Source organism: Trachurus trachurus, assembly GCF_905171665.1.
Source record: "Trachurus trachurus genome assembly, chromosome: 16".
NCBI classification, from domain to species: domain Eukaryota; kingdom Metazoa; phylum Chordata; class Actinopteri; order Carangiformes; family Carangidae; genus Trachurus; species Trachurus trachurus.
In genome coordinates this window covers 23,221,854-23,510,211 of record NC_139902.1, presented here as the reverse complement: position 1 = coordinate 23,510,211, position 288,358 = coordinate 23,221,854, and the positions used below count along the sequence as shown (strand labels likewise).

At 40.8% G+C, this 288,358-nt stretch overlaps 5 protein-coding genes across 6 annotated transcripts; 3 read left to right on the top strand and 2 right to left on the bottom strand.

Moving 5' to 3' along the window:
• Window positions 1–33,615: 33,615 nt before the first annotated feature.
• LOC310999114 (DEP domain-containing protein 1B-like) lies at window positions 33,616–47,062 on the top strand. The gene is made up of 11 exons (XM_083989438.1): window positions 33,616–33,738; window positions 36,408–36,673; window positions 36,794–36,938; window positions 37,347–37,474; window positions 37,552–37,682; window positions 37,778–37,825; window positions 38,369–38,509; window positions 38,645–38,811; window positions 40,463–40,639; window positions 42,111–42,293; window positions 46,845–47,062. The coding sequence occupies exons 1-11, from the start codon at window positions 33,691–33,693 to the stop codon at window positions 47,007–47,009; spliced, it is 1,599 nt and encodes a 532-aa protein (XP_083845564.1). The 5' UTR covers window positions 33,616–33,690; the 3' UTR covers window positions 47,010–47,062.
• Window positions 47,063–60,928: 13,866 nt separating this feature from the next.
• On the bottom strand, window positions 60,929–70,742 carry LOC310999448 (galanin receptor type 1-like; the record flags this gene model as incomplete). Its single annotated transcript, XM_083989880.1, has 3 exons — window positions 60,929–61,249; window positions 69,918–69,983; window positions 70,077–70,742. The coding sequence occupies 3 exons, from the start codon at window positions 70,740–70,742 to the stop codon at window positions 60,929–60,931; spliced, it is 1,053 nt and encodes a 350-aa protein (XP_083846006.1).
• A 10,624-nt stretch (window positions 70,743–81,366) lies between these two features.
• On the top strand, window positions 81,367–145,251 carry mbpb (myelin basic protein b). 2 transcript variants are annotated; one of them, XR_014596061.1, is made up of 5 exons: window positions 81,367–81,600; window positions 97,362–97,420; window positions 106,907–107,003; window positions 128,970–129,517; window positions 138,303–138,407. XR_014596061.1 is itself a non-coding variant. In XM_083990105.1 (4 exons), exons 1-4 carry the CDS (start codon window positions 129,401–129,403, stop codon window positions 143,738–143,740), a joined length of 321 nt encoding a protein of 106 aa, XP_083846231.1. In that variant the 5' UTR covers window positions 129,182–129,400; the 3' UTR covers window positions 143,741–145,251. The 2 variants fall into 2 exon arrangements, 1 of the variants encoding a protein (XP_083846231.1); XM_083990105.1 differs by lacking the exons at window positions 81,367–81,600; window positions 97,362–97,420; window positions 106,907–107,003 and adding exons at window positions 140,805–140,870; window positions 143,708–145,251 and having other exon boundaries at window positions 129,182–129,517.
• A 1,264-nt stretch (window positions 145,252–146,515) lies between these two features.
• On the bottom strand, window positions 146,516–204,023 carry znf236 (zinc finger protein 236). Its single transcript, XM_083989411.1, has 32 exons — window positions 203,946–204,023; window positions 202,421–202,560; window positions 198,449–198,613; window positions 198,144–198,322; window positions 195,436–195,566; window positions 194,068–194,240; window positions 188,556–188,678; window positions 186,735–186,908; window positions 185,798–185,975; window positions 185,086–185,358; window positions 184,022–184,225; window positions 183,710–183,842; window positions 181,712–181,972; window positions 181,350–181,582; window positions 180,685–180,786; window positions 178,399–178,541; window positions 176,716–176,816; window positions 173,365–173,516; window positions 172,585–172,761; window positions 171,931–172,231; window positions 169,369–169,472; window positions 167,327–167,764; window positions 164,644–164,789; window positions 162,559–162,790; window positions 162,284–162,475; window positions 161,310–161,468; window positions 157,067–157,224; window positions 156,813–156,947; window positions 155,939–156,133; window positions 153,332–153,461; window positions 150,614–150,787; window positions 146,516–147,536 (listed from the first exon to the last, which is right to left on the bottom strand). The coding sequence occupies exons 1-32, from the start codon at window positions 203,995–203,997 to the stop codon at window positions 147,421–147,423; spliced, it is 5,574 nt and encodes a 1,857-aa protein (XP_083845537.1). The 5' UTR covers window positions 203,998–204,023; the 3' UTR covers window positions 146,516–147,420.
• A 52,171-nt stretch (window positions 204,024–256,194) lies between these two features.
• Window positions 256,195–270,854, top strand: znf516 (zinc finger protein 516; the record flags this gene model as incomplete). The annotated part of the gene is made up of 5 exons (XM_083989155.1): window positions 256,195–257,941; window positions 261,378–262,763; window positions 266,066–266,170; window positions 268,086–268,156; window positions 270,390–270,854. 5 exons carry the CDS (start codon window positions 256,195–256,197, stop codon window positions 270,447–270,449), a joined length of 3,369 nt encoding a protein of 1,122 aa, XP_083845281.1. The 3' UTR covers window positions 270,450–270,854.
• Between the last annotated feature and the right edge of the window lie 17,504 nt (window positions 270,855–288,358).

Here is a 288,358-nt window from a genome sequence, read left to right as displayed (position 1 = left end):
AGCCCTTTGAGACAAACTGTTTGTAAAAACGGGCTATACAAATAAAATTGCCTTGCCTTGCCTTGCCTTAACGGCCGACATGTAAATCAGCTGTTTCGATGGGCGTTATATGAATAGAGATGTTAATGTGGTACTTTGCACATAGCCTCCTCTTCTCCTGTGAAGAAGAAGAGAAAAAATAACCCCATGGTCCGACCTGACCCAGTTATTTAATGTTTAGGTTTATTTAGAAGAAGTCTGATTATGACTGCTGTTCTGGATCAGATTATTTGCTCATAATTCGGGTTATTTTCAAACAGTGGCCAAACAACAGATCAATTAATTATTATAGACTATATTTTCCATTTTTGCTAAGCGGTTTGTTCTGAATTAAATAAAAGCCTGTCCCATACAGCCGCGTGTGTTACGCCGTGTTTTGTTGATGCTATCATCTTTGCCTTGCGCAGATGATCCTTCATAATTAAAAATAAAAAGTCCAGGCCGGCTGCATGGCTGACGGTGTCACTTTGTATCGGCCGCGTCTTCTATCGAGGGAAAGTTATTTATCCTATGTTTTATCGCCCAGCCCCAAAGTGACACAGACCCGTTCATTCACAAGAAATCATCCAGCTGCACTCTCAAACAAGGTGCGGAGTGAGAAATCTGCGGCACTACTGCACAGTACTGTAGTTGGCTCATTTTAAAAACACATTTTGGAGATGACGAGACAGATGACCGAAAAAAGAGAGTGAGACGTGGGCTATAGTCTACTGTAGCTGCCGTCGTTACATTTTGTCATTGAAAAACTAGGCTACTATATTATTTACTGTCTGCAGCTAGTTCTCCTTTCATCCTCTTGTATTCTGTATCATGAACAGCGCCACTCCTAATCGCGGCTATCAGGCTGTCAGCATTGTCCCCAAAACGTCTGAGCAGTATTTAGTACGGTGCTGCCACCTAGAGGAAAACAGTTGTGGTGAAAAGTCACGCGATCACGCGATCCTGCAGTGCAGGACAAACCCCGCAAATTTGAACCAGTAACATCTGTAGATCAGCTTTATAATATGTAAATGTTAAAGGTCCCATATTATACTCTTTTTACTCAATTTCATTCAGCTGTCAGACGTCCAACTAAACTGTATTCGAAATGTATTGCCCCAAACTGATCCGTGGTCCTGAATGTCAGCTGTCTAAAAGTCGCTCAAATGAGCTCTCCTGAGAACAAGCTGTTTCTGTGCCTGTACCTTTAAATGTTAATGAGCTCCGTCTGTCACAGCCTTGCCTTGCCCCTCTCAGCCAATCAGAGGCCTAGTAAGGCGGGTCTTGGCGTGGCCATAGTAGGAAAGATTCTGCCTCAGGGACAGGATGTGGCTAACGGTAGCATGGGCTAATGTTTATGGGTGGATGTATCACTATAGCCAGAGCGATTGATATTACAGCGTGGCGACAGCTCTTGACGTCGCCGCCAGTGCGGTCTCGTGGTTCATGTAGCTCACAATAGTCCCAAACTAGGCTTGAAACAACGTTCAAAACACACACAGCCAGTATCACAACTAAGCATAAAGTCCGCTTAGCTTAATGCTAACGTATAATGTGAAACCTCATAGACGGGCTAACAGAAATTAGCATCGGCTGTCGCCGTTTCGCGGCAAACGAACAGCCATAGAAGCTGCTAAAACCTGTTTTAATTCTGGCTTTAGCGCTGTTAACACGTCACATTTTCATGCAAGAAAGTTTAATCCAGAGTCTGTGGTCAGTTTGCTCCGATGTCTGTCCTGGGAGTAGTGCAGACTAGAGTCTGTGTGAGCCCCGACCGAGGACCAGGGGCAGCGGCTGTCTGCTGCAGCAGCAGCCGCTCTACTGAGCTGATCTGCCGGCACGGAAATCTCCTCCTCCCGGAGGAGAAAACGAGCGAAGTAACGTATCCGCATGCTTTTAGAGGTTTACCGCTGGCTGGTTAAATTATTTTTAGGAGATTTAATGCTGGTCTCATTGATGAAATTTAACAACTGTGGCAGTGGCATTAGTTTGTTTGAATGAAAAGTGAGGAGGAGCTGGGCTATGTACAGAAATCACCACATTTACGTAAATAAAGGGGAGGGGGGGCGACAGCGGAAAAGCGACCAGACTTGCATAGTTTGTTCATTTTAAAACATGTATTGATTGAAATGTGGTCATATGACTTTGGCGCTCGTGTGTGCAGCTAACAGAGCAACCACTATGTTAACAAGCAGGGGAAAAAAATGGCACGGTTTAGAAAATTTCTTCAGGCGTGGCAAACCTTCACCTGGGGCGGTGCCACCAACCTAGGGGGTGGCGTCGAGTCTGTCGGTGACGTCACCGACAGACAGATCTTCAACTGGCCTGTTTAAGCACACATTTTCTAAAGACAGAGAAAGCGAAAAAGGGAGAGGATGAACTTTTTTCATACCAGGGGGGATTGTAGACAGGCCGAGGATGCATATTATTGATAGAAAACCGCTCTAAAGTGCATTTTGCATAATATGGGACCTTTAAAGAAATATCTACAAATATACAAAATTGTTGCCATTTGATCCTTAGACCTAAAGAAGAGTCGAGGATAAAAAAAAAAAGAGAGAACAGTTAAACCATCCCCTATATCAATTTAAACTTTGATATGAACTGCCCATCTGTCTACCATATTACCTGGGAAGGCTTTGACGATGACATTTTTCATACAAGCTTGTGATGGATTTAATGTCTCTTCTTCATAGAACCAAGTCACTTAATAATTAATCTGAAGTGGAAAGTAAAAATTTGCATAGTTCATTTTCTCAAACTGTGTTAATCACTTTCTCAGTGTCACCCTCTGTGACAAAAGATGTTATGTATCAGCCTAATAAAAAGCAGCCAGCACTGGGACAATGTAACTCAAGCCTGCATGGGTCAATGTATAGATCCAGTGGTGTAGAGCTCATAGCAGATCAGATAAGTCTGGTTTGGTTGAATGCTTGCTCTGAGCTTTTTGAAGAGATGAAAACAGAGAGACCGAGACCCTGGAGAGAAGAAAACCTTTTGAAAGGTCTGAAGGCAAAAAACAGACATGGTTCTTAGATGGTTCAACATGTCATTACATCACTGAATTATTCATTTGAAGTTATAAGTGAAGTCATTGATTTTCCTACTACTTTACTGTGCCCATTTAAATTTGACCATAATTCAAAAATCAGGCCAAAACAGCTGCAGAAACAGTCACTTCTCAGAATGAAGAATGTTATCAAAGAAGTCAGGCAACATAGTGAACCTTCAGTCTTTGTTTCCCTACCTTTAGCTCGTCTTATCACTCTATTACAAATCTCCCTGCTTGCGCCGACGTCATTTTTCTCCCGTGTAGCTATCAAATGCCCCTGCCCCCATGTGTATCGACCACCCTCCTCCTGGAGATCAATACTGAGCCTATGGAGGCTGGGACAAAAACTGTAATTACTCACAAAGCTACAAATTCCTTTGCGATAACAGCTTATTTCATTCATTATTGCAAGTAAGGAAAACACGCACACATGAGACAGTAGCAAGTGAAAATCATGCAGTTATTTTCCTGTTTTATTTATCCAAACCTCATCTTAATTCAAGGGTTAGGGTTGGGGCGGTAAGGCAACTTCTACCCATGTCAACATTACGCAATAACAACAAAGGAATTATAAAATATGCTGTGTCATAATATCTTGAGGTATAACTGCATTTGTCATAATGCTTTAGTAAATCTGTACTCCTCACTTCACCTTATCTTCATCATCCATATGACGATAAGAAAAAAAAAATCCATTTTGAATCCCAACAGGAAAAGATGAATTATTTTCCACCATGAGAAATAAGGTGAGCAATAAAACCTCTCATGATACAAAAGGGTAAGAAAGGATAACAAACAAGTGGGTGAGATTTGCTCCCTTTCAGCAACCCTCTTAAGTGGTAATGGGATAACCCTGGACACGTCAAGAGCCTATCAAACTGCCCCTCACATTCGACCCCTGGGTGAGACAGGAAGGGCCTGCTTTGTTTGTAGCAATTGGGTCCTGTGTGCAGGGCCGTAATGAAGTGACCTGAAATAATGGAAAGCCCTGGGCCCCGCACGGATGATTTTTGCTGGGATAAGAGCAGGGATCCTGATTCGGAGTCACAGTTCATTTCATTTTTCGCCTCTGATGAGATCTCCTCCGTTATCTGATAAAATTGAACAGCCATTACCGGCAGGGGCTCAGGCCGGCCAAGCGGTAAAGCGCTGCAGACTGCTCCTAACAGAAATCCTATACACTCCACTTTGTCAGCAGTTTTGAATTCATCGTTTGCTGGGGGTTGAGCCAGATGATAGGAATAATCTTGGCCCAACCAAGATTGACACTTCATTTCAGAAATCAATATTTACAATTTACTTCTTTCAAAGTTCATTCTGGGAGAAGATTCCATATTATCCTTTCCAAATAAGCTGATCATATCTCTCTCTAGTCCTGGAATGGGTTTTACCAAAATGTGAATTTTTTGGTTTAAAAAAAAAAATCAATGTCGCCATTGTGGGCTTTAATCTGCCCTTTGATGACAGTAAATCTTTATCTTTTTATAGACAAACGGCTGTGGGCCGCTGACACCATTTCCTCCCAGAACAAAGCCCCTCGCCCCGTGTGGACGCTGGTAGATACATGGAGCCCTAATGTGGCTGGACACGCCACCGACGGGTCATTAATCAGACACTGTGACAGCCACCTCTTCCCAATCCAGCCCCTGACTTCAGCCCCTAGACAAGCCCACTCAACTCCTTACCCACAGGAGGCCACGCAGGGAGCAAAGAGACAGAGGGAGAAGAGGATTGAATGGGCACTGGGAAGACAGGATAGAAAGGGATGAGGAGGGATGCTGCAAAGCCAAGGTACAAGGGACTCAGGCATGATGGGTAGGACTTAGAGATAAGAGGTGCGAATCAGAGAGAAGTTGGTGCTTTAGATGAACAGTGGAGTGACGCCTGTGGGGAAGGGGGATTAGTTTTTAAAGTCATCACAGATGTTTCATGACCTGATGTATATGACATATGTATCCACTGAAATGTGCAACATCCACCTGAACACATGCATTAAAAATCGAAACACTGCAGTCTCAAAATGGCTATGTGTTGTTGCCTGTTTGAGGGTCAATATATTGGTGCCAGCACATCCTCATCTGCCTCTTTACAAGAAGAAAAACTAACAAATTCTTCCCAGACTTGTCCACCCACCCACAGTGTCAGAGAGCACTGGTTACCCTCATATGAAAGAAAGTGTGTCTATACACAATTATTGTTGCAGGCTAATGTAATGTATAGGTTTGTGCAGGGAGCATACTGATATGCTGATAGTGCTGATATAGCACATTTATATGCATTTATATGCGTGTCAGCATAAATGCTCACAGTGACATTGAGAACATGCAGATACATTGTTGTGTGCAATATGAGTTTAGTGAGTTAGCTTAATGCTCCAAAGTATTGACAAGTCAAAGCTTTCACTTGATGGAGATGTTAGATACCAATCTCCAATTGTTGTGACATCAGCCTTGTCTGGATCAGTATTTTATAGTGATCAGTTGTCAAGACATTTTCCTGAAAGCCAAGAAGAAAGTGCCAGCTTGTTTATAGTTTAAAAGTGAAAAGTTGGGAAATCTCAAACATCAATAGGATTCATCCTCTGGGAACCAGTAATGTCTACGCAGCAGACCATGACAACTTATGTGACTGCAGTTGCGATATTTCATTTCAAACCAAAGTCTGAGCAACGAGCCAACAGAGTGACTTCACCATCTGAATTGATTAAGATCCTTAATTAGAACCAAAGTCTTTTATTTGACTCATTTGGACGTACTTTATAATGCAGAACTTCTAAAAGCCAATTTCAGAGTTGCACAGCAGTTCAGTCGTGTGTTGCATGATGGGACAGGAGCAGTTACAGAGACAGGTCACCAAGGAGATGAAAAGTCAGTGGATCAGCAGACCATTCTCCGCCTCTAGCTGCACTCCTAGGATGAAGACGTAGCTAATGAAACTCTCACTAAAAGCTGTCTTTGAAAACTCCACAATTTCAAACAGTTAGCTAAAGATGTCAGGTCTGCTGCATCTTGAGCCTGTGTCAAAAAACGCCAACCGGGGAGGGGATCACAACCATTTATTTGGAATTTCATCCCCCTCTACTCCTGCATTTCTGTTTGTTTGTTTGTTTCCGGGCTTATGTGTCTTTGAGCCATAGAGAAGCGATAAGAACACACATTAACACAGATCATCCCAAGTAAACCCTCAGAGGTACCACTTGATGCAGTTAAAGGAGAAATAACCAATCACAACTTTGGCTTCACTGAAAACCTTAACATGATTTGCAGCTAAGTTAGAGCCCAGTGAGCATGTGTGTTATCCAATTTTCATTGTTCTTTGGGATTGAAGTGATGTTCCAAATCATCTTATAGGCACAGCTAATGTGGTTTCAATTGATCACAGGTTTGACGGAGAACCATTTTCTCATTGTCTGTCAGGTGCCCGAGGATAGCACTGAGCAAATGTATATATCTCCCAGAAAACTGAATATGTGAGCATGAATATATAGCTACATCAGGCTTATTCTAACTGCACTCAGGTGATAACTCTGTTTCTCTCTGTTCACAGAACCTCCCCCCTCCCTTCGTATATTCCATTAAAACCCCTCTTCACCATAAGCCCCAGTGGATAAAATAAAATACTGCACTTCTCCGTATTGACTGAGTAAAATGAAATAATCTATGATGCATGAACAAGCTCTAAATGAAATAATAATGTCCTTAGCAGTGAAAAACGGATTGGTGGTACAGTAATTGAGCAGATTTATTTCCACCCGTTGGAAAATGGGAGGAGAGGGAGGCAGCGGTAGTCTCCTGAAAACTACCCTGCTATTTTATTTAATCTCATATTGGAGGAATTATTGGCTGGTAATCTATTGTTAAACATCATTTAGCGTGATGGATTGAGAGCGTCAAGCTTTTCCCCACGTAATCAATTCATATCTCATTAGCACGTATTATTTATGATTCTCATAATGTCCCTGCAGGGACAGGGTTGGGGGTTAGGTGGGGGGGGAGTGAGCCGGCCCCACTGGAGGCCTCAGCTGTTGCTAAAATGAAGTGTGACATACTGTAGCTTATGACTTAATAACTGCATATATAAAAATGATTTTTCTTGCACTATTGATTTGTTTCTGGCCTTTCTATAACAGAATAGAGAAGATGAAGGGCCACAGCAGCCTACTCCCCCCATGGCGTTCAGAAAAAAAAAGGACATTTAGTGAAAAGAATAACAGCAATGTGTTTCCTCACATTACTAAATCAGAATTGTATTATGTGTGACCACACAGGGAATGAACTCATTAGTGTAACTACAGGTGAATGCTTACTGACCGACAGCAAAGTAATTTTTTTCCCACAAAAAACTAACTAAAGTGTATGACTTTGTAGGGATAATAAAATACAGCTCTATGAAGACATCTTATTGTCCCTTAATGTCAACAGATCACAACAACTGCTGCTGAAAATACTTATAAGAGCAAGAAAATCTAAAAATATATACTGTATATAGAATATGCATGGTCATTGTTATGCTTTAAGATGTGAAAACTTCTACAAAAACCATACAGCAACATGGAAAATAAGTTTAAAAAGCCAAAAATTCTGAGAGCACCTCGGCCTCGTCAAATATATCATCATATAAACTCCACCAAAATTGCATATGTGCAGACATACACAGTGATATATTCATCAACTAAAACAGGCATATTTTTGACTTCACTGCCTTCAAAGAGGCAAATGCTTAAGATAAATCATGAGGCGAAGATCATCACGTAAAGTGAGTGTTGCCCAAAGTGAGAATTAAGGTGATTTCTTGAAAAATAAAAAAGCATAATGATTTTTCCCTGACAGGCTTGAGAGGTCTTAGGTCTGAGATCTGTGATCAATACCCTGGACAGGGGCATGCTGAGCTGCAGGAGCTTTCCTACTGTTCACTGAGCCAGCACAGAAAAGGAAAAGTGTCATATTGTGATCTTTATCCAGTAATCGTCCTGACACACAGTCAAGTGATATATATGTCGGGTGGTTTGCTGCGGGGGGGCTCTACGACCGTCCGCAGTGTGTAGTAGTGCACCTATAACATCTCTGTTGAGTCCTGGTAACACTTGGCAAAAGGGGGAAAAAAAAGCCAAGAGTTAGAAGAGAATGAAAAAAAGCTATTATAGACAAGTTATGTTCAATTGGCCATTGTTGCAACAAAACAGTCTAAGAATGGACGGATACTGGTAATAAGTTTCTGGATCAGTCGATGTTTATTTTCAGCAACCACGCAAAACAAGCTGTTCAGCTAAGTAGATGCACCACCTGTTTGAAGAATAACAATGCCTGGACTGGAGATGGGTTTAAACCAGCGTGTGTCATTTGACTGCTCTCAAATCCTGACCTGCACACAGGTGCTTGACACAATCACACTCTATTGCTGCTGTTTAATTGTCTATATTTGTGTTGCAGACCAATGCAGATATGTGGAACAGTATTAATAAATGTTGCATGTTCCTCAGAGAGGTACAGATACAGCTTTATGGTCCTACGATAACAAAACAACATAAAAAAAGAAGGTCATTACTGTGATGTCACCCACAATAACAAAGAACACTGCTCTAAATGTTCATACTACTATTCTGCTGCACAACTACTGCATGCAAATGACTGACAAGTGGCTTTGTTCCAGTGATGTATAATGAGCTGCAGTGACACACTGCTGCTAAACTAAAACACTGCATACACCTTGAGATAGTCCTCTCTACACCTCATACACATTGCTTGACAAAGACACATTCAGATTGACACACTGTGGGATGGTGAGTGCTATATGGGGGGTGGGAATAGAAGGTGAAATCTATACATGGACAGATCAGAGTCTCCATTCTAGTAGACATTCAAGACAAATATGGTACCTAAATTACTAAAAATTACAAACTAAAGTCTCCTTCTGTGCCAGCATGCCACCTCTCACCAATACAACTCTCTCCTACCTCCCTTTTTTAGCTCCGGTGTTTGCTAAAACTCTCTAAAATGCAAACCACTGGAATATGATTCATTATCAACTAATTAGTATTGTAGGATTTAGTAATTCTGTTCTGTAGTAGCTGAGAAAATAGTAATCAAATAGATCTTCCCAATTCACTAAGTAACCACGAACTGAAGTTTTAGCTGCAGGAGGGAAGCAGTAGAGGAGGTGAAATGTGTGGATGGACAGATTATCAATCCACTTCTGTTACTTAGCTATTGGTGAATCCATAATGCAAGTAAGTTACCAGTGGTAGTTGATCCAAAACACCAGTCAGGTGTTTTATGACGACTAAAAAAAACCCCAGATAAGATAAGAAGATATTTAAATAAAAAACAACAAAAATGCAAGTCATTTTCCTATCCCTTAATTCCAATCAATGCCATCAGGGCTAGTCCAGGTACTCGAGTCAAGGTGGCCATAGAAATGCCTTTTCCAAATAATGTGAAGGGGAAACTGTTGTTGGCTGTGGAGCATGTGCACATGACAGCTGAGGGTTCTGAAAATAAACAAATCCCTGACAAAAAAACATGTCTGTCAAAAGACTTTCAGAGATAAATGCAACACATTTCAGAGATAAATTAAAAAAAACACACATCTGACTTGAGCTTCACTTTAAAGGAGCGTAATGAACCAATTAACACCAATAATTTTTTTCTTTTCCTCTCTGGTTTGATCAGTGAGGTTAGTCAAGTCCATGTACTATACTGCTGCTGCCAGACATAAACAATGTGCTCACCCTAACCCTCAGCTGGTTTTGGCTGACTCTCTAAAGTTCCCGTCAACTGTGAGTGAGTATTTACAGAGTTGAGCACAAAGATCTTTCCCGTTGAAATAGGCGGTGTGAATCTATTCCACACTCCACAGCTTTAAATCATCATATGCTTTGAATGTTCAGTATACTCTGTAGACAGAGAAGCGAAGCATCATCTTCACTTGTTTGGTACCAGAGCAGCTCAGCCACTCGGAAGCAACTAAAGTCACCTCAGCTTTGGAATCACAACAACTACGAGGACATACCAACAGTGCCAAAAGTCACACTCCCATCCATTCAGGAGTGCATGGCACAGTTTCTTTTTGCTTAAATTTGTTCTGTATGATGTTCTGTCTAAGGTTTTGCTATTGCTCCATAGCCAATTGTTAGTAGTAAGATTGAGTAGACTGGACGCAACAGTGAATAGGTACATTACAGCAAAGTGACAACAGTCCAACAGGGCCTGATGACTGTGTAGCACACTAACTTCAGCACAGGAAAAGAAGTGAAAGAGTTAAACATTAAATAAGTGTTAACATCAGTGTTGTTTACTACCGCTGGAGACAGCTGTTAAAGACCCACTCCCGTGAAAATCGTGTTTTTTGAGCTTTTCACATGTTCCTGTGGCATTTTTCTTGTGTTAGAGCACATATCAGCAGAAAAGGAAGTGCAAAATTGCATTTCTGAGTTTTTCTGCCTTCAAACTGCTGTGAACCAATGGCAGACGCAAACTGGCAGTTTCAGGGAGACTGGAGCTGACGTGTCACAGCTCCAGGGGAGGGCACTAGTGCTACAAGCTCCCGCCCCGCTCTGCATCTGGCTCAGAGGTGAAAGGCTACACAGCTCGGTGTAGGTGTTAAGATGTAACAGGTATAGCTCACCTGGTAGAGCAGCTTGCACTGTGAGCAAGGCCTACAGTCCAGTCTGGGATCAAATCCCAGTGTGGAGTTTTACACTAAACGCGCTGAATCTGTAATTGTACAATGTCCAGCTTTCAGCAAACGGGGGGTGGGGTGCGATGAGGTGGCTGGGCGGGTGCAAAGCAGCGCAGTCTCCGCCCACCCTCCAGAGGTGCATTGCTAATGTGCATGACTAATGAGCTGGTTTTAAAATGACCAAAAAGGGTCGCGGGAGTGGGACTTTAATGAGCAAAGAAACAATGTTTGTTGCTGAATTTGCATAATTTCTTCTGGACTGCTAAAGAATCAGTTGTAAATACTAAGGGTAGGTATACAGCAATAGTAAAACGTACAAATAGCTCCTCTAAATCCAAAAATCCAAACCTTCTGTTGCATGAAACAGAAGCTGACAGGGCAATAGAGCAGCTGGGTGACTAAGTATCTTATGAATAAACTGGCAGAATTTGGACAGATAATATTGTGCAATGCATTTCATAAACAGGGAATCGTTTTGGACAAGGCCCTGGTGTGATACACATGTGATACACTACTAGTATAACCAGCCACCCTTAGTAGTAGGCCTACGTATGCCTTATCACACGTGCCAGGTCAGCAAGTTCACAGCCTAAGCAACTATAATGGATCCATACAAAGTCCTGGGCTAATTTCTCTGAAGCTGAACCAAATCTCAAACAAACTCTTATTGTGGAGAGTGGAAAAATAATTCACTTGTACAGAGATAAAAAAAAAAAAAAGATTATTATACCTAATGATGGTTTACTTATTTATGGTCTGTAGCCTACATGTATTGTGAATATCAATGTAGTCTTGGCTATATTGAACATTATAGCATATATATATATATAGTATATATATATATATATCTTTTTTCCCCGTGTGCCCGAGGAAGGATCAGTAAGATAGGCGACAATGACACCTTTTCTTATACAAACCTGACATCTACTGGGCAACTACAGTACACAGTGATATACAATCAGAAAGTATGAAAGATGAGTTAATATGCAGTGCTCAGCAGCAGTTCAAACACACTTTGATTATTTATAAAACTCCTTTACATATTAGGTCGTGTCCCAGTTTATGCAACACATATTTGAGGTCATTACAGGTCACCTGATGCAAGTGTCTAAAATGTTGTAAAGAGCTCCAGAAGTTAATTTATGGTCGATGCTGTGTTGAAGCCTCAAAATGTAAATGGCTGTCCACAGAGACCTGTCATATTGCAAAAGTCTTTGTGGCTTTACCAATGCTTCAGCATGCATCGGGCATCTGATAAGTTATTCATAAAGCCCCATTACTCCTTATGCATTTTTAATTGGCCAGACATAGCCTTTATGTCATGATATGGAGGCTTGTAATGAATATTTACTGTCCAATTATTAATGGCCCTGACAATTAATAATAACCTGAAAGGATGGCACATTAAATTCCACCACACCATTCAGTCTTAGAGGGCTTGTATTATAAATTGATGACTTACATTTAAGTATCATTATGCTGAACTTGCTCTTCATTCTTTCACCTCCATTTAAGAAAATGTCTTTTTTTTATCTGTTATCATTTAAGCTATAGGGAAATCACTTTATTCTGCATGTGCTCTATAAAGATCGAGTGACTGTCTCTGTCTCACTCCATTTGTCCCTCACTTTGCTGAGTGACATATAGATTTTTTTCCTGGCCATATGTCCTTACCTTGACCATCGGAGATGTTCGTCACCGTTGTTTCCACCTATATTTGCTCTGCATTGTGCCGTCCCATCACGCACACAGACTCCTGGTGGATTTAAAAATGCACCCTCAGCAACTCTCAGACAATCTGTGAACAAAAAGTGAAAGCCATGCATTTGCAAATTTGATATTATGAAAATAAAGCATCAAAAAGTGTCTGCTTGATTAAATCTTAGTTCACTTCATTTTGCAGTATGATCGTTGGTGGATTTCTGGTCCAAAATATGTTTCTATGCAATGTTTATTGACTGTAATCTACAGTGCAGACACATACACACACTTGCAGTTACATCCTACAAGAGCTGTCCTATCCCCTGTCTACTTCTAGCATTTCTTTAATCACATTTACAGCTGAAATAACCTGACGGGTGTGGTGACATCAGACAAGTGATACGATGGTGTGACCGGACAGGAGTGGAAACGTCTGCCGGCGTGTAGCGAGGACGGTGAAACACTCGCTCAAACACATTCACTTCCAAAAAGAAGTTGGTGTCACAAGGTGCATTATATGAATGAGAGAAGCTTTTACAGAGGATGCATCAGCACGTATGAAATTCTGCTCTCCTTAATTGAAGAAAGGTATTGATATCAATCCCTTTATTTCATGGAAACCATTTTTGACTGAGCTTTGGCGATTGAATTTCTAGATGGATGTCCTCTATTCTACAAGACACCTGTCTCTTATCTCCCTCTTATCTGTGAGGATCGAAGCATGCAGACTCTTGAATTACCTATCCATACAATGTCATCTGTTTGTCCCCCAAGTTGGTGAAACCTGACCTTGAAATCAGAGCCACCTAAAATAAATAAATGAAACCCTAATCAAAAATGCTACTCTCCTTTGGATGGGTGTCAAAGAGGAAGGATGATCCGTCCTGATTTGATTTTGTTTCCAAACCACATGATGCATTCGGACAATTAAAATTTCAGCAAGTCATTCGCTGATAGCCCTGTGAGTGAGTGCCGCTGGGCCAGGTCCTGGTTTTGGATTTCTTGCGGTTCTGCCGACACTCTGAGGGCAGGTTATTTATTTTGGCCCGATGCCATGTCTGAGAAAACCATGTTTCTCTGAGTGTGTGTCTGGAGTCATAGAGCAAGGTCACAAAGTGTTCAAAGAGCCAGCGAAGAGACCCAGAGAGCTGACTGTAACAGAGTACAGGCTGATCTACACTCACTGCTTTGTTCCCCACAGCAACTTCCACAATTATAAATTATTTCATGGTGTCTGTCTTTGTCTTCTTCAGTCCATGTTAGTCCTGTCCACTCATACATGAACATGTGTGGTACTGTAAGTGCAAGGTGGAATCTTTTGCACTGCTGTAGATGTAATTTATTGCTTCGGTTCATGATACTCTATCCATTATGTGTAAAATAGTATCACTGAATTGTAGAACTGAACAGACATTGTAAATTCAGGGATCTTTACACTTTAGAATAAAACGTTGGAAAAATAATGATTTTTATATTGTATTTCTTTGATCCTTCGGTAGGACAGTTTGTGTGTCTGTTTTTTTTTTTTCTTCTTTTGAGCTTCTACTAAAAAGTAAAACTATCAATTTACCATTACATTTTTTCTTTGAGTCAAATAAAAGTTTATATCACTCAAAACAGAAATGTGTCAAACCTGAGAATTTAGAGAATTTATTTATTTTTGATGTCCAAAACAATTTCACTTTTGACCTTTTCAGAAAAATGCGCTGAACAATGGACTCATGACTAAAACTGTTTTCATTCATGTTGTCCGTTTTTTTTTTGTTTTTTTTTTAGATTATTTAATTTAAATTAATGATTGCAGGGGGGAGTGGGTCTTAGAAAAATAACAGAAGTAAAGCATTTACTTTTTTTTTACTTTAGCCACTGTGTATGTGACTGATTTTCCTCCTGGACATGAAATGAAAATAGCCTTGATGACCTGTAACACATGTAGTTATGTCTTCCTTTAATGGATTTATTATGGATAAGTGTATAATTTCATATTCTGAAAAAATATGAGCTGTATTTACATGTCACTGTTTACACCAGCTACTTCTAGTACGTGTAAACACACTGTCTGTGGATCATAATTATACCACGAGGTCACTGATTAGTTGTAATGCATCACATTCTACAGTGTATGTATTCCTCTTAGAACATACTAACATGTTATGTTTAATTTCATGGTGAAAGTAATTTATTTATATAGGGATTCCATGTGCCTTTCCCATTTATAAGTAATTTAACCATGTGGCATTAAGGCAGTAAGCTTTGCCTCATAACTGAACAAAAGCACAAACGTGTGCTGGTGTCGACGTGTGTGTTCCTCTGTCCCTGTGTGTAAATGCATATGCTCAAAAGAGGCTTGTGTGCAGCCACTTGTGGAATGTTTCGCAGCCAGTGTGGCATGGCGCTGTGGAGATAAAAGAAAATGAAACTGAATGTGATTAAGATGAAGTCATCACGAATAATCTGTTGCTGCAAAGCAACACTGCAGGGACTGGGGAGAGGGGATACTGCTGTGTTGGGCAATGGACGAGCAGATATGGGTGTGCAGCAGCCCGTGACACCCCTTTTACCCGGAGGGGTCCATCTACAGAGGAGTCCGCTGGAGTGACAGCAATGATGATGTCATCAAAATGGGCCCTTGCATGATGGGCTTGAGAACGATGCCCGGCTAGGGGGGAATTGTCGATTTAGTAAGCAGTGAAGCATAGCAACTCCACTACGGGCAGTGCATAATTCCCAGCGATGCAGGGAAAGGACATTTCTTTCAAAAAAAAGGAAAAGAGCGTATGGCATCACCATAAATAATGAAACACAAATGGTGTTCTATACCTCCTGGCTGGTTACACAGGGCAATTTTTTTGTTTTTCTTATTACACTCCATTGGGTTTTTTCCTCATTGAATTTTAATCTTGGAGAAACAAAGACCACTCTTCACAAACAAGTCAACAGGAAATAACTAAATGAGCACTCCTTAAGGATTAAAAACAGTCTGGGAACTTTCTTTATAGGTTTTGCGTTATTGTCTGATTGTCTAAATAGACGTTGTGACTGTTTTTTACCAAGGCCATGAGAGAAACTATATTTCTCTGAGTTCATTCCCCCAGTGCTTTTTGTTTTGCCAGGTAAAAGTGAAAAGAAATTACACTATTTGTTAAGACATTTTCTTTCCTTGGTAATAAAAATACAAGACCAAACTCATTTGTGTGATAAACATATTCAGTCAAAGGGCCTACGTTTGGTAAATAATTATTTTCTCCAAACATAAAATGAACACACAAATGCACACACCAAGAGACTGGACAGATTTACACGCAGACAAGTAGCCTACATAAACAAACATTCATGCCTGCACAGCCGTATTGTTTTATATCTCAGGCTACAAAACATAACCTTTGACCACAGTAATAACCCATAATGCAGTACACTGTATTACTCAGTATAATTTCTCACTAAGGCCTTGATGGCATTAATGCATTACTTTATACTGACATCCAAGTGGTGACTGTGTTTCTGAAGTCACAATTCTGCCATCAAGTGGACAACCTAAGATATTACAACTATGCCGAATTATTTTCATTCAGGTGTACGCAAGAACGGCATTGTTGATGGATTTCTTATCCCTTTAATGTTTGCAGACATAATTGTCGTGGAACTTTATTTTATACAATTCATATACGCAGTATGGTAAGCCATAGGTGACATACCTCTTAGGGGCATCATGCTTATTTAGCGCCGTCGCCTCACAGGAAGGTCCTGGGGTTTCTCTGTGTGGAGTTTTCATGCTCTCCTCTGCCTCCTGCAAGGGTTTGCTAGGCTCTCCATCTTCCTCCACCTGTCCAAAATACATGATTTTTTGGTTAAATGGTGACTCAAAACATGTGCTAAGTTGTCTCTATCAGCCCTGTGGTACACTAGGGGCCTGTCCAGGGTGTAATCTGCCCTCACCCAATGTTGTATGAGCAGTAAACCTCTTCGTATGCCACAAGAACCTCATCTGCATGTTCATTGTACAAACAAATGATATGATCATCCCTCCCAATGAAATGATCTAAAAGTGACTCTCAGACTCACACAGGAGTTCTTTCATATTGCAGTTTCTGTCAACTATACTACCTCAGTCATAGTGCCACTTGTTTTTGTACACTACTTGTTGTTTGCACTGTATGTCTGTTCCTACATGGATTGTGGTCCAAGACTCATGTATTGTTGACTCATTGTAGATAAATGTCAGCTACCTGATTCAACATTGTATGCGCTGAACTCACCAGTGACTTGTATCACTCACTCTGTTAACATGTTTCAAATGATACAACATTGAGGAATTCAGTAGATTCACAGAACAGCATCCTGCTGTTGCCTGTTTGTATCCATCATGTGTTTACTACCCCCTTGTGGTCACAGTAGGTTATTGTCTATTGAGGTAAGATGAACTACAAACCATCTGTTTGTGAGGAAAGTAACAGAGCATCATTTGAATGAATCTGCACAGTAAAAAAACAGACACAAAGCTGGAAAGTATAAATAAATGTGTATGTCTACTATGTTTGTTTGCTACTCAAGAATATCCATAAGAAATAAAGCTATGTTAATTCTATCCATAATTTCTTTAGCCATATTATTTTTTTCTCTCTCAATTTCAAAATGACAAAAAGCACCAACGTGACCCCATTTTGACATCACAACTCTGGCGACCCCAACACCAGCTCAGATATTTCTATAGCCTGCATTTTATTTTAACTTGATTTAAATTCTAGAAAGTAAAAGTATAAATAGGCCTACGGTTGTTTAGGATTGTGTGTGGTGCTTGTAATCATCATAATTTTAAAAGAATAATTTAAAACATATTTTTATCAGTATTTTTTTTTTTTTATCAATTATTACATTCCAGGCGACCCTACTTGGGGTCCCGACCCCAAAGTTGAAAAACACTGCTTCATACCACAGGCTAGCCTACCCCATTTAATGATTTATCTTTGTGTTCCTTTTAAAAAAAAATAAAAAAAATAATAATAACGTCTCCATGCACAACGATTTAACAAGCAAACTGAATCAGAAAAGCACTGTTGTAACTCTTTTTAAATAATTATTATCATAGTTCAACTAGTAAGATTTTTCATGTTTTTGAGTCATCTGGACAACAATAATCTCCTCTCCAGTTCATCCCACTAGCATAGACAGACAAGCTGCTAACTTCTGCTCCTCTTACAGTCTATGGTCTGCCCCCAGCCATCTACAGAGAAACCATGCAGCCAGTGACGGGCCGGCTATGTCGTGTCCAAGGAAACCACTTCAGAGTCCATCATGAAGAGGTTCTCAGTAAAATCTCCAGCTCTTAATATTCAGGGTGAGTTGCCAACTTATTGATCTCTGTGACGGAACGGCGCACTGTGCGAAGACACATGCTAGGCTACAAGTAACTTAGCCTACATACAGGCTAAATACAAGCTCTATACCTTCTCCATTCACTCTGCGTCGTTAATAAATCTCACTAACAAACTCCCTTTCCCCGCCTGCGCGACCAAAGGTGCACACCTGGTAGTCCTACTTTCTTACATTTGAACTGATTGCATTTACCTGCATTCAACTCACCTGCTGTCTGCGTGCTCAGACAAATGGAGACAAACCACTTCCTGTGAGGCCTATGGTCATCTCGCGCGTTTTTTTTTTTGTTTGGTTCGGGGTTTTTTTTTCTTCTTCTTCTTTCTTTTAGGTTACGTGACTGGTATCCTTATGGTTTGGTTTTGATTTCTGTTCCTCCTGTAAACAACCTGTAGCGTTTGTATTAGCAATTGTGAGGGAACAAGGTTGACAAAAGTGGTGTCAAAATTATTAGGCTCGGTGGGAGGAGCTATGACTCTCAAATGGTGTTTTCAGACAGACAGTTCTGGTTCTGGCTTTGGTTCTGGTTCTGGAGTCCTGGAACCAAAGTGGGAGGACACTCTGCATTAGGCTACTCTAATTTTTTTTTTTTTTTTTTAGTTTATTAATTATTTGGTCTGGCGTTCAAGTGAATCCAGCCTTGGCCATAACCTATAAGAACCTAGGCTACTTAATTTTATTAACCCCCAAAGGGAATTCATACAAATTGTTCTTTCTTGTGCTTTCTAGCTTTCCTTGAAATTTCATATTTGCCCAAATCGCCACAAACCATTTTTGTTTTTTTAGCAGACCACTGTAAATATTTCTCCAGCTCCTAGTCACTCACTGCCCTCTCCTCCTCCTTCCTGCTCGCCTTCACAGTCTAGAATAGGACAACTGCACTGATGATGTCATGGTTCCCAGGGAAGAACCAGGTATTTATTGGTTCCCTCGAGAACCAACTTTTCAGGTTCTGTTATTTTTTCGGTCTGAACGCTCCGGCTGGTTCAAAATTGGTTTTGGGAACCGGAACCGGCACAGTGCCCTGCAGGTGTGAAACCCCTAAAAGGGGGCTGCCAATGGATCCATTATTCGTGGGCCTGCCTTAGCTAGTTTGGCCAGTGGTGGTATGGAGGAATGTGCCATATATGAATTACTGAGGAACTCTGATGTTCCAATTAATTAAAATTGATGATTGTCAATTAACAGAACAATGTAGATAGATATTTAAAAAATATTTGGATGAAGATGGGGTTCAAGCCAGAAAAATCAGGGTGACTGATATGCTCCATGAAGGGTCCTCCTACTGTTAGCTACTAAAACTGTAAGAAACTTTCACCATATGAAACTTTTCACTTTCTTGTAAAATAAATCTCATCTTTGTGGTTCCCTGTTGGAAATAAAAATAAAGGTTACAGCAGATGTTAGTTATCTTTCTTCTGCACCTTCCTGACAAGATGGCTTAAAGTGTGGGCTGGGGAGCCTTATTAAAATGGAAACTTCCATGGCCTATTTTCCTCTGCTCAGTGGTGGTGCATTCTGTTATTCCTGTCACATCTGGCTACATGAGAACATGCCACATGGCACCATTTACCACCAGAATAAGGAATACGAGTTTAACCTGCAGAGGTCACCAAAACACAGTGTATAAAATCTTAAGAGCATTTGTTCTTGCTCTTGCAGCTTTCACAGATATATGGCCCTCCCACTCTACTGATGTACTGTACCACCATACTCACCGTAAGGATGACATGGCTAATGCTCTGTTTATCTTAACTCTATTTTAAGATTGGGGCTAAAGTAACCCTTTCATTTTGGATACATTTTTATCATCATAACTATCATTATTTTATGTGGGAGTGACAGTGGACCAGTCTTGGCAACTTGTACTAATGCAAATTGAGACCTTGTCATATGGGGTTGATGACTATCCTTTCTCACTGGACACAAACCATGGACCTTAATTCCTTACATTTATTTGATAGTCAATACTCTTTATATGAAATATTTAAGGCCTAGATGCAGGTCACATGAAGCAAAATACTGAGTGATGAATTTCGGTTTTATATCCGAGTCTGAACGAGCAATGAGCAGTGAATGGAGGCTGCTGCTTTAATGCAACAGAGTGGCACAGAAATGGGCTGACAAAGAGACAGTCAACCTGATTAGACCCAATTTGACTCTGAACCCGATGTTGATCAGGTAACGCTGTCCTGTCTCCATGACGATGAGCATCCACAAGAAAGAAGAAGGTAGTTCAAGTAAGATTGGCATAATTCTGTGTGATGGTTTTGATAGAGCAGACATGTGTGGGAAGATGACACATGAGCCGGTGTCAGATAGCTGTATTAAGATTGGTCATAGAGAATTTAGAGAAGTTGAGCGTAGAGAGAAGTTGAACTAATTTTCAATAGATTGGGAGATGATGCTTGGGTTGATCAGGGCCCAAGTGTGTTCCATGCATTATCTTAAAGGTCCCCATTGCGATTTTGACAGCTAGGACTGCACAGACCAATGTTTTTAATTTAGCAGATTCCCATTTTGTTCAGTGCTTTCTGCTCCAGAGCAAGACACCAAATAGAAATGTACACAGTTGAAAGTAAGCAAATAAAAGCAAATAATGCACAATGGAAAACAACATACCACTGAAATGCAGGGAATGCTTGTTGTCGCTGATAACATGCAGGCTTCAAAATATTCAAAGAATCAGCATTGCAAATCAGGAAAAAAATACAATGACCTGTTTGTTGGGCCTCAAGGATACAGAAAATAGGTTTTGGAGAGACACCCCAAAACTTTACTTTTGGTTTGTTCTCACCATTTTCATACAGTAGTAGCCTATTTCATACTGATCTTTTCAAGCACAGTAAAGTAGCCACTTCCACCAAGAAAAGCTCCAAAAACCCACTTTACAACACCTGCTCACTGAATGTCAGACAGTTAGAGATGAGCTGGTGAACTTGCATGTAGCAGCAAAAGACCTAAAAGACATTCACTTGGTGAAAATGAATATGACAAGCACAGATCTTGCTGAATGTAAATAAGCAACCATTTGCTTAAAATGTCACTCATTTTAGCTTGAAAAATGATATGTCATAATTGTCTCTTGCCTCAGAGTTGCAAAGAAAAATCTGTCACTGCAGGTTTGAGGAATCACAGACGTTATTAGAATTCATCCTGCGGTGGGAGACAGTCTTGAAAGTCTGCACCAAATTTCATGGCAAAGCATCTAATAGTTGTTGAGACATTTCAGGCTGGATCAAAGTGGAGGATAGGGTAACAGATGAACAGAAAAGAATTGCTCTCTCTGGAACCTGGCTAAGAGTGTGGCTGGACACTCAACAGTGAAAACAGTACAGAGGGTGGGTGGAATATTCATTTTGAATTCTGGAGGTTGCATCCTATTATCACCAGAATTTGACATGAAATCCTGTTTTGCTCAAGGTTCGCACAGCTGCATCTCTCCTCCCAGTATTAGGTGACCTTGTTTAGTCTGAATAGCTAAAATGTTCCCATAAAATAGGCCATTTTTTTTCCAGCACATCTATCTCCTCAAAACCGAGTATGATACACTACACCATTAGAACGCAGGGTGACTTTGACCTACAAGAGTCAACACATTGTACATCAAATCAATGGCTCATTGACTCTAGTAGCAGTAGAGAGAAATTAGGGATATTCTTCACTTTGAAACTTTAATTTCCAAGAGCGCACCTTGAAGCACAGTCATTTCAAATACAAAGTCGTTACCAAGTTCTTGTAAAATTAGGTCAAATTCACATGTGAAGAAAGAGTTGGATTTAATTAGAGACACTGAATGAAGATTTTTTTGTATATTTCTTAAACCCCATAGCCTGTGAATCCTTCCTCTAATTGCTGTAATTAACTCATGATTGCAGCTTCACATTCAATAAAGATTCAAGGAAGAAGTGTTGATGAGTGACAGAAGATAACTGAAATATTCATCATGAACCTATGAGCTTCTCTGTCAGCCAGTCACGTATTAACCTGGATGGTTAATCCATCCCTCATCATCACAGATACCAGTGGCAGCCTGAACCATTGGCACAAGGCAGGATGACTCCATGTTTATAGCAAATTCTGACCAAACCATCTGCATATGGCAGCAGGAATTGAGATTCATCAGATCAGGTGCTGGTTTTCCAATCATGTACTCTCCAGTGTTTGTGAGCTTGTGCCCAGTGTAGCCTCAGTTTCCTGTTTTGAGGTGATAGGAGTCACTGAAGAACCCACTGTGGTTTTCTGCTGCTCAGGTTTCCACGTGCTATGCATTCAGAGATGTTGTTATGCACTGCACTTTTTATAACACTCGCTTATTTGACTTTCTGTCACCCCCCTCTCAGCATGACCTTTCTCTTTAACAAGGCGTTACCGCAGACCTGCCACTCACTTGATGTTTATAGTGCCATTCTCAGTAAACCCCAGAGACTTTTACACATCAAGATTGTAATAGTCCTTTCTTGCATTCATTGATTCTGTTTGCGTTGACATCACTGATCTCTTAGTGTTTCAGACCCTGTTGCACCCTCCTGCCCTGCTTCAATCCCAGTATTTCCACCTGTTATACCTCTTTCCCACTGGTCAAAAAACCCGTTTAAACCCACTAACAATCGGCTTTTGGTGGCAGTGGGAAAGGCGCACCGAGCGGGTCGACGCGGGTCAAACGACTCAGCAAGCGACGCAGGTTAAAATCGCCTTTAATCGGCTCAGCTCCGAACGGCTTGCAGTGGGAACGCCAGACCCGGGTCAACCTGCTAATTTACGTGATGACGCTGAGCGTTACGTGACGCTACGTCATCGCGCCGGTCGCGTCTCATATCACGTACCAAAACAAAGCTCTGCTCCGCTCTGCTCTCATCCGAGAGTGGGATCAAAAGATCAAAGAACACTGACCGAAAACGATTGAAAAAAAGAAAAGAAAAGAAGCGACAGTCTGTTTAACTGACGTGTTGTGCCGCGGACGTCCGTCATGACGGCCGCGGCAGACTCGCTGTCCTCCGCGGTCCTGGTGCTCCGCAGGTCGGCCAGTCTGCCTCGGTGGACGGACACTCGACGGCGGGCGGCTGTGGCATGACTGTGTCTCTTGCACCGCGGATGAGAGCGGGGCGACTGGTTTATGCTCTGTCTGATCCCCCAGCGGGAGGGCAGACTTGGCTCATTTTGGTCAATGGGAAAGGGGCCAAATGCCGATTGTTAGCGGGTCGACCCGCGTTTAAAAAACCCGCGTCGACCCGCTAATTTTAGTGGGAAAACGGCTTTAGTGTGGCTCCATCTCTTTTCTTTAAATGCCCACTAGAGCGTGAGCATGTAGTTGAAGCGTGCCTTTAAAACAAATTTGATTGTTTTCAAGGGTTTATTGAAAAATCTTTCTCTTAGTTACAAAACAAAACTGTGCAGTAAGCCGACAAAGTAACAATCACGTGTAACACGGTCAAAAACTAGTATTCCCGCTAGTCTCCACAGCCTCAATCAAATTAAAGTACACACACATCACATTACACGTCTCAACCAATAAGAAAATTGCAGTGATTATTAACGAACCATATATACATATAGACCACTGCCCACTGTTTACCTTTGCCTGCCTGCCAAACCTTCATAAAGGTGAGCTCTTTTGAACTTCTACCAATGTCTCAGAAACGTTGTGATGTCACTTCTGACAGGAGATCAGCAGCTTGTGAGGAGCTCATAACAAACCCATCTGGCGCCAGCACACTCAAAATCAATTAGGTCACATTTCCTCCCAGTTCTGATGATTGGTCTGAGAGATGACTGAACCTCTTGCCTATGTCTGCATCCTTTTATACAATGAGTTACTACCGCAAAATTAATAAATTGGTAGGCTAAAGAGATTTTTGACTGTTTGTACACTTTACTATGTTCTTATCAATATTCCGAGAGTGGATAGAGAACCCAAACTTTACCTTCCTTTAAAAAAAAAAACTGAGGTAATTCTTGTGCCAAAATTTAATGAAGCAATGATTTTTTGGTGTTTATCATGATAACCATGATAACACATGTCTGTTACACACTGAGCTGTGCAGAAATTATCATATGGTGTCATATGAGAGAGTGAAAAAAATGACCTCTTTGTTTGTTTAGGCTGGAGAACTTATAGTGCGGAGCGCATCCCTGGACTCCTGCCAAACAGCCGTCAGACAACCTCAGGCCTATTGATTTGAAAAAAGAAAGTGTGAGAGAAGGGGTTTTTGTCTCCTGAGGTTTATTTGGCCTCTAAGTGATGTTTGTTGGGTCGTCATAGCATGAAATGAGATGTCACAATAAATTTTCCGATCACATCACAGCCATCACATTGTCATTTCTTTCTGCAGCCGTCCACTGCAGAGTTGTCACTGAAGCCAGAACAAACAGTGAAGATGAAAGGGAGGGGTCATTACACTTGCACTGCATCACCAAGACTGAGCCAGACTCCAGGCTTCATACTTGAAATGTGAAATTAAAGGAAATTGATAGTTCTGTGTGGTTGACAGAAGGACACCACTTGTGTTACATAAAGAACCTTTACTGCATTTATTTTGAAAATATAGAGAGTCAATAATGTTTTGTGAGAGTTGCATACAAGCATTAACCTAACATTCTGCAGACTGGGTTAGATCTCTCCTCATAAAATCCAAATGAAGCTTCTTATAAAACAGTTTTGCAAACTTTTGACTATGTTGGTGAACGAACTATTGACAAGACACCTGTTCACATGAGTTTTATAGATGATGGTTTCATCATTCATCATGGTATATTCAGGTCATTGAGAAAGTAACAAAATACATTTTTACCCTGCTCTTTGAGATGCTTGGACTTTGAGTATACTACTTTTTCACTCCACTACATGTCAGAACTTTGCCTACACCACTACATCTCACTACATCTCTTTAACAGCTTCTGTTGTAAGCTGATTTTAAGTGTGAGTTAGTGTAGTGTAAGTTATTCCATGTATTACTTTCACTTGTAATAGAGTATTTCAAGCTTGTGGTATTGGTACTGTATGTTGATCTGAATACTTCTTACTGCCAGTCAACCACTTGAGTCATCACGTTGCTTTCTACAGTATCAGCCAGTCCAGAGAACAAATAGGAATTAGTCTCCATGATGGTCCACGAGGACAGGAAGAATTAAAGCTGATGAAATTTCCCTCCTCTCCTCCAAATGGATATTTGTTCCCCTGTAATAGCTCATTAGTAAATCCTACTTGAGTGGACTGATTCACAGCATTCTTCATTTCTAGAATTAGACCATCATTTCTGCTTGATTAGAGATGAAAATAAGTTTCAGTTGCAATTCAAAATTTTCTTATTACCATGAATGTCTATGATCACTTTAACCTAAAATAGCACACTGTATCTTATATTAGAGAATCAAGTTTTACTGTAGCTATTTTGATAAATTCGTACTGCTGATACCATATATACATGACAACTCCTGCTCTTGGCACCCATGTGCCCATTATTCTGTTAGTATACTGCTATACAAAAACAATGCAAAGATGTCAAAATGTATCTCTACAACAATCCCCCATTAACCCCTTATTCATGACCGTGCGCCATGTGTTTGTTAGTTAACTAAACTGTGACTTCATACTAAGTCAGAAACTAACACCCAAACTGTGATGTAAGGCTCAAGTGAGAAGGTAGCTGCATGACACTACTATCATAGTAGTAGCTGACAGGTTAGTTATTTTTTAACTTTAAAGTTGGAAAGTAGTCATCCGTAGGTATATAATTTCCGAAACTCCAAAGGAAAGACTGTAAAGTGTATTATTAAACAAGGTAGGCATTTGCCTCCCACAGTGTCATTATGTCAGCAGGATTACACAAAAAATGCTGCACCAATTTACACTGATCTTATTTTAGAGATGGGATACGAACTAGGGAAAGAGATCTAGATCATTTACCCTCTGAAGTCTGGTCTATGATCATATTGGTCTTGTCAGAGGTCTGTGCTCTCTGAGTGTCCTTCCAGTTTCCTCTTGGTATGAGTCCCCAATTTTCTTGTATTACCAGGGAAAGGTTGAAAAAAGGCTCAGAGGTAATGCTTTTGCTCTCATGATCTGATGTTGAAATCATCCACACAAACACGAGGAACTGAATGTTGAGATAAAGGAAGCTATGCAACGCATCATAAATCAACCAAGCAGAGGTCAGAGACGTCTATCCTCAACTATCTTGTAGGCATTAAGATGTTGATTCACAGATAAGATACGATGAGATGATGTCATGAGATGTTATTATTAGCTCCCTACCTTTTCCAACAAAATCAAAGCCTCCCTTTTTTCTAGACATAGGTAGTTTCACCAGAATCAGATGGTCAACCGCAGGAGGTCCTCTCCACTCTTGCTCTCCAGGTCCATTTTGTTACATTTCTGATCTTGTGGAGTGTGTCGACAAGAAATGAACTGTGGATTTTAACATCCTATAAATCACATCTCACATCTGATAGTCTATTGACATTTTCAAACTGCTGTGAAAATCACTGTCAGTGTGCATGTGTCAGTTCCAGAGACTATCTACTCCAAAAAGCGTTTATCAATGTAAAACGACAAATCTCTTTACAAATGTCTCTCAATTTATTATGGCATTTTCATTTTGCTCAATAAATAAGTCATATTTCCAAGTTAAGTTAAAGTATGTTATTTGAAAATTCAATCGATTTCTCACCGTGGCCATTCTTCTGAGCATCCCCTTATATTACTGTTTCATAATGAGATATACATTGAAATACAATTATGTTTGCTCTTAGTTTTATTCTTAACTCCGATTGAGTTTTCAATGTCAAAGATAAGCCTTTATCAAAGATAAAGTCAAGAGATGTGTTTGAATGTCAGCGTTGTCCTACAGATATATTTTTTCTCTCTTTTGAGTTTCTCTGTTTTCATGGCAAAATAACAAGTAATCAGCTTTTGTCCAATCATGGCCTCGGAAATTGGACCATGGGCGGAGTTTATCTGTGCAAACAAAAGCTGGTTCAGACCATTTAGCCCTTCAGATTAACAGTTTCCTGTGGAGAAGCCAGCTGCAGGGACACTACTATTGATTTACATTGGAAGTGTTTAAATGCTAGAGTTTTGAATTCCTGACTAGAAATAGATAAGCTGAAAACTGAAATACAATATTACAGAGTAACTTTAAACAGGAAACTTGATGCGCAAGTCTTGTGTAAGAAAACAATACATGCAATATGAGAAATGTTTCCATGTTGCTGGCAGCAGCTTGACGTACTGTAAAAAGTATTTCACATCTACAACAACACTAATTGACCTCAATAGTCAATAGCACCCAAGTACAGTTGACCCTTGATTTGTTGATTTGTTAATTTCACAATGAAATTATTTTTAATATTATGATTTCACAACAGGTGAATTATGACACTGATTAATCAGTCCAGTCTAAGTGCAGATACTGAATAATTTGTGTTAAATTGTCTGTTTAACTTAGTCTGTTTGTACCCATTTACTCAAAGATACCAAGGACACTTGAAACAAATCAAATAAAAGCTCAGTTTGCTCTCCCAGAGTGCCTGGCTTTTCTTAGAACTAATCAACTGACAAATGACCAAAAGTACGCACTCAGTACAAAACTAAAATAAGTGCATCTCTCACACTGTGTGAAGGGTCGCTACGTCAAGAGGTCCTACAGCAGAAAATTGTTGGCTTTAATAGGAAGACAGTGGCATTATGTAAACACTGAGCCATTTCATTCCACACTATTACTTGAGTTTTCAACTGCAAAGCATCAAGATGCACATGTAGTGTGCTTGTACAGGTGGAGGACTTGTGGAAATATTCAGCAAATACTATATGTCAATTAAGAACTAGTGGGTAATAAACCAAAATCATCTTAAATAAGGAACAGAAGCACAATTTAATCAGCATAGCAATTAGAAACAATGAGCCAACAATAAACCTACTTCACAGTCTATGCACAAATTAAAGCTTCTGTCAATCGGACCAGGAGGCCAGTGCAGCACCTTTTTTCTCTCTGTATTTTAACTATGTAAATGTTTGATCCAATCAAGAATGAAACTTTCAGTCACGCACTAATATGATAAAACAGCAACGAACAAATTAAAGGCAGAGCGTGCAAAACATGGTTAGCATTGCCGATCTGAGAAATGAGGTCGTGCAGTTGCAGCAGGCTGGTTTGGCTCCTTATATAGACATCCTAATGCCATCTGGGAGTACACGATTACCTCACCTGTCAATCAGGTTAGTGAGGTCATTTGTATCCAAATGTGCATGCATCTGACCGTAGGTCCATATAAGAGTTTGTTTTTTGAAAAGTATTTGTCTGTATTAACTCAGTTTTAACTCTTTAGCCCCATGGGTGTTAAATAAAAGACAGAACACAAAGCATGTGTTGATTACCAAGAGCAGTAACATGCTTATATGTATTTATACAGTATATGCTGAGATTCCAACAAACGGTCTTTCCTAAGAAAACTGTGTGAGTGATTAGCTGACATGAACAATCTGTGCACGCTAAGCAGAGGACACTGAATGACCCAAAACTATGCACACATACAGCGGTTGTTTTTAGCTTTGCTGACTGACTTTCAGATTCTTAAATGAAAAATGCATTTGGGAAATCAACATCTATTGATATTTAAACCACATCATAAATAATACCTGATGTCTTCTGAGAAAACAGTCTTTGTTTAATCTGTAAATGAAAAAGATGTCTGAATTTGTTCCCAACTGTTTAATTCATGTTATTGTTCTTTTTTTTTCATAGCTGGTCTGAGCTCTTTTTCAGGCCTTTGAAGCCAGAGGAGATTTTTCACACTTCATCACAGGCTTCTTCTCCTTTATTGAATTCTGTACAAAATCTTGACACGACCATCTTTGCAGTCAGCTGTTGCACCAGCCGTATGTTTAAATAATCAGACAAGCCAAAGCCAGATCAATTCCCCAGTGTTTCTGCTATGATAACACAGCACTACATGCTCATATCAAATAGTTCCCTTGCTGCTTACATACTGTGTCTCCCCCTACCTGGTGTATGTCACATCTTCCCAAAGGAGCACTCAAGACAAGTGCATGCTGGTTTTCCCTGATACGTTTGTTGTGCGGTTATCATCTGTCAGTTAAGATGACAAGCACACTGGAAAGAGGCAGGTCTAAAAGCTTGGTAATGTTGTATAATGTATCCTCTGTCCAAAAAAGTGAGGCATAACAAATATGTTAAATATCTTTCCTTCCTGCAAAACATTTGCAAAGCCAGTATAAAAAAAACTGTGAAGTTAAAACAAAATCCTAATTTATTTGCCTTTTGTGTTGTTATACATTGTTTCACTTGTTTGTGCTTTATTGCCAGGTGTGGAAGTGGTGACAGTATTGTGTCTTGCATTGCCCACATAAAACAGGGAAGCACACACATTGCTGCATAGTGTTCAAATACTCCTTTGAGGTCTTCCTCTGACCAGACAGCACCTTCATCATTCCCATTGCATTTCCACATTCCTGCATACCCCACATCACTTTTTTTGTTTGTTAAAAGGTAATAAAATCAGCCTACTAGCACCTCTGAAACTCACAAACATGTTTTAACTGTGTGTACAAAAAGAAATTCAAATAGTTTTACAAGGGCTTGTGTGGGAAAGTATCCAGGAAGTTCCTGTTCCCAGCCAAGAAGTAGTCAGACACATGAACCCTTAAACCCAAACAGAATTTGTTACCTTGATACAGCTTATTCTGAGTCCTCTTGTTAACTAACCTAACTGGCTGACACTACAGTTACAGTAAATAATGGCAGGTAATGTTAATTGCCAAATGAATGAGTAGTCAGGAGAATTAAGAAGGACGCATAGTGACCAAACAGGATACAGCCCCTGTGCTGTTATCTAGATAAGGTGACTGTCAATGGTATCCCCGTGCATTTAATCACTTGTTTGTGTTTTCCTACTCCCATTGTCAGCAGGATTGTCCTCCTGACATTTGAGGGTGAATGCACACATTGGATCATCGCTTAGATAACTGCGACAACAATCTTTTGGTCAATATCTATCCTACAGTACACACAAACCAGTGTGCAGGGGGCATTATAGTAAAACTGTGGCTGCTCCAGATGGTTAAAAGATCTACAAAGGGAACTTGACACCTCCTCACCTCTGTCCCATAATGAGGCATGACAAAAGGATACATGTGTCCTATCAATGGTGAATGTGATCAGCTGCATCTGATAATCACAGATTGTGACCCACTGATTAAAACTGTCTTTCTTTTTTTCTGATATTTTCTGCCACTGGGTTTTATTTTATTTCATTTTGTGAGTGTGTTGTCTCCAGTACAGCAGTGTGTTCTCTTTCTGCTTGTTTTACGATGCCTGCTGAGCACATTTCTTACATTTCTTACATTGTGCATTACCCATACTTTATGTGCCTGGTGGGTCTCTTCAGCCCTTGGGGAATTTCGAACACTCCTTGCTTAATCTTATTTATACTTGGATTAAACAAAGGAACACCACTAAATGGAAAGCCTTTTCTGCTAAATATAAGTGTGTAATTACTTTCTTAAAAACAATCTTGTCTCTGAGGGAGCTGTTTTGTCCATCCTTGCCTCAAATCTTAAAAGGTTTTTCATTTGTCATAATGTTTGTTTAATGTTTACTGCAAATGCTGACAGCTCTAATTGGTACTCTGTGGTTATTAGAATTAAACTCCTGGACCAAAACAAAGAAGATGACAACTTTGTTACATGTATTTCAGAAAATTCAAGTTATTAATGTGAAATAATATTGCTTAAGTATTCACCCCCATTAATACGACACACCTAACTCATCAATAATGGTTCAATACGTTTTAGAAGTAACCTAATTTGAAAAATGCACACACCACACTGACCACAGGTGCCTCATCAACTGCTGCTGACACAAACTCACAGAACAACTCATCTGCAGTATCTGACCATGATGTCAGCTGGAAGAACATTCAACTTTGTGAAATGAGCTTTTTGGCCATCAGACTAAATATCTGCACATCAACAGAAATGAACCATCCCCAGCATGAAGTGAATGTGTGGCTTCAGGCAGTGGTGCAGTGGTGATACTTCTCTGCAGCAGGTCCTGGGACTCTTCTGAGGGTGCAGTGGGAAGAAATATGATGCTGTCTGCAAGAAACTTGCCATTTATGTGACAATGAACACGACAAAGCCAAAGCTACAAAACAACAATTAACAGCTGGGAAAGGGGTGTTCATTATGATTACATGACTTTAATTGGCTTTACTTTGTTGATCAAGTCTATAGGCTAGGTATCATTAAGTAGTATTTTTAGACAATAAAACAAAAATATTGTATGGACAGCAGTAGCCTATATGCAGTCAGTTCTCTTAATCTGCTATCAAGATGGTAACTTCCATCAACTTCACAACTTTTTAATTAGAGGTCAAGGCCAAGGTGAGAGGCGAGGACAGGACATGTTGTTTTGAAATGGATTGTAACCATGCTTGAATGTGGAAGTTGGAACCATCACTGACTTTATCAAATTGAGCACCTTTTAGATCACATGTTTCATTTAATCGGGCTCATGACCTTCAGAGGGCTCAATGATTATATCAAGCAAAATCAAGGCATGTATCACATCCGAGGAATACTTTTTCACTCAACAACAGGTGTCTAAATTTGCTATACCTTATGTGTCCAAATTTGTTAGCAATCTGAGTCAGCAAGGTCAGCTACCAAAACAACAACAACATTTAATATCCTGGCTTATGTGTTTGTTGACCTACAAGAAAAGGCTGCTGACCCTGATGAAGGCTATTAGCCGAAACGCGTCGGTCAAATAAAGTTGTCTTCTTTTGTTGCAAATGGAGCCTTTTGCTCTTTTCAAGTATCCTGGATTCTCCATGCACCTTGTTAACTGCGGTTGAGCCAGACACCCCTACTCTATACTACAAGACTTCTGTGTTTATTTGACTCATATATTTCAGCCATAATGCTTGCTTTAATAACACATGCCATAACAATGTAACAAGTTATGTTACAGTAATGTGAACACAGTTCAGGAGGTGTATTCTATAACCTGGGTCGTTATGGACTCTTTGTTACAGCAGTTATAATACTCTAGAAGCCAGACATCATTACTGGTGCAATCATACATTGTGCATTTTGATACAGAACTGCCACAGTCAGAGTTCATTTCAGTGTGCCACTCAGCTGTCCCTCTGTAATTCTGTGGTGTGGATGTATTAGCTCTGTCTTCTCATTGATCAAACATCTGCACTGCCCCTTTGCTTCAGCCCACAAAATGGAAGAAAAGAGTATTGCTATTATTGCCTGTTGGATAAAACTAGTTTGACTCTTTGTCACTGGAAATCATCATGTTCAATGGGAATGCTTGAGGTGCTCTGAGTATTACAGCAGATGCTTAAGAGGGGCATGAAACAACTCACGACATATCTGCAGCATTGATGGATTACTGCAGAATTTTTTATTATCAGTTTGGGTTCATAGCAATGAAAAAAAAAAAAAAAAAAAAGATTTAGGGAGGTGCACAGTTTCCCATATGTTTTGAAAGAGCGTGTCCTTCCTGAATTAGGCTCTTTATCTCCCTGTACTCCCCACACATCCTTCAGCCATTATTCTCCATGGAGAATAGGCTACTCCTTCAAAGTGATCCCACTGGTAATAGTTGACTGCCCTGTTCAGACTGGGAACTGGATATCATATAGCCTATTATTTCGAGAAAAAAAAATACTTTAAAAAAGTGATACATTTACAAATGAATACACACATTAATAAGTCTGGGGTAATTTGTGTGTGTGTTGTGACAAATTTCTTGTGAGAACAGGATCCTGTCTAAAGAAACATATAGGCCTAGTTAACTGAAAAAACTGTAGGCTACAACCTGCATCTGTACCCCAGGTAGGCCCTATTTCAATTTTGAAAAGCAGCTTACGGTCATCCTCTGCGCAGCTATGAATCGCTTCAATTATTCAACACACAGATCCTCCACAGATTTAGAAGGTCATGCCTGCAATTATTTCGTGTTTCCTAGTCAAGTAATTCCTGTTTCACCTTCCTGTTGTGATTGCAGTCTATCCAGAAACCTCTAATGTGGCTTTGGTTAAAATATCATGTCACCAGCTGCTTGTCCTTCGAGTGTGCTTTGCTTTACAAAGCAAGGCTGCCTCAACCTCTTTGATCCTTCAAGCCATGTTATACAAGTAATCCACAAATAAGACCTTTTATGTCCAAAAAAATACATTGAAGAGAAATGTGTCCATATGTCCTTGTCCGTTTTTAGTTCAGTGAATTCTTTATAGGCTATTGAATCATGGGATTAATTGGTCAAAGGCATACCTTGTTCAATGAAGGGTTCTATTTGCTTTTTATGATATCCAATTAAGCTTTTTATTCACAGATTATAGACAGTCAGTGCCTCAGTTGGTTCAGAGTCATGTTATGTTAAAGGTAAAATAATTAGTAGCCTACCTATTTTAGGCTACTTGTCAAATTGTAGGTATGACCAAGACTGAAGCAGTGGGGTTGTAGGACTTTATCAAGTCTGTATTAAGGGATCTACAACAAACGTTTTAACCCAGGGGAGGGCAGAGCTGCAAATGAAAAAGGACTCGTTATTGTTAATGTGGCAGTTTGTATTGTGAGCATTGTGCCACCGTATCCATTCATCCATTCATAAACGCCAGAGACGTTCTAAACGCTGCATTCCTGCTGGTCACGTGATCCGCGCTTTTGTCCAATCACGTCATTCCAATGCTGTGACGCAGGAGATTCAAAGTTTTCAGCAACGTTCTGTGCTCAGTGCCTCTGATATTATTTTTGCCCACAGCACGAGCTTCACGGAAGCTTATCCAAGTTATATCTCAATGTTTTTACACAAGTGAAACAGGTTTTCACTCTCGGAATGGAAGGTAAAGTCATCGGACCGGGTCCATACCGGGCGACGAAGCTGGTGAGTCTGTTGGTAACGTACGGTGAAGTTGACATTAAAAGCTGTAACTTACGTTAACTTTTAAAGGTCCAAACGGGAAGAATTTATTTCCTGGGTCTCGGTACACGGCCGTAAACTCACCACAGGTTACATTGACGTTTTCCACATTAGCATGTGAAAGCAATAATGTTCATTCAAATAGTAGTTTTAGCTTGTTTAAAGTATAACAGTAGCTAACGGTCGCATGTGTCAAAACGTAGCTACTAGTTGCTGAGTCTGAGAGTTAAAGAGGCACCACAACTCAAAAACACAGTGTCCACAAAAGCTAGGCTACTTCTTGTGGAATGGAATAAAATTTCCATTGTTTTCCTGACTCACAAGTTTGTTGTATAGTCTACTTTACAACATTTTTTTCTCACGTAAAAGCGTCACACACATCATAATCTTTGATTTTCATATGCCCAGTGTACTGGCTCTTAAGTAATCATGTTGTTCATGCAGTACCAAAACAGAGCTATCCAGGGAGGGTTGAATTGTGTCTATAGGCATCTTAATAACGGGTAATTTAACTTGAGAGATAGCCTTAGTGCAGGCATTACTGATGGTTGTGCTCATTTTAACTACCCCATTAAAATGTGATATTGAACAATACCAAAGCAGAGGCAGCTAAATGGAGTTGTGCTTTTCCTTCTGTGACATGTCAAAAATATTCACAGTGAAAAAGGTCTTATAGCCTGCTCAGTGTCAAAACTAATCACAACCAGTGAATTGGAAACACTGTGGTACTGAGTTTGCCACTGCTCTACAGAAACAATAATGTCCAGAGAATAGTTGTATTTCTCACTTGGTCAAGTCAGAAACACATGACACATACGTAAATCCTCAGGTGCTGTCTTTTCCCTTCCCTGTCAAATTATGTCTTATTAAGCTATTGTATTCCCTTGGCTCTCTGCCCTGTTCAACTAATGTATCTTATATTAATACCATGTAATACTGACAGAACATGAAACTTACAGACAACAAAAGTAGTAGGCTACATAAGTACATAACAGTTCAGAGATGCCTAACTTTTTATCTGGGAGAATAAACTCTGAGAAAACATATTCCACCTGCTGTCCTTAAACACATCAACACTGCTGTCACAAATAATGATACGAAGGCTCTGTTTCTTGGCTTTGGTTTCTCTATATTTATTCCCCCACTGCATGTTTTGCTCTTTTTGTGATTCAGACCAGTGAGCAGCATTTGCTTTATCCAGTTTCATCTCGTCCTGTTGTAATGATGTTGTGTATCTTAATCCTATTTCCCTCTGTCTCTCTGCCTTTATCTGTTTTGTTCATTTTTCTTTACACCCACCTGGATACTCTGTGAGATCTGATAATTTACAACCCCAGTACCCTCTAAAGCACTAGCCTATAAAGAGATCATGTTCAATTTGTTCTGATACTGCTTATAGCTTTTTGTGACCAGAATAGATTTGAGTTGTTTCGGTGCATGCTATGTTTTGAACAATACACTTTTACTTAAAGCAGAAGTGAGTGATCCGGTCGTTTTCGCTAATGCTGCGTTCCAGGCAGGCTTTTGAAATCGTAAATTACAGCTTCAAGTCACAATTTACGACTTTGTAGCGTTCCAGGCAACCCACTCTGTTTTTCCGACCTGTTTTACCGGTGAAAGTCACTATAACGGCCACTCGTAACTTCCGACCGGTGAACTCGTACCAGATCGAACTGGTACCACTTCACGGTCGGAAAAATACGAGTTTCCTTGAACGCACCATAACAGTCCTGGTCGCTACGTCACCACATTCACGGCGTTCCTTGGCTGCACACACAGCCCTGCATGCCGTTCTCTCTCCTCATTGGATAAAAACTGTAGGATACGATAAATGTTTTCTCTTCGGCTCAGAGCAGAGCAGAGGGACTGAGAGACCCGTGTTTCAGTCCAAACACTCTATGTAAGTGATTGCTGTCGGAAGATATAACTATTTAAGACTTATATTAACACAAATATATCACTCACTTCTGCTTTAACAATGTTTGTCTTGGATGAGATATTGTTCAGAATCAAATCAATTTGGCCTGGATCCTGTGTTTGACTTTTCAAAGATTCAGATTATATTACAACAACATTGCATTTTATTTTTTTTTTTATTTTTTTTTTTTACTGCAAAGGTACTTTTTTTACTGCAAATATTTATGTGCCATATCTAATGCATTGGGTTGTGACACTGCAAACACACAAATACTAATACCAATGGAAATGTCTATATCTGATATTTCTCTACAGTGTACAGTAGGGGTGTCACGATTTCGATTTTTTATCGAAATCGATCGAAATTACGTCATGGTCTCGAGCATCGAAGTCAAAGAGAGGATCGACGATCATGATTTTTGGGGGCATGTTAAATGTGACCATTAGTGCCTAATGTGATACATTATGGAAATTGCATCACTTATATGTATCCCATCTTTTGAAATAAGATTTACTGTACAACATTTGATGAATAAAACCAATGATCGTAGACAAGACTAGTCTGAAAATAGCATAGGCCTCTGTGCTGTAAGAAAAAGAAAAAAAAACGAGAATCGAATCGAATCGTGACCCTAAAATCGAATCGAGGATTTGGAGAATCGTGACACCCCTAGTGTACAGCATTTCTCATTCTTGTCTTTCTCCTTGTTATGCAGTGGAATGAAACCATTAAACTCTTCCGTGGAGGCATGCCACTGAGAAGGCACTGGGCAAGCTTCCGCTACTTTGATTGCAGTTTCACAGGATCCGAGGCTGTAGATTACCTGCATGAGCTACTAAGACACAACCATAACTTTGGGCCTGAGGTGACCCGCTATCAGACACTACAGCTGCTTCGAAAGTTCCTCAAGGCCCATGTCATTGAAGATATCAAAGGACGCCATGGGACAGAAGACTTTGAAGACAACAACCATCTGTACAGGTATTTTTTTTTTGTGAACATGCACTGTTATTGTTGTCATTTCAAATACTACAGGGCATTGTTGCTACATCTTCAATATGCCCTTTTGCCCAGCTTAGTGCTCTTTGTTTGTCTTTTCAGGTTCCCCACAATGTCTCCTCTGAAGTCTTTTCCTGCAAGACCTCTGTTCAAAGGAAGCTGTGACCTGCCCAGACTCATCCGCTGGGATGACTACGAAGAATTGCCCCAACAGGAAAACACTGCACCACTGAAGTCTTCTGTTTTGGTGAGCAAGAAATAAAGCTATTTCAGGTCCTGTCCTATGAGAATACGCACTTTTATTTGAAAGAAAATGGCATAATGATTTTTAGGGGGGGGGTTAACAAACAGCGAAGATGTGACCAGATTTGCATAGTTCCCCCATAAAGTGTATTATTAGAGTTGCATAGTTCCCCTATAAAGTGTATTATTAGAGAAGTATAGTATAGTTCCCTTATAAAGTGTATTATTTTAATGGCTAATTTGAACTGTCATTTACAATATTCTTAAAACTTTATCCAAGACATCATCATTTCTGTCATCTTGTTAGTTTCACAAACAAGGAGCATTGTTGATTATAAGGTTAAAGTCAATATATCTTCCTACATCCTTGTAAATTTAAAAGACACTTTTCCTGTCCTGTCTTTTTTAACAGACTTCAGATTTGTGGAATAAAAGGCACAGCGTGGCTATAGGAGATGTCAATGAATGCAAGCTCATACGCAGGAAGGAGATTACTCCAAAACAAGTGGACCACATCTGGAAATCGATGACAATTGCACAGTATGTAACTATATTCCATTACTGGAAACTTTAGTGCTTTCCATTACTTTCTACTTTCAACAAGTCTGTTGTTTTAGTTTACAGAGGGTGCTGGGCCTCAAGTCATTGGATGGAGTGTTGAACCCCACACATGTGAATGGAAAGCACATTGTTCACAATGTTTTCAGTGTTAATAAGACGGGCATAGTCATTTTGGAGAACAAAGCAGGTATGAAGCATTAATCGTATACTAGAAGACCAACTTGTTTTTTTCAGAAGCTCATAAGAACATAATGACTCATCTTTTTCCTTTTGCATCTCCAGAGGACATGCCCTACTGGGTGGTATCAGCAATGAAATGCCTTGCTAAATGTGAGTATAGTTTGTTTTTTTCCCCCCCGTCTCTGAGCATTAATGTTAAAAAAAAAAAAAAAACACCATCTGCTTAGGGGACTGTGGCTATAGCAGATGGAACTACCTAAATGTCATACACTTTTAAAATATCTTATGTTTATCACCCTGGAGGAGTACAGTAGGTGTCATGGTTTGCAGTTGGTTCATATTCTAGTCCAGGATTAATTTAATCTCTAAGGTTTCGTGTGTGTCAGAGAGAGTGTAAGTGTGTGTTTTATAAGTTAATTTGACTAAACAAAAAATCTACACAACTATTCTTGTCTATTTTTAAGTACATGTTTAACATTGCCTGTGTTTCTTGTTTCTTCTCCAATTTAAACAAAAGTCATTAGCAGACCTGCTATTTTCAGTCTTTTCAGTTGGTTAAGTCTGTAAATTAAACAAAAAGACAAGTTGACAGTATCACTTTGATCTTGCACATACAATCACCTGGGTATTAGTTACAGTTGTTTATTCCCTGTTAGGAGCACAAAGACCAACTGTATTTGTCTTTTTCCTCAGGGCCAAATGGCAATGAAACCAAACAGCCTGTGTACCCGGGTTTCGAGAGAGATGTGCTGAGAACAGTGGCCGATTATTTCCACAGGCTCAAAGAACCACTGCTGACTTTCCATCTATACGAAGTCTTTGTCAACATTCTTAGTGAGTAGTTCCCCAATGTGGATCAGCTTCTAATATTTGTTCCGTTGTACAGATGAACATTTGCGGGTGTTCATATTGTCTGGACTGTCTGTTTGCCCACAGGATCATGACTCTCCTTTCTTCATATCTCTGCAGGTCTGCTACAGGAGGAGGAGGTGGCCACGGAGGCTCTCCAGGCCAGCTGTCTCTTACTCCCGCCGCCTAACCGCAGACGCCTCCAGCTTTTGCTGCGTCTCATGGCGCGGGTCTGCCAGAACCCCCATCTGCCTCCACTTAATGACACTGTTGCAACCCGCACACTGGTACAAGTTCCCCTTTCATGTATTCTCTCTGTTATGAAATGTGCAGCCCTTGGGACACAGATATGTTGTGGGAAATTGTGTCTGTCCAAAATCCTTATGATCCTGTGAGATTATAAGGCTGCAGCACAATTATAGGAACGGACAAAAAAAGTTGTTAGGTGATTTGAACCTGCTGAATCTGTGTATGGTAGACAGCAAGACATAGCAAAGGAGCTATATATATCTTTTTCTATAATTACATGACCAACATTAATATTAGCAGCTGTGTATGATAAGTAAAGAACTGTTTCTACTATTACTATTAGTACTACTTCTACTACAAGTTCTATATCAAACTTATTTCCTTTACTTCACAAGAGCCATCTCCAGCAACTGAAAACAATACCAATGTTAAATGTTTTGCTTCTGTTCCTTTCACTTTTCTTCTGTTTACATTAGCTTGCTAACCCTGGCCCAGCTCAACACTCATCGAAAGTGGCCCGCTGTACCTGCCCCCAGCAAGAAACAGCAAAAAATAACATATAACTCCTTTAGATATAGATTTGTATACGACAAAATGTATGCTTTGTATGCTGTGTGGGGAAAAGGTTGACGTAATGATTATTTTGCTTACTTGTGTTTCTCCTCTCTGCCCTTCTCAACACATTTCGTATGCTACAGATGAAGTGAACATTATTCATGATGAAAATCAAGTATGATGTATTCGGGGATCCACTTCACGTTCACTTCAAACTTTCCAGACACAACACTTCCTCGCATCATTCTCCATAGAATTATGACACACTAGAAAATACCCTCCACTGAAAGCAGCAGAGCATACTATCCTGGGTAACCAGGGTGTTTTTACAATATAAACAGAAAATGCCACAAATAAAGTCACTGAAAATGTAAAACAAAAAAGAAAACTTTACACAATAATTGTTGACAAAAAACTACAACATCAGAAAGAGTACACTGTACCAGGAATATATTTTACTTTTCCCCCTCTCCAGTGTCTTATGCATATCAAGGATATTTTGGATGTCACGGTCATCCTTTACTGTAGGCCAGCAAAAACTGAATATTATGCATGAGCATGTTGTGCTTCTCTATTGAACTTGGGAACAGATACAGCAGAGTCCGAAAGTCTGGGACCACTTTTCCATTTACCTGAAAGAGAAACTCAAGGTTCACCTACTTAGCGGTGCCTATTGTATAATTTCATCATGTTACCCGAGTCTTGAACTTGGATCGACGACACAAGCTGCTCTCACTGAGGAGGGTCACAGCTTTGAAAATATCTAGTGAAGTGAATCTTGAGTTGAGGATTGGTTCCAATAAATATTCTGCTCTTATGCCTTACAAGAAAAGGATTAGATACAACTCTTGAGAAGACACATCTAATATATTTTATTGACTCAGATTATATTAAATATGCATAATGCTGTCTAAGATAATGCAACCAGGGTCAAAAGAATCTCAAACACTATGTGCATAGAACATTTTTCTTTCACAAATGTGGTCTCTCACCCAGGGCTTGTTGCTTCATATTAGTTTGACAGCTGCTCATCACATTGTGTACACCTCCATGAGTGTAAGAGTTGTTGTTAATTCGTAGTACAGCTTGTAGTTGGTTTTTAATCCATTTGTCTGTTGTGCTGTCTCTGTCCAGATGGTGCAGATGTTCTCAAACTGCGTTCTGGGCTCAGGAGATGAGATGGACTTGGACGAGCTGCTGGCTACCAAACTGGTGACCTTTATGATGGAGCACCACAACACCATCTTCCAAGTTCCCTCCAGGCTGCGTCGCCAGGTTGAGGAGCACCTGTCTCATCTCAAAAGAGTCCACGTCAGTACCTTTCACTTATTGTTTGTTAACAAATTAAACAAGCTCCTGCTGCTTTTTGCATCACATACTGCTGGCATCTGTTCACTCCTACAATCCATGTGTATCAATCTATATCTACGCATCACCTGTAATGAAAATATGCCGAATGAAATGTAGAGTGACTAGTAGATATAGATATTACTTAGTCACAAAAATCCATAAATGATATTCATTTCTTTGTTAATGAGAGTGGGGACTGTTTTGGTCAGTAGCTTGAGGGTCTAAATGTCCTGTTATTATGTTTAGTTGTGGATTTAGCGTCCCATCTGTATTTACTCTTGTGACTCTCTTCTATGGTAAACTGAGAGAGATGCAACAAGAACGGATGTGAGAGTGCAGCTGGTCAGCAGCATTGTTGTGGGTTGATCGTGAAATTAAATTTGCTACTTCAGATAGATGAAAAGCTCTCCTCATGATGGTGTAATTACATGCATTTTTGTATAAACATGAACATGAAAATCCAAATCTGATATTAAACAACAGCGCTGTCGCTGCTGCACTAGAGGCCAGCATGCAAGGCTCTGTATAAAACTGTTGCCATTGGAAACAATATAAATAATAGGGCTGCCCCGACCAAAGATTTTGTTGGTCGACCAGTAGTCGTCACTTATGGCGATTAGTCGACTAATCGTTAGTTAGTTTTCTATAATGAATATGGCCCCAGAACTTCTAGGAAGACAGACCTAGTGACACAGATTTCTCTGGTGTTTTGTGCCTAACCTCTTAATTGCTTTCAGGGAGTGAAAAAGGGGTCCTGAGGGTTTTTCTTTAACTCTTCTCCCCAGTTGAATATGTGCATGTATTTAATTTCAGCGGGCACATCAGAAAGTCAAACGAGATTGTCAATACAGTCTGTGTTCAATATTGTTTGGCCTACAGACGAAAGCCTGATTGAATTTTATGTTTGAGTCCAACACTGGATGCATAAGCCTGCACATCCCACACAGTGAATGGGAAAATGTGTTTTTATCTTAATTCAGGACTGTAAATTGGATTTCAAACGATAACCACCATGTAGCCTGAACAAAAGATTCCTATTTACAAAAGATCAACCAATTTGTTTTTTTCAGGCCTGCAAGCAATTATTGGTAATCAAGGAGACCGTTAACCATTATGTGGAACCGATATGTCAGCACTGTAACTACTGTTACATTAAGACTTTCGCTGTGTTCGCTTTTGTGTCCAGGTGTTACTATTTTTATTCCCACATAATTTACATCAATGACTCTAGGCTCAATAACAGAAACATGCATGACCTATGCTGAAGTTTTGCCATGAATTGAATTCTATCGGCTCATAAGTGAATATCTGTAAAGGCAGTAATGGCGATGTAAATAAAGTAGTTCTTAGTTTAAAAAGTAACTCTATATTCCTACCAATTTTGAAGCTATTAATCCTAATGGAAACGCTTTTCCTTTGTGTCTTCCATCAGATTAAATATGCGGGTTCAGACACAGACTTCAGCTCATCTCCAGCTTTTTGTAAGCACATCAGCAGGGTGGAGTCCGAGGAGCAGAAGGTAATAGGTACTCAGATCCCCCTGCAGGAGCTGTTAGAGGGCCTGATTGCAGACAAAGAACTCCCTGCCAAGGACAAAAGGAAAAGGCTTAAACAGGTACGTCTATGCCATTTAGAGAGGAATGCATGGAATAGTTAAAATTTAGAGTCAGTTAGATTTGGAGCCAATATCAGGTGCCTGTTTAAAGTCACCAAAATGAACTTCCTTTGTAAGCAATACATTGTAAGCATTTATTTGTACTATCAGTCACCAGTATTGCAGGCACAATGCAGGGCTTTCCCTCCAGGCATACCTCACTATGCTTTTCATTGTGCTGACTGCACGCTGCTGACATGAATTACAATGAGCGAGTACTGTGTAGACAAAAAACATATCTTGAAATTATGTATATGGTGTTCTGGTCAGCTGATGTACTATATAATTAGGATTTAATCAGGACAGAGCAGCAGGTTAAAAATGGCTGGAAAGTGAATGCTGGTTAAAATGTTTTCTTAATGTGACTATTTGAGTCACTATTTCATACTTGTTCCATTATTTGTCAACAAAACCAAAAAAATGTGTCAGTGAGTACAGCCTTATTGGAAATATATAATATTGTGTGTAAAAGCACAGAAAATAGGAGAGAGGCAAACAGATAAAGGGGCTGAAACTAGGTGACACTTGGCATATGTGTAGCGACTACGGTATTTTTCAAAAATAAAGCCACTTAGAGACTTGGTAGGCTTTTATCCGTGACGCATCAACACAAATCCATACTGATGTCCATATTCAGTTTTAAGGGTGTTTATTGATGCAGGGATAGCACAACAACATATCAAAACAATCTCTACAGAGGAGCTGTAGATCTGCTGCTCTCTCTTCAGCAGAACTATTTACAGAACTACTGCAAAACAGGAGCAATTAAAAAGAAAATCTTCAGAATCCTTCTTTCAGACCTAAAATATTAGGGAACTATAGCCCGAAGGTTTAATTTACCCGGAATTGTCCATTAATATATTTGTATGGGCTCCACTTATTGCGTCATTGTGTTGATGGATAGGTGGGTGTGGTTTTTCTTTTTAATTTACTTTACCTGTTCACTGGTGGTGGCGATGGGAGTTTAGACAAAGGGAGTTAGTAAAGCTCCGATATTGTTAGGTGACTGTCATCGTCGATATCATTAGGGGTGTGCATCTCTCCAATACAAGACGATTCGATACATGGGTTAAGATATGATTCAGGAACGTACGTCATGTACAAGCTGATATTTATATTGTGCAATCTAAGGACGTTTACTAACTTTACTAGCAGGTTGAGCTTTTTCATTTGAAAATAGTTGTTTACAGTCGTTCCACAACTGTTTTCAACCATGTCCTCAATTTTGTGCATTGGTCATACATGTTCCAGCCATATACAGATGTTACTGGTTCAAAATTGCGGGGTTTTTCCTGCACTGCAGGATCGCGTGATCGCGTGACTTTTCACCACAACTGTTTTCCTCTAGGTGGCAGCACCGTACTAAATACTGCTCAGACGTTTTGGGGACAATGCTGACAGCCTGATAGCCGCGATTAGGAGTGGCGCTGTTCATGATACAGAATACAAGAGGATGAAAGGAGAACTAGCTGCAGACAGTAAATAATATAGTAGCCTCGTTTTTCAATGACAAAATGTAACGACGGCAGCTACAGTAGACTATAGCCCACGTCTCACTCTCTTTTTTCGGTCATCTGTCTCGTCATCTCCAAAATGTGTTTTTAAAATGAACCAACTACACTACTGTCATTACTCTCGTTTTTATGCAGCATATCAGACAACATACTAGTGTACTCGTTATTGCCAAAATGTCACATAATTTCTCACAATATAAATAGGTCAAATAAATATTTTTGTCCCGTGCGTAATTGTCAAGATCCGCATTTCGATTAAACTCGCCTTTCTTCTTTTGTACGAGTTGTTGGACAACTGCATTTTCATTTTATTTACTTATTTCCCTGTCCTAAGACATGTTTATGGATACACAGTTGAACATATTGTCATTTTTCCCTCGGCATTTTCCCCTCACTTTGCTGAATATCTGTTGATTCATGTCATAAACACGAACATTAAAAATATCTGGTGTTTATTAAAAATAGCCTACATGTTGTTCATTCAAATCAGTTGTTGTTCATTGTAGAACAATAGGGTATTAATACGGTGATTTATATACAGATATTGATCGCGCAGTGTGACCACAATCACTACGCACGGAGGAGTGAGGGACATTTGAAACAGCTGTAGGCTATCAATCGTCCCTGCAGGGACTACTGACACTTTAACCTGTTTTGCCTCTAAAATTCAAAACTATGACATTTCATAGTTTAGGACCTGTTTATGTACGAATTCATCTGTTGTTAGGTCATATTATTATTGCATGAAACACACAATACAACTTTTGATCACAAAAAAACTACCGCACGTAACATTTTACTTTCCGTAGTAAAAAACAGGTTCGCGCTAATAACTTTTGAATGGCATGACGTAATTTCACGAGCTTTCCCAGGATTGGTCGGTGTTGAGTGCTGAACATAGTGACAAAATCTGACGGCTCAAGCTTGTGTGGTTTTCGAGGAAATCGCTGTGTATCAATCGTCCCGTGTATCAATCGACCCGGCTCTCCCCTACTGTGCAGTAGTGCCGCAGATTTCTCACTCCGCACCTTGTTTGAGAGTGCAGCTGGATGATTTCTTGTGAATGAACGGGTCTGTGTCACTTTGGGGCTGGGCGATAAAACATAGGATAAATAACTTTCCCTCAATAGAAGACGCGGCCGATACAAAGTCGTTTCATTCATCCATTTTTTGACAGACAACACAAACAGCCAGTGATAATGAGAGTGGTGACACCGTCAGCCATGCAGCCGGCCTGGACTTTTTATTTTTAATTATGAAGGATCATCTGCGCAAGGCAAATGATTAAATATAACTTTAAACGTATGTTGTTATTTGTCTCAAACGTCCCACCTATGCGGGTCGTTTGAGACACAGAGGAGGGGCGGTTGAAACAGCATGTTTTAAACAGAAACTACTGACATTAGGCTACTCCCGTTATGAAGCTTATCTGTGAAACGTGCGCTGCTCAGAGACTGGGCAGAACGGTCCCACTTGCTTTCTCCCCGGCTACGTTGGTGGAGATCTCCCACACAGTAAAAGATTTAGGCAACACATTCTTCCAGCTGGCTGTTTTTCTTCCAGTTACAGAAAGTAGCCTATGTGCAAAGTACCACATTAACATCTCTATTCATATAGCCTAACGCCCATCGAAACAGCTGATTTACATGTCGGCCGTATGGCGATTGGCCATTCACGCGGCTTTGTTCTTGGTTTCGGCCAATCAGCTTATAAGCACATGGCTAATTATCAGCTTTCAACCAATCGCACTGTTTTAATGTGTGTGTGAAAGTTATTTTCTTTAGTTCATTTTCGTTTCTTTTGGATTTTTTTTACAACAATGTATCAATATAATATTGTTTTCGTTTCATTTCGTTATAAAAATCAATCCCTTTTCTTTGAAACAATGAGATTGAGCAGCTAAAAACCAGACCAGTTCAACTGTAGCGATTTTCATAACACTATCGCTCCGGATCAGAGGTACTAAGATGCTGATTATTAACTCAATAAACTCAACCATGGCTTGTCTTATTGTTAATCTGAACGCACATGTATAAAGGGCAGAGTCAAGGCAGCAGATAAATCACAAAACATCAACGCGTCCGTGAGCGCAGCGCACCTCATTTTCTCCTGTGAAGAAGAAGAGAAAAAAGAATGAATGTTTAGGTTTATTTAGAAGAAGTCTGATTATGACTGCTGCTCTGGATCAGATTATTTGCTCATAATTCGGGTTATTTTCAAACAGTGGCCAAACAACAGATCAATTAATTATTATAGACTATATTTTCCATTTTTGCTAAGCGGTTTGTTCTGAATTAAATAAAATCAGCAAACCTGGCGTGCTCAACTCAAGGTATGAACGGGTGAATCGGGTGCCAGTCCAAAAAAATTCAAAGTCAAAAAACGCTGAGGACGGCTGATTGCCGAAACGCGTCCGTTTCTCGCTGCCGAGCAGTTTTTATGAATTAAAAAGTGTTTAACTTAAAGTGAGTGCTGAATTAAATAAAAGCCTGTCCCATACAGCCGCGTGTGTTACGACGTGTTTTGTTGATGCTATCATCTTTGCCTTGCGCAGATGATCCTTCATAATTTGTGATACATAATCATCAAGTCATAAAGCAAGACAGGCTTTATCATATTACAATAGTTTATGTGATTTAGGCAGGGTATACAGTAGTTAGTTCTAGTTTAATAGCCTAGAGTTTAAGCTGTGGATTACTGCACAGATCACTGAGTCATCCGCCTGTCGTCCTCCGTTCTCACAGATGCCACCTGGCGGTTGTTTTGGCACATTGAGGCTTTTCATTAAAACCTCTTGTCTCGCCAAAGAAAAAAAATTCCTGAGTCTTGTGCCGTCTCGCGTGGACCACGCGTGAAGTCCGCAATTTTGAACCAGTAACATCTGTACTAGATTTTGACCCAATCTTACTTTCTATCTCAAATGGTTTTATTTTGAGGATTTAGATGTTATAGGTCTGCTGTTATACACCGCAGTAAAGATACGTGAACCCCTTTTCAGTTCCAGAGGTCATACCCAGAAGTCTACCACAGTCGATTTCCCACCGAGGAAAGCAAAGCTGCTGTCATACCTGAGAAAACCCCTCGAATCAAACCTCATCTCATGCTCTTCAACATCAAGAAACCCTTCCAGCCTTTTCAGAGGAGCTGGAGTTTTAGGGCATGATCTGCAACCACTGACATATACACTTCAGGCTGTATGCACAACCTCAACCTCAGTGTCCTGTAATGGTACTAATTTAAAAATAATACATTTGACTTTGTAGCACTAAAGACATTTAAAAGGTCAGTTCACTCAAATTACATAATGAATGAAGAGATTCCCCACATACTCCTGGTTTCTAGCCACATCGATTATTTTGTTACAGTTTTGAACATTTGCAACTATTTTCTAACTTTGAAAGCCTGGTTTATACATATGTATTGAATTTACACCATAGATGTGGTGTAACCTGACATGCACCTCCATAGAAATCTAACATTGGCCTGCTGGGTAACATGCCTCATCCATGTTTTCTCAGTAGCTGACAGAAAACCCACCCTTTTAATATTGATTCAAGTTATTTATAGGCATCTTTCAAGGCACTTAGTGACAACACACACAGTAAAGATACCATGGTCATGCACCATCTTTGTTGCCTCAAGTAACTGTTTAGTGTTTATTAACTTTAACTTGATGACATAATCCCATTTCAGATGTCATTGTTTGTAGTACACACACAGACATAGGAACTCCACTGCTAACTAGTGTAACTGTGCGCAAGTATGAATACTTACCATGGCATGCATCACTTGTTTAGGCTACAGCACTAACTCTGCATCAGTCCGACTCAGTAATACTGCATCCAGTGAATGGGGATCAGTGAACTGGCCATTTAAAGAATACATTCCTACTTACTGTTGCTAGAGAACTTGAACAAAGTGTAGTTAACATTTACTAACAGTACAAAAACCACTGATATTTCTTAAAATGAACTTGATTTGTTGTCCTACATTTGTGTATTGGTATTTGGCATTATTATTATTTCTTACTTTGCAAAGGTCTAATTTAGGGTGGCTAAACACGGCTCACCTCTATGTAGCTCTATGCATACTTTGAGGTGTTAATTTTTTCCCCTTCTTCATGCTGCGTGTCTTGTTAAGAAGGTGAGGATGTTTTTGTAATTTGATTGTGTTTTGTAAATGTGCACAAGGTTTAAGGAAAGGAAGACTACTTTAGGGAAACTGAGTGTACAACCAAGCTTATGTATTCACTCTCACAGATGGGTCTGGCTCCTTTCCTGTTCAAACTGATTTCCATCCATACATTAATACTCTACAGGTTATCAAGGGTCAGGTTCAGAGGCAGCAGGCTAGCAGGGTATTACATGCACCCTCCTCCAGTAACGTTTTCCAGCTCCTCCTGGGGGGATCCTGAGGTGTCTCCAAGCCAGATAGGATATATAATTACTCCTGGGTCTAGGCTGGGGTCTCCCAGTTGAACATGCACATAAAGCCTTCAAAGGAAGGGGCTCGGGGGTATCCTAATCAGATGAACCACCTCATCTGGCTCTTTCTGGCACAAAGGAACAGTCGCTCTTCTCTGAGCTCCTTCTGGATGTCCAAACTCATGACTCTATCTCTATGGCTGCGCCCAGACACCATGCAGGAAACCCATATTGGCTGCTTGTATCTGTGATCTCATTCTTTTTAGTCACTATCCAGAGCTCATCCCCATAAGTGGATGGAACACAGATTGGCTTGTCAATTGAGAGCTTTGCCTTCCTCTTCAGCTTCCTCTTCACAACAACATAACAACATTTGCATTATTTCTGAGACAGCGCAAATCTGCCTGTCAATCTCCAGCACTAACACAAGGTCCTATTTAAACTTTAAACTTTAAACCATGGCATCAGATCTAAAGATGCTAACCCCCATCGTGGGCTCTCCACATGTTTGGGTTTGCCAGGTCTGTCTGGCAGCCATTCCTGCCATCTGATCCAACTCACCACCAGGTGGTGAGGTGACAGGTCTGTTCCAGTGCCCCGGTCCTCACCAATATGTCCAAGACACATGACCACACATCTAATTATTCTCTCACAGAGGACCAATAAGGCACTGCTCAGGTTAAGATCAGACTGGCCACTTCACCCAATCATGTTAATTATGAAGTCCACTGGTGGAATCCTCACCACCCAGGTACTACAAGAAAGCTGCTGTTCAGTGCAGAAACACACACCAAAGCCAGAGTGTTCCTCTCCACGAGCCACAGTTGCACAAACATGACCCTCTCTTCCTCTGCGGAGGACTCCAGAACAGTGGCCCTCAGCCAAAACTTGGAGTACCCCACACCACATATTTCCTTGCTCTGATTGGTTGTAGGCTTACCTCACCCAGGGCGTTTTAATCTGTTACAGTCTATAACACCTCTTTGGGGAAAAACATTTAATGGAGAGGTTCCAGACCCATTGTCAGATGCGCCTTGGTCAGGTATTGCCAGGTTAGACAACTGTACTAAGAAGCAGAATTTGTAGTAGCTAACATGAATGAAAAGCATTTCAAAATGTTTGTTAACATTATAGGTTGTGAAATATTAATTATCAAAGTGAATCATGCTCAAGATAGATTTTTATAAACACCTTTATATTGTAATACAGTACATTATGGTACCATGGTCCAAGTTGGCCTTCAAATATGTAATTTCATTCCATTACAAGAGCCTGACTCTTGTAATGCAAACATTCATTTCATGCACACTTTTCAATGTGGAATGGTCATTACCATGATGAATACATAAACATGTATTCGTGTTTTTCAGCCAAACAGTTACTTAATGTCAATGAACATATCAAGGGTTTGTCCAAGGGAGTGTATGTGACATGTTTCATAAATGATGAGCTCTCACTTCAGCTGATAATTGCATCCATGACTACAACATACAACACAAGAAAGAAGCAAAGGCACTCTGCCATCTGCTACGAACTGTCACAGTTATTTCTTCCTAAACCCTCACTATACTGTAGCTTACTTGATTACTGTATATGCACTCTTAATTCATTTCATGTTTTTACTCGCAGGTATTATTCTGTATATAAGAACTATTGATTGGTACATATTTCAGTGTCTCAGATACTCGTCTTTGACTGTTTTTAAATGTATTTGTCATCATTCTCTGTCACCTGCTGTTTTGTCATGTCAATCAGGTTGTTATTCACTTAATTTTAGAGTTGAAAATTGTTTCTATTTTTTATAATGATTAAGTATTGAAATTTTTGTTTGAAATTGCAAGAAATTCTCTTGAACAAATGCATTAATGCTGGAATAACTGTTACACTTGAACTGCTGCTCTGTGCTTGGAAAAATTCAACAGGATAAAAGTGAATTCTTGTTAATGCTGGTTTTCCAATAAAAAATATACTGTAATTGGCAAATTTTACCGTATTCTTCAGTTCAGTTTATCGGTTGGTTTAGGTCCCCTTGTGTTAATTAAAAATGAAAAGAAAAACACTATTTAATGAGTTAACACGTACTTGTTCTCTTTGCAAGAAAGGGAAACAATGTTTTTAGCTGATGTACAATCTGTTGTTCTTTGCCATCCTTTTTCCTTGCTCTATGCACACAAAAAGCTCTCAGATATTGGTTTCATACTTACTGTGTAATGGAGATCATACTAAGCTACAAAGATGTAGAGATGGACAGTGAAATGTTTAGCTGCAGGTGGGAGGAGAAATGCTTTTGTGTTATAGTGAAAGCATTGCAAGTCAGCAGCTGACTACATGATTTCAGGAAAGCATTCCACGTTGGCCCAAGCGTGGGGGTGGAAAGAAAACTTCATCACTGTCCCACAGTCGTCACCACCAAAAAGATAATTCATAGTGCTGAAGCCATGAAGTTTATTTTTGTATGTTGTGGTGGCATCTTTCAAGTTATTCTAAAAAAGTTTTTGGAACAATGAGAAATCGGGAGAGATTTTTTACAGTTTACAGTTTTTACTTTGCCATCCACCACAATCGTCTCAAACCACACATTGTTGTTCTACTGGCTGCTTCTTTAATCTGAGAGCGCAGATACAAATATACTGGAGGTAAAGCCTCACACATCCATGCAGCTATGTTAGCTGCTCACGGGTCACGTATTTGTGAGCTAAATCCAAAAAGTTTATAATCTTCTCTATTTTGATTTATTGTATATTAGCACCAGAAAAAAAGAAACGTAGACCTGCTGTGAAAGACAAGTAGTGAAAAAATTGTTAAATTGACAAGTTTATCCTGCAATGGACATAACTATATTGTTTCTGTGCCACATTTCATGGCAATCCAGAAAGAACTTGTGGATATGTATGTCCAATAGCTGTTGACATACAGTAGATGGACGAAAGTGGTGGACCAGTGGCAACACTGACATCCCTAGAGCCACACTGGCTAACATTACACAGCCTGCAAAACATGATTTAATTAGCCGTGAGGCGAGTAACCTAAGTTGTATTAGGACTGAATGCAGAGCAGATGTTATCGTGCACTCTGCCCAAACTGTGGCGGCCGGTTGTGTTTCTTTGCTTCTGCATACATTTATGACTTGGAATCATGAAGCGCGAGGCCGAGCATTTATTTTTTGTTCAATATATTTCCAACCCGCATAGATACATTTCCCCTCAATACAGTATACCAAAATGCAGACTTCGAAAAATATATTCTGAATATTATTGAGTGTTGTGCAGTTTTTAGCCAAAAGAGCTTGGAGCACAATAACGTGATATGCTATCTAGTGATCCAGTTTCCCCTTTGTGTTTTATAATATAGTAATTAACAGTATCCTATCCAGAACATTCAGTGTCAGCGTGGTAGCTGTGGCTCAGGTGGTGGTTCATCCACTGATCAGGGTTGGCTCTTCCAGTCCACATTTCAACATGTCTTTCAGGAGGATACTGAACCCCAAATTTAGCCCTGTTACATCCATGGTGTGAGATTGTGTTCGTGTATAGTAGGAAAAGGTGCTTTGTGAATGGATAAATGGAAAGCACTCTGAGTGGTCATTATACTCCCTACCCACACTCATAGTGCTTTTCTAGTTATATGGACCACTGAGGGTGCTTTCCAATGGAAGCCACATTTATCCATTCATCTTCCATTCATGTGGAAGAATATATTTTAAAGATTGTTCCTTTACCTATGTAGTACTACACATTTTAAAATGCTGTCCAACTACACCTATGATGTAGCTATTACTTAATGATTGCAGATCTCAGGTAAAGACACATCAGTAAGTGCAGATCAATTACTCTCTGGTAGTCATCATCTGTAATTAATAAAGTGAAAATAAGAAAGGAAAAAAAAGCTGTCAAATGGTTACATAAGTGTAGTTAATAGTGGTGTACAGAGGTCTTTGGTCATTATGCTTTAGGTATTATCAGCACATTAATATTCCAGCCTGTGACCTTGCAGATAGTATGTAAGTGTTCCATTCAGGGTGATTGGGAGTAGCCGACGTCTCAGCAGTGGAGTGAAGGAGAGGGAATTAACTCCATCATAAGGGACCTCTCCAGCCTTTGTAGCTACAGGGGCAAAAAACCTGGCCTGAATACAAAGCAGCCAATTAGCTGTCATGCATCAAGAAGATACAAGTGATATGCTGCACTGCCTGTTATGGTCACTCAGCATAACTGATTTGTAACTGTTGCTGATATGATCTCTTTTGCAAATTGAGTAAAACATACTTGAGAGACAGCCTGGCAGCACTGAGATCATTTTTATTTTTCAAGCTGACATCATTTACTAAAATCAAATTTTCCTAATTGCAGTTTTGCCTGAAATGGCTGAAATGTGGGACTATGTTTAGTGGTCTCTGGTCTTGGGTTCACCGGCTCTGCGCCACACTATGTGCAAGTTTGCATGTTCTGTCCAAGTCCTTTTTTGTGTGCTTTATGTTCTGTTGCTCTTAATTGTAAGGAAATGAAAGCAAACCTTTACTTTTCAGTCTTTCTCTTTGGTTCTGGGACTGCAGGGTCACATATGCTCAAATAACTTCAAAAAATACTTCTTTTTGGTATTGTGTGTTAGTAAATCAGCCCAGTCCATGCTCTGCAGTTGGGAAAGCCCATGCTGTTTCCCTAATGCTTTTCTGGGAATAGACATGTATCTGTGGTAATTGGTTTTTCACCCTGGAAAGGGTTTTTGCAATGTCCTTCGCATCCCACGATCACAGCGACCTGAAAGCAAAGCAACACAAGGAGAAATAACGGCTTCTTGTATATATGATATTTTCCCACTATCAAATGCACAAGTATGTAGGCTACAAGAAAACGTTGGTTGTCAGTTTTTCCTTTTTGCTGATGACATAAATTTTTATGCAGATTCATTGTTGTTTGAAGTTAACATATTATCCTAAATTAAGAAGAACAAAAACATTGATTATCATTTTTGCATGTTGAGTACAAACCATGTCTCCACTAATTATGCATTAATTCAGAATTAGGAGAGCTTAAACATTCCCAGCAGGGCGTCCACTTGCCTTGTAGAGAAGCAGAGAGGTTCCGTTGATTTTCAAACTTAATCAGAGAATTTTTCAAAACATAAGAGTGGACAAGGAACAGCTTCAAGTTTAGTTTAATTTCCTGGAAAGTTAAGGAGAAAACAAACTTGTTTGTAACAATGTGGTAAAACAAAGCAAAAAAAACCCAGCTCCCACAAAGTCAATAGTAAATTATAGCTGCTGCGCAGCGATGGGTCGGGTCCGGGCTACTTTTGGGCAAATTTAGGCAATTCTGAGCAACAAACAGGAGAATAGGAAGACAAGACAGTTGACCTTATAATGTTCAATTTGCACCAGTTGAGGATTGAACCCACAACCTCGGGAACCAAAGACCGTTGTCTATCGCAATGAGCTAATTGACAAGTGGCATTCAACAGTGGCTTCACAAATTGAGTAAGCCATTCACTGTCGTGTAGGCAGATTTGAAACCACAGTAAAAAGAAAAATCAGTTTTTGAGGTAAAATAATGATATGTATTTGTCAAACATCTACTATGAATCTAAGATGTTAGGAACCTTCACACATGGTCCAGTCCAAGCTATTTGGATTTTTAAATTTAGAAGCTTGCTGTGATGCCACCATTAGGACAATTGTCTTGTGTTTCGTGTTGAGGACAACTGACATTTTGATCTGTCATCATCATCATCATCGCCCTTGCTGGGTCTCGAACCCACAGCCTCTGACACCAAGAACCAGCTCCTAACTCGCTGAGCTAATTGGCTGGTAGTGAGACCTGCTGTGTAGCTTCATTTATCCACTCAGGTGAGTCAGTGCCCGGGCAGCTGTTGTGATGAAATGGTCAAAATTTCAGAAATTCAGTCATCTAAACAAAAATCTGATAATACATAAATTGCATCTTGACAGCATGGAAATGTTGGTGATTTGTTTTTAATGATAAGTGTTTTGCTTCATAAGAGAAAATATGATGTTTATAAATTCCACTCTCACATTGACTGCAGTTGTTCCCATGAGAGCAGAATTCAAAATGTTCTCAAAAATTCAGTTTTTGAGATAAAATTCTGATATTTGCTAAACTTCATCAACCATGACTCCAGAATATTGTCATTTTTTTTCAGGAAGATTGAAAATGTATTTATCAAGAATTTGATGGTATATGTTTACAGTACTGTTTACAGTCAAACGTTTTCATGCACTGTAGGCTCAATTTTTGCTTAATCAAAAATCCGAGAAACAAGTTTTGTGGAGGACGGTCTGGAGATACTCTGTAGCAAGTTTGGTGACAATTGAGCAAAAATTGTGGGAGGAGATACATTTTAAAAGTTTTACAGTTATTGAAAAAAACAGAGTGATGGACTTCATAATTTGTAATAAGTTTAAGTGGACAAAAGTTTCAGCAGTATTAAGGCTACTTTGTGGTGAAGTTTCAACACTGTAGCATCTACCGTTGGTTTGGTAGGAATTTTTAAAGTTTTTAAATTTAAACGCTTATTGTGCCCCCCCTAGGAGGGGGGGGCACATGTCCTTGGAGTTGAGTGAATCTGGCATGGGACTGGACCTTTGTGCAAAGTTTGGTGAGTTTTCGCCCATGGGAAGTATGACTTCCTTGGAAGAAGAAAGAAAGAAAGAAAGAAAGAAAGAAAGAAGAAGAAGAAGAATTCCTAGGAATACAATAGTGTCCTGGCAGCTGCGCTGCCCGGACCCTAATTAGAAATGTGTAAATTCCAGGGAAATAATAGTGGTTTAATGAACATTTTTTAAAGGTTAAATGCAACAACACATACTCTTGGTAATGAGCGACCTTTTCAGTCTGTTGCGCTGCTCCGTGAAGCCAAACTCGAACCCCATTCACGCTCCATCAGCGTCAATTAGATAACAGCCACCTCTGAAGAAATGAAGCAGGACTTTCTGTACGTGGGTAGGGTGAGCAACGCGTTTCCTTGTGAATGAGTGACTGAGTTATGTTGATCACTTCAGTCAAGTGTTTTTCTACTGCTTGCTGTGAGAGTGCGTTTTTGTCTTATCCTCTAGTGGTGTGGTGGAAGTGGGGAAAAATACACTGTGAGTGAATTTCGTGCCTGGTGGTGTGTGTATTTTTCAGCAGAGAGAAATAAAGAGGCATGATGTAACACATGGCTAAAAAAAACAGAAAGTGAGCCAAAGTGTTACTCCCCTATTATTTCTGACTTTTCCTTCTTTTGTGAAGGCAGAACCAGATCATTAGTTTTCAGTAAAAAGACAGTTATGATTAATTATCTCTGTGCAGCTCCACTGAGAAATACAACCCTGTCTGTGAAATATGAAAGAGAACATCATTAATCCCAAGTTGTGGAGGTAATTTTACTGCCACACACTCTGACTCTCTTGCTTTTGAAAGGGCTCATCAGGAGCAGAGCTCCTCTTAAGGCAGGAATGAGGTCACTTTGACGTCAAACCATAGAGAGCCATAGTTCTCTCAGTGTTGCTGCACCTACCTGTGTGACATAACAGGTAAACATGGACGGACAATCTGGTGATTTGTTGGGGGGAGGTGGGAAGCTATAAATAGCACTGATGTCTGTTTCATTCACATTGGTGTAATGATGATGCAATAATGTATGGTTAATGGGCAGCAAAACCCTACTGACTACTTTTACAAGCTTTCTGTAGCTCGAACTGAGGTGTAGCTATACAATTAAGAGAGGGTTGTTACATAAATGACCATCAAAGGATAAGTGGTAGGCAGCAGTGACAGTAAGAGCACCTAAGGCATTAATTCACACTCACACTGTGGGGTTCAGGCCAAGCTTAGGATGAGCCTGACAGAAACAAACATGGCATTTGTTATTTTGTATTACTCTAATACAGTACTTATGATACTGTATGCATTTGAACAATTAATCACAATGTGTTTAAATATGCTAAAAAAAACTAAAAAAAACATGACTTTTCCAGATGGTTTCAATGAAATGATTTGGTTTCATTATTAATACACACAACTCATTTGGAGAAGAGGTTATTTAGATATGAGATTATTTTTGCATTTATCATTCCAGCTCGCCCTCTGTGGCACTTCATTCTGCCTATTACTCTGCTTCCGCTGACTTTAATTTTGCATTTATTTATTATTATTATTATTATTTGAATCATGGCTACTTTTGCTGTGTTTTCATGTATGTTCATGCCAGGTTCAGTTTGTGACAGATTTTTCTCACTTCATTATTCCTCAGTCCTCTGAAACCTTACTAACACTCCACTGGTTCAAGCCATAATATTAATACTGTTAGTCATTGTTTGGCTTATGTTACTGTTTATCATCTGTATCTAGGTGATGCAGGGCTTTACAGATAATGTAAGGATGATATAGGGGCAAGGATAAGGCCAATAGCATCTTCATTCATTACCAGGGATTCAGATATCGATATTCAGATATTTTCAAAACTTCTTGTGGCAGTACTCTGATCCACGTACTGCTCATTGTCTGCATTCAGCTTACTTCTGCCTAAAACATTTGAACTCTTGACATCAAAATTTTCAATTCAGCCATTTACTTTGTGTGTGGATAAATTACAACTAAGCTCATTTGCCTTGAGCTAGAATTTCTACTGCTCTCCCCTTCGCAGTAAACCTGAAGGCAAGCAGACCTGCATTATTACTAGCTGCCACAGCACATGTACAAATACACTGAAAATCCACCACTAGCTGCTCTGTTGGGCTGCATTTAAAAGAATGAAACTCATCTGCTGAGATCTATATAAGTGGCGCTGAATTATTAGTGTTCTCAAGAGGAAATTAGAACATTTACAAAAGTCTGTTTTATGTGAGCTCAGAAACAAAATTGGAAAATAAGAGTGATAACACGAACACAATACAAACAAGAAAACGTCTCCTTTGGTCAAATGTTAAAGGTAAAACCAGCCATGTCCCTCCCCTAACCTCATGACAATATCCACATGCCACTCGTGTAATTTTATTTCAGCTCTGTCCCTGTTGGATATTTTTTTCCCCATGTGCAAGGACAAATGTGTGTGAAGTCTAATATTACTCTAGGGTCCCTTCTTGTTAGACATTTACTGTGCACGGCATCTTGAGATGACGGATCGTTTCCTCAGAGCTCTTAGGGACCACTGAGTTGAACTGATGCCAGGAAATGTTCTCCACTACTATATGTAAGCAACAAAAATGAACTCTGAGGGGAACCCGGCTGCTGGGATCCCACACCACTGTTTTCTTTCCTTTTGGTCACAACCCACTTTGACAGCGAGCAAGGTGATGGTGGTTGTTTTGTCTAGATGAGGCTGAAGAAAATCTCCTTTTATAGAAGTGAAGACTTCAATGAAAAGGGAATTTTTTTTCTCTCTTTGTGAAGAAAGACCCAATGCAAAGCAGTATAATTCATGAAATAATAATAATAATAAAAAAACTTCAAGGAAATGTCACATATTTTAATATAATTGTATATTAGAAGCAGCACTGCATTAAGACACAATCAAAAGCCAGGATATATTTGAAAATACCACTCAGATATGGAATACTTCAGAGAGCCGTAACAGTTTGTCACTTGTTGCATTTCAAGCACAGAAAGATTGAACAGACAAGAAAATAATGTCTCTTTTTGTGTTTTTCTCAGTTTGAGTAAATTATTTGATTAATAGAGCAAACAAAGCTGAGAAGACACACAAGGACAACCTCATCAAAACACATAAAGCACTGCAACACTGTATAAACCGTAGAGGATGAATCAATTTAAGAAAAAAAGAAAGAAATATAAATGCGGATCCTATACATTAAACCTACACTAAGAAACAGCACCTTCATAGCATTTCCTCACGCAACAGTTTGTACAGTGTGTGTTTGTGTTTGATTTTCTTGTAATGGGAGTAGAGTAATCTTGTAGCCAAAAGCTGAAAACAGCCTGCAAATTAAAGTGTAAATATTTAATTGATCTTGGTAGGCACAAGAGAGGAAATAGAGGGAAAGAGAGATTGCAATCAGCATTAAGAGGGATATAAATTAATTACACTATTACATGGTCCATGTAATTACAGGGTACACTGGATGAAATGGCTCATTTGAATTGTATTAGTATTTTTTTCTCTAAATCCCTCGATTCACTCCTGTACTTTCTTTCCTGTACTTGTCTCAATATTGGTGCACATTGAGTTTTTTAAATGATATCCCAAATAAACAAAATAATTACACAGTAATTTGTGGGCTGTGGTCTAGCAGAGTTGCTGAAATGATGCAGAAGTGATTTCTTTTGTTCATTAGCTCATTCTAACAACTCTCTGTCTGCATCTCACCAAAAGCCATGTATTCTGTGTTAGGTGTACATACACGTATTCCAAAAAGATTTTCCTCAGTCTTGTGTGGGCATTATAGAGTGTCTCCATCAGCATTAGATGGGACCAGAGTCATCAACTGCACCTCCTCAGCCCTGTAGGAAAAATCCTTGACTCCCACATGTGAGATTCTTGCCAACAGGGAGGATGAGAGTCTGCTGATTACACTGAGTTGCTCCTCCCCAGTGGGTGAAGTTGGTGTTAATCAGACATATCAGCTGAAAAAAGAAATCTGCAGCAGACCCAGTCTCCTCCACACATGGAACATGGTTACATAACCTAAAAAGTACATAGTCAACTTTAATTTGTGATTTTTTTTTCTTAAAAAAAAAGCTAACAATAGATGTGACACATTCTGTCAAGTCCACAAATTCAAAGATGTAGATAAAATACTGTTCGATACTGCAGGCCCAAGTTAAAGGTCTCATATAGTGTTTTTGTTTGAATTATTTTTGTATACTGAGGTAAAGCTGCGGCGCAGAGGCTTGGCACATCACATACATATGGCATACAATATCAGAATTCTTCGTTTGCACAGGGTATCCTGCTCCATTGTTTCTGTGGTTAGAAAGATGGCTACCACAAAATGTACAGAACGCTTCACATGTCCAACGTGTTCAGTCATATGGCACAAAACAATCCAATAACTTTTAAAATAGCAGAACAGCCAAACATGATGAGGCTTTCACAGGCAAATGAGAAAATGATTATAGTATTTACAACTAAATCTGTTTGAAATACAGATTTCAATCATATTGAGTGCAAAGCCAGTGGTGTTTTGTCTTCTTTTATCTACAGTGATAATCTTTTTTTTAGTAGGTGTTGGGCAAATTGTTCGGAAATGTCTGTATCAGTTAGCCTACTTGTTACATCATTTTTATGCTGCACTGCAGCAGCAGTTTCACAAATACAAGACATTGTCTGTCAATCTGATGGAAGATGGAAAAACAAAAACTGATACCCAAAATCCTGCCACCTTACACTCAAGCTAAGTTAGAATGACAACACAGTAGTTGCTATAGACTACGTATTGAAATTTTTTATTGTTACAATCTTTCCTGAATTTCTCCAGTAAAAATGTCCACTGACATTTTGCATGGCTGCCACCTTGTTCACTTTGAAACTATCTTTATTTGTCCTGACTTTATTCCCGTTGTGAAGCAGACACAAGTCCCACCTCTCACCTACAGTAGCCTATCTACAGCGGCATGCGTACCAGACCTCAGTTGCCATGGTTACTGATCTTTGCCATGGTTACTACAATAATGGTCATGACTTGGCCAGGTTTAGCACTCTGATTAGGTCTAGGAAAAGGTCATGCTTTGGGTTGAAATAGCTACCTCATTAACATTAGATGCACTTATCCTTAAAATTACTATTACTACCTGTAGATGTCGCCTACCAAGACATTGTCATGGGTCATAATAACCAGACAACACAATGACTCACACACATATGGCCAGTTTTTTTCTCAAGGCGGACAGTCTCGGCAGATGAATTTACACATCTGCTTCAAGTTTGACTGAGTTACATTCAAGTAGAAGTCTATTTTTGTGAAACTGCTCATTTCTGCCTTATTCACACACCCTCCAAATTTGAAGTGGCTAATATTAGCAAGCCAGCTAGGTTGGGTATAATTATGAGCCCACCATCTGATTCCTGGCAAGGCAGCAAATCAGCCAACAGAACATTACTAGGGTCAGTATATATAATGTGATTATTGACTGTATCCACCTACAGTTGATCACAGTACATGTAGGCCTAGGCCTAATGTAAAATGTTACTAAGTAATTCCCCAACACCAACATTCAAACAGCAGCAGGTCATCATGTTTTGACTCTGTTTAAAGCAGTTCTTACTTTATGTGGGAAAAAAATGAAAGGTGTAATACTTTTAAAGTGTGAAGGTGCCTTTTTTATGTGCCTGCTTGTAAATTCACCATGAAGTAAATATTCTCTGCAATCACAAAGAGTTTATCTTCAGAGGGGGGGCTATCATTTTCCTGAGTTATAAACGTCAACGGTTTTCATGAAATGAAAAGATGCAGGAAACAGACACTGATCAAAGAGTGAGTAATCACATCCTGCGGCCACAGAGGCTTTATCTCCTCCAGGTATAATGAACAGCGCTTATGTGGAACAGTATAGCTGTAGCAATATCCAAGCAACTACACTTAGCTACATCAGAAAAGTCCACACACCCACTCTTGTCTGATGGCTCTGTCACTTTGATTTTACAATGACTCTCACTGTGACAGGTGCTTTAATTTATTTTCATGTCACAATCCACAACTTGTCAGTCAAACGTTGGTGCAGTTGGTCGAGGGCGGCGTGTCCGCTTTGCTGCGGATCTCCTTGATGTCGTTGAGTGGGGACTCGCTGGTACCAATCTGGCACTTGAAGACCTGCTTGTAAGCTTTCCTGAAGTTCTCAGACAGGAAGGCGTAGATGACGGGGTTGACAGATGAGTTGCTGTACGCCAGACAGTGGGCGGCCACCCGAAACACAAAGGACGCCTGGTTCAGCGGGAAGGTTCCGAACTCCACCCAAAGGTGAACAACGTGATGAGGGAGCCAAGAGAGGCAGAACACCACCACCACCACCAGCACCGTCTGAGCCGTCTGGATCCACAGAGAAGATAAAAGTTTAAGGAGAGAGGTTTAGTCGAAGGGACAACATTAACATGGTGGGAGATTTAAATGGCCACAGTTTTGGTGCATTCAGATTTATCCTCCTAATTGTGTTATTGTAAAGTTTAATGTATGCCAATGTGTTAGCATGGTGCTAACAATCTAATAGTTTAACACAAATTGATTCAAGAGCAGAATTTTTTTTTTCAATTGTTTCAGGTCCTCCAAAACATCTTCTTTAACATTAGGTTTAAGGATTTGCCCACCTCTGAGGCATATTCATACATGCACACACCGCCACCTGTCTGTGAGCCATTGGCTAACAAAAGGCAAAACTATTAGCATAATTACCAATCAGTGACTGCTTCTACACCAAATCTACCGACACAACCACAATTAGCTTCGTCAGCAGCTCTGTCCAGAAGAATAGGCTAAAGGAAGTTCTCTCATCTCTGACATGCTTCATCAGTACTGACACATTTTTAGAATGGCCAAATAGGAGCAATCACTGTCTCTGAAAAGACATGTGATTGGCTAAAGTCTCCTGTCACGGACTAGATTTTCTAAAGCCTAAAGACCGAGCTAAAGGAGGTGCAAGCGTAGACACTACAAAATGCTGAGAGAGGATTATGGAATTTTTAACCTATGACTGACTACCTTGATCTTACGTAAAGGTGATTGATATCTTTTTTTTCCTTTTAATAAACTCACTCATTTGGAGTGTAGTCAAACACGCTACTGGATAAATATTCATCCATCCATCTTTTAGCAAAAAAATATGCTAAAAGATGGAAATGTGATAATTAGAGCTGAAGGACATTGCAGACTTGGTAATCATTTTCTATAGGTTTGTTATTATGAGTGGCCACTTGATGATGAGTGATGTCAGGACTTAATAGTACAGCATCTGAAACCAACAGATACAGTTGACCAATTTGTATGCAATTCCATACTAAGTCAGTGCCTCATAAAGTCCTTCATTTTATTACATTTAACTGGCCACTGCCTCATAAATCATATTATCCCACTGACATTTCACTCAACAGATCCAGCTGCATTACCGTAAATGATTAGATGACCCTGCTATGAGAGTTGACCTTGATACAGCCATTCAAAACATATTTTTTGTTTAACATTATAGTGGGTAGCTAATGTGGTACACTTGAAGGTGAAAGTAATGGGAAAACTGTCCAATCCATATCTAATTCAATCAGGTTGGATAGAGCTATGAGGGATATGACTATGACTTACAAAAATTCTGTATTGAGTTTAATTTATATGTTGAACCTTAAAGATTTACCATATCTTTAAAAAAAAAAAAAAAAACAGCCACAATGTTCAATAAACAGTCTGAGCAAGAGGAAAAATGTCAGAAGGACAGACCTCATTGTCTTGTCTAGCAGCAAACACAAACAGAAGGTCTCATGATATGGCTTCCACTTGGCAAATAACTACCTCTGAGGAAGATTCATGAGGAGCTCAATTACATGTATGCACAACGGACTAGATCCTGTTACTTTATCCACAGGTATATGAGATATATCCAGAGATAAAACGCCTTTAATGCATACAATCTGAGTCATAAGACGCGCAACTTTCAATTACTTCCAGTTTATATGGTTAAAAGTTACTTATTCATCCCCTGCCTTATAAAGACCCCAAAATTGAGACACTGACCAGATATATATATTTAGGATTGTGATAACTTAATGTTACAATTAGAGCAAACCAGTTTAATTTGTTATCTAAGGGGAAGGTGGGGGACGGTAAAGCCAATGGCAACAGCTGGAATGTGTCAGCACAAAAAAAGTAATTAAATGCTGCCTGATCTTCTGGGCCCCCACTCCACATGTGACTTGATAGCAAGTGGTTTTATGCCACAACTCATTAGCTCCCTCAATGGAAATAAAAATGTAAAGATGCTGTGAAGTTAATTTTAAACTCTGCTTTGTTCAGCAGTTTTGCTAAGAGAGAGTTAGAAATAAACATGCCATAATATGTCAAGTGCAGCTGTTAACAATCAAATCACTCACAAGTGCAAAGTGAGGCATCCTGCAGGCAAAGATACAAAGATAAGCATAAAACAGCACAAAAATGAGACATGAATACAGGCATTTGACATTTGACTCGTACGGACTTTGTACCAAGAAGTTCAAAAACATGTCAGAAAGGTAAGGATTCTGCAAAGTAGAGTCTCATTAATGGGATCTCTCAACTTTTATTGGTGAAAGTTGGGGCATTTAATGCTTGAAAATGTAGAGCTACAGTATATGTTCATATTTGGCCCTTGTATTCCTCTAATATGAAAGCTGCACACCATACCTCTATATATTATATCAACAACTGACGAAATGATGATGTGTGATGTGAGAAGGGTCAGGTATCACTCTATAGTGTTATTTTTAGCTAGGGGGACCAGATCCCAGAAAAACAAATGTGGCCTTGGGCCACTTGCAAGTGCCTCTGCCTGGCCCCAGTCCCCCTGAGAGAGCCAATGACAGTGTGGCCTTGGGCTTGACCCTCGCACATTTGTTTTTACCCTGATATAACACAGTGATTACACCATCTTTTTGTTGTTGTTTTTTCAGTTTGTTTGTGTGTGTGTGTGTGTGTGTGTGTGTCTTCACCCAGAGGACATTAGCCCCATGGCACTGACAACTGATAAATATAAATATGAGGGTGAAAAGATATCAAATTCTTTCTTGAGACAGCAGCCTGACAGAGAAGATAAAACTCCCTCTGAGTATCTTTGGTTTCACCCAGGTTACAACACAGACGCAATACTAAACAATTAATCAAGATTTACATGGCATAAAGAAAATCAATATGACAAAGGCAAACACAGTTTACTCAGCTTTCCTTTCTATAACACAAAGTGTGAATTTTTCAGCTCAGACCAAAATAAATAAACTGTATGGCTACACGGATGAGCAGTATAGTGTTGGTGCAAATGTTTGCACTGTCTGATGAAATGGTTCATGATCAACTTTTCAATTTAAGATCTTCCCACAGTCCAGTGCAGCATTGATCTTTTTTTTTCTTTTTCTTTTTCTATTTTTACAATGAATGTGTAAAGTAACTACACCTCATCGATCATATCAGAGGTAAACATCGCTGACTGGCCCTTATCCAATTTAAAATGAAAGGTCAATATTGGCCTGCAATATCAGCCCAACCCTTTTACACAAGTGCATACACCGCATACACTGACGCACACACACAAACACGGTACCCAGAGACAGGTTCCCACAGTTACAGTGTAACAGTATGTTAATAGCAGTGCTTTGTTTGGATAGCCTCCATAACACATTCATATCTTCACCTTAAACCCCTGAGAGCCATCAGTTAGGCTAATACAAACAGCAGCATCTCCACAGGAAGAAAAAACTAATAAAAATGATGCCTCTCCTCCCCCTCTCTCTAGTCACACTGTGTCTACTCATTTGTCTGAAGCTGTTAGCTGGTCACCAAATGTCTTTGAAAATTAATTCCAGCTATCACTCATTTTTGATACTGATATATTAACCTTTCAAATATCAATCAAAGTGTTTTAGTGTCAAAATTCATTGATGTGAATTTACTGTATTGCTTTTGTGAAATGATTAAAGTCAACGCTGGATATCAAGATAAAATACAGATTTATTTTCCTTAATGGAAAAAACCCCAGCCATGAAAACCATTAACAGCTATTGTGATGGGATGTGCTCTGTAATTCTGGGCCGACTGTGTTTCTGCATTTTAGCCTTTTTCAGTAAAAATAAATAAATAAAATGGATCCATAAAAGTGTTGCTTTGTTAACTTTTTTTTTCTTTCAGGGAAGTCTTCAGCCCTGTAAAACATCAGTGATAGCAATCAGGAGTTTGTCAGAATCAAGGTGGGTTTCACACCAACTCTTGATAATCATCATTGTACAGAGAGAAATCCATCAAGATGGCTGTGTCTTGAGTTTGTGTGAGGTTGCTATAATGAGGCTGTTTCTGACAGCAGCCCAACAGATCCTACTGCAGCCGCAAGACGGACCTAACATCTGGGCGCTGCAGCTCCTCCTCCAAATCTCGCTCATATTGGAAAATTAGCAGGGAGTGAAAAAAGTGCAGGATCCAGTTTAATGCTGACTGACTTACTAAATGCTAACCATAAAGGATGGTTCATGTGACATCGATTGCTACTCTAGGCACTGATAAACTGTTAAAAAAAAAAAAAAAAAAGCAATATTGAAATATTATAACCAATACTAATATGTGAGTATTTGGGAGGGGGCAATGACACACATCAATGCACCAATTATACCATTTCTTAGAGATGGCCCTCTAATTACTTTGTATTTACCACATAAAAGGTTTTATGGTATTATAATAATAATTTCTGTGTTTCCACATTTTGAAGCACAATAAATCGCTGCAGGTTGTATCTGCTGGTGTAACTAAGTAGGGTATACTTTAACCTACAGTTGTAACAGAAGTTGCACTGTTAATACACTGAACACACAACAAAGTAAATTACAGCTTTTCACCACTCATTTGACATGTTCAGACGGTCTTACTTTTCAATAGAAGTTGCTAAGAAGTGACTGGTTGATGCTGAGTGTCGTGATACTATTAATTGATACAGTTAGTAACACTTACTTTACAACTGTAACACTCAAGTGATGGTAACGCCATACTGTTATAAAGTGTGACAGGGATAGTTTATGCTTCAGAGATTGACAGTATAAACAGCATAAACTATCCCTGTCTCACGTGTGACACTGTGTGTCCCATTTGGATGTCTGACTCATATCATTATGCTCCTAAACTATACATTATTAACTGTCTTTTAACCTCTGATATGACACAGAGAATCCATTCAAAATATAATTGTCTGCCAAGTAAAATGAACCCTGTGATTCAAAAGAACATTAAGCAAGAGCATTCATTTTTCAAACCAGGAAGCAACAATATTTTAGACTTTCTTCATTTGAACAGGGCATAAATCGAGATGGATTAAGAGATTCATTTAAAACAGATTCCTCACATTTTTGCACAAAGACCATACAGAAAGATTAAGGAAGACGGTTTCTTGGTGATTTCTCTTGTGAAAGTGTCTAATTTGAATGTTGGAGTGTTGGAGTCTAATTCCTACTGTGGGTGTCCAAACAGATAAGAGGTTTGCCTAGATGTATTTCACAACCAGAGTGGGAGTAACCTTGCTTTTCCCAGATGTCACCAACATGTCTCTCAGTCCCAGCAGCTCACTGCTGGGACCCAGGTAATCCACACAAACTATTGATTAAATGCTTATTTGAACAAACTCCCCCCACCTCACCGAGGACGTTGTGTGGCCCACTGCAAGTTACTTATTTGTCTCATTCGCTTGCAAACATGGCACCAGCGCCATGATTAATTAATAACAATTGAAGTTAGTGTAACAGTGATATTCCTTTGAGATAATCTGGTCACAAGTGATGATCTTGGTCCCTAGCAGAGATATGGAGAATAAAGTGTAATGCCACAGTGGAGGAAATTCAGACAAGAAATAGTTCTGCTTGTGTTTTTCATCCCCCTGATATGTCCCATAGGAGCATCCCCTTAAAAGGGGCCTCTACAACATCATGCAGACTGGACCATTGTTGGTACTATTGCCATAATAAAGATGCAACTTGACCAAGAGGAGTCATGGCTTTGTTAGGTTTAGCAATATATCACAACAGGCCGTGGTATATTCTCATTATACCACGGCTAAGGGGTGTTCTTCGGCCCAATGCGAAGCAGAGGGACGAAAACCCCCTTAGAGGGTCTACGTCACCACTCATTTCTTTGCTCCTGTTATAAACTTTATGTCCACTAGATGTCATCTAATCTAAAATCTAATTATAATAACCAGCTGCACAAATAGCCCATGGACTCATTTTTCTCAGGAGGAAAGTTTCTCCTATATGTATACCGTAATCATCCAGAGTCAGACCATAATAAGCAAACATCCAACCAATTACTGCAAATTTCTGATAACAACGTTATCTACAAACCTAGTCTGCAAAGCCTCTGTAGCTGACACTTCAAAATAAGTCAAAGTCAAAATAAGAGCCAAACACTAGCACATTTTATTTTACTTTAAAAGGCCTTTGAACATGGTGATGATTGTTGCTTGTCAACATATGCCATCATTATCTTTACCAGAGGTTATAATACAACCTCTGAGCAACACCATGTTTTCAGAAAAGACTGGAGGCTACTCACGGAGTCACCAAGGGAAAGAGATGAGATGGGTTGACATAAGCCCACAGGCTAGCTGGTTGGCATGCAAACTTCAGTATTAGGAAGAGAGTTAACATTGTTTTCCACCTCTGGAGACAACTGTTGATGAGTAAAGGAATAAAATCTGATGCTGAACACACAGCATTTAAAAAGCTATTAATGCTAGTGGCGCAATGGCAGAATTTACAATCACCCCCTGTCAATGTTTGTAGCTATCTGGTTTCAATACATTTCTTCTAAAAGCCAACATCAACACTATGGCCAGATTATTTCTCCTAGAAATAATGTAGGAAAAGTTGAGGGTTGTGTGTAGCCTACTGTAGCTACGAAATTTAACACAAAACTCCACTGAGCGTTGCAGATGCCTTTCAGGTTAAGTGCCTTTTCAGCCCTGTTTAATCTGCAGGAGTGAAGGAAAGTGTGTAACATGTTTTGTCGAAGTCTTTAGTGCAGAAATGAATGAAAGTGACAATCTGTCAAACAGCCAAGATATGTCATGACTGTCATGGAAGCTGAGCTCAAATAGACTGAAGTCTGAAGAAAATTGGCAGAGAAATGATTTTTGACCATTTCCAAGGGAAGATAGAAACAGCTTGAATGATGAGCACTTTCCTCCCCTTAGATTCATGTTATCCCAGGGAAACCTTCCCAACAGTAGACAAAATGATTCCTTACCTCAAAAAGCTCTTTTGTCAAAAAAATATAAATTGGAAAAGGGAACTGTCCTATAATCAGTGTCATCTCACATTCAGGCCACTAAAGGCAGTTTGAAAGGTGTGACTACAACGTTAGCAGCAGGGGTAGCCATCTTGGAATAATACCTGATCTGAGTCAGAATAAAGGTAGGTTTTTCTATTCTCCCCATTCTGCTGACATTGTGTCAGTGTAACAATAACCCAGTGTAAAAAAGTTTTTGTACAAAATAACATAAAATATCTGGACAGAGCCATGCTAACTGTTCAGGTATTATGCTAGGATAAGATAATAATCTCTTGCCTCCTGTTGCCACACACTCTGAATGGGCAAATATATTGATCATATAACATTTGCACTGTACTTTATTTCTCTTCATGCTGTAATTTCACATTAATTTTAGTCACATTGTTAGCACTGATGACAGCGGGGTGACATTAGAAAGATATAGTTCATACGTATCTCTTTGAAGTTTGTAAGTTTTCTGACTGTTCTTTAGTGTTACTGTGTTTTTAAATAAAACAAAATTATGACAGTAGCTGGTCTATTCACATTCATTTGCACATCCATTATTCAGTTTTCAGTTTGATTATATTTGAGTATTTGTGCATTGAGTTTTTATATGCTGCACATTAATCATCTTGTTATAAAACACAAGCTGAACAACACAACACACTGGAAGGGAAACATATTTTTGGCACAAGCACTAGGCCTATAAAAAGTTACTGATTTCTAAGTGAATATCCATATGCAGTTATTCATTGTTGATACTGCATTCAGATTGCATCTGTTCTGTTCTAGCAGTTTACTGCTTTACATCTAAACCTTGTATAATAAAGCATACATCAAGGTAGAAATGTGTATACATGTGTTTACATTTTGATCAACTGTTTCCCTTCCAGCTGATCTGGAGCTGCTGAAATGACTGTGGCTATGAGGAACAATGGACAGACAGACGGACAAGCAGGCAATAGCTGATAACTGCCTCTCTGGGAGGCTAAATGACCTCCACTAAGAATAATAACGATTAGATGGCACTTTGATTGCATATTGCCTTTTGGCTACTTTTCCTGAGTGGGTCAGTTAACATCAAACATTATGAAGTTAATATTCATTATTTTGCCCCTAAAGATAAGTAGAGAGAATGGAAATAGTTTCATCTGGCTGCCTGTTGAAATTGAGGAAATGGTGTAGCATATGGTACGAGCTCTGAATAATGAGAGTGTGGGGCAGTGTAGATGTGATATAGTATATCTTCCGAAAGGTCAAGAACACTGACCTCTGCTTTGAGTCAAACCATATGTTGAAAGAGGCTGCAGCTAAGTGAACTGTGAAATAGCCTGAGAGATGGAGGGCACTTCACTGAAAAGTATGACTATGAGTGCCTTTTCTTAAAATTTATATAGGGCTGAAACCATTCACCAACATAATCGCCATCCTCATGACAGGTAAAAGGTGTAAAGGGAAATTCAAGTGTTCAGAAGGTCAATTTGAAGGAAACGTTTATCACACAATGAGTATATTATGTTGTTAAAACTTTATTTTCCTTGGACTTAACTTGAAAAATGTTAGTGATATTTATTGCAAATTGCACTGTGGGGCAAAAGCAGGACTATTTGATCTTATCTAATATCTATGGTTTGATCTATCTATCCATCTACAGCATCTATTCAGTGCACTGGTATATGTATTTTATATGTATTTATATATAAAGACTGGTTATAATACATACCTTTTTCTTTGATGCCTCTGACTTTTTGGACATATTTCTTAGTTTTTTGTGCAAGTGATTTAAAACCTGTAAGTACAGAAATGAAAGTAAGACATTTTAAGATATTTTTTGATACTTCAATCATTTCCATGATTATTAAATGACCCAAGCTTTTCTTACCTTTGCGTAACAGAAGGAAATCAGCAGCAGAGGCAACACATAACCAAAGACAAACGTGCAAACCACATAGACTTTCTTCTGGTTTTGATCTGGCCACACTTCCCAGCAAAAGGTGTGATTCTCCCCTCTGTGAAAGATGTTCTGGTAATACATGACAGGCGCTGCCATGGCCAGGGAGAGTATCCAAATCACCACCACTCCGATCAGAGCATGCTTCGCCACCCGGATAGAGGAGGACTTTCTCGAGTGCACGATGGCAATGTATCGGTCCACGGACATGGCAGACAGGGTGAAGATGCTCACCAGCATGGACACAGTGAAGAAATAGTGGATGAATTTGCAGATGAATGCGCCCAGCACCCACGTCGGCATCATGTAGATGGTGGACTGGAAGGGGATACAGAAGAGCAGATAGGAGAGGTCTGCTATGCTCAGGTTGAGGATGAATATGTTGGTGGTGCTGCGCGGTTTCCCCGGTTTGCTCCGGGCCAGCACGGTGATCACCATGGAGTTGCCCAGCACGCCGAGCGTAAAGATGAGTCCGAAAACCAGGAGCGTGATGAAATTATCCATGCCGATTCCGAATAAAAGTTTCTGGTTGTCTTCCTCCGGTTTGCTGATGTTCCATGGCTCTTCCAAGAGCCAAACAGACTCGGATAAGTTCATGATTTCTTCTCTTTTTTTCCCACCACCTTAAGATGAACTCGAAACGTTACCAGGACGACCTACAGGAGGTCTGTGTGCCACTGCTGCTTCATGGCACTGAGTTTTCAGAGCAGAGCTTTGTGGTCCGGTGCGCCACATTTAGCGCTCTCGCACATATTGTTTTCGCCTCTATCTCAGCTCCTCCGCTTTATTCTTACACTCTACCTCAGACCATTTGTACGAGTAAACAAATGTCTCAAGCTTTCTAGTTCTCTAAACAGCATGTATCAGTCCCACCGCTGTGCGTATTGGAGTCCCTCTCTCCATGCGCACCTGATGCATCTGTGCACAGACCGCGCTGCTGCTGCTGCTCCTGCTGCTGCACTCTGCTGCCTATTTCTCTGCGTCTGGACTTTTTCCCTCACATAATAGCAGGGGTTGGGCTGTGTCATTCACGTCAGCACCCAGTATACCACCTCCCAAGAAATCCTTAGGGAGAGAAAGAACTATTTGTCTGGATACGTTTTTTTCCCCCTCCACGTTTCTAAAAAAAAACATCCCTGTGCAATTTAGATGCCAGAGGCCAATGCCATTATCTCAGTCAGATTCATTTAGTTTTGACACTCTATGGTTTGGGAGCAAATGTTATTGTGATTATCCGCCTCGACTGCTTGCTATGATTGCCTTATTTCAGATTCATTGTCTTCTGTCATAAAGGGGAAATAAGCTTTTCTAAATCTGTAAAAAGTTTAGTGTTGTGATTGTAAGGCTTCCTGCTCACGTTATTTCAGCAAATTTATGCAGAAATGAATGAAAAATATGTATTAACCAAGGACTTATGGTGGTGTAATTAGGATGTCCCAGATACACTGACAGCTGTCCAAACCAGATACTGTGAAGTAAAAGTTGAGAACCAGCAAGTCAAGAAACCAAACTGAAAATACAGTATGTAAATAAATAGGAAATCTTGAGTCTTGAATCTTCACCTCTCTTTGCAACTGTGACCAAATAGTGAAATCTACTGGCAGACAACCCTAACAAACTTCCTCAGTGAAGGTAAAATGTAATGACAAATCCACACACATAAGAAAATCATATCACACATAGTATCACAGAGATGACAAAATCTCTCTCTGCATTTCAGAAGATTCAAAAGCAGAAAATGATTCATCACTTTGTGATCAAAGGTCACGCTTACCACACCCCCATAAACTGTGCATGCTCCTCTGAAGACTTGGGGTCATGTTAGAGTCAAAGTTGAGGAGCTGCTGATGAAAATTTCATGTCAGTTGTTGACTTATTGTTCACTGTTATGGAAAAGCCTCTGAGCCGAGCTTATCACACCGCCTGTGCTCTGCTGGAAACACAATATTGAAATACTGGAGTAATAAGGTTTATCTCCATGATCACAAGACCCGGCTCTGCTGCTGCCGTAACCTGTGTTGAATCGATTAGCCAGGCAAGCTGGCCATATCTGATAGGCTCACTCTACAGTGCTGGTTGTATGATTATTTCCATCATTGATTAGTCTGGCGGTATAGGCGAATTACCTGATCTGTCAGTAAATTGTGAGAAATGACAACACCCAGAGCCCAAGCTGATGTCTTCATGACTTCATTGTTCCGAATTCAAATCACAGAAATTCCTCACAATGAGAAGATAGATTCTGATCACGTTGCCATTTTTGTTAACTTATTTATTTTTCCCAGTTAATTCCTTGAATATCTTTTTCTCTTTTTAATTTTCTCTTTAATATGTGCAAAATAAAGAATAATCAATCAATCAATTCCAATGCTAATTTTTAAGACACACTTGAATCTCCTGCAATCTCGGACTTGAAACATGATTTCTTTGTAGAACTGAAGCATTTCACTGGAAGTTTGTGCACTCACATTGCACACTTGCTTTTTTAGCATCAATAACAATTATTAGCTACAATAAACAGCACAAAGACATTGGACTATATCAAGTTTGGCTCCATTGCCTTGGTGTTTGATCACTGTGAATGTTACTCCGATGTCTTTACTCTCCAACCATTGATGGCTGATTTTTGACCATTCTGGGGCAGTGGAAACAAGTTGTAAACTCAGCTCTGATAGTAAAACCTGTTATTGTAGAGTTGGAGATTTCCATAGTAGTTAAGTTGAAGTTGTGTCAGTGGCTGTTGAAGTGCACTATATATCTCCTTTTAGATCTGTGTTTGGTCTCTGTGGTGAATGTGGCTCTCTGGCTGCTAAATGCTCTAAAGTGTTTGTCACTTACAGCCTGCTGTTTGGTGCTGATTAGATAGTCGTGGATGCTGTTTATGAAACAGGTGCCTGGTGGTGTTGGGTGAGAGTAGCTACTATGGGAGCAGTGAGAGTGAGCCAAAGCAGTAAAGTTGTCAACTGGACAGTGAGTCAATAAAATGAGTCTCACTATAAAGCCCTGTTGCGCTGCAGGTGGGAGCTCCAGGTGTATATTCCCTGGTGAGGAAAGTTCTTTTTTTTCAACTACTCCTTTCGCAATGTCAGCTTTCATCTTGTCTTTGATACCAAAGCTGCAGTTACCTGCACACATCTTTTCATTGTTGATGGAAAACTCTTTGAATGGGATGTGATTTAATATGATTAAGAGTATAGATTCAGATAAGATTACATTATTTGCCCTTTTATTGTCGAACATAAAGTTCAATGTCAATGATGATCATATTGCTATGAAAATATTGATTGTGGAGTTCTAAGCTCCTGTTAGTGAAGGTTGTATTTCTACAGGTGCCATCTTTGTTTTTCATCTGTTCAGTGGCTGTCACTGTTTGTTCTGTTCTCAACCGTCTTCTGTTTATATCACTCTGAACAACCTTGAGATTCAAGACTTTTCACAGATGATACCAATCTGACAAAGAGGGATTAGAGCAGCACATAAAGAAAGCTTTATGAGCTGGCTATGGTGTTGTAGCGATCAGTAATAGAATAGATAGACTTACATTTTTCACAAGTAAGTAATTTCATTCTTTATGCCAAATGCAATATGCATTGCACGATGTATACGTTCTCTTGAGTCCATTTAACCTGCCCTTTTGAATGGAAGATACTTTCGCTCTGCCTTTAGTTTTACTGCCTTCTTCTTGCTAACACAGTTGACAGATGTTTAAAAATTCACCTTGCAGCCCTCTCTTATTGTATATCTTTCCTTGTGGGTAGAGAATGCATCCATGTCAGAAAGTATGTTCCTGTTCTCTGTCCATTGTTTGCCTTTGTACTCCTGACACCCTTTGTGTCTCATTAGTCTTGGCTGTGTTTGAAAATGAAACGAGTGCAGGTTCATAGAGCTCTATCGGCAGCGAAGGCAACCGGGCGGGAAGGCGTAGGTGAGGATGGGTCAGGATGGAATAATTCAGTGGTTTCTGCTCCTGTCAGACCTTCACAGCCCGCCAGTGAAGCTCTGCGCTCTCTGCTGCGCCTCCCAGCAAACAGAGGTAGGTCTGACAAAAGGGGAGACATCAAGCAGAACAAAGAGCATACATCACAACAGCCATCCATCTGTTTGAACATGATTCGATTGTGTATGTAAGCTCTAAATGTTGTGTGTAATTGTTATTCAAAGGTCAGACACAGCAACAACAACCAACACAAAACAGATATCTAAAGAGGTTATTCCACTAATATAATAGAGTTAACATTATTCTGTATACTACTGACATGTCATCCTATAGTATCCATACTGTACATTTCCACTGCCTTTGTAATTGCAGTGTTCTGTGTAGAAGTGCTTTAAAATATTTTCTGTACATATTTATTTTACATACGTCATTACTTTATAAGTTCTCTATGCTCTAGTCTATACAGTTACAGTATATTCTCCTGTTGAAAACACAGAATGTTTTTAACGGTGTGAAATATTGGTTGGTATGAAATCAATTTACCTTAATTGTAGCCTGCAAAATCTTTTAACTGCTAGTTGTGCCATGGAGGACCATTTTGATAAGTGGACCCCTATGTTGTTTATTATAATAATCCACTGTGCTGATCTATAGGTGGTCCTAAGAGAAACAGCAACAACAAAGGCAGAGAAGGAAAACATAGCTGACAGCAAGCTAACATGGACGTACACGGTGCAGGTTTCAACATTTAAAAAAATAATTGACCTACTAAAACCTCTTAAATGCATTTGGTCCGACCTCAGGGACACTCAGAATACATCCTGTTGAGTGAACTTGGTAAATGGCCAAAACTTCATTGGGCACCTTGACATCAAGTGGGTTATTTTCTCCATCCAGAGACACAAAGGACATGTTTGCAGGTTGAGCAGTGCTCTTTGTGAGAAGCAAACCTCATGTTTAAAACACTATTGATAAAGTCTTATGTCATGTTTTGGTGTGTTCAATAAGGTATAAGGGCAGCGATACTAATACTAAAACAAAGACAAGTAGTACAACCAGTAGACCTCACAGCAGCCAGTTATTTTCTTGTCCAGCATTAGAATACACAATGATATTTTACAGATATCTTCCACTAGATGGGGCTATTTTATATTGAAGAGATGCATTTAAGACGTTTTTTTTTTTTTTTTTTAATCCCAGTTGTGATGGAAATCTATTGTTGATAGCTTACTGTGCATTTTGAGTGTTTAGACTGTTTGTTGCTGTCTCTGGCACTAATCTGGCTCTATAATTCCCTCTCTCTGTTTGGTGGGTAGTCACCAGTGGAAATAATGAGAACACTGTACCAGCCAATTTGATTTAGGAGAGTCAAGCAGGTTAATCTCTGTGGTTTCAAACACTAGCTACAGCCCCAACATTTGGGGAGGCGTAATGACATTGTGAATATGCCCATGCTGTCAGGTCCACAAAAACCAAAGATTTTTGTTTTTCCCTCTGGCTGGTTTTGCTGCACATCAGAGCAGGTTTCTTTCAGCAGAGGATTTCCTTTTACAAATTAGAGATGCTGTCTATACTCAACTCTATTTTCCCCTATACAGAATCAGGCATGCTGCACTGCACATTTGGTGTAACTCAGAGCTGTTAGTGTGCTGTTAGTGTGCTGCTGTCTGATAAAGTCAAGAAAATCATCATAAGTTATCATTTATTGAGACTTGTGAGAGTTTGGGCTTAGAAAATACCAAAGTAATAAAGTCTGTTGATTACTTTGATGTAACAGCATAAATAGTGCAGACAGAATAAGAAATCACAGTTCAACTTCAGGCAAATTATGAATTTATGTGTGTGGCAGCTTCACATTGCTGGCATTTTATTAAAAAGCTGGACGCTTTTTATGAGTCTTTTCTACCATGTAAAGACACAGCCAAACAAAACTAAATCCCTCTGTTTAGTTTTCTCTTGAAAAACTTCTCATAAACTTTATAATTGAAGTTCAACTTTTGCAGCTTTCTCTGTATAGTGCAGCACATACTGTATCCTTTATATCATATCCAGACTATACAGCCACTACTAGCCTTGTCAATGTGTGAAATGAGAGTATTTGTGTGAATGATTTGTATTTATTGCCCTGCCTGGCGGTGGCTGTGGCTGCGCTCTGTGCTCTGTGTGTGTGAGAGATCTTATCGGAGCTTTTCCCTCTTCAACGAGATTAAACCTAAGAAGGTGAAACCAGGCGATGTTTAATATCCATCACTTTTTTTGGGGAGGTTTTTAGGTAAAGTGCATCTGCTTGCTAAAAATGTCCTAAAGTGCCCCCAGGGTACTTTTTTCAGTGGCGCCAAACATTCACAATCAATTCATGGCAGCATGATAAAATTGAGGGACATCTGATCCCTAAATTACAGATATTGAAATGTTCTGCATAATGAGGTTGCTGCTTCAATTACTTGGCCAATTTTACCCTTCTGTCGTTGCTTCACGGTTGGCCGGTGTCGCGACTGCCTGTGGGTCTTATCAAGCCTGTTTTGAACAAAAATTATCTAGGGGAATGTCTTGGTTTAGTATTAATTGTTTTGTAACTTTGTTTTGCTTTTAACGATCGTAATCGTATCACGTCTTTATGAGGGCCAGCTGCATCTGTTGTTCATAAATCAATTTAGTCTAATTGTTACATTCAGAATTCACTAAGTGGAAATTTAAATTTTAATTATAATGGGATACACAGAACACTAAATATTACAACAAACTAGAAAAGGGGAGCTGCCGGGGTGTGATCTCTGTCAACATGGGAATCAAACCCACAAACAGGAGTCAGACAGCGGCGCACACAGAGAGCTAATATGATCATCCCTCTTTCTGAATACTGACATGAGGGAGCTGTCAACACACCTGTCTGTGCATTTGTGTGAGTGTGTGTTAAAGTAAATGATCATCCCAATATTTGACAGTAAAGTAGGTGTAACAACACAATCATCCTCAGTGTTACTAATCCCTAATGCCCTCAGAGCTTGCCATGGTTATTTTAGAGTGATATTCATCTGAAATATAGCTACCTCTCAAACCCAGGCTTACAACTTGTATACTGTATACAAACCGATATTACATAAAGTTGCTTATGTCAAAAAAAAGTCATATTTAGAGAATAAAACACCAATCCTGTTTGAGACGCACGTTTTGATATATAATTTGCCTGGTTCTCAAAGAGAAGAGTAGTGATTTGAAATTTAATGAAGAAGAAACAAGCAGCATTAGCCCGTTTGGCACTAATAACTTCCAGGTCAAAAAGTTAGAAAGCACAGAGTTCAAACCAGACATGGTGAAGCAGCATTTAGCTGTTATGCTGCACACAACTGGAACAAACTACCAGCAGAACTGAAATCGGCCCCAACTGTGAGCACTTTTAAATCCATGTTAAAAACATCTCTCTTTTCATGAGCTTAAACCTGAGCTCTTTTTAAGAACTATACTTGAACAAGTCTTTTATAAGGTAATAATCTCTAAGGTTTTAAAGGAGCACTGTGAGTGAGGAAATAACATTAGTATGACTAGTTATGACTAGCTAATAGTTACTAAGAACCTACAAAGCACAAAGCTCATATGAAACCCTTATTCATTTTGTCTCAATGTCATCAATGGCCACGTGTAATAAAATCCGGTTGATTCTGACCAAGCTCTGATGTCATATGCAGACCCACAATCAGATTAGGACAATATATTAATTAGCAAAGAGTTTGAGGCCTGTGTGCGTGTGTGTGTGTAATTTCATAGCTTTTTTACTACTGTTTATACATTTTAGAAATGATCTTACATGACAATTTTACTCAACAGTACTTAAGTAATCAAGGCATTCAAAGCAAATCCACTAATTATACAATTCAATAAAATTAGTTTGAAGTTAAATTGTAAGTTCTTGTGTGTGCATTCTTTTTCTTCAGTCAGTATAACATCACCCCGAAAGAACTCTTGAGATCTACTTTGCTCATTTGTCTTTCTGTCGATGTGAACAAACAGAAAAATGCACGAGACCTATAGCTGGAAGATCTTCAAACTACATTGAACCCTTTAGTTAAGGATGAGAGGAAATCCATCTTGCTGCTGTTATGCATCAGGACTTCCAATCAGGCTGATTACATTCCAGACAAATACAAATGAGAGCAAGACACCTGGATTTGTTTTTCACCAAGTAATCAAGCAAAGCATCCAGAGATACATAAAAACATGAAATCATGAGGATGTGTCTTTTTCAGGCTTGTAATTCACCATCTGTCCTCGTCTGCCACTGGTGAAAACAAACACTCCTGTGATTCCTGTGGAGTTGTGTTGCCAGTCAATAACGGAGGATATATCATAATCTCCAGTGTTGAGGAGGGGAAATATGACCCCATACATCTTTCGAAGCAATAAGCGTACGTTTCCCTCAACACGGATACGGAGACAATAAACAACTCCCTTTCCCTGAGTTACTGTGATGGATAATCCATGCTGTTTTAGGCCCATTACCTCGACTCAGGCCTGGCTATTTCCATGACAACGAGTTACTGTATCTCTGTCGAAATCGGTCCAGGCTCTAAGCTAATGGGTTATTATTATATGACTGACGATGTTGAGTCATTTTCTCTGCCTTGGGCTGATCTCCCTGATAAGCAGTCACATTGTTGATTCTGCCAATACCCACCCCAATGCACACACACAAACACACAAAAACAGACACACACCCCCACAGTCAGAAACGGCATCAGGAGCCCTAGGTCAGGGTGGTCTGGAGGACCCAGTCCTTCCGGATACATTTAATGATTTGCTTTCTACTGGAAAATCACTTACAGATCTAACTTTTCCTCAAATCTGATCATCGTCATCATGTGACAAACTATGACTCTAAAAATTCTCAATGAAGAAATTCAGCACTGAATGAATCCTCTGAGTCTTCTTAAATGGCATGCACAATTAGCACAACCCCCTGACACAATGGACTTTGGTGCTATCTGAAGATGTTAACATGTAAACAAATGAACAGATGTTAGCATGCTGACTTAAGCACTTCACTCCCACGCAGAACCAAGCTGTGAGTATTATTGATTAGCGTCTTAGTAAAAATTCCCTTTAATTGCCTATGTACAGTAGAAGACAGAACACTCTTGTTGATTCATGTTAAGATGTTCTGACTAGATAAGTAACACAAAGAAACAGATTTGTTTAGATTTAGTAGGTTAGGAAACATGTGGACAGACTTTTATCCTGTTGTGTTTCATTTTCTTGAGCAGCAGGGTTTGATTTCCAGCTGACACAGATCTCCATCATGACAGTACAAAACAAAACAAAAAACCTTATGATGTTGCAGAAGAATATTTGCTTACCTGCAGGATTCAGAGCTCAGGTCTAGATCTGGTCAGACCTCACTCTCTTAGTCATGGAAGTTTTAGTTTTAGTTTTGCTCTGACAGTAGGCTATACAAGGAAGAAGTGAGTATTATTTCATCACCCCACAGTGTCAGCAGACAAATCCCTGGCTCACAGGAAGCATGAGATTGTTTCTTATGGGACACATAAGGGGAGGATGGTGTGAAAATTATTCATGATTATATCACAGGGGGGCAGTTTTCACAGGAACAATAAAATAAGGAATGAAAGGGAAAATGAACAAATCATTAAAAAGCAAAGTGAGGTATTCCATGAGGTGTACACTACAACAGCAAACACATTTCTGTGTCTTATAGAATCTTTCACTTTGTACAAACTGCAGCCTTTCTAAAAGTACCTTTGTGCAGTACTTACTGATGTAATTACTGGTCAGGGTCTGGTATATTTCATTTCATAGCAGGCTACTCAAATGACAAACGCTGACTCTTGTCTCCAGGGCTCATAGAATTTATCTTATAAAATCTTTCTTTCTTCACTTTTTTTTCCCACAGAAAAGTTCTCCTGAGCTCACAATATTGATCTGGCAGAGCCACACTCACCTCAATATGAAAAGACACTTAAAAGTTTAAATCTCCAACTTAAGTTTCCAGACCCTTTCACTATGTAGGCAGCATTTTAATGTTTAAGCTGTGCAAGACATAGCTATCTTTAATGACTTTGTGTGAGGTAGTGAAATCAATGCATCTTCTTTAGTCTTGGTCTTAGCCTGCAAAGTAAATAAACTGAGTGGCTGAGACAATGTTTGCCACATCCATTCATTACCTTCACCACATGCACTTTAGAGTCACTAATTAACGTTGTGTATGTCTTTTTAAAATGGAAATATTTGATTTAAGTACATAGTACTGTAACTACCTTAAGTATTAATAATATAAGTACTTTAATTTTAAGCAGGCCTACCTTAAGTTGTACCTACTATAAATAGTAAAATCATTTGTTAGTGTACTGCCATATTGTGGCCCTTCGAGCTCAAATGCACACACACCTGCTACAATTCAGAAAAAAGCACTAAATAACATGAGATAACAGACGACATGAGCACAATGTTTCACATTGTAGCACAAAACATGGGCTACAGTGTTCTCTGAATCATGTGACATTGATGTTATAATAAACCAAACAAAATTACATTATGAACACTGCCAACAGGTAACTGTCTTCAAGCTTTTAAAGTCAATCAGCATTGCACAAAAATGTGCACCAGTCTGTCACTTTTTGTATTCCCAGACCTGGCTTGATTGTGTTGTGATCTTGGACTTTATGTGATGTTTCTGAATTTATAGCATGAGTGTATTTTTACACATGTTTTCTTAAGCTGCCTTGTGTTGAGCTCTCAGGCCAGCGTACATGTGCATAGTGTTTACAACCTACAGCCTTCCAATTGGATCAGAAATAACTTTGCAATTAATGTTATAGCCTACTATAATTCATATTAGGCTATATCATAGAAATGTTGCCAAACAGCCAGCAGAAAATGATAGAATTTCATTTCTCTGTCTCTGCCTTTAGTTTGAGCCATAGCTACACTGACTGAAACTACCTGTTGGCTGTTAAACAAGTAAGAACATTAAAAAAAAAAAAAAAACCTGTTGGCTGTTGTGCTGAGCTGCTGCCAGTGCCAACAATAAAGCAGAGAGGAGATGTAACTTGACTAAACCCTAGAGTATTTGACTCATTTTCTGTCATGTTTCAAAATCATATGCAAGGATTTCGCGCGTTTATTCAACCCTCTTCACTATGCGAACCACAAGCTCCTAATCATGCACAGACGTGCACCAACGTGCCTTTATAGCACACATTTCTTGGCGGACTAAAAGCTGCATTCCGCCCCACCCCTTACAAACATCATCATCACCACTGTTACTAAATCAGGAAGCAGCGAGATAGATATGCGCTTTTTTCTGCTTCTATTTTTCTTTTTTTAAAGGCGACACTTTGGCGATAAAAGCGGCGAACAGAAACCATAAAAAGGAGGGGGAAAAAGGCGTTATTGATGCTGTTGACGACCACCTTCGACCACTGTAGAGAGAGAGAAGACTGACAGTTGGTTACATCCAGTACAAGGCTCAGCTGCGGATGCATGACACAGACTGACCGGAGAAGGGTATGTTTGCAGTCGGTACAGTCAAATTCACGGAAACAAAAACACAAACCGGTGTACGGGCAGTTACACACATGTGATGGGATACTGTCGCTTCCACTTGACTGTTTTTTTTTCCTTTTCTTTTTTTCTAACGATAGTAAACACGCTCTGCACGTCGACTTGTTTACAGTTGCGTTAACATCCGCGTCGAAACCTGCGGGGGTAAAAAAAAACAAAAAAAACAAAACAACAAAAAAAAAAACCATGCTCGATATAATATCACTCTACTACACAAGCGTTCATTAATCGCTGTAGTCTACGTAGTAGCTAGTGTCGTTTAATAATAAGCATCACTGCCACCAGTGTCACTGCTTTGTCATGTGCTTTGACAGGGTCGCCCACCCCCACTACTACAACCACCACCGCCACCCCTTCTGCAGACCTCTCTCTCCTGAACCAATCACAGCCAGGTTTTGTGGCAATTAAACGATTCCCTGCTTAGTGCAGATATAATACATAATGTTTATCTAGAGTCAAGGCCTGGAGACAATAAGTAGACGGTCCTCTTCAAATCGGCGTGCACGTGGCAAAGGCAAGCAGGACGCAAACCTCATGAAAAACAGTTTTGTAATTGCTTATATGAGTGTTTGCTTCCGGGAAACGTGGTTGTGTTGTGGCAGCAGAGGTGCTGGTGCAGTGGTAGGGAAACTGGTTATTTAGCATTAACTCCATCACATACACGTGATAGGTGAGCTATTTACGCCGAATTGATCAGTGAGTCTGACAGATTAATGTGATGTTTTAAGTTGTGTTGCAAGTGGCACGACAACGTGCACCAATGCGTGTCACTTTAAAATGGTAACATTTTGAATTGAGTTTTGAATTGTGATTTTAAATCCTTGTTTATGAAAGGGGAACATGTCAGTTTTAGTTCCTACCCAACAGGGCTGTTAAAAGAGGTTTGGTGAAGTTTGTGCTGAAATGAAATATTACAAGCACACAAGGTCATTGCATATAGGCTAATATTATAACACATAAGCAATAGGCCTACAACTTGCATTACATTCAATCAGTGGAAAAACAGTCTTAGTCCTCAATACAGACACAAACCTGTTGGTCAATAGGCTACAATGTTAGGCTGCTTACATAGTAGCCTATACCAGAGTTTGAATGTGAGAAATATGTTTCATATTAGCAAAACTAGTAATGTTGTTCCACATGGCTTATAGATTTCTAGTAGCCTACTGCTTCTTTTTTGTTAGTTTGTTTTTCTTGACCAGTGAACAGGCTGGTTTTGTTGCATTTCAGGAGACTGAAACATACACTGTAAAGCCTGGAGGAAATGAAGTATTACATCACTCTGCATCCTAGGCAATGACCAGCAGCAGCAAGCTCCACTTGTTTCCCGCTTTTACATAAAAACACAGAAGGCCTGTGACAGAAATCTTAGGTTTTATAAGCTTAAATGTCGAAAGCAGTGGTGTACCATTACACTGATGGTGGAAGGTTCAGCACCATGTAACAGCAGCAGCAGGAGGAGAAGATCCCATGATAAGCTCTGAGGTTAATTTTTTACAGTCTGGTACATAGGCTACTGTAGGAGGAAAGATTGGGGCTCAAAGCTGTAGTGACATGCTAACTTGATGTCATTTATTTGTAGAGCTATGTGCTCTATAAATAAAGTGCTCACACATGAGTGGCTTCTTATGTCTGAATTGCACTTATTTATTAAGGCCTGCCACCCTCAATGTCCTCTAGCAAGGGAACATTCAGCAACGTAACCTCTGGCTCTGGTACAAATTACCCCTGTGTTTAATCCTCAACTTTTTTCTGTCGTCCTTCACATGGCAAAGACAAAACAGGTAGGAAGTGATTCGTTTTTGTCTGTTTTTTTTCCTGAAAAAAACAAAAACAAACTCAAAGTCATTCATCATGTCAGCAACAGCATGAAACTTGAATTTCACTCCAATACGTCAGTCACAGCATAGACAGATAACATGGTAATACTAGTATTTTGTTTTTGGTACAGATTGGGGCTGGAGTGAAAAAAATCTTTTTGTGTGGTTTAATGGTTTTTGTGACATGACAAGGATTAGATAGAGAAAACCTCCAGTGCTACCGGAGAAAGATGCCAGCCGTTAGGTATTGCTTAACCTTCTCATATTTTTGGGAGAAAGCTATGTTTGCCTACGACTACCTGCATTCCTTGCATGTCACTGAGTTTGCCTTAGCTCAGCCAGGAGAGAAAATGCCAAGAGGGTTGCTCAGCTGTCACGTGTCTGGCATGGCATTCCTTTGCCTTTATGAACAAGACAGGCTTATGGCAGCAAGCCTCAAATGTAGTTTTACCAACACCCAAGTGAGAAGTTACGTAATCTCTTTCCGTACAGAGTGCAGTTTTTGTTATTTCCACTTTGTGAATGTGCCGTCTTGTGTTTTGCAGGTACACTGAGGTTAGTCAACTTCCGTCGTCGCAGACTCGCAAACTCACAAACTTCCTCTCTTTTCTCACTTCCCCTCCCGTCTGTGCCTGTTCTTGGCAGACAGGTTGAGTCACATTACCTGCCATATGAACATCCCTATGTGCAACAACGCCATAGTTTTAGCCCAAGGCGTGGCGTGGCCAGTCTGCTGGAGTGTTACGCTGAGAGAGGCAGTGGCGTCACAGCCTGTGGTGTGTCAGCTCCGCATAGCAATCACAGCAGATGGTAGAGTTGAATATTTTGTTTCCAGATCCAAGTCTAGAGGTTGTAGCGTGGATTATTAGGCAGCAAACCCCAGGTGGCAGCGGCTGTACATTTCACACAGAGGAGCTTTGAGCTCCAGGCCTGAGGCTGTATCACTAGAACACCCCAAGGAGTGACAGGAGGTGCCCCTGCACATCAAAGCACAACAAATGTATGCTCGAATTAACAAAGCAAAAAGCTGTACACAGCATTGGACCCCTGGGAGTTTCGTTTCCCCACTAGTGTCTAATATCCCCTCAGAGCCGCATGTGCTCTTTCAAGAGTTAAGTCCCACTGCAGCTTTTTTAGAAATGAAAGTTGTGCACAATAACAGCTGTGTGTTTGTTTTTACCCACACGCCCCTCCTCCCCCCTAATATCACCAATACCACCAGCAACAAGGAGGAGACAGGCATCTGGAACCCACAGGCGAACATGGCTTGTGTGTGGTGGAGCTGTTACAGTTCACGGCTGACTGGTCACTGAGCTGACAAAACTCTGACTCTCGCTCGGCCCCAAGTTCAGCTGTCCTCGCTGATTCAAAGCGTTGTGCCCAAATCAGACTGGCGTTGCATTCTATGTGTGGTGATGGTCAAGATGATTATGTGGTAACGGCATGATGAGTATAAATGCAGGGTTTTATCCCACATTTTGCCATATGATTATGACAGTCAGAAGTGTTGAACAGCTGTGCCAATGACCATAGCATTCCTCTGGTTGGGCGATCTGCCTAAAATAATACACTGCCTGGCCAAAAAAAAGTCACCACCACTGTAATATTTCATTGGGTTAGGGTTAGGCTTTGATAACGGCAGGAATTCGCTGTGGCATTTTTTCGATAAGCTTCTGCAATGTCACAAGATTTCTTTCCGTCCAGTGTTGCATTAACTTTTCACCAAGATCTTGTATTGATGATGGGAGAGTCGGACCACTGCGCAAAGCCTTCTCCAGCACATCCCAAAGATACTCAATGGGGTTAAGGTCTGGACTCTGTGGTGGCCAATCCATGTGTGAAAATGATGTTTCATGCTCCGTGAACCACTCTTTCACAATTTGAGCCAGATGAATCTTGGCATTAAAGGATCATAGGGCAGGATTTGTGAGAAAATACCGGAAAATACCCATGCGTTTTACGTTTTTTAAATAATAATGGGTGAGGAAGCGTTCAAAACCAAAAAGAACGAGCCCACCCGCGTATCTCTCGATTGCCCTGAACGGGGTCTGTGCTGCAAAATGCGCTGCAATTCAGGGGGTGAATTTCGCGCGCTGGCCGGCGGACCTGACGTCAGCGCGTCCACGACTGCCTTCGAATTGATCAATGGAATGGATACATGAAGAGGGCAACCGCGGCAGAGCGATTGATATAGTAACAGAGTGGCGACACTCCCTGTTATATCAATCGCTCTGAACCACGGTGGATCCAAATTACTGTTACTGCCAGCAAACGACCCAGCACAACTGAAAGCCCTGTTACCCCCCCCCCCCCCGGCGCCGCCACTCTCTCTCCCCCTCCCTTCACACACGCACACAGCAGGCAGGTCACTAACTTACACACCCTCTCCCTCATCACTACTGTCTTATTATTAGCCGTTAGCCGCAGCTAGCGGTTAAAGTTATAACAACGTTATCAGGCAGGTGGACAAACGTCCTCTTTTGCCCGGACACGTCCACTTTTCACGTCCTGGCCGGCGTGTCCGCGACGCGTCCGTTTTTTTTTTTTTTTTTATGAAATCATGAATATGTCCGGTGTTGGTTGGTTTTCATGGGCCCGCGGACCCTGACAGATGCGGCCCGACACCCGGACCCGGCGCGTTAATTCTCGGTACCGGCCCGTAGGCCTACATGTAGGAGCCCATACAGATCCATGCAGAGGAGCTCAGAGGAACAGACAGCAGCCCCCTGCTGCAGCACAGTGAAGAGGCAGGTGTGTGTGTGTGTGTGTGTGTGTGTGTGTGTGTGTGTGTGTGTGTGTGTGTCTGTCTGTCTGTCTGTCTGTGTGAGAGAGAGAGAGAGAGAACCCCCCTCCCTCCCCAGATAGGAAAGACTGTAAAAGTAAAGTAAACAGTGAAGAGTCTGTGCGCGCTCCCGTGCCGGTGGCTTCGCTGGTTGCTGTAGTTACGCGCAGCGGCCGTCGCGTCACTGGCCGTTCTCATTAATCCTGCCCTATGATCCTTTAAGGTGGCAATTGTCATCTTGGAATATGATCGTGCCATCAGGGAAAAAAAAATCCATTGATGAAATAACCTGGTCATTCAGTAGTCAGCTGACCTCATTCTTTGGGTACATAATGTTGCTGAACCTAGACCTGACCAACTGCAGCAACCCCAGATCAAAGCACCGCCCCCACAGGCTTGTACAGTAGGCATGATGGGAGAATCACTTCATCTGCCTCTCTTCTTACCCTGATGGGCCCATCACTCTGGAACAAGTAAATCTGGACTTATCAGACCACATGACCTTCTTCCATTGCTCCAGAGTCCAATCTTTATGCTCCCTAGCAAATTGATGCCTTTTTTTCCAATTGGCTTCACTGATTAGTAGTTTTCTTAGGGCTACACAGCTGTTCAGTCCCAATCCCTTGAGTTCCCTTTGCATTGTGCGTGTAGAAATGCTCTTACTTTCACTATTAAACATAGCCCTGAGTTCTACTGTTGTTTTTCTGCGATTTTGATTTCATCAAACGTCTAAGTGATCACTGATCATGATCAGTTAGGATTTTTTTCCCGACCACATTTCTTCCTCGAAGATGATGGTCCCTCATTATCCTTCCAGTTTTTAATAATGCGTTGGACAGTTCTTAACCCAATTTTAGAAGTTCCTGCTATCTCCTTAGATGTTTTCTCAGCTTGATGTATGCCAATGATTTGAACCTTCTCAAACAGACTAACATCTTTTCCACGACCACGGGATGTGTCTTTTAAAAATGGTTGTTTAAGAAATGAGAGGCATTGCATCAGTTGGGGTTACATAACTTGTTGCCAGCTGAAAGATAATCACCTATGCAGTAATTATCCAATAGGAGGAGGCTCTTACCTATTTGCTTAGTTAAGTCCAGGTGGTGATTTTTGTTTTGGGCCAGGCAGTGTATGGCTGTAGAGAAACTGTGTGAAGTCATTACAGGGGATTTGTTGTGAATTTCCTTCCGTATGGATTATGTGTTTTTGTGCATTGAATAAAACTTATTTTGTGTCTGTCCTCCAAATTATTGTTTGGTGGGTTCACATTCTCATGTTTGTTCCTCTCACAGTAAACTGGAGAGGCCGATTTGCAAATAGATTTGATAGCAATATTCAGTGTTGCATGCTGTGACAGGCCCTGGCTCCTGATCGAAAGGTTATGACTGAGCAGTGGAATGCTGAACAAAACATTTTGTATATCTACTGTATGTTGATGCCTTCTGTAGTGATAGTTTGGGGTTTTTAACGTGGGGTTGTGTGAGGTGATCTATAATCGGTGTGTTACCTGCAGTAGTTTCAGATGTCTCCTAGTTTAAAGAAACAGTCGGGAGCGCTGGTACAGAAGATGAGTTGCTGTGGATATAAAAATACATTTGAACCACACAGAAAAAGTGCTAATGTCAGTTAAGGGTATGCTTAATTTTGAAAATCTTTTATTGCTACTCTTTCCTTTGGAACTACAGTTTTGCAAATGGATAACTAAAATTGCCATTTAACTTTATTTGTGGTCATAAAATTGAAATAGATAAACTGTGGTCACACTTTGCCCAGCTCAGCTGTGAGGACAACATGATTTTGTACCTAATTCTTCTCTTAAGGGAGCTAAAGTTACTCTCAATGTAGTCTGCTCTTGAATATACAATTTACAGTGCCCCATTAAATCTTTTGTTCAACATAACAGTTACAGTATCTGCTTTGTTTAGAAGACAATGTTGAAGTAACAGCTGGCAGTTGAGTGGTTGACTCCAACCAAGAGACACAAAAAGCTACAATGTCAAGTTGCTGACTTTTGCATTTGCTTCCAAGGGATGAGGTCCAGTCTCAGTATGTTATGTTATTTTGTATGTGTACACTTTACAACAAATACAATAGAAAATATTGACAACAAAATCTACATTACAAATTCTTGCAGTATAGTAAAAATGTAAAGCTCAAATTATGTGCGACATGTGAAAACTAGAATACAAACTAGATACAGAACGGGCGCACAGACCAAGTGTGGAGAGCACACACTCGCTTAGCAGACACCAAGGCGAGAAGGAGCACGGTTCTGTGAAAGAAATTTCACATCAACAAACTCAATGGGGTCAGATGAAGGACTGCAAAGGGCCTCAAGCACCAACAGCAAATTCCACGAGGGAACACAGGGTCTTACCGTAGGCCACAGTCAGCAGACACATTTTATAAAAAAAAAAACAAATCGCCAGTGGGTGAGGGCCTGGTAACAGCACTTCATAACCATATGAAAGCTATAAAAGCAAACATTTAAATTGTTGAAAAGCAAAGGGCCTTCTCAAGAGGACCAAACCTCCACCATGAAATATTGAAATGAAAGAACATTTTGTTTCTGATACCACAGCTGTAAAGCCTGCCACTTTTACAAACCTCTCGTGAACAAGGCCTCGGCGCATTAACAGTAGTGTTGTTGGCACATCTAAACAGAATAGATGCTAGCCAGTTTGAGATGTAAGCGCAAGCACGCACACCAGACAACGCACTTGAACTCAGTGCTCCATGACTCACCGGTGTTGTCACCAACACCTACAAGAACAGTTTAACTGATGGTGGAGTGGAGTCCTGAATTACAGAGCTAACTAGCATCAGCTAGCCAACTCTGTAATGCGAGTTGTCCTCGGCAAAGTGAAAAGCATAGATGTGTCTTTAGGCAGCACATGCAAGGACATGGTGTGTCCTTTACAATATGTGCTTGAAATTGAAATAGGGCGTCTCCTACCTTAGCCCCCAGATATCTGGCAAGGTTTTTTTAATTTCCTCCCATACATTTCCACATGTTTTGCATTTATGGATGGGTTGTTCATTCAGTGATTAGAATGACATGGCAGACTACGTGTACATGGTGTAAACTATTTGACCTTTACCTTCAAACTTGAGATAGACATGTTCTGGGGAAAAGATCAAGTCTAGGCTAAAGGAAAAAGAGTGAGAAGGGAAGTGAGAGGACTGACACCGACCAGGCTTCCTGTGGTGTGGACAGGCAGATGCCCTCCCTTGGGGACAGTTGTTGACCTTTGACCTCAAATTCAAATATCTTGTTAAGACTATAACACTTTTACGTGGTAGATAGGCAAGTGTGTAACTCTATTGCTATTTCTCATCTCATCGCTCTCTCTTGTGCCCCCCACCCCCAGCTCTATTCCATCCACACACACATGCACACACATGCTCTGCTTTCATTACGTAATTGACTTTCACAGTAGAGCATAACATAGTGCAGTCTCTGTGGGCAGCTGGAGGGTTAAAAGAAGTCGTTGTCTCGCGTGCACAAGAGCAAACTTAAAGAGAGACAATGGAACCAGGCAACGGCAGACAGATGAACACGTGTCCCAGCTACTTCCAGCTTTAGTGGTATCTCGAGAAGCATGTTGTTCACGATTCTTTTCAAATTAGATGTGCAAACTGTGGTTGTGGTACAGATCTTCTGGAGATAAGTGCCTCACCAGCGTAGGCTTCACGTGTTTCATAATTATAGGTTTTGTGTGAGAGAAGTTACTGTATGTGAAGACTAGACATGGCTGAATAGAGAAGGCTGCCCAGACACTGCTTTAGAGGACTGAGGTCTTATCTGTTTATCCACACAGGGAGATTCAGTGGAGAGAGCAGAGAGAGCCAGGCAGATATACATGTAGCATGGACACAGTGGGGACATGTTACTGAAACATAGGCGCAGTTGCTGGAAGATGTGCACAAGCATCCTGCTGCACCAGATACTGTACACTGATTGTATGCATTGATAACGGAGTATCATGCTTTGTGCTCATATGATACTCAGAATGATAAATGCTGACATTGAGCTGAGTGTAAGCTTTCTGTGAAAGGTCATCAAGGATAAAATGATCACAGTAGATATAGAAATGGATCCAAAATTGATTCAGAGTCCAAACACGAGTAAAGAATTCACTCAACAACTTTAACTCACTGTTAGCTGCCGGCAGCCAAACTTTACTCTGAGACTGCATTTACCGATCTGTGAAGTTTATGCACATAGTTTGATTCCTTTAACTTTTTCCATTAAAGTAGAACCCAATATTATGTTTTTTTTTGTTTGTATGGTTGTATGTTTTTCTGCTTCATCCCTGTGTTAAGCTTTGTAGTGACCTCTGTCATTTAAACCCTCAGACCCTAAAACCCTCTTAAATCCCAAAAGAACTAAAATCTAACCACCATCAAGTTCATATTCCCATTTCCCTCTACTTTTGTGGGAAAGCTAAATACTTGTACAGTTCTTCACATCCATCTTTTTCCAAGAGTCATAGTTCTATAAAAACTAGAATTATGGCCACTGGCACTTTATTTGGGGAAGTCTTATTTTGTTTTCATTCATAATCACTGAACATGTACTAACTGCAGGTTGATGAAGCAAAGCCCAGTAACACTCTATACCTGATTGTTTTATTGCTGTGGTGGTTGTAGAGTAATCCATTCTCCCTTTTGTCTGCATTATCCTGACAGGAAGATTTATACTGCAGCAAGGTAATATCCCTTTCATATTCACAGGCCTACAGTCAGTGAAATAAATAGCTCTACCTCCTCTATTATCACCCAGAAGAAGGAGGATTGTCCTTTTATCGGCTAATAAAATGTTACCCCAAACCAAATCTGTAGTAGACGCCCTTTTGGTTCTCTGGTGCTGTCACAAATCTTTTCCTGCTAAATGTACAAGCACTGGTTATCCCCTTGGAAAGAGCATCTTTTTTTATATGTCCCATATTTCAGGTGTGAAAGCTGATACCTGAACTAGTCATGGTGAAGAGAGATATAGGGCTGGAGTAATCTGGTATGTGCTGCAAACAGATGACATTATGGCAGGAAATTTGTTTAAATGTCAACATCCTTTTTTTTTTTTTTTTTACTTTAAGTTAATGAGCCCCATTTCTTATCCGTGCTCAGGCGATGTAAAAACATTAGCAGCTTATGAGGATGTGGATTTGAAGTAGCCTCAGGTAATGGACAGCTCAGATGAATATAATTGCTCATATGCACTGTAGACTCTAGTGGTAATGGATTCTCCCAGGTATAGTGGGCTGCATGTAGTCACCCTATAATAGGAGCTTTTCCCAGTCTAATGATTTATTTAAAAGGCATGGAAATGTTTCAAAAGATGTACTCTGCACGCTACATGTAGCAATTAACAGCAACTTATATGGGTTAAATTGGGAAGCAGTGATTAAATTTGACTTCTTCTCTCACTGTCTGTTTTCCAACACCTAACGATCTTTTGGTAAATTACTGGGCGAAGTGTGAGGAAAAAATAAAGGCCAGGCTGCTGCGGTGTAATTGCAGTCTTGTACCACACATATACACATTCAAACAAAAACACAAACACACAGACACACACACCCCTCCTCTCTGCCTCTCCCTCTCTCACACTCTATTATGCAAGAGTCTTTTCTTGCAAGTCCTTGCAGGATCTCAGCTTTGATTGTGTAACACTCGAGAGTGAAACTGACTGCAAGGCCTCGCATTCAGTCGCATACAATGGCAGCGACGTATCCCCACATCCAACAAACACGAACTCAGTCCTCAGTGGATAATCAGTTTTTACATTAAACTGAATGTACAGCTGCTGGCAATGTAATTATGTCCCTTTGTTTTACCTGCGGGGCGTTCGCTGCAATTTATCCATGTAGTTGCATGGTTGTGCTCTCTGTCACTGTTCTGACTCAATCACAGGCACCTGTGATTCAACCCACTCTCTGTCACAAGTTTACAAATAGCATTTAAAAGGAAGTTTTGACATTTTTCATTCCACTGTTCCTCTATGGGGCTGAGTTGTTTTAAACCCTTGCTCGCTGACCTATAAAAGTCACAAGTTACAAATCTTTGGTGGCTTTATCACAGGTTTAGGACCAGTGGAGACAGAGGCTTTAAAAATCTGTCTCCAGAGAACTTTACAGAAATAAACCAAGGCTCCTTCTTTGTTACAGAGATGTGACGTTGACTGTGGCATGATTGTTGGTGCCAGACAGGCTGGTTGCTATCTGAAACTGCTGATCTACTGGGATTTTCACACAGCACTCTCGTAGTTTACTCAGAATGGTGCAGAAAACAAAAAACAGTCCTGCAGTGAGCAGCAGCTCTGTTGACACAAACACTGTGTGGGAACTTACAGAAAGGCTACAGTAACACAGATAACCACTCTGGGTTAACCACTCTGACACCAGTTCAGAAGAAGACCACACCAGGACTCCACTTCCATTGTCCTGTGGCGGTGGCGTTATGGTGTGTGCAGTATGTTTTCTTGGCACACCCAGCCCCTTAATGACTCTGAATATTGGTGCTGACCATGAGAATCACTTCATAGCCACAATTTGCAATGGCCTACTCTCAGACTCAGTAAGATAATGCACCACATCACAAAGTTAAAGTCAACGCTTTTGAGATGTTGGTAGGCTGACAGAAACTACTGTACAGTATGATGCACAGTCATGTCTACGTTAGCAGAACAGTGAGGTATAAGGAAGAATAGTTGGCACCATCCCAATACACCAGGGTGGCCCTGCCGTATCATTAACTGTAGCCTTCAAGCAATGTTGCCAAATTAGCCGCTTTTACATGTAGCAACTTTTCCAGTTGCTCTTCTAGAACAGCAAATCTTGCAGCTTTTTGATCAAAACGTAGTCACTTTCCATAGAGGAGTCTCCAGCGCTGCTTCGCAAGTATCAGGCCTCACTGGTCAGTGAGCGGCAGAGAGGGGGAGCAGCACATTCAGCCCAGGATTAAAAAGTTCATCCACTAGAGGGCAGATCCTAATCACCCCTCATCTATCTTTGTCTCGGAGTGAAAATTGTACAAGTAAATATATCCAGGATTAGAAAAAATGAATATCAGCAGTGCAGAGCAGAGCAGCAGCTTGGAAGTGACTGGCGGTTAACATGTGGTTGGTTCTAGTCACTTATCCAATTGTTTTACTAGTCAAGGCTTCCTAGGAATTGACAAAATGGTGTCTTCACTCCATGCTTTGATTTCACCTTGGTTTGTGTACACACTACTGTCACAAACAACTCAGACCCACTCTTGGAAGAAAGGGCAGACAAGGAGAGACAGTAACGGAAATAACTGGATGATGACTGTGCATATGGGCTCCCTGATGGTGATGTTGTTGCATCACTGCTGATATCTACTGTACAGTATACACATCATCATCACCATTTGTCTGTGTTGCACCGACACCGTGAAGATGTTGATTGTCTGCTCCTAGTTGTGGTGTGTGGAGACATACATGTCTCACTGAAGACCACAATCCTATGACCTCTGTCTGAATCCATGCACATGGTTAGAGTTTGCCTGTAGCACGTCAGTGTAATTCTGAGCAACTGAATGGCTGCAAGGATTATTGAGGGGAAAGCAATGAGCCGCAGTAACTGGCCTTTCAACCTGAGTTATACTCCCCCCTCTTTTCCTCACCTTTAGCAGAGTAATTCCTTCACCATTCATGAGTCTTATTGCTCAGAGTTCTCTGTGTTAAACTGTTGAATAAAAACCCAATCCATGTCTACCTGGTTCAGGTCATCACATTGCATTAGGAACTATTACCTTGTTGGTGAGAGTGGTGGAGGTTAAAAGCCCATGGAGCCAATAGAGCCATTATAACATAGTATAACCATGTAAAGTATCTACACTGACCACTTGTATAAATAATCATATATAGAGTACAGTACACAAATAATACAGTAAAAACAATCACATTAAAGCATTTTCAACAAGAAGGCATAGGCTAAGCACACCTGCTGCTGATTAAAGCAGAAGTAAGCGATCTGGCCGTTTTGGCTAACTTCCTGTCAGCCGATGGAGTTAGCAGTCCCCGCCCTCGTCCCTACGTCACCACATTCACGCGCATCCCTTGACTGCACACACAGAGAGGACCGCCCCTTTATGCCGTTCTCTCTCCTCATTGGATAAAGGTTGTAGGATACAAGGAAAGTTTTCTCCTCGGCTTACAGCAGAGCAGAGTGACTGACAGACCCGTGTTTCGGACCAAACACTCTATAAGTGATTGCCGTCGGAAGATATAACTATTTAAGACTTATATTAACACAAATATTTCGCTTACTTCTGCTTTAATAGAACAACAGCACCTCCACCAAGAAGTCAACAAACAAATGAATGCGTCTGTACAGAGTTGGATGATGCTCAGAGCTCTTAAATTTCCCTCATTAGCAAACTTGTTTTCAGATATGACTGCTCCTGCGTCAGTACATCATGTTATAATGAGACTGATCTTGCAGAGGAACTCGCTCTTGTTAGGAGAGTTTCATCATGAGTGTTTTTAGTTCCTGGGAGAGTTTCTAATTGTTAAAGATGTGCTAAGTGTTTTGTTTTTTTTGTGGCAAATTCTACTCCTCTGTTTACCTTGAACGATATTGCATAAAATACAAAACTTTAACTTTGCATTTTAATCACACTTGTTCCTCCCAGAGATGCTGATGCAAACCATCTAAAACAGCGGCCTGGTAAACAGTGCTCCCTGTTCAGGCCTAGTGGATGTAAAAACATTTCTCAGTGGTTAATCTTTATTCACGGTGTGCACTGTGGGCACAGCAATGTATTTAATTAACCTTGCTTGACCGTTAGATAAGGATTGTAAGGTGTTTAATCATGCATGTGAGCATGAATGTGCAATGTGTTTTCATTTTATTTTTTACAGCTTTATTAACATATTATTTTAATTTGTTGGACTGATTGACCTGTGGATGGAGAATGTGGGAGAAATTTAAATAATGATTCTGACACATACTACATTCATGAATTAATTCTGATCATTTTTTAACATCGTTGGCTGGAAAGTTTGGAGCGTTTCCTACCTCCTCGTCTGTGATGCCAATTATAATGTTAGAAGCCTGATCTAACATCAGTGTGGACCCTTTAGCAGACCATCAATAAGCCTCAAACATTTTCAGCATAAACTTTTTTGACAGGGGATACTCCATGACAACGAGTTACGAAGTGAAGGAAAACCAGAAAAGGAAATAGATACAGGTGTCAAAGATGATGAAAGGCTTTCTTGATGTCTGCAAATCTCCTAAAAGCCAAATGCATGCTGTGATTATTTGAAAGTGAAGGAGGAAAGAGGACTTTTTCTTCGAGTGGTTGGTGAAAGCTGACATTTTGATTCATGCAATATTCAGCAAATAGTTGGTTGGGTGGTTTTATGTTGTTTGTGAACTGTGAATTCACACACCTGAGACCTCACTTTCCTTTTCAGACATTTCTCACTTCCTCCACATGGAGAGGACTGAGTCCTTCTTACACCATCCTCCATTCTTTCAGAGGGAGTGAACCATTCGGGACTTGTTCATGACTTTTTTTTTCTTAGAGACTTGGCTGTTCTCCTGTTGGCTGGAGTCAAGTCAGTTTGCCGTCTGTTTTCGTCAGATTTACAATCATTAAAAGCTGTAATTGAGTAGCTTTTTGTCTCATTAGGAAACATTTTCCGCTGATACTGATTTCCCTTCATCTGTGAGTGTGATTAGCAGATCCACAGCTGATACCGATCAGCCGTGGCATGCATTGCAGATGCCGTACGTTACATCAGCCTCTCACAGTTTGAAAAAGTCCCACATGGTCGACATGTTTTCTTTCATTCGCCTGTAGTGCACCTGTTCAGCGAACAAGGTGGAAGACAGGATTATATACAGCACACAATGGCTCTCTCAGCCAACAAAATATATGATAACCAATAGATTGTGTTTGTGGCTGATCAATCAGGGCATCTCTAAGGAAAACAGTTTTTTTGCCCATGACCATCACATTTTAGATAAAAGAGCAGCAGATAATGGAGTAGAGGCCACGAGTGGCACCCTGCAGCAAAATAACAAATTGCTGTCAAAAAAAGCTGAATCGTCAGTTGTGGAGAACTGTATCAGATTCAAAGATAATGACATTAATGAATCAGCTACTAATCACTGGCTGGCTGTGTTTTACAGCAGCAGGGCAAAAGAGTCCATTATCACAAAATATTCTAATGAGTAGATGAAGGCACAGATGACTTTAACATAGAGGGGATGCTGGCCAGGAAGTGTTTTTAAACAGGACTTTGCTCTTTAATTCAAAGCTGGTCCGAGTACATCAGGGGACTGACTCCACACTTTGGGGGTTTCCATTACTGATGCAATTTAGACAAAGTCTGGTGCTTTTTTTCATTTCATTCAAGTTACTAAAGCTTGTGAAAGCTGTCTGTTGAAGTCCAGCTCAGACTAAAACCACTGGATGAAGACAGCCTGAAACAAAGGGTCTAGTGGCCTGCTGCACTTTGTTTGTAGTGTGTAAGTGAAGTACAACAAGCATGGGACTATGATAGTCTGTGATTGTAGCTAGATAAATGTTTCCGATTTTAAAGGTTTGTCTCTTCAAGTCAAGACAAAGTCCATTTCCACCGCATGTTTCCTTTAGAGGCTTCCAGTTGCCGTGTCACACATTTTCAAGTTCCTATTCTGGACCATGTTTACTGTAGCTTTCAGATTCAAAGTGAATTTGCCAAGTCATTTTATCAAGGTCATCACATGAACAGTTCCTGCTTGTGTGATGAATGTAAAAACAGCCTTTTAGCCTCAGACTGCACAGTCATCATCCTGCTCAGTCACAACACACGTAAGTGAAGCAACATTACGCAGAACACAGTTTTGCGTTGAGGGCTTTAAGACTTAACACGACACAACAGACATCAGCCACAATCTTGATTTCCTACTGGAGTGAGAATTGCACAGCTAAATCATTTTTACATACTGCATGTTCGCATTTAGTTCAAAGTGATGCGTGTTTTTATCACTGTGTGTAACGACTCAAGAGGTAGATATAGGTCATCTTCACATATGCTGCTTACAGTCTTCTCCTGGTCTAAACTCCGTCTCTTTCTCTTCCAGTCTCTGTCAGCAGCATGGGCCAGCATCTAGGAAAGAGGGAGTTCCCCACTGACAGCAAGGTAAGAGTCCTCCCTATTGTAGCTGCTTTCCTGCCTTGTTTTGTGCATTAGAAAAATGTGTGCACACATGCAAGCATTTTGCCAGTTGTGATATGGGAATGTAGCATGTGTTGGAAAACTTTATTGAAGCCTTATCAACATGAACACTGACTGGCCTTTATCAACAGGACTTTGGACTGTGTTGCAGACAAGCTCAGACTCCTTCACTCAAACTGATTTATTACCTTCACTGAGCTCTCACTCAGACTATTACAGTAAACCACTTCACACCGTGTCTGTCTTGAATTGCTTTTGAAAAACAAACAAACTATGTAATCCAGCACAAAGGTATTAATGTATTATGTGCAGAATGTTTTTATTCATGTTTACAAGTGAATTGATTTGTTTCTGAGCTGCAGACATTTTTTAATGGTTACAAATGCTTACTTTCTCACCTCAGGCGCTCAGATCACAAATCCAAGCTGTTTGGTAGTCACAGTGCCACAGCCAAGACTTAAACTCATCTCTCAAACATTTGGAGGAGCAGTAACCGATGAATAATGCACCTTCTTATCACTTTATAAGATGACTTTTATTGTGAAGAGGTGGCCGAGTGAAGGTTGAGTGGACGATACTGTCAATTTCTGGGTATCTATGCATCTATTATCACACCAGGAGCAAGTACCATGCATTGTGCATGTAGAAAAACCTTGTTGTTTATGAGGCTTTTATTGTGAAAAACCCTGCACACTGACCCATTTTGAATAGCCTTTTTTTTTTTTAAGTGCTTATGCGCTGGTTAATATATTGGATTTTAAATCGCTGTTCTGTAACCGTCAGTGTCCCACTCTTAATTAATGGCTGGTTGCCATGGCAACACTCGATGCATGATGAGTCTCCATGGCTCTTGTGTGCCGCCCTGTAATAACCCCTTGAAACCACGAGCCTCGCCACAACAATGCTCGACAGGAGAACCCGTTCTAACTGGGGCGAGTAAATAGATGATTGTGTGCATCAAGGCTGACGCTAAACCCCCTCTCCAGGTACACATCTCATTTAACCATTAGCTCTGGCCGTGATTATCAGGATGCTGGCGAGGTTCAGCCCTCTGACATTAATAACTGACCATCCATACACCTGCAAGTCATTATTTCACTGCAGTAACATTTTGTTCCCTAAAAAGACCAGACAGAACGTACAGTTTGTTTTTTGTTTTTTTATGTTTCAGTGCACTTAAATTGTGTATTGCTGTGGAGTCTAATGAATTAAAGCCTCAGATAGGGAGATGTTATGCTGGTTGATGCGTTGTGTTTTCTGCAGTCAGAGGATTTTCTTCAGTCGGTGGGCAGAACAAAATGAATTATCCCACTTGACAGTGTCAGGATGAATCGGTGAGTTTACACTCCAAAGTTGAAAAGACATGATGGCAAATTAAGTGCAATTTTCCTCTTTTGTATTCATAAACAAAGTTATGTCAAGTACCTCACAATAGGCTTTTTTAATTGGCAAGGAAACAAGGTGGCTCAGAGTGAGTACTTGACCAAGAATGTCTCCCTCTAAGAGCGCTGTAATTAAATAGAGTAAATGTATTTGAGAGATTTTTTTGGACTCATCTTTCTGCAGAAATGAGAGGGCCTCGACACTGCTCTTGGACGCAGATTACGGGGGAGGATCAGGCTCAAACCGGGACAGTAATGCAATTTTATGACATCACGTAATTAACCCCAGCCTTGTTTAAGTCCTGTCTGTGACAGCTTTTCGAAATCAAAGCGGATATAATGAGTTTGGACCATTGCGGCTGAGGCTGCAATCAGATCATTTGCAATCATTTGTGGAGGATGCAAACTTGTTGTGAGTAAAGCTAACTCCAGACTGTGAGCAATGAGGAAAAAAAGTGCCAGTGTCTGAGGCAGTGGGCAGCAGCATCAATCTGCAGTTTGCCTTTGTGGTCTGGCGCCCGTTTCGGGGCAGAGTGTAATGTTGGCGTGCTGGGGAGGAAGAGAACCCTAACCAGCAGGGAGGCTGATGGCTCAGCCCACAGATGATTTGTTTCCTTTGCCTGCAAAGCACACTCTGGAGAGAGGAGAGCAGGAGCCAGAGAAGTGGATTAATTAGTCAAGTGTGAAGCTGACAGGCGAAGTGTTAGAGCAGCATGTCGCACAAAATCTGCTCTGTGTATTCAGCTTTTTTAACTACAACATATATATAATACCTCTCTGTATCTATACTTGTTTTTCCTATTTCTTTCTTCTCGGTTATCATGACATCAAAGTCAATTTTAAGGTCATGAAGAAAACAGCTAGTTGTCATAGTGACAGTCAAGCAAGAACAGAGTGTGACAGAGCTGGGCGGGTTGTGTTTAGATGCTGTTGTCTGAGTCGTGATCCCTCACCCAATTTCATATCATTTAAGGAAGGCTGCAATGTACCTCTACCTCTCTGGCAAAATGTCTCGTCTTTCAGCTGCTGCAAAGCCTCACACTGCTGATATTTTAGAGCCTTAAATCCCACGAGGAATCACTGGATAATAACATTCTGTAGGGCCCTGCTCCTCAATTCTTGTACAAACGGAGGCACAAAGCTCGCTCAGACATTTATAATGTGTCTGTGTATGAAGGGATTTAAATTCAGGACTAAAGAATGGGAAGTACAACAACAGGATAATTAGGTAATACTAGACCTGGTCCTCTTCTTTATTACCTGCTCCCCTGAATGGTGGGTAGTCAGCACTGAAGTAGGTACTGTAGTGTGGTTTGCTCATATCGCACCAATTGTACTTGCTGTGAGTTACAAATTCTTCAACGAATGAAACAAAATTTGTCACTGCGTAATTCTATTTTGCATTTTCTTATGAGCTTACCCTCTTGGTTGACAATAAACGCTAGGAAATAAAAATATAGATCATAATTCATCCACTGTTTTAAACATCTATTTTTGCAGGTTTAGTCAGCCAGACACACTATTGATTGTGTTACTTCCTGCCCAGCCCTTGTGAAAGGATTTTTGTGTGTGGGCCTATGTCAGACATTAACACTGAACATCAGGATGTGGTTTCGAGGTCATAGTATACTGTATATATATTTCATCTAGACCATTTTCTGCTGCTCCTCAGCAGTCAGAGATGGATCTGTCACAGCTAAGACAGAAAGCAGTTTCTCCACTGACAATAACAAAAGGACCAGAATGCAGTGCAGCCAGAGACATACAGCATTTTGACTCAATGGCTCATTGCAGCTGTCATGTTCCTCAACTTGACTCTAAAAACTATTTGAAAAAAGTGTCTTGCTACATGATAGCTGTTGCTCTAACTATATTCAGTAGTCTGTAGCACAATGGGGTCAAAAACTCCCATTCAAGTCAAAGATACAGTTTAGATACATATATACACAAATTAGATTATAATTTAGATTAACTAGCAAATAATATGTATATATTCAGAGCTATTCACTCATGAATGAATGAGTTCATGAGTGATATAATCTATGTTGGCCATCCATTGTTTTCTTTTATTTGTTCCAACTCTCGGTTTAGTTTCAAAAATACATTAATGTTAACAAAAACATATTTTTTTAGTGTTCTTTTGGGTAAGAGCTAACTAATGTGCTTGACAAATATAATAGTAACACTAAATACACATGTCGCTGTGTATTGCCTGGCAACACTCATTTAAATTAAACAAATACAAATGTACCACCGTGTGTTACTCTCAAAACAAGCTACAGTAGGTGACAAAGCGCGTTTGGATTTGACATCTTTTTTCTTTTAATGTTTGTACTGTACAGCTCAAAAGCCACCATGTTAAAGAGATTAGGTGAGCTGTGAAATTTCACAATACGATTTTAATTATTATTTTGTCAATTCTTCTGTGTATGATTATGACACATCTTCAGCACTGAAACTTTCTGTAATGAAGACTCAAGTCTCCAGATGAGGGAGCTTGAGGCCTGCTCGAGGCTCAGCTTGTGGCCCAGCAGTGCTACTGTTGTACCCAATTAAAGCCATCTGTGTATTGTGACCAACCCAGCAGGCTTGTTCCCGTCTCTCCTGTTCATCTGTGTGAGATATGTCCACACAGAGACTCACATCTGAATCATAACTACACTCGCAACATCCCATCCCATACTGTATCTGCACTGATGTGATTCAGCTTATTCTCTGCGTGTCCTGCAAGTTTTGTCTTTTTAAAGGAGCTGTCACATATACTGCATCATAAGATGTCGACCAAATCCACTGAGTATCAGAATTGTCCCTGCTCTGTGACCTTGTATTTTGCAGACTACAAGCTTCAGAAATACTTAAACCAAAAGATCCACAAAATTTCTGAATGTTATCTTTCTGCCCCATGAGAGTTTGGCCCTTATTAGATAAATTGAATCTTCTCCCAGCTCTAAATAATAGATGAATGTTGGAGATATTTGATTGTCCTCTTGACATTTGATGAACATTATTATAGTATGAACGCAGCCCTTTGAGGGCAGAGCTACAGAGACTTCTCTTGGTTTAGTGCTGTTTTATACCTCAGTGTAAAGGTGAGATGAAATGTGCGTGGCCCATCTGTCTTCCATGTGTCAAGTGTGGACAGGATGAAACACTGAAGGGCACAGCTATCACCAAACAACAGATAAGAGGAGGAACGTAGATTCCTTTTGAAAGTACCAAATCAGTCAAGGCCTGAACGTTGTTGAAATCACTGCACTCTCCTTCCTCCTGTCTCTACTCGAATGCAAAGAGTACTTCAGCACATTGAAGCCTATATACCATGTTGAATGGTGACCACACACAGCTGAAGTGGAGCTGAAGTGGCAACCATCTTGGCAAAGTGTGCTATAGCCTCGGCATGACACACCCAACAAACAAGCAACAAACAGACTCACACACGTTGGCCACAATATTGCTTAAGCGATATCATTTTGAAACAGCCCAGACAATAAAGGTCCTTGTAAGTGACTTCTTGCTGAGCCCTATAATCTTCTTAGTTATGTGCCTACACTTGTCAAGCTGTCCACTCATTTGCAGTTCATGTTCAGTGATGAATGCTTACTAATTTTGGAAAAAGAGGATTTCTTGATTCCTCACAGAGGTACAGTACACAGAGCTGACTCCTCATCTCTAGCTGAATGACAGCGGGTATGAGTAATGGGCTGTAGCAAGCAGCTAATTAAATCAACATTATATCCATGAGTTGGATGAAAATTCTGCCTGTGGCTGAATTTTTAATGTTAATATTATTTTGGTTTATTTTGAAACAAATTTTGTTGAAGGTATCAGGTATGGAGGACATGCTCTTTATATTTTATCTGGTTAACCTTAGCGTTATAAGAAACTGTGGAAGATTGGACTTTTCTACTCCTCTAAATGTTTGGCTGCTTAGCTTGCATGCCCATATTTTTAAAAAGTACATTTTCACTGTTAATGTTGCAGGAGAAGAGGTTTTTAAGGGATTAATGTGGAAAAGCTATCGCAGGTCATTCAGGCCAGTTACTGGAATGTAAATCTCTCTGAAACCAAGAGCACCACCGAGCTGGTAATGTAAGCCATAACTCTGATAACAGCCAGGGTCAAGTTGCGACTCAGGGACTGGGAAAATTGCTGTTAGAGTTGTCACAAAATGCCTGACAGTAGGGCACGTTTTTTTTTTTCTTTTTCTTTTTTGGAAACCTTCAATCATAGTCCACCGCCGAGATAACAGAAATACAGAGGGGAATAGGGAAAGTGATTACGGGGCATGCATGAGTGGGAATCTGTGTAAGGCCAGCTGCACCATCTGCCGCTGTTTTCTCCATTAGTCATGGAGGAATTTGTGACATTGGACAACATGTGTCGGCTCATCAAATTCAGTTTTGTGTTTGTTGGGAGAGAAATATCTTAAAATGTTGAATTGTTATATTCTTATATGTTTAGATCCAACTTTAATCAAATACTAATAGGAGCACTCCTCATTCCCTAGTCCTTGAAAAAGAGCTTGGTTGCTACTAGGGGTAATAATAAGCCATAGTGGGTACATTGCTAACAAATGCAACGATATTCACGAATACTGCCACAAAATCCATTTAGAAGCTACACCATCCTCATGACTTTTGCAGAGCATCACTCTTATTGCAGTCGAGAAATCCAAACCTTGATAGACCTGCTGTACCCTCTACATTTTGCTAAGGTGGTGATTGAATGTGGACACATGGAAAAGGTCACTCGTCCTTATCGTTAAGTTGTAGGAACATGGGTGAAACATGGAGGTTGTAAGTGGTGCTAATAATATGTCGTCAGGCTCTCAGGAATACATGATTAATTGACATGTGTGATCCTATTAAGTGGCTTTCCTGATCTCCTTTACATGCCCCAGGGTCCCTGTCTCCAGCAGAGCACCAACCTCTCTAGAAGCTCTGCTCAACAAGAGCTCTATTTTGTAAGCCAGCAGTGACGAGCAGGTGTGAAGTCATGCTGACAGCTGCTGCCCATGGACGCCATCGAGTTGCAGCTCTGATTCACTTGCAAAAAGTGCTTGCATTTTTTGTTCCTTTTCTTCCCATTGTCTCCTGAAGTCCAGAGATACAGTGGGAAAAAAATCAAATAGTAGAATAATTTTGGTTGCAGGAAAGATGTATGATATCCAGCCCATGGACACTAATTGTTATTTCATAGTTTTGTTCACTAAGTTTCCAAAATGCTGTTGTCATTTTAACTGTGTCAAAATGAAATGCCAGTTGAATCAGCTCAGCATCCAGAGCTATGAGTTCAGTTCCATTCAACCCCTGAAATGTGGATTTGCTGTTAGTATTCAAAAGTTTCCTAAACTTACAAAAAGTTTGAGACTGAAAAGAGAGATAAGACAGCAGTGTGGGTGTGTGGACAAAATCCAACAATAGTTTATTGCTGAGTGCTTTAACGATGGAAAAAATACTGCAGGAATAAGATTATGGTGATGATGATGATGTAAGTTTTATCAGTGCATATTCTTTATCTCGCTAGAATTTTCTGTCTACAATAACACTGATGGAGGGGCTTTAGATAATCATTTTCTGTTGTTGTAGTTCAAATTGAGATATTAAAGTTTTTATTCATGCAAAATGAACATGCATGATGGAAGGATAATTAATAACACCCAGTGAAAAAACTCCCTTACAATTACTTCCATATGAATGTAACCTTAAATTCAATTCATGACTGAATAAGACATGTGATTGCAAAGTGATCAACGGTTATAAGCGACCCCCCTGCGAAGGTCATCAGATTCTGATTCAGATGCTGCTAAATCCTGATCGGTGTGGGTTTAGTTCAGCTCCACCCTCTTTAAACCAGAGAAGACAACAAAAAGAAAAAAGAAAATCTGAAATGCTGTGTTCATTAACAAGATACGGCTTGTCATGTTACATTACCTTATGAGCAAGATACCAATAATTTATCTCACTGACTGTGAAACTGAACTAAATGATTTGTTCTGTCTCATAGTGCAGCACATGCAGCACTTCATTACAATCAGCCAATTGAAGTGCTGTTGCATTCAATACCATTCAGTACTACAAACAAGTTACAACATAAATGCAATCAAGGCAATTATGAGGCTAATCATTATCGCCAATCACAGATATACAGTATTGATTATTAAACTCTTTGAAGTGGAAGGTGGATACGTGACCAGAGCCTGATGGGACATGTTGGGACCTAATTGGATTTTTATTTAGTTCATATAATTCAATCTGAATCAAGTACTGAACATTCTCTTTCATACCCAAGCAATAACATAAGTGGAAGGACACATTTCCAATGTAGCCTACTTATTGACGTCAACATGATTTATATTAGGAAGTGCTTGTGTTAGATTTGCACTTCTCTGCATGCTCATGTAATGATGAGCCATGTGCCCGGCGTGTCTCGCTGCCTGTGTTGATTCCCCATGTTGGCACACCCACTCGGATGTGAAAACAGGGGATATTGGCGTTCGCTGTCACCAGAGAGAAGGAGGGAATCTGTAAGAGGATTTCGCAAAACTTGAGGATTAGGAATTGCATATACAGTTCAGTTCACACTGAGCCAATAATTAGAATATTACAGAATCTGATTTTACTTGTGATAAGTGGCAGCCAGAGACTCACAGGTATCAGTACAGGTGGATACAATCATTAGCTCACATAATATTGCAGTTAAAAAGACAACCTGAATCAGAACAGATCTGTGAAAAATCTTGATAGTACAGCTATGTTTTTACTAATTATGTCATTTAATTCCTATGTTTTCAAGCTGTTAGTGCGGGTGAGATACTATCACATTGCTGTCAAAACCTTACAAGGCAAACATAACGCAACAAACATCTCTGATCTGCATCTTGACGCTGACAGTTTTTAATTAGTTCTGTTTCGTTTTCTTGCACCGTGTGTCAAACTCCCAGGTTCCCATCTTCATCTGCAGCTGGCTTCAGAGACAGCAGCTCAATAAACTGTTTCACTGCACTGGCAAAGATCCATGACTGAGAAATGACTGATGATTATTGATGATTATTGGTGCTTAATAATACTGTATATGTTTTTTGACTACCATGGGATTTTAAACAGATGTGATCACAATGCAGAACATTTTAATGAAATCCCAGTGTTCGGATTTGATGAGTCCCTGAAGGGGAGGTGCACCACCACCTGACACAGGGAACTCAGTCCCAGCTGTCATATAGTTTCTGTTTTAACTGCACATTTCTTCAAGGGGACTTGTCAGCTCAAAGACTAAGATTAAAGATAGCAATGTTAAGTTGGGCCTGTGATTGTAGACTGTTGGCAAATTAACTTTTCACCTACTACGTCTCTCTCTCTCTCTGTTTTTTTTTTTTTTTTGATTATGTCTTGCCTCATTCTGACACAGGGCTTTCCCATGATGAGGCAAATGAAAAACACCAATTTCTGATGTGTGCCTCTCTCCATCCTACCTTTGTTTTGTTTTGTTTTTATTATATGCCATATACGGCTTCATCTTAGAAACACAGTAACAGTTAAATAGATTGTTTTATGTGTTTCATCATCAGTGCTCATAGAAGTGTGGACAGAGAGAAGGAGGTTAGGGAGCCAGCAGAGGAGGAAAAGCAGGAGAAGGACAAGGAGAAAAAAACACTATTTAGCCTTACCTGTGCCGGAGGGGAACCGAAACAGCCTAACGATCATCATGCACTTGTGCAAATGCAACCATGTGAAATTTTAACTAGCACACTTGAAATAAATGGTTGCATATGGAGCTGCCCTCTTTAAAATCCTGATGAAACGTACAGCTTAGACAGGGGATCAGAAATGGGAAAATCTCAGATTGCATGTTCTTTTGATTGTTAAATGAACAGGTCTTAGAAATAATTGTGCTGCTATTACAAAGCCCAAAAGCACAAATGGGTGATAGTACAATCTGTGTGGGACGCGCTCTCTCTCTCTCTCTCTCTCTCATGTTATCTTTCTCTATGTTGGTCTCTGTCTGTGCATTGTTGCCATGGTACCTCTGTGCCTCACCTCTTTAATCTGTTTTTGTGCTCCTATTAAAGGCTTCGTCACCTGAACCCGAAGCAGAGCAAACAGCAGCAGCAGCAGCAGCAGAAGCAGCAGAAGAAGAACCTGAACAAGCACAAGATGAAGTCTTTGGTAAGATGTCAAACATGTCTTTAATTTCAAGCACATTTGAATATGTTACACATGTTTTTGTTGTTGTGCTATTTAATCCAACAGAGCAAATCAAAGAATGTTTTCCACCTCTGAAAATCAACATTACCAATAGCAGACGTGTCCAATTCTGCTGAAATTCTGGATTGGAAATCTATACACCGATTGGATATCATTCAATAAAGAAGTTTATAGTTTCATATCCAGATAAATGGGAAGCTCTCAGTGAATTTTCCTACTCTACTGACTGACCACATTTACAATGCTGTTCAGCCAAATGCCATGTGATTTATTGTCCCCACTGGCTGTTGCTCTTAAAAAATGAATCGGCACAGTTTCTATTACTGAGTGTTTACAGCCTGCAGTGTTGAAAACACAAGCACATTTGAAACAGATCAAACCACCTCGAGGAGATCCCAATTCGGTCTCAGTTCAGTTCACTCAGACCGCCTCTTGACATGCCCTTCAAATCCATGTTGATTAACCTCTGCATTGTGAAAACAAAGAGCCCCATGTCCGCTTCCACCTCTTGTCGTTGTATTTCAGTGCTGTCAGACACATCACACACTATTGAACTGAGAGGGTACAAAAACACATCTAAACTGAACCATGGCTGCTAGTAAGACACAGCATCAAGCGTGAGCATGGAGAATTGGAGAGAGTCAAAAGGATTTGGTAGTTGGTGTCAGCAGATACACAAGTATAAGTATATAGGTATATAAAAAAACAAATAAATAGGTGAAAAATGGAGGAGAACTGACTAATTAGCCAAAGAGAAACATCTTTAATTACTTCTAATGCTTAATGTGACTGACAGTTCCTCAGTTGACAGGATGCTGCTGTGTATGTGTGTCCACTTGGTAACAAATGTGGGCTTCTACAGAACAGCATGGGTGCACAGAGAATATAAATATAAAATCATAACTTGTTTTTCCGGAAAAAAATGTTGGCATTTTCTCAGGCAGTCAGTAGTCATAAGACAAAAGTGGAAAAGCACTGAAATGTGCTACCCGAGATGACAGCCTTAAATCCGCATGGACACAGTAGCTCCTTTAACACCACTATCTTGACTCAGTATCTGTTTTATTGCAACAATGAATGGTTTCGGCTTTACAATGCTAGGCTCAGATGGTTTTATTCCTGCATTGTGACATTTGTTTGCGGTCAGCAGTGTGGCTAATCAAAAGTTAGCGCTACAGTGATGAATGAAACCTAGGTTTGTGGAAGCCAGCTGTTCCTCATAACAAGGAAATCTCAGAGGTCAGGGGAACAGGCACCCCATTACACACAGGTTTGCTCTTAGATACGTTTTCCCTCAGTCACATTCATTGTGACGTGTTGTGGTGTTGAAAGACGGGGTTAAAAGTTATTTTGTAATACTGCAGCTCAGCAGATGAGGGCAGAGTCTGATGCACAACAGACAGCATCTGTAGGTCGGCTCTTAGCTGACTGCTGTCGACATTCTTTCACAAAATGGGATGATTATCCCCACGGCTGGAGGAAAACTGCAGTCGCTTGTACAAATTTGCTGATTTCTTCTGTTTTTTTTAATGAGGCAACATGCAGCTCAGATTTAATTACGACCGACAACTAAATAGACTGGTCTTTTTACTACTTTAACTTAAGCACACTGCATGCATACAGTAATAGCTGTGTAAAAGCAGCAGGTAGGTTAAATTACACGTTTACAAGACCTTACCCTTGAAATCAGCATCCTTGATGTCTATTTTTTTCCCCATGTCAATAAATTCATTAGTGTCTCTGCTACTTCTGTTAGCTCTTGTCAACTTTGATGATGGAGGCTGAGTGAAGATGCTGCCTCGGGAGCTTCCTAGGATGAAGACATTCTTTTTTCTCCTTGCATACAATATGTTCTGTGGCCAAACGCCCTGAGCCAAACATCATTTGCAGACTTATACTGTGTTGGCTCCTCATAGCTGCCTGTTTGGAGGCATACCGGGAAAAAGTAATCACAGCAAGTAATGAGGAAAGTTAGAAGTTTGTTAGATTGGAAGTTGGTTGTTCATTTTTCAAGAGAATAAAACCATCTAGATGTTCACCGCATTTGTCAAAGAGGCCAAATGTTCAAGAGAAGGCAGATGGAAGACAAGTGCAGCTTGTTTTCTTGCCTCTGTGTCAGTCTCAATTGTTTTCAGGGTGAGCTGAGGTGAAATGCAAGAGAGGGGAATGATCTGGCCATGTGAACTGACTACAGTCGCACATGAGATAATAGTTTAATTGTATTAGCTTCTTGAGCTTGCCGTTTCTTAAAGGGATGGAACAGCATGAGAACAGTTTTATTAAGATTATCTCTTCTTACTCAGTATTATTTTCCAACATTATCTTAATGTCTTTTTACAGCCATTTTGAGGGGTAAAACATCTTTCTTCTAGATCTCTCTATAGGCAGATACAATGTCCTCACTGAAACCCTGATACTGTGCATTTTCTCTCTGACCTTTTGTTACCACCATCCATCATCACTGACACCAGCTGTTACCATCATGATTTTCAAACCTGTAAGGGATAAGAGTTGAAAATTAGCACTAGCTATGAACTCAAAAAGTAAAACTAAAAATGTCAATGCCGCTGTTTTACATTAGTCTGCAACTCAAGTTTTTGTCTTAACAAATAACTCTTCATTTTTGTTGGCAATAATGTCACTGGCAAATTTACTCAGCTGTAGCTAATCAGCTAATTAGCACTAATTGCATAAGCTGCTTAGCTACAAAAAGGAACTTGGCTGTGTAGTTCTGCTTTTCACGTGAGGATAACACAGAAGAGAGATCGTTTGATGGAAAGATAATGTGCTTTTAAAAGACAGAAAAGAGAGCATCAATACTGTTGTGTAGTGTACTAGCCTAGTTAGTGACTGGCCGCCACAGGCAGATCTTGAGCGTGAGGATGATAATAATACTTTTAGCTTTTAAGCCTGTCGTAATATTGTTTCCATTGCTTATTACCAAAAAGCATGCTTATTCAAGAGCTCAAGGTTTCACAGTAAAGCATATATTGCTAGTCCTGTCAATATGCTATGCTAATGTTTGTATTTCCAGTAGCTAAAGTAGTGAACTTGACTCACCAGCAGTTTACGCTTTTTTAATCATAAGCCAACGCTTATTATGAACCTTTGAACAACATAATTGCACATAATTAAGCAAACAATTCCATGTTTGACACTAAAGTCTTCTTAAATGCTACAAAATTTGTAAAGTTCATGGGTAATACAAGCTTCATCTTTTTTTTTAGGGTTATTATCCTGTAGAAATAACATGTTGCTGATTATATTACTTACAAACCCAGATTAGTACAGGCCTAGAATATAGACTAAATAATGGGACAATGGAGTGAGTAAGATAGTGTGAGAGAGTAAATAATTATAATATGAAATAGGTATTGGTCAGATTGCAATGTTTATATTTTTGTTGTTTTTCAGTTGTAACTAGCTACACTATTATTAGTATTATTAACAATGGAATTGCCATTATTACTGCGTTGGTTCAGGTCTTCTAACAGTCAGAGCAGTAGTGGTTGATTACACAACAAATCCAAAATCATTCCAAGTGCATTACAGGGTGATTGGCACTAACCAAATGATTTTCAAAGACAAGTCAATATTGACGTAATATTTGCAGAACCAATTCATCAGCGTAACTGTGTGTGTGCATGCATGTATGCATGATTGGATTTGTGTGTCCATACTGATGCTGTCATGGCGGTGTGCTTGAGCATGTAATCATGACTCCTTGTGCCGAGGGAGATTTGCAGCACCAGAGAGCCAGCACTCTCTCTCTCGCTGTTCCCACAGATTCTTTATTATGAGCAGTTAAGTTATCTCGCAGAGGCTCCGTCACATTGATCTGTTAGCCACTCGATACTCTCCCTCTCCTGCAGCTAATTAATGTCCCTCTTGCTGAACACTTGTCATTGATCAGCATGGAGCAGACTTAGAGGATCCACCAGCGACACAAGTGATATTTCAAAGCAGCCACCCACACAACACACGGCTCCATCACTTTGGTGACAACGTAGTATCCATAGACATGAATGATCTCACATACAGTACTGTAGCTTACTAAACAAGGTAACCAGGGTTATTTATTGCTTCAGTTCTGTTCAGTTTCTGGCTCGATTTTTACATCACCTATGGTGATTCCCTGTTATTTTCTTTCACTAGACTTTTGGTTAACCTCAGTTTCCTCACACAGTTGCATCTCATCATGCATGTTTAAGGAGCGAAGTAAGCTGCAGCCTAAGACGTGATCTGAGTGCAGTGTTCATAATCCAGTCTCAGACGTTTGCTTCAAAGTGAACATTATTGAGCTATAGTTACAACATTAAGCAATGAAACGATCTTGGTATTTAGACTCATCAATGTGGTAAATGAGGACATGTGAGTAAGTGTTCCAAAGAGCAATTTGTCATAATAAAGGTGTGGTAGAGAAATCAGTCCAAGTGAAAGGGATCAGTGTGTTCTGTCTGATAGTTACTGATCAAAAAGTTGCTTCAAAATATATCTCTGAATTCACGGATTCCAGTTTGATGTTTAATGTTTGACTGGTTCTTTGCTCGGTCAGCCCAGCTCTCAAATAGTGTGTAAAAATCCCATTTTCTTTCCAGTTTCCAGACATTTAAAGCCTTCCTCTCACCTGTCCACCAAGGCTGAACTAATTTAGCACCATTAGGTTGATTCAGGGTTTGAGCAAAAGAAAATAAAAGGAATTTCCATCAAATAGACTGAGTGTGAGTGGTTTATGACGGGCAGGTTAGCAGTGCTTTATTGGAGCCTGTTTTGGTGTGGTTGTCATCAGCAGGCGTCATGATTCATCCCGGCCTGTCCAGTGTCTGGGGATGTCTCCATGCAGCACTTCCTGTTTGCAGTCCTTTTCCACTGAAGGGCAAACACCAGCATCAGCTGTGCGGCTGTTAAAAGCCCATTATGGCTCCATTACCTGGATGACTCTTCCACAGGCCCCCTCTCGGCAAAAACAGGCCCCCTCTATCTGTCCGTCGGCCTTTTCCGTCCTGACTCTGTCTGGGTCACTGTTTCTTCTTCATCACAGGGTGAACTGAGGAGAAATTAACAGCAGTTGTGGATAGAAACTCAAGAGAGTCAGAAAAAAGTGGGAGGGACTTGGTGGGATGGTTGTCTGACCAGACAGCTAAGGGCAAGGTAGCTGAAAAGGGCAGATGGTTTTCTGTGTATGATCCTATTACTGTAAAACTGGGGATAAAAGTCAACGGAATAGACTGTTCTTTTACAAAGTGCCCTGTCAGCAGTTCTGTATTTTTCCAACTCGATAGACTCTGTCAATCAGTGTAGAGATAAAAAATAATAATAATAATCAAGATTTGAGTGTAAAAAAACAAAGATCACAACTGTTTTTGGGAGACAGATGTGATAAACAATCATCTTCCAAAAAAACTAAATAGTTGTTAGCTACTTTTTTTTAATTAAAATTTGTATTGATGTTTTTTTTCTCAAGAAAACAATGATTGCCTCAAGTAGGGCTCAGAGTAAGTGTGGCATATAATCCTTACAAAGCAGCTATTTGAGGGCCACTTTTGCTCAAAATCTGTTTGATAACCCATACCACTAGTAAAGACTGCATGAAATGGTGCTGTTACTCTGGTTAAAAACTGTGAGCTAAACATTTCTGGCCAGGGTTAAACACTGGAACAGCTGATTTTATGGCCAGAATGGGATGTTGCATTCATATAATATATTTTCCATTTCACTTTATCTCTCCCCACAAATATCCCTCAACTATAAAATGCTACATTATCAGTACTACTGTATCTCTTAGTCTATGATACATTTCCGACGGGGAGGAATCTCAGTTGTTACTTTATGTACTATTTGCACTCTATCTCTATATCTAACAGATGTAATCCTGGCCAGCACAGAGTAGCAATAATCTTAATAAATCTTATTCCAGTAATGCAATCCACCAAATCAAACTGCACGAGTAAAGCATGTTATACATGATGAGACAAACTTAAACTGAAGTTACGGTTATAAAGGAGTAATTCACTTCTTCAGATAAGATTTTGGCAGCTTCTTTCATGCTACTTGTGCTGTGTCTGATGATTTTTACACTGTTTCCACAGAAAGCTTGAAAACTAAACATAGAAAGCTTCTGTGGTCTTTAGAAGAAGAAAAAAATGCAGTATAATTTTTTGCCAATAGCTATATCAGCCAAGGATATTTGTTGATTAATCAGCTTCCTCTGGCTCCAAATCATTGGCTTTTCAAAATCCACTGTTGGAGACCTCCAGTTACTGTACAACAATTGTATTCATGGGCAGAGCCTCCCCACCTTTTTGCTCTAAGGTTGTCAGGTGCATGCAAAGTGAAACCAAGGTAACAAGAGGATTTTGGTTCTTTCTCTGAAGCAATTGGCTTGAGGAGACGGTCCTCTCTCTGCCATTATTATTTTTTGTGCTGCAGTTCACTCATACAACCCACACCCATGGATGAACCAGTACAGGTTACCTAAACTCAATCTGTTCGTGTGCAAAAAAAACTTGGTTATATTGTAGAGAATAACGTTCTCAATATCTGAGGGCTGCAGCATATAGTAGTAGATAGTAGCAAGCAACAGAGAAATGTATTTCTAATTATTCCTGTGCATATTTTCTTTAATGCACAAATGCATCTAAGGATATGAGGCTTTGAAAACCAGTTAAATCCTCCCAGTATCTTTTATTAGGAAGACAGAGGAGAACAGGAGATTGTATTCAGCTGCTTTCAGTGAGAAAGAGACCACTCCTGAGTGAGCCCGGAGGGTATCTTCTTCAACTTCATATCACAGTGTCGGTGAAAAGAAACGACACGCTGTCTGTGAAGATCTAATTCTGCTCTCTGCTGAAGACTGTGTGATAAGGCTGCTGGGAAAGTTGATACAGTAATATTCTCTGGGTATAAGCAGCTCAGGGCCCCACCTAGGATTTAATGAATGAAGGACGAGATGCATGAGAATAGCTGAGCTGGGATTAGAAATAAAGAAAAATCAAGGATTTCACAACAAAATAAGGCTGAATAGGCTATATGTTTTTTGTTGTGGTGTTCATTATAGATGGGAACTACTTAATTCTTCTGCTTAACAAGCTGATGACCAGATGTGTTTTCAGTGCTTGCTTTGTCATTTTTTAGTGATGTAATTGTTGTAAAGCATGTTGCTAAGAAACAAATATATGGACATTTTAACACCCTGTGCACACCCCCCCATATACCTAAACCTCATCTCACTTTAATAGTCATTTTTTTCCCTTTCTCCGCCCGAGCATTTGAATTCCCTTTGTTCTCACCTCTAGTATCATGAAACGAGCCTGGTTATGAAAGCAATTTTGCAGGAAAATCTGCTATAGCTATACAATGTAGTGTATTCTCCATCTGATTGTTATTGAACTCTGTGAGAACCAATATACAGCCAAACTTAATGAGATTAAACTTGGCTATAAACCCCATACAAACCAAATCCACAGTGAGACGAGATGAAAACACAATCCTAGACAGTAATGCAACAACAAGAATCTGAAAAAGAAAATACACAAAGTCACAAAGACAGATATTCACTTTGAAGTTGTAATCCTTAACTATAAACTCTTCCAGCATTTTAATGTGGATATCCACAAGAAGATATAGTTACAGTAAGTGGTAAGAACCAAAAATGATCTGAATGTAGTTTTACTTTTCTCCCATTCCTCTTTCTGGAGATCCAGTAAAAACAAGTCAGTGAGCCAATGACCAGCTGACTGTCTTCTGTTTGATCAGATATAAAAATATAGCAGATTTCAGTGAAACGCTCAGAGGAAAGAAATCTCGCAGGTCTGGACAGTAGGTCGGCTTGTTTAAAAAGCAGTTTCAGGGCCTGTTAACATTTTGTCTTTGGACTGAGTGTGTTGATACTTACACTGTATTTATACAGAACCTAAACTTGCTTTATGATCAAATAGGCCTTGGACATCTCCTTTTATACAGTATGATGCAGTTATAGATTCCCTGTGGAGTTGCTGACCTTCGATGGTGCTGTTTTTCTTTTCAGAAGATTAGAAAAAGGATTAAGAGGAAATTCACAAGGCTGTAAACAATGTTGGATTTAGTGTATCTAAACTTCAGCTTTGTGATGTTTTATGATGAAAGAAATGCATTTGACGCATTTGTTGGAGTTCAAGGATACACACAATTCACTTGGCCAGTTACCTTGACTATAAACATAAGTTCGTTTATTTTGTGAGATTGCAAGACTTGTCGATTGCAGGGGTCAGCAGCTGTGTCTTGGTGACTAATGCAACAGAGGAAGGTGAAGGTGGTTCATCGGTTCCCAGCTCACACAAACAACCCGCCAGGAATCATAGACGTCACTGATCGAACGTTATTGTCTGCAGTGTGTGTGTGTGTGTGTGCGTTTGTGAAATCCACCCATCAGCTTCTCTCTTCCTCATCCACTACACTAATGCATGTATTGTTTCCTGTGAAAGCCAATTTGAATCTTGAACGGGAAAGGCGGGCTCCACCAGTAACAATGAGAAGTATTGTATAGAGAGACAATTACAGTACAGAATGCAAAGGATGGCTTTTGTTGGAAAAAATAAGAAATGCGTTCTCAGATTGTTTAAGACTTTGACGCAGAGAGATAATTATTACCCATATCCTGATAACCACTTGAAGACCAACCCCCTGCCACAGTTGCAAACAACAAATGGAATGCATTTTCTAAAATTAGATTAAAAAAAGAAAACGAGGCGTTGACATTTCAAAACAAAACAGCATAAAAAAAAAGCTATGGACATGACATGGAAAGAGAGCGTCATCCTGAAGACCAATTTTCCTTCTGGATTCATCCCCTCTCAAGGTCACACTTGAGTTTCTATCAAGGAAATTGAATGATATTGGTGTGAGACAGTTAACACTTATTTCATACACTACAGGCTTCCCTCTAATTGCATTTCGGACCTGCTGGCTACTCTTGAAATCTTAAGGGCGGAACCAGGCGTCCTCCGTTTGCAATGATTTGCGCCATGGCCTGGCTTAGTTCGTCAAAGTGCTCCTCTTGACTCGCCAGCCGCTCTGTTGGCTCATTACTAACTCTAAAGAGAAGCTTCTGAAAATACAGATCAACCCATAATGAAAACAGAATCAAAACATGCCCATTGGGAATTATATTTTCGGCTGTGAAGTCTTGTGAATGTTTAGTACCTGCTTTAGCGTGTGAGGATGACAGGCTGGATGATGGCATTAGTAATGTGTTATGTACACTGCAGGGTTTTCATTTATTGACATGTCCTTCATCTGGTCCACAGAGCGCTTTCTGCTTTTATCTGTATGTTTTCTTTTCCTTATTTAGCCGATTTCTTTTCTTTCTTTCTTTTTTTTTGCTGTAAACACTAAATGTAATCTTTTATTGAGTGGATAAACGAGCAGAACAAGCAAACTATTATGGATTTTTTCCCTCTTCGCACATTGCTTCCTCCATCACACACATACCTAGCAGCTCCCCAGGCTTGTTACAGCTAAATATCTTATCAGATTTTCCCATCATGACCTTCATAAGCCCAAAGCAGATATTCTTTGAAATAGTTTTATGTAACAGGCTTGCACCCCATATACACTCTAATTCATGTTTATCAGGCTGCAGCTTCTTGACAACAGGCAGCTGTTTGGGCAAGGCCGGCTTATTTGTAGAACAAATTGCCTTACAGTGCCTTACATAATGGATTAAAAACATGAGAATAAATACAACATTAAACATTAAAATATGAAATTAAAATGTGCAGTCAAAGGCAAAAAGACCATGAGAGTTTTAAATGTGTTTTTTAAGTAACTCAAACTTTCAAAGTTCTGAGTTGTATAATGACTGCTGTAAATGCCGCTTCTCATTTGTGCACATGCCACCTACAGGACAAGAAAGTCATTACAGCATTGGTGTGTTTTACGTATTAGGAATTGCCGTTTTTGGCTCGTCTGTGTTGGCTTCATTTTATAGCCCCAAACTCCAGTACATCTTTCAATAGAAATTCAGCACAGCTTGTGATTGACCATGAGCCAAGTGTTAACTTTCTTTACAGAGCTAACTATCATTGAACCTACATTAAACATTTTTTTTAGTTCCCGTTGGAGAAGCAGAAATAAGCTGTAAACAGAAAAGCAGCATGATATCACCCTTTAAAACTTGATATCATAAATGTGTTAACTTCATCTACACATCTCTAATCTGCTCTTTGGCAACTAAAAACGAGCCTATCCTTGATGTTCCTATTTAAATTATACATGATTCCTCCCCATCAATTCTGCAATGAATATTTTGATGCAGAAGACACAATTGAATATACCCCAGGCTCCACTCCAATCCAGGCTCTAATTCATCTCCAGTCTGCCTTTGATGCCTTCCTGTTGGCACTTTACACTCAGGTATTTGGCTTGACATCAGGCTGTCATTTAAGATTCATATTCAACAGCAACATTTTAAAAATTAATCAAAGGATGTAATGTTTTCAAAATGATAAAACTATGGTTCCCTTTTTAAACTGACTAATTATCTCTTTGTAGTCATCTAACAACATTGTCAAGTTGCAAAGGCAAAAAAAAAATCTGTCTGCAGGTGCTGCTGAAGATGGAATATATTTTTATTGTCTGTCTTGAGTAACAAGAGAAATTTATCATGGCAAAAGAATGAGTTAAAAGACACTGAAACACTGAAAAAGACGAGCCAAACTGCTGAGTCAGGTGAAAACTCTGTGGGTTTTTCACTTTTCACATTATAGTTATAATTCCATTGGGATATATTGATTAAAGCAGCTCTAAACAGCAGATGTGTAAATGACTTAAATAGGTCATTGCTTGCTGTATAATTGGCTGTATATTCTCTTTACATCCTTTCCCCCTGTGTTTGCCTTCTGCTAGTTCCTCATTGGTTGACCCCATTGGCTAATTTACCATTTTCCATGTGGGGCTTTGCTGGATCACATCCTGCATGTACTGTATTGTATCTGTAAGCACTTGCTGACTGAGCATTCAACACAGTATAGACAGATAATATGTATGAGTTTGGTCCTCTGCTGTACATTTGTCAGTGGTACATGTATATAAGTGCAGTGGCTCAGTCATTTGTCTCCGTGGCGGAGGCTGACGCTAGCTGGTACCGGCCCTGGCACTGCCAACATGAAGCACCTCCTCTCCTTCCCCCCTCAAAAGCTGTGATTGTTAAAGGGCAGCAACCATCACTGGACCAGTGTTCTTCGGTTTGACACCATTGTTCAGAGTCTCCCTCGCTGTCCCCTCTCACCTCACTTTCCTCTGATCTTTCAGTTTCTTTCAGTTTTTTTTTTTTCTCTGTCCGATGCATCAATTAACCTCAAGACCCACTCAAACATGCAAAAGCTGCACCGCGCACACAATTTCCCAGCGCAACTCTATTTATACAGGCATGTTCATTCCCTCGTGTCCGCTGTTTTTGCCTGGTTGATTTCATGTGGACTCACCATGTCTCTGTGCATTTGCCTCTGTGTGTTGATGTGCCATGTTGTAAGAGATTGGGCCTCAGTGTTGCCATGAGTTCAGTAGACCACGTCATCTGGCCTTGACCATCTGGCAGGACAATGTGTGTGTATGTGTGTGTTAGCAGCTGGGTTTGAGGCTACGAGAGTCCAAGGGGAGGGGATGATGGGTAACCAAGAGAGTACAAAAGTACTACCCTCGCTAGTGCATCCCATATGTCAAACAAGATGAAGTGGAGTCCTTTCTCGCAGAGGAACACAGAAAACTCAACTTTAAAGTGGAAGTGCAGCTGTGGATGAGCCAGTGTTTAGACATCCTATATTTTACCCTGAAACACCCAGAGTGTGTCTAGATTCAGATGAGATAGATTACAACTCACACCTGGCAGTAGATTCTCTCAAGTGCGTCTCGGCTGGCTGCTTTTGTTTTGCTGCTCATTTCCTACCAGCGGGATCGGGCTGACTGGCGCCCAGTGGAGAACAGTCCACACTTTATATCTGTCACATCGTCAAGGGTTCAAATTAAAAATTCTTGTCTGACTTGTTTGGCTTTGGGAAAAAAACTGAATTTTCATCTGGGTTTCAGAGTTGACCAAGAAGTCCGTCAGCACAGACAGGGACATACGCATGTTCATTCATATTTCATTGCACACATATGTGATTACATGTGGCTGTGACCACCGCCAAATGTCGCCAGAGCGCTTGAATATCAATTTGCCCGTTCATGCATCTTGGGCAGATATTAAAAAGTTTAATGTCACTTATAAAGAATACAGAACACAGATGTTGAAGAGGCATCTGCACATCTGTCTCTTCAAACCACCTGTGTAACTTTCTTTCTTCCAAAGTATGACTTCATTAGTAAACTGTCTGTGTCCACTGTGGATTGTAGTGCCATTGAATCTTCACTGAAATGAAACAGCGTTGGCTACATCTCTCACATCTCTGGTCATTTGTTTCTCTCAACTACAAACAGTGAAAGCATTAGGTAATTGGTCTAAATGGTGGATGATGACAAGAAAAAACATTATCTTGTCGATGTGTGTTACTTGGTGGATAGCTGTTAGACAGACCCAATCTCTCATACATTATACTGCATACATGTGTGCATTTGCATACCAGCCGTGACTCTCAGTTTCTCTTAAAGATACTGTTAACTCAGAAGGTCATTGACGGTGACTAGGTATAGCAGAATCCATTCAGCATTTAGCATTGGGTAAAACATTTTCTGTCTACTAGCCCTGGTTTTCAAAGTTACATATCCACAGGGCTGTCCTCTTTTCTTTTGACTACACAATAGAGTCATAATTTCAGAAATGGTTCAAAAAATGCTTTGTTATTTAATGGACAAAATATTTTTGCACCAAAATGGTTAGAAAACAACAGTAACCGTTATGAAATGATTTTCTGGGTTACCTCAGTGAAGCTATTGAACTAGTTCATTAGCTTTGTGCTGTGCTATTGAGCCTTCAAAATGTTGTCTCCAGCAGTCAACAACTGCCGCTGAAAACAAACCAGTTTACACTACAGCAAATCTCATCCCATCACAGTTGAAGTCTGTTTTCACAGAGAAATAATTGTGGAGTAGCTACACTCAAAGACAGTGTTTCCTTGAAGACATCCACAGCGGTGCACTTGTGACAGAAGTAGCAGTGTGTGGTGAAGTATAGAGAAACAGAGGTCAGCAAAGTTTAAATTCTGCCAACCTCCTCAAACCGAGTATTGCTGCATCAAGTCCAGGTGTTAGTCAGTCAGGTTGAGTTGGAGAAGGTTATAGTTGTTTGGCCTCGAGTTGAGCACTCCTGTAAAAACACTCTGGTGCCTTGAGATTAAAGAAAAATACATTTCATAGTCTCTAGATGAATGTGACAGTTAAAATGAAACACTAAACGTGACAAGTGTGAATAGGATTAAAACTCCCTCAATGCACCTGTTTATAAAGCTGTTGTCTTTGATGAGATTGGCCAAGATTCATATCAATGCCGGTGGGATCTCAAACTTCAATCTTTCCTCCACCAGCAAATAGAGCTGTCCCATATCAGTGCTTTATTGACATGGGGCAATGGAAAACTGTGGCATCTCATGCAGTGTGAAATCACTCCATAACTTCAACATCTCAGACACTAGCTAAGACTAGATGCATTTTATAAGATGTGTCTGGTGTATGGAAATTGCCGCTGGTGCATTTCTTGATTTTAGTGGTACATGTAGAAAGATTTGAAGGGTTTTGAGAATGTGTGCGCTTGATGCAGCAGAATGTGTAAGATTGTGTTGGGACTGAAAGCTGTCGTGAAGTGTCTTGTGCCAATGGCCGCAAGAAAGAAGAAGAAGAAGTGAAATGCTTCAGTCGAAGCCGCTGACACAAGTCACCAGCTGGCTCTTGACTTCAGGGGATGAGTCACATCCACTGCCATGTTGAACAGTGTGTTTGTACAGTTGTGTTTTGACCTCTCATGTCTCCAGTGGTGAGTCCCTGAGCACTCCACTGATGGCATCAAGTGATGTTGTGCTCCATTCTTCTTTTTGTTCTGGTCTACTGTCCTACACCCATTCATACCGGCTGCCAACTGCCAGAAAGTTGTAAGAAAATCTCTTGTGTTCAAAACAAATCAATAAAATAAATGAATGTATTACTGTCCATAAATTGATAGTTACTTTAATAATAATATATAATAATAATGTTTCGAGCAGGTTTCATTCTTGAAAATGTGCAAATGCACCATTTTTTTTAAATATTTATATGAGTGTAAATGAAATTTCTTTGAATTTAGGACTGGTCAAACAAACTGACAGTTTGAACAGATTTTTCACCATTTTATTTGAGATTTCAGGGATCAAAAAGTGATAAAATGATTAACAAATAATAAAAAGCATTAAACAGCATGATTTCATTATGATTTGGTTAGCCCACTGTCAGTGTATCGACTAACGGTAACAGAGTGAAGAATAGCCAGAAAATGTTTTTCTCTGTTAAAAAGCCAATATGTCTGTACTTGGCTTTTTCAAGTGACACATACACACACACACAGTTAGACCAATCTGTCATAACATTAAAACAGATGACTGCTTTTAATGTGACTGATTTATTTTTTATTTGACTGAGTCAAGCTGTGAAGCTGTGGAAAATAATGGAAACCACAAATTAAGATTAAACCAAATGACTAATGTTTCAGATTGAACTCTTTTTAGAAAAAAAGAAAAAAGAAAGGCCACACACCAATTAGCCCAACAATAATTGATGTGAAAAACCTTTTAAATGTTTGGTGCATTCCTGTCAAGAAAACAAGATTGAAAAAAAGCCAAATAGCTGCTGTTTGTCAGCAAACAAATTGATGTGAGGAGCTTGTGGTAGTGACGGGCCGGGGCATTCATTATGTTTGGTAGTGCCGCGAGGTTAGCCTCTAGGCTCACAGCTGTTGATAAATGCTGCAGCTCTGACTCTCCTGTGTGCTGCTGCAACATTTACAACAAACACAGATCAAACCAAGGGTGGCTAATGCTTGGTCTCTTGTATGTAGTTTGTGAAAGTCAAAGTGTTTGTGAGATGCCAGAAAAGATATTAAACTGTATCTTGTCTAGCATCACAGCAGTTCAGCTTTTTACCTTCCCCACTGAGCCACCCCTCAAAGTTAAGTTCAAAGGTCATGAACGTGGCCTGGGTTATATGGAGGGAGTGGTTCTGCTGTAGCTGTTATCTGGTCCAGAAAAATCTCTGGAGGACAATCGTCCTGAATACCAGATGGGGTTTCACAGACAGAGAGTGTCTTTTTCTCCGGCGCTTGTGGGTGCTTCAGATCCACCATGAATGCGGCGGCAGAAGGATTTTTTTGTCCCTGGGTGGGAGGTTTGCTCCGGGGCCACATAGCGATGGATGTTTTTTCAGAGGAATACTTCCCGTGCCTCGGTCCCACCACAGTCCTTGTTGTTGTCCCAGATGCTAGGCTATACATCCTCTTCACACCGAAGAAGAGGAGGAAAAATGAAGAGATTGAGGCCCACTCCCTGCATACTTCTTCCCTACTAGATGCTGATCTTTTTTCGTTTTAGGACGTCAAATTTCTCTGCTGAACAGAACTGACAGGCTGTTTTTTGATGTCTAAACCTAACTATTTAACCCGGACCGTACAGGACAGAGGTGACGATTGTAAATGTTCTAGGAGAGGCAGATCACATCAAATAGTCTATAATTTCACCATACTTATCAGGCCATCCTGGCGCTATAGTTGTCATAGGGACACCATGGAGTTGTCATGGTGAATTAAACATGATGAGCTAACAGGCTATTGTCTGGTCACCCTCAGACTGCAACAGCGTCGTGTCTACGCTATCAGGAGCTGAAACCGTTTTTTGAATGAGGTCAGTGTCTCTCGATGCTGATGAACGCAGGTTTCTAGAGCCATGTGTTTGACAGAACATGTGCAGAAGATGTCTTCTCGACTCATTATCTTGGGATTGCAGCACATGAATAAATATTTTATTTATGAAAAGGAGCCACCAAAGTGAAGGCAGCACGCTCTCAGCAGACCCCTGCTTTCTCTCTGCAGTGTTATGCATTAGCCTGCTGGATAATTGGCCCTTAGTGTTGTTTACAAGTTGTTTTGCATAACCAGCATCCAAACAGTGATGGCCATGCAGCTGGTGGAAAGAAGTGTCTTTCTAATGTGATGAAGGACTGTACACGGGGGGAAAAATAGAAACCTGCAGCATCGCATTTGACTTTTCAACCCTTTCAACGCTCGCAACCACAATGAAAAAAAAAATCAAAGCACGAGATGAGAAGCTTGTTTAAATATTTCCAGTGTAAACACTTTCATGGTCAACTATAATAAATTAATAAATGGCAGTTGATGACCAAGAAGTGCCTTTAAATGACACTGAAATAATGCACAACTAGATTAATCTGAATTGTCACACAGACAGATACAATGAATGAAAACTCTGTTTGATGGGCTGAGGCTTTCATTAAGCTATCCTAGGTACTGAGTGATCGTCTGACTCACGGAAGTTGTTAAACTAAAGGGAAGACTGAGTCACAGAGGAAACAAGTCGGTCTCTGATTGACTAAAATTTAGACACTGGGCCTCAGCCTTAACTAAAAAGTCAGGACATCAGAACATCTACCATAGACAGTTTTATCAGGTTCATTTCAGGTTTTTTTTTTTTAGCTTGTACTGTGAGAACTGAACTCTTTGACATACAAAGGAAAAAAGAAACATATAACTATATGACGTGAAGAAATGAGGCAGCTCTCTAAGGCCTTGTAGATAAAGTATATAAACTCTACATGAGGCAGAAATAACACCAACAAACAAGACTATAGCTTCATTATCTCGCATGCTGTGCTTGTCAGATTATATTAATTATCCTTCTTGCTACCAGCCATGCAGGAGAATACTGTCCCAATTTCCTGTCTCTGCCCATAACACATATTAAAAAAATGAATTTGCAGCTGTGAACTGGAAGCTTACTTAATAGAAATGCTGTTGTACACTTGTTTTCTATCACAATTTGCTAATGTAGCTGAAATTCTTATCTAAAGTAATTTAACAATCAATTCAGCAACAACATATTTTCATAATGGAGGTTTGGTTTGTTGATAGAACAACACAAAGAGATTTGAAAATAGTTGATCATAATCACAAGCAGCAATTTAAGGATCGTTACCTAGTCTTTTTCTATTTAATGGACTTCCTCTGGCACACAGAGATGACCAATAACACTGATCGCTATGATACCATGTACGGTGAGTGGTAATGGACACAAATACTGTTCTTATCTTTGACCTACGGCAGCTTAGCAGAGATCATTTTATGGTAAATAACATAGTGGTAAACCTCAGAACAATAACAATATCACTGTGGTAAATGTGTCTGGAGCTAAAAAAGAATAGGGTTTGAGTCATAGATTTTTGTTTTTCCACTGGCCCAGTAATCACTGACTCATCCACATTGGTCAACAGTCCGGTATATTCGTCCTCTCGTGTATTACGGTCAGTTTGTGTGTTCGGACACTGAATATCTGCCTTAATGCACCTTTAATTACAGCTCAAAGGGAGTCCGCTGATAAAACATTAGTCATCAATATACAACCCTTTTATGGCCAAACAGAGTGAGAATGCAGTTCAGTGTTGTGCTGAGTTCAGCCATGTTGGTATGTTTTCTCTCCCTGTGATCTGTGTTGTATTGTATTCTCATGGGAGGTGGTGGGAAAAGGGAAAAGGCAACATGAGGTGATGGATGATGGGAATGATTGAAGTGGACTTGTGGGTAGGCAACTGAAAAGCCCAGATTTACAGCTTCCTTCAGAGGCACCTCTCCAGAGGTCACGACCTAACATACTGTTTACTGGAATTGGTGGTTTTGAAAAAAAAAGAAGAGGAATCGACATATGTGTTAAAGGTGTACAGAAATGGCCGTTTGTCCTGTTTGTCGCGCCGAGTTGTCACGAGCTGCAACACGAGTCTACCCGAGTGAGGAAAACGAATTTGATTGGTCGTTATCGAGCGGGCGGGATATTCAAAGCTTGGGGCGAGTCCGAGCTCCGTGTGTGTGTGCGTGTCTCAGACGTTTGAATGACGGATGACGGATCCAATATCAGTGGCTGATGAATCGTGTACAGGCTGACGTATAATCCGTGCGCCTGCATTATCCAATGCGAAAAAAAAAAATACACACTTTCATCCCGGATTTACTCAAAAATAGAATTTTGCACAAAGTTTGGCCTACAACGTCTGAAAGATGAGTTATCACATTAATTTTATGACCCAAAGTGGGCTCAAATTCAATTTTCTTTTCTGTACACCTTTAATAATACATGATGATATATGATTTCATGTTGGCGGTTGTTTGGTCTTGTGGATCTTTTGTTTAACAGTTCATCGGTTGCCTTCTCTCTGCCTGGTTTTGTAAATCTGTCGTCACAGACTTGCTCCACCTCCCTATGCTCGTATTTAAGACCAATTCCCTCAAAGAGGTGACGAAATACACATTAAACAAACTTGATGAATTGTCTGTAGATATTGCAATAATGATAATATTGTGAATTCTTTTGGTCACGATTACCATGTGGTGAAAGGCTAATATTATGACAGCCCTAAAATATACTGTTCATAACAGACAACTTGGAGACACGTTTTATTTTCTTAACTATAAGCAGATTATGAATTAGTTTTAACAACAATGCTATTATTATACAAACCCATACCTCTGTGGTAGGGAATGAAGCTCCGTGCACATTCACTGAGCACTTTCTTGTAAGCAATAAACAAACACTAGGTACTACTTTATCCCTTTTGCTCAGTGGTTCATTGCATGGATTCCACAAGAGATTCACAGCACAATGGTGTAGATCTGTGAGCTGCACATTCATGCTGCGAATCTCCTGTTCCTCACACCTCAAAGGTGTTTTATTGGATTCAGATCAGACGACTGGAGGGACCACTGAAGCTCACTGAGCTCGCTCAACGCTCATTGTTGTGTTCATAAAAAGGCCACATTTTGCATTGTGACATGGTGCATTATCATGCTGGAAGCAGCAGTTAGATTGTAAAGATTATGAAGTGTGGGCGTAAAGTGTTTCAAATTCCCCAGAGCCGAATTTGTCTGTCCACTGCAGCCTCAGATTTCTCTTCTTTGCTGACAGAAGTGAAACTCTCTCTTACTGCCTCTTACTACAGGTATAAAGTGGTTACTGTGGCCTTCCCTCTGACCGCTCTCATCAACAAGGTGCTTCTGTCCACAGAGCTGCTGCTCACTGAACGTTTTTTGAGGGGTTTTTGTGCACCTTTCTGAGTAAAAACCTCTAGAGATGGTTGTGCATGAAAATCCTAGGAGATCAGCATTTTCAGAAATACTCAATATATAAAAACCATGTAGAGACTGTAATGAGCCCCACTGTTGGGTGCCTAGATCACGAGCCAGCTTCCTCCCAGATGACTGGCAGGTCATTCTCTCTGCAAAAAAAAAAAAAACTCCTGGGACAAACTTGAAAATGGAGAGTTGTTTTTCACTTTGTTTTAGCCACAGTAAGACGATTTTAAAGGGTGAAAAACTGAAAAAAATCAACACTGCTGACAGCGTGCACAAAACTCTCCAAAAGAAAAAGTATAATGAGAAATCCAGCATGCAGTTATCAGTATAGCGTCAATTTTAAAGAGTTTTTAAAGCCCTGGGAAGAATATGCAGAGCTTTCACCGCCGGTGTAATGGCTCATCATGCAGAGAGACCTAATGTTATGCTAAATAGCTTTATACTGACTTGTTTGATTAATGATGCAGTTTGGAGTCATTATCAAAACTTTTATTTAAACCCATTATGTCCAATTTGCTTTCCTCCTGTAGATTTAACTCAAAGTCAGTGAGACAAGTGAAATAACAGCAAGACATGAGCGGCACAGATTGGTTAAATTAATTCATTTTTTCTATCAAATTTTTATAGAGATGCCACAATGATAAAAATGCATAAACGTAGTAGCTTGGATATTAGCTTCATCCTTTTTGACCAAACCCTGACCAGATAACTGATTTTCCACATTGAACTAATTAATTTAGTTGTGCAGTTTTGCTTTTTAGGAACAAAATCTTGATAGAAAGTCTCTGAGTAGCAGCTGTTAGCCCAAAAGGAGTCCAATTAGCTTACAAAGGGGACTTTTAAGTGTTCCAGAGGGGCTTCTTCTTCTTTCAGAGACTTTTTCACCTTGACAAGAATGAAATTATGAATCAGACAAGATTCACTAAGTGCAGTGAAACGTGGCGAGGCTGCTGCAGCCATCTGGGTCATGGCATTATGCTGAAGAAACGGCCTTGGTAGAAGGAGGTACAGTATTATTAGATGATTTCATTAAAGCCATTTTACCATTGTGTCTCATTAGACAAGGTGTTGAAAAGACTTGAGAGTTCTTTTGTGAATAAGTTTAGGTGTCATGAGCTATCGGGTCTTTGTGGCAGAGCCAACCAAGTGAAGCAGCTAATGGCCTGTCACAATCAAAAACATGTACATCTCTTCTTTGCTGCCATGCTCCGTAAAAACAGTTTTGATTGTACATTTAGAACTTGTGGTTTTCTCTTCTGAAAACTTAATGATCTAGAAAAAAGCACAGCAGACCATCCATCTGGTGGGCGACAGGTACACATCATCATCTCTTAGCCTGGCTTTTAGGTAATCGCCTCAGATAAAGCAACAAAAGCTCAGCTGAACCTTTTCTATAAGTGTTTTTTTCTTTTCTTTTTTACAAAGCCCCACATTTGGAGCGGCGATGTGTGTATGACAGATAGTGTCTCCTTAGCCCCCTCCCCCACCAACCCCAGGGAACCAAAGTTGGTCCCATCCTCTGCAAACAGAGTGAAATTTGAATCTGCTCCTCTTAAACATTCACATTTGATAGATGACTTGCAAATCCACCAGGAGGGAAAAAGTAACTGAAGAATTCATCGAACCAAGTAATGAAAAATTATTGTGGTGGTGGTTTGCTGTTACAAATGCGTTGCTTTTGGAGCAATTCCCTTTAAAATTGCAGCAAATCATAGCGTAATCCTCAACATAACTTACACTGCAAGCCCAGCACTTGCTCCGCACCCAGAGACAGCGGCCTCGTGGCTCTCGGCTCCCAAATCAGATAAGTGTCACCGTGGATTGGGTTGAAAATCCATACTTATAGGAGTTATTTTAGTGACACTGGGCCTTTTGTTTCTCTGTAATAACTATGCAGCTCTGACAACGGCCCACTGTTCAGCCAATATTAGCATGCTGATTCTCTGGTGTAGTGCTACACCATTTCTGCCAGTACAGTGTGTATATTGTTTTTGAGGCAGGAATGCACTGGATGTCCTTTGCTGTGGGAGCTGGCTAGCTTAATGGATAGCTGTCAGAGTGGACTTTACAGGACCAGCTGTATTTCCATCTCACTGGAGCAAATGCACTTGAACACACATTGTTTTCACGGGATTGAAGTGAAAGATAAACGATGCTCCGTCCAGGGCAGGCTGTGTCACGTAGATGTCGAACATGTCGAGCTGATTGATGTGTATCTCAGTCATTTTTAAGGGGCTTCCCCTCATAAAAATGTATGAACACTTCCCTTCAATAAATCAAGATGTATACAAGCACTGTGTTGTACTTGCGTGAAATCAAGTTGGGATTTCGCCCTAGCACTGGTTTGACACCCAAGAAAACAAAAGTAATCTCCAAGAAATGACCATTTTTTTTAATCTAGTCAATGTTTTTCCGAAGCTTGTGTCTTAAATCTCATGTCTATGTCATGTTGACACCTTTTTCCCATGCAGCAGGTGAAGTTCCCTCTAGTTAAAATGTGATGTGTTAGCCCCGCTGGCCTCTGCTGCAGGCTGCAGCAGGAAGGGCATGGCCACGTCAATGGCCTCCATTGTGCTGCTGTGGCTTGTTGTGTGCCATGCAGGCCCAAGCCCATAGATGACCCTTGTTTTTTTTCTGCGCAGGCCTGGGTGAGGCAGATGCGAACCAGAACAATGGCTGCGTCTCGGAGAAGCCGGCGGTGACTGACTCCACAGGCGCTGAAGGCCCCCACCAGCCCTGGATCGATGCCAGCACAGCTGACCCCGACGCCGCCACACCACGCCCCCACCTGGCCCGCCTCTTCTCCCGAGATGCCCCGGGCCGAGAGGACAACACCTTCAAAGAGCGACCCTCCGAATCGGACGAACTGCAGACCATCCAGGAGCACAGCGGAGCGGCTTCAGAGTGTGGGTCGGATTGCCCCGAACAGGACCTAGAGTAGGCTAGCTTTTTTTCCCTCCCTTCTCCTTTCTTTTCTCTTTTCCCTCCTCTGTCCTTCAATCTCTCATTTAAGAGAGAGACAAGAACCCCACATTTGACAAATATCTAAGTACTACCAACTACCGCTACCACCATGGCATCTGCAAGCTCCGCACAGACCACCTTCGGGCTGGGCCGCAGGAAGAAGAACCCCGGCCTTCTGGATCAGATCGGAAAATTCTTTGGAGGGGACAAGAAGAGGAAGAGCAAGGTGAGGAAGCAGGGAGAGTTGAGCTGAAAAAAAAGCAGAGAAACTCAACCTTTCTTACTGTATGTATCCCAGAACCACTTTTTACTTCTGATTCTTTAGAGAAGAATTTGTTGCATCGTATTTGTCATTTAGAGATGTGTTGGTTCGACCATTGTTTTATGGTGACTGACATTGTCCTACAATTCTCAGCAACCAGCTTAGAGGTAAATAATCGCCACAGGATAATGACTTGGGGTTGATTTATGTTTTTATTACGAAGAGGCTGTGATTTTGAATCATTTAAGGATAAATATCTATATCGTTTCTGTGTTTTCTTTTGTTTGAATGGTACTGACATTAGTAGCATTTTCTCTTCTGTTGAATTAACATATATCTGTCGTAGATGTGAAACGGTGGAATTGTTCACTTGTTGCTGCTGTAACGCGGTCTGTTTAATAGAACGTTTGACAAACTGGAGTTAAGAACGGCTGTGTTTCAGTTCAGGTACTTCCCTAAGTGATGATGATGATGAGGTTGGTGTGAGAGATGGGGAATTGATTCCTGTGTCGTTAACACATAATACTGGTACTTTTTATCGATTATTTTAACAGGCATTGGTTTCTTTAAATAGAATTAATGCTGCTTGGAAAGTTCATCTCTTTGATTTCTTTGGTCTCTGGGTTAATTTTTAAACATCCACGATAAGTCAGCCACAGGGAGGTACTTCACTACAGTTTGCACAGTGCAGCAGTCTGCTAAGTCACTTTCAAAGTTAATGATTATGCGATAAATGATCAAAGAGATAGAAGATGTATATTAACCCAGAGTAGCAGCATATTATCATCCCCAGTTTGGGAATATATATACGAGAGGCTGCGTCGTATAAAGACAGAGTAGCTTATCTTATGTATCTTGCTGACAGGTAGTTGAGCCTGCAGTGCTTTTTAATTAGTCTGTGCTCTAGTGTTGTCAGGATAGCAAAATGTTGACCGTTGGTAATTATGAAGCTTCACAGATCAGGTCTACTACTCAAAACAAAACTACAAAACTGGAAGTTTGATCTTGTCTTACTGTCAGTCTTTGCTGCAGTGGTGAAAGCTCCATTTGTATTGCTACAGTAGCACCAGTTTGTCCACCACACCACTTCAGACGGACTGGGATCCTCTTATAGTCACGACGGACTGCTTGGCACCGTCGACATGGCTGTTAGGAACCAGACTGTAGCTCTGCTGGTTCCACGTCCTTTCAGCCCATGGGCCATTCACCCACGGCGATGCCGTCTGGAGGTGGCGTTCCGGTACCAAATGTGGTTTAAATGTTTGGCATTGAACAGGCATCGTTATCCTGACAACACTGTGGTAACAGGCTAAAGCTAAATGCCAAAGCCTCTTGTAGTGCTTTCAGAAAGAAGACATGGGAGTGTTGCTCCGTGTCCCATCATGAGTCGCATCCGTTCATTTTGACAGTTGTCGTGAAGCATGGACATTAGTGCTGATGGTGAACGGAAAGCTACTGTATAGCACAGCGAGCTAAAACTGTCCTCTCTGATTATAAACTTTTTTTGTCCATCTTTTCTGGCCCTGGAGAGCACTGATCAGAGTGCTTTGGCACAGTATTTGCAAAGAGAACAGCACGAACATATGCATCCCCCTCATATGCCTTATGCCAGCTCTGAAACAGTGTTCAGTGTAAGATTCAGGATTTAAAAAAAAAAGAAAAGAAAAAGATTTTATATATATATAACGTATGCCACAAATCTTTATTTTAGCCTGTTGTGCTGATCAGATGTTGTTTTTCTTTTGTGATATGTTACTCTTGAAATGTTCAGGGAAAATGTCAACAGAACAAGTTGTGAAGCTTTCATATTAGTTTAGCGACCAATTTGCTGCAGTATTTGTTTGATTTTACTCGCTTCTCTCTTGCCATAAAATTGTACATTGCTCTCCATACAGATGACAGGTTTGCTTAAAAAACAAAAGACGTTGTACAAATATATTTATATATGTATTCACCAAGGGTTTGCCTTCAAATGACAAATGTTCACATCTCAAGTAAAAGAGAGACAGGTTCGCCCCACCTCTGTTGCCTCTAGCCAAAAAACAAAAACAAAAAAAAACTGCTTGCACTAACTTCCTGCTGCAAACACATATTTTACCAGAAATAATACATCATGAAGACGTATTTTCAGTTTAATTTCCGATCTACTCTGCCTGTCTGTGTGCACAGATTCATCACAGACGTTCTTAATGCATATGTTGACTTCCTGGCTACAGTATTAGTGGGAAAGATTGTGTCATTGTTTTCTGTTATGGACTATGATATGCATGCTTATTTCCGTAAAGCTAAATTGTTTTGATATTCAGTAGGTGTAGAGCCTTTTACCATCTGATCCCTTGTGCTTTTTATGATTTTTTTTTTTGTCTGATTTATTTCCAACATTTTCGATCCAAGCCAGAGGTAATGAGAGCTGACACCAAAACATAAAACAAAAACACTTGAGCCTCAGGACATGAAACAACTGCAGGAAATTTGCAATTCAACTCTCAGAGGGTTTTTGATCACTTTAAATGACAAAGATAGTGATTTGCAAATTGGAAAAGGAAAATTAAGTTTGCATAAGCATTAGGCAAAAGAACAGAGAATATTTTCAAGTCATGATACAGTGGAAACCACTTATAGTGACTGTCTGATCACTGTAAGTAGATGATTAGCCTGCAACTTTCCATCCAGATTACCATCTAATTGATATACTGTAACTTCACTATAAAACAGACCTAGTGCTTTTAAAGATAAAAATAACACGAACAAGCTCCCTTTCCTCCGAGCTCAGACTGAATGACCAAACATTACAGTGCACTCATGTCACACACCTGCTGCTGTGAGAGCTGGGGCGATAATTAGACACTGTAAAAGTCCCAAAATGTCAGCAGAGTGGGAATGAAATGGAAAAATAAGTCACTGTGCTGGAGCAGGGAAGATATGACATGGCAGGCGAGTGCATACATACTGTACACACCGTGAACTTAAATTGGGAGAATGTATTATACTCAGAGGGACTGGACACAGTGTGGCTCCAAATATAAGTCAGAGGAAGCCTGAGCCTGTGACAGCTACAACAGTCTGGACAGTTTTTTTCTATATAAAGGGTCCAAGGGGACCACGTCACCTCATAACTATAAACAGCATCTGTATGGGGATCCTTCTATCCCAATCTTTTGTTCACTATAAGAGGTTTTCCACTGTATTTTGAGGTCATAATTTGCATATTAATTTGCTGATTGGTAGACAGCACCAGGCATGAAATGATAACTGGAGTGATTACTGTAAATGAAATCAGGCTTTCGCAGAACAGCTCGCAATCAAAACCAAATCTTGTGCGATACCGTACTCTAACCCCAGTGTCTTGGATGGAGAGGGTGGTGTCAGCAGTGACCCCCACCCCCCCACCAGTTCCCCCCCCCCACCCCCAGCTCAGGTTCACATGTCTTTGACCTAGTCGGAGAGTTTGTGTGGAGCGACAGCAGCAGCAGCAGCAGCGGCGGCTCGCTGACACGATCCCTGTTTTGTAAACGCCTTCAACTTTGCAGTGGATACTTGTAACCGTTTTGTATCTGTTGTGATCTGTTGTGACCGGTGACCTGTTCCTAACCTGATCCTGTTCTAAAGCTTTTTTGGGGGGGATTATTGCTTGATTAAAACTCTTTAACAACACCCTCAGCTCTCTCTTTGTTTTGTTTTAATTCGTGTTTGGCTTGATGTCTCTCTTTTTCGTTGTTCTGCCTTTAAAAAAAAGAGTGTGAGAATCTGTTTTAACTGCTCTGCTAACACCTGCTCTGATTTGTTGTTACTCCCAATTTTCAAGTGGCTTTGTAATTTGTGTTTTGGACTCGCACCATGGAGAAAAACAACCAGATTTCACTTTCAGCATTTATTCAGGTTTGTGTGCAGACTCGACTCAGCCTTTAAAATCACAGACATTTAGACAAAGAAATACATTTAACCACTCAGTCACTTTCTTGTGTGCACGGCAAAACAAAACGATTTATCAGAGGAGGTTTAATGAAAATTTTATCTTCATTGTGATAGAACTAGGTAATGGATGGAAGGCTTGACTTGTTTGTGTGAGACAAGGAAAAAATAATAAAACACCTTTTTTTTCCAAATTCTATGATCACCACAGGGTTGCTTTAGTTTCCTGCACATTTAAACTCATTTAAGCTCAGTTTGGAGAAAAGTGTTACCACATTTGAGTCATTTAAAACAGTAAAGAACATGAACAGCAGCGTGTTCATGTGGATCTCATCCCCCCTGTGAGTTCATCTCAGAAATTCAGTCGGCTTAGGCTCATTTAAATTTCTGTTTTAGATGCAAAAATGTGCAATTATATTCATCCTAGTTAGACCAAAAGAGACAAGTTCACCCAGGCACCCCGGCACTGGAGATTATTACGCAGTGAAAACAAACAGTGTCTAGGAGTTTGGACAGACATGCATTTTAATTCCATTTAAACACAAGCTGCGAATGATTGATACTGCAGTATTAACAGCAGCAGCGCTTTATCGAGTCACGCATGAAGGAAGATGGTGCAGCCTCTGTGTGTGGAGCCTCTCAGCTGCACAAATTAAGGTGCGAATATTACTCAAGCATTTCATTTGTAGGATTGGGTTATGTGCTACCTAAGGGACTGTATGGAAATTACTGTGGTGGGGAGGGGGATCTCAACAGCGTGTTTTTATTAGAAAAAAACAACAGTTGCGCAGTACCTCACAGCAAAATAACACTGAGGGGTTTGTCTTATTATTTTGCTATTATGAACTAAAAGTACACAAATATGTGATGTTAAACTCTTTAACTCACTCCTTGGCATAATTACAGCAAATCTAAAAACCCCAGGCTACCCTCACTCAGGAAAAATAAATGGATAACCATTCTCCTTTTCTACACTCACATCATTTCTGTACAGTCCCTTAAAAATCTGTCTTTTTTCCTGCATCACTCTTAATTGACAGCACATAATAATGGCTTAATCAGCTTCTTTTTACTTGATATTTGATCTTGTCAGACACAGGACCTGATAGCGGTCCACGGGGGGAGACAGCAAGCTGTGGCTGCTGTGTTTGTTTCTCTGCTGCCTGACAAACTGCTGTTTGTGAACCCGATCGATTGGCCCCTCGCTCCCTCTGTTCATAAATCTGGACGAGTACGCCCACAGAAAAAAGAAAAAGAAAACAGAGTTTGTCCTCAGAGTTGAACGCAATTATGATCCCCTTCTTCTGGCTCAGTAAGGGCACACATGTTGATAGATGTGAAGCACCCTGCAGAGCGTGATGCGGCAGCGAGGCTGAAGCTGTCATCTGTAATGCTGCTTCCTAACAGCCACTGGGGGGCAGAGAGGCTAATTGTGAGTAAATGGATGAATAAATATGTGAAAGAGTGCTGTGTCCTCCCGTTCAGCACACATCACAGTCGTAGTTGACATGAGCAGCAGCTCATTTTCCCAGAACCCAGGTATCCTGGCTCAAATTGATAAATGTGAAATACAGGTTTTTCTCTCTCTCTTTTTTTTGTGATGCTGATCCATGGAGGTTTTCACTAATGACAAAGATTTAGAGATTCTCAGCCATGAGTCTCCCAAGTCCTCTCCCTTGTTCAGGATTAATTATTAAGTATCATTCATAATGAAGGAGACTCCTGGCCAGGCAGTGACCTCTATCCTCAAAGGAGGCACTGGGATCATTAACCTGCACTTTGTGATAAGCTAGGACATGAACATTTTTCTCCATCTGTGTCCTGAATTCTGCCTTCTCCCTTTTTTCTCATCATTATTTGAGTATCTGAAAGAGTCAAGAGTCAAATAATTTAGAATATTTTTTAAAGAAAAGAAAGAAAAAGTGTATGTATTTTGTATATAGTATTGAATTTATGTCTGACTGTTGTCTAGTCTGCATCCCAACATAAAATAACTGCAGTTTAATCTCTTTCGCTCTCTTCTGCTATTCATATTCTTTCTTTGTTTTGAGGATTAAGAAAAGGATCAGAATGGAAGAGTCAGACAAGAAAAACAGCAGCTATGACCAAAATAATCCATCTCTATACACAGTTCATACAAATTGTGTATGTGTGTGTGTGTGTTGCAGGCAGATGAAAATGTGTTCTTTCATGTCTCCTTTCACCTCCTTCTCTCTCTCACGCGAGTTGAAGTTGAAACGCTTCTTCTCAGACATCAAACGAGGTTCGATGGTTGTGACCTCCTTCTTTTTTTTTTTTCAAAGACACCACTGAAGTTTGAGAAGAAAGTTTGAGAAACTGAACGGCAGTGGCAAAATATCCTCAACATTTTCCCAAAATAGTTTATCAGCATTTTAAAAACAGCTCCGACTTGGCAGAAAGCCTCTGTGTCACTGCTCAAGATTTGAAAGCCATCATCATTAAGAACACACCAGCAGCTAATGGAAACCTCATCTAGAGTTGTTCCCCCTCCCAAAATGTGTAATAGTCATTTGACATTTGGATGCATCTGCTTAAGCAGAGTAGAATAATTCATCATCATGAGAGCTGCTACACAAGTTGGCTGTTGTTGTTTTTTTTTCCAAATGGAAAATAAAATGTTTTAATGCAGGAGAAGAGAGGAGAATGAATACAGTGCCGAAAGATAGAAACTCTTTCACATCAAAGGGACAAACTGGCTGAAATTGAGACTGCACCAGCCTGAATTCATACTGCATTATTTGATCTCCCATTCCTTTTCTCATCTGCACCATTTCTCTTCTACTATCCAGCCGAACAAAGGTACAGCAGCGGCCACCAAGGTTGCTCTATTCTCTCCCCTCCCTTTCATTTCTGCTTCAATCATGTCAGAAACAGGCATGCAGCACATGTAACACGCACAGACACATGCACTTATGCAAGAGGACATCGTTAAAGGGTCACGACTGACGCCACGGGGAAGCTGCAGAGCTGGAATACACATGATGACATCAACAACAAGAAAGGGCAGATTTAGTCCTATTCAAACAGATGAAACAGTCATTTTAATACATATAAATGTGGTGAATATTGCACATTTACCTTTGTTATGTAAGATATAATAGTAATCCGCATGTCCATTTGAGTGGATTGTGCTCTTGGTGGAAACCTTTCTCTTCTTTGTGTTTCCTTGCCTGTGTCATTGGTCCATTTTCACAACCCCCCCCCCCCCCCCCCCCCAGAAAAACAAAACAAAACAGTAAAGCTGGCCTATAATGCAACGCCGCACATCTAACGTGTTGTAAATGGTGGCGGCGGTGAAAGTTTCCTCCCTTTTGGTTACCTTAAGGTCTTTGATGTGAGATAATGGATGTGAATCCCCCCCCCCCCCCCCCCCCCCCCCCCCCCCAAAAAAAAGGAAAAAAAAACCCACACACATACACATTTTCCTGTTGCATTAATGGGGGTCAGAGAAAGGGATGAAGGATGTAACATTAACTGGAAAGTGGGTGGAAATTAGTTTTTTTCTCCCGTGGGCTGCAGGTTGTTGATGGTGTTTGTTGTTAGAGGAATCATACTTTTCACCTTTTATGTTAGATTATTTTATTTTTTTTATTTTTTTATTCAGGCCTAAAACACAGCATAGACCTTACAAAACACTCATCTTGATGTGGCCTTTGTGGAGTCCGACTTTGAAGCACTTGGCTGCATTGATTTGTACTTGGATGATAATTAGTCTTCTTAGATAAAACTGACAAGAAAATACTGACGATTTTAACTGCTCATTTGTTCCACTTTAATTTGTTTTTAATGACTCGCGGCCAAAGGTTTATCGACGGGTTAGGCTATGGGTTAATGAGGTGGGCATCGTCTGAGACATGTGGCTGCTGCTGACTGAGTGATTATCCGTGGATGTGTGGGAGTTAATGGGAGGTTTTTCACTAAGTTACCTCAGCGGAACTTAACATGAAAATATTCATATTCAGAGTTTTGTGGGTAAAAAAGTTTTTAAAACTGTGAAGTGAAAAGCTGGTGGAAACTGCCAGTCTTCTCTGGAAAAACATTCAACTTCATCACATTTCTGAGCTGTACACTTTATTTTAAATTTTATTATTTCTCTCCCTCACTGTCAGCCACATGCCCACGACCACATGGACTAAAGCGTTGTCATGTCATCAAAAAGCCAATATGAAAAAGTCTTATTTATAGATTGCTGCCTTATGTAGTAAATCACAATTGGTGCCACCTTATGGCATGACAAAAGGTGCGCATAAATGTACTAACCTACAAATCAATTTAAAAAATATTATTATTATTGTTATATTTCATGTTTCAGGTAAGTAACCCCTTTGTATGCAACAGTTTTGAGTTGAAGCTATCTCACATCAGCTGCTGGTGCTACAGTATAGCAACAAAGGAAGGTTTAATGTGTCCATTAAAAAGTGAATCATTTTGTAATTTTAGTGGGGTTTTTTTTATTATCATCAACAAAAGAAAATCTATCCTTCAACAGGTGAGTACAACCTATGCAGTTAAGTGCTAAGTGTTATCTCTAGTATTTCAACCTTCTAATTTAATCACAAGAAGGCGTTTTAAACTCTTTTTTTCCCTAAATAATAGAAGCACTCATTTCTTGGCTCTAGTAAGAGGCCTTTCTTTATTAGATAAGAATTAATCTTACATGTAATATTCAAGATTTTCAGTTATACCCAGTGAGCTGATGTCTGAGCTTCAAGATGTCTCACTCTCAAGAGCTTGAGCCCAAGTAGTTTTAGTAGGTGCATGAGAGTACATTCATATGTCTATTGTTCCTTTCCTTCCCTTTCATTTTCCTTTCCAGGGATCTTTCCGTGGTGCTCTCTCCCCAGCTCCTCAGAAAGCCTCTGCGACTTCCCCACGTAAGCGTGCAGGAGAGAACGCCGTGGTCCATTTCTTCCGTACGATCGTGAGTAATGCTCAGAATGAAACATATCTCCTAAGCACTCACAGTTTCAAAGGTTAGATGTGTCTAAGTACATCAGCAGCAGTGCTCTTTCCTTCCACTGCTCCTCCATGTTTGTCTCTTTGCTGCTCTGATACTTTTCCTTCTACCTGATTTCTCACTAACTCTCTCAAACCTCTTTGACTCTCTGTCATTAACTCTCCTTCAGGTGTCCCCTGCCCCTCCTAAGTCCAGGGTGAGTCTGCTTTACATTGCTCCTTTTGTATTAGCTCAAATGTATCTGAAAATACATAAATACATAGATTCATTTTCTTTTCTCTCTCACTGTGAAGTAACCATAGCAATATAGTAAATATGCTTGAAGGACAACAGAGCCTATCATTATTTGTATATATATCTATGATAGATAGCCAATATTTCATGAAAATATTTGTACATGTAGTTCTCCAAAAAAAAAACAGCATTTTGAGCATGAAAACTTTATTTAGCGATGGGGCTGCATCGTCGTTCAATAATGATCATTAAAATAAAGTGAACACTCCTGCCTCATATTGAATGTGAATGCCGCTAAGCAGATCTTATTTGTAAGAAGCTGTGCCATCACAGTGCTTTATTGACTACAAATTCACTAGCAATGCGGCACTACAATTAATCAATCAGATCTTCAGACAGAAAAACGAGAATAAAAAGACCCAAAAAGATTTTTAGATGTGTAATATATACACACACACACACAGAGTGCAGGGCTATTCGCTCCAAAGGTTACACTGTTGAGTATTATTGATGATTATCTATTACTGCAGGTCAGTGGCTTTGTTGTGGCTGAATGTCACTAAACTTGTGCTCTTTTCGACGTGAGCATCTGCCTCGCTCCTCTGTCCTTTCCCCGACATATCTGCCCCTCCCCCCTTTTCCTCTGTTCCTCATCTGCTCCTGCCCCCCCGTGACCCTGTGACCCCTGTGATTGCCCTCCCCTCCCTGGACGGACCCTCCTACCTGCCACCTCTCCTTCCCATCCTGCCTTTGCGATGAGTAAGACACACCTTTCTATTTGTCTCCCCCCTCTCTCTCTCTTTTACCTCTTGTCTCTTTGCTTCTCTACTCATCCAGTGGAGAGGACTAGCAGCCAAGATAGGCCTGGTAGGTGGTTTGAAACTGCAAAAAACACAGGGGTATCATGCCTAATTAAACTGAGGCAAGGCCAAGTGAGGTCTTCCCCTCCAGCTGCCTCTGAGTGTGACGCCTGTGGCTCCATTTCCATTTCGTCTCCATCAACCTCTTTAGCTGCCATTTGTCCATACATCAGAGATAACGCCCTCATTTCCGTCCGTCTTATGTCCATTTTCAAAGAGGTCATTCTCATTCTGTATCTTTGCAGCCTGACTCATCCGCATCGTGTGCACATATTGTATATTCATGATAACGCAGGCATTATTCCGCTCTTCATTATCCTCGTTTCATCTCAAAATTCCTCTGTGGCTGGCTGAAGTGATGCTGCCTTCTGCTTCATTTGGCGACATTATCAACACTTAATTTAAGATCCTAGTGAATGTGCATGCATGTGTGTGTGAGGCTGTGTGTTCGCTTGTTCTGAGTAAAGCAGAAGAAGCATATTTAGAGGTAAAAGGCTGAACTGTGGACAAAGGAGACGGGTGGGACTGTATAAATATTGCCAATTATTTTTCACACACTCCAAAACTGCTCCCTCAATTCCTATAGTTCATTTGCATGCGCATGTGATCAAACAGCCTTTTCACTTCTTCCTTAGCGACAATATTTTGAAACATAATCATGAGAAAATACATTTCTCCATGTTATCTACTGTGAATAAATAGCTTCCTGAATGTCATAATGACACAACAGAAAACAGGCTCTTCAAAAACGGATTAGTATTGGGTTTTGCATTTGCAAAGTGTCAGCACATGGTCATACTGTGGTAACCTGCAGATACCAGATGATAGATGTCAGATGACAGATGGCATTGAGAGAGGCCTTTTTTTGTTTTCTTTTTTAGGAAGTCTTCCTTTCATGTAAAATAATGCAAACCAGAATGCAAACTGCTGCTTTGTAGATAAATCCCATGAATAATTCAAAGAAATGCCCTGGATGAAATTGTTGCCAGATATGGAATGCAATTACGCCGTTAAACTAGGGCGGGGTTGGATTGCACCAGAATCGATACCTGGTTTACGTCGATTGTTTAGGTTTTTGTAGAGCACACTTCTCCATCACACCAGACCACAGAGGGGGAATATTCATGTGTTATGCTCTGTTTATTCCATACCATATATATTAGTTTGTTTGTTTTTACCTGAGTCAAAAATAATCACAGGGCTCTCTCTCACATCCCAGTCCCTTGACTGTTTCAACACACTGACTATTTTTTTCTGCCTCTGCCAGGGTGACCAGAAATCCAAGAAGGCCTCAGGGGATGGCAAAGGCACCCTGACTAGGATCTTCAAAATGGTAAAGAAAAAAGTGCTTGTCAGACACCTTCCCTGTTATTTTTCCGCTTATTCTCTTTCCTGGATATTGAATCGCATAATAATAACTGTCTTGCTCGTTTCTTTTCTGCCTCAGTGATCTGATATCAGCAGCAGAGTGAGTAACTGATACCTGGTGGAGGGGTAGTTGAGTTTAACTCACTGCACATTTGTTCAACACTGATATGCTTAGAAGGCATCTTAATCTCATTATTACAGCAGCAGCAGCAGAATAATAAGAGGCTTTTAGAGACAAGATTGATCACCATTCACGCTACAACCTTCATACCAGCTCTGATATAATCATGTTGTAGATGGTAGATGCAGCTCTGATCAGGGTCCGGCGGGCTATAGCTAACATTCTATAAGTGCTTTGTAGGTATTATTATAGGTATTATACAGTGTGTAATATAACACTAGCATGCAATGTCATCAATCACTTGCCAAGCACAGCAGGCTTCTTCAAGTGCTTTAGTGGACTCCAGAATATACTTTGTTATAACTGTTATAGCAGGAATTACAACATCAGAAATGTAACATCCAACTGTAACCATAAATAGATCCTTAAAAAGCTACTGTAAATGTGTCCTGTTTTTTAAAATTAAAACTATAAAGCAAGCTAGAACCGAAGGAACTAAAAGCTTATAGTAAAACACAGTTTCTTCATTATTCTACATTAGCAGCTAGTAACTAGCTGGAGAACATTGTGAAACATTTAGCAACTAAAGCGCCAAACATTTCTGACCAAAGTAAGTGGAGCATTAAACAGTGTTAATTTCCTTATGTTGACTCAGTCTTCAGGTGGTGACAAACACAACTTAAGCGTGAATATACACAGCTGTTTACTGAGATGTGCTAGCTGGTGCCAGGGCTGCTCTTAGAACTTGTACAGGACATTCAATCTGATTCAGGTGCTGAACATTTATCAGGCTTTTCAGCTTTAGCACATTTTCATCAGCACTTAGTTTAGACATTCACAACAGCTTGACTTTCCAATTTACAGACAAGCTCCTTATTAGTTGATTTATTTTCACATGTCATGAAAGGCAGCGGCTCTCAGGCTATGCCAGTTTTCCCCCTGTCAAGTTTTAATTAGTCAGCCGCTTTCACTGTACCTTAGATTAGTAGTTAGCAGTTACTAAAGGTGGAGACAAATCCAAATTTCCCAGGGGCTACATCCTCATCTGTAGTGGTTAAATTGTTGTCACAAAGCTACAAGAGAGTAAACAGCTCTGGAGATGAAGAACTTCTGGGATGCTAATTTCAAATCTCCCTGATATGGCTAATTAGGACTGACTGACTCAGTGCCATGCCATCACTTCTGTTTCTTCTGCACACAAATGGCGAGATACAAATGAAAATTAGCACAAAGCCGTATAGTCACTTTTAATTATTGTTTCACACTTTGCTTCTATTCATGCATCTGCTTTCAGTGTAAGACTTTAATCTAAGCATGGTTGCCGTAGATTGACTTCATCTCTTTCATGACAGATAATGAATTTCATCTGAAATGGCTTTAAGAATGGCTTAGAACAAAAGCTGAATCCTCAGCCTTCATTTTATGAGGAGTAAAAAGCTTCTCACATTATGGATTATCTTCTTGAGTGATCCATAAAGATTTGTATCATTTGTATAATCACCCCCCATCTCACCGAGCTCTACTCTTCCTATGTTTTCAACATGAGTGAGACAGTGGGAAGGAAGAAGAGCCATATAGTTTTAGAAACAGCTTTGATATGGAAACAGCATATCTGATAAGGAACTAGGAACAAAAGAATAAATAAGAGACTAGGAGTTTGGCTCTGAAAGAATGAAATGCATGAAACCTCAAGGAAAACACAATAATGGGATGTGTGAAACAATAACCCATGGTCAGTGGATAAACTACAACATTGATTCAAACTCTCCAGTTTGCTTTCCTCTTGGGGGAAAATGACATCTGAAGGTTCACATTTTGTGAAATATTATGAGATACTGAGGCAATTTTGAGTCAGGATACACTCAGGCATCCTCTTTTCCTGCAAATATAATATTTTTGACTTAAAATCTCATCATTTTTGACCTCAGTCAGTCTCTTGACTTACTTATCATACTTGTGCATAATTGTGACTTTGAATCTAACAATTTTGACTTAGCATAGTCTTTGACTATTGTCTTGGGATTCTCACATTTTCACTTTGTGTTTTATAAGTTTATATTTACTGTAGTGCCTCATAGTTTCATTTTCATTTTCTCTGTTCTCTCCCAACATTTCATTTCAGTCATTTTTGCTCTCCTGGTAGAAATCACTTTCTACACTCATGCATCATTACAGGCCTGAAATGTGCCCACAAGCGTGGCTCACTAACCTGCTCATTTCTCACGTTACAGGACTACTCTGAATTTTCAGTCCTAAGCCCTTCTCTCATTATTCAGCTGCAGAACCTATTAGCTACAGCTAAAACTGAAAGCCTGGAGAGTTGGTTAATTTAGTGGTGTGTGACTGCAACTCTCAGATTTGATGAAAGTGCTGGTAAAGCCTGATGAAATACTTTCTCTCTTATTCCTGTGAAACTTTTTCTTTCCACAGAAAGTGACACATTTGCTCTTAAATCTGTGATGAGTCATTTAGTCTACAATTACCCATAACTTAACGTTAACTGCTCTTTGTAAGGTTGACAAAATGCTGGCAAGGTCCAGACCCAAAGGTGAATCCTCTCGCCACTGGGCCGCACTGCGACACAAACATCAGAGTGGTCCTTTAATGCTGAGGCAGACCTGCTGCGGTGCTGCTGCCACCTCCACACACTCATCAGATCTGTCTTGTCTCTTGTCACACAGGGAAGCAGGAGTGCTTCTCCAGCCAAACGCTGAGGTCCCTCTCCACACCCCCCTTCCAACAGCACGAGGGCAGATGTTCAAGAACTCGGGACTAAAGTGGGGAAAACAAAACAAAAAAGAGGAAGAAAAGGAGGAAATCTTGTCACCCCTTACACTGACCCTCCCCTCCGCCTCTGATAACAGTCTAATGTTCGCTAAATCCCTCATCCCTCCTGTTACCGTCCCATCCCCTTTGGCTGGTAGATAGCGACACAATCTGTTGCCCCCTCCCCACCCCACCCTTGCATGCGTTGTGCTGAGTCTGTGCAGTCATCATCATTGGTGTGAACTCTTTGCTGAAGTTGATCCTGAAGCCGCTCACATGTGCAGCCTGAATGACCCCTGACCCCTGCCATGGCTCTCTTCGTCTCTCTCTCTATATATATATACTTGTGCTTAAGTTTCTGTGGGCGTTGGTTTCTCTAACAGAAGGTGGCTGAACTGAAGCAGACCTGGAACTCTTGAAGGTTAAGGCCGGTACGAGTCCGACTGACTCGACCGTCATTGCCGCTTGCTGATTGGTCGCAAAGTCTGGGCTGTTTCTGTTTCAGTGAAGAGCGATTTTCTGTCTTGTCACACTTGTCTTTTGTCATTCCCCTCAAACCCTCTTCCCCTGGGCCCCAACAAAAACCTGTGTTTGAGTTTGGTTTTGTAATGGATTTAACAGATTTGACATTATTATGAGAGCCATTTTAGTCTTTGTGTGTCTCCATTCTCCCCTCGTGTCTTAGCTGTAGTTAAGTGTCTTGTCGTTTATGTGATGTTGTTCTATGTTTGTCATTAAGGCTGGCTGTGGATTTTGTGGTAAAAGTTAAATTTTAAACTTTCTAAATCAATTTTATGCAATAGTCACTGAGAGAAATCTAGAGAAGTTAATCGATTCTAATGCATCTTTAACTAAATGATTTCATAGTTCACTCTTTTCCACTTGTAAAACTTGCACTCTGAATCTGGAACATGAAGCCATATTCAGACTTTTCATCCTTGCTTTAGCATAGTCTCTTCTTTGTCTTTGTATGCACAGCACCCACTCTACAGGAGAAATTCACAAAAAAAACATTCTGCTCAGTGCCTCAAGTGCCTTTCCTCTTCACTACCAAAAACGACGTGCTGTGTTATTCTGTTTTTGTGGATGATAATAAAGACAAAAAAAACACAAACACAATTTCAAAAAGGTGCTCTGTTTCTAACTCTGTATTTACAAATTATAAGTTGTTACTTGAGAATGTGCAAGTTGAAAGTTTTCAAAGTCAGTTGAAGAAAAGTTCAGCACTCCCACTTGTGCTGTTTCAAACATCCATCTTCCAAAAGCCGGCATGTGTGATGTGTAGCGTCCACCTCTCCTACTCTTTGTGTGCTTGAGCCTTGTGAGTGCAGTGTAGTATTTTTTTTGTTTTGTTCCTGAATGGATCCTGTGAATGAATGTAAAGATCCTCCTCATTATTGTATGTGTAATAAAACATGACCAGCCACTTAACTGAGAATAAAAAATAAAAAATTATAAAACCTGCTCTACTTTCCGCCTGGTGAAGTGTATGCTTTTGTCTACCTTGGTCTGACCCCACGGCGAATGACGCACCACAAAAATACTGAAGCAACGGTAAAAGTGGTTTCACTGGGTCACATCATCATTACAAACAATGCTATGACGATTTCTTTCATGAAGCCAAATCTCATGACTCACTGGGTAATCATTATTCATGTAAAGCTGTCTGAGCTACTCATGACTGGAGCAGATGGAGCTCCATTCAGACTCAAGTATAATCACACAGTCTGTATGCATTACATGTGAGATCGCACAAAGGCTGGATGTAGCACAAAGAATATGCAAGCAACACACTAGTGGCAACTTTCAAATCATACATGGCCAAGAGGACACGATGGTGGTTGGATCGTTCTTACCCAATAATTCACAACAACACATTTTCAATCCTGTTAAATAACTAGGTCGTGTTTTCCCGCACAACAATCTCTCCTTTGATTCATGAAACAAAGCAGAGGACATGAAAATACTAGCAGCTTTATGAATTTGTCTTTGAGCCTGGATGAAAGTTTATGGACACGTCATGGTTGATAAATAAAGATTAAGGGTCTGTAATGACAGAGTGTTGTGAAGTGTAGCTCTCAGTGATTCTGTTTGAGTTAGGAGATTAATTTTCTTGGAAAAAGTTTAATGAGAAGATTGACTGAAGGCTGGTTTGAGCAACAGATGTCTGAAGCCCTATTCAACGCTGAAACACAATGCAGTCATAACAGTATGTGACAGGATTTACAACTCAATCTAGGATAGGATATCTAAGATGTCACTGCAGTGATTACTTTATCTCCGGCTGTGATGATGGGAAGTAAATAGAAATATTGCACTCAAATTAATAAGTAATCTACCAGGGAGTGTGTTCTGTCTTGCATTTGATTGGCCGGCTTAATGACTTGTAGGAAGATGCTTTATGTTTATCTGGCAGCCCTGCTTGTGTTGGTGGACGGACATGAATAAGAAAGTTTGTAACACGCAGAGCTGAAGTCAGACTAAATGAACCACAATGAGGTTTCACACAGAGCTATTTCATCGGGGGCATCTTTCATCTTTTTTACTTTGCCAATCTAATTGCCTCCTTACACTGAGTGTACCGTACCGTACCAAAAGAACAAGGTGAAGAAATTAAACATTATTTCCAATGTAATTATTCAGGCAACAAGAAATAAAGAGAAAAGTCCTTAAATTAGTAGAAAAATTACTTTAATCTTCTTAATTTATTATGGACAATAGAAAATACAACTGCAAAAAAGGGGGAAACAGCTTATCTGTACATTGGGTTTGCTTCATGGCAACTGCAACATTATGCCCAAATTACAACAACCCCGTTGTGTGGCAGTTCATCAGAAAATATACGCAATCTAACTACACTATTTACAAAATGAACGACTGTACAGACAATTGTCTGTGTTGTGGGTTTAAAGGATACAACGAGAGGAAACACAATGTGGACATGTTCGGTCAAAAAGCTCAGTGGCAATCTTTATAAACGTGTGTTGCTGCTGTCTAACAGACTGCAATTGATGTTTCATGTCAAGACGAAATATGTACAGTATAAATAAGTAAAAAAAAAAACAATAATAAAAAAAAGACAGATATCTCATCAACCAGTGAAAAAGGATTTCTGTGTTCCACAGTTACTTTGAAGTGATGACAGCAGTACAGTTGTTTGAAGCTGCGCGTCCGTCCCTGTGAGCAGAGCAATAATGAAGAGATAAGACACTCGTCTCTGGGGGGGATTTTCACTGACTTCACTCTCCTCTCTTTCCGACAGGGTCGACTTTAGAACTGTTTTTCTTGGCTGGAGAATTCTCCGGGATGCCTGCGTTTATTGAGCCAAACCTCTCCGGATGTTATTAGATTGATGACAATCAGACAGTAGCAAAACAGATACAAGTCATTAAGCCAATCAGTGGGAACCAGGCTCCCCTTACTTCACTGCTAATTTGGACGAAACAGAAAGGGACGACTACCAGGGGGAGGGGGGGGGAAAAAGCCCTGGATGTACAGCGGAGCAAATCCAAAATGCTCTTAAAGGAGGAATACGTTTGGAAAAGCTTTGTTGTTTAGTTGTTAAACTCAATCAGTGTTTGGTTCATTGTACAGTGCTGTCTGTCTCTTGGGATCGTGTGTGTTGTGGTCAGTGGAAGACGTTTTGCCAGTCTCCAGATGATTCAGGAACAACGTCCAGGTCGAGCTCGACCTCCACCTGCGGTGCCGTTTCTGGGCTGCCCAGGGAAACTTCCTGGATCTGACCTGGAAGGAGGAAAAGAGAAAATGCATACACTTAAACACCTCCTGTGATGAGTGATAACAGCGCCTTATAAAGCAGAAGAAAAGCCCCATTAACACACATCTACAGAGCAGCACCAGCAGCTCTGGTTCTGTATTCAGTTTGCCAGTGGCTGTCATGCAAATGAGGCCATCTGTCAAAAAAGCAATCTCCCCCTCCTCTCTCCTCCAACACTTGTTGTTGATATTATCACATTCTCCCTCTTGGCTCTTTCTTCTGAAACCGCTGTGTCTATTACACAAACTATGTAATGAGACCTGACAGATGTGGAAGACGCTCATTGTGAGCTAGTGTAAATATAGCATGAGCTATGTGTCATAGTACATTCATCCTAAAATAACTTGAGCACAAAACAATAATAAGTCACTCTGGCAGAGACTGAGAGGTTCACTGTTCCCTACAGCTGCAGGCCACACTTTGAATCGAGTTTTACAGTGGGAGTCACTTAATTATCTCCCTCTATTTTCACTCTGTATCTCAAACACATATTCATTAAGTTGCAAATGTACAAATTTGAGCCGTGAATCCTTCTGTGATAGAAATCCCTCTCTTTGATAAGGACAAAAAAAAAATGAGCAGTCACACAGATGGAGACAAAGTGAAGGAATATCAATGATTAATCTGTACTTAAATAGTTCCTTGTGTGAATAATAACTCCTCTTTTTTCCCAGGATTTCTTTTCTTTTCTTTCTTTTTTTCCCCAAACTGACACAACTTTCTTCAACCCAGCAAACTGGCTGTGTGTGTGGGTGGGCACGCTGCAAAATACTTTAAGAAGGTAGTCTGAAGTATGAGATGACATTCACTTGGAATGAGGTCTCAGACTTTTGAACTGTATATTCCAGGTATTTAATCTTTTTAAATGACCCCGACTCACAAATGCAGCTGATAATATCCAGAAGTTATCACCAGGTTATTCTTAGTGTCTATCTACAGTCAGTTTCTAATTAATTTCTAAGTGGTTGAATCTCATTCAACTGATACACAAACGTGACTAAGAGACCACAAGCATGCCAACAACTTTGCCGTGCTGTGCCAGATGCTGATGTCATTAATCATTTACTAGACAAATTAAAATTCAGAACTAGAGATGAAGCTAGAAGAAAAATTAAGGGATGGATCACCAAAGTTATTGCAATTCATCTTGAGGGGAAGATTAATGTTTATACCATAGTTGTTAAGACATTTCCCTAAAAAGTGCGAGTTAGTGAATTAAAAATCAACTCTGATGTAATCCAAATCCACAATGTGCACAAACATCATCCACCCAAACAAATGATTTTCTACACTTTAGAGACCAGGGGGATTTCACATGTGATGACATAGTTGCACATTAGCTGTTCTTAAATCAACAAAAATCAATTAAAGAAAGAGTCATTCTCTTTTCGGTGGAACTGTTTTGCCACAATAGACTGAACATACGTTTACACCATTCAAACAACAATTCTGAATGTCGCTGCCACTTCTTAAACCCACACAGTTTAAAAGCTCATAATGATGTCTCGCCGCTGCCGCCTGAAATTTAATAATAATAATTCATAATGAGTTCAGCAGTCCAAACACAGTCTAATTTGTGTCTGATGAAAAATGAATCTTAGAGTATGCTCATATTTTAGAGAATCTAATTAATATTTTGCTGATATGTTACGTACAATTTCACCTCCAGCTGCTGTTAATTAGAAAGGTAATTTATAGGACCTGCTCAATCCATGGATAAGCTGCAGGGCCTGTAGATATAACTGTCATCTGTGCATCATTATTGTCAACCTCAGGTTGGCACTGGATGAAAAGGGGAATAATAACACTGAAAACTGGCAAAAGAAACCCATCCAAATGTCTGATGATCACCAGAGTTGTTAGTTCATGCTCTGGGGACCATCAATGTATTCATACAGTTCAGAAAAAACAGCAAACAGTTGCTGAAATATTTGGAATTCCTAGAGTCATGCTGCTACCGTGGCTAAAATGGGTAAATATCTGAGAAAACATACAAAAAAATGCTTCTAATTTGGGTTTTTACATCAGTCACTTACTCCCTCTGAGGCTTCAAACTGCTAAAAAGACGCTGATGAGAGTTTTTGCATGGCAGCATCAGTGGGAAGCCAGGCTTCCACAACAAAGACAAGCTGTCTGTTCAGTCCCACTTCAGTATGCCGTCACATCAGGACAAGTTAACTGTGAAGTCTGCACCCTCCATATGTCTGATCTCAGATCAAACAACAAATTTACTGTTCAACTTTTAAGTGTGTTGCCACAGCTGGGACACGGCATGTGCAACCTTGTAGCCGCATCAAAGTCACATTTTAATTTCCATAAGACCTGCAAACATAGGTCGTACTTTCTGCAGGTATTGCAGGTGAATGACGACAGGAAGAAACCTTGAAAAAGTGAAAATGAAGTTGTAACCTTGTCCAGTCTGGGTCTTATTCCCAGTCACACAAGAGAAGCCGGTCTTTCAGACGTGACTTTTCAAATAATCTACAGCCAGCCAAGCGTGGGGACCTGACAGGAAGTCTTTGTGGAGTAGGACCAGAGCTGTCGGCATTGTTCTCCTCCTCAGGTCATCCTCAATAAGTGCCAGCCGGGCTCCGAGGTGGGGTGTTTGAATGAAATGAATAACAATGTGAGCTGGTCGCACTCAGGAGCCACTGCTTAAATCTTGATCAGGGCTGTCAGGAAGAAGTAATGTCTTAACAACCTGTATCTGTTGGTATCAAAGAGGATGCTGTGCTGACGACTTGTCTCTATGTGGTTGCACTGTAAGGTTTAGCTTTTAATCTCGTTGTACTGTTGTGTAATGACAAATAAATTCTGATTCTAGTGATTCTGATTCAATAAGGAAAAGGAGACTTCTATTATAAAATGCTTATCAACCTCAGTTGCTCTTGGAAATACTTTTCCTGGAGTGAAAGTGAACTGAGCGGACAGGGAGACAATATCAAGATGATTACTTCCTTTTGTTTCACAGCTGCACAAACATCTGCCTGCGCATCCGAGTGTTAATGCGTGCGCAGTGGAGTGAAGCCGTTCAGCTGCTCACCGTAGCCGTGGGATCTCTTCATGTGGTGTTTCATGTTGCTCTTCTGCGTGAACCTGATGCTGCACACCTCGCACTTGAAGGGCTTCTTTCCAGTGTGTTTGACCATGTGGACCTGCAGAGCGCTCTTCTGGTTGAAGGCCTTCTCGCACTGACTGCATTTGAAGGGACGCTCGCCTGCACCAACACAGAGACCCACAGTTACTTTTCATCTGCTGTAATTAGCGTTTTTTATACTTCATTATTAAACCACCCCAGAGTAACTGTGACATATGGTGATACAATACAATGAATTACTGTAGATAAAAGCCACAATGTTTGAGATTATTGGACTATATGTAAAATGTAAAATAAACCTGCTTAAAAAACACAGCTAAATCTAGCTCTAGATTCATTTCCAACTTTATTTGATCTGAAATGATATTAAAGCATAGGCCTTGTTGTTGTTTTCCTCTGTGTGGTCTTTACTCTTAAATTATAAAGCCATACTGACCCTTAATTGTGCTATAAGTCCTCGGATATCTCAAGATTGTATTCAAACCCTATACTTACATGTTTTATCTTTAGTATTTAAATTATCCAAGGTTTGTTTTGAGTTTCATGAATTAATGAATCTCAAATAGTAACAGCATATAATCTTCTTAACATATTCTTGTTTTGCTTGTTAGTGTCCTGTTGAGACAAACAACACAGCGGGGACACTTTAAACTTTAGCTGACGGATTTCACTGTAATATTCTTTGACATGAAAATGCCAAAGCAGCGACACTTACAAACAGGACGTTTCTAGCTCATAATGCAGGGGATGTGCCACCTAAATCTGTGCACTTAAAAAAAAAGATCCTTGGCTTCGCAGCTTGAGTCTCTCCTCAGTGGCCTCTTTTAGTCGGAGATCCTGCTTGGCGTTAAGAAGACAACTCATTATGCCGCCTGTGTCTGTCGACACTAAACAAATACAAACTCAGCATAATGCTGTCGCAGTGTGTGATTTTAGTGTTAACAACAGTTTCCGCATCTGTCCAACGATACTGAATCTCCCCTTTACAGAGATGCTGATTCAGCTCTGTGAAAACTTCTGCTTCAGGCTCATTCTCAAAACTATAATGCCCATATTGTACCTCTCATATAGAATAACTCCTGCCTTGAGGAGACTGTGTACAGCCCTCTTGTTGCCTTGTCATGTTGTTTGGGTTGTAGATCTGGATGCGAGTGAACATGATGCCGTAGACATCAGGCAGGAGTTTTTTGTGTTGTTAGAGACAAAACCAAACATAGACAGATGAACCTGAATAGAAAAAGTCCAATCAGAATCTTCCTTACCAGCATTCAAATTAGTCTATTCAAATGGTAATAGGCCGACAGAATTGTTTCTTTATGTACACTGAGGGTTGATAATCATGCCTAGGTGCCAAGGATTTCACACAGAGAGGAGACATTCAGAGGGCATTTACCTGTTTAGTAGCTGTGTCTTTATGAATGCATGACATAATGAGTGTGAAAGGGAAAGCTGACAGCTGCTAAATATCAAATCAAGAAAATGATGCTGCTTTTACATCCAGTCCTTTATTTTCAGGACTGTGGCAAAGCTCTTTGTCGATTTGGACACATTAACTCGGTTTAATGATTGAATAATTACTTTGGGTAGGAGGACGTTTCCAACACGGAAGATTCCTTTTTTTTTTTTGCCTCCTGCAGCTCAATATTGTTGTTATTGATGAATTTACTATGGAATTACTGACATGCAGTACACAGGTAAAACATTGAATACTAAATTTCTGACCAACATGTTTCCATTGTCCTCAAAGACTTGTATATTGTATGTATGACATTACACAAGATAACAATACACAAATACTGTCTGATAACATCTAAGTGTCTCAGTATCTCAGTCACAGCCTCTCTCAAACCATCAAACTCCACATGCTACACTGTCGTCCGTTAGCTCCTGTTAGCTACAGCAACAGCAGTGCCAATGTAATCCTGAATAATTTAACATCATTCTGCTAAATAAACACAGCACTGATACAGAGTAACGAATGTTCCCTTTTTTATTTATTCATCTTAACTCTTTTAGCCCGCTAATGAGCAAAGTTTAGTTGGCAGCTTCTACTGAGACTTAATAGCAAATGGAAAATATAATATTGGCAATGGCAATGCAAGGGCAACATCTTACAAACTAGCCCAATTCAATCATAACGGACCTGTAGCTAGAGTCTGTTGACTGAAACAAGCTCAAAGAAAGACATTTTGATCTCCGTATCTCAAAATGCTGCTGAATTAATAAGGTAGCTGGCTCTTCATTCTACAACTAAGTTAAAATCCAGTCCAACTAATCCGAGCTAGTTAGCTGATGAAGGAGACCGTTAGCCCTGTGCTAAAGAAAATCAGTGAGAGTCAGTATGCTGCTTTAAAAAAAAAAAACAGGTTGGTAATTAAAAATGATGTTATCATTGTTGTTGCTCTAACTAACTGGGAGTAACTGGCCATGTTTTGTAGCATTAGTGATGGATTACTCAAGTGTGACTGACTGAGACAAAACTGATACACATTTTATGATAGTGAATTAAATGTCTTTAATGATTTCTCAAATAGTTTGTATAGTGTATATTCCATAAAATGTACTTTTGTAAATGGTGGATTTTAATTTAAATCCCAAAACTGTGTTTATTTCTGTGATGGCATCTACAGTCCAAACCATAATCTTCTACTGTATCTATCCTACCTGTGTGTGTTCGGTTGTGTCTCTCCAACTGGCTGCGCTTGGCGAAGGCCTTCACGCAGGAGAGGCAGTTGAAGAGTCTGGGTTTCTGCGAGCTGGGTGACGGGCCTGGCTGGTGCACCCGTTCATGCTCCTGTGGACAGACCAAAAACAAAATCATCATAATTGCAGTGTAGGACACAAAGTGCCTTTCCTATAGTGTGTCTCCAGATTGACAGATGACAGAGATTACTGTCATTTCGCCCTTGGAGGAACTGACCGAGTCACTGTGAAGGGTCTGGACACCCACCAAGTCCTGTCTTCTTTCTTCTTTGTGTCTCAAGTATTTAATGATGTGCTCTGTTACCGGTGTCGTATATTGAAAAATGAAAACCTGGTGAGGTCTTGTTTTGTTTATCTATTTGATATCCCCTGATATTACAACCTATTACATCTTAAATTAGCATTCAGCTGATTCTTGAATATTTGAGTACATTAAAATGATGTAGCTGACAGGCAAAATACTATGCATAATGTACTGAGTATATATTCTAAATATAAATATTGTACAAATATTGTATTATTGGTTTTAAAGAGGTCAGACTTCTCTACAATGTGGTTTTGTATGTTTAAAATCAAACAATTTATTGACGAATCAATTAAAGATCAATTTTTGTGTTTGTAATTGATTTCAAAATGCCATTTTAGGCTGTGAGAAATTACCAAGTTTATTCATATTCTCACAGTTTTCTAACAAAAGAAGCGACACCTCAAGAAAATGGTTGGCTGGCTGTTGCCCCTCCACATATAGTGTGCTCAATATTAGATTTTTGAAACTAACACAGGGATCAATAATATATTTCCAATGAGCTAATATTGGATTATATGGGAAGCACATTAATAAAAATATTAAGTTATACAAATGGTCTTGGACGAACAGAGACAGGATGTCATATATATTTATTGAATTCAAGCAGTCAACTGGCATTGAGCTGACCTTTCTGAAGATAAACATTTGACATTTTAATGTTTTATGAGCTGCTGTTTCCCCATCAACCTCACAGAACTGGAATCTGGCATCACCTGACTACACTACCTGGCACTTCAATCCCTCTCTAAAGTGTTTGAGTGAACAGACAGAATCTTTTCAATGAAAAAGTGAGTCTGTAAATCCCCATAAAAACAATCTGGGATCATGTATTGTGTCAGAGATGATGAAATTCAGGAAGCAGCGCTCAAATCAATATTGGGCAACACAAAGCATGAGTGTCTATTAAAGCGAATGGGAACAATGCCATAATATTATTGTTGATCTGTAAAAAGGGCCAATGTGCTTATTCTATAACTGCATCAAGTTTATAAGGAGATAAAGTGTGGAGGGCTTTTGGGGTCACTGTGGAGGCAATGTTTATTAAAAGTGCCTTGGGTAAGTTGGGGAAAACATTAAAACTCTAATTATAAAAACTCGACAACCTTCAAACAAGCAACAAAAAGATGAAAAACAATGTTCCCCTGCTTGCCCCCTCATTCACCGTGGTCACAATAAATCTTTGTCATCCCTTCCCTTCTCATAAATTTTTGAAAAACCTGTATAGTCTACACCTTTAAAGTTCAAAATCTCATTATTGTTAGTAATCTCAGGTGACTAGGTAATTGTAAAAGTGAGCTCCGAGCTGGAGATGATGCAGTTCATCGCAGTGGGCGAAACATGTCCTTGATTTATCTGGCTGTCGGGCTCATGTTCTGTAAAACACTCAGCTCTTCCCTGTGAGAGTCTATTAATGTTCCCTAACCTATGTAGCACTGCCTGTCGAGCAAATTAATTATTTTTCTGTGTTTCCAAACTTTAAAAGGCACGGCTTTGGCTGGCTGGCTATAATTAAATAGCAAAATTATTATCCACCGGCCAACAAAATGAAAAATAACAGCACTACCAATTTATCTTTCCGCCACTGGGCCTTTAAAAATCCAAAATCAACATCACAGTTCTCATTGCAGACTAATGAGAAGCCCGGAGGCCTGGAGAGGATGGAGCGCGGTCACTCTCTCCATGACACCGACCTAATCTCATTGTCGCTCCTTTTATAAGAGACAATTACTGCTCGGCATGTTGAGGCACATTTACTAACGTGAAAGCCAATGGCCCAGTGGCCTTTACTCAGAAACATGACATGTGGTGGGGAAAGAGCTTGTGTATAAAACCATATCCTCCTCCTCCTTCTCCTCCTCTTCCACCTCTTTCCTTCTGATGTGAGAGCCTCAACGTTTATGTGCTTGAGTGTCTCACCCACATGGAGAGGATCGAGAGACACGTGTATATTGGCTGTAAAACACTTCTCTGTCTGAGTGTTTTGTTTTGTCGATGAGAGTGACAAGTTATAAGAGTCTATCTACAATCCCCTTGATTAATTACTCTTTGTTTTTGCTTCATACAGAAAGAGTGCACTTTGATTATAGTGTCCTCTTTCTCACTGACTCTTTGAATCTCTAATTTTTCAGTGTGAAATGGAGCCAATGATCGCTAGAAATTAGATCTGTGGAGAGAGTTTCATTCGTCCGTCGCACTCATTCACATACAATGCTATATTCATCTTTAAATAAGGGGCCACTTCAAAGCTGATGAGTTCCTACCTTCAGGTGTGTGGCTCTCTTGAAAGCCTTGTTGCAGAGGCTGCAGACGTGACAGCGGTCCTTGCCGTGGGCTTGCCTGCAGTGGCGTCGCAGTGAGTTGGCGTTCCGGCACACCTGATTACAGTAGTAACACTGGTTACGATTATCCCCCTCCGGCTGGGCGTCCTTCCCAACCTTATGCCCGTCGTCGGAAATCTGAATCACACACAAAGACACAGATTACTTAAAATGTTTATAAGTCCCGTGCACAGCAACAGGCTTCATGTGCAACTCCACTACTTCCTGAACTTAAACAAGCTCCTTTATTTCCTGTCTTACATTATTGGACAAACTGATTAACCTTAACCTGGATTAATCAGTGTGTCCAATAATGTCAGACAGGAAATAAAGGAGCTTGTTTAAGTTCAGGAAGTAGTGGAGCTGTGCATAAAGCCTACTAAGTGCTTCTTCTAGGTGCCAGCTGGTGCAGGATAAATCACAGTCAAAAATTCAAAGAAAACTTCCAGCGCACACTAGAGCATAGATAAACAAGATTTATATGTGAATCTTGTCTGAATGAATATTTGATGGATTACTTAAACTTCAAAAGTTTTAAAGTAAGCCTTAAGTCGAAAGTTTGGAAAACTCATGGTGCACATTTCCAGATTTCCTAATTTTCTGATTGATGAATGTGGGTTTACATCGCCCTCACCTCAACTCATCCTATTAATTCATATCAAAATAAAAAACTGATCTGGCACTTATTTCCTCAAGATAGGTAATCCATTACAGCCAATTACTGTGTTGCCATCTTAAGTATTTGCTCAATTCATCAATGCAAAACCCATTTCCAACCTTGTGTCGTAGCTCCTCCCCTTGATACAAACACACTTACCGGTACATTATATCCATTGTCAGATGCTCCGTTGGCAGACTGGGAATGATGACTGACCAGTATGACCTGCTGGCCTGAGCTGGCTGACTGCCCTGACAAACCAGAGTCATTCAGCACTGCAGGATATGTCTGACCCTGAGGACCAAAACAAACTCACACACTTAATTCAATCATTGGATTGTTTATGATCTCTAAAGTGCATTTTAAGACAATCTGGGTTTTTAAAATCACCACCTTGTAATATTTTTTTTTACCTGTGCGTTGAGGTTTAGAGTGACGCCCTCTAGCATACTGTGTGCATCAGCAAGGGTTAGTGTGACGCTGCCGTCACTGGCCACGCCTCCTGGTGACATCACTAGGCTCTGGGATGCAGCAGTGTGTGACAGGGTGGTGCTCGGCGGCAGGCTGGTCACTGATAGGTCGAAGGAAGAGGTTAGAGGTTAGTGTAATTTGATCACTGCTACAGTCACTGGCTACATTCCCTTAGTGACCAATCTTGTATTCAATATGGGGACCTTGTGCTCTCATCATCAGTAAACACTGATGAGTGAGTTAGCACAGTCCTGTAAAACGTGTGCTGCACCCTGAATGATAGGCACACAGAGGGGAGCAGTAAACAGACAGACCCATCCAGTACAAAATTAATGTTTTTTTTTGACAGCCCACTGGTCCACATTATGTATGGGACTGCCAATGTGGTTAAAGGCTACAGTGTGAGTTAAATGTTGGGCCAGTAGCTGCAGTGCATCAAATGCTGTAATGACTACAAAATATGGACACCTGTATGTGTTGAGGTGAGGCAACTTACTATTTGGCTAAAAGCCCTTTCGGAGCTCACTGCTCCCTGATTTAAAAAGTAACATATACTGTATTAATTGGGTATTTGATCAGGAGGGGACCTCCATTATAGTGGTAGTATAATATTTGAACTTAATAAAAAAGGCCAATATGGGCTCAATACAATTTATCAGTCAAAGTGAAGGTTGAACTGTATTTGCATACGGAGTGACAGGAATGCTCGAGACTAATCAACTACAGCAAAGATGCTCTCCATGCTCTGTGTGATGCTCTGTGTCTCTGCAAAGCTGTGGGAATGTTTCCCTTTCAACTTGAGAGAGGTGGGTAATGAAGAGAGACAGATGAGACGGGAAATGTGATTAAACTTCCAGGTGACAAGCAAGCCAGTCAACAGAACAATCAGGAAGACAGGAAAAATCATATTTGCTCACTGCATGAGCGAACAAGCCCCTCGCTTTATCATCAGGGACGGGTCAGCACCAACTATTAAGTGATGATTATTCACAAATTGGGTTTTTAAATGCAAATCTCCAGCCTCCTGAGAGACGCATGTACAGGAGAACAACCTGATAGAATGAAACTGAGTATGCCTGCTCAGTATCACTAAAAATGATAAATAAAGCAATTCACACATTTTTATTTGTTTTTACTGAAGTAAAAGAAGGATGAAGCCTATTCATTACAAAATACACCCTTACTTCTTTTTAAGTTTAATTTTGCAGTTTTGTACTGTTTTGTGAGCGATGGTTTTCTCCTTGAGCGCCATCTGTTGAGTCTGGCTGTGCAACATCCTTCAGTCACTGAAGCATCATTTTCCACAGATAATTCTTGTGCTAAGTCAAAGGCACTTGTCTGCTTTTTGAGTTTGTTTTTTTAAGTTTGCGTAAATGTCTAATTGTGCATGACATCATTTAAGTGTTGGTCCTCACTTGTGAGAACATCTGCCAATTAGTATTAGTATGTTGAGTAGTATGGCTGCTCCAGACCACTGCTGCAGCTGTGTTCAATAGCCTAGTGATTCACTACAAGTACCATCTCCTGTCTGTATAACGTCACAGATTCTGTCCAGGCAGTTCTTAAATGTTGCACAACCTGAACAGAGGAAACTGTTTTGTCATAGCGTTCATTCTGTTAGACTGGGTGGAAAGTACAACTGTTCCGCTGAGGCTGCCCTCCTGGCTCTGTATTTTCAATGCCGTTAGTCTAGTCTGTTGGTTGTTAATTATATGGAAGATCAAATAACTACATTTCAGCTTGATAATACACAAGTGTTGTAAGGCAGTACAATTTTGAAACATTTCCGTGGTGCACTGTACATTAAAGATTCCTTTTATAGCACTAACAGATAAAAGAAGAAAGAGATGATGTTCTGAGCTAACTCTGATCCTTCAAGGCTCAGCTCTGTCAATGCTGCAGTGTGTAATTCAACACACAAGAAACTACTAAGTAGAGTTATACTATTTGCTCAAATACAACAGCAAAATTGCATTTGTCTTTTAATGTCTGCTAAATAAAAAGGCCAACATTCCCAGCTAACTAGCATGTTACCTAATCAATAATCTGCTAGACACAGCCACAGTCCAGAAATGATAAAAATAAAAGACAGTCGTGGGCTAGAAATGAAAGCCTTGCTTTTGTTTACGTCTGTGAAACAGAACACCAGCTGTTTCAAAAATGACTCTACTGGCAAATCTGCCAGCATTCATTACAACTGCAAAAAGCCTGTGTTGCTTGTGAGAACGGAAAGCTTCACAGCAATCAGGAAGGGGCTTAGTGAACAGTCAGTCTGCAGAAAAGCATTCACTGATCTGATCCTGGGTGTCAATTTTCCAATATGGCAATTTTTGCATTTGTATATGTGATGTGCTGGGCCAGGGCCTTATTCGCCCCCCAGAGTCTCTTTTATAGCTATTTCAACTTCTCCATACTTTGATGATGATGCTGTACTGTAGTTATGGGCACACACCTTAGCAAACCATATCATAAAAAGGGTGTTGGTGGAGACTAGAGACTGTTTGAGCCTCTCCATCAATGCCTTAGTTTTATCCTGGTATCTCACTGGTGCCAGAGGGAGATGAAGCTTCTTTTGAACCATAAAAGGAGTCTGATCTTAAGACGAACCACTCACATTATTCATGTTAGATCTTGCACTGGCAATAAATGTGTGGGAACTACACCTATCATGCGTCCTTTGTATACGAAGTAGCTATTTTCGGTGATGTCTGCTCTACACTGCACAGAAAAAGGCTTCTTGCTTGGTCACCTCTACAGAAGGAGTTTTCTGTTAATGCAATCTATTCTTCGTTGTTTAAAGCAGCAGGAGGTCAGACTTCACCTACGCAGCCGGTGTCTGATTGTCAACATGTTGGGAGTGATTACAATGGTTTGCAGCGGCAAAGACAAAGTCCTCCCGCTTAACATGCAGGCTCATTCCATTAAATAGGTGGCAATTTAATCAGTGCTGCTCAAGTGGGTTGATGGGTGATAGTTGCACAACAGCCAGCTGAGCATCTCCCTCTTTGCTGCCACACTATTGGTTTTAGGTGCTGGACTTGAATCAAGTGGTGTTAAGAGTGAGTGGAGCAGGTCACTAATTGCTGACACGGTGCAGGTCAAAGATGGGTTTTGTGTGTGTTTGTAAGACTCTTATTGAGTAGAGCTTTGGTGAGAAAAGCTGACGGGAAGAGAAGAACTGGTTTGTTTGTAACCATGAATTTCCAGAAGACTTTTCAAATGTATTTTCTCTTAAAGGGACACATCTTTTTTTTTTTTTTTTTAAACAATGGAGGCTAGCAGATTGTAATTAATTAAATTTGATAAATTAGATACATTAACAGTCTCATAGGTTACCTGTACTCTCCAGGTACTAGTAAGCACATTTCATGACTCATCTCACCTTCCAGATGGATTTACTTACAGTTACAAACTAATCCTGTGTAGGGTCCTGTCTTCCACCTGGCATTGAGCAGCTCAAAGCACAACACAAATGTCTTTGCTAGTTTCGGACTAAAAAATCATGCATATTGTTGAAATAGAAAAAACACTTGCACCCACTTCAGCAGCCATGAGTGTGTTGGTCCTAAAATGAGCTACAGTCAGGAGTATTGTTGGCTGACCAATAAAAACCTTGAGAATTGTCTTAAATGTCTTAAATATTTGAACATGTATGTAATATTTGTATATTTATATGTGTACCTGTATATATATGTGTTTTCAGATTGAGCATATATATTTTTATTTTATATTGTAACATAGGACCCCACGAAGAACAGTCGCTGCTGAGGCAGTGACTAATGGGGATCCATACTAAACTGAACTAAACTAAACTTACTTTACTTAACTTAACCTGGGTTTAAGTTAATGCAGCAGTATTTCACTGTTATTTTAAGAGTACATTTTATAAATATTATATATAGATACATTTATGGTTGTAAAGTCAGGGGCTCAACACACATACACTACACATAAGTAGAATGTGCTAAAAATGCAAATTGGATCTCGCTGTGGCCTCAAGGTAATCACATCACAGATGAGCAGATGAGCAACACCGGCCTTTGATTGTGTAACTCGGGACCAGCTCGGCAAGACGCTACAGTCGCTTCAGGGATTTAAGATGATTTGAATATACTTTATGACTTTCCACTACAATATTCTTCTGTCAATTTAGACAAAAGCACAGATTTATATTCCAGTCCTCACCTGCCATTCCAGTGTTGGCGGGGCTCTGAGGTAGGAGGTGGTCATTGGTAATGGTTAAGGTTGCACTCGTGGGCTGGCTGCTGAGCGGCGATGCCAGCCTGATGCTGCCGTTCATCTCGGTACCATTAGAGTTGCCATGCTGAGGGAGCAGATCCTGACCTGAAACATGATGAAAACAAGTCGTTTTTAGAGCAGGAATGAGTAATAGTTTTCACACAGTTTCAGGCTCTTACTCTTTTTCGACCATTAGGATCAGGTAGGACTTAGCAGTGTTGTTGGATACATTTCCCAGAGGTGTTAAATTTGGACAAACTGTGAGACTTGAGATATTTGGCTATTTTTTGCATTTCTTTCCCACTTATTCTAGTTAATGAAAAAAACAGAATTGTGCTGAAAATTTCTTAAAAATAAGTATTGGTGTAGGTTCAAGAGAAAAGAAAAATAAGCTTAGAAATAAGAATAGTTTACCACTGCTGTAGTGTAAAGGATTTCAATCACAACACAGTAAATCTATCAGAATGGTGAATGAAAGAAAGACCAAGTTGTTTTCAGGGGAAATTCTCTGACTGCTCCAGTCATGCAGGCGGAAATGATCTATGGTGTCTCAGGAGAGCTGAGAAAAGTGAGGCAGCCTCGGCTTTCACCTACGCTGTGGATACAGCCTGGATCCTGAGCTGATATGCAATGACATGGCTTGTGGGGAAGGTGTATCACTCATACTCTCTAATACTAGGGGCTTAATCTTGATTTGTGAAGCAGCTACAGAATGAAAAAAAAAAAAATAATATATATATATACTGTGACTCAGTCCTGGGTTTGTTTTTTTTCACTGGCAGCAAGCCAGCATGTTTACAAGTGAGGAAATCAATGAATATATTATTGATCTTGGGGATGATTGAAAAGATAAGTGTTTGCAGTATGTTGCATTGAAATTGCATGTCATTCTGATGAGCCAGTGGTGTGGTGGTCCATACCTGATATGGTGAGGGTGATCTCTTGAGGGTTTCCTGCTGCAGAGCTGGAACCAGCAGCCGAGGCCTGGGCCTGTACCTGGGCAAGGGCTTGAGACAGGCTGGAGTTGTTGATGGTCAGTGTGATCTCCTGACCATTACTGCCCCCAGCAACCAGGCCAGAGCTACTCATGACATGGCTTAGGTCCTGCGAACCTGCAGGACCCAGAGGAGAGACTGTATCAGTTATTTGGCTCACACCAGAGGGCGTCCAGTTCAATCTCTCCCAGCAAACATACCTGTGGCTTCCTGCTCAGACAGGCCAGCCATCGTGACCTGTGCAGGTGTGATGGTGGACGGCTGCAGGGCCAGGCTGGTCAGGGGGTGGATGACGACATTGGCGGATACCGAGGGGTCAGCGGTGGACATGAGCTGGCTGCCGGGGTGGGAGACGAGGCCGGTGTCAACGCTCAGAGGATGAGAGAGGAGGCTGCCCTGCTGCAAGGTCTGCTGCAGGAGGGTATGGTCAATCTGGAAGAGAAAGCACTGCTTTAGATCAAAGGGAAAGGCAGATGCTGAACAGGAAATTGAGAGAAACACACAGGACATGTGTCAGGGAAAAAGCAAAAGCCCGAAGGCCAGAGGAGTTCCTTTTTGAAATATGTAGGGTGAGTCTGTCAGAAGAGTCCCACCCACTGGCATCTCTGACAAGACTTGCATCTGTGATCTAAAATACATCCAGTTAAGGGAGATGAAATGAGCATCAATTAACATTAATCTTGAATGAATATGAATGTTCCCCAAGTATGAATGTATTTGATCTATTGACAACAACTGCTACATTGAATTTCAATCAAAAACATTTATTTGCTTAGGACCGCTCTCTGTTTTTCTCTCTCTCTCTCACACTGACAACAGCCTGTCAAGGTCAGTCTGACCACAAGGAGCTCTGGGAGAAATCCCGTCGCAATGTAGGGCCGGTGGACCGTTAAAAAAATCCATAAAGTTTTTACAGTCTTCTGTATGTCCCTCTGTTTCTTCACCGACCTTCACTATTTGTCTGGGTGTACAATACATGAGGCTGAACTGCACGAATGCACTGGAGACTGGACTCACTGACCAATCACAATCTGTTATTTGTTTGACATACATGAGCTGCATATATTGTTGTCTTATACAGTAGGCCCTGCCACACCTGCTGTAATACTTATATAAAAAATTAAATGAAAAAATAGACAGAAAAAGAAACACTGAACAAATCCCAGCATTTCAATTTCAGTTAACCAAAACAAACATCATGAATCTCAATCACAAAATGCAGATCAGATGTGATAAAAACCAAATATGATTCATTATTTTCTCAGATGACTGAACAAAATTAATCATTGGTTTTCCGTAATACAGCCATGCTGAATATTGTCCTTGTGCTCTTTGGTTCAGTGTAGGGTTTTCAAGGTCTGACGCAGTGGCCCCATCCCATCTTGGACAAAAATTCAGTCCAACATTTGTTCAGACCTTGGCCATTTTGGCATTGAGAGTTCTCACATAAGCACATACTTAATGTGCATTTAGTGGATGCATTAGCACAACACCTTTGTCTCTCAGCAGTAAATCTAATTAAAAGACAAGGTTGAGAGGCTGTTGCGTTTTTCTCTAGTTGTGTAAATATAATACGCTTGTGGAAGGTCCTGTATTGAGATTTTAAAAAGCTAATCATGCATCAACACTTAGAAAAACATTTTGCACTAACTAATTTGTTTAAGTAATTGAGTGAAATGACACACAGGAATAATTATAATGTATTTTGCTTCAGCTGACTTCGGCTGAATAAACTGAACTGAGGAAAGACAAGAGGTTAAAGCCTTGTTGTGTTATTGGGGAAATAAGCTACTGTCTTATTTAATTAAAACATTACTCTTAATCAGGTATTGAGTGCAATTAAACAGAGCAAATGCAATTTAAAAAGTGCAACTGCATATCTGGTCAATAACACAGTATATAACTAACACAATATAATATATCATAAATATGTAAACATAAATTATTCTTAAACTGTAGAGAAGAGGCGCTATATATATATATATATATATATATAATGCTAATAAAGCAGCTATGCAACACTTCAGCTCTTACACTAGAGTGTCTCTACCACTGGATAATGTAAACAACAATTCAGCTATATAATATAGTGATAATTTTAGCTTGGTAGTTGTGTGGTTCAAGAAGTATATTAGTTTCTTTAATATTGACAAACTTAAACTTGAATCATGACAGACAGAAAAGGCTCAAATTAACAACCTTACTCTCTCACAATTCAAGGGTCAAGGTGGCGACACACATGTACTGTAAGAAACACAAGGCTCGGTAGGAGGTGTGTGTGTAACCTGTAGCGTGATGTTGTTGATGTTGCTGGTGTCGATGCCAGAGATCTGGACATTGGGGCACACCAGGTTGGCGGGCGTCAGCTGCAGGTGGATGCCATCCAGTGTGGTCAGGCCATCTGGCAGAGACACAGTCAGGTCTCCTGCAGCTGCAAAACACACAGACACACACATAGAAATACACACAAGGACATATTTAAATATTTCACATTTTGTACTGATGCTCAACTTAATAACCTTAGCCTTAACCTAAATCAAAATATGACCACAATTTATGAACAACCCACTGATAAAGCTCAATCAAGCATTCATGATTGTAATCTTAAAATAATAATATGACATTTTTAAGATTTAATAAAAACCAAGATTACTGCTCTTGATAAGCAGCTTGTAGCAGGTAATGAAATAACAGCCTTTATTAAAAGTGGACTTTGCCTGAAACTGTTAGAAATTAGACAGGACCCCAGAGGTAGACACAATTATATATTTCATGCCAAAGGCCAGATTTTCACTATGATTGTTACTGCTGAAGCAGTGAAGTCCCAGAGGTACTGAACAACAATAAGATCCAACAACAAAAGAAAACCCCCCGGAGAAAACAACAACGAGAATCTAGAGATGTATTCAGTTTTGTCCCCAGGAGATGAAAGGAGAGGAGAAACTGAACACTTCACTCAAAAAAAATACAAAAACAGACAGAGTGACTGAGGTGTAAGAGATGTTGTGAGTGGTGAGTCTGAGACCTGAAGAAGGCCATGACTGGAAAACATTTTTTGGCCAAGTGTCATGCCCCAGCAACGGTGTGGAGAAAGCAATTTCATGGCTGCACTGGGCAGTTAGACTGAAGTTGACACATTAACCTTGACCAATCTGGAGTGTTTTGAGGAAAGTATGAACATAGTGCTGCTCTCTAACATCCAGCACAAAGTTGTCTACTGGAGATCTAGAACAATTTGTAGGCCCAAGATGGGGAGTGGATCTAAATAAACATGGATAAAACAACTTTTCTAGTGCATGCTACATAAACTTTCTATCAAATAGATGAAGAATCTTAACCCAGATTTCTGAAGTTCATTTGAAATATTTATACAATTCAAGAACCCAGCTTGCACACTGAAATATTCAATGCACAGCCATTGAAGCATGAATGAATTGTGGCTAAGCAGCTTTCAGGCATCATAAATGAATGTTTGGAGGCTCTTATGTGGTTCCAAACAAAAGCAGATTTATCATATAAAACGAAATCAAGTGGTATTTTGTGATTGGAGCTGAGAGAGTACACAGAAGGTGTCTTGGGGGTGATGAGGCAGCCTCCTCTCTCCTGGCACGGGCCTCATCAGGGATGGGCATGCAATTCATCTTGTCCTGAGAAACAGCGCCGATGCTGCCAACTGAATACCAACCGAATGACTGACACTGGGAATGATGATCCCTGCAGTGTTTCAGCTGCACTCACAAACTAGAGCGCATGAATCATCAGACTGACGTTACACACGGCGTTAGCACCAAAGGAAAAAATAAAATGCGTTGTCGGCGGGGTGTCCATGACATCCCGCAGGGAATCTATGGGTTCATAAACATCTTTGTGCCTCAGTTTTACTGTTTTAGATACATTGTGACTGTGACTTCATCGAAGCTCTATATCAAAACAAACCTCTGATCATAGTGTTAGGGTTATATTATATATTAAATTATCATATATAAGGTGGTTCCAATTTAAATAATAACTATATATGTGTATTCTGATCTATGGAAGAGTTAGGTATTGCAAACAGGTCATTTGTAAATACCTGTTCTGAGTGTTGGGTCATGGCATCTTTGTGTGACAGGATATACACTACATGTTTTGTGATGATTGAATGTAGGAGCTTGTAATTCTGATGTTTAATGTTCGTTTTGGGTGTTCCATGTGTATTTGTATGAGAAGTTGAAATATACAGTGTTTCCTCTACATTCATTTAGTAGTGGCGGGCCGTTTTTCTTTTCTTTCTTAATTGTCGCAAATAGGCTACACCACCGCCGCATGTCATCTTTCCATTCATCTCCGCATAGCGCTGTTTCTTTTTGGCATGCGCACGCACACACACACACACACACACACACACACACACACACACACACACACACACACACACACACACACACACACACACACACACACACACACACACACACACACACACACACACACACACACACACACACACACAGAGAGAAGCGCGCATGCATGAAAGCAGTGAAAGCGAAACTCGCCCGAAGTGACCGGATTGTCCGACGGGGACGGGGCAAAATATTATCAATAAATATTCGAATATATTCGAATATATATATATTAATAAACAAACGAAGTTCGAATATGATTTTTTGGGCAAATGTCAAAGCCCTAATTTGTATATATTAAGTATGTGTCTTTTATATGTATTTTCATTTTGTATGTATTAAGTATGTGTCTTTTATATTTGGTATGTAAAGTCACTCATGAAAATGAAAAGACCTCAGGAAGAATAGCTGCTGCTTTGCAAAGGCTAACGGGGATCTTAATAAACTAAACTACTGTAAATCATCCTGTTGCTATACTGCTATACATAAAGCAAAATATGCAAATTCATCTTATACTGCTCTGCATGATGTATTTTCTTTCTCTGTGTGTTGCTTGTATGTGTGACGACCCATCCACGATGCCTACCTGACATGGAGGCAGGCAGGATGGCCTGTCCAACCAGTCCTTGTTGCAGTAGGCTCTGGTCAAACTGCCCAGTCAGGACTTGGTTTGTTGGGAGGTAAATGTTGGGATCAGAGTTGGATGTTTGCAACAGACCCACAGATTGAAGAGCGTCTGATGTAGCCTGCTGCTGCCCCTGGGCCACAGTCTGCCCAGTCCCTGGGTCTTGACCCTGACCGCTCTGCCCAGCAGATGAGGCGGACCGCTTGGACTTGCGGCTGTCGCTGCTGGGCCTGAAGTGGCACTGGATGTGTGTTTTACGATGTCCTGATGTTCTGAAGCGGAGTTCACAGAAGGGACACTTGAAGGGCTTGGAGCCGGTGTGCAGGCGCATGTGCACCTTCAAGCTGCCCTTTGTCGAGAAGGAGGTGTTGCACATGTGACAGCTGAACAGTTTCTGACCTGCAAAGATAAGTAATAATGTCAGGTGCATTCAGACGAATATAACTTATAGCTTCATCACTACTCCAGAATGTAGCAGCTCGGTGTCTGCATGCAGTCAAAAAGTCCTCTCTTTCCTTCATGTTTCATGGGTTACGTAAGCTGTGATGTAACTGTCCTGGTTGTTGCAAATGTATAACAGCTTTGAAATGACAAGGACAGCCCTGAAGAGTCTGCAATCAGCCAAGGAAGCTATTATTTAACTTCACTTCCAATTCCTCTAAAGTAGTTAGAAAGGTCTCAATGTGGTTGAGAGAGAAACTGTTATATAACACCGTGTACATGTTAACTGTTAAAACACATACTGATTTACACTCCTGTTTAAGGAACACACCAAATATGGGAAGTAGTACGGGAAGTGTCCTTATTTGCTTTGGTGCTGACAGATGAGTACATACATTGAGCAGGCCAGAGCTGGTTAGCAGGGGAAACAGCTAGTCGGGCTCTGTTCTCTCTCCCTTCTTTAACTATTTAAACATTAGACAAAATGAAAAAAACAACAACACAATGTGATTCCAAGAGTGGTTATGTGCCGGGCTTTGTACAAAACAGCAATGTGCCATTTTTACACTTGCTTTTTCTGTACCCAAGGGACATCGGTAAAGCTTCAGCGCAGTTGGTGTAAATACTAAGTGCTACATCTATTTAATAAGTGTGAGGAGAAGAGCACTGAAAATAAGTGCTAGTTAGACATGTTAGGGTGTTAGAACAGGAAGCGACCTCTGCAGAGATGCATCTTAATGAACCCTTGATGGCAGAAAAGGACACCGCTATGATAGTGTTCGCTAACTTGTTCCACTATCAGGGAACCACAGATGAGAGCTGGACTGAAATCGCTTTTTGTGCACAGATGGCAGCACCAAGAAGGAGAACAAGCCCAAGGGGTTGAGTTCATCAGTTAACTAGATGGGTTAAGACGAAGAAGTCATGAAGAGTCGTGAATTTGATTTCTGCAGCCGTGGTTGGTCAGTGGACTAAATTAACTGGCTACTGGCTTGATATAGATAGATCAGTTTTATTTATAACAACTTGCCATTCTGCATTGGAACAGCTCCAAATTTAGAAAATGTTAAATCCCTGCTCAAAACCCACCTCTTCTCCCTGGCTTTTAACACTCCTGACTGACTGATTGTTTTTCATGACAGTTCTTATTGTTTCTTACATTTTATGTTTATTTTATTGTGGTTTTATCTGATGTATTTAACTTTAATTGTATTTTTTTTTTTATTATAAAGCAGCTTGGCTAAAGGTGCTATATAAATAAAGCTTGACTTGACTTGTGTCACATAAAAATGAAATTGTGTTTCACACGTCCACCGTTTGGAGATCAGTGCAATTAATTTAAACAATAAATAAGTAAAACATGGTACAATAAAAACAACAGATAAAAATAGTCAGTGGATAAAGGAGAATAAAAATGATCATTAAATAGGTGCTCTAAAATCTTGCCTGTGTCTACTGCCCAGAAACCACAGTTGCATCAGCTTTTCTAAAATGTTAAGAAAAAAAATCTTCCTTAAGGTTATCTAAAGGTTCCTCAGTAATTCTCATGGTAAAGCACTAACCCGTGTGTGTCTTCACATGGCAGTCCAGGGTGGATTTCACTGTAAAACTCTTCCCACATTCATCACACTTGTACGGCCTTTCCCCCGTATGGATCCTGATGTGCCTGGAGATTGAGGTAAATTGACACAGGTGAATATAAAACAGCACAAGGATGTATCAAAAGGGTTTGTTTATTTTTTAAGTATATATATATATTTTTTTTTTCCCGCTTTTAATTGATAGTATTAGAGAGACAGGAAATGGGAGGCAGAGAGAGGGGGGATGACATGCAGCAAAGGGGCCACCTGAGTCAGGATTCGATACAGGGGGTGCAGCAGATGAGTGCAACTTAAATTTGTTAGCATGGAAAAAAAAGAGAGACGAGTGACATAATGAAAACAGACAGCACAAGATACAGACGCGCCAGTGTTTACTGGTTATCATCCAAGAGCTCTCTTCCATTTCATGCCTTTAGTTCCTAGTGCTGTTGGTAAATGAGCTTCCAAAAAAAAACTGGCATATGCAGTCTGACTATAAATATAAAAAACTCAAATGCTAAATGTGGTTTACTGATAGGTCACAACTGGTTCAAAACTTCACAGGCTCAAGAGCATGGAGAGAGAGACACAGATTTATATCGCTATAATAATTATTCCTTCACATCAATGTTCTCACACTCTACCAAAGCTATTTTCTGAGTGTTATGAAGAGATACTCTGGAAATGTGACCCTATGCATTATTAACCAACTGCTGTAATTTTCACAGTATTGATGTTTAATTAAGATGTCTGACACATACTTGCTTCTGCATAATGAGAGAAAATTGGATGACCTCCTAACCGTGATGCGCTTTCCCTAAATGTGTTTCATTAAACTGGATACAAACTCTCACCATGCTACTATTGGAGAAAAACTAAATTTAATTTATGTAGAAGTAAAAGAAAAGATGGCTGCATCTCTGCTCAAACTGACTCTTTGTGGCACCATATTTCTGCTGTTTATTCCTAGGCTGTCGTGAGCAAACATAAAACAGTTGCTGAAGCCGTAACTTTACTGAGTCATAAAACCTCAGTCTGTGAGCATCCCGAACCAATGTGCTGTTTTTTTTGCTTCTAATAACCTTTTAAACAAGTTGATTCCTCCAGTGGGACTGCACATTATATTTAAATGAAATCACATGCCTCCACACGTGCTGTTTGAAGCGATATTTTCTAATGCATGATGGAGACTCAGGTTAAAAAATACTAGAATTCCCACTCAAAGATGTGTTTTCCACTACAGCACTTCACAAGTAAGCACTCAGAGATGGTCAAAGAGCAAAATCTGCGGGGGGATACTGTCTGTGTTTAGCGTTGTTTGGACACATTCAATGATTTATGTACTTGCATCACTGCAATGTATATAAAGATTTCACTTTTGCCAACAAATATATCCAAAAGATGCTGTAGAACTTTCTACGTGCTGAACTGTCATTAAAACAAATCCTATGAGCCGAAAACACAATCAAGTCTTCTGTTCTGAGCTGTTTAGGCAAAGAAAGTAAAAGCCACAAGGTTCTGCTCAATTTATGAATTTTCTTTTCACAAATCCCCAGTAAATCCTTTTCTCGAATCACATTATGAGAAACACATAGAGTGACAGTGTTTTCCTGGCAGACTGTCATGATTGTTTTTTCCCCCTATGTTTTATTTGTTATTAAATTGTATTCATTACTTTAAACATGTGAGAAACCTTGTCTGTTTTTTAGACTAGTAACCAATCTAACCAAAAACATTTGTTCAACCAGAGCAGGTTTTCTTGCCTTTACATTGGCAGTTAAGCAGCCCAGCATATCAATTACAGATCAATTACATGCATAGTAAATCATCTCACATGATGCTACTCAGCCAGTGTGACTGGAGTCAGTGAGTTGTATACATGCCCAGGGGAAAATAAGTGTGGAAGTGACATATAAGATGTGATGGAAGTGTTAAATCTGTTTGTTGTTCCACCGTTTCTAAAAGTAAGTACTTCTTTTTAAGATGAACATTTTCTCAAAAGCTCTCTCAGTTCTAACATGTCTTATTAGAGCGTTTTGCTTCAGGAACTTCTGTCTGACTGGACCTCTTTGAATTTTAATTGATTACACCTGAGCTACTGTCACTCTAGGCTGCATTTACACAGACACGCTGTGGATGTCAGATAGAAACGGTCCATTAATATTAATTCTTTCCAAAAGTCTGAGTCATAATTCATTTCAGACTTGTGCTTTGAGACTGAACAATTCACGTAGAGTACCCTCATCTGTCAGAGAGGGCGACTGCCGACTGTGAAACATCTCTGCCTTCACTGTCATTTTAATAGTTTTTGATTGACTCCGACTCTTTCTCTGACTCTGGCAGGGCAATAATGATAGGAGCACTTGAGAGAATAAATCAGCCGCTATCTACACAAGCTGGCAACAGTTATGAGAATATACCTCACAACTTCCCTCAAAGAGATAAGATGGAAATATTTTCTTTGCATGTGTAGAGTCTCACAAGAGACTATGGCAATCTGACTTGATTGTCTTAAACTGTAAATGTCATTGATGTTGTTATTACCTGACAAGGTCACTGGGCTTCTTGAAGCTCTTGGGGCAGAAGTTGCAACAGTTTGCAAACTTGGGTTCTGTCTCCAGCTCCACGGCCTTGTCCTTGATCTCGCTGATCCGATCCCTCTCGGCTGCTGACTGGGCGAGGATCCGCTCCGACACCGAGGCCTCCTCGCCAGGATCCTTTGCCAGCTCGGCTGTCTGCTCCTCTGTGAAAGTGATGATTTCCAAGCCCCTCCTCTTTGATAACTTCTGATCGCCTTCCTCCTCTTCATCATCTTCATCAACATCTTGACTCTCCAGACCTATAACTGAGAGAGAAGGGCTCTGTTATCATAATTTGCCAGGGTAGGCAGCTCAAACTGAGACAAAGATGCATCCAAACTGATACATTTTCAAATTGGGAAAAAAAACAAAACAGTTTTTTCTTCACAACTGAAAATTATTTCCATACAAACATCAATTGAAACCTTAACTCAAAACAGTTGAGTTAAAAAAACAAAACTGTTTTTCCACTACATGCAAGTCTTCATGTTCACAGTCTCATTTCCCTAGAAATCCTTTTAGAGTTCTTTCTGACTACAGAGATATAGCAGTATTGTAATTAGTCAGTGTGCAACTCAGTCATGTAACTGTCAGTCAGATGATATCTAGGCATCTTTACTTTGTTCCTCCACAGCGTGCTCCTTCTTCATATGCTTTTTGCACAGCAGGCTGGTCCTGAAGCTCTCGTCACACATGGAGCATTTGAAAGATTTGATGTGGATGATCATGTGGCGGTTCAGGCTGCCATTAGTGGTGAATGAGGCGTCGCAAACACTACACTTAAAGGGTTTCACTCCTGTTAGTGGGAGATGAGAGAGAAAGGCGTGAGGAAGTTGTATTTTTGAAAATAAATTAATTTCATCACAGGAATTTTAATCTATGAACAACAAAAAAAGTCACATTATAAAACCAGAGGACTTTAATTTGTCATATTTTTTGACAGTCCTAAATAAAAGGAAACTTTCATATGAATGTGGCATTGTCTGTATCTAAATACAAAACTAAAACTTCTAATAAGTTTAGCCATTTAAACATTTTAGTTAAAAACTTAATTATGATCATGATCCTTCTTTCTCTTCATAAATTCAGAGGGTATTCTCTTTTTTCCCACAATTTCCCAGATCCAATTCATCACATCAAAATAAAGACTCTTTTTTCACTTTGTTGTGAATGAAATGCAGGACTGGGCTTGAGGAGATAAGGTAATCCATTATTTTCCACCACAATGTGACAGCTGGAAATTCATCAGGTATTTCGATTTAAATACAAAGGGGGTCTTACATTTAAAAGGACTCATGACATTTAAAAGGTTTGAATGTGGAAAGTTTGATTCATTTAGAAAGGAAGGACATTTAAGAGATTGATTTGAGAGATCAGCACCTCTATGAAGCGAGCTCACCTGTGTGTGTGTTGAGGTGGGACTTCAGGACTCCGGCTGACACGAAGGCTCGCCCACACAGGTGACATCTGTATGGTTTCTCCCCGGTGTGCGAGCGCACGTGCTGCTTCAGATGGCTCGACTTTTTGAAGCCTTTATTGCACCAGTTGCACCTGAAGAGGGAAAAGATGAATCAGCGGCTGATTTTTTTATTTTTTTTTATTTTTTTTAACCACAGAGAAATACCAAGCACACAGATTTGATGCAGAACTGTTTACAGTCATATGCTGTAGTAAAAAAGGCTGATGATGGACAGTTTGTTTTTACTAGAACAGAGACTAAGTCTGCGATCTGAATATTAGAAGCTTCTAAAAATGAACACTGCATGAATATATGTGCATTTATTTAATCTCTGAGTACACATCTCCTTGGTAATATCCAAATAACCCTGCAGTCTCTATGGATAATGCAGCACTTTCTAAACCAAAAGCCATTGAACCAAAACAATTATTTCTTTCAAACTCCTCCAAAATCTGATCTGCCTCTTTGTCAACGCAACCCGGGGGGATGCTAAATGACTCCGCAAATGGGCACAACAACAAACATGACTTATCATAACCACCGTCAAAAACCCAAATAAAGTAACTTATTGCCACTTCCTCTGCACCATTCAGCAGAGACGATGAGCCCTAGCTGACAGCCAAGTGTCCGCTGTCCCCAAAGCATCTGGCAGGTGAAATAAAGGTTTTTGTTTGTTTATTTGCTTGCTTCACAGACAGATACCGCGTGGGTAGCTGTTGGTTATGCTGTGCGACATTTGGAGACATTTTGAAAACACTGTCTTGTCATAGCGAGTTGGTGAAGATAGTTTCGACTTGTGGGATGTGGGTGGATATTTGCTGCTCTATTTCTTAGCCGGGGGAAGTGACTTCCTGGAGGCCTGTCATTACAGTGTGGTTGCGGAGGACTCTGGTGCAGCACTTATAAAACCACAATGTGTCAGCTTTATGCTTACTTGCTTGAATGGGTTAAAAATAAAAGATATACTGTGGTACTTGTTGGTGTTTTAGAGATGCTGGGATGCTGGGAGAAAGACACAGATGCTGTACGAGCTGTGTTGTTTTCCCCTCCACTCAATCTTTGTTCTAACCGAACCAGCTGCTGGCACTGGCAGTAACTTCATATTTAGCCTATTGACATGGGAGTGGTATCGATCTTCTTATTTAGCTCTTGGTGATTGAGCAAATAAATGTATTTCCCAAAATGTCAAACTGCCCCTGAGGCTGGGATTACATGAAGAGATAGAAGACATACTGTACCTAAAGAAGAACTGTTGCTGTCTCTGGGATGAAACAATCTACCTCCCTAAAGTACCTAGAAAAACTAGGTGCAGCCAGGTGTATTGAGGAGAACTGCTTCTGTTTTAAGGGAACGGGTGGTTGTAAGGAAGACATATTGATTCGATTTTTTTCTCTCTAGCTGCCAGTAACAATAATAACACATTGCTAGTTATTTGGTATAATGTTCTGTGAGGGCAGCTCACTTTTTAAACAGAGATGGACGGGCACTGTGCTGCTCCAGCTGAGTGATGCAGCTGCTGCCATGAAACCATCATCTGGACCTCATAACCCGAGGCACATCAAAGACACACACTCCATGCTGTTCCAGTGAGTGAGTGTAGGCATACGTGTTTCTTTTCTTACCACAGTGAACTTTCATTGAAAAAGTTTCCACCAGGCGAAAGAAGCTCCATGTTTACCATCCTATCCTCACTACACCTGCATTAATATTAAACTGATGTCAGGAACGATAAAATGTGGAAATATTGAACCTAGTTTTTTTTTTGTTTTTTTTTTGCTTGTTTCTCTCTAATGTTTCATCTTGTCAGAGTCTAGAAGGGAAATGACTACCTAGGGATGAATACCTGAGATCTTTTTTCGTTTTATTCAAGTCGAATCCCCAGAAATAATTAAAATAAATTCTTTAAAAAATGTACTGAATATGGCTTATTTTTTGCTCTGCAGATCCTGTTTCTAAATTCTACAAAGGTGTGTGCCATATTCTGAAAAGGTCTTGGTTGGTCGGTTGAATAGATGGAGAAGTGATTACAACACAATGAGGACTGATATACCTGAGTAAACAACAGATCTCTGGGGCAAGTCTCTAAATGGTTTGCATTATCTGGGGAAGTGGCTGAAATGAAAGCTGCTGATAACAAAGGCAGGTAAAGTAATAAAGGCAGTCAGCTGTAAACAATCGCATCCACTTCCCTGGGCTCAGCGTTTATGATGGTGTGTATCATTAATCTACTTTAAGATGTGTTTGGATACTTTAAATAACACAAACATGATGAAAACAGTGTGTATTGGGGAAACTAAAAACCCAGAAAACAAACAAGATTTAAATGAGCACGGAGCAGAGTAGTCACAAAGAGGTTGTCAAAACTGTAAGAAGACATCTGAGCAAAACCTCTGTTCATTCCAGTTTAAACTCACTGTGACACTGAACCAGCTAACTCTCATTAGCCAATTGAGATGTAATGTGACAAACCAGTGCCATTAAACTGGAAAAGCAGGGCTCCATTCAACAAGGTGAACCTGAGAACAGACAAAGAGGAGACTGACAGAAGTTCCGGTCCCGAGATGGGAGAATGTGTCAGGCAGAAAACCGGCCCTTCAACACCACGGCTCATCAGGCCTGAGTGCTGCGGCGCAATCAAGCCTAAAAGGTGGAATGAATATAGACAGCGGCCACTCCTGAGTTAGCGAGAGTTTGCCAAACTGCTCTCAGAGTACTTTAAGAGCAGGATTTCTGGTTGGATGGGGGCAAAAATTGCACTCTCTGAGCCTGAATGCCAAGTAAAAACCCAGTTTTGCTCATAGCATGGTTAATACCACATATACAGAGGAGTGCAGCCATGGCTAGATCCCAGTGGAAGGAGTCGCGATGAGTGGTGAGGATTGAGGCGGCAATGAACAGAGTATAAACTGTGAAAAAGGGCCAAGATTCACTTTTCAGGAATCACTCGGCCAAGACAACGGGAGGGGGGGGGGGGTTGGAAGAGTCACTGAATGTCCTAGGATGGCCGAGCCGCAACGCTGGAGTTAACAGCTGCAAACTGGTGAGGGGATTTAAGGATCGCAGTTCACTAATGCCCTCCATCTATTCTGACAGAACTGTGAGAGGATCTTTCAAGGAGAAAGGCAGAAATTGGCTTTGAGGAGGGGGGAAAAAAGCTGTGGAAGTGTGTAGGTCTGTCATTAGAGCTACTGGTGTTTTTACAGACAGTTGGAATTTGAAAGGCAAAGAGAAGCGAGCGCCAGCATGGACACACACACACAAACACACACAGACAATAAGACAGAAGTAAACCTGTAGGCTCTCTTGGTGTTGTCCTCACTGCTGTCCTGGTAGTCCTGTGTCTCCGTCAGCTGAAGTTCGTTCTGACTGCTCTGCTGAAGAAGCCCATTTGTCTGAATCAACAAAGATAAAACACCATCACTTTACTACAGACAGAATTACATTTACAAGAATATTATTCTATGTTCCAAGCGTGATGCTGAAAACTCTTTAAATGAATAGTTTGTCATTTTGTTATGAGAGCAACGATTCCTTTCGTCTGTCTGTCTAATATGTATGAAGCTAGTCTGGCTCTCCACATGTGTTCAGATATATACCTACCAGCAGCTCTGAGGCTCAACAATTAAAGGGATATTTCAACATTTTGGCAAATTCGCCTATTGCCATAATCCCTATCGTCACAGCAGTAGGTTCATTACCTTTAACTGTCGGTGCATGCTGTTTTGAGATCGGTGGAGGAGAGACGGATGAGCACGGTATTTCCACATTTCCCTCATCAAACTAAATACACAATCCAACAACTGCAAAACACTCTTGTGCACAAGTTGTGACCTGCACATTCACCACGCTATGAAACAATAATGGAACGTTACGAGACAGAGTTGTTTTTGAGGCAAATACGTAACCGAAACTACATTTCAGAAACGGCTGCAGGGCGGAGACATTTCAAAAGCAAATAGTTCAGAGTATTTGCTTCATGTGTCGTTATGTTACACAATTATACGTCATTATTTCATAGCGTGGCGAATGTGCAGGTCACAACTTGGAAACTTGGAAATATTGTGCGCCTCCCTCTCTCCCCCACGGATCTCAAAACAAGGTAATGAACCTACTCCTGAGACTATAGGGATTATGGCGATAGGCAAATTTCCCCAAAATGTTGAAATATCCCTTTAACAAGTTGTGTCTCATTTGATTGTTAGTCAGACAGATATGTCAACAAAGGACAATCTGTGGTTTTACATCAGGTAACAAGTCAGAACTGCTTCTTGAGGAACAGTTTGTCCATTTGTAAAGTGCAGTCCCCCTGCCCAGCTCATACAAACATACACAAACATGACACTGGCCTGCATTTCTCTAACATTTCCTAAAAATGCTAAACTCACTGGTTGTTGTTCTTTTTTTAAAAACATTTTTTAAAGCTATTTTGGGGGCATTTTTGTCTTTAATTGATATGAGAGAAAGACAGGAAAGTGGGGAGAGAGACTGGGGGAATGACACGCAATACAGATCATCACAGTTGGGAATCAAACCGGCGATAGCTTCATTAGGCATTGCCAACATAGGACATACTTTTAACCACCCCCCCTTGTTGTAGTTGTTTGAAACTGATTACATGAAAAAATAGAAAAAGCATGCACATCCCTACGTCTAAACGCCAGGTGCCGGACAACACAAGTAAATCGTAGGAAAAAGGAAAGTCCAGCTCCGGAGCAATAGATTATTGCTCTGGAGCTGTTGTTGGTGTGCAGACTTTCCTTGAAACTGATTACAACCACAAAAATTGAGACGATCAATCAAACGAAGAAATATTATTACCCGCCGTCCTACATAATTTGCTGACCATTTATCATGCAAATTCTTGGCATCAATTACCAAATTAAACCAACAAGTATATGAAATCTATACGTTTGCCTTCACTGTAATTACAAGAGGATGATCAATTCTAAATGGGAGGACAGAGCAGCCACTCACCACCTCAGCACTGGAAACATGGAGCAGATTGGGTGGGTGGTAGCTGGAGGACAAGGCCTGAGACTCCAGGGTGCTGGAATCTTGCAGCTGCTGAACGGTGGAGAACTGAGACTGATTGTAGCTTGAATCAGTGATGGTGAAGCCTGGGGGGGGGGGGGACCGACAGAGAATAATCAATCTCATGAGTTAATGATCACATTTAAAAATACAATATTGAATTTACACAGATGGGAATTTAACTTTCATCTGTAAAACCACTCATCAGATAGAGAGGAGGATTATCGGACAAAACAGCTAAAGTAGATCTACAGCTCAGCAGAAATGCAGTTCATGAGTCAATAAAGCACAGATTCCTGTCTCAGCAAGAATAATAATAAGAAACTGATTATCCAACTTCAACACAACACAGAACCTTGGCCACGGGAGGATCGTGTCTGCTGATTCAAACTGAATTACTGAACTTTGGGCAAAATCGTTCACGGCTACTATTGACTGCCAACAATAATTGCCGGCTGGTTATGAGACAATGGTCGTTAGACGATCAACAGTGCTGAATCTGTTATTGCAAAGAATATCTGTGTGCAAACTGTCTAAACTAGGAATGTAATGTGAGCATAATGGCTGTTGGAGGGTGCATATGCCACAAATAAATAGAAAGAGAGACAATGAGAAGACACTTTAGTGTGACTGCACTGTAACAACATGTGTGTCTATATAGTAAAGTCTTAGTGAGTCATTTGCAGCAGGGGATGTGACTGTTAAAGAAGCTAACTCTAGTGCTACACTTATCAGATCTAAACTGCTATCTGGGTAATTGTTGTTTTCATCTGCTTCTTCTCAAATGCATGAAAAGAAACACTTGTTTACTTGCTCTGTATTGTAGCAGCATGCAAAAAACATTAACTCGCTTTTTGATAAACAGGTACATATGATAATGGAGGTCAGAAAATGTTAATGCTTTGTTTAAAGCCCAATCAGATGTTTTAAATGTATTCTTTTGTGTCCAGAGTCTTTGTTTTCTGCTGTTTTCTGCTGGGGTAGCTGCATCCCTATCAAACAGGATTACAAAATAAGTAAAAAGAAAAACAAACCCTGTTCTATAATTGAGTTGATGCCTGATGCATTAAAAATGGTGTTGAAGAAAAGGGCCGAAAGCAGAATTGAGACCACACATGAGTTTTCTTTTGTGATTTTCAAGGTTTATAATGTTGTGGCATTGTGGCATTGCAGGTGCTCAGTATTCATACATTCTGTGACAGTTCAAGGATGACTAAATTTGCTGCAGACCCAGTTTGTGAATCTCAAACAAGCATGACATGTGCACCTGTGAACCTGGAGCTACAGCAATTTACCAATGAGACTCTCTGAGAGATGACTGTGGTGAGCAAACAGTGTCTTATAAATAACAAGAGTAGACAATACAGGCTTCCCCTTAAAAAGCCTCTAAGGATCAGTATCATAAACCTTTTGGACAACCGCATAATAATGCTTTTATCCATGATAGTAGTACACGGCCAGTTAAAATATAATTAGAGAGTCTTCTTGCCCAGAGGTCTGTACCCTTGAAAATTTGATGACACTCAAGGCCATATGGCCTCGTCCCTAAAGTGATGAAAGTCCAGGTCTGTTCTGCTGAGATAAAAAGGATACCGGGCCTCCTGAGGGAATGAAAGAGAGAGATCTGCCTCACAGATGTTTGCTGTCAGTTTGCTATGCTGCCTACAGCAGCCGCCCAAAATCCACGGTTCTGATAATATGGCATCCAGGCTGGCAACAACAGTCAGTTGGCACGATGGGAACATGGTGAGTTGGTTGGTGGGAGTAAAGAGGCAACCATATGTTTGAGAGCAGCACGCTGGCTTAAGAGCTACACAGTGGAGAGTGAAGAATGGAAACACACCGCTACAGGACACTCTATCAGACGGCACATGTCAAACCAAATTAACTGTTGTGTTTGCTATGGCAAAAGGTACACAATCTGTTTTTTTTCACACCAATTTGCAAGTGCACTATAGAGTTTAGCTGAGATATGGAAAGTTTATTCAATTACTAAGAGTTTTGTTTTGATGTTTTTGTCTTAAAGCTCATCTAAGGTGAGTTATGTATGTGTTTGCTTGACGCCAACACTTGCACGCAACATAATAAATTAACTTGAAACAGAATATGCCGAAGGGTTATCAGTTGAACTATAAATCAGTTGCTACAATTTATTTGTATGTAAATGCACGTTTTCCAGAGAGGGTACAGTTCATGTGTGTGTGTGTGTGTGTGTGTGTGTGTGTGTACCTTGCGTTAGAGCTTGCTGGTCAAAGGCAGGCTGAGGAAGTGATGGAGTCTCAAATTGGCTGATATTCTGAGGCAAAGCGTGTTGGGTAGTCACATAGGAGTCTGTCAACATAGAGAAAGAGATTCTATTGACCTGTCTCCTCCTTTGAATTTCAGCTCCGCTGGTCCTTTGAATGCACGGTCTATACTCTGTGTAAATGTCATCAAATATAAATGGCTGAGATCAAGACTATTGAATTTGAGCACAAAAACATGCATTTTGAAACAGAGGCAGTTTGATGTAGCAATAACATAAATCTCATTATGAAGAACAGAGCGTTTTGGTGGGAAACTGCTTCACAGAAAACTATTATTCTCCCTGAATTGGCTGTTTGTATCAGAAGTACATAGATATTTTCAGTGATTACAGGATAGACTGTAATCCATGAAGAGCTCCAGCATACGTAGCAAGGTTAGCCACATTTAGGTGAAATGACAACTGGTCCGCACAGAAGAGGCTGATCAAACCCTCCATAAGCTGAGAGATTTCTGTGATACTTCCTCAGAAAGTCAACAATTTGTATTTGCTCTGAATTTGACACTGCATATGAGAAATTTTCAAAATGTTAATAACGTGAAAGATTTAAATTGAAGTTATCCAGGTATTTTTTGAATACCACTCATACCTTCTCCTTGTACCAGTGGCTGATCGCTTAGCGGTGCCTCCAGTGTCACTTGTTGACCTCCATTCACAACCTCTGTCTGACCCAGTCCCAGCATGCTTTGCTGCTCTGCCGAGGTGACAGTTTGCTGCTGGAGGGAGTCGCTCTCTATTTCCACCTGCATATCGTGGGCCACAGGAACTGCTCCTAGTGGGTCCTCTGTTGGCTGGGGCTGCAGCTGCTGGGCCAGTTCATACCTGGTTTGGTACAAAAATTTGATGTAAACCACTGATGATACTCATTATAACGTGTTTTTGTATTTTTTGTCTGTTACTGTATTTTTTTAACTAAGCATTAACGGCCAGTCACACTAACGAAGCCCAAACCTGTGTGTCTTCATGTGCTTCCTGCAGTTGGGTGATGACTTGAAAGTCTTCTGACAGTAGGGGCACATGTAAGGTCGTAGGTCACTGTGGGTGGTCATGTGGCGTCGCAGGCTGCCGCTGGTGGTGAATGTTGTGTCGCACATCAGGCACTTGTATGCTTTTAGGCCTGAGTGTGTCCTGATGTGAGCTTTAAGCACTCCAGAGGAGGCAAAACCTCGACAGCACTGCACACACTTGTAAGGCCGTTCTCCTGTATGAGATCTGCAATGATAAAAGGAGTATTCAGTATTAATTACACTGCAGCAGGATAGGACTTAATAGATGAGAATATGAGTTTGCTGAGGGATGGTGTTGATGTTTTTAATTGAGGTAATTACATGTTATACAAATTTATTTCTATTGAAAAACTAATATATTCATGAGAACAAACAATATGAGCAAATTTCAATATTATCACCTTAGAAAAATGGAAAAGGTGTTGTGAGCTGTCATAATAATTTATGACTAGGCCAACTTGAATCAAACTTCCTGTGTTTAGTTGTTGTTGTTTTTATTTTTTATTTTTTAAGTTTTTGCTGTTTCCAGTTCCATCAATGAATCAAGTATCACTAGTTGCAGATATGGATCCGCTATCTGAGTTACGAGCCATTCATCTAAATCTGCAGACATGGAAGACAAATGGAAAGGAGGCAACCACCTAAAGGTGCTGCAGAGATGACAACACTATCATTTAGAATAACCTCTCAATATTGGAATGAAGACAAATGCTGGAAGTTTGTCATAATGAAAATGCTAGGGTTCAACAGAGATACTGTATATCAATTATGTGATAAGAGCATATGAATAAGCTGTTTTGAGGATTCTTGTTTAATGGGAAATTTGTTTTTTCTACTTTCAATACAATGCAGTGGCTTCTCTTCTCTCCACCTGCTACAATATACTACAATATGCTCTCCCTTCACCCTCTCCTGTGTCCCCCTCTCTGCCTCCTCATCTCCTGGCTGTCGATGAGCTCAAGTCTAAAGCTAAAGTAAATTTACCAAGCTGAGCCCTATTCTCTGTAGCTGTCTGACATGAGACTAAGTTTATAAGAACCATTTAGAAGAGATTTCTGGGATTTGCTGCTTTGCCCTCTAGAAGACTCCATCAATCTCCCAGCTGTAAAAGACAATCTATTTTCTGTAAAATGGTAAATGGTAAACTCTCTTCTTGTTGGGCAAAACTTTAGAGAAAGAATTTTGGTAGTGGAGCAAAGGCATCACCGAGATCAGCAGGGGTGGCGACTATGACTATACCCTGTAACAGTAATGTCACTCTGATACTTTAAAGGGATAGTTCAACATTTTGGCAAATTGGCCCATTGCCATAATCCCTATAGTTTTAGGAGTAGGTTCGTCACCTTTATTTGTCGGTGCAAGCTATTTTTAGAACGGCGGAGCAGAGCCGCGAGCTGCTCAGATCTACGCTACGGAGGCTAATGGGATTTCTTGGTTTCCCTCAGCAAACTCATGAAATACACATACCAACAACTCCAAAACGCTCTCGTGGAGAAGTTGTGAGCTGCACATTCACCACGCTATGAGATAATAACGGAACGTTACGAGATGGAGTTGTTTTCGAAGGCAAATGCTGAGACTGCTTTGCAGAAAAACTGCCCCCAACGGGAACGCACATGAGCGGTTTTGCATGAATTTACCTCGAAAACAACTCTGTCTCGTAACATTCTGTTATTATCTCTTTAAGTTAATACTAATTCTAGAAAAGACTGTGAACAAATTCAGTGTGGATAAATGGTTTGTCCAGCCTTCAAACTAAAATTGCTACAGTGCCTAATCTTTTTTGTTATATTTATAACAGAAACTGTCACAATTAACATGATGGATATTAAAGAAAGCTGTGAAATATCAGCAAACCAAGGGAAAACTATATATACAGTAATGGCCCTAAAATCATACAGCATTAGATTATGCAATATCCAGTGTTGTAAGAAAGCCTTACCTGACATGCTGTTTCAGGTGGCTTGATTTCTTATAGGCCTTACTACAGAACTGGCACTTATAAGGTCGGTCATTGCCCACCACCTCCAGGTACTGCTGGAAAGCCAGACGAGGGTTCTGCGATGGGATGAGGCCTGGTAAACAACACAGCAGCAAGTGAATGACACATTTCATGTTGTGCAGAAAACTCAACACACATGAAGCACACAAAGACAGATTAGCAAGACAGTAAGTGAACAATTCAACGACAGAAAGTGCATGTACATTTACTATCTGGAAAAGTACCCATGAGCCTGTCGACATGTGCTCTTACCAAAGTCAGTGATGAGAATGGGCTCCTGCAGCGGGATATCAGGCAGAGGTAGGTTACTCTTTGACACTTTGGCTTTGTTGGCTTTCCGTGGAAATTTGTGCTTCTTCTGCTGCAGGCTTTTGAAGTGAGAAGCGATGTGTGTTTTCCTGTGGCCTGACGTACGAAAGATCTTGTCACAGTGAGGGCAGGGAAACGGACGCTGACCTGGGGAAAGCGGGGAAAAACAGCACTTTTGGAGAATTAGTATTTAGAGAATTCGACTGATTCTGATTTGTGTGCTTGGCTACACACATCAAAAGATAATAGAATCATCATCAAGTGTTACTATCCCTAAGCCAATCTAAGCAAATAATATGAAAACCACACATAAACCAAAAATGTAAACTCTTACAATTTTATTCAATATTTGGCTACAAAAGGTTACAAAGCCTTTTAGTTACCAGGAGACAATAAATATTTCTACAGCACAAGGAAAAATGACAAAGATATGGAACTGCATAAGCACAATGCCTTAGTGAGAAATACAGCTAACAACATTTTTATCAAAGCCCTTAGCTTAGAGCTAACACATTATTAATCACCTAACATAGACAGTGCTATCACATAGCATTTAGAAGGACAAAAACTAATGCACATGATAATCAAACTGTTACAGTTTTGTTTCTTCACACCAATACTGACATGTCATGTCCAGGGGGAAGATACTTTAAGGTAGAATCTCTACGAAGAGGTAAATACAGAATGACTGCAAGCACATGGACGCAAAGGACGCTTCTAGCCGAAGCAGCAACGATATATTTACAAAGGTCCAGCTTTTGTAATTCGTTGCATAATTTATAATATATAACAAAGCGCTGCTAGAAGCTGCTAGGAAAATGAAAACATTAGGTTGAAAGCTCAAGTATTTCTCGTTTAAGTTATGCAAATTAATTTCATGTGGGCATAACGGTTGTACGATGTGACAAGTGCAAATAGGGCCGGTAAAGTGAAAAAAGTGCGTTCAAGTATTCATTTTTATTTTGGTTTTAAGTGTAACCCTTTCATGAAATGGACCTGCTTCTCACCTGTATGCAGTCGCATGTGTACCTTCATGCTGCCAGAAGTGGAGAAGCACTTCAGACAGCACTGACACTCAAAGGCCTTGATACCCGTGTGCGTTTTCATATGTGCAGTGAGGGTACTCTTGACAGCAAAAGCTCTGAAGCATTGTTTGCACTTGAAAGGCTTCTCGTGGGTGTGGATGCGAATGTGGCGAACAAGGTCGCTTGGCTTCTTGAACTCCTTGGAGCAGTATGGGCAGCCATGCCAGCGAACACCGTTCTCTTCCCTGATGGAGCCTGGGAGAAAAGCAAAAGTAAAGCAGCCGTCTGTTGTTTGTGAAAGAGGAACAGTGCTGCAGCTCAAAACTGTTTTCATTTGTCTTCTTTGTAATCAACTGATAAAAAAAATAGATACATTTGCTTTTATAATTTAAAGAGCCGGCGGTAAACAACAGCATTAATCTATGATTATGTGAATGCAGATAAGACAGGAAACAATTTCATGTATTTTCAATCTGCAAATGTTAAGTAATTTCCCAAGTTCATATCCTAAACTCATTAAACACAAATGTTTTTGTTGATTCACGATTAGATTTACCGTGTAATCATTTTATAACATAATTTACTGCCAAGAGGAGATAAGTAAATATAATCATCACTAAGTTTATAGCTGGTTCAACTTCAAAACTAATTCAGGAGGAGTCGAAAACTCAACTTACAGCATCCATCCCCCTACCTGGCATTTGTATGGGTTTCTTGAAAATACTCCTTTTCTTCTCCCTGACTGGTTTGTCTGGTCCTTGTACTTTCTTGCTTTCGACAGTGGCACCCTCCGTGGTCTGGTTCTGTGATTCTCTGGCTGTGGCGTCACCCTGTGGCTGGACCACGCTCAGCCCACTGTTCTCCAGAGCTTGCTGCAGAGATAACATCGAACAACATCTGCTCACAGCTCCATGACATTTAACTTAAAACTGCCTGCACAATCACCTAGAGTTATGGAAATCATTTTAAAAAATAAAATAAAAAATATACTTAATCAGGTTGTTAATTGTGATTGTTATAGACTCAACAAAAGAAGGTATTGTATTTTTCTGAGTAAATACTGAGAATAAAGACGGCTCCACAACCAAAGCTCATTTGTAGGAGCTCTGGTTAATGCTCCTGCAGTGCTCAACCATGAAGCTTCCTGGTGCAAAGTCATTATCATACTGCCTCGTTTCACTGGGATGGAAAAATCCTGCCATTCAGTCACCAAAGGGAAGCAGGTTGACAGTGCATATAATTTAGTTTCACACAAACCTCATTTCAGGGACATTTTAGCAACATTATGGATTTTTTTCCTCCTCATCACTTTCTCTGTGTTTTAATCCATTCCCACTGTGCATCCCATTGTCATCTATATATGTTTTCTTGTGTATTTGGTACCACTGACAGTACTGTTCTGTTTAACTGCAAGTATCCCTCACAGACAGAAATGCAAGGAACATTTTCCAAATGCAGAGTTTTTATCCATCCTCGTAGACTGGAGCTGGATTATACTGGCTTGGTCTGAGGCATGCGTTCCCACTCAGCAGGGTCCTGAATACTACTGGGTTTTGTTCTGATTGTCTAACATATTTACTTTGTATGTGTGTGTGTGTGTGTGTGTGTGTGTGTGAATGCCGCTCGCTCACCTGCAAGATGTCCTGGTTGATGGCAGTTTCCATGGTGATGGCTGGCTCCGGAGGTTGGGGCTGGGCTGTCTCCTCGCTGACCTGTTCAGACAGCTCTAGAAGTTGCTGGATGACATCTGTCACCCCCTCACCGCCCTCTGACCCTCCAGGACCCTGACCTGTCGCCTCTGCCTCCTATGGGAGAAGAGGAGGGGGTCCGGGTGGGGTGGGGTGGGGGTAGAGGATGGGAAAAACAGAAGAAGAGGTCCAATGTAACAACTGGCCAGGACAGGCCATAATCTAAAAGCTGATTCATTTTTTTATTAGGAATTCTGTGGAGCAGAAAATTAGCAAAGCATTAGGTTTAATTGAACCAAATGTTAATTGGTGTCTGCGTATGTCTGAATCATTGACTGATACATCATGCACCGAGATTGACATTAATGACATACTATATACAGACTGGGGTTATATTTACATATACTGTATAGTTTAGTGCTCATGTGTACATTCTTCTGATTCTGCTCCATGTTGACATATTGTATCACGTAGTTTCTGCAAATCTGTCGCCTGCTACACTCTCGACCTCTCTTATCAACAGAGTGCTTCTGTCCAGAGGGGGAGTCTGGGTGTTTTTGTTTTTGTTTTTGTCGACTGTTGTGTGTGAAGATCAGTGGTTTCAGAAACGCTCAGACCTACAATCCTGAACCATCCTGTCAGTCAAAGTCTCTGAGATCATTTTTTTCACATTCTGATGTTTGATATGAACATCCTGACAGGTATCCGAATGATTTTATCCACTGATGCCTCATGATTGGCTAATGGGATAATTGCATGAATGACATATAGCTGGTTTCTAATAAAGTTCTCAGCAAGTGTATGTGAAAGGTGGCATTCAAACATCACTCAACCACAAATAATAATTGATCACCCAATTATTACCAGATAAAAACTGACACATTAATACCATTGTTGTAGACAGGGGAGACCATCACTGAGATGACTGACAGGCTCTACTCTGCACTTCAGATTCCTTGCCAGGCCAAGTTTGGCAGGATATCTGCTTGATTGGTTTAAGGCAGGAGGAGGAGAGTGCAGCTCTTTCAGTGGAAATGAGCTGAAGAGTTTAAAATATTTGGCAATGAGGCATGATGAAACGCCAATAAAACAAAAATAACCAGCACTGTTATCTATTTACCATTTAAGAGACAGAAGAAAAGCAGCAAAAAAAGAAAAGAAAGTGCTGAGGGAAAACACAGGCACTAATTATACTGTGGCTGTGAGATGAAAGCTCCCAACTATCTTCACAATAGACTTGTTTGAAGCAACAGCAGCAATAAATCAATTATTTAACAAGGGAATGCCTTGTTTTTCTGCTGTTGGAAAAAAAAACATTGTTACCTTGTTTCTCAGTGCCTGTCACATTTCCATTGAAAAGAAAATTAAAAAGTACCAATTCTCATTCTCAGACTAACCTGAGTCATAGTGACACGGGAGAAAGAAATGACTGGAAAATTAGATCATAAAACTGTCTGACATGAAAAATTAAGTAATCTAAGTTAAACTTATACCCAAGTAATCTTTTCAATATGGCTGTTCGCCACTGGCATTGCTTGAGAAGCTTAATCTCTCGCTCTGATTGGAAACAGAGCTGCTGACTTCAGGACTCACATAAATCATAACTAACTTTGTGGCAGGAACTCTAGTATATCGCATTATTCAACAGAGAGGAGTGATTGGATTAACTCGAGTGTGTTCAGAGTGGATGAACGGGTGAGAAAGGTCGGCAAACTTTTTTTGTTTGTGTTTGTTTGTTTTGTGTTCTACGTGCTGCTCTCTTACCGGAGTGCTGGACGGGACCTCAATCACAGAGATGTGCATCTTGCTGATGTGGGCGTTCAGACTGCCCAGCTTCTTAAATACACAGCTGCAGTCCATGCATGGGAACAGTGGTACGCCTTGGGTCTATAACAGAGGATTCAAAATAAAATTTAATAAAATTAAAAATAAAAAACAGGACATTATTCATGTTTGATATAGAAGCCCCATAGAGTTATATTAATCTTAGAACATCGTGAAAATCAGAGAGAGAGATGTATTTAGATACCATCTCCAGCTGACACACTCCCAAAAATGATGTCTGGGTATTCAACTGTTAATCCATCAGGACAGAAATGCAGAGCCATGCCCAATTCAGTTGATAGATCTCAGCTGATGTTCCTGCTTTGCCCACTAAAGATAATTATTTATTTACAAAGCCTGGGAGACTGCAGGCTAAGTACTGCCAATTACAAATGCCTGTTTATGGATCTCCATTTGATGTAGTGACCAGCTGAGATTCTCATATGTTACCTTAAAGACAGGAGGATACTGTATTTGTCTGAACTCAAGACATAATGCAAGGTTGTAGGTGTTGGCATAAAGGTAGTTTAATCAATGTAGACATTTATACATTTGTCTTTTTCCTGGTCCTTTGTTTATCAATATAAAAAACAACAACAGACTGCTGGTATTTACAATGCTCTAACTGGAAATACTCAAAGGTGTGGGCTTTCATTTACATGTAAATAAATGAGAACTCACACCTCTTATTGAGTCAGTTATCACTATCTGTAAATAGGAATAATGAACTGTTCTCCTGTGAATAACACCACCTGCTAGCTTCTAATTTCTTCTATTATGATATTAAAAAATGCAGGTCACCATGCACTAATAATATATGCTATCCCTGTTTAGTTGTATTTGCTTCTAACATAATACGTCAGTAGTAAGCGTCTGTATAGTCACGACCACTGAATATGAATCAGGAAGGAAGCAGTGTTGATGTCTGGATGGAAAACACAGTGCAGTTTGTTGAATTTGCCTGAGGGGAGCTTGGGGGAAGCTAATGTCCAGAGCAGATACGGGGACATTTGATTGGATTTGGCAGATTTTTGGAGTTTCAATCTCCCTGTAGGGATGCTACAATCTGAGCAGGTATGAGTAAGATGCAGAAAAATAGCTGGAAAACTGAACCCCTGACAAGACATTCATAACTGAATGACAGTAAGTGGTGGGTGGACGACAAAGTTTTAAATGATGCTACTAAAAAAACAGTGAAAAACATTTTTGAAAGTCAAACAAATCCACAAGAAAGAATATGACAGAGTGTGGCACTAAAAACAAAACACAAGCATCGGGGAGGCTGATTGCTTTTTCCATGCAGGACCAAACACAGGGGAGGATCAGCATCAGTGAACAGGGACTATTGACGGGAGGTGAAGAGAGTCTGGAGATGGCTGAACACCAGGGCCACCATAAAGCAATGTTTTCCAACCTTGGGGTCGGGACCCCACGTGGGGTCGCCTGAAATTCAAAAGGGGTTGCCTGAAATGTCTAGTAATTGATTTAAAAAAATTACTGGAAAAAAAAATAAAAATGTCATGATTAAAAACACCACACACAACCTTAAGCAGCTGTATTCTATACTTTCACTTTCTCGAATATAAATCGAGCTGAAATAAAATGCAGCATATAAAAATATCTGAGCTGGCACATCTTGATTGAAGGCCATGATCACGTTACTGCGGGGTCGTTGGGAACCACTAACATAAAGGGCTAATCTGGAGTGTTTTTGTGAGAGTGTAAGGCCATAAGAAAGAGTTGCAGCCAGGTGTTCTTAGTGTCAAGATGATGGCTATATGGCAGCTGAGTTCAGGGCAAGAGTGCATACATGGGAAAAGATGAATGGACACAGGAGGAGTACCTACAAGCGTTCACTGTGGTGGTAATCATGATGTGAGTGTAAAGGACGGTGAAAGATTTCACACGAGGCGGCAGTGAAGATGGTGAAGGCAGAGATGTTAACAGTGAAGAAAAGAAATGTGGAGAAATGGAGGGGATGGCAGAAATCTTGAATATAGATAGGTAGGAAGGAGATTTTTAAATGTCATGCTCTGATGCCATTAATTCTGTGAGTGAGGTTTAAATATATTTAGTAGTTGATGTAGCAAAGAGGATTTGGGGATAAAGGATTTTTAAAAAGTCAGATTTTCTTTCAGGAAAGTGAAGGCAGCAGGGAAGCAGCAGGGAAGAAGAAAGGTGGTTAGGCTAGGGAAAAGTGAGTTTTTGTTTTTTTTGTTTTTGTTTAATATGGAAACTAACAACCCAGGCCCAGAGTTACTGTTAGCTGGCATAAAATAGTAAGTAGAAAATGGAGGTGTGATTCCTTAGGCCAGTGATTCTCAAAGTGGTAGAGAATAGCTATATTACAGGTGGGGGGCGCCGGTGTTTCTCTGGTGCTTGTTCACTGGCCCATCTGATTTCACGTTTGCCTACTGGCAAAAACGGAAACGAGCCGGTTAGAAATTAAGAGATGAGAAGCGTAGAGAATATATATATCCGAAAGACTTTGTCCCGTGAACGAGGGAGGATTGGATGGTGGCACAGGTTGGATGGATGGATGGATGGATGGATGGATGGATGGATGGATGGATGGATGGATGGATGGATGGATGGATGGATGGATGGATGGATGGATGGATGGATGGATGGATGGATGGATGGATGGATGGATTGGATAGATGATAATGGAATTATGACCTGACCTAATATTACCCCCCCTCCGCCAGGTTGGGGCTTGAAAATTCTCCCTTGGAATGACCGAAAAAGTTTGAGAACCACTGCCTTAGGCCAAATCCAAATTATAATCTAAAAGCACAAATTGCATAAGGTCAAGCACAAATTCAATATTTCATTTTGTGGTGCTGCTCTCTGCTATACTCATCTGAGCCACAGCTGTGCGTAGTGGCACTGGCTTCATATACAATTCAGATAGTTTATAAAAGAAACATATAATTCTGTAATGAAAATAACCAAAGCCCAGTGTTTGATTTACTTTCTTATTTGTGTTTTAGATGCCATTCATACACAAACAGTGTAATGGTCTCAACATGCCAACACCCCACATGACCCAAAACTATGAGCTTTTTACTCCCTTTGCTCCTCGGTACGCATCTGCCCATGAAAACTATTGCAAATAATGCCTGAACATGATTTATTCATAACGTCAGTCAATCATAAGGACAAACTCCATCCGGAACAGGAAAGCTGCTGAAGAACACTTGCGAAAATTAGATGCATTATTCAAATTATTCAGCTGTTTGGCTTTTCAGAGGTAATTCAATCATCTGGCCCCATCACAGGCTTTTAGCAGGGGACACACAATCATGTTAGTAAGTGAGGGGAAAAAAAGATGTACATACTTCAATTTGTTCAAACCTATTTTGTTAAAAAAGACAAAGAGAAAGTGTGAGGAAAAAGTGAACTCAGCGCCTGGCTGCCATTTGACCCAATGAACCACTCAAAAAAAATTATCATGTAACATTTTACATTGATGTATTTTCTGTGTAAAGAGGAATACCATCAATCAAATATGTACTCAGATTCAGTCAATTCTGAGAGAAACACCATTAAAAAGGTGCAGATACACTTGTACAATGGCACCAGTTTCCTCACTTTCTTTTTCAAATGTATCACTGAATCATCAGCTTTAAAGTCATTTTTATTACATCTGCTCAGATAACTATAAAGTAATTGCAAACTTTTATTACAACCCATTCTCAGAGACAGTTATGGTCTGCAATTATAGATTTCAGCTACATCAGAGTAGACGCTGCAGACTCTATAGGCCGTCTCTCAGACTGTACTTCGGAACAGCGATGCCTTGGCTGACAAAACTAACAAGCTTATGTACAGAGGGCACATTATAAATCATGTTTATAATACAGAGAGTTAGAGAGTTCACAATAACATTGGCAATCACGATTAAGTAGACAGTATGACTCAGACTGATGGGGGTGTCATTAGTTTTGCAGAGGTTGTTGTGACCCAATTATTAATATAATTTAGGAAAACAGGGGCTTATCCCACCACTATTAATCCACCCATTAACATGCTTTGTTAACAAACCCTGCAAATGGACATCGAGACACAAGGGAATTCATTATCTATGAACGAGAACACGCAGGTACCGACGTGGGAGGACTTTGATGTGCACAATTCTTCGGACCTTTCCACCACAGTTTGGGACTAAGAGGAAGTGATCTCGGTGACAGAGCGCCATTAGAGACCAAAGTCCAGGCTAAATTAGGATGGATCAATGAGAAGGCCTCTTTAAAATTGGCCGCTGTGAAGTGCTTACAAAGACGGAAAACCAAATGAGGAACAAAGAGCGGCAATTTCGCCCCCGATTCCTATTCCAACAGACAAACAATATGGCACGGTGTCCTTCTGCATTCAGTGTAACAAGCTGTGAGCAAGGCGGTTGGCAATTTAGTCTGAGAGTGAGGGAGGTGCACAGAAAGAGACCACAGTGACCAGCACCGAACCAGAATAAAAATAAATTGATAGAGAAACACCCAGAGCTGATAAAATACATAGTAAATCTCAAATCAATCAAGTTACACTAGAATCTGTTTAACTGTAGAGTCACAAAGCGAACAGTTTGAAGCACTGTATCTTATAAGATGATCACTTTACAGTTTTTACATCTTAAATCTTTATCTGTAAAAAGTAACTCATAACTAAAGCTTTTTACTTCAATGTAGACAAGTAAAAAGTAGTCAGTCACTAGTCATTGGACTAGGAATATAAATTAACATAGAACAGAGTTACTCAAGTGAGGAGACCACATAAATTGTGCAGTACTTGGGTCACTGCCATTGAAAATCTCACTAAAGTGGAGGAGTCTGTTTGATTTTCCAACAACTGTTCATCACATATTACGGCATGTCACACAGTATTTGTCCAAGTAAAAAAAGTTAGAGTGACCAAACCAGTCAAACTTGAATTATCGTCATTTGAGAGCCCTCATTTACAAATCACTCCCCACGTACACAAGCAATGATACCAAGGATAGCAAGAGTATAATCTGCCCTGAGCTCAAGTACCCAAAATAAATGACAAAATCAATTCCCATTCATTTTGCATTCTCATAGAGGAACATTGGCTCTTCTATTTAACAAACAGACACATATATTAATACAATTTTGAGTGTGAGATGTAACGGGTCATCCTGCCCCCTCTGTCTTTCACAGATAATAAAAGCTGCAGGAATTGAAAGAACCGAATCAGGATTTAACACAGAATGAAATGAAAGAAATCACTAAGATGTATTTCTAGTTGTTGCTTCAGCTCTCGGAGGATTTAAATAGAGATGGATCTGTTGTACTGGGGATGGGAAGTGTCTGACATGAACTTTGAGAACTTCTTTGAGACACTTCTTCACTTCCTGCCAACTGCCTGTTTGATTTTGGTAGCCAGTTATCACATCACACAGAGATTAGCATTTGAACCTGCAGCACTGTGCTCTTACCTCAGAATGAACTCTCTGTACGTGGGAGTGCAGGTTCCCCTTCTGGGAGAAGGACGCCGGGCAGAATATGCAGAGGTGAGGTTTCTCTCCGGTGTGTCTCACCATATGAGTCTGCAGCACCACCTTCTGGTTGAAAGCCTTGCCGCAATGTGTGCACTTGTAGGGCCTCTCACCTGGAGGGAAGGGCAAAGTTCGGTCAACAGGAGCCCTCACTTCAAAATTAAATTAATACACAGATGGGGCTTCTTCAACATTTCAGACTGGTTACAGCAGTGGATTAGGACATCATATGCTCTTTTTCAAGATTCAAGATGAAAGATTTACTTCAAATGTTCATATTTTGCTTAGATTATGCTGTTTTCTTCCCAGTTTCAAATCAGTTTTAAATCAATTTTATGATGGTTGTGTCCATCTACTTATGCCACCGAACAGACCCATTACAATATCAATGTGACTGTATGCAAATTTGTTACCATGGCACCAACATGTGGCTTCTAGTATTATTTCAGGCCTCAATAAATACAACTCAAATACAATCTTATCTACTCCACTGCGAGTCAGAGAGAGAGAGTGCATATTGTGTGTATGTGTGCGTGAGTGTGTTTGTGTCTCTTCTCCCTAAGTGACTCCTCACCTCATCAGCTTAAGGGCTGGTTGAGATTTCAAGCACAGAGGAACCAACTCCATCCACCATTACTCATACAGCCAGCCAGCAGAGCAAACAAATTAACATGTGGATGATGTAGAAACAACATGTGGGTGGGAGCTGCTGGCTACATTTACCTGAACTTAGGCAGCTGAACGACCACAGAGAAACACAAGAATATTAGAATTTAAGCAGCATATTGCAATTCTACCCACACAACATCTCTGCGTGACAGCTAAGTGATGAATCGAGCTGAAACGGAGAGAAATGGAGCGTAAACACAGCATTCCACTCAGGGATCGGTGGGCTTATAGTGTGGAGTCAGATAATCGAGGGAAAACTTCATCAGGAAAGAAAAACAGTTCGGTTCAGAAGAACAAATATGAGACTTTGGTTATGAAATGCTGCCTAGAATCCAATTTAAGGACCATTTAAAAACTGAAATCAGCCGAGAAGACTGGCAATTCTCCTCTCGGTGCCAGCACTGCCCACACACCCACAAGCTCTCCTGCTGTGACGGTAACATACGGCTTTGGAACAGCAGGTTATTGTTGAGCCTGGTGCCACTGCCCACACACGCCTTGAGACAAGATCCAGCTCAGGTTTCGTAGAACCAGCAGACCAGCATCAAACACTCGGGAGTTTGTACAGTGCGTCCTAGATATATGTTATGTCTTGATAAGCTACACACACACACACACCGTCCAGTGCTTTTCGCTCACCTGTGTGTATTCGTATGTGTCTGACGAGCTGGCTGGGCTTTTTGAAAGCCTTTCCGCAATGATTGCAGCTGTTTGTGAACCCGCTGCGATCAATGTTTTTCTTGTAGTTTCTGGAACTTGAGGTGAGTGGCCTGAGGAGGGAGCAAACACACACAAAAAAAATGTTTTTATACAACCTGCAGTAACACGGGGCCGCTGGTTATTATCAATAACACAGCAATGCACAATAGGAGCACAAATCCTTTCCATCTTTGTAGCAGCTACTGCACCATGAAGCAGCAAGATACAGCTGACCATCAGACTGCGCAAGGTCACTTTGCAAGATGTTTGCTCAGCAGTTTGCAGTCACCAATTAGATTTAGGTCAACTGTGCAACACAATGGCAAAGCTATTCTACAACAAGTCTCACAGTTTGGTGTTTGGACATCTTTCATAAAATGTGACTGATAATAATATAATGTATTCATATACCATTGGTTTAGGAGTGTTAGGAAGTGTTGTATTACAATTCCCCAGTTTCCCCTAAGTTTCTTATTGCTTTTATTTCCATGAACCTAATAAGAATGACAATAACAATGACTTTATTAATCCCCAAAGGGAAATATATTTATTCTTAATTACATAGAAAAACTTTTGTTTTTTTAAATCATTGTTATGTGCATCTAGACATTCCTGACACGTTTACACCGATGTTGTCAACATCAGCGTTGATTAATGTGAACTGTGCAATAAACAAAAGGTGCTGACGACTGCTGTCAAGATTCCCCGCTCTTCCTTTTCACCATGATTGTTGGTGTGTATTTTCTGTCCCCTCTACTCGTCTGCAGTCACATATTGCTAGTTTTAGATCCTATCTAAAAGCCATGTACTGTACAAAACAAACTGCATTGATGACATCCTTCCAAGCTCTTCCTTGTAATTGTTGCTGTAGCAAGGCTGGTTTAAGACCTTGGTAACAGTCTATTCATGGGTTGCAGTGACGTCACGTCGAAGGGACCGCCGCCATATTTGTGTCCGATTTGACAGCTCTCCTCCTATGACAGCATGCAAACCGCAGGATGGAAATGACAGTTTCTTGACAAAATGACAATTCATACATCCTGTCTGGGTTTATATCTCTATAACAACAGACAAACTCTAAATTATCCCACTTATTACACAGTTTATGAATTAATTAATTAATTTGAGACGTATATGTCCTTAGTCCTTAGTCCGGTCACTTCTCCGCTGTTTGCTCCTCCCCCTCCTCTCGGTCGACTCGTGTGTAGTTGTTTTCAACGAGCTTTTGATAATCAATCAGTAGATTGATGAATTATCATGTAAATGTTACGATGTGCGCATTTATGTCGTCCTGTCTGTCATAAGAGATTACGATACGGGACACGTTTGTGTCACGGACTCTGTGCGCTGGCCCGTCCGCTCTGTCCGCTCTGATCGCAGGTTTGGTTCCAGCAGCGGTGAGGGAGGCAGAGAGCCTCCACTCTCCCTCTAACAAGCTACAAGTCATTTTTCTAACATCACTATTAGTATGAAGCTGGTAAAAATGAAACACAAGGTAAAAATCCTTGATAGTTCTTCTGCCCTGCTCCGCTGAACAGAGCGGCGTCCCTAGCAACGGCCCGTTTTACTTAGCAACGGTCTGTTATACAGAAATAAAAGACCCTAAATGCAGAATCAGTGAGTAATTAATAAGAAAGTAATCCAAATGCAGAATTCAATATATCCATGTTATTAAAAAAAAAAGTGAATCCCCTCTTTTTGTGAGACTTGTCACAGCCCACGCTGCCACTGATAGACTGCCTGGAGTCAACCATTTATTCCACCTATAACTTTACGTCTTTTGGGACGGAATAAAACTGCAGTCCGGGGTTATTTTGGCGACTGCTACCACAGTCAACAGCACAATATAATCCTGGCATCTTTCAAATAACGTCAATTTTCGGTCTCTTGCTGATTTCCTCCTACTACTCCACTTGTTCTGGTAACGTGACATGCTGTGATCTGGGCCCAGGTTGCCCTGATTCGGACACAAATATGGCGGCGCAGAAACACAGTGACGTCATGTGAATCTAATGATTTACAGCACTGAGAACAGTTGTTCAGTGACTATGGATATTCTCATTCATCCAGGTCATCGTTCTTTTCTGGGAAAATTGAATCGTAGGCAACTGGACTCGTATTTGTTTTATTATTTGTATTTGTTGTATTATTAGAAAAATACAAGTCCAGTTGCCTACGATTCAATTTGCCCAGAAAAGTTGTTCAGTGACTGGATTATTCAAGCTTTCACAAATTGCTAATGCTAATGAAAAATCAGAAGTTTAGTTCACAAGGCATGTATGAAAGTGCAGCAAAAACTCAGATATCATTAGATTAGATACCAAATAAGATGGGAGTTTATCTCTGACCACAGCTAGTGAATGTTTGTCACTATCTAATCTTCAGGGAAATGGTTACTGTATCGTGAAGGGGTTTTACTCAGTATTATTAGTAATATCACTCAGGAAATTCTGTAATATAGCCTGATGCTAACCCACCTAAAGAACGTTAACAAGAAAGTGAAATATCATCCTCAGAGTCGTAGACCTTAGACTGTTAATTGTCTCGAAGAAGACTTGCAAATGTCCTTTTAATAGCTGTTAGACTTGTGCAGTTTTCTGTCTGACTCAGTAAAATGTAATAAAGTAATGTCTGAATCCCAGCCTGACCTCATCTTGACGTGAGTCTTTGTGTGTTCCTTGAGGTGTGCAGACGTCTTGAACTCCTTGTCGCAGGTCTTGCAGGCGTAGACCTTGATGCCTGACAGCTCCTTTCGATGCTCCTCCAAGTGCAGAGAGAGCTGGCTCTGAAGAACAAACTCATCTCCACACTCTGCACAGATCAGATTCTGCAGTGGTTGTCACAAAGTAAAGAAAGGCAGAAAGGACAGGGGGGAAAAAAAAACATTTTATTTTCTTATACTGTCACAAAGTAAAACACAAAAATTTAATGTTTGATCGTTTAGCTGACTCACCTCCTCCTTCTCGTGCAACATGATGTGAGATTTGAGACTGGCGATGCGGGAGAACTTCTTATTGCACACGGGGCAGGTGAAGTCGGAGGTGGTGTGTGTGGACTTGTGGAGAGTGAGGTTGAACTCCACGTTAAACGTCTGCGGGCACAGGTCACATCGATGAGGCTGCAGAGAGAGAGGAGACAAGTTCCACTTCCTGTCATACACAGTGATCTCTCATCTTTCTCTTCAATGGGGGCGTCGTGTGGAGCAGTGGGTATGGTCCTCGCTGCAGTCAGCCCCAGGTTTGAATCCCGCATCGGGGCGGCCATTTACTGCATGTCATTTCCCCTCTCTCTGCCTCTCCATTTCCTGTCTCTCTCAACTATCCTATCACTTAAAGGGACAACGAGGAGTTTTGGAAAAGCGAAGCGTTTTCACACTACATTTAGCCTCCGCGCGCACCGTAAAATTCTTTTGACCGGCGCAAAACGGACTCATGTTTTCATTCATCAAGAATTAAAGTCAGAGGTTCAAAGAGGTTCACATACCGTCGTAGTTCCGACCATAAACGGCGATTCAGCTGCGTTATTCTCATGACTCGTTGCGAAACCGAAAGTAAAAAACGCTGGTCGGCTCGACCAGCATCTCCGCCACCACTAATAATAACAAAATAACGATAGAGACAGAACGATATATTTATCGAAAATGGGCCCATTAACAAGTGTGGGTAGCGGAGATTCATCCACATTAACGTGAGACTTTTTTATAACCGAATAGAAACTCCTCGTTGTCCCTTTAAAGGGTTAGTTCAACATTTTGGCATTTGGTAGTCATTTAGTCATAGGAGTAGGTCCATTACCTTTAATTGTTGGTGCCTGTTGTTTTGAGATCCATGGGGCAGAGTTGCGAGCTGCTCAGCTAACACGGTATGATTCCCTGTACCTCAAAACAACAATCCAACAACTCCAAAACGCTCTCATGGACAAGTTGTGACCTGCACATTCCCCACACTATGAAATAATCATGCATAACTATGTAACATTACGACACATTAAGCGAATACTCAGAACTACTACTACTGCTTTTGAAACCACTCCGCGTCTCCGCCCAGCAGCCGTGTCTGGAATGTAGTTCCGGCTTTGCATTTGCCTCAAAAACAACTCTGTATCATTATGTTATTGACAGGGGACTATGTACTGTTACCTCAATGTGCAATGAGCAGCTCACATCTCTGCCCCGCTGATCTAAAAACAACACGCACTGATTAACAAAGATAATGAACATACTCCTATGACTATTGGGATTATGGCAATAGGTAAGTTTGCCAAAATGTTGAACTATCCCTTTATAGACAAAAGCCCAAAGAATATACTTTAAAAAAATCTTCCTCTTCAGTGCAGTCCTTATAGCTGCTAATATTTATTTCCGATTAAGACGGAGACAGCTTAGAGAAACCAGAAGAAGTCACTATGGTACCTCAATAAGTGGAAGGAGCTGTGCTGAAAGTACAGAATATGAGCAGATAACATAGAAAATATTTCTTATGAGGCAGAAATGGCTCCAATATTAAATTCAATTTCTATTAGAGAAACCAACCGACTTCATTTCAGAGTACTTTCTGAATCTGGTGAGGGCCGGGAGCAAGCACTGACACGCAGAGCCTGACTAAGAGTGGCAGACCCTGAGGATACCGCTCTTCAGTCTAGAGAGAGTGCCAGTGTAAGTGAAGACATTGGCCTTGAAATAGAAATGTCCCACAACTAATGGCACAGGTGCAAATGAAGAGAGGACAGTAGAGCAAAGTAGACATATGACACAGGTTTCTCTTACTCTAGTATTCTTGTTAACCACGTGGAGTGTGGTTAGCCTATAAAGTTGACCAAGACAAAAAACTAAGAAGCTATAAGCAACTGGTAAGTGGAGAGATCCAATGACTATAAAAAATGTGCATTACTCAGCATTAATTACTGCGTATTAAGTTTTGCACTCATAACATAAATGAGACATGCATCTGTAATTAGAAAACATAATTTTCACAATTAAGTGCTCCTTAGGAATAAATGCCCTCACAGATCAGTGCAGTCACACTGCTGACTCCAAGAAAAGCCACTGACAAGTGCAAACACATCACTGACCACACTGAGTGGATCTGCTTGATGGGCAGTAACGTCCTTCACACAATACCGTATATCAAGACATGCTTGCTAATTATCATACATTATAAAGCTGGAACTGGCTCTAAGCAAGAGAAATTAGCAGCGCCTCCTGACTCATCTGATGACTCAAGAGCTATTAACGCCTTTGTGTTAGTTAGTGCGATATTTATTTTAGGATATTCCTACGTTGAAGCGCATAATGTGGGAAGATGGAATGGAAATTGATTCAATAGCCACTGAATCACATCTACTATTACTGGCGAGTGACCACTGCAGCAGCCCGTGGCTGTGATTCATCACCTAGTAATATTTACAGTGCAATTTAAGACTGTTACTGGCCAAGACAGAGTGAGAGACCCCCGCCAAGGTTGGATGAGAGTGGATAAACAACTTCCTCTCTTCTCAGTTTTAGCTCTTCTGTGACTTCTCAAATCTCTACAGCAACACAGAACAAAAACAGCAGTGTATGCATTTGTCCCTGCAATGACTCAAAGCAAATCCAGTCCAGCAGCCAGTCACATAGCGGTAGAAATCTTATCAAGTGTATTTCCATATTTTTTTAAAGCTATTGAAAATCCCCAGTATTGATTGTTCATTCATTCAGGTGTTAGATTGTGCCACTGCCGTTTCCCAATAGTTTCCACTCTTCACTCTCTGTTTACGATGTGTTTCTTTAGACAAGCAAAACACACATCTTGAATAACCATCAGGTCTTATTTGGCAGCAGTTTATTCAATCAGCTCAATTGAGGCTGTGTTCATTTACATCTTCAGTATCAAACACCTTTGTTGAGTAAAAGCATGAGGCAATACAAAATTGCATGGTTCTAATGTAATTGTGTATACCAGATAAGTCTTAAATGAAGGACAGGACAATGTTGACTAGTAACAGCACATTCCAGGCATTTTAGAAGCAGTTGGCACCAAATGTAGAGATTGGCAGGCTATGCTAAGACCTGTTCTGGGGGCTGCCAAACAAACAATGGCATCTACAGCAGCTTAAAACTTCCACATTGTGAAAAATCATCTGAGCTGAAAAATCCAGGACACCTCAGGCTTTAACGTTAAGCTGCTAGCTTACCCTACATCCAACCTGTAGCTGGGGCATTGCCATCCATTTCTGCTCTGACCACAGCCAGCCAATTCCTTAGGTGAAGTATTGACGTTGGGGGTTTCCTCTACTCTCATGAAGTGATGAGTTTACATTCCCTTGTGAAGGTAATCCATAACAAGAAACAACCACACAGATTTTATATTATTGCACCACTTAGGGCTTGAATGCTCACCTATCATTTCCATCACATCTCCAGTTTGACATGGCACATATGACAGCGTCTGCCTGAACTTTCTGATTGATGGTACAACACACATGAGGTTTTTTCAACCCAATTGACAGTAAAAAAAAAAGCCTATCCCCCATCCTAAAAACCCTCCACACTGATGCTACTGTTAACTGCACTGGAAATGCCATTAAGCCAGTACCCAATACATATTTTACTTCACAAATCACATTTGATATTCAATTACTATGTCAAAGCACTATGAGAACTACCATGTAGGTATCCCTGCATAATCTCAATTGCTCCAACCAAGCTGTTTTTGTCCAGTAATAACACAGTGGTTGTACTTGCAACATGTTTGACCAACAGAAAGCAGATGCACTTCCACTGGGAGAGATGTGATGTCTGATTGTTGCAAGAAATCAAAATACATCTGCAGATGCTAGGCAACCAGCATGCTCTACTGATTTTCTCTGGATAAATACAGGTTAAAACCTGTGTCCATGCTCACTTTCTTGTCATGGCTGACTGCAGTCAGCAACTTGTTGTACTTGCCTTATCGTTGACCTCATGTTCGCGGAGATGCTTCTGCAGCTGGCTCTCTGTGGTGAAGATCTGACAGCATATAGTGCACTTCTTGTCCTTGAGCTCTCCATCACTGAAAGTTTCCCCTTTATTTTCACTGGGATCCGCATCTGATGAGAAACACAACAGAGAACACTTAAATAATCTTAATTGGATTCAAGGGGCTTTTGTCTGACAAGAACGGCTTAAGTAGATATGACAAGAGTGCATCCTCAAAAACATGGATGCTGTGATTACATCTGAGAAGTGTTTTTATACAGTACACACTACATTATATGGAGTCTTGAGTATTTCAGAGCGGTGGTGGGTTTTTAAGAGGTTGCATATACATGACCTGATGTCTGCATAAATTCAGTGTTTCTTAAAGTACAAAATGCAGCAATCAAATCTTCTAATAAAATAGTGCTCAACTGAGCTTAAAATAAAATAAAATATCAAACCTTACTGATACATTAGTCTGTGTCCAACACCTAAACCTCTTCAAGTGGAGTGTATATGATCTAGTTCAAAGGAGGATTGAAAACTATTCCACACTTTCATTTCACTCTATATTCAGATTAAAGCAAACAGTATCACTCAATGCACAGTGTTAGTTAGAGGCACAAGGTTATTTCGCAACATGCTTGTTTTTCTGTGAACATGTTGTTGTGTGTTCAACAGTTTGGTCTCACACGCCCATCTTAGCTTGTCGCTGCTACATAGCACCGAGTCAGTATATGCTTTATTTATTAGACATCAAGCCAGCCCTGCAGTGTGATATTTATGTATGTGTTAATGTTGTTTTCAGCAAAGTTAGACCAGCCATCATCTCCATCGCGTGCTTATGGATCATTTAAGTTACCCGACCAAAGGGGTTAACATAATTTAGCTACATAATATGTGGTTTTGCGATGCTGATTATCATTATGCTAGCAACCAGGAGGCGTTTTCGACAACACATCTCAACACTTCTTTAGATGATGTGCAAGCGTGAATGTGACAACTCGCTGCGACCATGCACAACTGATCCACCACCTGCAGCAGCAGCAGCAGCAGCAGCTGGACAGCCCCGCTCGCTCCAGCAGCGCTACACGGGATCAAAGTAACAATGGCCAACAATATTATAGCGCGTTAGCCCCGAAGCTAACCGTAGCAAAGCGAGCTAGTTAGCAACAACAAGCTAACGACGAAGTAGAAATAAACAATTATTAGTTGTATCCAGCGTATATGAACTAACGTTATATTGTGACAGCGCGGTCGTTCTTCCCCTTACGGACACCAATTTAGACTGGAAGCCAATAAGAAGAGGCACCGAAATGTTATTAATATCATTCCGCCTCAATCACTCCTTCGCCGCACAAAGCAAAGCCCACCCGCAATACTATATCCGGGGACTATATACACTACATTGAAGTGTTATTATATACGAAACAGAGATGTTTATCAAATAAATAGCCGGTTATTTGGATAGCCCATAATCTGTATTTTTTATTCGTTGCATTTTGATACTTGTTACCTGTTTCGTCGTTGCTTTTAACTCTCAGTTTGCGAGGCCGGCCCCGCGGCATAGTTCCAGTACTCAGGGCGGGTGTGCTGTGAACGATTTGCTTTCCAAAATGGCGACTCTCGGTCAGCTGTAGACAGAAGCGTCCCCATGAAGACACACAGCTGCACGGAGTAGGGAGACATCTACCGTTTGGTTCATTGTACAAGCATGATACAGGTACACACATACACAAGTTTGTTTTACTGTTCTGTTAATGAGAGTGGGACAAGCAATAATTACGAATAAGTAATAACTAAATTAATAGTGCACACCTGGTTGATTTTGTAATACCTGTTATCAAAGAAAATGTGGCTGAATCCATTGTAAATAACATAACATAACATGCTTTAGATCAACATTTGCACACACTAGGGGTCCAGCAGTCTGAGACCGCTTTTTCATGACTGACTATAACTCTTTTGTTATTTTATGAGAAACAAATGAGCTGCTTGAGGCTAGCTGTTAGCTGCACTGTAAACCCTCAGGGCCTCCAAAAGCCTCAGGAGGAGTGTCTGCAAGTTTAGTGGTGATATGAGCAAATTGTTTGGCAATATAGCTACACCACCAAAGCAGGTTCAACACTGCTTACTGAAATGATAAGGCATCGCATTACTTGTTTTGTCTGCCCCAATGTAGCCTACACATTTTATAATTTTGTAGGCTATCAAATTTTGATGAAGCATAGAATTAACCTGGGGCATGCTAGCAGTTCAATTGACCATGTGTTAATAAACGGTCAAAGCAAAGCTTGAAAGTGGACATAGGGGAAACATTTATGACAACATTTCACAAATTGATATTGAAAACAAACTACAGAGAGATAGGCCTACCAAAAATGCTACAACAAAACTGTAGATTTTCAGCAGTAAATATCAGAATAAGGTGATTTTTGCATTGATTATAATGAAAGTCACTTATCTTGAATCTTACAAACACACTAGCTAAATTGTGATTCACAAAAGAAACATCCTAGTTATTTTGTAGACTACTGAAGATAAATCACAACAGAGCATATGAAACTCAAAATTGCAGCTGATGCATAAAGTATGCTGCAGATAGCCTATAACTGGAACATCACAAATACCATGAAATGCCATTGAATGAGCGACTATAAACTCATGCATGGCATAGTTTAAGTCCCCTAAGAGTAACAGATAAAGATATCGTAAAGTGTGATATGTTACTTTTGAACAGGCAACTGAGCACCTCAGACACTACTGTAGCCTATTGATTTTCCAACAGGGGTATGAGGCAAGTTGTAAAATGTCTTTGCTGTCTCCAGTAGAGGGAGGCAATGAGTTATGAATGGCTTTTGCCATTTATGGGGCCAATAATCCTGCAGATGCCAACAAGCTGACGGTGCTGATGAAATGGGATTGGTCCTGTTTAGGAGTGTGCTACTGATCTGAGCGGCCTCAAAGAATGTGTGTTTCACTCAGATCTTAGTTAATGACTCCCAGCAAACTGGTGCATTCATTTGAATACTGGCCACCAGGGAGCAGAGTTGTGTATTCAAATAAAAGAAGAACAAGTACAGTATTTAGATAAACAGACTGATTGAAACATTAATAGCAAGTATTTGTTTCAGTTAATTGATGTGATAATAGTGGTAGCCAAAAACAGTAAATCTTAGCTTGCGGTCAATGCTTAGAGCCAGGGGATGTGTGTATGAGTGTGTGTGTTATGCCATTAGAGAAACAATGCACAGAGGAGATCTAACAGGGGAATAGAAGGTAATGGAGAAATCATGAACCCCGGTATCTACTGTAAGATTTTATGCATTTCAGAACGATCATTGCATTACCTGCGTGTGCCATGAAGTGTGTGCAATGTGTTCCTTTTGACAGATCACAAGTTATTGTTTCTGCTACAATCAGTATTCAGAGAAGCTGTATAAGGAAAATTATTTCCCCCTTCAAGTTAATCTATAATTTAAACGTCTGGTAGTTTGATGAGGTAGTAGATAATTGACATCAAGTACTCATAAAGAGCACTGAGTCATATGTTAAGTGTTAAACATAGTGCATAGCAAGATCATTTCTGTGAAGTTCAAGGTAAAGAGAAAAAGTATAATTACATTTAGTAGTCAACCACCCAAACTAGATATTTTTCATTAAGAAAATAAAAGTGATGACCTAAAAATCTTGAAGCATTCCTTATCCACACTAATGCACAGCAGGATTATGTGCAACTATATCATATTATCATCCCCATAAATAGATGCCCATCTGTTGTATGGCTGTATCTTTAGCAGGGCGTAAATCATACTGAATATGAGCCTGATTGCCTCAGCAACATTTTTCCCTGAGATAGGCCTACAGGTGGAAAGCCTCGACTCTCTCGCTGTGTTTTTCTTTGTTTTGTGAAAGGGGAAGTCAGCCCCTTGACTTTTAGCGAACATGCAACCAACCAAGAGCATGTTCATTGTGTAAGAACATCTGTTCCTGCCACGCCGCCAGTTACTCTCCCTGTCCCCTCGCGGCTGCGCAGGCCACTGATCTCACCACTGAAAACAAAAGACTGGACATCACTCTGACCTTGTGGAATTGTCCACGCCCCTTTTTCCTCCCTCTCCTCTCTTTTTTTTTTATTTTGCACTGTGGTCGGCTCCCTTTTCTCTCACCGCAGTCAAGAGGAGAGTGATCAATCATTAAAATTGTCATGGGCTCTGGGAGTAGGATTGTCAGGAAACCCATCTCTCCCGGAGACATGCTAAAGTCATGTTGTGAAAAACATGCTGAGAGGGGAAAGAGAGTGAAAGAGCTGCTGTTGTTGACTCCTATCTCTTGCCTTGTCATTCATGCTAACAAGCATCAGCAACAACACTGGCATCAATGATACTGGCTGCGCGTTTCCTCAGACTCGGCTAGACATGAGTCAGACTTGAAAATGCGGTGCTTGTTTGCAGTCCTTTGCAGATGAGGTACCTTGTGGAAAACCCATGTGCAATTAAAGATTTATTCCTTGATGTGTTGGCAATCAGAAGCTTCAGTTGCAGTTTATTGACATCAGACTGCTCACAGTCGGAGCAGAAACATTCACTGACTGAAGGGTCTTTGGTGATTTTGACTTCTATGTTTCCCCTTTCAAACCAGGACATTGTTGTCTGCAGCTTCACCACCTCGCAGGCAGACAAAGACCAAGTCAGACTCCCTTCTCAAACAAAGGAGAAATTCAGACCCAATATTCTCCATATGAAGCATGAGGCCGGGCTGTAAATTCCTCGATGGCAGAGTGATGGGGGGGCGGGTTGGCTTGTGACAGGTCTTACGATGACCCTTGGAATGACCTTGTTCAGTAACATTTCACATCCTGCCACTGCTTCTTCTCCCAGGTGTGGCAGAGTCTCCCCCTGCGTTGTCAGAGAGCACTGTCCGAATCCATGAAACCAATCATTCTTTGCCATCATGGAAACAGCATCTGACAGCCATGGTCGCCATGGGCGTCCTCCCCTGTGACCATCCGCAACGGGGGACCAGGGAGGTAAGGCCATGCTCAGCAACACTCTCCGGGCTGCTTGCTCTCTGCTTTCGCAAGCAAAGCTTCTAAACATGCAAAGGATTCTTGTTTTACTTTGAAAAGTCAAACACAATACAAAACATGACAGACCCTCAAGATTGAATATTGGTATGGTTTTAGCAAAAACAAATGATCGAAAACACTCATTAAGAATCACAATGAGAGGTTATTAGCACAAACTGTGTTCACAATAACACTAGTGGAGCAGCGTGTTAGAAAAATCAGTAAACATTAGGTGTGTTATGAGACCTGCAAAATGAAATGTAGGCAGTGAAATGATAATATGTGCATTATTCAGACATTCAGTGTTAGTGTTAGACATGAATATACAGACAGTGTCTCAGTATACGGATGTGTGATGTTCTAATTTTTTTTTTTTTTAAACACGCAAAGCTCAAAATAAAGTCAAATTAATTCTGTTAGATGTGACAGAGGTGGTTTGATAGCCATTAAATCTTATTTCATCCTCCCATTGTACCACACTGGTTTGTCTCTGCCTACCTTTGTCTTTTTTCTTGTGCAGTTCTCTGTCAGCGTACTGTGCAGGGGGATGTGGAGATAAGGGAGTTGTTTCTGCATATCTACCATTTAGCCTCCCACTGGGGTGTTGGAGGGAGAGAGAACGGGAGGGGGAGGGTGATGGTGGGCATAATACAAACAAAACCACAGAGCCAATGAAAAAGGTGCACACATTAATACAAAGTAAATCTGAGCTGCTCTAAAATAAAGCCCAACTCACGGTCAGCTGTGCTTGAAAGATGAAATAGCATCGCAGGAGTGTTTTGTAATCAATAATGCATGGCTGTCCATCTTCGGAAAAGAGAAAGCCCCTCCAAACACACCAGAGGCATCAGACACTCTTCATTTCATGCTGAAGGTCAGCAGAGCAGCATGGACGTCCCCACAGTACATAATACGAGGAAGTGAATACGTAGAGGAAAAGAGTTTTTATTTTTTATATTTGCTCCCTCTCTTCATATATTTGTGTTTATGTATTATCAGGAAGGGACACTTTTATTAGATTAGGTTTTTCTGATGAAGTGTATTCAGCCTTGTTCCACGATAGTTATGTAATCTGATTCACATAATCTAATTCTTTCATCAACAAATTTTAGATGACAAGATGGATCCTACTTCAGGTTACAGACCATGAGTTACAGAATAAATATTTTGCAGACACAGGGAGGGGATCGAGGAAATAATTACAGGTACGAGTGAAGACCTTCAGAAAACAAGGTGGGAATGAGAGGGGAACCTACAAATAAATGACGCTGTGAATACTTCTCAGTAATTACTGAATAATAACAAGGTACAAACAGGGTAGTTTGCATACTTAGCCTACATGTCCTTTCAGCTTTGTCTTGATAAGGAGCCAACATGTGACATTTAAACTCATGGAGAAAAGGTAAACAAAACAATCTGATTAGATTTAATGGAAGATATAAAAGTAATTACAGTGAAAATGAGGTGAACAATGTGACACTTTATGAACTAGTGGAAGTATATTTTGTAAAATGTTAAAGGTAATTGAATGTCAAGGTAAATAAATTCAGTTGCCTTATAATGCACTCAGTACTTATTCCTAAGTACCTCTTAAAAGTACCCTAACTACCCCCTTATTCCTTAACCTTTTGTTTTATTGGTAGCCAATTAGTATTTTATTGATACCTCGTGTAAACAAATTAATTGAGCAGGGTTTTTGCGCTGTAATCTGAAGTGTTACCGGGAGAGATTACCACCATCTCCAACTCATTATTATTTCAACTCATTTTGATGACTGTTTTTGATGACTATGATACCACTCGCTGTGACCTCATCCTCACACTCCTCAGTGTTTTTATCACTGCCCATCTGTTCAGTCCAGATTACTGTTAAATATTAATCCCTCTCCACCCTTGCTGCATTATGACAGTATGCTCATCACCTGCTCGAGAGCCGTCGTCTGTATCGATTTCCCTCCGGCTTCTGCACATCTGGATGTTAAATTATTCTGACCGTGGCAGCACAGCCTCTCCTCTCCTCAGTCACTATAAATACAAACATGCATAGCTAGACCCCTAACACCCCCCCCGTCTCCGCGCACATTCTTTGTACACACAGTAATACAGTGTATATACTCTTCTGTGACTGCCTGAATGCAATAAACATAGTCATAAGAACAAACAGAATCCCATCCCCCACCTCTTATAGCACTCACACCTCCAGAGTGCTATAAAATTTCTAGTTATATTTACCTACACATATTCAGAGGCACAGTCACACGCTTGCACACCTGTATGCGCACACATGCATGCACCCACCTTATCAGACTGTAAAAGCCAGAGTGCTGAGCTTATGCTTATGCACCGAGGATGACACATAAGGATAATCAGCTCCCTTCCACATGAAGCTGTGGCCCCGTGACAGCTCAGATCAATTAGACACCATTAAAGGCTGGTCTCAGAACAGCCATGGAGACTTCCTAATGTCTTCTTTCTCCCTCTGCATGGCGCTAACAAAATCCATCTTCTCCCTTGCCCAAACCTAATTACAGGTAGAGATGCACTGTGTGAGATGAAAAGCTGGGAGACGCTTTGATGGATGGTGGGCTGCTGCAAAACAGAGCAAACAGGTAATTAACATGACAATAGGGACGAGGCAGGGGTCTCATACAAAGACACAAGGGTGGCGGTGGTGGGAGCAGAGGTGTGCTTATGTGTATTATGTGAGCACATTTGAGGGGACAAAAGACTCCAAAGTGCACAAATAAAGGGAGCTGATGACGAGAGCTGCAAACTTTGATGTGTTGTGAAATCCTTTTCATGGTGTATGTAATGGTGAAGTGGAGGAGATAACAGTCCTACACAGTCCTGCGGGGAGTGACCAGACGCTTAATGGAGGTGTTGAAACCTGGTGCAGAGATAAATAATTTATTCTCCGACAAAGTATACTTCATTAATTTTTCATTACGGCATATTTATGGGCGAATCATGAAGATGTGATAGCTGTGTCAGTTTAAATTGTCAGGTGCGTGGCGTAGGAGCTGCTGAGCTTCTCTGACCAAATGATGTCTCAAAGCTGATTTCAAGGAGAGTATGGCTTTATTATATTATTAAAATATTACACACAAACCATTAATGTTAGGTGTCTCATTAAGACAGGGGTTGCACAAAAAAAAGGTGAAATGAAAGCAGCAGCACACACTTCCTTACTGTCATCATATGGCTCATGAGAATAAAAAGCACACTTTGTAAGCGATAAGTGTGCTTGGGGAATTCCATACAGTAGTAAATGTCACAATAAGATGATTTCTCTATAGGCATTGTGTTTCACTTTTGTCAAGGCTTCTATGTTAGGATAGCAACGATTTCACTGGCAGCCAGTTTGTTAGATAACCAGTACGTTTTATAATTATTTCACATTCCATTTAGATTCATTTAGAACTCAGACACATAATATGCACTGTGTCAGTATGGTCCTAGACAGACAAGATAATGAAGAAGTGTTAAAAAAAAAAAAGAAAGAATAGAAAATGTTGCAGATAATTAGATCATGGTATGATGTAAAGGTTTTTTTCAGTTCATTAAAATTTGGATTTCCTTTTATTCTTTCACTGAAAATAATGGGAATCATTTCATTGTGAAACAGAGAGTAGTTCAGGGTGTATTCACAACAGTACCTCTGACAGTCAACTATAACTTCCTGTAAGAGCAGCAACTCATAAGACTTGAGAGACTGCGAGAGAGGGCTTGAACACACAATTCTGCACATGTTTATTCCAATGAAGCATGTAACGTGACATGATGCATCCTTTGACTAACTTTTAAGAGGAAGTTTGGCTCTTTAAGGAGAATTCAGTCAGCAGATTTTATGTGATGCAAGGCAAACTCGCATCTTTGTGTCTGTCTCTGTAATAACTGTCTTGTCTGTAGACAGATGGTCATACATTCAGTCAATGTTGACAGCCAGCATTGTTCTGAAAGTGGATGGTTACATACTTTTAATCGTATAATTAAATTTGCAAGGCTCATTTACCAGCCAGAGTGGTAAAAGGCAGAAAAAACACTGTCGATGGAAGATCTGTCTTCCTACAAAGGCACCAAAGCAAAAGGAAGATTAATTTATTTTCTAAGGATAGAAGAAGTAGTCAGATCAAAAGTAGCAAAAATTCTCTCACATATAGAGTCCTGGATTCAAAATCCTATTTGAGTAAAAGTAAATAGTATTATCAAAAAGCAAATGAAGTATGAAAAGTCATAGTAGCCTATTGCTTCTGTATTAAAGTGGCAATGCAACTGATAGGACAATAGTGTGCTAATAGTGATGCACCGCTGTTGAACTACTCTTCCAGCTGCTTGAGGCAAAGCTGATTTATGTCCCTCCAGAAGTTTAAAATCTAGGGGTTGGGCCTGTCCAAAGGGTCCCAATATAAATACATTCTGCTCCATACTTGTCTCTAATATTTGTTCTTTGTGTAACATTAGATCATTTCCCTCTCTCTGTGGGCCTCAAACAATCAACTTTTCAAGGAAAATCTATCTTCGGTGGAACGAGCCCCACAAGACACTTCATTTAAACAAGTGATCTCTTGCCAGAAAATGTAGGAAACCAGGAAACCAGAGGTTTAATTGTTAAACTTAAATGTTTATGAAATGTTTTATATGTACATTCTTGTAAATACAGCTGTCAGATAAGAACTTTGAGTGCAAACAGCAACAGGAGCATATAATGGAAGTTGATAAAATGTACTTTCTACCTCAGGGTCAGGGAGTAAAAATATTACACAACAGCTCAGAACCTTGCATAATTGATATTCAGTGTCCTTCTGTAAGTTTAACAATAGCATTTAGTTGTAATTAAAAGACTTAGGGCTCTAGTTTCGTCGACCAGGTGAAGTCTGTGATCAGCGCAGCTTCGCCACGCCAACGGGGTGTGGTCCAGGTCCATTTCGCAAGATTCGTGGGCCGCGCAGTCAGACTTAGACCGGCGCAGCCCCTCCCCTCGTCCCTCCCACCGGCGCAAACGGTGAAGAGGGAGGAGACAGGGCGGGAGGAGGAGAGAAAGGCGTGGAGTGGGTTTGACACAGCCGAGTCAGATCTTCACCAATCAAAGGAGCTCCTCTCCTCACCTTTAACTGCGCGGCGGGTGATGCGCGCTGCAAGTTTGTCATTTTATACTTGGACATGGACGGAGGAAACAGCGACGCCAGAGGCCGAACCTCTCCCCGGAGGAAACAGCTGTTTCCCCGGAGGTCCGAGCTCAGAGTGACCAATAATGAGTTTACTAATATACTTAACCAGGATTGATCTGATACACTGAGAACCGGTGCTCAGTGTAAGAAACAACAACTAATAAACTAATAAAGAAACTCACATTTATTCAAACCCTGTGTATAAGATCAGAGGTGTAGGCTACACTAATCACAACATAAACACACACCATGTGGATGAAATCAGCAAGGACGCGCTCTCTCTCTCTCTCTCTCTCTCTCTCTCTCTCTCTCTCTCTCTCTGTCCTCCTCTCTCTCTCTCTCTGTCCGTCTCTTTTTTTCTCTTTTTTTCTCTGTGATAGAGATGCTGAATATACTGTAGTAGGCTATATACTGACTATCTGATACCGAGGCAGTGGTGGTGGACTAAGAGAGATGATGATTTGTGTTTTGTTTTTCATTACGGCTGCGTGATGCGGTCGCACGTGCTTATGAATTAATAAGTAAATAAATAAATACAGCGATCATCACAAGGGCAGAGTGGTATCTCAACACGGCAGCGACATGCAGTCATCCACCCTCAGTCCTGCTTGGGACATCCACAGCTGCGTTTCAGTGCCAGTTCGTCCCTGCTGTGTTAATTCAGGTGGAGTTTCCATTACGCGCCGACAGCCTTTGATCTCTGCTTTGATCTGACGTCAGATGTGACGGGACAATCTATATAGATATAAATTCACGTGTTGATTCCATTAGTTGCATTAAATAGTGGTTATTGTGGATATTTATTGCATTGACATGTGTCTGGAACTGTGGAGATCTGCCTGTGAGGTCTTGGTGACGTGTGTGCACTGCAGGTCAGTCAGCCAAACTTGCACTGCACCTGCTGCGCTCCGCGCTGCGCTGAGATTAGACCTGGTTGGAGGTGGCGAGCTTTCAGCGCAACTTCGGCGGGACATTTTCGGACGAAACTTCCACTGCACCAAGCTGAATCTGTGACGCCTCCCCCTGCTGCGCGGCCACGCCTATCTCAGCGCAGCGCGATCTACAAATCTCCCAATCTGACTTTGCGCTCGGCTGCGCTGGTCGAAACTTGCATTAGACCGGCTGCGCTACCTTGCGCCACCTGCGCTGCGCCAGCAAACTAGGGCCCTTAAAGTTAGTGCAAGCATTCAATCAATCAATCAAATATTTGTTTTGACATTTTTCCTGCTAATTGTTGAGCACACTTGGGCTGGGGTTAGGAACAGCCAGAAGAGCCCTGCCCTGAGGATCTGAGGCTGTGCTCTGCTTTGTAGGGGAGTGGTAATTCAGCCATATAACTGGGAGCTAAACCAGGAAGTGCTTTAAAGGTAATCAATAAAATCAGTAAAGACGTGGGTGGGTGATATGATCTTGTCCACTAGTATTTGTGAAAACCCATAGGGGCTTTATGTACAATATTTTTTTGTTTGTATGTTTTTTTTTGTCTTTGCTCAGCCTTGCAATACAATAAATTGCAATAATATACAGATGATATAAAAGCATGTATGACCTCATCATTCATTCATGCATTGGAGAGTCACCACTATAACAATGGTGTTGAATACTGTGCATCTGAATTACAGGTTCAAGTGGCAGCATGTAAACACAGGACAACGAGCCAAAGATGGAAGCTTGGAAAAAAAAACACAGGTCAGCCACTCTGTAGCCAAAAAGTTCTCCTCGCTATGAAGAATTCAGGCCAGTCTAGAGCAGTGTCCCTGATGTCCGCCAACTTTTCAAGGTGATCCAATATAACTGAATAATACAATACAGTCTCCTGCATGAAACGAGTGCAGTTTCAGCACTATAATGCAGGCAGAAACCAGACGACTGAAATTTATCAAAGATTCCTTGAGTATTGCTAGAAGAAATCAACCTGAAATAAACAACTTTCTCAAAAACATTTAATAAAAAATACCCTAAAATAATTAAAATAAAAAAAGTGGACGCTAGGTTTCCTGAGAGGTACAGTAGGCGCACTACTGAACACTGAAGAGAGGGGGAAACATGGCAGACAAAGCTACATAGAACAGATAAAACTGTGGGGCTGTTAAAAACCTTTAAAAGAACTGACAAGCGTAACATTTAGAGTTTGACATCTGTATTGTGTGTCCTTTTAAGTGTAGTACAATAATTATTTAGAGAGATTGCCTTTGTTCACTGCAGACTTCTCTACGCTATTGAAAAACCACAAGACAGAGATACTCTACTTACTGTTGGTTCTTTTCTTTTTTTTATTAGTGACCACTTCGTGACCCTTTTAGAATATTCTAACTGGGTCTTTAAGATTCAAGTCTTTCAATAACAATGCTCAAGCGTGCTATTTTCCTTTCAGCACCTTTCTGTATGCATGAGATGATCTGTTAATATGTTGAAGGACTGTATGTCATTTAGATCCTACCTTGTAAAATACTGAGGAGATACAAATTCCTAACCATTGTCCATCAGCTTAAACTACACTCAAACCCAAACACTTAAGAAAACGCTGTAACCCTCGTGCTTGATGGGCCATCACATGATTGAAATACACAGTAATTCCCAGTCTATGGCAGAAACGTTCCTGTGGGATTAGTGTTGTGGACAAGACTCCTTTGTTTTGGATTTCGGTCTAACATTCTTTCTGCTCTCAAATCATTTCACAACTACAAAACTCCTTTCTGTTCACGCACTAGAAACACTCAATGTAATCGGCCCAATCACACTGACCGGGCCTGAATTATTTTAAACACATGTCATTATTCTCTTAGATGCCAAAAAAAACAAAAAACAAAAATCAAAGATAAGACTAACGTGCACCACAAACTGCCTTTTTTGTTACAGTAAATATTTCTGCTACGTTATTCAGGCTGATAGCAATTAAGCGACAATAACCGTGCGTCTATGGCGAGGCTATATGTCTAGTTAGTACAATACAGTTGTGTATCGGAGAAAAGGCAGTGAATGAAGGACTTGCAAACGCTTTCAAGAGGGACGCTCTAAAACTTCCAATGCACATTTGTCATGCTTTTAAGTGATTTACAAATGAGAGGCATGCAGGCTTTGTGAGCGAGACGGAGTGAGAGAGGAGTTTTCAGTGAGGAGCTTTGTGTGTCCCCTGCCTGCCCACAGCATATAGATGGAGCTGGAAATTGTGTTTGTGCGTCATCAGTGGTCATTAGACCAGGAGATATAGCAGAGCCACATGCAGTGACGAAAGGGAAAAGGAAAAATAAAAGATGACGGTAATGATGAAGATGATAAATGGTTTTATTCAGTATTGTTCATAAAAAAGTGAAAAAACAGTAAAATGGGAAAGTATTGTTATGAAGTAAAGCAGGTTTGCTTTTGATTAATATATTTAAATGAATGACTATTGACAATTTGTGTGATAGAAGTGGAATAAGTGTGCTCATTCATTCATTTGCGTCCACTTCACTCTCTTGTCTCTCCACCCACTCGTTCCTATGCACTATACAAAACCACACACACACACACACACACATACAGAAAGAGACAAACACTCTTTCACTTTCTCAGGCACACACACACACACACACACACACCTTCACCACCACCTCACGATTACAGTGCATCATATCTAAGGTAAACACACCAACTCTCGGTCAATGTCTTACTGACTTTTGACTCATGTGTTATAACTTCAGCTCAGTGTGCAGGGGCGGCTTGTTTCAGCCAGGCAGCCCTTGAACAAAGATGAGAGGGAAGAAAAAAAGACAGAGGGAGGAGGGACAATCTAAAAAGCCACCCATCCCCCCTCTCTGTAAAAAAAAAATGCAAGCCTTGCCATGATTTCCTCCCTCACCTTCCCATATGAGGCCTGTGTTTTTTTCTACTTCCTATATTTAAGTCATCAAGATAATACTGTATGAAACACTCAAATTCATCCTGACTCTTTGTGATTGTGTGGCATTGGTCTGACTAAATTTGTTTTGTCAACTTTGCTGCTGGAGGCAACAGGTTTCTGTTTGTGTATGCTGCTGCTGGGATGTGCTACCAAACTTTGATAAATGTTGTTTCAGTGCGATCCCGTCCAAATATACACTCGACTCAGTTCTTTTGGAATGAGGTCATAAACTCACAGATTTCAATGTCAGCTGTTTTGAACATGGCTTCTGTGTTGGAGCTATTGTTGCTGGCTGGAGCTGTGTGTGTGTGTGTGTGTGTGTGTGTGTGTGTGTGTGTGTGTGTGTGTGTGTGTGTGTGTGTGTGTGTGTGTGTGTGTGTGTGTGTGTGTGTGTGTGTGTGTGTGTGTGTGTGTGTGTGTGTGTGTGATCCAGGCTTTGCAGAAGGGACTGGGGGTGGGTAGGGTGTTGTGAAGTGGGATGTTGCTGGTGGTTTTAGGGGAGTAGCAGACCCCCCCCCACCACCACCACTGCCACCACCTCCAATACACACGCACACAGACTCACACACACTAGACACCCATCAGTTCAGAGAAGTAAAACATAGATAGGACTAATTACAAAGTCGGTTTGAGCACTCGGGGCAATACAAACAACAGCTGTCTGTGGCATAAGTAGGAAAGTTAAACACACATTTGTGTACACAGACACACACCAGCACACACACCCACACACCCACACACCGTGGATATAATTAGCAAGATCAAGATAAGTGAAGGGCAACTCAAGACGGCTGTGTGTGTGTGTGTGTGTGTTGTGTGCTGCAAAACAACTGTATGTTTCACAATTGCAGATAGATGAAAGATTTACCATCAAATGTGTAGCCTACTATGTCCATAAAGCAGGTCACTATAAGTCTGACATTTATAGCAGCTGAGAGAGGTAATCAGTACTAATGGCAATATGAAAATTACATGTTTCACAATCAAAATCCTACATGGATTCTCATTATTCCATATGGCCTCATCCTCTCCCTTTGTCATTACTCTTTTGCATTTCTTGCATTATGTTACCCCCTGCTAGCTTGTGAGCCTCTGTGGCTTCTAGACATACACAATAACATAACATAATATTACTTAATGTACTTTTAAGCTATTCTTGGAAAGAAGTGAGGGACAACAACTCGTTTTCTTTGGGCATCCATGTTGCCGCCACATTGTAGTGATGTTGTTGTAACACTTGAACACCATAGCATAGGCTACATGACTTCACATGTCGTGGCCACAAACTTGAGTGTGACTCAATCAGTCAAAGAAGAGCTAATTAGTTAGATGGTTTCAATACAACAATGATAACAGGTTTGTCAGGTATGAAAAGTCATTTTGGCCCATATCTGTCTTTTACATTTGCTAATAACACAGATATTCCTTTCAGAAATACTCGTAAGGGTCTGATTTTCTAATAAACAATCAACTATACAGTTAAAGTAATCAATGAGGGGTAAAGTCGAACCAGTCAGATGTAGTTTTCACATGGCAACTTAAAATGTGTTCTTATTATTGACTTTTATTAGATCAGAAAACATTAGTGCTTTATTTTCTTTCCATTAATAAAGCCATTAGTTCCAGCTTAAATGCATCACAGCAACTCACAGTGTTAAAATAAATGTTCATAATTTTGTAAATCACAAGTATCAGTAACACTAACATTGATTTTAACTTCTCAGTACTGACCGAGGAGGGAGTGTATGTGGGGGTGGGTATGATGGTGAGTGAGTGTGAGTGTTTGAGGGGAGGGTTGGGTGAGTGACTGTGTAAGCAGGTTTTAGATATAGCACTATTTCAGATTTTGTAAGTGTCTGCAATGCAGGTATGTGGGGCCTGAACTCCCAGGCTTCTCCTGATGAAATCATGTTTCATACAAGATGTGGAGCACAAAGTGAAAAGTAGTGACACTGGTAATCACTTAGATTTACTCATGTCAATGTGTTTTCTTTTAAAAAGAAAAGAAAAAAACATAGTTTTCAATATCTTCTGTACAAATGCCAACCTTTGAACTGTTAAGCATATTCATCTTCAGATGTATTAAATGCAGCTGTATATGGGTCAATGATGTGGTGGTGTAACTAGTATTTTTTCATAAAATCGGACTAAAGAAATCTGGACTCAAATGTGGAATAAATGTAATTCACTTTTGCAATACAACAATATGTTTCTTGACAAATTTTGATCTAATCTGTCACATTATATTGCCAAAATGCTTTAAATTAAAATATAGAAATACAGCAACAACAACAAAAATAAAAACCCAAAACAAAATATAATATAAATATATATAAAATATACTTAATTAATCATTATTTTGTGGTTACACATTTTAACATTTTCAGGGGCATCCAGTTTTACTTTTGCTAGAAAAAAAGGTTCAAATGTCATTTCAAATAACATAAAACCAGCATAAACACAGAATGTACATTTTAACAAATCTGATGCATGCTTTTTTTCTGAATTGCTCATCTTGCCAACCCTTATTTGTCACTGACCTACTGACCAATTGATCAAATTGTTCTTACAGAGGTAAGTACAATGTAAAGTTAAAGGTATTTTGACCTTTGTGTCTCAGGGTTTAATTACTGCACACTGTTAACCACTTTACTGAAACCAAATTCAGACAGCACATAACTAATAGAGTGCATTTAAAAACATTGTTAGGATTGATAATATATGGTTCCCATTGGCATTTCATGGAACTCAGTATCGTGTGAAATTGACTATAAATTTGCTGTTATAGTTTTAAGGCCTTTGAAACTGTAGCTACTTAAAATTTAATGACTACATTGGTTAATATTTTTTCAAAAATATAGAAGTTAGTGCCTTTTTATTTGTTGTCTAAGGCACAATGAATTGTCAGTGTCATAGCATCTGTAAGCATCTGTGTAACCCTAACCCTAACCCTTGTAAAATTCACTTAGGTATTAAAGTGTCAAATAAATGTGGCTGCACACAAAACTAAAATAGCTTCACTGCTTAAAAGGTGATCTGTGACGCATTTGTATTGTTTTCAGGCACCTGCAGAGAAAAATCTCAAAGTGACGTATTTGTCTCCCTCATAACACTGTACACACTGTACAGAGATGGATTGGTTTGTCAACAAATTTGTGCATCAGCCTAGTTGCTTAACTTTTTTTCCTACACCACTAGTAACAGATGCAGCTCTTCTGTCTGCTGTTTAAAAAAAAAAAGAGCCTATTTTTATGCACTGCCCTGACATGTTTTTGTGTTTCACTTTGTAGCAGGTGCCAAACCAGTGCACATTTAAAAGACCCATAATTAACTGACTATTGACTAAAACAGAACAAGAAGAGTGACAAAATAGCAAGAAATTGCACACTTCTTAAAGCCTACACCCCAATTAAGTTAGCTGACTAACCAGCTGACTGCCTAACACAATTGATGCACTTAATATAACGTGATTCCCTTTTACATTACGAGTCACTTATTTCTTACATTAGATTGCCTGTTACTATAGTTGAGTTTATTTTTGTGCTGTCCTCTGGCACATTCACATTGAACTTGATTAATGATGTTTTGCTCTGATGAAGAAAAAAAAGTTTTTATAACTGAAACCTTATAGTGAGATGTTAAACTGCCTTGTTGGGCATTTCACAAACACATTTCAGCGGCAGTGCATTTGCTGCTGGTTGCAGAGCTCACTAAATTGGAGTAATAGAGCCTCATGCCAGACAATAATGTGAGTTAAGTCCTTCAGGGCAAGGAGCTGCAGAGATAGCCAAACAAAAGATAATCAATATCATATGGTGTGTCGCCCGGAGTCTAGACCAGCCTCTCGCCGGCATACTCACCACATGCCTCTGAGCGGTTGTCTACCGCCAGATTCAATGTCAGACACAATGTCAAACAGGCAACACGTCTGGGGCAACGTGTTAATTACAATGTCATCACAGGAATAAACACAGTGGTAATATGACAGCTTTTATCACAAGGTATCATTGAGGATGTTAAAACAGTGACTCAGTGTGAAAAGGAGGCATTAACTAAATACTTACCTGAAGTTTTACTCTTTTTTTTCAATCTTGAAGAATGTTGAAGCCTCCTTCAAACTGAAGTCGTGAAATTTTGGACTGTGCTTGGTATTCAAGTGTTTAAGAGATGTGATGAAGACACCGCTGCAAGGCAATGGCAACTGTTTGCCAAAGAAATTCACAGTTTAGCCAGCTCGCATTCAAGTAATATACAGCAGGAAATACAGAGGTGTAATTCTATAAGTAAACAAAAAATTAAAGCTACACATAAAACACAAGAAATACATTAGCGGAAGTCATTGAGACTATTAACCTACTTCCTCCTCCTGATATAAACACCTGCATATACACAATGCTTAATAGAAAATCTGTCATTGACAACAGCCTTGCACCTCAGGGATGAATCGCTTTGCTTAGCTGATGTATAAGCCAAATAGAAAAATGATCTATGTATACAGAATATATGGATTTATTTTCTCTATCATAATTCTATTTTATTAAAATTATGATGAATAACCTGTAACTGCAATTCAAATTTTGAAGTTGCCCGAAAACTTTTTTACAGCTTCTTGTGAAAACAGCGACCCTATTTGAAAGCCACAATCGCCTAACCACACATATGAGTTAGATGTTGCAACACACATGATACATATTCAGAAAAAGGGGTTTTGGTGGCAGGTTTGTTTTAACTTATGAGAAAAGTGGAAGTGATACTATGAGAAGTCAGTAAAAAGGATCTTATACCTGTGCGTGTTTGTGTGTGTGTGTGTGTGTGTATGTGTGTGTTTTTTCCTTCTTCTTACAGTACCATAGAACATGTTTTGCATAATAACAATACACAACATACAGCACGTTAATAGTGGATTCAGACTGACCTCTGTGCTGGTACACACTTGAATGTACACAGCCTCTACAACCTTTAGGCACATTTCCTGTCTCCCCACTAAACACATACACACACACACACATTACCAACACCCTCTCCCTCCTCTCTTTTTTCTTTTGAACCTGAGGACACATGGAGCCGCCTCTGTGTTTGAGTTAAAGGGCTACGACAGGAGTGGATACTTCCCCTCCTCTGTAACAAGCTGCGTGTAACACACGGCTCTCCGTCACCAGTAAACTAAACCATGCATGCATGTGTGAGTGGCAAGGTAGAACAGCAGCTCCCTGCCTGACTTCCTGTTTGCCTTGTGTAAGTCAGACATGGGATCATTATGTGAGCTGAGCTCTGCAACACACTCGCAGAATGACATAAGATATGATGATGAAATCCTGTGCTGTGATATTCTCAGCATATCCCTGATGGCTGTTTTTGTCTTATTGTTTGCTCTCGCGGCACCTTGTCTCTGAACATGCATGGCTGCCTTTGAATGAGCCGGAGTGTGTGTGTGTGAGTGTGTGTGTGCATGTGCGTATACTGTATGCAAGGGAGGGGGGGAGTGGGGACAGTAGTTTTGCTGTAGGGAATATGTAGCTACCCTTTTGAGTGTGTGTTTGACCATCCTTAACCCTTTGATGCACAACATATGCACACCCCCTCTAATGCGCAACATGGGTCTAAAATGACCCGCATTCATTTTCCATGTGAATTCATGCTGGGTGAGTGTTTCTTTGTGGTATCTTTTAAAATCAATATATTTTATGATTGAATCCTCCAAGTATCATTTGAATATCTTGTTTTTAATTAGTACAGGGTGTTATTTCCATTTTTACTTTCTTATTTTATGAACAAATAGACAAAAAGTCTCAGAGAGTGGACCAGTTAGCTAGCTAGCAGTTGACATTTCTACATTCTACTGTGTTAGTTAACTACAGTAGAACATGTCACCAGCTAGCTAGCTAGGTAGCTGTTGACATGTTCTAGCTGGTGTCTACAATAGAATATTATTCTATTGTTGTCACCAGCTAGAACATGTCATCATGTTAACAGTTAGCTAACTTGCTAATATTAAGGTATTTCCCTTTATGACAAGTAATGTAGCTACTTATTCAAGGTAACTAAAACCTTATCAATTATGCACAGTTATCTTTAATGAGTCATCAAATGTTTCTTTAGGTAAATTGGAATAATTGTAAAACAAGTAAATATGATTATATGTGCTTAAAAAAGAATATTTACTGAAGAAAATGATAAATACTGTGCAGTGATTTCAAAGATATAACATTGAAATAGCCTACTCAGATAGAATAAACTATGGCTAGCTGTTGACCACAGTAGAATATGTCAACAGAGCTATTAATGGGGAAAAAGGACAAGTAATGACTAGTCATTATTGATAATCAAGGAAACAATGGTCTGTTGTTGGTATAGATAGTGAGGGAATGCTAAAATTAAAGTATTCTTGCTATACTTGTTTTTTCAACTGGTCCACTCACTGAGACATTTTTGTTCATTTTTGTTCACAAGTAAGAAATGAAAAATGGAAATAATGACCCCACTAATAAAAAACAATATATTAAATAATACTTGGAACATTCAATCATAAAATAGATAGATTTCAAAAGTTACAGCAAAGAAACTATCACTCAGCATGAAATCACATTGGAAATGAATGTGGGTCATTTTAGACCCATGTTGCGCATTAGAGGGGTAGTGATACAAAATGTGTTTTTATTAAAAAAGTGAAAAGGTAAAAAATAAAATAAGGATGTATTATGATCAAAAACAAGTTAATTGAGGAATACCTGGACTTCTATATGATGAAATACATTTTTCGCAAAGATATAGCACAAAAAAACTCACTCGGGTCACTTTAGACCCATGTTGTGCATCAAAGGGTTAAAACCTGCTTGTGCACTTTTTTTTGTCATATTTTGTATATGCTACGAGTGTGTGGCTGCATTTGCTCCTGCATCTGTGTGTGTCCATAGCTAGTGTGCAAATGTGGTGTGTGTGTGTGTGTGTTTTTTAGAGTGATAATTCTGCTGAGAGGCAGGCAGACAGTAGGGGAGGGTGAAGGAGGAGGAGGAGGAGGAGAAGAAGACAATGTCAGCGCTGCAGTATGATCCTATATCCATCAGGCTGCCTCCTGCAGTCACCGCTGCTTAAAATGCACTGCTACAGAGACACACACACACACATATACACACACACAGGAAATGGCCTCAATCACTGTAGCTCACAGTCCACAGTTTCTCATTCCAGATGGGATTATGATGTTATTATTGCACGATTACACCACATAACTATATTAGCAACAGAACACAACCTGGGACTTCTCAATCAGTCACCTTCTTACTGAGAGGACTTTTCAACAGCCCCTCCCTCCCTGGCTCACACGCACACACACACACAAACACACACACACATTATACACACCCTCAACTAACAACAGCAGGAGTCAGCCATTTACCTTTATCTTTATCCCCCGTGCTGCTGCCGCTGCTGCTGCCGGACAATTAGCTATTACAATGATTTACTATTGTTTGTGCTGTGATGTCTCGCCATTTTTAGGCTACTGACTTTAATGTTGATCCAGTGACACAACAAGATTTTTGTTGCTTTGAGAGTTTTTTTCCCCCCCTTTGATTTGTTTTGCAGGTGCATGTTGTGGCCCAGCTGAGAACAACACTGCTAAAATAGCAATGAATGATCAGTCATGTGGGTGGATCCACCCTCACTTCCCCTCCCCACCCTATGGAATTTGATAAGATGGAAAGGAAAAGGTGGTCAAAAAGAAAAGAAAAGGGGGATGAGTGGAGGAGGAGGAGGAGGAGGAGGAGGGGAGGGGTGCAAAAAAGGAGAGAGATGTGCAAAATTTAGAAGGGGTAGGGAGGGGAGGAGTGAAACCAGGAAATAGATGAGATCCAAAAGCTGTTTCAGATCGAGTCAACAAGATAGAGAAAGAAAGAGCAAGAGAGTGAGAGTGGAGGGAGCAGCACTTCCTCCTGTAACGATGCAGAAGTAAAAAAAAAAAGTCCTTCTGATTTATGTATCACATGCAGTCACAACTGAAACATCATGTAAAGAAAAAAAAAAAGAAATGTCTCGCCAAGTTTTGCTTTATTTCACACTGTCTATAAGCAGAAGAACAGTGTGGATTCTGTCTGTGTGAGATTTTGTCATTTCAAACATTGAGAAGGACATTCATCTGGGGCTTCACTCTCTTCAGTGCAGCTGAACTGAACAAGGCGTGGCACTGGAGTCCGAAAGGGGTGTTATTTGCCTTATTCAAAAGAGGTAATGTGATATCACCTAAATATTTCAAGTTGTATAGCAAGATGTGGGCTTCCTCCTGCTGCTCCAAGCTACTGTATGTGCTTATGTGCTGGTTAGGCAACAATGCACACCATCCCATTCCCCACCCTCCCTCCCTCCCTCCCTCCCTCCCTCCCTCGCTCCACCCAGCACTCCCTGAGGTATCTCCTTGAGGGTTCTCCTTGCACTCCTCTGCCAGCTGACAATTAGCATGCGGTTGCTAATGCACTACAAGCTAATTGAGCACAAGGGGGCTGGAGGTGTCAGTCACCGGAGAGGAGCCTGCACTTGTGGTGTATCCCCAGCTCTGAACACTAGCTGCTGCCATTTTAAGAGTGAAGTGAACTTTAGGGAAGCGTTTGAGGAAAAGTGGGTCAGATCATGAACAAAGGTAACAGTCCCCCCTCAAAAGCAAATATTTGGTGACATGCTAAGTAGACTATATGAGGGGCAAATATGAATAATGGATCGCCTGGTGGTGCAGATTCACATTTACCACTTAACAGCACGAGCGCACGAAGCAAATCTTGCTTGCTCTTTTTTTTTTTTTTTTTGTCTTGAAATTCAACCTGAAGTCAGGTGACTAAAGCACATATAATAAATGAAAATCAGCACTGGCTAGAGCTGTGCACATCATTGTGTTGGATACCACGGGTAGCTATTATAAGAGCTGCCCTGAGGTGTGCGTTTGTGTCTGCCGTGCATGCACAAGCAGCTTATGCATGCAATTGTGTTACAAATGCACATTTTCATTGTCGACTTACAGTAGGAAGTGGAAGATTTCCAACTACACACACACACACACCCCTCACCTTTTTTGAAGGTGAAGGTTCACTGTTTTAAAATGCTGTGTGTGGGTGACCTGCAGATTGAAGGGCGGTCGACAAACGACAGAGGAGCTTCTCTGCTGACTGGTTCGGGGGGAGAGAAAGAGAAAAAAAAGAGACAGGAGAGAGCAAGTGGAGGGGTGGGGTGGGGGTGGAGGGATGGAAAGGGGGGGGGCACCTTGGTGTGTGTGTGTGTGTGTGTGTGTGTTTGGCCTGACATTCCCACTGACTTGGATAGCAGGAATGGAGAGAGAGAGGGAGGCTGTTTTAAAAGACGGCTGTCTTATAACAGGAAGTATCTGAACAGTGACTCACACACACTACAGGGAGAGAGAGAGAGAGCAGGGAGGCTCTGTTCATTGTGTTGTAATATGTATCTATGTGTGTGCGTGACTTGTAGGTATTTATTCCATGCATGTAATAATGAACATTAACAATGATGGTGTGTGTGTGTGTGTGTGTGTGTGTGTGTGTGTGTGTGTGTGTGTGTGTGTGTGTGTGTGTGTACTTAGGAGTCACACTTTTTTTTTTTTTTTGCAATATGTTAAACACATCTGTGTGTGCAAGGAAGCCCATGCATGTGGGTGTGTATTGTGTGTGTGTGTGTGTGTGTGTGTGTGTGTGTGCGCAGTAGATCACATTTCAAGAATGCAGCACTGCATTTTAGTAGATATGTGTCTGTGTGCTGAGGGGGCTATCAGTGTGTTCTCATGTGTGTGTTTCTTATGTGCTGAGTAGCTCATATTTCATCAAGGACATAATGACTTACCTAATAGTCTTGATGTTAGTGCGTACGTGCAGGTATACGCGTGCATGTGGATGTGGATGGACATTTAGCGTATTATATTTGAAGAATCTGTGGTGCATTTTTAGCATTTGTGCCTCACACTCGTCTGTGTGTGCATGTGTTTGTGTTGTCATTATATATGTGTAAATGCTCAGCAACCCCCCCTCCCGTGGAGCTAGGGAGTGGGGGGGTGAGGGGGGAGGGGGGGTCTCATATACAAAGCACTGTGCCTGCCGTTACAATTCAAGAGCTTGTTTCTGATAAGATGTCTGTGTTTCTTAAGTCACTGGTACATCAGCAGTCGGCAACATGGCTCCCTCTTACTGCACGCACGCTGAGCAAACAAGGCTGACCTCTGCACAGCAGCACCCACAACAACACCATGGAGTGACAGTTATTACAGGACTCGAGCATACAGTACAACAAGCTGGAGAACATGTTAACAGCAGCATTAACTACATCCGCACAGCATCATTGTCTTTACACCAGGGAGGATGTTTGTATGTATGTATTGTGAAGCGTAATGCGCTGATAGCATCACCATTGGCCCTGATCTACAACACACTGATCTGCATATTTGTCCAAAACTGTTCCACACCCTTCTGGTCCTTCAGGTTAACCCCATTTTTTTTTCTTGGGTGGGACAAAAGAAAGCTTGCTAATTAATCAACTGATGTCAGTGTGTTTAAACTTATTTTCCATAGGTGGGGGACAAGTGAAGTCATAATAGAGCTATACAACAAGTAACAATTGTTCAGCAGTTTTGTAGTTCACAGTGAGCTAGTTTGACTCTCAATTGCTGCTGTTATTCTGTTTATAGCATATGTGTTAAACAGGACTGAGAACCTGCTCGACTGATTCTCTGTTGTGCCATTGTTGTGCATTCCAGTCGGATTAAAGTGCCAAAACAAAATGTGAATATTATAAGAAGATGGAGATTCGATATGTTTTTATGCAGTTAAAACCACATGAATTAAAAAAAAATAATAATAATTCAGCTGAACAATATGTCTTTGTGAGGGGGGGGGAATAAAAAGAGGAAGTAGGTTTTCCCAGCATATGAACCAGGAAAACAAAGTATTTTCCCCCTTCATATTTCAAAACATTAAGAAAGGAGACACAGCCATCTTCACACAAACGTTTAATTTCCTCACAAACAGCTGTCTGGGTGTTGCAACAGGGTGGATCAAGGGGGACTCTTCAGCTGTCAGTATATGACACTCGATTGGCAAACAGTTCAATTACATCACCATCTATGATTTTTTGTGTCCGTGTTGAGCCGTGACGTCATTCAGACCGTCCACATCGGTCCGCACAAGTGTCCCAGGTGGACAATGTCCCCGTCTTTGTGCACTTTTTCTAAGTCCTTTGCACTATCAACAACTTTTCGCTGATGAGACAATAGCAGATAGTTCCATTTAATTCGGGAGGAACCATTCGTCCGCGGAATAGGGGTGTCAGGAAACTGTTAAGAAAAACGCACCCGGGCGCCAAACCGATATGTTCAATGCAGTTATCACGCAGCTCCACGGCACGAAACGTGTTACTGTGTATTTAATGTAAGAAAAACATATGGGCGATATGCGAATAACCGCGGAGAGGAATCCCTGGTCCTCCCCCCACGGGACGCAATGGACTCGACCTACTCAATCATGCACTTCAGCATACACTGCAAAGAGCATGCTTTCACCTTTAGGATTGTCTGTGCTTCTTGAAGTCACCCTGGATTATTCTTTTGGATAAAGCAGGTACGCAGATCTCACGCTTTCCTTCTCTTTTATACGCACAGACACACACACGCAGCACACTGGAGCAGTCCATGTGTTCAGACTGGGCTGTAGGTGGAAGGCGATTGTCTGATCTTGATTTATAAATAGGTTACATGTAGCCAGGGGTGTAGTGGTTGATTTAAACAAAAAATAATCTTCTTTGACCTCCTGTCGTTGAACATCTCGTGGAAACAGAACCCGAAGTAAGTACAAGAAAATATGTCATGTTTTTCACTTGTCATAGCCACTAACTTGTACCAGCAACTTGTGATGATCATTGTGAGTCATCATATCCTGAGAGTAAGGATTTGAGAAAAAAAACTGCCTAAAGTAAGTTATTGAATTACTGATCATAAAAATAGGAGTGTGAATGAAGTGAGCACAGTCGGTCTCATATCCTCCAACAACATCCTTGAGGTTAAGCAAACTTTCCACAGCCCAACCATACACACTCATCTCTTCCTCCTTTCCTTCAGTATTTTTTTTTTTTTTTTGGGCAACACACTTTATCACCGCAGCATCAGACGGGCAGATTAGTGGCAGTAGAGAGTTGTAAGTCCAGTGCAGAAAACATCCGGGAGAGGAGAGAGGAGCAGTTCTCCTTCTTTCTCACTTTGTGTCTTTTTTTTTTTTTTTTTTAAGATTGTTTTATTCACACGGAGACAGACACATAGGGTAGAGGTGGACGTTGGGGGAAGGAGGAGGTGGGGGGGGGGTGTTACCCATATTAGGAAGTCCTGTCCTACATAATAGATACGGCACAAACTGCCAGTGAGCAAGGCACAGGTGCCAGCGTCCGGAACGGAGACTCTCTGTGTGTGTCTCTCTCTCCGTGTCTCTCTGTCATTAATATGAGGATCTGAAACCACTGGAAGCTCCGCGCTGCCGCAGTTCTTCTTCTCTCAGTCTCTGCGCCAACTCACAACTCATCTGCATGCAGTGTGTGTGTGTGTGTGTGTGTGTGTGTGTGTGTGTGTGTGTGTGTGTGTGTGTGTGTGTGTGTGTGTGTGTGTGTGTGTGTGTGTGTGTGTGTGCGTTTGTGCGTGTGTTTTCGGGAGTGTGGGGCAGCGGAAACATGTGGCGAAGGAGGAGTGGGGGGGGGGGGGGGGGATTGGGTGTTTCGTGCGCGTGCGTGCGTGCGTATGTGTGTGATGTGATGAGTGGGTGGGGGTACAACTTTGTTTTCCCCCTCGTGATGATGATGCACCTCCAGGATGTGTTCCTACTGTTATGGTAAAGGGACACAGTGGGACTCATCTAGGTGGTGGTGGTGGGGGTCTCTTAGTCTCAGTTGATGACGATTTTTTTTTTTTTATCTCCAATTGCACACAGGTGATTGTGCCACAGTCTCTCTCTCTCTTTGTGTGTGTGTGTGTGTCTGGATAGAAGTAACCCAAGCACACCCAGTGTGTGGTCACCAACACGTCCTTTACGCACGAAACCGATTGCGCATGTATGGTGGTGAGACAGGCAGCTTGTGATCTGGAGGCGATTGTTCAGTGTCGCCTCATCTCGTCTCTGGATACTTCAGACTACACACACACACACACACACACACACACACACACACACACACACACACACACACACACACACACACACACACACACACACACACACACACAGCAGCTGATCCACCTGGTAGGAAGCTCTGCAGACATGAATGAAACAGGAACAGTGAAATGTGCGACCCTCGTGTTGGACTGAGGTTTAGTGACAAGGACTTTACATCGCGGGAACAAACTTTTCTGCTTCTCCTTTTTCTTCGCCCTCAATCTTGTCCTCGGTGTTTCGCATACACAGACGCGCGCGCGCACTCGCACTCGCACACACTGCTTCTTTCCATCCATGGTGCGTTCAGGTGCTCCCATAAACTCCGGGATCTTCACTTTTGAATCGTACAAGTTTGATCATAAATTCCCTTTTTATGTTCGACCAGGGAGTTTAGCCTGACCCTCTGTTGGGACATGGGGGGGAGTGCTGAATGATGTCATGTGTTTATCACAAGACCATCTATGGGGGCTACCCACCACACTTCCTTTAATGGTGAGGGAATTATAGAAAATGGATTGGTCATAGGTCCCAATCAGTGTGATACGAAAACAAACTGCCTTAATAAAAGGACTTTATTTTTTTAAGTTTTTTCTTTCTTTCTTTTTTTGGAAAATTAAAATGAGATTCTGATCAAATAAGCTAATTGAACCACATTGGTTCATTAAAAAAAAAAAACGTTATTACCTTAATTCAAATTAAAGTCATCTACTGACTGATTGTATATGCAATATATGCATTTTTATGTATATTTTGTATTTTAAATCTCACAGCAAAATCTTCAGAAGTCGTTATGTCCAATCAGCAGCTCTAACCTGATGAACATGGACTCTCTTCTAATGAAGAAGAGTGGATTGTCTTCACGTTTTGAGAAAATGAAACCAACAAATGTTTGGAAATCTTCCAACACATTCCCCCAATATCTGTTCATTGTTAAAACAGTCAGTCATCTCAAAGACGTAGTCCTGGATGATTAATGACATTAGATCTGAATAAGTGTAAAATATTCGCACATACTTATAGGCTTATCGTGCAAACTCCCTTTTCTGAGGAATGACCTTTAAATGCCTCCCCTATTTAAATAAAAAAAAATACCCGGAATTCCTAAGTTTAAATCACAAAATTTCCGACACCACCTGAAGGCAGCAGCAGTGAAACGACAAGAGACGAGAGAGGGAGAGAGACAGTGAAACAGCGAGGGGAGAGAGAGAGAAGAGAGAGAGAGAGAGGGAAGAGAGAGAGAGGAACCTGTACTGTTGTAGTTCAACACAAGGAGCGAGGAATTCGCCGGAGATGATAATAATAATTTCAACGCGATTTTAGCAAAGTTGAGCGGCGGGTCGCTGTTGTCAGCCGCTGCTCTGGAAGGTGGAGTGAAGCCTCTCTGCTCTTTATCTCTGCTGGATCTGGACTCTTTTCTATTTGCTTTTGGGGAGCTGCACCGGTCCTTTCTGTGTGTGTGACTGCTGGAGCCGAGCGGTGTTTTAACTGGTAAGGAAGTGACTGTGTGTATAATTATTATTGTTTGTAATTTTGAGGGTGTGTTCGTCGGGGTTGCTGCTGCTCCTGCTGCTGCTGCTGCTGCTGCAATCTATGGCTATTACAGACTCTTTGCTTGAACCTAGTCATTTCCTTTAAGAGTGCAGAGACAGGACTGAGTAAGAAACGGACAGCTAAACTACATGTGCTACAGTGGAGATAAGGCTCAATTTGAGGAATGTTTGACTGATACGAGACCGGGACCTTGAAACAAGAGCAGCACGTATCCCTGTGATACATGAAGGAAATATTGATCAAATCTGGCTAAACAGACTTCATAAAGGAATTAATTAGATCACAGACCTCATAACAATGCTGTAAACTACCGCAAGACATCTAATAAACTTCTGTCGCAGCGTGAGTCAATGAGTGAAAATTATATCTATAGAATAAGTTATAATAGGAAAAAAGAAACATAAAACCAAGGATACAGAATACCATATAAGTCATACCTATTATAGCCTAGGTAGCCACATTATAGTATTAATATAGGAGTGTCATAGTGACTCCCTCAGGGGAAGGCTGGAGTAGTTATCAGACGAGATTGTTATGTAAAAGCATAGTTTGCAGTAGAGAGTGAGAAGACTGTCTGTGCACGTGCACGTGCTCGCGCGCGCACGTGTCAAAACATGTAGTTTCATGTTGCTAGTAGTTTGATGATACAGTACAAATGACAAACTATGGGAACAAAACAAAACTACAAATTTTCTTATCTAGTCGTAATATTAACATTAACAGTATTAATACTTAATGTTGATTGAGTTTACACACACACACACACACACACACACACACACACACACACACACACACACACACACACACACACACGTGCTGACTATACGTGCATGTGCACACCCACACAAACCCCATTATATTCCTGTTGTCACTTGTGCTGTAGCCCATGTAGAAGAGTGAGAGAGTTTTACTCTGGTGTTTTTCAACTTGTATACATTTCTCTCTCTCTTATTCTCTGTGGTATTCCCTCACTATTCCAGAAACAATCCCACAGTGTGCAGTCGATCCACCACTTCTGTTTTTTGCTTTCTGTACTTGACAGCGTTTTTTTTTCCATCTCCTTTGATATTGACTTTCTGCGGTGTGCTATTTTCCTCTGTACTTGTTGAAAGATACAGCAATTTCTTCTGTGTAAGGTCACACACACACACACATACACACACACACATACAGAAAGAGAAAGAGATAGCAATAGAGGAGAGTGGGAGGGAGGGAGGGAGGGGATGGAGGAAGAGAGGCAGAGCGTTGTTTTGCAGACAGGATTACATTGTCTCCCCCATGTCAGATTTCAGATGTTATGTTGAACACTTCTTCTAGAGCCTGTAGCTCTTACTCTGTGGTTGCACAATGAATACGGCACCCAACAACACAACAACACCACAACAACAATAAATGATCTAACTTCTCCAAACTGACTGTTGGATAATGAATAGTCTTAAAGAGCGCCACCTGTTCGCCAACCCATGAATAATATCAGGAATAGATTTGGAGGTAAACACATTTAGTCAGTAAAAGCTTTAGGGGAGCTGGAAATAAATACTTTTCATTTAATTCATTTCTGTGTAATAATGACTGTACTGTCAGACTTTAGGTCATTTTTGTTTTTTTGCTTATGAGTTGAAGGGAAAACCACAAACCTGATGATTTCAGTGTGGGAGTTTTCGTCTTATGTCATGCAAGTGTCCAAATGCGGTCATGTCTGACAACACTTGTTGAGCGTTGAGAAGAAAGGCGAGAGAGGAACGTGACCCATGTTTAAATGTGACTCGGGTGTCAGTCGACAAACACAAATGTGATTTGTGTTGATATACACTCTTTCCATGGTCGTAAAAGGGATAGGCAGTGTACAGAAAAAAATTGATTTTTTTTTTCTTTTTAGGACGCCTGTCACAGATGCCTCATATTTACGAAGCGATCCCCAGAGAGCTCACACATGACGCAAGTGAAGCTTTTTGTATTTGATTGCCTTCCACCATTGTGTCTCCTCTCGTACACTGAATAAATGCTGCATACATTTGGCTTTTGTCAATAGGACAGTTTGTCTTTTGTAAGCAGCTTGTGTGCTTGCTTTTGCATCCCCCGTGCTTTATCATGATCAAACTTTCAACTCTTTATCCCTCCCATAGACTTGACTTTAAGTTTTTTTTCCCTTTTTTTTGTGAAGTTCACCCCTCCCATTACACCCTCTTTTTTTCCTGTATCTGTGGGAGTAAAATTAGCAATTTCATTTTTTTTGTCTTCTCCCTTCAGAGTGTGGAAGTGTTTTATTGGTGTGGCGAGAAACAATGAGGACAAGGCAGGGCTTTGTGGTGGCAGAAATGCATTTTTAACCCATGTGAATGAATGGCGCCTCACATTCCACAGCAGCAGGCCCTTTACTGAATGGCAGCACTAACTCGGCTGTTTTCATTACTCATTACTGCCTTGTGCCTTTTCACCATGGACATAGTCATTTACCTTCACCAACTGAGAAGGGAGAGGGGGGGGTTAACACTACAAAGACTATGTCATGGTCAATCTTCAAGGTAATATCGCAGTGTTTCTTTATAGGCTATCATTAGTTGGTAAAGGATCAGTTCTGTTGTCATACTCAGCAGTTAATATTAAAACTGCCATAATCAAAAAACATTATATTATTTATGACAATGTGTACTGGGAAACTTAGATTCACATATTGCTCTGTATCTGCTGGATGTGTAAATAGGCAACTGTTTCCTATAGCTGTTTGCTTTTGAAAGAAGATGATCTTGGTTGGCAAAAAAAATATTTCATCTTGCATTGGTGCAGCAAGGCATTGTTACAACAAAGTTAATTCTTTATTAAAAAAAAACATCTCCTTGGCTGCATCTGTACTGTCACGGAAAGTGGCTGTAGCTGTACTGCCTATTTCAATGAAGAAATACTGCACATTTTTTATTGTAATACTGACAAATGAGAGAATGGACTATGGTCTCTGTGGGTGGGTTTCCAGCTTCCTTGTTGAATCCATGTCTGAGAGAGTTCCAGTGCAAGCTAGTTGAGGTCTACAAATGCTACTTATGTCATAAACTGAATCCTTTCAGTTCTTTTTAGGGTGTAATTCCTACCCTGCTTTGACTCTGCTTCTTCATCTTTGTCCAAACTGCTCATGTTAATGCTGCACCACTTTAGAATAGATATGAAAGAAGTAAAGGCATTAAGTCACAAGTGAGATATGTTTTCCTGCTGAGTCAGTTAGGCAGAATCCTTGTGTGGCCTATTCCCCTTTTTCTTTCTTTCTCTCATCTCTCTCTCGTTGTGCTCTAGATTGTATCAATCTTTTTTCTACATGAGCAAAGATCTGCCTTCACAGGCTTAAATAACTTCCAGTGGCATATTGAGGTTGGATTATGGCAAGAGGCAGCAAACAACAAGTGCAAACAAAATTTTAACAGCTGTTCCTTTTTTATTTGGAAACAAAGAAGAAAAAGAAGAGGAAGAAAAAAAAGAATTGTGCATGTCTTTGCTGCATGGTGGTCCAGACAGTCACATCATTTTAATACAGGACCTAGTGTCTATTCTGTGTTGATGGCATTGATTCCCTGCTGCATGGTGGGGGTTTCCACTCTGAAAGGGCAATCTCTCTGTGTTAGCCTAGAAACACCAAGCTCCTGGATTAAATTATAAATGAGCCCTCCATGGGAAACGTATTGCTTACTACCTAGGATAATCACAAGGAATTTAGATTTCATGCAAGTGTCATCCCCACACATCTGTAGTGAAATGCACTTGTCCGTTTCTCGTGACCAAAAGATTCGTGGATGCCAATTTTTCTTGAAACTTTTGTTGACAGGTGTGTAGTTAATACCTTTATTTAGGTCACACCTGCATCTTCGCCATCACCACCCATATGGATTCCAGTCTATTCCAAGCCAAGCCACACTGTCCAGGTAGTAAACTGTGAAGCCTCATAGCTGTCGAAATTAGACCCAAAGAAAATGATGTAGTAACCGGAGGATTAAGATAGGAGACGGGCTGGAGTTGATGGGAGGGGGGGTTAGAGGAGGCGCGGGCAGGAGGGATTTAGGCACAGGGCCATTTTAGCCTTCGCCAATGCTGACAGCAAGGGGAGAGAGGAGGGTGGTCGCAGTGCTGCACGGTGCAACTGTTGCATGCTCTATGGGTACTTTTTCATTAAAGCTCCACATGGTTGATATTTTGTGCTTAGATTTTTATCTTTAAACTGTAGCACCATGAGAGAGGTCACAGTCTCCCCCTCCCCCCCAGATGTTCATTGTTGTTGCTTAGTATAGAAACCCACTCAAACAGTATGGCATCATGGGAGATTGCCCTCAGATGTAAGTTATGTAGATTTAGGGAAAAGTTCTATTCTTATCATATTAGTTGAATATATCACAGTACACGTTTCTCCATTCACTCCATTCTTATTGTGGAGCATTACGTTTAAAAATGCAGAAGTAAACTGCACTGACTAAATCAAAAGTGACATCAGCTCTAATAGAGAGGGAAAAAAGCACCCGTAGAATCTGACGTGTTTTTCCTGTATTTTACCAGGAAGTCCCTAGATAAAAATGTCCTTTATAGGAGAAACCAAGACAATAGCCAAAATAAAATAAAAATACTGCATAGGACATGACAGCAATCTGAACTCTTCAATTTAGGTCATTTAAATAGCAGAATACAAAATGTGTAGTCATTTAGACAATTTTGTTTGCTGTGATTATGCATTATAGCTAGATGTTTTGATACCCGCGCCTTCATCAGGGTAACTAATGGAGGACGGTGTTATTCATACACAGCCTGTCATTATGCACAATTATAATAGCTGAGTGTGACTGAGTGAAAGAAAATGCAACACAATTTAGTTTTGGGTGTATCTAGTTTTGTAAATGTTCAATAGATGTTGTTACAAAAGGCTACATTCATACACACCCACAGCTGTTTAACATTTACAGCTTAATGTAAAACCACCAATGACAAAATTTGCTGAAGCTAAATTCTGAGTTTATATTCAATTTAATGAATATTAAAGTAAGTATAAAGAATAGACCTGCTCTTCAGTCTCAATAATGTTTATGGTGAGCATGTCAAAATCAGGTCATGAGAACAATTTCTAAATTTGTTAGTGCTAGAATATGCATCTGTAGAAAGTATTTTCACAAAACATGTTCCTTTTTTCAGCTATATGTCTTATATAGTAAAACATGAAACCCGCAGCTAATAAAACAGCATTTGTAGTCATTATTGAAATGCCTGTTTGTGTAGAAGAGTCAGGGATAGGTAAGCAGTCGACGTGTGTCATGATGACTTCATGTCTTGGCCACCTCCATCTCACACGTGATTCTGTCATAACCGCTGTCTGAATCCTGCAAATGACCCAAATGAGAACAAGCCCAGTCAGACTACCACCGGCTGTACTGAATAAATAATCATTTCGATAGCTGTGCAAAAGACAAGAACCAAATCTGAGGCGGACCACACTGAGTGGCTGTTAATCTGATAATCAGGGTTGGATATCGACCCCATTTATCAGAGCAACTCTGTTTGTATTAACTGAGGGCACTCAGTAGCATGGGGCCTGCAGCTTTGGAGCTCCTTGTCACTGCATAGATTTCATCAGCTGAATTGAAGAGGATGTGTTGGGAGTTTCACAGAAAACAGAATCTCACTTCAGTTCAAATGGAAGCACATTAACCACGTTGCAAGCGGCGTTATCCATCACCGTCACTCACGTTAGTTTCCCATCTTAGCCCGTTATTGATGATCCAATGAAATAACAATCATGGGCAACGCAGCGCTGAGCTGAATGTGCGGGATTCATTAGCAGCGCTTATCAGGTTTGAGCTGACATAGTGATCATAGTTAATAGATTTCTGCCTGCGTCTATGAACCGACGCTTGGCATTGTTGCTGTGATTGCTGCGGGATTAAAGAAGAGAAATAAGCTTAGCTGGGAGAAATAGCCCAGAACCACGTGGCTGTGATCAGGGATTGAGAGAGAGAGAGAGAGAGAGAGGGAGAGAAGGGGAGAGCTGGCGGGGGAAGGAACAGCACTCTTTGTCCAGCCCAGATGTCACTGTAGTAGACTACCATTATTGATCCACTGCTTTGCACACACACACATCCTGCACACCACAAACACACACACACACGCCCACACTCATACCTTAATTAGATAGCATTAAAATGGGAATTTAAGAGAGGGTGCTGCCAATCCTGTTACATAAACACTCCTTTACTTTTAGAAAATGAATGTCTCAGTACATATTATCCTTTCAACCAACATCATACAGAGCACTCTGACTGATTGGGAACATGTAAAATAGACCAGTTTGGGCATATTTTGCTCCATCTTACGCAGCGCATCACATCTCGTTCATCATCTGTAAAACCGGCTTTTCTTGCCTCTGCATTCTTTCTGCCTCATATATCTCGCCTCTTTATCTCGCTGCCAGACTGTGGCCATACTCTAATTTGATCGGCCACTAGATGATATGCAAACTTAGCATGTAGGTGTCTGCGCTTGGGAGTGTGTGTGTGTGTTTTGTAGGGGTGATGGCCGGGCATGGTAGGGGAGGGGACATGGCAACCAAACTTAATCCAAACTCACAGCAGCCCAGAGGGCTGTAAGGGTGGGGTGGGGGTTGGGTGAGCTGTTTCCTAAGCAGGAGAGGCTCCTTTATAGCGTTCACCATCCTGCTGCGGTTAATAAACACACTCTAAATGGGAATAAACAATAAATAACACATGAAGTCTACAAATAAATAATAAAACAGATTAATACAAAGGCTGTAATTCCTCCAAATTGTATTCATTTTTATAATTCTTTCCTATGAGAAAAGACGAACCCCCCATGCTTTGTTTGCAGCTGCTTTAGAGCAAAGAGAAGTTAGTGAGCGGGGAGATGTGCAAACACAAAAGCAACCTCATTCATAGGAGCTCCAACTAATGAGCAGAGTAATCTCAGATTTGACCAGCAAGTGATTTCTGGCAGATAGGAAGCAGAAATGGCAGGACACAAAGTCTTCAGTTGGATATTTGCATACTTGCAATATTTGCAAACTTTCATTCTTACTTTAATTTCACTTTGATGCAGACAAACTGCTAGCTATCTCCCTCAGTGAGCTACTCATGTTGCTCAATTTGAGTATGAAAATGATTTATGAGAAACTTATATCCTACTCTCCTGTTTTCACTTCATTTCAACTGCCCCACATTTGCCACATCATTAGCATTGTCTATCTGTATCTGTATCTTTTTTTTTTTTTGTACAGAGTCAGAGAAAATTGGGGGAGAGTGGTCGTAGTCAGTGCAGACTGAAAGCCAGTGATGTTGCATGTCTGACTAACTTAGGGAAACAAGCTGGAAATGTCTCCGGGCTACTGCAGCTAATCATTCAGCCCACAGAGGAACTGATCGTTAGCCACTGATGTCAGCCTAACCTTGCCACGATGTGTTTCAGTGAGCTGGGGCACGGGATTAATGGAAGTTTGGACATGATCCTGTCAAAATATTGCTTTTCTGATCATAACATGGCAGAAAAATATACTCTATAATAAGAGTTTATTTAAACTTATAAAACCAACTAAATTAGTAGTGATTACATTGCCTTTCAAATTAGCAGGGCTGAAAAAGAAAATGCCATGGTTGATGAGCCTGTGTGTCTTCTATTGTTAGTTTATTTTTCTGAGGAAAAATGAAGAGAAAGGCTTGACACCTATATGGAAATGCAGGGGCTGTTTGACTTCTCCTTTTCTGCCTGTTAGCTGTCTCAAAATGAGTCAAAGGAATTAAGAATAGTGACAGCACAGTGTAAAAGCTGTAGTGTCAGCCAAGTAGAGGAATTGGAAATTCCAAATCTGGATGTTTGCTGTGATAGTCGGAGAAAACTGGGAATTAAAGATCAGTGAAATTTAAACCCACTTTGGGAAGCATCACTGTCCCAGTCTTACTCTCTTGATATTTCTAAACATGCATGAGGAAGCGAGGTTTAGGAAGTAGTAAAGGCAGCAGCTCTGGCAGGGTCAAGCAGGCTTTAGGGTCACTGAGGACAGAGGTGAGGAGGAGGAGGAGGAAGAAGAAGAGGGAGGGGGTCGCCCAGGGGCTAATGAGCTCACCCCAAATCCAGAGACACATTTGAACACCAAGCATGCATGCAAGATGAATGCACGCTGGATACAGGAGCAGGTTGCAGGCCATGTGCATCCATCATCTCTTCTGAGGGGTTTTTATCCAGGAAGAAAGGGAAGCGGAAAAACAAGCAAAAGCCTTCTCTTTTTCTTTCCATCTCATATTATGGATCTATGTCTAGGAGAAAAATCCAAATCCACATCTGTCAGACACATAAGTGTTGTTATGACTGCGAGTTATGCACTGTACGCTACGGCTACACTATGCCTTCTCAAGGGAGAACCTTGTTGTCTGTGTTATGTTCAGGTTCCGATTGTAGAGATAAATTTCCCCTTTCGTCTAAATGGCTCTCAATTTGACAAGATGGACGCAGTGAATACTGTTAAAGGGAAAGTACTGTGATTTTACACATCATAGTCTAATCACACTGCCTATGTGGGATAAGTTAAGTGAAGCCCTTTGTGAAGGATCTGTTGAAAGTCTCTTGAGTCAGTGTTGGGTGGGGGCCGAAGTATGTACTGTATGAAATAAGTGAGCTTGCAAAGTCTCAATAACTACGGGTCGTGTAGTTGAATTGTGGGTAATGTAGGCGCCAAGGAAGAGAGAAGAGAGAGTGCATCAATTTTGACACTTAATAAAAATAAACAATGCCTTGTGAATCTGGCATTAAATGAAACTGTGATGCTTAAGGTAAAGACTTTTAAATGTTCTTTTTTGAGCACCGTGGCTGTGTGTCAGCCTGTGTGTTTGTATCCACTGTCTTTACCCTGCGAAAGAGCAGAAACATCAGATTTCTCCTCCTCCAGATTTGTGCTCTCTCATTGTGTTTTCTCTGGGCTGCTGTTTGCTTCTTACCTCAGTTCCCAGCTGCCTCTCTGTCTGTCTGTTGCTCGGGGGCCTTTTGCAGTCAAGTACACAGGGAAGAAGAGACCAAAGACAGGGAGCTTTTTAGTGCCCCTCCACCCCCCACCACCACCACCACAACACACACAGCCCCACCCACCACCTCCACCAGCAGCAACAGCAGCACCACTACCTATTTCCATTGGCTCTTGATGTTTTGTAAAGAATCCCCCAGCACACTCACACCCTCCCTTCAGCTATCCCCCTGGCCTCAGTGCCCTGTTCCCACATTGTATCCAGATGTGAGGAGGATAGTCGAGGGGGAGGAAGGTAGGGGGCCCCTGGTAGTGCCCCGTACCTCCTCCCTCCTCCCCCTTCATCACCACCCATCCCCACTCCCCCGCCCCAAACACACCATCCCAGACAAACATCATCTCCAGACGGCAGTGTAATCAGCTGAGCACTAGAAACAAGTGAGTGAGACCTACAGAGTAGATCCCACTTTATTCACAATAAATAATCTTCAAGGATGTTGAGTTGTCATGAACATCTATACACAGCAGCATCATGGCCTATTGTGTCATCAGTGACTGTGTCTACGTTTTTTTTTTTTCCCTCAAGCTAAAACCATAGAGATGAAAATCTGTCGCTCTTGAGGCCGACTGGCTGTGATCATCTAATCCCCGGCCGCACAACTCTATTTAAAGAGCACAGCCGTTAATCCCATCAGATTATACCTGACCAACTCCACAAAATCACCCAATTAATAGTCTTAAGGATGGCCACAAAAGCCCGTCTTCCCTAAAAAACAAACCCCAATAAATCACGTAGGAAAATCTGACCCATTTATGGCGTCTTAATCCCATAGTCTCCAGCAGGAAGACAGGCGGGGGTCATCCTAATCATGGCCCGTAGCGCCTCATCTAGGGTTAGGTCTGGAAACATCATATCTGTATTTTCATATGAGTAGAATCAATATTTAGCATTTAACTTCATTTAGAAATAAAAACAATTATTCTCCCAAATTACACATGATCTAGACATGTGGTTATTTAAGGTTATAGCTGGCCTCTGTGTATGATATGACTGCTTATTAATAATGATTTCAGAACAAGGTTTGTGTTAAGAGTCCCACAAGCAGTTGGTATGCTTAAGTTTAAATACCTAGACAGCAGGCTCCACAGGCAGCACTGTCCCAGATAGATCTGAGGTGGAATTTTGTGTGTTATACATATATTAAGATTTTTCAAGGCTGCTACTGCCAACTCTTAAATTCAAGCATTGAATTATTTTGTGCCAAAATTTCAGTATTTTTAAAAATGTTTTTTCTTATGTTAAGGAAGTCAAAATACCCAGTGTGGAAAAATCCCTTTAAACAGCATTTACATCATACAGTATTAAAATAAATGCTTCTCCTTATTATCTCCTTCCGTGGAACCACTAAAAAAAACACCTCATTCAACAAGTGTGGTGTGAATTAATCCTATAGTGAGGAAGTTACCAATGACACCACACTGTATAAAACAATAATAGTGAGTAGTCCTTTCCCAATAAAAAGACCTTTATCGTCTCTTGTGTATGCTGTGTTAACACAGCTGTTGTTGCTGCTGACACAGTGTTACAGTGGAACTCCTTGTGATCCTTTCATCATATTGTCTGTACATCATCAACCATCTCTCAGTTCTTTCTCTATACACTGCTGGGTTTTTGTGTTGCAGTTCAAACCCACAATATCATTTGATTTGCACAAATGCACATAACTTAACCATCACACTTTTTTAAAATCTCTTTTTGTGCGTGTGTCTTTAGAAGCGAGCTGTCTCCAATCTCCATTTTTACTAACCCCATCCAGCAGTCTTTGAATCTGTGGTTGGCATAGTGTGTTGTGAGTAGCTGCCCACTGGTGCGATGTGGAGAGAATGACAGTGTGCGTAATCCTCTGTCGCTTATTTCTTGTGTAACAGGCCTGTTGGTTTTCGGTGGTGGCTGGCTGGCTGGCTGGTTGGCTGACTTAATGGCTGTTTTGCTGCCTGACTGGTGCAGGTAACTCCCATTGGAAGTGCCTGCTCTCTCTAAGGGAAGCTGCACAAACATGACTGCTTGATGCAACCAAGGCTTTCTCCTCTGTTACCCTCTCTTACTCCTTTAAGGTAATAGCACTACATTAAATGGAGTGCAGAGTGGAGCTGATCTTTTTTTGCTGTTTCGCACAATTGTGAAAATGGATGAAACTCATCATACCGCAGACATTTTCAGTCAAGTTATAGTTGAGTCATGTGAATTTTTATTTATATGGCGACACATCATGATAGAGGATATTTCAACACACTTTTCATAGCAGGTTTAAACCGCAGTCTTTTTCTCACCAATCACTTGGTGACAATGGCCAGGAAAAAAAGCAGAAACCATGAGCAGAGCTTGTTAGATTTATCTGACATTCTTGTCTAAAAAATGGTCTCAGATATGCTACAGCTGATATTATTATTACAGTGACAGCTGTACTCTAGCCTACTATATCTTAGCCTCCCATATTTCTTATATTGGCCTGATTCATTAGTAAAAACATCTCACACATGCAAAGAAAGATACAAACATCATGTCATGTAGCCTACACAAACTGCAAATTCAGGCACACACTGTATCTCCTGCCAGGTCCAAGCCATAGCAGCCTGCACTTTACACTGCAGCTTGGCATCAGGGTGACTCCCAGAATAACTATTCGTAATTGATTATTGGTCTGTAATGTTAACTGACACAGAATAACTACAGAGGCTTGGCACTTTGCTGTGTGGGTAATGACAATATTATATGTGTGTAAAAAGGACAGCTAAAGGATAGTCTAACTCTTCAACACAGCTGTAATTAGGCACAATAGTATTGCATTTATGTTTATATTCAATTCCAATTCAACTGCAGTCAAGTAGTGTCAAATTCATTAATATAATGTAGAGCTCATGCTAGCTTGTATATAGTACTCTAAAATTTAGCTGGATTATGGAAGGATGTCATAATGTCACAAAATATAAGATGAATGTGAAAGAAAAATACTTACAAACCCTGTTTGTCTATCACTTTAGTGCAAACGCACCGTGGCTAATCATTTCTATTTCCTATGACACCTTCAAAATAAGAGCTCCAATCATAATGAGAGAAGTACTACCACAGCCTAATATAGAGAAAATATTGATTATATAATCAAACCACAAACAACAAATTCTCTGTGCAGGCTAGACCAAAGTCAAAGTGATTTATCTAGTGAAATATGTCATTTTGTAGTTACTATTTTGTACTATGCAAATAATTTTATAAACCGTTTCTATTTACAGTTCCCAAACTTGTGGAAGACCGGTTTCCGCTTTTGTAATAAAAGATGGACTTGACAGCAATTTGTTACCATTAATATCCTGGTTATGCATTTGCTATGTGCTCATTACCAGACTGGCTGTCAGCCTGACATCCATGCCAGTGTGGGTGGTGCATGCTTCCAGATGGTAAAACCAAACCTGGTAAACCTACTGTATAAACACAGCAACTGGTGCAGATCAGGTTGTGCCCGTGAGCTTATTGCAAGCAGGCGGGTTGAGGAATGCTGCTTGTTTATCGACAGGATGCTGTGATCTGGTTTTCTTAAGCCCACCTGCATCAGAGGGGAAAATGAACCTGGGGAATGACTGAATCTAGTACATAATGGAGTAGTTTTTTCACCATGTTTTGCTGCATTTATGTCCTCCAGCTCATGACTTTCAATCATATGTCTTGGATGTAATTCACTTAGTCATCCTGCTATGATTTTTTTGTATTTTGAACTTTATAAGTCATCTATGTAGGTGTTGTTTTTCTTCGTTCTTTGTCATATTTTTCAAGGAAAAGAAGTCACACCGCTGCTGACGTCATTTTTAGTAACCGCTTTCATGAAATTGTCTTTTCAAACCTCTGGAGACAGATGTTTTCCATCATTATAGACACTCATGGAATTAGGCAGATTTTCTTTTCTTTTTTTTCTTACAGGTTACGTAGGCACAGATATTGGAACTGGTAACTCTTAAGGACATTTTTTTTCTTCTATTTTGAATGTTTCTAAACTAAAACATCTGTCAAAGCAGAGGAAAAAGTAACTCAAAATTTCTTGAGAACTCACCACTTCCCACAGACAGCCACCCACCCTCATACAAACACACACACACATATACTGTTTCACACACACCCGCATTTGCACTGAACGGTGTATGCTTGATTGGAGGGGGGTTTAAGATGGTAACTATACTAGCAGATTGTCTCTGTAGGACTATTGGATGAATGTTGAGAGTGTGGATCCTGGCCAGTTTCCTCTGCTGCGGTTAAGAATATATGTCATACAAGCCGTGTAGTCTGGTATTGAGTGTTCCAGTCATCTCCTTTTAATGAAAGTTTGAGTGACAAAACGGCAGACAGAGCTAATAACCACAGAGACACATTTGTTTTTGCACCGATCATCTCATTAGGCAGCGGTGATCATTAGTCTAAATTCCAAAGTAGTGTATGATGGACATTTTCTGCAGCGTGCGGCCCACAGCCTGCATTTCTCTCTCTTTCTTGCTCTGTGTCTACCTCAATCTCTCAGATCTCCCTTTCTCTCCCTCTCAGTCAGCTCTTATTATCCCAATCCATCTCCTGCCGTGACTTTACATCACTATTTACCACTTATCTTCCCTCTGCTGCCCTCCCTCTCATTATTTGCTCTGCCTTTTCTACTCTCCTTGACATGCATCTCTCTTCAGATGCTGCCTTGTTTTCCTCAATATTAGTTTAGAGTTTTTTCCACTGGGCAGGTTAACAAGCCGGCATGATTTCATCAATGTGAATCAGTCAGCCTGATAAGACGTGACCCAGATGGGATCTCCAGCTCTTTTTTATACAGCCATCCATCACGACCCCATAGCCACATAAGCTTTCTCTTACGGTAATGCCTGTCAGCCTGCGTATGAAAGAAATGTGTCATGTAGCTTCAGTGCACTCTCTTAGAAAAACTCTGTCTCGCATAAAACACAACATTTGTTATTCTCATCTAGCAGACCCAGTTCCTGTGTGGTGCTTTCTTTTTTTATTATTATTTTTGGCTATGAAATCCTGGGCAGATGTTTCAGGACACACACACACACACACACACACACACACTGGCTCTCACACACACAAACAAAAACACTCCTAGAATATTCCTTCAGGGACTTATGATGGTCAATAATGAGTTTATGGTGACCTTCGTGAACTGTCAAATGCCTGTAATAAGCCCGCAGGGACTCAGAGTATGTCTGTAGGACAAAAAAGTACATTTATTGAGACCTCATTACACTAATCTTTTTTGTTGTATCTCTTTTTTAAAAGAGAAGTTTGACATTTTGGGAAATGAAAATTCCAATACCAGCGTCATGTTTGTGCGGAGGTTAAGACTTGCACCTTATCATAGCATAAAAGCTAGTAACAGGGGGAAACACCTGGGATGGCTATTTCAAGGTCACTAGTCATACCTTATATCTTGTTTGTTTCCTTACAATCTTTTTTGCCAAGGAACAATAATTTTTGTGTCCTTGCAATCTTTTTGCCAAGGTACAACAATTTTTTTTTTTTTTTATACATTAGTTTGAGAGGTACGTTTTACGGTAGATTTTGTTATTGTTTTTACGTGTTCCCCATTTAGTAGGCTATATATATATATTTATTTATTTTAATCTAGTATATAATAGTATTTATGTAAGATCTGAGCCTTATAGCCTTACACTCAATGTCATAAATGTGCTTCTTTTAAGTTTTGCCATTTCAACAGCTGTTCACTAACCAGATTTAGCAACAGCTTCAGCCATCATTGTCTTTATAATAAAATAAAAAGCCTTCTGATCAGCCCTGTACCTCAGATGCTATAGTGACTTGATGAGGGGTGATGAGACAGTAAGGAAAAGGAATGGATAAAGTTTCTCCTTGACGAGTAGTCGTTAATGCTAATATTACCAATGTAGCAATAGAAAAACGTAAATAGTCCCTGTAGGGTTTGTCCAGATGGAAATCATTCACACAAATTCAACTGCTGGGCCAGTGACATCAAGCTTTCTATCAATGGATGCACTGTCTGTGTGTGAGCGCCTGTGTGTTTGTTTTCAGCTGATTGAACTTAGAACTCACCAAAAACTTCAATTCTTCTGTGTATTTTTCCTCCTATTTCTCTCCCCTCTCTCTGTATATATTTACGAAGTAGACTCATTTTACTTTCTATTCATCTTACAATGACTTTTCATTGACTCTGAGCTTTGTCTGTTTGGTTCTCAGTAGTACCCCAAGGGTGTTTATAGCCTAATATGTGTAATTTAAAGCAAATTGTAATAGAAAAGTAACAAAACAAACTGACATTGAAAAAATAGTGTCGGAAACACACTAATAAATAGTGTTCATAACATATTTTATCATAGTTTTATCTATCTATCTATCTATCTATCTATCTATCTATCTATCTATCTATCTATCTATCTATCTATCTATCTATCTATCTATCTATCTATCTATCTATCTATCTATCTCTATTTTCCTAATTGTGTCTCTTTGTGTTTCAGAACGTAATTCTTAGTGAATGTGTGGTGCTTTTTGTGTGTGTGAAATCACACATTCAGGGAGTTTCAACACTCAATACAGTGTACTGTTCACAATAACACTTTTTCCAGGGGTTGAGATTGGATTTTACCCACATGTTGGTTACTTTGTTTGGTGTTGTGTGTCTTTACAACCTAATGTGTATGTGTGTATTTCTTGCTTTGTGTGTTTGTACTTTAGAGCAGTGTGTGAACCATCTCGCAACAACAACAACTGCCTGTTTGAGCCCACACAATCTTTGTGTAGTAGAGCCATCAGGAGATTTCTGTGGAAACCCTCCCATCCTGCCTCTGTGTGTGTGTGTGTGTGTGTGTGTGTGTGTGTGTGTGTGTGTGTGTGTGTGTGTGTGTGTGTGTGTGTGTGTGTGTGTGTGTGTGTGTGTGTGTGTGTGTGTGTGTGTGTGTGTGTGTGCAGGCGGCAAAGAGTCAAAAGCAGATCTGCTGCCCTGTTATGTTCTCATATCTCCTCTTGATAACTCTTACAGGATGTGTTCTTCAGATTTTGCCTCGAGGTAAAGACAGGTTTGAAAACAAGTCACAGAGCAAGCAACACAAGCAAGTAAGCAAGTAAATGAGTAGGCACAGAAATATTCAAATAGACACACAGTATGCATACACAAAGTGCCAATGCAACATCTCAATGCATGTTCCTTAAAGTATGAACCCTTTAGGTCGCGAGGGGTCGACTGACAGCTCCTTGCTAACACAGAATGACACAAATGTCTTAGGTGACTTTGTTTTGATGGTTGATGACAAGTCAGATTCCTGTAAAATAATCAGCAAAGGTTGAAATTCTATTTTTTCTGTCCGTTAGCCAGCTGGTGTTGTGAGTATAGGACGCAGGCTTCGCACATAAATCTTGCTGTGTGAAATGACAACTCTCTGTGATAGATTTTTATATCAGCTTTAATTAATGTTAATTCCATGAGTCAGCCGACAAAATGAAACTCTGGGCAGTTGTCTTATTAATGTTGTGCTGCTGTCTGGGACCACTTACCCCAGACCAGAGATGTATGTATGATTAGTTAGAGACATGTGGTCTGTGTTGCTAAAAGAGCACTGATACTGCACCACTGATTAAACCCATTCTCTGATGTAGTTAGCGTGTGTGTGAGTGTGTGCGTGTGTGTAACTAACTGCTGAGCCATCTCGCCACAACGAGCAGCAAAATAAAACGGTTAGATCAGAACGTGTGACAGTGTGAAAGACTGGTGGCCGGCTTTGAGGTCGCCGGTCTAATTACACTTCAGAGAGACTGATTTAGGTTCAGTTGCGGAGGTTGTCCCGGGCTGCAGACGGATGGAGGACAGCGTAGATGAGAGAGAAAGAGAGAGAGAGAGAGAGAGAGAGACGGCTGTGAGAGCTGTGAGAATAGTGGACAGTAGGGGCACGGAGTGAAAAGAGATGGCAGGGTTTCAATTTGGATTTAAATCGAACACTATTAGCACGAGTGCCTCTTCAGCTATTACGCCAACAAGTTGCAGTTTTACCTTTGCTCCTGGTCTGTTTTTTCGCTCCTTCCTACTCGGGCCTATACTTCCCCTGTATGTCTTTAATTTCAAAGCAAGAGGAAGCTTTGTAGGGAACTGGTCTAGCAGCCATTTGCATTGGGTTAGAATAGAAAACAGCGTGTGTGATTCGTCATGAACGTCCTTGACTGTCCTTACCTTAAATGTCCCTCTGTCTAAGTAAAATGAGCGAGATCCTGTTACATAATAAGCACATTTTGGTCATCCTTAGCTACACTTATACGCCAAGACTTCAGGATTAAGACTCGGATTTATGGTTAGATTAAGTTCTCGGACAGGGTTGAACTTGGGTTTAAGTGTTTGGACATGACCCAATAAAACCTACAGCTGTGTACAAGAAGAGTTTATGCAGCGACTACTGCTATTGTTTGTGAACTGTAAGGCAATTAAGATCCGTGTAATGATAGTTCAGTCAACGCTGCACAGTGACAGTAGATTCCAGTGTGTGTGTATGTGTGCAAGAGGAATGCTGCTGTGCTTCAAGGGAGGGGGGGGGGGCTCTATGGGCAGGAGCACCCAGGGGTTAACGAGCGGTGTGAGAAAAACAGGCAGAGTTTGAGAGGGAGGGGGGAGGGAAGCACACACACACACACACATACGCTCATTCAAACACACTAGTCCCAGAGGAAGCTGGAGATGGTCGGCCCAGGAGAGCAGACAGCTCTTGTTGGCTTTAAAGTGAGATAAATCACAGATGTAGTTATCATCATTATTATGTTGATCAGTTTACTCAATATTGATCAGTTTAGTGATATTAAAAAATAATAATAATAATAAAAAAATGTTTGTTTGTTTTTTCTTTCAAAATCCTAATCCTTTGGTCCCAACGGATAAATGCAGACTTTATATAAGAGAGAGAATTATGTAGCCTAAGACACCGGTGAAACTGGAAATGTTTTTGGATTTTTCTTTTTAAGATTTAGTCAATGAGAGACAATGGAAATCTCTGTGAAGGGACATCATGCAACAGTCAAAACCTAACTTCCATGCAGGTGCAAGCCAATCATATTGAAAACCATTATTAGTCTGTTTTCAGGTAGATTTCAGTCATTTACTACAGTTTTGCTACAGTGTGTACTTCATAGGGCTGAGAACCGTCTCATTTCCCCCTCTGGACCCGTCCAGTAATCTCACTAGCATGGACTGCATGCTCACCAAAATGTAACATGACAGTATTGACCCAAACACCTGCCACTTCCTACACACACACATACACACAGACCCAGTGGACTCTTTTCTATCCGAAAGCCCTTCTCACGCAAATAGAGTAGGCAGGCAGGATCCCCTCTCAGCCTATTTATCGAGGAGGGGGGGGGTTGAGAAGGGACAGACAGCGTGGACCCCCTCTATTGTTCTGGCTGGGTTTAAGGGATGGGGGGGAGGTAGGGATGGAACTAGGGATAGGATGGGAATTGGAGACCCCAACAATGCCACAAGACCCCCCACTGCTCTTCCTGCTTATGAGCATGACCTGCTCTGACAGACCAGGGACAGACTCCCAACAAGAAGGAACTATAACTATAAAGCTATAACATAACTATAACAGTCCAAACTCAACTTTGTTCGCTTGTACAAGACCTGAAATAGTCCTAGATTAGACCTGGTCCTAGACCTAGACCCAGTTCAGTCAAATATCAATAATATAATAATCAAAGTGGAGACAACCTGTTGACCTACAGCCAAATTTCCTCATAACCTGGATACCTGCTGTATGAGCAGATAGGATCATATTGGCATGTGGGTTTTGCCTGTTGTTTTTTGTCATAAGTCAGGTATATGTCCGAGGTGTCGTCAGAGCTGATCACTGTGTGTGTAGTATATATACACTGTATATATAATGTTTGTTTGTTCCAAATCAGACTCTTTCCTATTACAGTAATTGACGACATCATTTCTAACATGTGGGGGATGAAGCTTGACAACAGTTTAAGTAGAACAGCGTCAGTCAACCACAAAGTTTGCAAAAGCTTTTCTTTTTTATTTCACTTTGTTAACAGCTGACAAGTTTGTCGCCCTAAAAATGTGCCACATCTCCAGCTTGGGTGTTTTGTGAACAGCGTGTAGGTATGTGCGTGTGTGTGTGTACGTGTGTATGTGTGTGTCTGTATCCAGCTGTGCCTCACCCCTCTCTCTCTTCATGGTGAAGCTTACAGCAGACCTCTTTGTCTGCTGGTTTAGAGCAGGGTGGGAGGTGAAGAGCAGTTTGTTCATAATGGATTATTGATTGGTCTGAGAATACACTGGATCTGCACTGTGTGTGTGTGTGTGTGTGTGTGTGTGTGTGTGTGTGTGTGTGTGTGTGTGTGTGTGTGTGTGTGTGTGTGTGCGTGTGCGTGTGTGTGTGTGTGCGTGTGTGTTTAGGACTCCATACCATCCCCTCTGTCGCACTCTGAGCACTGAATGTCTCCACTTTATGAGCAACTGTATGGAGGATAGCAAGGTTTTTTTATAAAGTGCTCTCTGTATGTTATGCTCTGTGAAGCAGCGTATGCGTGTGTGTGTCTGTGTGTGTGTGAGCAGCTCTCTGTATGGGCCGTTAAGCTTTCAATGCTGCCTGTATGAAACAGTGTTAAAAGCCCACTGTGTGCTCATGTAGACTTTGAAAAGATGTGTGTGGACAACATTAAAAGCCCCTTCTGTTTTGCTTCATGATTCCTCAGTTCCCCAGCATGTATGTGTGTGTGTGTGTATGTGTGTGTGTGCACTACTTAAACACAAGGTCCACTCTTTATTTTTCCCCCTCTGTGTATTTTTTTTCTTAACCTCAAATGTCTCTGTGCTGCTGCGTGGGAGTGAAACAGATCCCATCAGGGCTGAAGGATGTCCCACACGAGAACGACCTACAGTTATTATCAGTGATAAGGTGACAGTGTGAGTGAGTCAGTGTGTTATGAAAGCCAATCTCAGCACCCTTGGGTGCAGGAGATTTGTGTCATGGCTGCCTCTAGATGATTGCTATGATGAAGGCGCTCCCTGGCTGGATGACAGTGTTTTCTATCACAGAGCAGCAGCAAAATGGTGGAGCTGAGCATCTTTCTGCCAAACCTTTGTTTGAGTCCCTGTTAAACTGCAGTGCTGGTAAAATAGTCGACTACAGTGTCTCTGTCTCCCTTTTGTAACCAAATCTGGACTATTGCACCAAATGTCTTCTACAAGCTGAATCAGTGGCCTCTAGATGGGGCAGTTGAGCAGACTGCAATAATCACTGACACAAATCATCTGGTTTAAAAGCAGATGTAGTGCACCTTTACATGGTGGGGTGTGTATGTAGTTGTTTCACTCAGGGAGCAAAGAGCGACCTCTGATATAACAATTTGTACTGAGCTGGTCTAGTCAAGTTTCCTATATCAAACTTAGCTTTGAAGTTAAACTCTCTGGCTTAGTGACAGTGCTGAAGTGTGAAAACAAAAAACAGAAAAGCCGACATCTGTAAACAGGTCCTCTGCTGGCCGGCATGCTCAGTTTGACACTGTTTGTTTCAAGATCCCCTCCAGATGTGAACCTCAGGAGTCTCTGGTACAGAAATAGCTGCACTGCTCTGCTCTGCGAAGGTTGTGTATGGATGGGAAAATAAGAGCGGATTTCCTCCTCTTGCTGGACCTCAGCCGCTACGGTTCAGCGTTCAGAAAGCAGAACAGCAGAGGTTGAACCATCAAGGAAGGAGGAGGGGGAAAAAAAGAACAGTTTTCTCAGTGTTTGACAGAGCAGTCATTATCAGCTGAGTGTAGGCCTACACTCACTCCCAGTGACTCATGGAAGGGCAGCTAAAGTGTCCATTAATGCCATGTCTGAAATCAGAGCAGTGACGTTCCCAAGTACGGTTGAAAAAAGAAAAAAAAGAAACATTTTTAATTGTTTCTATCATATAGCCTTTAAAAATACTAAACTGAAAACACTCATTTCGGTTCCAATTTCAGCCATGCACTATCTTCAATGTTAGAAGTCCCTGTGTGTAAGTGTGTGTGTGTGTGTGTTCATGTGTGTGTGTATCTGTGTGAGGTTAATTAGCTGGAGGATGTCAATGACAGTCAAGGTTTACAAACTGGATTTTTCCTGCAAGCTTCAGGAACACATCATATCCAGTTATTGTCCCACATTGGCCTTTAATACAGCTTTGATGCGTCTTTCCTTTTTTGATGACTTCGATGATTGGTAATCTTGTCCGTCTCTCCTGGACAGTTTTTCCCTCCTTAAGCCAATTTGTCTTTTTTTTTGGGTCTGTATAGCGAGGAGGCTGCATTGTTTCCCTTCTGGTGGCTAATCTCATTACATTTAAATTTGCACATGTGACTGTCTGGTGGGATGACAGGCTTACTGTGGAATAGCCTCAACCCCCTCCCAGCCCCTCTGACCCCCAATCAGCAAGGCCATTTAATAGGAAATAAGATGATTATCCTCTGTTTTAGCGCCAGAACTGCAAGAAACTACTAAGTCATAATTAGCAATATTAGGATGTGAAGACAGAGCAGATGGGCCAGATGGAGGGGAAAACTAGAGTGGATAGATGAATGGAGCGGGGCTTTGTTTTCCTTATTTTGCTGTTACCCATCGTCACCTGATTGTCTATTATGTCATGTGTTGACTATTACTTACTCATACTTCCTCATACTTCTTTGTTAAGTTCATGGCTTTTACTTAACATTATAAATGAGATTTGATTATTTTTGCCAGGTTTAGTGTTTCATGCCTCAAAAGCGCAGCTTGTGAGTGTGTTATGTAAGAATGTAAGAAATTAGTCCCATCAAAACCATTAGCTGTGTGACTATAATGTATAATCTACATAACAGAATGAATCAATGTGGTGTCATGGGGTTAATATAAGTAAAACTGAAAACTACTCAGTGCTGTACTGATTCATGTTACTGCACAGGGGACACACATCACAAAGTTACAGTATTATTACCATATGGAATATTATTCTAATATTTTAATGTGCTGTTTGTAGTATTCTTATTATTGCTGCCTTGTCTATTATTGACAGAAATTGATAGCAACAGCTTATTTTCTTCTACTGAACTGCATCCTAGCTAGCTGCTCTAGCTCATCTCATCACTTTAAAAGAGTCGCTGTAGCCTCCAATATGCCCTGAAGATGTAGAACTTCTCTGAGGTCATATTATAATCTATTATAAAGACAGCAATGGCCACCTATACTAACTGCAAGAAACTGTGTTCGATGGCAGAGACAAACAAAATGTTTACAGCCATGTTAGCAGCACTGCAAGCTTTGAACTAACTACTGAAGTTAGCATGCCCAGTGCTAACATGCAACATTGTTACCCTTTTTCACTATTGTATTTTTGTGAGAAGATGTCTTAATAACAATCTTCAGTGGGGCATGGAGATGTGTACTCCACAGAAGGCCCTCCAATAGACACATTTCACTCAAAGTAAAGTAGGCTATATTTAGGTATACATAAGTATTAAGAATTTTCAAAAGCAAGTGGAAACAGTGAGCCATTTTTAGATCATTGATTATATTGAGACATGAAGAGGTCTGGATCTGATAATACAGTTTGTTTGAAAGTAATGTCAGTCACAGCTGCACGTCTGGCTAGAGGAGTGCATGTTCTCTGGAAGCTTTAGCTTACTAAGCACTCCAGGAGGAAGCATGGTGAACCATTGAGGCTGCGCTGATTTTTAGTGGCATGAATAATTCTAGATAGATAGGTGGCTCTGGTGCAGGGTAGTCATTTTCAGTGCGAGAGTTTAAGACATATGATTGTTCTTGTGCTAACTTCCCTCCTCCACCACCTTATCCTCTTATGATTATGATCAATTATCCACTTATAATTAGAGCCTGGCAGTAACTCAGCTTAAGGGCTGTGGCACTTTATATAATAGCCTGTAATAATGCTGTCACTCACATTTCATAGAGTCCACACATTCAGGTTCCTGCATCTGCTGAAATTAATACTCCAACCTCAAATGGATTTTTTTTTTTTAATATTTCAAGTTTTGATCTTTATCTTAATAATGTACATACAAATGTGTCATATGTTATAAATTACGTTTTATTGAGCTGACAGGGTGAAAAGAAAAAAGATGTGATTAACCTGCTAGTGAGAATATGAGAATATTGTGACTTTGCAGCAAGAAATAACAATAGGTCATGATAGTGAAATGTGGTGAAATGATATGAAAATGTTACGATATTATGAAATATTGATATTTGATTTAGAAAATGTCACTTACAACTGAAATTGTTCGTGAAGATATGCAAATTATGGAAATGATCCACTCGTTGAAGGAAATACATGCAGAATGAAATTAGTCAACACTGTCAAAGTCTTTGTCTTATCACCCCGTCTGTTTCTCTTTCTGTTTGACTCTCTGCCCGACCCGATTCAACTCCCGTTTGAGAAATAGAACAAAGCAAACTGTCTGAAGAGCCACTTCCTGTTGTGTACTTAAGATCCCTGTCATGTGATAGTGTCAGTTGAGGCGGGTGCATGAGGCCAGTATGGGGAGGGAATATGGTGGCACTGCTGATCTTGCTGATGTGAACATGACCCCTCACCACCACCACCACCACCACCACCACCCTGATTGTGTAAAGTGTCGACTCAGCCAGTATGGCGTCAGAGCCCCCGAGCCCTGCACAACTCATGCACAATCGCAACCACGCACACATACACAAGCGTGGTGGTCGACAGCGGAAGCCTCAGATACATAGTGGACGTAATACATGATAATAGCTCACCTGCTCTTATTTAATAATACTTATACTTGTAAATCTATATAAGGGTATTTAAAACCTATACACATCACAGTGGATTTGGGGGTGAGCAATATGTCAATAAAATTGTGCCATATTTGTTTTTCAATATCAAACTCACACTTTTTTCAAAATTAAATTAAAAGAACATTTTCACTTTTCACTTTCACTTTACTCTGCTTGTGCAGCAACCTTTGTAGTGTTACCTGAAAAGTACAAATTCAAGTATCTGCTGAGATGTCAGGGTGTCATTTCTGTTAATGGTTTGCTTCATGATGATCACCACCCTGAGGTCTTAGTTTACCTACCTTTTAATTCACTGTTACCCTGCCAGTAAAATGAGGTCTATATGGCACATCCAGTCCACCTACATAGGCTACTGTAGTCAGTTTTGCTATGAATGCAAATGGTAACTGACTGTAGCTGAAAATTGAAAATGTTCCACTAACATGCCCCCTGTGTCTTTTCTCACATTCCTCCCCACTTGCTGTCTCTCACCACCTCTCTTTTTCTTTTTCTTTTTCAGGTGGATGATATACATGAAAGCCATGCAATAGAGAGCTCACTGTTACATGGCCTGAAAGCTGGTGATACACATAAAAACGTGGGATGAAGAACAGAAGCCAGTGAAATGAAGAACAGAAGTTTGGCGGATTAGCTGCGCTGACATAGAAACCTCTCACAGCTTCCTGCCACTGACATAATAATGACCTGAAATTGAGTAAGAACGCTTGATTCTAAGAAAGATATTTTATTTTTTCATTACAAGCGTGGCCTTCATTAGCCCAAAAAAAAACACATTTTGCTTGATGCAACTAAGCAAATGTTAAAGCTGGTTGCCAGTTGCACACAGAGTTTCAGTCACTGACTCACTGACAGTGCCAGATGAAGATGGATAGATGGTGTGGTGCCCAATAACTGGAGTGAGCTAAATGAGCTGCTGTGTTAGCAGCTGGATTTCTGGATGACTGAAGGCAGATAGCATTTCTACTGACCGACAGAGGCACACTAGATACCTCTAGATGTGCAACTGCAGATAGCAGTAGTTTCAAGATTTTTGTGAGCTTGTGAAAGGCCAGATTGCCAGGATAGTTTGTTTGTACCATGAATCCTAGAGACAGTGTGGAGGTGATGGAGACCCAAAAGGAAAAGCTGATTGTGGACAAAGCCAACCCTGAAAATGAGATGGAGGGAGAAGATGACAAAATCCCTGGGTCATTCGACTGCAATGTCTGCGGACGCAGCTTCCCATTCCTCAGCTCTTTGTCGCAGCACATGAGACGCCACACAGGTGCACGGCCTTACAAATGCCCCTACTGCGACCACAGAGCCTCTCAGAAGGGCAACCTCAAAGTTCACATCCGCAGCCATAAATTGGGCACTCTCTCTAGCCATCACTCTAACGAGGATGAAGGTGGGGCAGAGGAGGAGGAGATGAGTGTTTCAGAAGGTCTTGATGGAGGTACGAGTCCAACTAAGAGCAGCTCTGCCTGTAACCGGATGATCAATGGGGATAGTGCTGATGAGAGTCGGAGGAAAGTGCCAGCAAGGAGCATGAAAAGAGAGAAGTCTATTACTGACCAGCGGCCTTTTTGTTGTCGTCTTTGCGGTTACGAGGCCTTGCGAGAAGACCAGCTCCTCAGCCACATTGAAAAGGTCCACATCACAGCAGACGCAGAAGAGGAGACGCCTGTTAAGGAGGAGACAGTTAACGAACCTGAGGTCATGCAACCTCAGAACGACGGGACCTTCCCCTGTGAGACCTGTGGCCAGGTCTTCACCCAAGCCTGGTTTCTGAAGTCACACATGAAGAAACACGCAGGGATCCTGGACCACTGCTGTCGTATATGTGGACGGCGGTTCCGTGAAGCTTGGTTCCTCAAATCTCACATGAAAACACACAACACCAAATCTAGGTCACGGTCAAAGTCAGATTTATCTGAGCATCCGGCGACCATCAATGACGTAGCACAGGATCCTGATATTGCTGCTTCCTCTGTTACATCCATCTATCAAACATGTTGTAAATGTGGGAATCTGTTTCACAGCAAAGAGAGTCTTAGAGCCCATGAAAAGGTCCATAGTCTGAGCTATGGGAGGAAATCCCAGAATCAGTGCAGACCCAGTGATGATGAGGACTCACCAGCTGCTAAGAGACGTTTTCTTGACTTCTTAAACCTCCAGCCCGTTGAGGAAAAGACCCTGGACGAAGAAGAAGAAAGTGAGAAGATTCTGGGTCAAAGGATCCCAGAACTAGATCCAGTTTGTAGCTACCAGGCCTGGCAATTAGCCACTAAAGGAAGAGTTGTGGAGCCAGTGGAGCCTAGTTACAAGGCCTCTTATGGGGGAGGAAGTATGGGGGAGGAGGCCCTGGCTGGAGCTGCTGTGGTTTTTGAGAAGGAAAGCAGTCGTTATGTCCTGCAAGGTCAAGAGAAACGCAGCACAGGCAGACGTAGCAGCTCTGGGTTGGCAAGCCATGCGTCTTCTGGAGACCGAACGCCGGAGAGCCTGAGTGACTCAGAGTACCGGCCATCGTCTCGCCAAGACCGGCGGCGGCCATCCCAGTCGCAAGCTTCGTCAAAGTCCAACGAGTGCTTTGAGTGCGGAAAGGTGTTCCGCAGTCGTCATCAGATGATCGTCCACCAGCGGGTCCACAGGAAGGATGGAGGCAGAGCATCTCTTGGAGAAAAGGAAAGAAATGCAAGGGACGAGAGATGGGGTTCCACCAGTGATCCAGAGTCAGGCTCCCCCAGCCGACCGTGCACCCCCGGGTATGGAGATTCTCCACCGGCCTCCACCCTTGGCGATCAGGCCTCAGAGATGGGTACGTCGAACTCTGGAGAGCTTTCAGGTTAGTCAGTGACTTCAGTCTTTTGCTGTCATTATGCAGTGGCTTTTCGCTATACTTCAAAAAGATCATCTATAATCAAAGGAACAATGTAAGGATGTTAAAGCACTAACTTTAAATATGGTGGTGAGTAAATGCAGCTTTAAAAAAAAAAAAAAACCTTTCATCCATTTAATCACTAACAGTAAAAATGAAAAAAGCTGGTTTAAGTGTTGAAAGTAATAGCATCATGTCTTCGAACCCAAAACTGTTTTTTCCCACCATTAGTACTTTCGTCTTTTAGATACTGGTTCAACTTCATAGCATAAAATAATAGGAAAATATAACTGTCATACAAGTCAATGAATGCCATAGGCCCAATTACACTGTGGGATTTTTAGTGGCAGAAATGACTGTAGCTCTTTTCAAGCCTCCCACTTGAGGCCTCTGGCTGTCACTCTGTAGTAAACATCTGTTGATGAAATGTGTGTAGGTCCAGTTTCCTCTCTATGGAGTGGGAACTAGAGCCACCATGTGGCAAAATATCAAAATTACACCTGGCCTCAGTTCTTTTATCGAGTGCTGCACACAAATACAATCAAAAATGGTCAATAAACTTTAACTGCCACTGAAAATGCTGTTTACAACAGGGCAGTCATTTTGTATCACAGGGCAATAAAGCTATCAGTTACTTGAAACTTTGTGCCTTTCAGTGGGATGTCAGTAGAGCAGAGGGCATTTTTGGAATGCCTATCATTTTTTCACCTCCACAACCAATAAACACTGCAGAGCAAAAAAGAAAAACCTACCCATGCAAGGGCAAACACCCATAATCACAGCTGAAATATGCTAAAGGAAAGATTCCTGTGTATGCAGCACTTGGCAGTCTCTGGCTTTTGTCTTTTTGTCTTGGGTTTTTTTTTCAAACACAGAAAACACTATTTGTACAGGTTAGGATAGTGGATAGCTAAGAATTGTAGTGATTGTTTCCACCAGCACCCCCCGCCCCCCCAGTACAGACACTCAAAAATAGCAGCAACATTTCTTCAGGCCTGATCGAGCTGTGTGCTATTTCAGGTCTTCCTGTCTCAGGAAACTCCCCTCACCCCCTTATCTGTGTGTGAATATGGTTTTTGCTCTCCTTTGTCTGTGTCTTTGCCATGGAACTATGTCTGTATGTTTACTTTTACTTCTCACTGATGTTGTTTATTGTATAACAACTGGCTTGAGTAGAAACATTACACACCCATACTGCAGCAGTTTAAGGTGTGGTTAGCTCCTTTTGTAGTAATAAATGTACTGTTAGGAATTCAGTCGCTCCAAAATAGACATATTGCTTTCTGGCAGCAGGGCGTTGCATCCGAGGTACAGAATCTTTTCAGCTCAACTGTACAAAAAACTACAGGGTGTGATATATCAGATTCATAAAACATAACATTTACATACAGTACATGCTAAAATGTGACACACTTATTGTTGCATTATGCTGCTATTTAAAGAATTTGAAATTTATGACAAAGTTTAGATTGCATTTACCAAATGAATTGACAAGACATCATGGGACTGGGTTGATCCATCCATCCATCCATCCATCCATCCATCCATCCATCCATCCATCCATCCATCCATCCATCCATCCTTTTCCCTTGTTTCTTTGTTCTCCATCCCCTCCGACTCTTTCTTAATCACTAAGGTTACCTCCTCTGACCACCGTCACTCATTCACTCTTCTTACCACCAAGCCAGCCAGGCTGCCTTACGTCTGAGGGATTGGTTATTTATAGAGTCACCTCCCAATGGAGAGGGATGCAGGCAATGGGGAAAGAGACACTCAGAGGACACTCTAGTCCCAAATACTCTGTTGTCCCTTACAGCCATTTTGCTACTTTTTGGGAATGCAAATGAGAAGCTGCAGTGTAGTACAGTGCAGTACTGTAAACATGTACATACTGACACTGGCGTAGGGTTTCTGACAAATCAGACTGAGGATAGTTTTAGTGACATAGATGAATACTGAATAGGTGAATACTTTGATTATTTACATGTTTTAAAGATACCTATGTTGTTTTGTCCACTGGCAACATGATAAGTATAACTATGAGCAGTAGGTCATTTTTGGACATGTAGTGATCTAACTCAATCACTCTGATTGCACCGATACTTTGGAAGGGTAGTAGGAATATTATTGTTGATACAGTATTCAATTATGTTCATCAATTACTGTGACTCTAATTAGTAGAAGAACTGTATCCGCTTTCAGGATAGGGCACATCAGCTTTACCACCCTGCCTAGTGCCTACTTAACTTCCCAGCCCTGGGGCTTTACCTTGGCACAGTCTGATTTGTGATTGTTGGCTACTGTTGCCAACAGGAAGCCAAATGAAAAACAGATGGCAGGTTACCGGTATTGTTGTAAAAACAGGGAGAAGTAGGGGAAAGAACAATAATGTAATATCTGATCTGTTGGATCATAGGGGATTTCAGCCCATTATTTGTATATAAGATGACATAAAGTCCTATGACCTGGCATGGCTCTGATATCATGATTTTATGACGATGTTAAGAAACTCACTTACAAGAGGAGTTCATGTTTTACATCCCTGTATGTTTACAGCATTTATCAAGCAACGAAACACAACAACTACTACTGTGATGATAAGTCCTATTTTCTAACTCCTGGAATTGGATATTATGGAAGATATTAAGTTTTCCAATGTCAACACTTAAAACACCATGTGTATGTGACATATACACCCCCTTGTGGATAGTTTCTGAAGCTGCATCAGGAATCAGCAGTCTTGACTCAACACAATAAAGTACCTTGAAAACCTGAAACAAGAAACACATGTGCAGTCCAATCCAGTTCCAACACAACAGCCATACAATAAATAAACCAATTTTGTAAGTCCTAATGTGGAATTTAATTAAATGTGACAAAAAGAAATGTGTTTATTTAAGTCTGTGGTAATGTTTTACAGTCTACGATTGTTTGACATCATCTTCATCACCATAACCTCCCAAAATCACCACAGATACTGACATAATCTTGACAAATTGAATATGATAGCCTAGTTGTAAAAGTGTTTTCAATGACAGGAATAAAAAAAGACAGTTATACTCACATGTATTCTTGGAACATCTTATGATATTGTGATGAAACAATTGTTGTTGTTTTTGTGTTGATCTGTTTAGCTGTATCATGATGGCATAGGCAATAATTTTACTAATGGCAGGAAACGTTCCATGCGTTTTAAAATGTAAAAAGATGGTATAGGAACAAGGGTCAATACTGCAGCCTGGTGGCTGTTCACTAGAATTACATGTGGTTGCAACAATATGAATCTGGCACAGTGAACTGAGGTAATGAGCTCTGACTTATGGCTGGTGGTAGAGAGGAGTATAATCTAGACAATTCCCTTTGCAGTCATTGACCTTTATGTTGTCACATCTTCCCCCTACAGATGAGAAGCCTTACATCTGCAGCCTGTGTGACTTTGTTGCTACAGACTCGCAGGCTTATCTGACTCATGTTCGTGTCCAACACCCGCCTGCCCCCGAAGATCGACCCAGCCCCATTCCTAGCCCTGGCTCCAGCTTGGACCGAGGCACCCCTAGTGGTTATCCCAAGCTGAAGAAAGCTCTTCTGCAGGGCCTCAACAACTCCGCATCACCTTCGTCTTACCATTCAGCTCGAACGTCACCACTCGATCCCAGCGTGACCCCCGTGGATCTGTGTGTGAGGGCTGAAGGCATCAGGGGGGAAGGCTCCTCAACCTTGGACAGGAAGAGCCTCCCTAGCCACAAGTGCTCCTTCTGCTCCCACTCCACCCGCTACCCCGAGGTGCTCTGGATGCACCAGACCGTGGCTCACCGCATCAACAGCAGTAGCTCCAACTTGGCTCCTAAATGGGCCTTTAAGAACAACTCAAAAGGCGCCAGGGACGGCTTGTTATCCTCCAGGAGACGCACTGGTCCCCCGCCGGTCCTGGAGGGAAAGGAGTGTCCACCGCTGCCTCCGCTGAGGCGCACTCAACGAACCCGGCCCCCAACCAACTCGAGTGAGGTCCTAAAGAAGAGCAAGCCAGCCAGTCATGCGGCCACACCATCATCATCATCATCCTCTACCCCCTCCTCCTCCTCCTCCTCCTCCTCGTTCTCCAGGGGTCCCTCATCCTCCTCAGGCTCCCAAGCTGGGAGAGTCCCAGTACGGCCAGGCAGCAGCAGCATCAGCAGCAGCAGCATCAGACACACAGAGGACCAGAGTCATCAGTCTCGCTTCAGACCCAAAGTGGATATTTACCCTCGGGGAACCTCGCTGTCATCCTCCAGCTCCATAGAGAAAAGCACTGGCACCCTCTCACGTTCCTCAGCCCCCAGCCCCAGTTCCGCCGCCGCTGCTGCTGCCTCCAGGATGGCCGATCGCTACTTGATGCCACAAGAGGGCCTCGGATTCATGCTGTCCAGCAAACACGGCCTCGCAGAATACAGCCGCACTAGGGGTTCTCCTCATCAACTGCTCCACAACAACTCCCACAACCACCAGGGCCGGGCGAATACGACCAGGCCCAGCACCATCACCCACAGCTCTGCAGCTGGACTCAACTACGGAGCCTCCCAGGCACATGGAGGCACTCTGCAGACTTCCTCCTCCTCGTCCTCCTCCTCCTCCTCCTTTTCTGCTTCTTCTTTGCCTTCAGAGGCTCGTGGAGATGTAAAGCAGGAGCCGATAGCAGAGACACCAGAGATGCCAAGTGACATTCTCAGCTTCCTCAAAAACTACAGCCCCCATGAACTGGCTGCCCTCTACCACCGCTGGGGTGTAGCCAACACCCTGCTGGATCCCACTGGTAAGCAGGCATTTTGTTAACTGATATTATGTGTTTGCGATTTAGAGCAAAGCAAACCCGGAAGTCTGTTTTTTTTATTAGTTTAGTAAGTCTCCCGTGAAAGCTCTCATCATCAGCTCACATGCAGTGCGCCCAGAGCATCTTGGCCTCTGTGAAAATGCCAAATGTCAAGGAGTTGAGGAGGAATATTTTCCACTGAGCATCTTGTCTCTGAGCTGCTCTGAGTAGAATTGACTGAACTTGACAAGTCAAAGCAGGAAAAGACACACACAGTCACATACGGAAATCCATACCTTGATGAATGAGCCATATTCAATCAGGTATACATATTTATCCACTCTGACACGCTCTCTCACACTAGCTCACCATCTGGCAGAAAGTGATTGACAGACACATATACTGCTCCTTTCTGACAAGGTTTTTGAATAATGAAGGGGAAATCCATTAAATGAGCACACATGTTTGCTTGGTATGATAAAAGGCCGTATCTAGGGCAGCATGTGTGTCTGTGCATGTGTGTCCATATGTGCTTTGGTTTTTTAGATGCAAAAGTTTGGTGTATGTGTGTGCGTATGTGTGTGTGTGTGTTGTTTTTCGCTGTGAAAGACGTGAGAGAACCTTTGCTACTCTCAGGTCTGCGAGGCATGCCTAGTCTCCAGCTCCACTCTCCCAGAAAGCTGTCACAAACTGTTTAGGTCACGGCTCTGCCTGACGAGAGACTCACACAGATGCGAATGGAGGGAGGCAAAACAGAGAGAGAGGGAACATAAGAGGCAAAGAGAGAGAGAGATGAGACAGAATAATTACCCCACCAGCTGCTTTGGAAATGGTCATTACCGAACATCCGTATTATTTGCCCATTTTCAGTTGTGTCTCTAAGGTCAAGTGGGGCTGTATGGAGCCAGGGGTCAAAGACAACAGCCCCAGAGCAGACACATGACATCGCTGTCACCCGTCCAGGCACATATCGTCACGATCCGCCTTAGCCCTTTGAGTCACATGCTATAAAGTGACCTTTTTTGAGCAACTGAGTCTTTCTCCCTTTTCTCTCTGCAATACGTGCACCAGCATGTGTGTGTGTGTGTGTGTGTGTGTGTGTATGTGTCTGCTTGTGTTTTCTGTCCAGCACTGTCTTGTCTTTCATTAGTGCATCAGTGAGAAGGGCTGGCGGCTCAGAGTAGAAGCAGAGTATCCAGAGGCCAAGCAGTCGGGCTGCCAGAGACACTCTCTGTCACCTGCTCCGCCTCCCTGTCCTCCTTGTCCTGCTGTGTCCCTCCAACACTCACCACTCACCAACAGACACACAAACATAATATACACACACAACAACCAGTGGGCACTGCCCAGGTATATGCCAGCCTTAATTCTTGGGGATGCTGATGTATCCAGCGTGGGGTTTGAGCAGTAAGCGTGTCCCTCAATGAAAGCACCCCTCAACCCCCCCGGGGCCTGGTACATGTCAGCAGGAGAGGTCACAGGAGTGCATGTGTATGTGTGCGTGAGAATGCGAGTGCGCAACGGTCATTATGTCATCAAATAGACCCAATGTGCTGTTTTCCTCCTGCCGCACTATGTTTGCATTATATTATTAATACCTGTCTAACTGCTACAAATAGAAATGTTTTGTCATCATGGAACAACATGATTGTTGAAGTTGACTGGCCTCACTTTTAGCCACTCAGCATGCAACCTGTCTGCTTTACCAAACACAGTTGGGCTTCATGGCCCCAGAATAATCAATTTCTTGGTGGCATTTTTCTTATACTGCCTCATTATAGTTTCAGAACTCTCATTAACTGTTTTCAGTCGGAAATAGGCTGGTTTTTTGGTCAGAGTTTCACTTTGGTTTTTAAATGGGCCTCAAAGTAAAATCCATGCACAATTAAAGTATCTTTAAAAAAGTTTCAAATTTAATTTAGTTTACCCACAAGGAATCCAGTTAAGAATTAGAGCAAGAAGTGTAAGAAGTGTGTTCTCAAAGTATATAAAAAAAAAAAGGTAATTTCAGGAAATTTTAAAATATTGTGACTGCATTAGTCACAGTTTCTGTGATGTGACAGCAAAGTGTATACACTGTGGGTACGCCACGACGAGTGGGAAAGTTAGATTCATCGACATTCTTCAACACCTACATGAAGAAAATGACTAAATGTAAAAACAGGATAGTCATGTGACTGAATGCATGGTCTTTGAAGTCATCAAGATTCAACAAGTTGCTTCTTTTTGCCATTTAAAACCATTAATATGTAAAGGTGCCTTGTGCTGCAGCATCACCCTGTTGCCCTGCGTGTGTGTGTGCAAATGTAGCCAGTGTGTGCCACAGCCCATGCCTCACTTGGACCGAAGACACACAGACACACACAGAGAGATATGACTCCTGAAATGCATACACATGCAGACACACACACACACACCTGACATGTGACACACGGGCAGCGGAGCGGGCACATCACAGCCGGGGCGTTTTAATTGCCTGTAATTTATGCGGTGTGTGTGTGCTGTGTGTGTCTGGCTGTCAGCCTCTGAGATGATGCTGTGTGACAGCTGCAGTCCAGCCCCTGGAGCTAGCCGCTCATAATGACACATTAGACATACTAATGATGCTTACGCGAGTCCACTACTGACGCTACCTACCTCCACCGCTCCAGCCAGGCTCTGTGCTGCTTATGTACACCCACTCACTTTCTGCCCATTACTGACCTTTACGTCTCCATTCAATCTCTGCGAACGCCGCCATGAGGAGATGTCTTAACTGATACTGATGTCCTCCTCTTCCACCACTCTTCAGGGGAAAAGTCACATGTTGAATCTCACATGGAAATTTAAAGCACATGTTTTTTTAGGACACTTTTCTTTTTTATTGACTTTCTTTTAATTCTTAAGTTTTTATTAAGTTTTTTTTATATTTAAATTTAACTCACATTCCTTTAAGGGACAGACATGAAACATCAAAGTGTACTGTATATAACACAACACACCTGATCACTACAACATTTGGCAAAACATTCAAGAATAAAAAATGTAAAAGAAGCAAGAAAAACATACTTTTGAAGTGTTCCCAAATCGCTAGTGTTTAACATTTTAAATCAATGTGATTTTTGCACCTTCTTTAAATAAAGACTTGTTGATTTAAACTGACTAAGTACTACAGATGTCCTCAACAGTTAATCTGTCTAAACCTTATCCCAAATAAAAAAATCTCAATTCAAACAATAACTCTTTGTATATTTTGCTAATTTTGTGCTTTCTTTAATTGTGTGTTCCCTCTTTTTTTCTCTGTGTGTGTGTTTGTGTGTGACCAGGGATGCTGAGGTCCCTCATGCGACAAGGACAGTATTTCTGTCACGAGTGCGGAAAGAGTTTCAGTCAGCCCAGCCACCTGCGCACTCATATGAGATCCCACACAGGTAAATACAACCAACATCCAACACTAACACCCACAGATTACACATGTGCACACATCATCTAAACAACAATACACCACAAAACCATCTCTACTGTTGCCACTGCTATCAGCATGTGTCAGCTTTTAACCCCTGTGAAATGTTAAATGAGTTTAACTTGCTCATTGTTTGAGTCAAAGAGGTCACCTGTTCACATTTCTTGAATATTTGCAGTAAATAAAAGAAGTGACCATCAGTCAGTAAAGGTGTGACATTAGTAAAAAGGAACGGTTTGACAAACAGACCTCGGCAAATAGCAACAGCTCTGACAGCAGGTGAGATGTACTGTGTGTGAGAGAGGCCTTAAACCTGTAGAACAACCTCATCAGCCGACGTTCCCATTTTTTCTGGCCTCTCCTTCGACAGTCACTTGTTCCTGTGCCACCTGTGCACACGCAGCATCGCCGCCCCTCAAAGCTATTTATCCACCCAGAAACACTCACATGACTTATAGAGAATATATGCACGGGGATTCACGCTCTCGACAATATTTCATGGTCCGACTCTCAATACGTCGGCGACGTCCCTGCATTCACCGAAATAAATCAAAACAGATCTTTTTGTTCAGTTGAGTGTGACAGCCAGTCTGTGAGTTCCTCCCCTGCCCTGGGCTGGGCAGCTGTCTCTATTTTTTAAACTGAAACATGATTTGCTCCAGATACTGACCTGTGACAAATTGTATACATTATTAATCACATGTCAATTAGAGAGATGGAATTGTGCATTCTAATGAAGCAGAACAGCATTTGTCCATGCCAGCCTTATGAATCCATTTGCATGTGTCCCGATGCCATTCACCAAACGGCTTGATTTAGACGTCCTGCCTTCTTCCTCTTCTTCCTCCTTTCCCCCTCCACTTCTCATTTCTCGGCCCCCTCTTCCTTTTATTTTCCTCTCACTTATGCTTTCCGCTCATCTCACCTTTTCTCTCGTCCCATCCCTCTTTCTTTCCCCCTCTCTTTCACATTCCTTTCTACTCTGATTCCCTCGTTACTTCCTTCTCATCTCACCTTTCCTCTTTTCTTCTTTTGTTCTACTCATTTCTGTTCCTTTTGTATGTCCTTTCTCTCGCTCTTCTCTTCTTCCATCATCTATCATTTCTGCTCTTCTATTGTTTCCTCTCATCTTTCTTTTATCCTTTATTTCCTCTCCTCTCCTCTCCTCTCCTCTCTCCTCTCCTCTCCTCTCTTCAGGCCCGCTTTCCTCTTCCTCCTCCTTCCCCTCTCCTGTCTCCTGTCCTGTCATGTCCATCAGCCGGCCTGGCAGTGATCACACTAGACAGTGAGTTAAGTAGCTTCTTTATAGAGAGTGTGAATGATATGTGGCACAGCCAGTGATTCTAAGTGACAGGGGCCAAATGGTAAGTGATGCAGTACTCAGTCCCCCCCCCCTCTCCCCCCCAAGCCCTACTGTAAACACATACACACACACACACACACGATGCGATGCATTAACACACACACATACCCATGCTTAGACTCTGTAAACACTTGCCGAGGCTGTAATTAATGTTGTCACCAGTGGTTGTCTTCAGCATGGACGTGCACACGCAGAAAAGGCCAGCCACCCCGAGGCCTCCATTAACATGCGTCATATTAAATCACTGACTTGCCTCCACCAGGTTCCATCACCATCATCACCACCATCATCACCATCATCATCACTGCCAGCTCCCCTCTATTAGCAAGGGTGCTGGTGGCAAGTGCTACAGTGTGCGGATGGTGGTGAAAGAGAAAAAAAAAAAAAAAATGCTTGTGTGGATCTGGTAGAGCTTTTAACCGAATGCCCTCCTCCCCTTCCACCCTTCCACCCTCCCTCCTCCTCCTCCTCCTTCTCCTCCTCCCCCCTCCCCATCCCCACCCTCCTTCTCCCCCCACAGTTGGGTTTGATTTTAACGGACTCCACAGAGGTACTGACGCTCACACCACCGCTTCTGAAGCTCCCAAACAAGTATGTGGCACAATAGCTAATCACTGGGCTCCCCCCCCATCGCTTCTGCATGTTTCTTATTATGACTGTCTCACCTCGGCATGTGCATGTCTGTGTCAGTCCTGCACACCCTCATCTTGTTGTGAATGTGTGTTGTTGTTTTTGTTTTTTCATGTGTAACAGTCACATGTGGCACACTCTGCACCTGGCATTAACACCTGGCATTCTCACATCGTTTGCTATTTCTTTTTTTTTTCTTCTTTTTTTTGCTGGATGACACCTGATGACAGCATGATGTATCACAGATGCGTCATCAAAATGCTTCACGCTTCAGTTTTGTATCAGTTTTGGTAACCGTCATGTTTTTAATGGAGTTAGACTTGAGTAATTGAGGAAAAGGCACCTTACTTCCTCAATACTGTTGTTTATTATTCCTCTTTAGCTGCTGATTTTTCACTCAACACTGACACAAGTGAAATCATTTTTTTCTCTGTTATGCCAAATTTCAGCTTCTTTTATCAATCCCTTCCCTTCTTTGTATTGTAGAGACAATCAATTAATCAATCAATCTCTTTAGATAATAAACAACAAATATCCCGCATACACACGACACCACATTTATGAATGGATGGCCTTCCAGGAGTCTGGTTGCAGCGTCTGTTGGTAAAAATCCTTCATATCCTGTACAGGAAGTGGGAGAACTGCATGCTGGTAGTTAGTATGAGGAGTGAGGAGCTTAAGTGCATAAAACCACAATGGTTACAGGCTATAAGTAAAATGATTAATTGATTGGTCAGTTTATTAGTTGGAGGATAGAAATTGACAGCTATTTTAATCATTTCAAGCACAAAAAATCCTCCTCAGTGTGAGATCTGGCTTCTTATCTCGGTCTTTTATCACGGTAAATTGAATAACTGTGGGCCGCTGCTTGTTGGATGGACGAATAAAAGTCGTCTTAGTCCCTTTAATGACTTTCAGAGTTTCCAGAGTCAGTGACGGAGACAAGCAGCGAGGTAGAGGGAGCAGAGGAGTAAATCTGTTCAGCTTTGACATTCGGAGAGAGCCGGGTTCTACACACTGCGCCTCCATCTTAATTAATCACACACATCACACGCAGACACGCACACACACACCCACATGGACTCAAGATTTACCGCACACTATGAATGATGGGAGCAGGCATGGCAGAGGGGTCCAATTAGATGTAGTGTTGACGCTGCTTTACGGTGACGATAACCTTTAGTATAATGTAGTGCACCGGTCCCGTCAGCGATGTTTCCTCGCAGGACGATGTCGTGGAGGTTTTTCGCTTTCCTCTCACGTCTCACCCTCGCTGTCTTTCCAGCTGTTTCCTTTTTTGATTTTTCTGTGATTAATTATATCTTTTTTTTTTCTTTGTTTTTGTTTTTTATCTCCCTCTCCCCCCTACCCAGCCCCCTCCCTCACACCCCCACCTTCCCCTCTTCCTTTTCTCTGTTGTGTTTCTGATGATGTATGATAACAGCTATATTTCGCTTTTTCTTCTTCAGGGATAGGGGTGCGGGAGGGGCACGGGGAGTCATTTGTTTTCCCGCTTTGATATTCCTCCATTTATCAAAATGATAATTAGGTGCAATTAAATGGCAATCTCATTTGTTTTGTTCAGGTGTTTGTTGCTGATTTTTTTTTTTTTTTATATTATTATTTTCTTTATTTCTTTATTTATTTTTGCCGAGGTGTCTGTGCCATTGTAGGTCAGTCTAATTAGAAAAGAGTATAGGGTGTGTGTGTGTGTGTACAGTGTAGCGGGTTTGTGTGTGTGTGTCTGTGTGTGTTTGTGTGTTGGGGGCTGTTTGATTGAGAGAAATGCACAGAGAGACAAGTAGGACTGCTCAGACAGGGAGTGTGTGGCGCTTCTCTCCAGATGGCAGGAAACAGAAAGGAAGAGGAAGTCCATCTGGGTCAGGATAAAGAAGCAAAGTTAACTTACTAAGTGAAATTAGGTGTAAAAAATTAAATGTGAACGCTGATCTTGGCCTGCATAATGTTTCCCTACTTGTAGCTAACTGCCATCATGTGTCTTGGTTTATGTTTATCCGTTTGCTTTTTTTTGTTCTGCTCCCACTGCAGCGAGTCTGCATCGTTGTGTCTTGTTAATTCCTCCGTATATTCACTACTCCCTATAATGTCTTGTCCTTCTCCAAATCCTGTGGCCTCCTATCTGACCTATCAACCTATTGTGTGTGTGTGTGTGTGTGTGTGTGTGCTCCTTTAGGGGAGAGGCCATTCTGCTGCCAGCTCTGCCCATACCGAGCCTCTCAGAAAGGGAACCTAAAGACGCACGTCCAGAGTGTCCACCATTTGCCTTTTGACAACAGCCAGTATCCAGACACAAGGAGCTTGTCGCTGGGCCAGGAGGAGCGAGGAGCGCTGGCTGACAACCACCCACCAACACCACAGAAACAATAACCCTCAACCCTCTGATAGACCAGGATCTGGACTTGGGACCAGGCTATTCAGGGAATCACACAACCCAATACCACTGTCACCGTCACAGTCAGATCAGAGGACTGGATGTAGGACCCAAAACTCCCCACTGACTTTTTGAGCCTCTCCTCTGCACCCATCACTCTTTAATGACCTTATAAGAATTTTCTACAATGAAGGTTCTTTTGGTTTTTGGAAGTTTTTTTTTCTATTATTATTATTATTATTATTATTATTATTGTAAAGAATCGAGTTAAAGCTGTTCTAGACAATTTTAAAATCACAGAATAGGGCCACAGAAGAAGAGTGTCCTGTCCACTTTTTGGGAAGAACTCTGCAATTTGAAGTTCAGCTGTCAGGCGTGCACACAGACGGGAACTTTTCTCCTCACAAAAAGAAATGAAGAGTGAAATATAAAATATGTTGGCAGGAAGGCTGCTTCTTTAATGTTTTTTTTTTTTTAAGTGTGAAGTTTGGCAAAAAAAAATGAGGAAGTTGTGTGTAGTTTACATCACCTTAATCTGAATAAAGCAGCCCAGAGAATTGATATATAGTAGTTACCTCTTGCTGCCATTTTGGAGGTACCAACACGTGAAGATGCTCCGTGCAGCTTCACAAGAAAAGCAAAGAGGAGGAAAAAAAAACGGAACTTCAACACAACAGCGTTTTAATCAAGGACTGTGGCAATGCATGGCTGCTGTGGTTGCCCCCCCTCCCCTCCCACCCCACCCCACCCCACCCTACACCTTCTCCTGTTACATTTAGCTTTATTGTGTGAATTTGTGCATTCCTCAGGACACTGGTCATCTAAGAGATGGCGTGAGAGAGGAGAAGACGCTCTGCCCTTCATCAGCAGTCAACTGACACGTTGCAAGTTCGTCTCCTCCGGGCTCTTAAGTCGTGAAGATGAAGACTTTGCATCTGCGTGTGTGAGTGTGCTTAAGTGTGTTAAACTCACTTCCCTTCCACTCCAGAGTGCAGTGACCACTCGGAGGCTGTGCAGCTGATGATTAGAAAGAGAGAGAGAGAGTATGGAGAGAGGTAGGATTAAAAAGAGAGCGAGGGAGAAAGAGAGAGAATGCTAATGGGGGTGTCTGCTTTAGTGCTCATTAAAAAGAGTGTGCGTTTTTAATAGCCAATATAAATGAGCGTACCATTTTTATGGTCATTCAATTATTGTCCATTTAAGAGGAAGGGAGGGAAGTGGAGGCAGTTTTCCTCCATAACTCCATCATATTAGGGAGTGTTTCCCACACCAACACTTCTGACTTTGAATTAGACTCCAAGCAGTGGGAGTGGCAGGACGGCGTTAGTGGATTGCACAATTAAACTCCAACTTGTGTAGATGCAAAGGAGAAAATGGTACTTGTAGTGTTAGCCACAAAGATGCATCTTAATATTTTCTCATTGCTAAAGGGGTGATTTTTTTCCCCTGGTCTCTTGATCTCTTAAAATTGAATCCTGGCTCCAAAAAATCTTCTTAACCCTTTTGGTAGAAAGCCAATCAGCTTCACATGGGACCTTAACACAAGGCCTCCCAACAGGGTCTTTATGTAATGTGAGGGTCAGAAAACATATTTTTATACACAAATTTAGACTTTTTTCTTGCGAAGTTGTGGAAATCATCTAAAATTTTATTCCATTTAAGAAATTTGAAACAGGACACTCAGAGCCAGGCTCGCTGTTCCTCCGTCTCCGGTGCAAGGCTAAGCTAATCGGCTGCTACCTGTAGCCTCACATTGAATAGATGATGTCCAACTGATGCGTTAAAACTGGCAGGTTGACCTCACAAATGAACACAGACACAAAGTACAATCAAGAGATTCAGCGCTGCTTTTATACAGCAAAAATATAAGCAGACTAATGAATCAGACTCCCATGGCATGAGACAAATTCCTGGAATTGTGATGTGAAGATTTTGTACTGTAGAGGGCCAGAAAGAGGAGGTCAGAGAGAGAGAGAGCGATAGATAGATAGAGCAGCCAGAGGTCACGGGGGTCAGGCTTCCTGAGAGTTCGGGGATGAATACATAAAGTGGAAACGCTTTGAAGCCTATAGGACTCTAGAGCTGTCACAGCCTTAACCCAGTTGTGAGTGAGAGTGTACATTAATGCATGTGTATGTGCATTCTTTTCAAAACCTCTTCATACTGTATAAGAGGTTCACTGACTTCTCTGTACTCCAGCCTCCCTCTAGATGCTTTGTATACTAGCCTACCTCCTCTGCGATGAAAGCCTGTCTTAAGTTTGTTGGCTGGTATAAAGGTATCAACTGTTCTTTGCAAGGATGATTTTTTTTTTCTTTCTTTCTTTCTTTCTCTGGTGTCCCATGCTTAGTTTTCTCCCCTCAGCGGTCTCCCATGATTGAATAAGCAATGCCTTGACACACTGGGGAACAGAAGAAGAAGGAGAAGAAAAGAAAGTAGTTCTTACTTAAAGAGCAAGAGTCGAACTGTTGACTTTTGCACGCATAGAATCAAAATTCACACTAGTGAAAGATCACAGAGCAGACAGAGTACTGTACTTCCCGTCTATTTTGAGACCTCACTAGTTTTTACATGATGATGAAATGGTTGCTGTAACCAGTGGGTGGGTTGTTTAGATATGCATACAATGTTGTGTGCTTGAATATGCCTAATAATACACAAATGTGTATGTTGAAGGTGTGGGGTAGTGAAAATACTTGAAACGGATACTCTAGCCTTCGAGGTAGTGTAGTACTAATACCAATGTACAGAATTCCCTTTAAGATTAACTCCTCAGTTATGAATTTGTACTCCGAAGTGTGACTTAGAAAAACTATGAAGCAGGAGTGAGTGTATGTAATATAAACTGTATATCTGTAATCCACTTTTACCAAACCCTTTATATACAGCAGTAGAAACCAAATGGCATTACTAGTGCACTTAGACTAGGTTACTGCTTTAACTGTTCTCATTTTGTCCAATTCTAGCTAAGGTTTCTTTGAGAATGTCTCTTTATTGGTGCCGGCTAACACACTTCAACGTCATTTCTGTTTTAGAGGCTTTTCTTTTATTATTAGGATGAATCCATAGATTTTAACGACATGGTTTGTTCGGTGGCGGCTGTGTGGCACAGCTTTTTAGCTACGATTCCTCATGGACAGTTTGATAATACTAGGTGCAGCAGTGCTTATTTTTCATAAAGATGTAAGAGTGTGTTTTTAGTCTCTCTTTGCTAAACTGTAGGATTTGTTCAGTAGCTAGTCATGGCTGCCCTCCCAGAGGGGCTGGCAGGTGTTGTTCTTTTCTCTTTGGTTGGGTTTTTATCATGCTTCTTAAGTTGTATTATTTGTGTCCGTATTGCTTTTTTAAAATAATATTTGTTATGAACTTCATGATTAATTTACCTTAGAAGACATTATTATTCCAAATGTATTTGGTTGATATCTGTATTTATTATCACTTCAAAAAGGATAAGAGGACAGAGGCAGACAGGAGCATTTGTTTTAATTTGATTTTTCTGGGTTGTTTTTGTTTTATACCGTGTCGTTTTCAAGCCAGCAAGCCGATGTGAAAGCTCTACCTCGTCTGAGCCATTCTCAGTTCTGTTACACTTTTGTACATCATTTCAAAAAGATGTAATGTCATGTCCACAATAAAGACACACAAAATGGCACCTGTTGGCAGCGTTTCATCTGGGTTTGCTTGTTTTTGCCGTTGTGACTGAACACGTCCAAGTATAGATGAAAAAGCTTCACAGATTCACAGTTTTCACATTTTATTTTTTTCCCCTTTTACTCACACTACTGGTGTGAAATTTACAAAGAGCCAGGTAGTGCACTGTCTGTGGATATTGACAGGATCAGAAACTGAACATATTTTGTATTCCTTTGTGTCTCTCACACACAGCTTATTCTTGGTCGGGTCACTCATGGCCGTCAGATGTTACTGTCACCATGTGCACATTAGCTCTCCTGGTATATCAACACTAAATATTGATCAGTGTCGGTGACTTTCTACATTCCCTGCCTCACCACAGCTACAGGGCAGAAAAAAACCCATAAAACATGGTGAGATTTTATTTTCTTACAATTTAGGATGTAAACCGTTCATTAGTGTATTCATGTTCTCACCTTGCAACCGAAAGGTCCTCTGTTCAAAAGTTAGGGGGCCTTTAGTGTGGAGTTCATGTCCTCAATTGTAACTGTCCTTATGTCTCTCTGGTTGAGTTGTACAGTTAACTCACACGGTCAAAGTGCAGGTAAGGCAAACTGAAGATTCAGATCTGACTCAATGTTCAGGCTCCATGGTCTGGAGTAAAAATATACATTATACAAAATACTAGCAGGGATAAAGTTGACTTTACCAAGAACAGAGTGGATTCATGTACTGTTTAACCTCTGGCCTACCTGAATGTCTTTAGAAGATCAATTGAAAAGTGATACTCATAATCGTAGTCAATCATAAGAACCTATCTAATGCTTTTTAATCCTACCTCTCTGAAGCACATCTTCAAGAATCTCCTGAAGACTCCAAGAGCCTCTTATTTCATAACACCTCTAACACCCTAACTTACCTAACCAGCACTTACCATGCACTTGCAATGCATTCCTGTACTTGATCTCCCTTTCATTAAATAGATGTAATGCTTCGTACTTACTCCTGTTTCCTCTTGGACTGAAGCTTGTGATGTGCCTCGGATATACAGTAAGTATCCTCCAAATGGCTAAATGCAGCATCTGCTCAACCTGCAATGTAGGCCTACTGTATCTCCATGGTGACTTACAGACACAACAGAGTTACACAAGTATCATGGTCATGCATTATCTGTTTCCTCCCATCTCCTCATCAATCAATACATGTATTTGACACACCTGACATGCAGACAGCAAACCTGGTGTGACTAACACATCCATTGTTCAGGATGTTTCACTGCCTTTGGGAGAACACACACACATCACCTCATATGAATTCTGCACGTGTGGTGCAGTAGCCTACTAGGCGGCTGACGTACTTGCTTTTCCTGGTCAACTAGATTGAAAAATACTATAAAAGCCATTAACAAACTAGCACAGTAGAATGCAAACGCAAATTTACTGTTAATTGCCCCACACTTTTTTCCAATGCAACTGAAACTCTACCATACAAACCTGCCTCTCAAACACAGTCTGGTGTCTCTAATAGTGCCTTCTAGCTCTGACTGAGCTCCGCACACAATCTCCATCGCCGGCTGAAGAAAGTGAGAGTGGTCATGATTTATGAAGATGTAAAAACAGATCAGACCTAAGCCACACTGCAAGCTGTTCCCTTTCATAGCATGTGACACATTTGATGGATAGTGACTTTGATGTTCGCCCGGCCCGTTGGCACCTTGATGTCCATGTGTGGCCGTGCGGTTGAAGTCGAGCTGCCAAGCAACGGTGATGAGGAACCCTCACCCTTCAACTACGAGGGACCACCTAGGGATTTGTTGCTACTTTGCCAGTCTCTTTCATGTTCGGCGTCTACGTGCACCATCTGTCTGTCGGTTTGAGTGACGGCTGAATGACGGGTTCCCTCTGAGAACATGGCACATAACGTTAATGCCAGGCAGGCCTGCGGGCTGAGAAAAGACTGCAGCTGCCCGTCACTCTTCTCAACCTCATCAGTCACTCCGAAGGCAGACGTGACGGCCCTGAGCTCCCCGAAAAACCTGTTCGCTGACATCTCTTCTTTCTGTCACACGGCAGACAGAGGCTGACTGACTGACTGACTGAGTGACTGACTGAGGTGGAAAATACGCCTAACGTCAGGCTGACTCAAATTTGATGGATAGGTGTGTTGGAGAGAACAGAGTAAAATGCGATTTTCTTTTTTATTTCCCGCAGTAAAAGAAAGCTGTTGTTGTTCTCTTTCTAAGTCTTTGCTTTTACAGAGGTGTAACCACAGGGGTATCAACACATTACTCTTTACTATTGCACAGAGAAGGTACAAGGTCTTTTTACTTTTGCCAATGAATGCTTTGTTTATTAAGGACTGCATGAGACTGGGATTTTTAGATTGGCACATGATAGCTGATACGTGACCATCCTCATGCCCCAACATGATGCAGCAGGAGAAGCCTAACACAACATTCACTCTTTAAGGAAATGCTAAAGGGTGAATGATAGGTTTTTTTGTTCTGGTCAGTGTAGAAAACCCTTCCTCTACACCTTTTATGTTTTCATGTCAATCTGTTCACTTGGTGCCATGGATGAACTGATTATAGTTGAGAGTCAAAGGTCAACGCAGCCGAATCAAAATCACATTTGCAGCCATTATTCAAGAGTTAATACATCATGAAAACATACATAGCACCTTTTATTGATTTCTGGAAGTCTGGACAGACTTGACTGGTTGGCAGAAGAAAAACAACTGTGACGTGGTATTAATAGTCAGTGGTAAAATACTGGTGGGCTATGTCTAACAACTTCTTACTTTATAAGGCCAACAAAGACAAGGAAGCCCATTTCATGCAACAATTAGGTGAGAAAGAAGGCAGGATTTGAACTCCCTAGTTATTTTTTCCCCCTTCCTCCCACAACCATTTTCATCACTTTTTATTTCATTCTAACAAGAGTACCACCAAGAAGAACTTCAAGGCGCTGACTGTCCGAAAAAGTGTTATCCCCATTTGAATAATTACCATTTCTCAGACGTCTCTATGACAGGCTTTTGATCCTGCCCTCAAGTTTAGGAACAGAACAGAACAGAGATCAGAACTGCTTTAAATCTGTCTTTAGAGATGGTTGGACAACACTTCAAACTAGTTTGTTTCAAGAATTGTTTGACATTTATGGAAATACTCTGACTCACTCTTTTTTTTTTTGCCGAGAGTCAGATGAGAAGATTGATACCATTCGTATCTGTCCAGTAAATATAAGGCTATACTGTCAGTAGTTGGTGACCCCACCCCATTAACCTATACAGCTCACTACTTGATAAATTATATCCCATTTGTTAGATCTGTAAAAGTTGTAGTTTGATGTTGGATTACAAGAGTATTTCTCAGCATAAAGAACTTACTTTCTGAGGTCATGGTACAAAAGACGCTCAAGTTTCACCATGCTTCATTATATGTTTGAAAACTCATTACAGTACCTTTTTGATTGTGATATTTATACATCAAGGTCTCAACAGATACACTGCTAATAATCGGGTTAAACTTATTCCAACTGTTGTGAGTACGATATGACAATTTCTCACTTTAGCGGCTCCCTGTGGTCGTATCAAGACAGTACCTGCGCCAAAGGATCCAGCTTGTAAGACGTCACCAGGATTCTTTCATTTCTCTACAAACAAAAACTCATGCCAATCCAATGCTATGCACTGTAACTTTCATTCAGTCAGCTCTCGCCCATGCTCCAGTTTCATTTGCCATGTTTCTGAGCCTCCATCTCATCCATGTCCCTGTGGTATCGCTCGCGCTGCACTTACGTGTAAGAATGAACATCCCTCTGGAGCAGCTTCCTCTTTGCATGTAACCCTTTGTAGCTTTGCTGCGAACAGTCCGAGTCAGAGGGCATGATCTATATCTGCCACCAGGGAGCACTATCCCTCTCTAATGGCTGCTAAACGGCCTTCCTCAAGAAGACGAGGGCCACATCACACACCAAATGGCTCTTGTATGCGTACGGCAGTGCGGGCAATGGAGGGGTAAATATACTTAAAACACACTACGGCGTAAATCAGCATGGCAGCCTTGACTACAGTTACCACCAGAGAGTCAGACTCCTCCGCATTTCCCAGGCAAAAGGCCAAACGCATTTACAACACTTCAAGTGTCTGCGACACAAGAACGCCCTCTCCACTGTGAAATATGTAAATATTGCACTAATCAAAGGGTGGTGGAATCGCAAAATGCCACGGAAAGGTTATGACCTGGAGCCTGTGCTAATAGGGGAGTGAGGGAGGGGGAGGAAGAGGAGGATAGAGGAGGTGGTGGTGGGGGAGGGCTGGGGGTTGAGTTGTGGTGTTGGCGGTGGTAGTGGTGGTGGTGGTGGTGGGGAGGGGGGAGTAGAGGAGTGACAGCTACCACAGGCGTTTCTCCTGCCTGAGGAGGACCTTCACATGCTGACCTCCGCCTCCTGCACTCCAACGCTCTGACAGTAATGAATAGGAAGGGGCTGTTTATGCATATCAAATGTTATTTACTCTCCCACAGTCAACTGTAGCCACAGAGGATAGAAAGAGAGAGGAGCAAAAAAAAAAAAAACACACACACAAAAAAAAACAGGATATTCCCAAAGACCGTGGGCTGCCATTAGAACAATGTGGACAAGAATGCAGAGGCCTCTGCGGTGCACTGAGGTTAATCTATCTATCGCAATGAATTACATGACATGGTTTTTGTGGGGCTTTAGCTTGACTTGCTTTTAAAATGCGGCATTGTTCACTGCCTTGATTTTCCTCCAGCATTTGAGTGCTTGACAGATACAGAGTACCTACATGAAAACAAGCCCTTGTAAGTATATAAGTGAACTTGACAATGAACTCCTCTCGATATCCAGCCACACGGTTATTTACTTCAACTATCTCCTGCTCTTCCAAACTAAAGTCTATATCCAGAGACAGAATCAGGGGGATGTTAACATACATTCTAGTCATGTAATATATTTTTAAGCAGGATTAATTCTTTTCCACATTGACATGATTGGTCTTAAATAGCACAAACCTTAAAAAGCCAGAGGGAGGAAAAGCCTGCGTGGAATTATTCAAGGGAATGACGTTCGACGAGCAGCTCAAGAAAATGACCTTGAGCACGAACAATGAAGAATCAGCCGCCAGAAAACGTTTGTGTTTTCTCCGAGCCCCTGCGTGTCATCGTCATCGGTTTACGGCTCAGCTTCATTTTCCATCAGCCCTTATGAGAATTAAGTTGGATCTTAAGTATGTAAATGAGAACCTATTCTGTGCCCCCCACCCTCTCTTATATGAATCCCAGGACAGACCATGACATTTAACATCGCCTTCACTAATTTGTGCTTAATAGCCAAAAAGTGATTAGAATTAACATTAATGACATTTCATATGTCTCCCCTTCTACATTCATTACCCCTTCTCTGGTGCTGATACTTAACCAACTAATGCTGGTGGCTGATTCTTGCAGCTTAAATTTCACGTTACACTTACAGCAGGAATCTTTCTGTCTCCCCTTTTTTTTCACTTCACTTTCTTCCGTTCCTTTGCGTGAAGACAACAAGAGAGGAGAATTAAAGACGGGGAGGGAGGGGTGGTGCTATAAAGCCTTTAAGTTGGGAATCTATTCTATCGGTCACACCCTCTTTACCAATTGACATGAGCATCGGAGCAGATTAAGAATGTGGGGGGGTGGGGTGGGGGTCATCTCTTTTCTGGCTCAACGCCTGTCCTATCACCCTCAGCCCTTCTTGTTGAAACAAATGCTGTCCGTTATCCTTCATCTCTTTCAGCCGCTTGAACCTGACTCTTCTATAGTTTTCCCCCCAGTAAAGCCGAATCACAGAGGATAACAGCGCCTAAAGAAATATCTATAGTGTTTCATCTGTTGCTTATATCTGTACATGGAGGTGATTATTGGGTGAAAAATGAACATTGTTTCTATCAAACGACAGTCTCTCCACCAAACCCCTCCACCCTCCTCTCTGGTAATTAGTAATGGTCTCCAACCTTGTTCAAGGGCGCTGAGCTTTTCCCATGTGCTTCTACAGAGAGGTCACCCACTCCTACAGCAAGCATGTGACAAAGGTGGTTCAGCATCAGCCACAGCAGCTACACATTTTTGTATAATATTAAAATAGTTTAATTGAAAACCACTATTTTTTATTTCTTTATAGATTCATTAGATACTTTGATGAAACACTGTGGAATTGAGGCAACGTTTTCCAATTTAAAGGTATGATCAACCTCTGCAAATTTTTCAGTGGGGAAAATATATCAGAAAGTTTAATCAACACGAATAAAGCCAACATATGAACCACATCAGGGTCGAATTAATAATAATAATAAAAAACTCGGCATTTACTTTTTGTTTTAAACTTTTGAACAACCCAACAAGGACAAGCCACTTTAAATGACTCACTTACATTGACAAATGACATATTTTACAAATCATTTCAATATTGTTGCTCTCCAGTGTTGTAAACATACTGGCTGTATGACTATACGCCAGAGTAATGACATTTGTTATTACAATTCGATTGAGTTTTCATTGGCATGTCCTCCGTCCAGGAATTTGCTCATGCACTTGAGCAAATGGCAAAACCTTTCCCCTTCCTCCACCTACTCAGATGTGTTAAAACATTACCTACAGCCATGTACTGTAATTTCAAACTTTACGATATTAAATAATACTCACTTGAGTAGTGTGTGTTACAAAATTTAGTTTTATGCAGCACAGGTGGTGATTGACACGTTTTCCCCCTCAGGGCTTACCGTACAGCTGCATGTGCTTGCTACTGAGACTGTTAACTACGGTAAGTACTGCATATGCTCTGCACTTCCTGTACATATGCTAAATAGCAGCCTATATGCTAAACAATACTGACAAGTGCCAACGTCAAACTTTGACGTGAGCACATCATGTTGATTTGGCCTGTGTCTTGTGACCTTAAAGGTGCGTAACATAGAATACCTGAAAACTCAAAATACTTAATACATTTATAGATATATTGACATGTCTATACAGAGGAACAGAAACACTTACACAACACAACCCTATTACATTTAATCCACACAAAGCATTTAAATAAGCCCATTAATTAATGCTTTTCTGCAGGTTTTACTGATTTTTTATTAAGTCTGTTATTTTGTCTCATTAAGATCATCTGCTGGAGGGCAGAGTTTAAACACCTTTTTTTTGTTTACCACTGCAACACAGTTGTAATACAGGGATGGAGGCCAGAAGAAGCAGTAGTAAGAGGAGGAAAACACAGAGGGTTGTTGTTGCGGACAAAGGGAGAAGAGAGGGTATTTCAGTGCAGGACGAGGGGGTTAAAAGGGTAAGAAGAGCTGGGGGTGATCATGGGTAATGGCAGGGGTCTTTGCCGCTGACAGACAGGCCAATCTCCCGCCTGGACAGACTCAAGAGAGATGTGTCAGTCTCCGCCGGCACCCCGGGCCAGCCGCACCACCACACCGCTAAATGTGTATTGGCAAAGTGTCGGTGCCAATGCCATTAGCCAGCAGACCTAAATTCCCCTGTAATTTTCTATGGCGCACCTCGTTATTGGCACCTCTGATGGGTCGAGTATTTGAATCCTGGTTTACTTTTAATGGACGAGCAGTAGTGGTGAGCAGCCGGGCGATTTGTTATCACTCTTGCAGGACACGTCCACACATGCACACACACACGCACACACACACGCACACACACACACACACACACACACACACACACACACACACACACACACACACACACACACACACACACACACACACACACACACACACACACACACACACACACACACACACACACACACACACACACACACACTTGTGTAAAGGTCCTTCTAAAGACCCTGATAAACAGCAACATTTCCCATTGCCCCAAACCTTTGATTGTAAACAAAATGTAATAAACACACATGTAATTATTATTGCATTCGATAACTGAACTCCGCACATTGTTGAAGATTAAACAAGTGGTTTCACAGCTTTTGTGGCTTGTGACCAGTTGTCAGGTTTTGTCTATGAGCTGTTAGCTGTCCCACCATAGACAGCTCCCCTTTATAAATGTGTCAGATCGTTTCATTTAAATGAGTTGCGACTGTTCAAGGCCAAAGTATTGTCGCTCCATCTCCAACAGATACAGCAGTAAAATGCTGCTTAAATGCACTGACGTATTAACTCTTGTCCCAGAGGAATCACTCACAGGGCCATTGCTCCACAGAATGATGAATTTCACTTTTGATAATTAAGTAAATCTGGCTGTGAACAAAACCACTACTCACCGAAGTTTCCTTTGCTGTACTTTTACCCAAGTTTTTGGATATCTACATCTTCCATCACTGAAACTAAAAAAAAGTCTGCATATCTGATGCTCATAAACAGAGGAGGAACAGCAGACAAAGTGCAGACACACACATACTCACACACACACCTTAAAGCATTTCTACCACACACATTAACACCCCTCATTACACCACAAGGACACATCTAATGAAGGAGAAAAGACAAGAGACGGAGAGTTTGGAGACACTTCCTGACTTCCAGTTCTGATCTGACATAAGGCCTTTGCCAATCAAACCTCACTCATTAGCTTTATAGGGCAACAAGGACAAACTTGCATGTGGTCTGATTGTGATTAGCATTTAATTTAATTTTTAATTTTTCAGCTTAATTCTCCCTGGATAATGATACAATGAGTGCAACAAAAAAACGAGACATTTTTACTTCCTCTTACCATCTGTGACCTAAAAACACATTAAAACTACTTGAATTTTCATGAGCTAACGATTGTGAAGCTGTTTTGGACTCTTGTGGGATTTGTAGCTTTGAACGTCTCTTTCACAATTTTTTTTTTTATAAATCTCCCCGTTACTTCGCTCTCTCCCCCCTTCTAGCGACATTGCCCGTAGTGTATCCAGGGAATAGAGCCTTCATCAGGCCAAGACAAACACCCTCAAAAACACACACAAAAGTTAAATAACTATATACAGAACAATTTCGCTCGGCTGTAATTTGTATATAGTGGTTGACAACCTTGCTGGAGAAGTTTTCACCCTAGAAATGCTAAGTAGTCCCAGCAGGAGTCAGTCAGGAAGAGGAGAGGGGCTTTTTGCCGTTTAATGTATTCTTCAGCAGCCCAGAGGCCTCCAAAACGCTGCATGTCTTTACCATCCACCGTACACACACACACACACACACAGACACATGTGCACACACTCACATATCTGTCGGCAGTCAGGCTCTGAAGGAACACTGCTAATGGGGCTGTTTTTAATGAGCCAGGAAGAGGAGAGTGACCCTTCGAAGGTGAATATCTCTATCTCTCTCTGTATTTGGCTGCGTGGAAACAGATGCATGCATGCCATTCACACACACACACACACACACACACACACACACACACACACACACACACACACACACACACACACACACACACACACACACAGACACACATAACACGCACGGCACGCACAACCACACGATCAGTACATGCACACAAGTCCTCGTGAATTTATACGAAGTTGTAATATTTATGTCTAATTGTTTTTAACTGCCATAATCACTTTCAGCTTTCGACTCCTTCATTCATCCAGTCCTCCCATCAGGCGCGAGTGTGTGAGACATCAGAAGGCAGAAATGTGTGTTTTTACGGCTGGAGAGCCTGCATAAATTGTAAGGGTTTGAAAAAAGAGCCCTGCAGCAATAGTCCTCTGCAAAGCTGCAGGAGATCCGTCGATTTCCTCAAGTTCCACTTCGCGTTGCAAGGGACATATCCATCCCCAGACAACCATTTCACTTTATTTCACTGATTTTATGATCTTTGCCTGCAAAGGGGAAAAAAAGAAGAAGAAGAAGGAGGAAAAAAAAAGAAGAAGCAGAGGAAGCAGTTCTGTGAGCAGCCAAAAGATGGCACACTATGTATGGTGGGAGGAGGGTTGTGATGAGTGTTGTGGCGGCTGTGGTGTCTGTATTTAACCTAGAACCTGGAGAGCGTCTGTGTTTCCTCTGCTGGGAATCTTCAGCTTCCAGGATTCATAGAGGAGAAGGGGGGAGGAGGAGGAGGAGGAGGATGAGGGAGAAGAAGGAGCTAGGTAGGTGAACGGATGTCATGCTTCTGCTCATGTTGCTCAACAAGCCGTACTGTGGCCGCTTTTACACTAAAATGAGCCTGAGGATATATAGCTGTGACATTTTATCTGAGAACCCCCCCAACCCCACAACAACCATCCCCTTACCCTCACAGCCCCCCCTCCCAGCCACACACACACTAGTTCATTTTGTCTGTTCAATCCGAGAACATGGCTAAAAATAACTTATTAATGTCTCATAGAGAAAATAAATGCGCAAACTAACCAGGTAGGACGTATTGGATGAGTTCATATTTTTGGTTCCCAACACCCAAAAAAGAAAAGAAAAAGATCATTTCATACATCATTTTTTAAACAAATTTGTCATGAAGAATCCTCATTAATTCCGCCAAAATTGTCTTTTTTACGGGTGTTGCTGATTTCATTTAATCATTCTTTGCTGACGCTTGTGCGGGTGCAGCAGAGGCAGTTCTATGTCTGTGCTAAACAATTTCTTTCTTTCTTTTTTTTCCACACATGAATGATTGGAACGTCCCCTTTCTGGTGGGTTAATCTGGGAATCATCACATTATCATTATCACAAAAATACAACATGTGAAATTTGGCTCATGATTCACAGGCCGCCGATATTACAGTTTAAATTCGTACAGTTTAAGATGATCTGGACTTTGTTTAGAAATCAAAATACATTTTATTATATATTTTCTATTAATGGACGTATATCATTATATGGCTTGTATTGTGTTTTAGTGGGTATGAGCAGTGTAACTTCAGTGTGATTACATTTGCCCTGTTGCCACACAAACACTTAACATGGACATCCTGCTACACTCCACACACTCACACTCACATACACACTCACACACATGCTATGAGACCACTGAAAATCAATGTGACAGGTTTCAGTCGTCCCTCAGTGTACACATCCCCTCTCAGACTCTCTCCTGACATCTGCTCGATTACCTCCTACAGCCACACACACACACACAACACACACACACATGGAGAGAGAGAGAGAGAGAGAGAGAGAGAGAGATAGAGACGCCCTCCCCGTGGCCGCTCTAAGCCCCTCTGAGCCATATGAAATGTAGTCGGTGCAGGAGAAACCAGATACTGCTGGCTGTGTCACATTGCGTTTGCCGCCACCCGTCAAGAGTGGGTCTGTTTGACTGCCAGACGTTATGACAGCGTCAGTCATCCTTCAGCCCGGCAGCAGGCTGTGGGACAGAGAAGAGGAGGAAGAGGAGGAAGAGGAGGAAGAGGAGGGAGGGGAGGATGGTGTGGGGTTAGATCTCCAACACAGACTGACGAGGATGAGGGTATAGAGTCCTGCATTTACATCAACATTTACACCATTTTTTGCATGAAAATACCCAAACACATGTGCATACTTTTTTTTGCTGTGTTTGTTTAACATTTTGATACAGAGAAGGTAATCGAGCTCATTCACTCAGTCACACTTGATAAAAAAAAGGGGTGGGGGGTGATTTTAAGAGGGTGACACATATTTTTTCAGCTGGTCTACAGCTTTGAAGCGACTGTCTAGTGCCTCTCTAACCTCTTGCATTATGCTTGTGTATCAGAGTGTGTTTGTGTCTGGCTTGGGGGATTTGACAGCTGGCAACCTGATGATTGAGCTGCTTATCCTGACGGCTACATTTTTACATTTTTATTTCATAGCTTTATATATATTTTTTGAGCCTAAGCTGTAGGAGGGAGCAGCGTGTCGGGGGCCAGGAGGAATGCAGATAAAAGCTCCACTACAAGCACTCATGACAGTCAAGGACACACACACACACACACACGCAAACAAACACAGGTGTGCACTCAAACCAACCCGCACTTCATACACCTCCCACAGACACACAGAAGATGTGACGGCAGGCCGGGTTCTGTCAGGTCATCCGACAGCACGGACAGAGCCGCGAGCTCCCATGTGGCCTGGAGAGTTTCAGCAGCACCTCGTGCCCTCACCCCCCGTCTTGCCACCTCCCCCCTTCCTCCCTCCCTCCCTCCCTCCCTGGCTTTGCTTCCTGCCTCACCTCCAGCCTCACCCACTGCCTCTCACCTTGTAGGACAGCAACCCTCAGAAGAGCCTGGCAGGATGAGAGGTGATGGACGGGCCGTCTCTGGTGTGAACTCTCGCCCCTCTCTGGCCGGCGTCATGGACAGACAGCTCGCTGTGACATACACAGCAGCAGAGAAGGAAACACAGTGGAAAAAGTGGTAATCCTCCCAAATGCTTGTGTTGTGGAGACTTCTTTTTCGTCTCTGTACATCGCTGTGATGTCTATGCCGTGTGGTTTCACGTGTCGATCAAAGGGCTGTCTGTGGAGTCTTCCTCCTCTGTGTGATCTTTAAGTTTCTATAGTTGGAGTTCTTTTCTTTGTCTTCCAAGATTCTGTGATTATTAGTGCTCACGCTCACTTTTTCTGCCACTCATCTAAATCATCCAAACCTCCTGTGTGCTGCTCAGTTTGCTATCACAACACCAAATACTAAAGCCTTTGTAGTAACTCACATTTAATTCACTGCTGTGTTATACTGTACTAGAGATAAAATGGACCTATGCACTCAGATGCTTTACATTACAATGTAGCTGTGTTCCACTATTAGAGTAAAGATACAGCCTGCAAAATTACCCCACGAATCAAAGGTAAAAGTGCTCTATTACATGAAGTGATTGTGATGTTTTACTGATAGACATTTTGACTCATTTGGCATTTTACTATTACAGTATAGAGGCTTGAGTTGTAGCTAGTTTTTACACAGTGGTCTATGGCTCAGAGCTCACTAGATAAATCTGAGCAGTTGTAGTGAAGACAAACACAAAAAACAAATAAAATACAAAAACTGTTTTGCTACACATGTCTGTTTTCATTTTGTGGACATTTTGTAAGCTAATAGTTTTAGGTTTGAGGGCATTTAAAGATGATGATTTAGATAAAACTGTCTGACTGTGGTGCAGTGGTTAGATGCTGGGTTTGAACTTGCTGGCCTGCTGGGGTCTTTCTGTGCAGAGTTTGCATGTTCATCTTCTGTGGGTTTCCTCCCACAATCCAAAAGACATGCAAGTCGGGTTAATTTGGGATACTCTAAATTGTGCGAGTGGTTGTTTGTCTCTATGTGTCGGCCCTGTGGCAGACTGGAGACCTGTCCAGGATGTACTCTGCCCTCAGCCAATGTCAGCTCAGAATGTCTCTGGTGCCCCTGCACTCCCCCCAAAAAGAAAAAGCTAATGTAGCTAATGAACGAATGAGCCTGAGAGGTTTTAGAGGAGACACTGAAAATTCAAGACATCAGGAAACATCAGAAAACTCTGCAGTTTTTGCTGTAGTGGAGAAGAAGTATATATTGTAGTAGCAATAATAGGGAAATACTTAAGTGAAGTGCCTCCTTGACATTTTGCAAACATACCTCTTCTTTAGTAAATGCACATAGTTATTTCCCACCACTGCATACAGTGTACTTGCTGTTCAAATGCAAACAGTGTACGTGTGCAGACAAATACTTGTATTCTGCATGGATCTCACTCAGAGCTGCTGTCAGTCTGCTTCATAGCCATTCTATGTATCACTACCTCAGAAATGAAGGCCCTCTCCCATGAATGATTAATAAACAAACCTATTAACAATGCAGCAGACATTTCACAAAAGGTTCATTTTCGGAAATACAATCTCCCTTTTGTTAATAATGTCCATTAATCATGTGAGGATGTCACTTAACGCAAGGTTAATGAAACACTGCTAATGCCTGGCTAATCTATTCGCAGTCAGAAAGCCGCTGTAACTGTAATTCCTAACCCTCTAAACTATTTTCCCCAGGATTCTCGTCATGTGATTGATGGATGCGGGACAGGGGATGTCCATTATTTTTAAGTGGAACACAGAGGCAGAATGTGGGGTCAGCGGTGGGCCGAACTCAGAAAGCTTTACCTGTCCAAATGGCTAATGAACCGCTGACAAGATATATGGGAACACTTTGGGGGAGAATTTAAGTATGACATAACAACTTGATAATGGATTTATTGTG

What these genes read in the sequence shown, in the direction of transcription:
- mbpb (XM_083990105.1), top strand. Translation starts at nt 129,401, where the DNA reads ATGGCATCTGCAAGCTCCGCACAGACCACCTTCGGGCTGGGCCGCAGG. An exon ending in TCCATTTCTTCCGTACGATC is followed by an intron (nt 138,408 to 140,804) that starts GTGAGTAATGCT and finishes TGCCTCTGCCAG; the next exon opens with GGTGACCAGAAATCCAAGAA. An exon ending in TGACTAGGATCTTCAAAATG is followed by an intron (nt 140,871 to 143,707) that starts GTAAAGAAAAAA and finishes CTTGTCACACAG; the next exon opens with GGAAGCAGGAGTGCTTCTCC.
- znf236 (XM_083989411.1), bottom strand. Translation starts at nt 203,997, where the DNA reads ATGCCGCGGGGCCGGCCTCGCAAACTGAGAGTTAAAAGCAACGACGAA. An exon ending in CACCTGAAACAGCATGTCAG is followed by an intron (nt 181,973 to 183,709) that starts GTAAGGCTTTCT and finishes TTATCATTGCAG; the next exon opens with ATCTCATACAGGAGAACGGC. An exon ending in AGAGAGCCACACACCTGAAG is followed by an intron (nt 153,462 to 155,938) that starts GTAGGAACTCAT and finishes GTCTGTCCACAG; the next exon opens with GAGCATGAACGGGTGCACCA.
- LOC310999114 (XM_083989438.1), top strand. Translation starts at nt 33,691, where the DNA reads ATGGAAGGTAAAGTCATCGGACCGGGTCCATACCGGGCGACGAAGCTG. An exon ending in CACTGAAGTCTTCTGTTTTG is followed by an intron (nt 36,939 to 37,346) that starts GTGAGCAAGAAA and finishes CTTTTTTAACAG; the next exon opens with ACTTCAGATTTGTGGAATAA. An exon ending in AAATCGATGACAATTGCACA is followed by an intron (nt 37,475 to 37,551) that starts GTATGTAACTAT and finishes CTGTTGTTTTAG; the next exon opens with TTTACAGAGGGTGCTGGGCC.